This window comes from Carcharhinus amblyrhynchos, chromosome 7 (genome assembly GCF_965287045.1).
Source record: "Carcharhinus amblyrhynchos chromosome 7, sCarAmb.v2.hapA, whole genome shotgun sequence".
Classification (NCBI taxonomy): domain Eukaryota; kingdom Metazoa; phylum Chordata; class Chondrichthyes; order Carcharhiniformes; family Carcharhinidae; genus Carcharhinus; species Carcharhinus amblyrhynchos.
The window spans coordinates 79,163,234-79,451,591 of record NC_137330.1 but is presented as its reverse complement, the minus strand read 5'-3'; the positions used below and the strand labels follow the sequence as shown (position 1 = coordinate 79,451,591).

Below are 288,358 nucleotides of genomic sequence, written 5' to 3'. Positions count from 1 at the left end.
CCGGCAGGACCAGAGAATCACATCAGCATGAATGGCTGGAGAATTCCAGCCTTTGACTGCCGAACTGCACCAAAAATGCATGGATCTCAGGCTTTTCGTGATGCCAAGCGACATCAGCCCATTGTCTGCCAAAACACAGGCACCAAAACATAATTTAAGCTGGCTGAAGACAAAATGATGCAAGGAGCCAGTGACCTCGAACAGGGCAAAAATTATGCATTTCCATTCAGGAATGGGAAAGTGACTTTCTCTTTACAATTGTCAAAGGCAAGACCTTTTCTCATTTGTCAACAGAGTTTGGTATTGATTAAAAGAGGTCATTTGGAATGGCATCACAAGACAATGCATGCAAACTTTCAAGAAAATTTTCCTTTAAAAAGCTCTGTTTATATAACGAAAGTTGGGAGTTAAAGGGAATGTTGCAAGCTCAACATTCATTCTTTTCAAAACATGTGGCTGAAGAAAAAGAGCATTTTTTCACATTAGTCATCTGCTGGCAAAACATAAGAAACTGTTCACCGATGGCAGAGTTATCAAGGAGACGATAATGGTTGCTTCTGACACCTTTGTACAAAGGCTTTAAAAAGAAAGATGAAAATATGACAGCTATCAAGAGCATGCCGCTTGGTGCTTTAACAGTAGCCAGAAGGATAGAATTGCTATCTGAGGATGTGTCTCAGCAAATACACTAAGACTTAACAGGCTGTGAATGTTTCTCACTGCAGTTTGATGAGTTAGTAGACATGATGAATATGCCCCAACCAATTGTTTTTGTTTGCATGGTGTTCAAAGTTGCAACAGCAAAGGAAGACTTCCTTATTCTTTTGCCACCCAAAGAGAGGACAAGATGTGAGGATGTTTACAATGAACATAAATGATGAATGAGAAAAACATTCCGACCAAGAAACTGGCTTCAATCACAACTGATGGTGCATTGTCAATGCTCAGTATCAATGCAGGCTTTGTTGTACTTTGCAGAAGTGATCTGAAATTCCCCTCCTTTATCAATTACCACTGTGTAATCCACCAAAAAGCACTAGCGAGCAAGATTATTGACTTTGCTCCAGTAATGACAGTTGTTGTCAAAGTCATCAACTCAATTTGTGCCAGAACTCTGCAATGTCACTTGTTCAAACCATTACTCCATGATGTTTTGCTATCTAAGGTGAGCTAATCCTTCATGCAGATAAGAGGTGGTTAAGTCGAGGAAAAGTCCTCTAGAGATTTTTAGATTTGCTCCCTGGAATTGTCACATTCCTTAAATGAAGAAGTGAGGTGTATAGTGAGCTGTCAGATAAAGCGTGGTTGCTAGACTTGACATAACTTTGATATAAATGCAAAATTGAATGAGCTGAATTGTGAACTCCAGGGAAAGAACAGAGACTTGTCACACATGATCAGTGCAGTGAATGTGTTCAAGTTAAAGCTGGGCCTATGGTCCTCCCAGTTAAAGAACAAAATTACTGAGCATTTCCCAAATCTTGAGAAAATCCAATGGGTCACACAGAAAGGGTTCCAGCCAAACCAATTCTGTGACCACCTGAACAAATTGAAAAAGGAACTCAACAGACGATTTCAGGAGTTACACAAGATGGAATAAATCATTATGTTTGTCTCAAACCCTTTTCTTCAAGTTGATATTGGAGAACTGACAGCAAAATTTCACCAGGTATTCAAACAAAGCAGTGGACTTCACATGGAAATAACCACCATGCAAAATGACATAGAGCTGAAAGCTTGGTCAAGGGACAAAGACTTTTGGGGACTTGTAAACAGAGAGAAGCACCCTCTTCTGACATCCTGTGTATTCAAGGTGAAGGCCCACTTTGGTTCCACAAACCTCGGTGAGCTGGCTTTTTCTCAGATGAAAATCGTGCAGTCCAGGTATCGCACTTGTCTCCTAGATGCCCATCTGATGGACTGTTTGAGAGTGGCCATCTCAAACTAAGACCCAGAGACTCAGATTTCACAGCACTCACAGATAGTGTGCAAGCACAGATGTCATACTAAGAATAGGTGAATATTATAAGTAAGTACATTTTGGAGGAGTTTTAGTAAAGTCGAAGTTTTAAGAGTAGATCTCATTCTGCATTTTGATGCTAAAAGTGATCGTGTGCTTAAAAAGATTGGAGACCACTGCTTGATTCAATGGTCATATGATTTGTTACTTCTGCGAATATCAATCCACAAAATATGACTTTAAATGGAGGCACAGCCAGCCTCCCATCTATGCACTTTACAGGATTTTGGCATACTTCACTCTCGGAGGCTATAAATTAAGTGGAGGTGCCAGTGTTAGACTGGGGTAAACACAGTAAGAAGTCTCGCAACACCAGGTTAGAGATCAACAGGTTCATTTGGCAGCACAAGCTTTCGGAGCACTGCTCCTTCATCAGGCGAGTGAGGACTTGTGTTCACAAATAGGGCATATATAGACACAAACTCAATTTACAAGGTAATGGTTGGAATGTGAGTCCTTATAGATAATCAAGTCTTAAAGGTACAGACAATGTGAGTGGAGAGAGGGTTAAGCACAGGTTAAGGAGATGTGTATTGTCTCCAGCCAGGACAGTTAGTGAGATTTGCAAGCCTAGGCAAGTCATGTGTTAGTGTGACATGAACCCAGGATCCCGGTTGAGGTTGTCCTCATGTGTGCGGAACTTGGCTATCAGTTTCTGCTCAGCGATTCTGCATTGTCGTGTGTTGTGAAGGCCGCTTTGGATAACACTTACCCAAAGATTAGAGGCTGAATGCCCATGCTGAAGTGTTCCCTAACTGGTCATGGGACAGAGATGACAATTACAAGGGGATACAAGTTCAAGATAAGGGGGGGAAGGTTCAGTGGAGATGTGCGGGGGAAGATTTTTTTTACACAGATGGTGGTGGAGGCCTGGAATGGACTGTCAGGTAAGGTGGTTAAGGCAGACATGTTGGCAACATTTAAGACTTATCTAGATAGACACCTAAAAACAGACGGGGAACAGAGGAATATAAGCCGTTGGTCTAGATAGGATAACATGATTGGTGCAGGCTTGGAGAGCAAAAGGGGCTGTTCCCGTGTTTTATCGTTCTTTGTACAGCATGGCATTGATGCATCTAGTAGAATCATGTGGATTTGCACAGCTAAAAGATGATCAGATTAAAGATAGATTCGTCCTGGCAGTGTGAGACCGCACTGTGAGAGCAAGTCTATTGAAAGGTGTGATACTGACACTAAAGAAAGCAATAGATGTGTGTCAAAATTATGAAACATTATAGAGCATATGAATGGCAGAGCAGGCCGGGAAATACATTATGCTGAGTGACAGTACAAGCCGAAAGAGTGGAGCAATTGCAGACAAAGCGCAGGATGCAACCACTGCGGAGGACAGTATGCACAGTAAAAAAAGGACTGCCCAGCATGGGGACAGCAGTGTTTTAGTTGAAGTTTAGTTGTTAGTGTGACAATTAGGCTTGCATTCACACTGCAATGACGTTATTGTGAAAATCCCCTAGTCACCACAATCTGGCGCTTCTTCAGGTACACTGAGGGAGAATTTAGCACGGCCAATGCACCTAGCCAGCACATCTTTCAAACTGTGGGAGGAAACCGGAGCACCCAGAGGAAACTCACGCAGATACAGGGAGAATGTGCAGACTCCACAAGGCACTGATCCAAGCCGGGAATCAGATATGGATCCCTGGTGCTGTGAGGCAGTAGTGCTAACCACTGTGCCACCAAGACACCCAACAAAAAAGGAAAATCATTTCACATACAGGTCATGGGCCAGAAAGAAAAACAAAACGAGCCTATACTGATGGTGACTGGAGAGATTTCAGCAGATGTGTCTGATGAAAAACTATACATAATACAACAGTTTGGTTCAATGAAGTCTTTAGGCAACAAATGATTTGTGACAGTTACCATGACAGTTGCAGTATAAAGTGAACAAGAAATGGTCCAATAGACACTAGCGTACCATGTAGTGTAATGACCTTCACAGATCCGTGTGAAATGGCTCAACATGGGAGATATGAAAACGAAGCCCTCAAAAGATTGAGGCTACGTGATGGCAAAGGACTCAGACCGATAAGACAAATTAGTGTGATAGCCCAATGCAATGACAAGAAGGAAGATCTTGAGTCCCAGATCATAGATGAGATGCAATTATCATATGGTCAGGACTTTCCAGCCTCACTTGCCCCAAAACCAGAAAATCCCACCGCAGGTCCAGTCCCATTGCCCACTATGATTCCCATAATGGGCAGAACGGGAAAACGTCCCTCATCTCAGTTGGAGCAAGTCTAAAGTTTGGGCTGGTATCCTTGAAAATTCCAACAAAGAAAGGGCGGGAAAAGATCCCAGAGACAGGGAGCTAATATTTAAGTGAACCACAAGATGGTTGCTGACACTATTGGTGCAGTAAAACGCATGAGCCAAAGGTAAATGTTCTACAGGAAAACTTTCACACCAGAGTTGAACTGGAAGATTTGAAGAACAAGATTCCAAGGTTTTACCTTTGAAAACATACAACAAACTGAAGTCTTCAATGAAACAAGTTGTCCAAGATCTCACCAAACAAATTTCAGGGACACCACAAAGGAGGAAAGAATGACCCACAATTCCACAGTTGGCAAGTCCAATTGAGAGCTAAAATTATTCAACACATATATAACAGCAGGTGTATATGCTCAACTAGTAACAGTAAGAAGTCTCACAACACTAGGTTAAAGTCCAACAGATTTATTTGATAGCACAAGCTTTTGGAGTGCTGCTCCTTCTTCACGTGAGTGGAGAGTTGGGTTTACAAACAGAGTATATAGAGACACAGACTCAATTGGAATGCGAGTCTTAACAGGTAATCAAGTCTTTACAGGTGCAGCCAATGTAAGTGGAGAGAAGGTTAAGCACAGGTTAAAGAGATGTGAATTGTCTCAAGCCAGGACAGTTAGTGAGATTTTGCAAGCCCAGGCAAATCATGGGGGCTACAGGTAGTGTGACATGAACCCAAGATCCCGGTTGAGAGTGTTCTCATGTCTGTGGAACTTGGCTATCAGTTTCTGCTCAGCGATTTTGCATTATCATATGTCTTGAAGGCAATCTTGGAAGACGCTAACCTGAAGATCAGAGGCTGAATATCCTTGACTGCTGAAGTGTTCCCCAACAGGAACAGTCCTGCCTAGTGATTGTCGAGTGGTATCCATTCATTTGTTGTCATAGTGTCTGCATAATCTTACTGATGTACCATGCCTCAGGACATCCTTTCCTGCAGCATATCAGGTAGACAATGTTGGCCAAGTCGCATGAGTAATTGCAATTGAGTCTTTGTCTCTATATGCCCTATTTGTGAACCCAACTCTCCACTCACCTGATGAAGGAGCAGTGCTCCGAAAGCTCGTACTATCAAATAAAGCTGTTGGATTTTAACCTGGTGTTGTGCAACTTCTTACTGTGCCCACCCCAATCCAACACTGGCATCTCCACATCTCAACTAGTAAAGCTGTTCCTTCAGCGCAGTTGGGAGGTCAGGGGGTAGGGATCTCACCACCTGAGATCCCTCAGGCATAAGATAGGAATTGTAAAACTGTGTAATAGAACAATTATTTGTTGAAATCTTGCACCTTTGATTGTTCTCATTGGCTTGTACAAGAACCTGTTCTCCACAACTAACTGCATTTTTGACTTTTGGCCACTTACTTACTTTGAGTTACAAAGAAATCTTTGCTGTCTGTAAGGTGTTGTAATGGTAAGAAGTCTCACAAGACCAGGTTAAAGGCCAACAGATTTATTTCAAATCACGAGTTTTCGGAGTGCTGCTCCTTCATCAGGTGAGTCTTTTTTTACTGGAGAGGTGCATTCACAAACATGGTACATATAGACACAATTGCAAGATTATGGTTGGAAAGAGAGTATTTAAGTAATCAAGTTTTTACAGGTACAGAAAATGCGAGTGGAGAGAGGGATAATCACAGGTTAAAGAAGTGTGAATTGTCTCAAGCCAGGACAGTTAGTAGGATTTTGCAAGCCCAGGCCAAATGGTGGGGGTTACATGTAGTGTGACATGAACCCAAGATCAAGCTGAGGCTGTCCTCATGTATACGGAACTTGACTATCAGTTTCTGCTTAGCGATTCTGCGTTTTGTTGTGTTTTGAAGGCTGCCTTAACCAAAGATCGGAGGTTGAATGTCCTTGACTGCTGAAGAAACACTGGAAAGGAACAATCCTGCCTGGTGATTGTCACGTGGTGTCTGATCATCCGTTGTCTTAGTGTCTGCTTGGTCTCACCAATGTAAGGTGTTGACCTTGGCTCAGTGGGAAAACTCTTGGAAGACTGTGGGTTTGACTCCTGTTACAGGAACTTGAGCAAATAATCCAGGTTTATACACCAATGCAGTGCTTTCACCTTTCAGGTGTAATGTTAAGCTGAGGTGGACTCAAAAATGCCTATGCTGCCATTTGAAGAGGAAATCTAGTGTGTCCTGGCCAACATTTATCCCTTAAACTTGACCACTAAAGGTGATCAGGTGATACACATCATTGCTATTTGTAGAAGTTTGTTTTCACAAATTGGTTGCTGCATTCCTTTACAACAGTGACCACAATTCAGAAACACTAGACTAGCTGTGAAGCACTTCAGGCCACCTTGAGGTCATGAAAGACGCTACATAAATGCAAATGGTTGTCAGAAATAACAGAAAATCAGAGGGTGAATTATGAATGAAGGCTTGTATCACAGGCGATCGTCAGAATTCTACCTGTCTGCCACAGAATCGGAGTGAGCGAGGGGCGGACAACGGAAATGTCCGTTGACCTCAGGCGGGATTTTCTGGTCTCACTCAAGCAATGCCATAAAATCTCGCCCAATGTGTTGATATGATTTGCACGTGTGACTAGCCAGGGACTTCATAAACAGTGTCCTCACTTTCTGACTGTGCAATATTGTTATTAAGCAGGAATGACAGCATATAACATTTCTTTAAAAAAAACAGCTGCTTTTTCAAGCCTCCTGCTCAGGGTGCATCAAAAGGTCTGCACATTCCGGAGGGTGCAAGGAGTTTTACATATAAAAACCTTCAAAAAAACTAGCAAAATCTTCAAAAAGCAGTGAAACCTTGTCCTTTAAATAAGACCATTTTGTTTGAGCTGGCATGACAAGCCTGGGCAAACTGGGGGAAAAGAAAAGTTAAGTGTAGCTTCCGGTCTTCATGTCACTGGTGTAACTCATATTTCAGGATTTTCTCGGTTTGTGCTTTCCCAGACAGCACAGTTGCAGCTATCAAAAGAAAAATCTATTCTCATTTCCTGCTTGACAGGGAAACTCATTGTGCTTATTTGACAAATGCTTAGATGAATTCTGAAACCTACCTTCGCAACACAAAAAATATCATGAAGGAGGAAGTGATAAGATATAAAGCATTTATTTACACGAGCTTTTCTGGCTGTTTGTGCTAGGAAATATATTTGCTCGGAAGAGAAACAAAGAAACTCTCCTCTGACAATATCCTCAAAATTGTGCTGCTTACAAAAAGGTTTTCAAATTATTTTTAAGCATCACCTAATAACGTGTTTCAAACCTTCCCTCATCCTCTATTTGTACAGGATTTTAACATCTGATTCCCAGTGTACTTTACAGGGGCCTGCCTGATCTGTGGATCTTGTCCTCAGCCCTGCAGCTAAAGCTATATGGTCTCTACCACCACAGCAGGGTATTGAGTCTCAACAAAGCACAAGAAGAATTATAGTTCACAGGATGTAGGGAGTCTGTGTAGCACAGAAGGCTAATCAATCTTCCAGTGCACTCAGACATATCACTCAGTGTTATTTCTGCCATTTCATGGGGTGACAGAAAGAGAAGTGTGTGGGAAGCAATTATACTTATATTTTAGAATATGCAGGCAAAATTCTAAATAAATTCAAAGTTTTGTTCAATTAAGTGGTTAGATAACAATAGAATTATGTATCAGCAAATTCATAAATGCTAAAACATATACACTCCAGTGCTGCTATAGTTTGAATGCATTAACACTGCAAGCAGTGTTCAAGTTGTTCTAAAGTCAAATCTGTTAATAGCAATTATCCAGCCTCTGTACCAAAAACAATAAATAGGCAACACAGTAAAGGTTATCATTTAGCATCAACAGACAGTTTAAACCTGTGGCTTTACACAGAACGGCAATATTAATTTGGCAGGAAAATCCCAAGGAATAGTTTGGAGAGAACTACACGCATTCCACTTTGGAAAAGCCTATGATTACAGAATGCTCAAAGTCAATCATTCATGGCAAAGATGCAGCTTCAATACTTGTCTTGAGTGACTTGGTGTGAGACGTGTGCGTCATATAATCCTCTAATCTTCCTGACTTGATTTGTACAGAAAAGAAATGGTCAGCGCCATTCTGATAATTATGGCTAATATCCCTTTCCTGCTACGGTTCAGTATCTCATTCACTACACATTATTTGATTTATATACAGATGTAAGTGCATGCAGTGGTGCCCCTTCACTTGATTTTACACTTGAAATTTAGAAAGATTTTAGTGAAATAAAATTGTCACTGGTGCTTTGTTTTGCTATACTGACAATTGGCTTTGGATCTTTCCTGACCACATGCAAGGTTTCTTTCCCTTCTGTAATTTGGGGTGCAGATGCCACAATGAATGAGAGATGTGGTGCACATCATGAAAACATCAGTGAGTTCAATGAATTAGTTGTGATTCTGCATTGCGGTGATGTTACTAAAGAGAGACTAAAGTCTCCCCAAACACTACAAGATTAGCAATAGAGTATGAATTGTTCTTATATGCACGCTACTGGCTAAAGTGTGCCATCGGCAAAACAGATTAAAGCAGATGCCCTTTTAAGCCCCATATTATGCATAGCCTGCACAGGTGAGAATGAACTGGAAAGAAAGCAGGATTTAATAGTCTTTAAAAACAAAATTTTAATGCATTTAAAGCAATATTTTATGAAGTAGAAAGACCACCCTGGTTTCACTTCGCCAGAAACCTTCGTACTTATTTGCAGTTGGGATTCTCCGGTACCACTGAAAGTGAATGCAGTTGTGGCTGGAACACCAAATTCTCCATCCTCACTTGCAGCAGAGTGGCCACAGGTGAATCCTGCTTATAATTTCTAGAAGTTTTTTTAATTCATGCAGGACATGGTGGCTTCCCAGCATTTATTGCCCATTCCTTGTTGCCGGATGGCAATTGAGAGTCAACAACGTTACAGTGGCTCTGGAGTCACATGTAGGCCAGACCAGGTGAGGACAGCAGATTTCCATCCCCACAGGACATTAGTGAACTAGACGGGTTTTTCCGACAAACGGCAATGTTTTCATGGTCATCAGTAGATTCTTAATTCTGAATTTTTTTTATTGAATTCAAATTCCATCATCTGCCATGGCAGTATTCAAACATTAGCATAGCTCTGGATTAATAATCTAGCGATAATACCAGTAGGTATTACATTGCAACTTTACATTGTAATGTAAAAAATTATTAGTGGTATGAATACAAGACCTTGTACCTGGATGAAGAACAAGTATAAACAGAAAAACTGCTACAGTGTTTTCACCTCCCAAGTATGTTAGACCAAAAAGATTTTTTGTAAATGTTAGAGGATGGGATTCTCCGGCGGTGCTCACCCCGAAACCGAAAAATCCCACCCGCAGTTAGTGGATCTTTGCGTGGTTCCCTGGTTCCCAAGCACCGCCCCCATCACCCCCCCCCCCCCCCCCCCCCACCATGATTTCCGTGGTGAGTAGGACAGGGGAACTCCCCCTGGAATGTCATCATCAACATTCTTTCTATCGAATCAAATCTATACAGCTGAATGTTTTCTGTCCGTCGCATGCTTGTTGGGCAGAAAAGATCCAGGAATGGTTCAATGGCCCACTTACTAAAAACATTACTGGGCTCAATTGTATGGCCCTGTCACAGAAGGGGTGGGGTTGGAAAATATGGTGAGCCATCCAAAAGTCCACTGGCTTCAGCGAGAGTGAAAAATCCTGCCGGTGGAAGATTTCACTCAAGTTAAACAAGTAATTGCATATTGATGGCTTCCAATGATTATGAATCACAAACTGCCTGAAAAATAATTTATCTACAAAAATGTATTTTCACTAAAATCCAGTGAATAAATAACTAGAAGCAAAACTAAATTATTAAAAAAGAATCAAATTCCATTTGTTGCTTGGTCCCTAATCATGACATTATCTTGAAAATAACATTTGTCACATAATAAAGACAAGGGTCTGAATGTCTTGTCTATTCAGTGTATGCACTTGGCGAGCCAGATGCGGATGTGAAACACACTCCTGGCCGTGATCAGCCTCAGAGCATGATTTCACTCTGTCTGGCCAATTAACATTCACCTGAAGAAGGAGCCTGAGAGTCCGACAGCTTGTGCTGCCAAATAAACCTGTTGGACTTTATCCTAATGTTGTGAGACTTCTTACTGTGCCTACCCCAGTCCAATGCCAGCATCTCCACATCATGGTCAATTAACAGCCAGCATGTGCTGTGGAAGGCTGACTGCTGTTGTGTGAGGGGGTAAGAAGGTGATTGCCAAGAGAAGTGATGGTGCGGGAGGGTATTTCCAGTGTCCTCCCTGAAGGATGACAGCTGCTTCAGGCAGCCTCAGTATTGTTCCAATGACAATCGCACACAACAAAATGCTGCAAATTCTCTCTTTAATGCAAAATCAAGCAACTGGCAATATAATTCATAACACTTCAACACCCCCCCCACAAATATTTTATTTTATTTCATCCTAGATGTTTTATCTCGCCATGGACAGGGAATTGTAAAAAAAAATGAATGCCAACTGACCAATTGGCCCAGGCACCAAGCGGAAAAGCATCCAAATTACATAAAATTATGGAGAACTGCATGTTCAACATGTTTAATTGCCCTTTCAATTGTCAGTGGGCTCAGACGCTGACCGAAATATCACACAAGGGCGCCGTGACACGGGGTCAAGCATCTGACGTCTTCTCATGCAATTTCATGCTAGTTCAGGCCAGGCATGCCACTGCTCAAGTTCCATAAGTCTCTGGCCATAAAAAAATTAAACAATTCTGGGAAAGAATTTCACCAATGATAGCTGAATATCTACCCACAGTATCTTACAAATGCTTACAACAAATTGATCTTGCATAAGCCTCCTTCCTCTGAGCATTTTGTTCCATTCCTGGGGTATATTATGTATGATCATTTTGGTGTGCACAACCTCTCTGTTCCTTTGTTGTGAAATCTATGTGTTAGTGCAGTGTCATGTGTCTTGGCCAAATGCAATATCTTTATTCCCATACTGGTGTTTTTACAACTTCCCATTCATTCTATATCCAGATGTTATTGCTTCATTTTCTTGGCTCTTTCTTCCCCTTTTAGCTGTTTTTACACTGCATTTCTCCCCCAGTACTATTGTATAATCCCATATTATATCTAAAGGATGACTTCATATTCCACACTCCCTCTTAAAGTATTCAAAATCCAAAATTAATCTTCTCAAATGCTGTCAGACCTCAATTTCCCCCAAGTCCCTCAAAGCCCTCATTAACATCCCCAGAAAACTACCAGGCCCCAGAAACTTGCCTGATCACTATGAGATCACCCAATTTAACCCCAGTCCAATCCCATGTTAACCAGTATCTGAGTTCACTTGGATTCCATCAATCACAGGCCCCATCTTACCTCTCAATGAACAACAACCCAGTTTTTCTCTTGGTAAACACTTCCAGCCCTGGCAATGTTGGCTGCCATTTTGCAATGCTAATAAATTCAAGGTTTAAAAACTGAGGACTTAAACGAACTCATGAGAGAGAGACAGAGCCAGACATATTAGCATGTAAGAGGGAAGAGATAGAGCAAAGGAGAGATTAATAAGAGTGATAATGAGTGCAAAATAGGTAGAGTTCCAGGATGAGGATAAGTTCACTCAGGTATGTCAGCAGAACTCCACACACAAATCCTATGGTGATACCAGCTTTCCAAGGCCAAGGCTGGATCCCATCAATCAGAAGAAGCTCAGCATTGTGCATCATCGAAACTTAGTATTGCTACAGATTGCAGCATTTCAAGAAGCAGAATGTTTTTTGATTTGATTTGATTTATTATTGTCAAATGTATTAACATACAGTGAAAAGTATTGTTTCTTCCATGCTGTACAGAAAAAGCATACCGTACATAGGGAAGGAAAGAGGAAAATGCAGAATATAGTGTTACAGTCATAACTAGGGTGTAGAGAAAGGTATCAACTTAATGCAAGGTAAATCCATTCAAAAGCCTGAAGGCAACAGGGAAGAAGTTGCCCTTGAGTCGGTTGGTGCGCGATCTCAGACTTTCGGAAGAATGTGGAGGAGAGGATTTCCATGATGCTTGGGGTCCTTGATTATGATGGCTATTTTTCCAAAACAATGGGAAGTGTAGACAGTGTCGATGGATAGGAAGTTGATTTGAATAATGAGGGATTGAATGTCTTAAACGGCACTTGACAGAATTAAATATGCCAGTTTTTAACAGAGGTGCGTGGCTTTCAACTGCAGGTAAGGGGCCCAAAGACAGGGAAAGTACCCATCACTTAGTTCTCTTCTTGACAATTGACAATATTGGCTGCTGTGACTGTTTCTTGCTGACCTCTGAGACAGCAATAGCTACGATGAGAGGCTGGGGAATAACACAGTTTCCCGGAATACATTCCTCCATGATCATTTAAATATATTGGTTTACTCAAGGAGAAAGCAACTGAGTTCCTTTCTATGCTGCGAGAAAAAGCTCATGGGGTGTTAGTTGGATGGAGATCCTGTGTTAAGCCTTCCCATTCCACTTTCCTTCATTTTCTGGCTTCTGGTATTGCAGCTGAGAAAAATCCAGCTCTCTGTGTAGACTATACAATTTGCCGTGTGTCTGTGTAACACACACATTATAAAGTTTCCATCATGATAAAATAGCAAGGGAAATCGGATAGCAATTACAAAGGAAAGCTACCAAAGTTATCTTGTTCTGTCTGAATATATTTGTTTAAACTATGAGACTGGTAAGATTGTCCCCCCCTGTGCCGCAGCGACTCAGGCGCTATGTGCACCAGTGCATAGATGAGCTGACCCTGCCAATAATGTAAGGTCAACTCATTTGAATAACTTCCTAGCTGGGAGGAGTAACTGAGGTGAATTAAAACACAGCAACGATGGAGAACTGAGTTATACATTTGCCTTCCACCTCTGGGAGCTGGGTTCAAATCCAGTTGATAGGATGAAAGTCTCCAGTGTGTCTGCTGATAGTAAGGCTCCTACGTGAAACAACTTTGGGCAGTCTCAATCCACTTTCTAATCGGCATGGTGCCTACAGCAGAAAACTGTTCCTAATTGGCCCACTCTCTCAGTGAGGCCACAGGGTGGGTTGGTGTGGGAAATGGAAAATTAAACGCCACACTGGCACATTGGGGAATGTTGCTGCGGTGGAGTCTAGGGGACTTTACTGCACCTAACTTGTCTGTAACCGATCCATGAATGCATAAAACTGATACTCCATGCTTTAACATTTTTCACTTTAATGAAGACAAAGAAATTTAAAGGAATAGTGAAAAAAAATTAAAATGGCAAAAATTAAAAGCACCCTGGCTGAAAGACTGTGCACAATATTAATATGTACAAGACGGGAAGAGATCATTACTGTCCATCCAGCTTAGTCTCTGCCGCTGTATACTCAGCCAAAAACATTGTTCTCTTTTCAAGCAGATGCCATTACCTTGATGGCTTCAGTAGCACAATCAGAGAATACGTAAAACAGGGCTACAAATTTGCTACAAATTGCTAATGAGCAATCTTTCCCCAATACCTCTCTGCTGGTTTCAGTCTTGTGCTGTTTTCAAGACTTGGGAACCACGTATTGAAGAGCTCAGTAGTTCCTCTCCCACCCCTATTCTACCATTCCCCTCTGTGATCTTACAAGCAGTCATTACTCAAGCAGAGATTGTTGTAGAAATTGTTCAATTTTCAAAGGGGAATGATGGCAAAAATGTGCTCTTTAAAGCACTTGGCATGCAGAAGAATGTCAGTTGTAAAAAGGAAACAAAATAGTCTTGAACAGATGAGTGCACTGTGGCAATATGGAGAACTAGAGATCACATCACATAGATGGAAATGGGAGAAAGACAAGAAAATGACAGGAAAGTGTAGTCAGAATTCAGTGCGAGAAAGAAAAGATAACAAGAAGGAAGAGAGTGAAATTAGCCAGAATAAGCTGGCAAAATACATCGCATGCTGTGTCACTCAGGTGATCCCTGTACCATGTACTCATTGCAGCTCTCTGCAAATTCAACAGCCATCAAACTACATAAGGTCACTGGACCAAAGTGAAATGAATTGGAAAAAGATTCTTCAACTCAGACTTTTACAAAAAGTAAAATATTTATATTGCAGACTTTTATTACAGATGACAGTTCTGTTTTTAACAATGAGAGCTGCTCAGGGCTCTTGGTCTCATTAGGTAATATAGCTGGTACTGAGAGGGGAGTGCTCATTTACACACTGGTCGCACCAGGCTGCAGACTGCTATTTGGTAAAAACCTGCAGTTTTATTTCAAACTGAAAGCCGTGTATTGCAGATCAGTATTACTTTTTTAAAAAATTACATTTACATTCCAATGGTTCAGTTAATAAGTGGACCATCCAAATGTGGAACTGAGCTACACAGGTCAGCAAGGTTTCAGGTTAAAGCCTGGTCATTGTTGAGTTTGCTGAACTCTACTGGGGTGCTGCAACAAGGACAGAAAATGCTGCAAATACTCAGCACATCAGACAATTGTGAAAACTGAAACAAAATACATTTCAGAATTCAGCCAAAATCTATCACCCTGAAATTTTAACTTTGCTTCTTGGCAGTATTGTACAGAGGTGCTGCAGTTGTACTCAATGGTCCCTCAGGGAGGGAAATCCCACCAAGGATTCCCCTCCCAATCATAATCCCCCAACCGTACTTGATATAAGATGCCCATGTGTGGCTGTTATGTACAGATTCACTGTGATACCATTTGATGTGAAATAGCCTGCAAACAATTATTGCCAAGACTTACATATGAGGGACTAGAGAACAATCAGGCTATGAACTGCATTTCAGCATTGGTTAGTGCCTTCAGAGGAGGAGGAGGAGGAAAAACTTTTACCTGTTGGGCAAAAAACTGATTAGCAAATATAGACTGCAGAAAAATAATTAATCCTGGAAGGCACTACTCTTCAGGATATACAAGTTGCTACAAATATATGCCTGCCATCGCAGAAGATGAAATTGCTGAAAAGTGCACTCTGGACTCACACTGAAGCAGTTGTCATGGTAAGTACTCGAGTACTAAACGTTTCCAGTTAACAGTATGTTATTGTCAAGTAACACATAAATCTAAGCAAACAAAGCAACAGACCGCATGCACGAGTTTCTTATCGTGCATCATTTGAATGTATATCTATGGAGGTTGCCATGGTGACCATGACATCATGCACTTTTCTGCTACATTGCTTAATAAAACATAATCCAAAGAAACTACTGATTCTAGCTAACATAGAAAGTAATGTATTAGTGTAACAGAACAGTCAGGTGACACTGTTGTTGTCACAAAGAAGTCTGTGTGGTCCAGGAATTGCCACTGGCCGTTTGATGATGTCATTAGAAATGTGGCCAGTCAAGTATTTCAGGCACTAGGTGAGTCAATGGCTCTAAGGGCTGAGGGATATGTTAAATGATCAGATTAAGTGGGTTACCATTGTACATGACAAGTCGAAGATTTGTTACTCCTGTGTCCTGCTAATCAACATATGTTTTTATTACGTAAAGTTAATAATTAAACACTTCCCTCAAAAGATTACAAAGAAGCATAGAAGATAGGAGCAGGAGGAAGCCATTTGGCTCTTCGAGCCTGCTCTGCCTTTCACCAGGATCATGGCTGATCATCCAACTCAATAGCCTAATCCTGCTTTCACCGAAGTGCTATATCTAGCCTCTTGAATACATTCAATGTTTTGGCATCAACTACTTCATGTGGTAATGAATTCCACAGGCTCACCATTCTTTGCGTGAAGAAATGTCTCATCTCCATCCTAAATGGTCTACCCTGAATCCTCAAACTGTGACCCCTGGTTCATAGAATCATAGAACCCTACAATGCAGAAAGAGGCCCATCGAGACTGCACCGAACACAATCCCACCCAGGCCCTATCCCCATATCCCTACATATTATACCCACTAATCCCTCTAACCTATGCATCCCTAGACATTAAGGGGCAATTTCTTAGCATGGCCAATCAACCTAACCCGCACATCGTTGGACTGTGGGAGAAAACCGGAGTACCTGGAGGAAACCCATGCAGACACGAGGAGAATGTGCAAACTCCACACATACAGTGACCTGAGCCAGGAATCAAACCCAGGACCTTGGAGCTGTGAAGCAGCAGTGCTAACCACTGTGCTACCGTGCCGCGTGGTTCTGGACATCCCTACTATCAGGAACATCCTTTCTGCACCTACCCTGTCTAGTCTTGTTAAAATTTGTAAGTCTCTATCAGATTCCCCCTCATTCATCTGAACCCTAACAAAAACAATCCTAATCTAGTCAATCTCTCCTTACATATCAGTTCTGCCATCTCCAGAATCAGCCTGGTAAACCTTCACTCCATTCCCTCGAATTATGCTGAATTATATCAACAGCAGGGCAGCACGGTGGCACAGTGGTTAGCACTGCTGCCTCACAGCACCAGGGACCCAGGTTTGATTCCCAGCTTGGGTTACTGTCGGTATCAGGAGTTTGCATGTGCTCCCCGTGTCTGTGTGGGTTTCCTCCGGGTGCTCCGGTTTCTTCCCACAGTCTGAAAGACATGCTGGTTAGCTGCATTGACCTGAACAGGTGCCAGAGTATGACAACTTGAGGAATTTTACAGTAACTTTGTTGCAGTGTTAATGTTAGCCTTACTTGTGATTAATAAATAAACTTTAACTTTCACTTTACCATATAAAATGAAGATAAGCATCTAAATTCTTCCACCTACATTCAATGGACACTTCATTGGTGTCCAAGCCTCAGTGGTTATCGCAAATTTTTTCAGTATTTTGTTCCAGCTCTGATGGAAATACTTCATTTTCTTTTCTTAATTCATTTGTGGGACATGGGTGTCGTTGGCTGGTCAGCATTTATTGTCCATTCCGAGTTGCCTGAGGGCAGTTGAGAGTCAACCACGTTGCTGTGGCTCTGGACTCACATGTAGGCCAGGCCAGGTAAGGATGACAGATTTCCATCCCTAAAGCACATTAGTGAACTGGATGGGTTTTTCCAACAATCAACAATGTTTTCATGGTTGTCAGTAGATTCTTATTTCCAGATATATTTTATTGAATTCAAATTACACCATCTGCCATGGTGGGATTGGAACTCTGGTCCCCAGAACATTACCTGAGTTTCTGGATTGATAGTCTAGCACTGATATCACTAGCATTGCCCCCAACCCCACCTCCCCCAGACACCACCGCCCCCCCCCATTATTTCCAAATAAGGCCAAACTCTCATATAGGTACAAGATGTTTTCAAATTACAGTGAGGGCACATTGCTAGATTGCTAACTGAATAGGTCCAACATCATAGGATCAGTCACATTAGAAATTGGAAACACATGACTGGATTTTATCTAGTCAGGTTGACTTGACAACCCTTTAAATATGGTGATTCCTGGATTCCCAATCCCATTCCTGGGCTGTCCAAATTTCAGTGGTGCTTTTAACAGGTGGAGGTTGCTTCCCACACCCAGAACTCCCCACCTAACCAACTCCATTGCAGAGGTAAATATGTCCTCCTCCATAACTTTCATGAAGTCAGGCCAGGTTTTTAAAGAGTCATGGTTCACCAGCTCCTTACAGGAGTCATGAACCCTAGTGTAAAAGGAAAAATTTAAAAGATCCCCCTCATGTCCCCTATGCCAAGTTATTACTCCCCACCCCCTATGTCCCCCTCATGTCTCCTGTGCCAGGCTCTGTCCTTCCCTTCACCCCCTCATGCCCTTCATGTAGGCCAAGTTCTATCCTTCCATGTTCATTAACTTACGAGAAGCAATGAACACCATTGTGTATAGCCGAACATGAAAAGAAAGGTTTTAAAAAATGTAATCCATTGATAGGTTCCTCTGTCTTTGTAATAAAATGTCTTGCGTGCAAGTTAATAAAAGTGTCAATGCTCCAGGCCTTTTGAAGTTTCAAAAGCCAGAAATCATTGAAACCAATTAACTTCTGTCAACAAACATTGTGAAATTGACCACAAAGATCAGAAAGCCTGAACTGTCAATCAAACAATATTCCCTCTGAAGTGCATGTGCACATGGTATTGTAAAAACTGCCAGGGCTCTGAGCCAAGCCTCCCTTTGTATGGGTCTGAGGGGGTATGTAGGAAGAAATTGATTGAACAGGGAGTCTGAGGGGCATAGGAAGATGGCAGGAAGAGCAGAACTTGGCATAGGGCAGATGAGGGGCCTGAGGGACTGGGTAGAAAGGCAAAGCTTGGCATAGAGAGTAGGAGGTGACATAACAGATGGTGGGGGGACATAAGGTGACATGGATAGGGCATGAGAGTGTTTGAAGGGTGAAGAAAGTGTGAGTGGTAAAGGCTGGAAGGCCTTTCTGTTTTTCTTTCTCTGGGACAAAGATCCACAGCATCAAGGCAAGTCCGTACTCAGCAGTCATTCTGGCTGCCTTCACACCTCTTCTTGAGTTGGTTGACCTGAATACATCATGGATCCAGGTCCCAGCAATGAAGACCTCACCTTTGTGGATACTTTATCCCAAGGCAGGAGGCCATAATACCATAAGACGTAAGAGCAGAATTAGGCCAGTCAGCCCATCGAGTCTGCTCCACCATTCAATCATGACTGATATTTTTCTCATCCCCATTCTTCTGCCTTTTTCCCATGACCCCTAATCCTCTTATTGATCAAGAACTTATCTATCTCTGTCCTAAGGGAACTCAGTGACCTGACCTCCACAGCCTTCTGCGGCAAAACGTTCCATAATTCACCATTCCCTGACTGAAGAAATTCCTCCTCATCTATGTTTTAGAGGCCAAACTGGAATGTTCCCAACTCCCCTTCCCTTCTCCTTCAAGGAGGAATCTTACCAAAAAATTTATTTCCTTTATTCATTCGTGAGACATAGGCATTGCTAGCTGGCCACATTTATTGCCCATCCCTAGATGGAGGACATTTGAGAGTTAGCCACATTGCTGTGGCTCTGGAGTCACATGCAGGTCAAACCAGGTAGGGACTGCAGACTTCCTTCTCTAAACCAGATGGGCTTTTTCTAACAACTGACAATGGTTTCATCAGTAGATTCCTAATTCCAGATATTTTTTATTGAAATCAAATTCCACCTTCTGCTGTGGTGGAATTTGAACCCGATTCCCCAGAACATTAGCTGAGTTTCTGGATTAATAGTCTCGCAATAATGCCTCTAGGCCATCACCTCCCCCTGGCAGAGTGATGTTTCTGGTTTCTGATCTTACAACACTCTGCCTGTTTCACACTGTCATGCAGGGGGGAGGGGCCTCAACACGTCGGCAAAACCCAGCTGCACTGAGATCAGGGCGCCATCATTAAACAATGCCCAGAGTCAGCACTTCTTTCTCCCCCCATTTCCGCTAATCATCGGCCCTTCCCCCCAACTTTCTTTGATCATAGGCCCCTTCAGCCCACTCATCAACCCCTTCCCCTGATTATCGGCCACTTCCTACCCCTCTCCCACCACAATCTGAGCCAGCATCCACCTCCTCCTCCCACGCCCCACGAACACTCTTTGCTGACATCCCCAGCTCCTTCATTTGTTTCCAGCACGCAAATAATATGAATGAACTCCCCCTCTTTCCCCATGAGGCCCTTACGACATGAGGCCCACCCCTTGGCTCAGATTGGTACTGCCAGGTTGACTTGTGCATAGTGCCAACCTGACAGTGCCATCCTGTGCCAAGGGACAGCGCCACGTAACATTGCCAGACTGCTGCCTGGCCGTGTCCCTGTTCCCCAGGAGCTAGATTCACCTGTACACCACAGAACAGGATAACATCTCAGTGAACCTGTTGTAAATGGTACTGAAATGACTCATGCCCAGGCCTGCTGAATGCCCAGGTATTCAGGTGGGCAGGTCCCAGAAAGTGTGCTCACAAATGATATGCTAATGTATTAAAATGGGCTTTCCGCGGTCCCGTAGTATGTTTCACGCCACTCGGCTGACAAGGGGGCCAATAAGATCGGAATCTGGAACTTGATAGTGTGAATCGCACCTTCCAGATTTTGAGCATGCATCAGCATTCCCACAAACAGAGAGTGTGGCCTCAAAATCACCCCCAACATTTACATCCTTGAGCTTAGGCTGTTTTTTTACTAAATTCCTGATGATCATTTGTTGTGCGGCTCCCAGATGGTTTATGATAGAGGATCTTCCCTTTTCCATTCCTGCATGTGGCTGTGCAGCATGATCTGAAATGTAACTCTTGCTGTTTAATTGTATTCATCTTCAGCAATTATCTTTCACATCTGAAAAAGAAGAGGTTCTACTTTCACAGGTTTTGTCGTGCTGCATTCAGCACAGTCCAGGAACTGAGCTATAATCTAAGCTGCTACTTCAGTGCATTATTAATGAAATGCTTCATTGTCAAATGGGCCACCTTTTCAATGAGACTGAGGCTCTGTCCATTCACTAAGGTGATAATAAAAGATCCTGTGGCATTATCTGGACAAGAGCAATAAGTTCTCCTGATGCCCTGGACAACATTGTTTCATTGAGGAACATAAACAAAATCAGATGTATTCGAGGGAAAATTAATTAAATGAGGGAGGAAGGAAAATATTAAACGGTTAAAGGGTCAGATAAGGAGGGTGGAAAGATTTTCATTTGGAGAATAAAAAGTGGTATAGATATGTGTTAAATGTTCAGTTTCTGTAAGCAATATGTTGTAGATTAGTTGATCATTCAAAGCGCAGAAAGAGGCCTTTCAGCCCATCAAATCTTACCCAGACCCACTCCCTCCCCCATTCCCGTAACCCTGCACATTTACCATAGCCAATCCACCTAACCTACACATATTTGGACAATAACAGGCAATTTGGCATGGTCAATCAACCAAACCTGCACATCTTGGGACTGTGGAAGGAAACCAGAGCACCCAGAGGAAACCCACACAGGCACAAGGAGGACGTGCAAACTCTGCACTACCAATCAAGGCTGGAATGGAACCCTGGTCCCTGATGCTGTGAGGCATAATGCTAATCACTTTTTTTTTGATGTGGGGTCTTGCTGTGCATTAATTGACCGCTACATAACAGTGATTGCATTTCAAAAGTAGATACGGATTAAAGTTTTTAAAGTTTATTTGTTTGTGTCTCAAGTAGGCTTACATCAACACTGCAATGAAATTACTTGAAAGTCCCTTGTTGCCATACTTCGGCCCTGTTTGGGTATGCTGAGGGAGAATTTAGCATGGCTAATGCACCTAACCAGCACATCTTTGGACTGTTACGGAGGATTGGGAGGCTGAAGGAGATTACAAAGATAGCAGCAAGGCTATGGAGGGATTTGAAAGTAAGGATGAGAGTTATGTAATCAATGTGCTGCTTAAACAGCAATCAATGTAGGGTAGCAAGAGTGAACAGGACATGGGTCAGGTTAGGACGCAGGCTGCAGCGTTGTTAATGACCTCAAGTTACAGAGGGTAGAAAGTGGAAAGACATACAAAGCTGCTTCTTTAGAGTGGTTATGAGAGAGTGACCTCAATAATGACTCTAAGTCTGTTATTCTGTTGTTCCAAGCAGATACGTTCACTGATCAGCTGCGCTATTCGATCACCCTTTCTAACTTCAAAAGGTTCATTGCCACAGTTGAACAAAATCACGTCAACATTGAGATAGGAGGGCATTGAGATAGTTAAGATAGGTAATGGAGGCATGGATGAGATTTTGAGGAGCAAATATGCTGAGGCAGCAGCAGAGTTGGATAATATTACAGAGATGGAATCAGGTGATCTTTATGATGGTGCGGACATGTGGTCAGAAGCTTATTTGGGGGTCAACTACAGAATTGCAAACTTTCTGGTTCAGTCTTGGATAGTTGCCAGGGAGAGTGTTGGTAGTTAAGGAACTGAGTGTGGAGTCGGGATTAAACGAAATATATAACAAGGGGAAATTTCTGCTCATCCAGTCAGACAAGTAGTCTGATAACTCAGACACAGCGGAGGGGTCAAGAGGGACGGTGGTGAAGTACAGCTCGGTGTTGTCAATCTTACAAGTACACTGATGATTCATTTCCAAATGTCACCAAGCAGCAGCACTTAGATGAGAAACAGGAGGAAGTCAAGGATAGATGGTCCACATTCATTGTCCATATTTTTATCGCAGTCACTTAGTCATTAAGTCCACAAAGAAGCTGGCACATCTGAAGCATTGCTTAAATACTACTGAGTTAAAAAGGAAAGTCGGTCATCTGTCCCCAGTGCAATAGGAGCCTTTTTAATCAATTTAAATAGGACAGAAAAACAGCAGCCTTCTCTGAACTTAACTGGTATTGCTGATCACCACCAATCTTTGACAAAGGAGACAAAGTTTTGCATTAGAATCATCGAAGATTATGATTTTCAAAACAATTAAAATACCAAACAAAACACAATCTTACAGATTTTCTGACTGTTTTGGGGCTAAGTAAATAAACCCTAATTCCCCCCTCCCTTTTCAGATCTGGATGCCAATCAGATGAGGAACTGTTGTAACAAAATTGACTTGAACTGCCTGCAAATTGGTAGCTTTGTTACCAACAGGATGGGTTTATTGTACTGGTTGACTTGAAAAGGAACAAGCTTAGAAGCCATTGAATGCTGCAGTTTCCAGGCGTTAAGATGCAGATGTTGTTGTCATTTTTGCTGCTGCTCTTGTTGTGCCTGACAGACAGCACTTGAAGATTAAAAAAGGATATTCTACATGGCTGCTTTACCATGTGATTTCTCAGTTCCCCATTCCAAATATGGCGTTGGGGCTTAGCTGATTAGCTACAATCTGAGTTGTTTGTTGACATTCACCCTATGGGTTTGAGCCAATTACCATCTTTATTTCTGAAAATATCATATTCAGATCAGGAAATCTCTTCCAGATGGTCTCAGGAAATGGGCAATGATGCCTTCTTAGCTTAGACTGTGTCCTTTTGTCCTTTCACGAAAACTTGTTTGAATCCAGAGATCAAGTCAGGTGACTCTTGGCAACCATCTTTTGAAGCATTTTAATGTCCACATTTTAAAGAAAAGTTGGTTCCAGAAGATTCCACACTGATTAGGTTCATGTTTTGAGGATGACATGCCTTTACTGCGCATGACATGGGAATATGTTATGAATCAATATTCATCATAAGCTCACTCACTACCTACTGTCACCTGGATTACACTTCCTTACTTCCCAGTTTCCAGTAAGGATTCTTCTTCACCTGGGTCTCATCTTTCATATGATGCAACCTTCCATTCTAGTGCTTCAAATATATCTTCCATTTTCCTAAAATTGAGGATCCCTCATCCACCAACAATGGTTGACAGCGCCCTCCACCATGTTTGTTTTGTTTCACACACATCTGGTTTCACCCTTACCCTCTCTCCAAGAACCATGATAGGCTTCTCCTTGTTCTTATCTTCCTCCTCATCAGCATTTGTATTCAATGGATTATCCTTCACCCTTTACCCCCACCTGCAGCATAATGGGCAACGCCAAGTACATCTTCCTCTCCTCTTTCAGCATTCCAAGACACCATTCCCACTGCAATACTTTGTTCCATACCTCTATCACTACCAACACTCCCTCCCTTTCCTACAACACCTTCCCTTTCAAATAGAGATGCAAAACTTGGCCTTCTACTTCCCATCTTCTCATCATTCAAGACCCCAAGCACTCCTTCCAGGTGAAACAGTGACTTATTTGTACTTCTTTCAATTTAATATATTGCATTTGCTGCTCATGATGTTGTCTCCTCTACATTCGGAAGACCAAAGGCAGGCAGGGTGACTGCCTTGCATAACACATTCCTTCAGTCCGCAAGCATGACCTCCAGTTTGCAGGTGCTTGTCTTTAATTCTCCACTTTGCTTCCGCTCTGACCTTTCTGCCCTTGGTCTGCTATTGTCTTCCAATGAGACTCGGTGCAAGTTCAAGGAACAGCATTTCACCGTTCTACTGGGCACTTTACCTTATGGGTTCAACATTGAGTTCAATAATTTTCGATCGTAACATCTCCCCTATTTTACTTTGTTTTTCTTTGAGCTGGCTTGTTTTCTTTCTCTCCTTTTTTTGTTATTTCCATGACTTTGCTTTCAGAGTGCAGCTATTCCAGATACAGGCATTCACAGCTTATTATTTCAACGTCCCTTTTGTTTCTTGGCTTGTCCCGTCTCTCCCTTTGGATTTGCACCATGAAATAGTTGGTCAAAAACTATCACAGATTTTCCCTCTAAGCTTTTCTTCCCACACTTCCTCCTTTCATGTACTCAAAACCCACTATATTTCTAATTTTTCCAACTTCGAATGAAAGGGCGCAAACTTGAAAACTTTACTCTGATTTTTCTGTCCACAGATGCTGCCAGGTCTGCTGAATGTTTTCAGTATTTTCTGTTTTTATTTAAGATTTACAGCATCTGCAATATTTAGAATCACTACAGTGCAGAAGGAGGCCATTCAGCCCATTGTGTCTGTACTGACTCTCTGACAGAGCATCTTATCCAGGCCATATCCCCATAATCACACACATTTACCTTGCTAATCCCCCTAAACTGTACACCTTTGGACTATAGGAGGAAACCTGGGCACCCAAAGGAAACCCATGCAGACATGGGGAGAACATGCAAACTCCACACAGTCACCCAAGGCTGGAATTAAAGCCGGGTCCCTGGTGCTGTGAGGCAGTAGCACTAACCACTATGGCACCAGCTGCTATCAGAAGTATTTACTTTTAATGTCATGTGATGTCCCACAATCAAACACAGGCACGATACTATCCAGCCAAGTGTTTTGTGATATAGCTTACGATCTTTTTATTCCTCCAAATGCTGGAATGGCCAGAGTTCCTGTCACATCAAACCCTCCAGCAACTCTTGCATCATTTTCATCTACGCCAACACTCACTGTCCAAGGCCACACTTGCAGGATGGCCACTTTCCAATGTTTTAAAGAACCGTGAGCACCGAATGAAGCGTTGTGATGTGATGTACATATACTTTTAAGGATGATATCTTAAACTGCTATTAATCATTACCCCTTCGACACAGGGTATGGTGTATTCGTCCAATAACTTGGACAGATGAAAGAAGTCAAACATGTATATTCAGCCTCCTAGCTACTATTAGTTTTCGGCACACAAACCTCAAATAAAGAATCCAGATTATTGTTTTACCAATCCTCGATATATGATTGTTACTTTTTTGGGTGAATGGAAGACTGTAACATTAAGACCCCAAGTAAGAATCAGCAACCTGAGGAGAGAGTGGGAGAAAACTGTAGTAAACAAGTTTCGCGGTGGTGGAGGTGGCCCACCATTGGCCGGCAGCGGGATCTTCTAGACCCGCCATCGCCAGCAGGGTTTCCTGTTGTTTCCCCCCTGCCAGAGGACATGCAGCAGGGTTCACCGTCAGCAGGACCAGAAGATCCTATTGACATGAACAGCCAGAAAATTCTAGCCCTGCGTTCCAGCACTGCATGCAAAATTGCTAACCTGGGACCAAATCAAGTTCAGTTACATATAGATTGATTTTTTTTTTAGTGGAACCATTTTCCTTCAGTTTCCAAGGATTCTTCGACCAGACTGTTTCCAGTTGAGCATGTTAAATTATTCTCAGCTTGAAATGACCTCTCCCAGCACCACATCTCAATGCTGTCGATGATAAAATCATTGGTATGAAAGAATTCTGAAGAGGCAAAATCTCAGGGGCAGCTTTCACACTGATCCTCCATGGATCAGGTACATTTTCTTCCTTTTCTATTTTATGTTTCTGTTTTGCTATTGAGTACAATATCCACTGGTGATTCCTGTTAAAGAAAACATAATCTGCAAATGGTATTAGGTTTATTGCATTCCCTGTAAGATAACACTTCAAGCAGCTAACAAGGATTGCTCAGTTATTTTTCTGAATGAAAGACATTTATACCAGTACTGCTTATTTACACGCATTTGAGGCAGTAATAGTGAAATCCATTGTCATTAGTCGCAAACAGATGCACTTAGGAAGCAGAGCATAGCAGCTCTGCAAGGCCATATTCCAATCACTGCTACACAGTATTGATAGGAGTGACTAGTGCACACTATGGAGACAAAGTTCGATGTTCACATTGACCTATTGTGACACCACCGCCATAATAAGATAGATTTCAAACAGATCTAGAAACTCAAAACTGAGCATTCATGAAGGGCTGTGGGCCATCAGCAATAGCAGAATTGTACTCAACCACAACCTGTCACCTCACTGTAATAAGTCTTTGGAGGCAGAAATCCTTTCACCAAATCTCTTAATTTATGAACTCTGACAGTAGTACACAGAGTGCTATGTGTTAGCAGTCTGTCTCTGGAGGTGTCAGAGGAACTGAATACTCCCAGTTAAGTACGAGGCAGACACCCTGATTGACCTATCAATTGGATCCCTACTCAGGGAGTTCAGACTCCAACAGACCCAACCTCAATGGCCTGATTGAAGTCATTACACTCATGGCCCAGCACATCCTTCACTTTACCATTATTATCAGGCCAGGGGATCAACCCTGGTTCAATGAAGACTGCTGAAGAGCATTTCAGAAGCAGGTATACCTAAAAATGAACTGTCACCTAGTGAAGCTACAACAGAGGACTACTTGTGTGCCAAACAGGTGGAAGCAACATATGATCAACAAATCTAAGTGATCCCACAACCAACAGATCAGATATAAGATAAAAGCAAATGTCTGTGGATGCTGGAATCAGATCTAAGCCTTTGCAGTGCTGCCATATCTAGTTGTGAATAGTGGGGGACAATTAAACAACTAACAGGAGGTGGAGGCATCACATATATCCCCAAACTCCACAATGGGGGAGCCCAGCACATCAGTGCAAAAGACAAGACTGAAATCAATGCAAATATTTTCCGCCGGAAATGTCAAGTGAATGATATACCTTGGCCTTCTCCTGAGGTCCCCAGCATCACGGAAGCCAGTTTTAACCAATTCAATTCACTTGATTCTAAGAAATTACTGAAGGCATCAGATGGTGCAAAGGTTGTGGGCCCTGACAATGTTCTGGCAGTGGAACTGAGAGATTGTGCTCCGGAATAAGCTGTCCCCCGAACCAAGATGCTCCAGTTCAGCTTCATCACTAGAATCTATTCGACAATATGAAAAGTTGCCTAGGTATGTCCTCCCCACAAAACCAGGACACAAACTATTCAGTTAATTACTGCCCCATTAGTCTACTCTCAATCATTAGCAAAGTAATGGGAGATGGCATTGCCAGTCCTATCAAGCAGTACTTGCTCAGCAATAACCTACTACTGGTACTCAGTTTGGGCAACTCCGCTCTGGATTTTCTTACAGCCTTGGTGCAAACACGAATTTGAGGGCTGGACTCAAGGACAGAGTAACAGCCTTTGACATCAAGGTGTCATTTGGCCAGGTAGGGCATTAAGGAGCCCTAGCAAAACTGAAGCCAGGGGAAAACTCTCCACTGGTTGGAATCATACCTAGCACAAAGGAGGATAGTTGCTGGAGGGCAATCATCTCAATTACTGCAGGAGTTGTTGTGAATAGTATCTTAGGCTCAATCACTTTCAGCTGTTTGGAAGTTTTACTGCAGCTGTACAAGGCCTTGATGAGACCACATCTGGATTATTGTGTACAGCGTTGGCCTGCTCATTTGAAGAAAAGATATTATTGCTATTGAAGGTTCATTGTGGAATGAAGGGCTTATCTTCTGAAGAAAGGTTGAACAGATTGAGCCTATATCCAGTTTAGAGAAGGAAAGATGATCTTATTGAAACACATAAGATCTTGAGGTGACTGAATAGGGTAGCTACTGAGAGGAAACTAGAACTCAGGGTCATGGTTTAAGAATAAGAAGCCTAGCTGTTAAGACTGAGAAAAGGAGAATTTCTTTCTCTCAGAGGGTCATCACTATAGAAGTTTCTTCTCCAGGAAGTAGTGGAGGCTAGATCTTTAAACTTATTCAAGGCAGTGTTAAGATATATTTTTGTTAGGCAATGGAGTCAAGGTTATGGGGTCAGACAGGAACTTAACACCAGATGCTTGAAGCCTGATCCATTGCTGCAACATTGCTGATTACTTCACTGCGTCGCAACCCATTGTCGGAGAAGCTGAGATTTTGACTTCTGCCTGATTAAGCCCCCTCTGCTTCACATTTACCACACCTATAGGCCCCATTAAATTCTGCCCAAAGTTTCATTTGGATGCAATTAACAATCCAGACACAAACTGTGCTTGAAATTGTGTTGGTTTTCCGAAGCCAAGTCATATTACTTGGCATGGTGGCACAGTGGTACAGTGGTTAGCACTGCTGCCTCATACACCAGGATCCCAGGTTCAATTCCGGCCTAAAGTCACTGTCAATGTGGAACAAAGAACAAGAGCAAATAAAATTACAGCACAGGAACAGGCCCTTCAGCCCTCCAAGGCTGCACTGACCATGCTGCACGACTTAACTAAAACCCCCTACCCATCCGGGGACCAAATCCCTCTATTCCCATCCTATTCATATACTTGTCAAGACGCCCCTTAAAAATCACGATCACATCAGCTTCCACTACCTCCCCTGGCAACGAGTTCCCAGCACCCCATACTTTCTGTGTAAAAGATCTGCTTCGTACATCTCCTTTAAACCTTGCCCCTCGCACCTTTAACCTATGCCCCTTAGTAATGGACTCTTCAAACCTGGGAAAAAACTTCTGACTATCCACTCTGTCCATGCCTTTCATAATCTTGTAGACTTCTATCAGGTCTCCCCTCAACCTCAGTCACTCCAGTGAGAACAAACCAAGTTTCTCCAACCTCTCCTCATAGCTAATGCCCTCCATACCAGGCAACATCCTGGTAAATCTTTCCTGTACCCTCGCCAAAGCCTCCACATCCTTCTAGTAGTGTGGCAACCAGAATTGAACACTGTATTCCAAGTGCAGCCTAACTAAGCTTCTATAAAGCTGCAACATGACTTGCCAATTTTTAAACTCAATACCTCAGCTGATGAAGACAAGCATGCCATATGCCTTCTTGACTACCTTCTCTACCTGCATTGCCACACATTTGCCAAAAAATAATTTCACACATTCTCCCCATGTCTGCATGGGTTTCCTCCAGGTGCTCCGGTTTCCTCCCACAGTCCAAGGATGTGTGGGTTAGGTTGATCAGCCATGCTAAATTGACCCTAGTATCAGGGGGATTAGTAGGGTAAATGTGTGGGTTTACGAGAATGTGGCCTGGGCGGCATTGTGGTCGGTGCAGACTCGATGGGCCAAATGGCCTCCTTCTGCACTATAGGGATTCTATCTATTCTATGAAATTGTATTGGTTTTCCAAAGCCAAGTCATACTATTGTCCTTGGGCTGGCATGGAGAAGCTGGGCCAAATGGACTCCTTCTGTGCTGTAGCTTTCCTACGTTTCTATGGTTCTACAAAATTCTGTGCAAAATTTACGGGCATAATCACAAATATAAAGCTTCTATGAACCAGCACAATTGATCAGAATGATAGAACATTATTACTTCAATATGTCCTTGTGGTAAAAAAATTTGATACATTTAGGATTTATAACTAATGCAATTTAATAAACCTAAGTGTAGGTTTAACACAAAAAATAGCCAATAATAATGTCTGTCTAGTCAGAATTGGTAGGTAACCTAATTTTTAATCAATAAAGATCTCTTTAAAATAAACTGCACAGTGACGTTTACTAATTTAGTTAGTGTACATAAGTAGGAGTCTAAGTAAAATTAAAGCTTTTTAAATATTGGGGGAGAGGAGCAGTTAAATGCACCCAACAGAGCCTGTGTGCCAAAAGGTTTAACAACTGAAGTTGAAGGGCTTCCTTGAACGACTGGAACCAATGGACACTTATCAAGGTGACCAGTTTCCTCTGTGGGTGTGGCCAGTTTTATGGACAGACTCAGTTTCTAGCCACATATTTTCACCAAGCCGAAGGCTGCAAAAACTCGGTTTACATTGGGCTTGACCTGCATTTATAATCCCTCTATCTTTTACATTTGTTCAGCCGATTTTAGGTGAATTGGCGCTAAGCCAAGGAGTTTATATTTTTGCCAAAAATGGTGACAGTCACTTATCAATCATGCCATTACTGGATTGTCACCTGTTGTTTTCAAATATATCTTTCATAATAATTTCATCTGCCTCTTCTAACTGGAGAAATAAAACAGCAAATCATTAATAAAACAGTGACTTAGTAACACTGGGATCTCTTAAATATTTTGGAAGTGACTATTTCTTAGCTGTTGTGGAGCTACGTAAAAATTTGTAAAATAGTGGGCTGCCAACAGCACCTTTAAGGATACTGGGATAATGCTGAAGAACATATCATTCTCCATATAATACAATCATCCTCACCCCAGAGTTAAAAAAAAGCTGCTGCTCTTGTGAAATCGGATGTTTGCTTCTCACCTAATAAATAAAAGGCAATGTATACCACTTCCAGTTATGTCATAGGTTGACATGTGATTGTATTTGATCATTAGAATTACCTCTGCGTTTGATTGAGAAAGATTCCGAACAAATGGGTAATTGAAGTGCTTGGTTTTGTTGCTAATACAAAGCACTTTAAAAAGACACTGTCACCTCATAAGGAGTTACATAAAGGGTTAGCTACTTTACAAAGATTGCTCCTGACGGACTATTCAATAGCCTGAAATGCGAAGCAACTGTGTCATCATATTCCCAGTTGAGCCTAGTGTAAGAATTTTGTTCCATTTGACAGTAAAACTTGAAATAGAATTTAAAAATATACTCAAAATTTCTTGTTGAAATCGTTCCGAATCTCTTGTTGTGTACAACAGCTGCAGTGACTATCTTTTATGCAGAGGGTTTTCAGAACAGGATGTACCTGACATAAAGATGATGTTTGTATTTGTATAGCACCTTTAGCAACTTCAACATGTCTCAAAGCATTTTAGAGTCATGACACAGTGGTTAGCACTCCTGTCTCACAGCACCAGGAGTCCGGGTTCAATTCCCTGCTTGGGTCACTGTCTGTGTGGAGTCTACACATTCTCCTCACGTCTGTATGGGTTTCTTTCAGGTGCTGCAGTTTCCTCCCACAATCTGGAAAACATGCTGATTTGGTGCATTGGCCATGCTAAATTCTCCCTCAGTGTACCCAAACAGGCACTAGAGTGTGGCGACCAGGGAATTTTCACAGTAACTTCACTGCAATGTTAATGTAACTCTTGTGACACTAATAAATAAGCTATAAAAAAAACCTTTTGAAGCATGGCAACGTGAGGTATTGAGGCAGCCAAAATGTGCAGAGCAAGATCCCATAAACATCAATACAGTGATGACCAGACAATCTGTTTTAAGAGTAGACTGATGGGGAGATAATTGGCTGATTTTGGAATACTCCTGCTTGGATATCAACGATGAGTCTTGGGAGAAGATTGACCAGGATCACTGCATCTGATTTAGCCAAATTAAAAAAATGCACTCTCCTTTAAAAACAAGTGCATATCAAGAACAGAGAGAAAATTCAAGGAGACAAAATCCCGAGCTATCAACTAGTCCAAAACTCATCATCTGCAGTAGCAAGTACTATTTGCAGCAAAGTCTCCTGGGCACAGAACCTTAGCAGTCACCTAGGTACTAACTGGAACCCTACCAAAAAACCCCAAATGATGAATATAGTCATCTCCGCCTTGAAGGACGGACAAGAAAGTTGCAAACAGATGCAAAAATTTGATTCCTTTTTAGTTATTTTGCAATGGCATCAGTGAACTACATTGTGAATACTCACCTCCTTTCTTCGTTGACATATTTTTGTTAATTGTCAAAGTTCTGTTATATTTAAACATTCAGCAAATGCATTTTTAAATAGTCAATAGGTGACAAAGGAGGCTCAGCCAAGCAGGTTGAAATATTTAAGCGATGCTAAGGTTTTACAACACACAGTAATTAAATTATAATGTAATGAAATGTATCCATATTATTAAAAAACAGAAGATGCAGGAACAAATTCTGGTTTGCTGCAGTAATCATGATGTGGACGTGCCGGCGTTGGACTGGGGTAAACACAGTAAAAAGTAAAAGTAAAAACACAGTAAAAACCTGGTGTTGTCAGACTTTTTGCTGCAGTAAGTCAGCAAGCGATTGAACTTGTACTCCGACTGCCCGTCTGATTACGACAGCAAAACGGGTGACCTGTCCTGTTGGTCAGTCCTTACAGGGGCGTGATCGATGAACTAAAATGTCAAACAGGCGTTCCCAGCCAGCTCACCATGGCGTGCAGTAGGACATTGGTCGGCTACTCAAACAGAGCAAGCACAAAGTTACCCGCAGCAGGGGAGGGGTATATTTTTCTTCCTCCATTTAAGTCAAAGAAAAGAAGTCTCACTGGTTTTTGGAGGGGCTTTCAGGAAGACTGTGGGCTCAACTGGGCAAGGGGTACACGAAAAATGCAAAAGGATAATCCAGCCTGCGTGAGATGTATTTAAGTTACATCATTGATCATTCCGAGCGGTAGAAAGCTGCTCAAAAACCACACTGGGCCAGGTTTGGACAGACTCCAAGATTGTCTTTATTTAGCACCTCCCACCCCCCAACCACCTCCCGCCAAGTGTTTATTTACCTCCCACATCATTTTCTAGCATAAAAGAGGAGTAGGATAGGAGTAGGTCATTCAGCCTCTCATCAAGGTCTGGCAGAGAATTTCCCAAAACTTCACTATTTAATTATTGATGAAAGAATCATCTGAATCATTGTGTCGGAGCTGTTCCAGCATCAATGTTATTTTCTGTGAAGCTTTTTTTTCCAAATTCCAATAATTTTCTCCACAAGATTGTGTGGGAGGAAAGATTTTTTCTAAATTTCCTCAGTAAACTGAGGCATTAAAGTGGGACTGTGCACTATGGATCATGAAAAATGGCAGGGAATTGATTTGATACTGTTTCAAGACACAAGAAAAGTAGCTCTGAAACAAACACTGGGGAGCATCTGAGACTCAGAGTGCGCATGCTGCACATGCTATGCACAGGGATTTCCAATAACCTTGTGATATATGTCCTCTAAGTGAGAACCTAACTTTCTGATCTCATCCTCATCCATCACAAGGACGTCTGTTCCCCCCCCACCCAGACCCCCTCCCCCCTCCTAACCGTTACAAATAAACTGCAAAATGGAGAGAGATGTCTATTTCAACCTAAAGGTTTCAAATGCAATCCTGAAGTTGGTTCTCGAGTCAGGACTTAATTTTGTTTTGAACCAGCCCTTGATTTTCAGCGCTAAGGTTCTTGTGAGGGCTTGAACACCACATGTAAGTCGTAAATGCTGCATGTATAGTTTCTAATGTTTACGTGGATATGGGTGCAAGTGACTGCGTGTGGACTTTACAAAGAATACTACTGTGATAATTTATGATATCAGATTGCCTGTGATATTCTCAACTGTTCCCTCAGTGAAAATCTGCAGTAACTGCAAGGATGGGACAAAACTCCAGAAGGTACACACATGTTTTTTAATAGACAGGCATGGTGCTTATTAATTCATCAGTTCAGGTAAAGTAAAAGGGAGTATTTGGATAAGCACTTGAAATATCATAACATTCAGGTATATGGGAGAACTGGTGGAAAATGGGATTAGCACAACTTCGGTGTCAGTAATTGTCAGTGCAGACTTGATGGGCCGAACTGCCTTTTCTGTGCTGTATGATTCTGTTGGCAGGGTTTTCTGGCCACGCTCCCCTCAAAATCAGAAAATCCTGCCCAAGGCGAATGGACATTTGCATGATACCCCCCCCCACCCCACCCCCCACCACCTGTTACAATTCCCGTAGCAGGCGGAACGGGAAAATTTCCCCTCATGACTCTGTGAACTATGATTCAGAGAGGCAATCAGCACTAAGAATCATAGCATCATAGAATCCCTACAGTGCAAAAGGAGATTATTCGGCCCATCAAGTCTGCACTGACCACAATGCCACACAGGCCCTATTCCTGTAACCCCAAATATTTACCCTGTTAATCCCCTGACACTAGGGTCAATTTAGCATGGTCAATCCACCTAACCCACACATCTTTGGACTGTGAGAGGAAACCGGAGTACTTAGAGAAAATCTACGCAGACACGGGGAGCACGTGCAAACTCCACACAGACAGCAACCCAAGGCCGCAATTGAACCCAGAGCCCTGGCGCTGTGGGGCAGCAGTGCTAGCTACTGTGCCACCATGCCATCCCAAGGTGAATCTTTCACCTCTGTCCTGGGGCCGGCACAGTAGCACAGTGCTACTGCCTCACAGCACCAGAGACCTGGTTTGATTCCCAGCTTAGTCTCTGTCTGTGCAGAGTCTGCATGTTCTCCCCGTGTCAGCATGGGTTTCCTTTGGGTGCTCCAGTTTCTTTCCACAGTCCAAAGATGTGCACGTTAGGTGAACTGGCCATGCCAAATTCTCCCTCAGCATACCTGAACAGACGCTGGAGTGTGGCGGCCAGGGGATTTTCACAGTAACTTCACTGCAGTGTGAGTGTAAGCCTACTTGTGGCTAGTAAATAAAAAACTTTAAAATTCTCCCTCACTCATGCCCCAGAGACATTGGTTGGAAATGCTCCCACCACAAAGTGATATTATCTACAGCCGAACAGGATACTGAACATAAGGCCCCTACTCACACCAGCACCACAGAGAGGCTGCTGCTCCAAACACAGCCAGGATTCTTATTGGGATTTAAGTTCCTTTCGACTTCCTTTCACATTCATATCAAGGGTCAACATGACTCAAAAGATAGCCTTCAATTTTCCTGATCAGCTGCCCTCCACCAGTTCAATTATATTTATGCGGCTGCTTTCAGAAGGGTTAAAACAGATTTAAGGATATGAACAGAATAATTCTTCATTGTTTCAAACAGGTGGCTTTTATTCTCTGGAATTTTACCGGCACACCTGCCCGAGGCCTGTATGATTGCGCCTGCAGTCAACAGAGAATGCTGCTCTATGAGGCTCGCCCGCCCCGATTTTGGGGTCACCTTGGGATGGCACAGTGGTAAGCACTGCTGCCTCACAGTGCCAGGGACCTGGTTTCAATTCCGACCTCGGGTCACTGTCTGTGTGGAGTTTGCACATTCTCTCTGTGTCTGCATGGGTTTCCTCCGGGTACTCCAGTTTCCTCCCACCGACTAAAGATGTGTGCATTAGATTGACTGGCCATGCTGAATCAGGGCCTTTGTATCTCTCCCCTATTCTAATGATCATTCGGATGTAACACCAGCTCTTCTGTCCAGTTGGACGATCAGAAATGTCCTATCTGTGAACTTCCTCTCACTCATTCCTTACAATAGGATTCACTGCAAGGAAACCTCATGTAGGGATTTAAAAAACACGAGAGAAGACAATAAGTTTATTATCACTTCTCCATGTTGCTGCAGGAACTGATCCAGGTAACAAATGGGTTATTTTGATGTGATCCTTGCTGAAAGCTAACTACGTGCTCCTTACATGAGATACTCGTGTTCTCAGGCTCTGCCAAGAATGAAAATTATTCCAACACTAATCAGCAACAAATCATTCTCTGTCTTTAAATCAGCTGTATACACTGTTGTCCTACTTTGGGCTTGTTGAAAACTATAACATTTTGCCACAGTCACAAGGAGCATTTTTAGATCACAGGACTAGGCCGTTTAGACCCTCAGCCTTGTTCCGCCATTCAATTTGATCACAACTAAACTGTACCTTTTGCTTCTGCAATTCTTACCTAACAAAAACTATGAAGCTATTATGAATAAGTACCCAGTTGTCAACATTTATAAGCGCTCTTGGTGTTTGTGCTTCCTGACTAAACATTGTCTTCACCAATACAACTCTTCAAGTGTTCCAAATTGCACTTTTGAAAAGTGAAATCATAGTATCCTACAATTCCTGTGATTGCTTTCATTAATCCTTTAATTGGAGTGAACTAATCCATTCACCTACTCTGATCCATTTAAGGTATAGTAGATCATTTATTTCCTCCAATTCATCACTTTACATGTTTTTTACAAATTCATTCATGAGATTTGGCCATTGCTGCCAAGGTCATTTATTGCCCATACCTAATTGCGCTTAAGGAGGGCTGCCTTCTTGAACTGCTGCAGTCCATATGGTGCAGGTACATCCACAGTGCTGTTCGGGAGGGAATTCCAGGATTTTGACCCTGCAAACAGTAAAGAAATGGTGATATAGTTCCAAGTCAGGATGGTGAGTGAATTGAAGAGTAAATTCCAAGTAGTGGTGTTCCCATGTATCTATTGCTCTTGTCCTTCTAGGGGATAGTGGTTGTGGGTTTGGAAGGTGCATTCTCACCAAGGAGCCTTGGTAAGATTTGCAGTGCATGCTGTAAATGGTACACACGGCTCCCACTGAGCAATGGTAGTGGTGGGAGTGAGTGTCTGTAGATAGGATGCTAATCAAGTGGGCTACTTTGCCCGGGATGGAGTAAAGCTTTGTGAGTGTTGTTGTAGCTGCATTCATTCAAACAAATGGAGAGAATTCCATTACACTTCTGACTTGTATCTTGTAGATGGTGGGCAGCCTTTGGGGAGTCAGGAGGTGAGTTACCACAGTATTTCTCAGCCTCTGACCTGCTCTTGTAACCACAATATTTATATAGCTAATCAAGTTCAATTTCTGGTCAAGAGAACCAATGCTGTAATGAGGTCAGGAACTGAGTGAACCCAAACTGAGCATCTGTGAGCAGGTTATTGCTGAGTAACAGCCACTTTTTAGCACTGTTGATTACTCCTTCTATCTTCTTCTTGAAGAAGAATTGGCCAGATTGGATTTGTCCTGTTTCTTGTGTACAGACCATAACTGTGCAATTTTCCACATTGTGAAATGGTGCCGGTGTTTCAGCTGCATGGAACAGTTTGGCTAGGGATGCGGAAAGTTCTGGAGCACAATTTTTCAGGACTATTGCTGGAATATTGTCAAGGCCCATAGCCTTTGCAACATCCAGTGCCTTTAGGCATTTCTTGATCTCACATGGAGTGAATTGAAGTGGCTCAAAACTGGCATTTATGATGATGGTGAACTCCGGAGGAAGCCGAGATGAATCACCTACTCAGCACTTGTCGCTGAAGATTGTTGTGAATGCTTCAGCCTTATCTTTTGCTCTGATGTATTAGGCTCCCCCATCATTGAGGATGGAGATATTTGTGCAGCTCCTCTTCCAGTGAGTTGTTTAAGTGTCTATCACCATTCATACAGGACGCGGCAAGACTGCAGAGCTTAAATTCGATCTATCGGTTGCTAAATTGCTTTACTCTGTCTATTACTTGCTGCTTCCGTTGTTTGATGCACAAGTAGTCCTGTGGATCAAGTTAAATCGCCTCATTTTTCAGTATGCCTAGTGCTGCTCCTGAGACACCTTCTTGCACTGTTTATTGAAGCAGCATTGATTTCCTAGCTTGATGGCAATGGTTGAGTGGGGGATATGTTGAGCTATGAGGTTACAGATTGTGGTTCAGCCCAATTCTGCCGCTGCTGATGGTTCACAGAGCCTCATGGATCCCCAGTCTTGAGTTGCCAGATTTGTTTGAAATCTATCCCATTGGCACAGCGGTAGTGCCACACAAGCTCAGGGGTACCTGTGAATTCATACCTGCATAACAGATACAGTAAGACCCATTTTAAGTTGTTTCACTTTAACATTGGAGAGGTATCGGAACCCCTATTTGAGTTTACAAGAGTTTCATTTTAAAATTGTTTTGTTCCAGGTCTGATCTAGAGTCAAGTGACCCGATCAGTGCCATTTTGGGGTGGCTCTTGCCATTGCCTGGACCCACCCTCTCATTTCCAAGCCTCCACCTCGGAGTCCCTTGCATTCCCTGACCCTCTCACTCACTGAATTTCCCACTTGCCAACCCTGCTGGTCACTACCAACTCTTTTTCTTGTTGCCTCTCGAGCTTGTGGCCTGCCTCCTGCAAGTCAAAACTGCTCTTTCTGCCTCTCACCCCTCACCTCCAGAGCCATCACTTACAGCAAAGGTTCAGGATAGGGAAGTGGGCAGACTGCAGGAGGTTCAGTGAAAGGAAGGGTCCTCAGCAATTGGGCAGGTTGCAGGGAGCAGGCAAGGCCATGAGCGACGAGTGGGTCCAAAGCGAAGATTAGGGTCAGGATTTGATTTGATTTGTATTATTATCATCACATGTATTGGTAAACAGTGAAAGGTATTTCTTGTTGCATGCTATAAAGACAAAGTATACTGTAAAGAAGGAGAGGGTGCAGAATGTAATGTTACAGTCATAGTTAGGGTGTAGAGAAAGATCAACTTCATATGAGGCAGTTTTCTGCTCATGTAGCTCACACTGAGAGCTATAAGGTGCAACAGCTGCCAGCTGAGACAGGGAGAAGCAAGTTACTGAACATGCAGAGCAATTTCTATACATTTTTTATAGCAAACTCTTTGACATGCTATGGGCTCGAATGTGAACTTGGCTTCTTACTTGTGCTCCCCCACATGCCCAACCCCTCTCATAGAATCATAGAATCCTACAATGCAGAAGGAGGTCATTTGGCCCATCGAGTCCGCACCGACCACAATCCCACCCAGGTCCTATCCCCATAACCCCATGCATTTACCATAGCTACCTCTTTAACATTAAGGAGCAATTAGCTTGGCCAATCCACCTAACCCACACATCTTTAGACTGTGGGAGGAAACCTGAGCACCCGGAGGAAACCCATGCAGATGTGGAGAATGTGCAAACTCCACACAGACAGTGACCCAGGCTGAGATTCGAATCCAGGACCCTGGCACTGTGAGTCAGCAGTGCTAACCACTGTGTCATCTCTCCCCGACCTCAGAACAGCTCAGAGGAACAGAGGGAACTTGGGGTGCTTGTCCACAGATTTCTGAAGACGGCAGGACAGATTAACAGGGTCCTTAAGAAGGCATTCTGGCCACTTGCACTTATCAAGAGCAGAGAGGTCATGTTAGAGCTGTATAAAACAGTGGTTACGTCACAGCTGGGGCACTGTATGCAGTTCTGGCTACCTCACTACAGGAAAGATGTGATTGCATTTGATTTGATTTGATTTAATTTATTATTATGATGTATTAGTCTACAGTGAAAAGTATTGTTTCCTGTGCACTACACAGACAAATCATACCATTCATAGAGAAGAAAATGGGAGGGTGCAGAATGTAGTGTTACAGTCATAACTAGGATGTAGAAAAAGATCGACTTAATACGAGGTAGGTCCATTCGAATGTCTGATGGCAGCAGGAAAGAAGTTGTTCTTGAGTCGGTTGGTACATGATCTCAGACTTTTGTATCTTTTTCCCAACAGGAGTTAAATGTGTGGCGAGCTGGAGGTTTGGTGAATAGGATCATCGGGAACTAGGAGGCTAAGTGGGAACAACTGTGAGCCGGAGGATCGTACAGCAGGATTAGCAGCAAGTAGGCAGTAATTAGAAAGAGCATACTTCTTTTATATTTTTAAATGTATCTTTTTAAAATGTTATTTCATTTGCTGATATAAAATTTAACATTGTAAAGTATTTCAACTACAGGGTATAATCTTTTAATTTTGGTTTTGGTGAAGAAGGTTCTAAAAAACCTAACCACAGATTTTACATTAGTTGCAATAAGAAATTCTGATTCAAGTTTACAGTCAGTTCACTTAAAGTTGCACTCTTCAGGAAGGCAATTATAACTTTAATCTTTTTCTGATCAACAGTCAGTGATTAGTAGGGGTTCTGCAGGGGTTCCCCAACTGTTCATAGATTTGGAAGAGGGAACTGAATGGTGCTAGGTGGTATTTTACCATTTATTGTTTAAATGCTGGGTGGACTTGAAACTGGAAGAGTTTCAGATCCATCTTTTGGGCATGTTTTTAGGTACCCCCTTACACACTTTGGCTGCAAAATTCAGAGTGAGCCTGTTGCTCGCTGCAGAGGCCTGTGGGCAGGGCTTAACATGCACAAAACCGTGCAGAGAGAGGTAATGCGCATGTGTAGGCCTCTGATGCTACACATGAGCATTAGCAGTAGCAGGGATCTGACAGACAAAGAAAGAGCTGTAAGGCTGCTGCTAGTGCAGGCAGCCTGAATCAGATCCCTCCTCCCCCCACTGCAAAATTGCGGGGGCCTGCAGCCCGAGATATAGCCCCAACCGGCCCCCTGCCACCCAGACTGATCATGGGCCACCCTCCCCCACCAATTGCGGACCAGCTACCTTCCTCCCACTGATCGTGGTGCCACTACCCTCCACATTAACTCCCTCCATTGGCCCCTCTCCATTAGCCCCACCCCCAGTAGGCATTGCCATGGTGCCAGAGTAGCAGTGCCACCCTGGCATTGCCCAAATGGCACCGCCCTGTGCTCGTGGTCTCCCTGGGAGGCCTCAATGGTCTCTGGTTCCACTCGGGAAGCCAAGTTGACTGCTCCCCGTTCATGGGGAGCATGTCTATTCCCCACTAGTGCAAACCTTTCCCAACAAGGTCATAAAGGCAGGTGAGCCCAGACGATTGAGTGCCAGGCTCGCTAATGACATTTAAATGCTATTTCAATAAATTTGAATACATTAACTTGTCTCTCACCCATTTCCGGCGAGACGCTGATTGTGCCTAAAATCCTGCATTCATGAAACGGCGCAGATCACAAAAGCTGGAGCCAATTGTGCAAATTGCTTTATGCCCCACTTTACGACCACGTCACGCCTAAAAACAGGCACAACAGGCTGAGCGTGTGAGCATCTGCATGGCAGATGCAGTACAATGTAGATAAATGTGAGGTTATCCATTTTGGTAGCAAAAATAGGAAGACGGATTATTACTTGAATGGGTGTAAATTGAGAGAAGTGGATACTCAACAAGACCTTGAAGTCCTCATGCAACAGTTGCTGAAAGTAAGCAGGTGGATAAAAGCAGGCAGTAAAGAAGGCAAATGGTATGTTGGCCTTCATAGCGAGAGGATTTGAGTATAGGTATAGGGACATTTTGCTGCAATTATTTTGGGCATTGGTAAGGCCATACTTGGAATATTGTGTGCAATTTTGGTGTCCTTATCTGAGGAAGGATGTCCTTGCTATAGAGGGAGTATAGTGAAGATTAATCAAGCTGATTCCTAGGATGGCAGGTCTGTCATATGAGGAGACATTAAATCGATTGGGATTATATTCACTGGAGATTAGAAGAGTGAGAGGGGATCTCATAGAAACTTACAAAATTCTAACAGGGTTAGAAAGGGTAGATTCAGAAAGAATGTTCCCAGCGGTGGGGGAGTCCAGAACTACTGGTCATAGTTGAGCATAAAGGATAAACCTTTTAGAACTGAGGTGAGGAGAAGGTTGTGAATGTGTGGAATTTACTACTACAGAATATAGTTGAGGCCAAAACATTGTCTGATTCAAGAAAAAATTAGGTATAGCTCTTGGGGCTAAAGGGATCAAAGGATATGGGGGAAAGGGGGGATCAGGATATTGAATTCCATGATCAGCCATTATCAAAATGAATGGCAGAGCAGGCTCAAAAGACCAAATGGCCTAGTCCTGCTTCTATGTTTCTATGTTTAATGAGGAGTTACTGTATAACTATATTACCTGCTCCAAGCTGTAACCTATGGTGTTCTGTACCCAGCCAACAGAAGGTTGACCTGGACAATTCTGGCATGACTCCTCCTACTTTGATTTTCCTTCCCTTAGTGGGAGAAGACCCAGATCACCTTGCAGAGTTCTGCTCAAACCAGGAATTCAGTGCCGATCAATTACACATCTCTGTTTATTTGTTCCTGGGATATGAGCATCACTGGCAAGATTAGCATTCATTGCCCAGCCCTAATTGCACTTGAGGAAGTAATGATGAAGCTACCTTCTTGAACTGCTGCTGTCTGTATGGTGTAGGTACATCTACAGTGCTGTAAGGAAGGAATTTCCACGATTTTAACCCAGCGACAGTGAAGGAACGGTGATGTAATTCTAAGTCAGGGCGTTGTGTAACTTGGAAGAGAACTTGCAAGTGGGTGTTCCCTTGCACCTGCTGCCTTTCTTCTTTTAGATGTTCTTTTCGGGGGTCGCCCATTTAAGGCATTGAAAAGGAGGAAATTTTTTCCCTCAGAGATTGTGAATCTGTGTAATATTTTTACCATAGAACATTGCATATGCTGGGTCATTAAATATGTTCAAGGCTGAGATGGACAGATTTTTAAGAATCAAGGGAAATGGGGATAAGGCAGGAAAATGGAGCTGAGGATTACTGTATCAGACCAGTCATGACCTCACTAAATGGTGGAGCAGACTTGATGGGCTGAATGGTCTGCTTCTGCTCCTGTATCTTTTGGCCTTATGGTAGAGATCACATGTTTGGAAGGTGCCTTCACATTGATGCACTAATAATAGCATCAACTACATATAACTTTATAAGAAGTCGGGTTGATGCAGACTCAATGGCCAAACGCACTTTCGGGAATCTATGATTCTGTGATACTTCTAAAAAGGGGTGGCACGATGGCACAGTAGTTAGCACTGCTGCCTCACAGCGCCAGGGACCCTGGTTCAATTCTGACCTCGGGTCACTGTCTATGTGGAGCTTGCACATTCTCCCCATTTCCTCTTGGTGATCCAGTTTCCTCCCACAGTCCAAAGATGTGCAGATTGGCTATGCTAAATTGACCCTAGTGTCATTGAATTAGCAGTATAAATATGTAGGGTTACAGGAATAGGGCTTGGGTGGGATTATAGTAGGCGCAGACTTAATGGGCCAATCGGCCTCCTTCGGCAGTGTAGGGATTTATGTTTTCATTTCTACACTTTCAGGGTGCCCAAAAACACATTACTGCCAATATATGTGTTTAAGTGACTTTTGTCTTGAAGGCAAAAGCAATGGCCACCTTTCCACAGCAAGGACCCACAAACAACAATGGGATAATGATCACCTTTCCTGGTGCTAGTCAAGGGATGAATGTTCCTTTGGGCATTGGAGAACGTGCCTTATCTTATTTGTGTGATAACACAGGATCTTTTACGTAAACCCAAAGAGCAACAGGGGCCTTGGTTTAATGTCCCATCCAAACGGTAATGTTTGTGACCATGGAATAGAAATCAAAAGGTCAGACATGAAAACCTGGCTTGTGCAAAAATATTTGTTACGGCAGCAGGTTTCTGCAGCAGCCAAGGTGGCAAAATTAGAATTGACTTGTTGGAGCTGTCTGTTCCAGAGACAGGACCTTTCTAAAATTTCTCACAGTGAATTATTAATACCCATTATCATAAGCACCAAATTTCTTCAAATTGCTGATTGTTTCATGTTTAAAGTTTATTTATTTATTAGTGCTACAAGTAGGCTTACATTAACACTACAATGAAATTACTGTGAAAATCTCCCAGTTACCACATTCCAGCACCTGTTCGGGTACATTGAGGGAGGATTTAGCATGGCCAATGTACATAATCAGCATGTCTTTCAGACTATGGGAGGAAACTGGAGCACCCAGAAGCAAACCACACAGACACAGGGAGAACATGCAGACTCCACTCAGACAGTGACCCCAAACCGGAACCCGAGTCCCAGGCAATGTGAGGCAGCAGTGCTAACCATTGTGCCACCATGCCACCCCAGAGCCAAACGACCACACAAATATTTTGCTTTAATAAGAAAGCAGTGTGTTAAGTAATGTAATATGAAGAATCATTTATATTTGATTCTAAAAAAATATATAAGCAGTTAATGACTGTTTGAAGTCAGCCGGCAGATCACCAGAGGGAATTGTGTGATGTCTGCTTTCTGTAGATCTACTCTGGGGTAATACAGGAAAACTAGATAATGCAAACCAACAGATAGCAGTTAAGAGTGCTCACTTCACACCCCTGTGGTCTTGAGATTCCCATACCGTCTAGCACTTAAATCCTCCAATCACATATGGATGTGTTTGGCTCATTTCCCAGCTGGAGAACAAGGCAGGGTGCCTTATGGTAGAGTGAAACAGTTTACCTCAGGGCAGAGGGAGGAAGAAAATTATGTGTAGATTAAGGATTAGTGCCAATTTGTGCCCAAAATTTATGCTTCTATTAAATTTGAAAAATTCAATACAGCTGAGCCATGGGTACATTTGCAGGGAACAAGCTCAAATAACTTGTGTGCTATTGTTGGTGACATTGAGAGTTACCATAAGGCTGCAGTAATTTAAGTGCAGTAAGAAGTCTCATAACACCAGGTTAAAGTCCAACAGGTTTATTTGGTAGCAAAAGCCACTAGCTTTTGCAGCGCTGCCTCTTCGTCAGGTAAGTGGAAGTTCTATTCACAAACAGGGCATATAAAGACACAAGCTCAATTTCCAAAATAATGGTTGGAATGCGAGTCTTTACAGGTAATCAAGTCTTTAAGGTACAGACAATGTGAGTGGAGACAGGTTTAAGCACAGGTTAAAGAGATTTACCCCAGTCCAACGCTGGCATCTCCACATCGTAATTTAAGTGGACAGGCGTGTGAAGTGAGCACTCTTAACTGCTATCTATTGGTTTGCATTATCTAATTTTCCTGCACTACCCCTAAGTAGATCTACAGAAAGCAGACCAGGCTTTCTTCGTGTTCCTCACTGGCGATGTCTTTGGTGCTATACTATTGCTGTAGCATCCAGTTTCTTTCACAGCAACCAGAAGTTAAAAATCATGCAAAGCACTTTGCGATGCCCTTACGGTGGTTGTGAAAGGTGCTATGTAAATGCAAGCTTTGCTTTCTTCCAGATACAAGAGGCAGGCCTTTTGTAGGATTTTTAATGGTAATTAGAATCAGAGTCAGAGGGCTGGATTTTCTGGCCGCCCTCGCCCCAAGACCGGAAAATTCCACCCGAGGTCAATGGAACTTCATATGGCCCTGACCCACCTACTACGACACCCGTGGTGGACGGGATGGGAAAACTCCATCCATAGTGCGGGATTTTACAGCCTCGCTTATCCTTAACCCGTAAAATCCCGCCCAAAGTCTATGGACCTTTCCATTATTCGGCCCTTGCCTGCTCTGAATACTGTGGCGGGCGGGACAGGAAAATTCTGGCCATCAAGTCACACAGATGCAGGAGGTGTAGAAGGTGAAGTCACGCAAGATCAGCGGTGAGCTGGCAAGGTGGATACAGAACTGGCTTGGCCATAGAAAAAGTCTGACAACACCAGGTTTTAGTCCAACCTATTTATTTGATAATATACTCACAAGCTTTCGAGGGACACCCTCTTCGTCAGGTGAATGGAGAGTTCTGGCCTCAGACAGAGCATATCTGAGGCCAGAACTCTCCATTCACCTGACGAAGAGGGTGTCCCTCGAAAACTTGTGAGTATATTATCAAATAAATAGGTTGGACTAAAACCTGGTGTTGTCAGACTTTTTACTGTGTTTACGCCAGTCCAACGCCGGCATACCCACATCTTGGCCATAGAAGACAGAGAGTAGCAGTGGAAGAGTGCGTTTCTGAATGGAGGTCTATAACAAGTGGCATTCCTCAGGGATCAGTGCTGGGACCTTTGCTGTTTGTAATATATATAAATGATTTGGAGGAAAATGTAACTGATTTGATTACCAAGTTTGCGGATGACACAAAGATGGGTGGATTTACAGATAGCGATGAGGGCCATCAGAGGATACAGCAGGATAGAGATCGGTTGGAGACTTAGGCAGAGTTTAATCTGGACAAATGTGAGGTAAAGTATTTTGGAAGATCTAAGACAGGTAGGTAAAATGCAGAACCTTTAAGAATATTGATAGGCAGAGGGATCTGGGTGTACAGGTACACAGGTCATTGAAAGTGGCAATGCAGGTGAAGAATTTAGTCAAGAAGGCATACGGCATGCTTGCCTTCATCGGCCGGGTATTCACTTTAAAAATTGGCAAGTCGTGTTGCAGTTCTATGGAACCTTAGTTAGGCCGCTCTTGGAATATAGTGTTCAATTCTGGTCGCTACACTACCAGAAGGATGTGGAGGTTTTGGCTAGGATACAGAAAAAAATTACCAGGATGTTGAGGGTAGCTGTGAGGAGAGGTTGGAGTAACTTGGTTTGTTCTCACTGGAACGACAGCGGCTGAGGGGCGACCTGAAAGACGTCTACAGGATTATGAGAGGCATGGACAGAAACTGTTTCCAGTGTGGGAGGGTCAATTATATAGGTTTAAAGTGCGACGAGCAGGGTTTAAAGGAGATGTACGAGGCAAGTTTTTTACACAGAGGGCGGTGGGTGCCTGGAACTCACTGCCGGGGGAGATAGTGGAAGCGGATACGGTAGTGACTTTTAAGGGGCGTCTTGACAAATACATGAATAGGATGGGAAGAGGGATAGAGTCCCCGGAAGGGTAGGGGGTTTTAGTTCAGTCGGGCAACATGGTTGGTGCAGGTTTGGAGGGCCGAAGGGCCTGTTCCTGTGCGGTAATTTTTTTTTCTTTGTTCAGTGCAGATGAGGTCCTTTAGACCATCAAAAGTAATGATCCTAAAACAAAATGAAAATAAGTGCCTCCTTCTCAGCTGCGAATCAAATTTGGGGATAGCTCAGATGGTACAAAAGAGTCACAGTCTTGCTCAATTGCCATTTCTCTTGTTCTTTTTACACCAGATTATAATGGTCTTTATGATTTATCTTTAATGATACACCTTTAAAACTGTAGTACCTGAGAATTCAAAAATGCTGAAAGGCACCTTAAACATGTGAAGTGAAAATTGCCGTGATTTGTTTAAGCAAGCTTTTAATGATGCAGGTAAGCACAGATTAGAGGCCACGGTTAGGTTCGTGTTAGAGGAGGAGGTGCGGGTTTGAGCCCCAGCCTGACACTGCCACCTAGGGGTCAAGTTGAAGCACAGCTCACAGTGCTGGGGATCTTAAAAGCCGAGCAGACAAATCTCTTTGGCAGCCAGAATACCTTCATCCAAGGCCAGTGCACAACTATGCAACATTCCTGTGCATCCCCTCCCTCCCACTTCTGTTGGCAGCTTAGCTGATTTCTCTTTATTTTAATCTTTGTACTGTAACACGAAGACAAAAGGAAGAATGGTAAAGCACACCAGCCAGAAACAAAAAAGATTCAAACCTGGCTGGCTGTGCTGTATAAACAAATAAAGGGTGCTCTCAGAATGGGAGGGCTGCAGTCTGGGCGGATGGAGCTTATCAGCACTGGAGGCCAAGAGTAAATAGGTTCCTTCATGACATCCAGAACAAACATACATATCACACACAAAAGAATTCCAGGATCTAACAGACTAAAGCTGGCTACGGTATGATGAATGACCAAGTGCCTTGCTTACTGATTACTGTGCATTTCATACCTTACACTGCTGTGTAATTTAATATCGCCGAGAAATTTATTAAAGATTTAGGCACGGTGATGACTGGTTCATGGTAATTTCCTTGAGATGTAGTTTAATCTGTCATAAAATGGTCAAAGCACATTCTGCAGAGTGTCAGAGAGCCCACAAGGAGAATCAGGAATGCCATCCTTTGCATCCTTGGATCCTGCCAGCTACCAATATACCGAAACAAGTGTTGACCTGTTTCGGAAATGCACAGTTATAGCAGACCCTGTACTGCAGATGTTTATCCACCACCTCCCCCCGCCAACATCCCCCCCCCGCCCCCATTCTATAAGTTGATTTGGTATGGTGCCAATTATTTGGGTCACTTGCTCTGCGGCGGACTGAAACACAGGGACATCTCATACCGATTCAGACTCCCGAGATCTGTTGCAATTTTACAGACAGTTCATTAAGATACACAGGAACTGCTCGGATCGCAAATTATTCATGAGCTTCCAGTTCGGGAGCCCTTCTTTTTACACTTGTCAGACAGCTTTTGTTTTTTTTCCCCTCCGTGACAAAACGCTCTAATTAATAAACTTCCTGGGTTGCCAACATCGGAGTGTGTGTAATTTGTCCGCCCCGATGGCTCGGGGGCGGGGGGGGGGGGGCGGTAGGTGTAAGGTAGTTGGGGGGGGGGGGCGTTGGGGAAGGGAGCTCGCAACAACAAAATAAAAAAAATGAAATCGAGCCACTTGCGATGCCTTTTGAAGTTGCACTGGTGAGAGCTGGCAGGGTTTCAGCCTCAGTATCTATCGTAATTTGTTAACAGCGGTCCCGGGCTCTGAGAGTGTCAGGGATCAACGGTGAGCGTGGACATCCACATTCCCATTGACTGAAAACGATACAAGCCCGTTTCCACAATACTAAACACCTTCGCCAAAGGCTTTCCAACTTGACAGCCCTTTCAAGGAAACATTCACTTGTTGGCACAGCTTAATTTCACAATAACCACGCTGGAATTTTCTGCTAATAGGCAGATAGCTGGCTCTTACTTGGTAAAATGGCATAAGAACTGCATCAACATTACAAGACTATTATTTGTGGATATTCTGTGTGCGCAGGGAAGGGGAAAATAGTATCGGGCGCAATGAGGCATCTTCCTTTGAAAACAAGAAAAAAAAACTGTTATCCTAAGATTATTGAAAGTATAGGCTTTTTCATCTGAAGTTGCCACTTAAAGGCCATGTGTCAATGCAATGCTGGAGCAATGTGCACCATATATAAGTCAATATCCATAATGTGCATTGAATTTCTTGATACACTGCAGCACTCGTCTACCTATTTGCTTTGCTCCCGATTTTCCTTACAAAGTATTCCATTGTAATTCATAGCAATAAGCCTCAGATTCATCTGAACATCCCTTTAATTTTATATTTTCGAGAAGCAGTGTCATTCTCATTGTGATTTATTTTAGGAGATAGCCGGTACAAACAGTTCTTAAGTTGAAAACACACATAATAGCATTTATTGGTGGGAATCAGCGAAATAGAACGACTGAACATATTTCCTTTAATATCTTGTGAAAATCCGGTTCCTCAAGCGCGGCAAAACAGGGTAACTGCGAGGTTTCTTTTAAGAGTGGAAAAATAAGTCTGCACCGTGGTATTTATAACTAATGGATCTGGAAAGGGCCCTCTTTATGCCAACCTTATTGTTACTGACTTTTTGAAGTTAATAATCAAGCTTTATAAAGATGACAAAGCTGCTCAGTATGTAAAGGACTTGTCTGGCAAAGCTCTGGAGGTGGGACCCAAAGTACCTTAAACTACTACCTGTCTAGCACCACAATAGAGGGAAACCCTTAATCCAAATGATGGCTTTCTAAAAGAACAACCATTTTCAAACCAATCGCATGCTTTAAAATGTGCACTATCATTTTTATACATACATTAATTCATCCTTTTGACAAGTATAAAATTTGTCATTGACATTTAACGTCACCCCCTAGGCAACGGGTAAAATGAACTAGATTGTAATTTAATCTGTTAAAAAAAAACCAGTACGATGAACAATTTTCCATCATTAAACCAGAAAGCTAACATTCAGATTTTTTAAAAAAACTCTTTTTCCATCAGCGGCCCACATCCACCCCCCAGTCCTCCCCACCCCCACATCACTCCATCTCCCTCTCCCTCTCCACACCAGATTAAAGAGGCTGAAGATAAACTGGCAACTCTCTTTCCCTCCCAAATCTTCTCCACAGTGAGTTTCTTTAATGGTTCTGAGTAAATGACTATCCAGAGGATAATTAAGCCCTGCGCTGTCGCATCGTGTCAGGTCACAGCTGGATTTAGTCAGCATTAACCTTTGGGGAGAATTCGAATATCAGTATCATTTAAAATTAAAGACGCGTAAGCAGCCATTTCTAAAGATGTTAGAAAAGTAATTGTCTGTAAATTGTTTGACCTTGGGATTTAATTGCATGCACAACACACGTTCTGGCAAGAACTCTGAACTGGCCTCATTGTCTTCTGCAATATTGTGCACAGTTTTGTCTTCCTGGCATCACTCTTCTGGACACATCCAGTTAAATTATTCTGTAAAATATTTAACATCCGTTTTAACTAAAGAAGAGCTGTTTTTCCTCTGCTATCTTATTGGGTAACAGTAACCTTCTTTTTACTGCATCCCATTTAAGTAATTGTCTTGCAGAATATTACTTGAAATTAAACCAAGAAAGTAAGACCAGAGGACATCGATCTAAATTAGTGAAAATTGCATTTCAGACGAATATTAGAAAGAACACCTTCACCCAAAGCGAGATTGATCAAGGTTTGAAATAATCTGCTGAGTGGGTGATTGAGGCAAAGACATTAGCAGCACTGATGATGCAGTTGGAACTTGTCACAGGAACATAAGGGTCCGATAGAGTGATAGATTTCAGTGAACAGAATGGCATCTTATAAGACTTGAGTTACAAAAAATGTTGCAGTGAGAGCTGAAAGAACAATGCCATCAGCCTGGGCTGAACAATAGGCAGAACATTTTAGTTATTAGTGTCACAAGTAAAGCCTACATTAACACTGCAATGAAGTTACTGTGAAAATCCCCTAGTTGCCACACTCCGGTGCCTGTTCGGTACACTGAGGGAGAATTTCGCATGGCCAAAGCACCTAACCAGCACTTCTTTCTGACTGTGGGCAGAAACTGCAACAACACATGCAGACACGGAGTGAACTATGGGCTCAGCACAGACAGTGACCCAAGCCAGCAATTGAACCCAGGTCCCTGGTGCTATGAGTCAGCTGTGTTAACCACTGTGCCACCATTTTTCATCAGAGTTAAAACAGTTTGAAAGAGAATTACATCAGGTAGCACTTGAACAAGCCAAAGTAAAGCTGGCCCTTTTTGTCTTATAAAGAAAAATCAGGCTTTTAGTTGCAAGTACAAATTTTTTGCAGTAATGTATAAAGAATGTATTTGATTGAACAGTTAAACCTGGAGACCCAGCATTTTACATGATGAAATGGCATTATTAAAAGAAAAATTTCAGCACTGCACTGTACATGCACATCCATTGTATGATTTATGATGATTGGATAATTAATTAGATAATCAGAGAAGAAAAGGTTTGGAAGAGATTTGATAGAGGTGTTCAAAATCAGGAGTCTGGATAGAGTAGATAGGGAGAAACCATTCCCATTGGCAGAAGGGTTGAGAGCCAGAGGGCACCAATTTAGGGTGAATTTCAGAGGAAGTGACAGCAGCATGAGGAAAAGTTAAGCAGCAGGGATTGAGAGTATACTGACTACAGAGGTAGTGGTGGGGGACAGATTCAATTGTGGCTTTCAAAAGAGGATTGGATAATTGTCTGAAGGTAAAATATTTGCAGGGGCCACGTGGAAAAGACACGTAAGTGGGACAAGATGAGTTACTCCTCCAGGGAGCCAATCCAGATGGGCTGAATGGTCTTCCTCTGTGCTGCAGTTGTTCTATGAGCAGGATTTTTCAGATGGCAGGATTTCCTGGCTGACCGCACCAGAGTCAATGGGGAACACATTCCTGCTGATCACTGCAGCCCTGCAGCCATTGGCTGGAATGCAGGACTCTCTGCTCCTCCCTCATGTGTAAGTCACACCTCAGAGAGCTATTGGGCAATTTGATTGGCTGGCAGCTCTGCAATGCCAGCTATGCCGGCAGCTAGCAATTCCTGAATTCTAATTCCCATAGTCCAGGATCTGGTAAGTAGGGCATTATGGCAGGAGGAGTGGGATCTTGATGGACGAGCTGTAGGGGAAGGGGAACCTGCAGGAAGTAAACCTTTGTGGGGGCAATGGTGTGGAAAGGGGGCCCTTGAAAGACCACTCCCCTCCACCCCCTCACAAACCTCCCTCCCACTCAAGGCTCATGCGAGGTGAATTGCTGGACATCCCCCATGCCCCTGAACACCTCCCACCAGCCTCAGGCATTGAGGCCAGACAGGAAGCCAATAATTAAGGGCCTCAAATGGGCCAAGTGCTGAGAGAACAATGCCATCAGCCTGGGGCTGAACAATGGGTAGAACATTTTATTTATTTATTATTGTCACAAGTAGGCTGACACTGCAATGGAGTTACTGTGAAAGTCCCCTAGTTGCCACACTCCAGTGCCTGTTTGGGTACACTGGGGGAGAATTTATTAAATTGGGTGCACTGCCCTAGGCCTCACCATCTTCCTTCCAGCCCCATAAAATTACAGGCAGGCGAAGGGTGGGCTGGAAGGCACTGGGAAGGCCAACCTGGGGAGTTTTGTTAGGCCCCTCAATCTGCAAGTCTCTCAAGCAGAAGAATGTAAAATTCTTCCCTTTCCATGTGCGCCCTAGCCACCATGCTGACACTATAGAAGCCTATAAGTGCAACGTCTCCATACATGAAGTGCACCTTTCATTAAACACTGCACAGATAGTTCTAATCCCAAGAAACTGCTGCCAATTCATACTGCAGAGTCAGTCTCTACATGTGTCCTGGGGAGGTTTGCTCGTTTGCTGTTTTGCACTATATATGCTCAAATCTGTAGATTGTTGAAGTTTTGTTACTTTTTGATAGTAAAAGTGAGAGAAGCCTTTCGTACTTTATGCCTAAATTCATGTGTTTGTTGTATCTGCACATGTCAACATCTTATTGCTGTTTCAATATGAGGATCTGCAATTGATCCATCATCATCAAATCCTATACATCATGTAAATTAAAATCTGCAAGATGTGACTTATACACCAATTGTACAACACTGCTTCCTAATATTCCAAGAATGTGTACAAACATCAAAACATCCTGTAGCGACGGAACATTTTCAGTAAATATAAATGAATGAAAAGATCCCACATGTTCGATATTCTGGTTGCATTTCAATAACAAGTGTTGTTTTCTGCTCTCTATTAATTTGACAAGCTCCTGAAGCTTGTTAAATATCAAGCCATAACTTGCCACTAGGGACACTGCTCCGTAATATGTTCAACTGTTAAATGAAGATCTGTGATTATTTGGTTTAGGATAAGTGCAGTCATCAGCAAAGCTGGCACTCCTGTCCCTGTTAGTACGTCTCACGCTGATAAAGATTCTCTAACTTTCCATTGCACCAGCTTTACTCATCACTCAATAAGAGAGAGACAAACCAAAGCCTCAAGCCTGGCTTTCAATTAACAATGTAGAGCTGCCACATTAAATATTCCATATCTGGGCTTGGGGCGGCACGGTGGCACAGTGATTAGCACTACTGCCTCACAGCGCTTGGAACCTGGGTTTGATTCCCGGTTTAGGTCACTGTCTGTGTGGAGTTTGCACCTTCTCTGCATGGGTTTCTCCAAGTGCTCCAGTTTCCTCCCACAGTTTGAAAGACGAGCTGATCAGGTGCATTGACCCGAACAGGAACCGGAGTGTGGCCACTAGGGGATTTCACAGGGACTTCATTGCAGTATTTAATGTAAGCCTTACTTGTGACTAATAAATAAACTTTAACTTTTAGGTTAATTCGTCTTCAGGAAATAAGAGTCATGTTAGGACCAGTTTAAAAATCTTGTGCCCCCTTTATCTTCCGTGTTTAGACTGGCAACAGCCAAAGTTTCCATTGCAGTTCCACAATATCTGTGAGGTTGTGTATGAGCTTCTTGTTTTCTGTATTGTCAAAGGGTCAGCTTCACTGAAACCAAATTTGAAGAATAGCCTCCAGCAGCATAAATCTCCAGGCATACTGCCATAACACACCAGAAAGATAAAATTCTACCATGCACTAAGAAAGAGCCATGATCATGACTTTAATGAACCACATAATGGCCATAATGAGGGATAATCAGAGTAAAATAATAATTTTGCTATAAATAAGTGTTTAGAGAAATTTAAAGGGTTCATTTTTTTTAAAAGGACAATGCCTAAATACACATCTAGGCACGTACACACTTGTGTCCTTTGACTGCAAGAAGAGAATGGCCAGGATTCGTTCCGATATCAGCCAAAGTGGGAAAGTGATTATTAAAACCCTCACTGGCAATAATGGCTTTCTCTGCTGTACATTGCAGAACATTGAAAATAAAGCCTGAAGTCATGGGTCCCGTGTCAAATGGCTGCTGGGGTGGCCTCTGACTTGCCTGCCCTGTTAGCAACTCAGTTATTCGTTGATCTGGGTGCCATTTTTAATGGCAACCCCAGCGCACAGTGAAAAGTTAATCCCAGCACACCCCTGACATTCCCCTGGTGCGAAGCATGCATCATGCTGCCGCTACCCTGGCACTACCCACCATGTCCCTCTCCCCCTGAATACTACACTCACTTCCCAGTACTGCTCACCAGGCACACAATGACAGAGACCAGATGTACGTCACACCATTCTGACGTCACACTGCCGTGGATGGGTTTTAAGACTTGTGGGGGACAGAAATTATTCTGGGATATGGGCCTGATAATGATATGGTAATTTATTATAATGAGGCTCCAAATATGAACACTGGGGAATACGGCCCTCACTGATTGGAAGGGTTAGGGTCAACCACACCATGCTTTCATTGTCAGGAAATGTGACTTTGGGCTTCTCGTGATATTTTCCTCTCCCATCACTGAACCCGGCTGATGCAAATGATAGAATATCCCAGCCAATCTTTGATGAGAAATAGGCCCACCCCAAAATATTTCAATGTTTATTTGTTAGTGTCACAAGTAGGCTTACATTGACACTGCAATGAACTTACTGTGAAAATCCCCTAGTTGCCACACTCCAGCACCTGTTCGGGTACACTGAGGGAGAATTTGGGATGGCCAATGCACCTAACCAGCATATATTTCGGTTTGTAGGGGGAAACTGGAGCACCAGAAGGAACCCGTGCAGACACAGAGAGAATGTGCAGCCAGGAATCAAACCAGGGTCCCTGGCACTGTGAGGCAGCAGTGCTAACCACTGTACTACTGTGCCCCCTACATACTGTTTAGAAAACAATGCAATGTAAAATTTGATAAAATGAGTTTATACATGATAATCTGACATTTTGACATGAGACACTCAACTGAAATTTTTACAATCTAGAACCTCATTATAATACTGTTTGCTTGGAATCAAAAAAAAACTGTTCTTAATGTAGGAATTAACAGTGATCAAGACCAAGTTTGGATCACAAAGGGGCTGAACATAATTACTATTGCAATATAAGCCCCACATATAGTCTCAAAAAGTGCTATATATACCAAGAAGAGACATAAGATTTTCAGATTTGTTTAATTCATTTCAACATCTTCCACAAGGTCAAGTTTTGACTGTTGGGGCTCAGTGAAGATGATTCTCTCTCTAACTGCGACAGAGTCATCTCACTAACTCTGTAGTCTCACTGAGGGAATTAGGATAAATGCTACCTTAATAATTAATGACGATCCTATATAAAATATCTTACCATAACAATAATTGAAATTTAAAACCTAGATTGTCTACATGAAATAATGTATTTTTTCTCTCTTTTCCTAGAACCCTATTTAACTTGCAATTGACTGTTACCATTAACATTGAATGACAGACTTAACTCCTAAACTTCTATATATTTTAGAATTTATATTGTCTCACACGGTCTTCTGTATCACTAACTTGAGAACCTGACTCCACACTCTCTTTGGAGGGAGAGTACGTTACTGAGGAGGAATTGGATTGAGATTCAAGATATTATGAATAGTAGCAGAAAATGATGGAAAGACTCAGCAGATCTGACAGCATCTATGGAGTGAGAGATGGAGTTAATAGGCAGAATTCTCCCACCTGGGACTAAATCCCATTGTTGTGACTGTGGTACGTTTCCTACTGCAGAGGCCAGCAGGAAACCCTGCCCTGTCTTCCAGCCCTGAAACTCATTAATTATGCAACTGGGTGTTTTGCACCATATTCTGTGGTGGGGCAGGATTGATGGTGTGAGTCCCACTATTATGGTAGATAGGTGGTTAGGTAGATTGGCCACGATAAATTGCACCTCAGTGTCAGGGGAACTAGCATGGGGCTATGAGGGTAGGGCCTGGGTGGGATTGTGGTTGATGCAGACTCAAAGGGCGGAATGCCCTCTTTATGCACTGTAAGATTCTATGGTCATATCTGGGCGGCCTAATGAAAAGGCACTCAAAATCATTGACTCAATCATTGACCAATGAAAATGAATCTCCTGAGAAAGGATAACTCTGAGGCTGGGAGATGGATCCTTCTGTAGATGTTCCCCCAACTCAGTGCTGTGGTGCTCTGATTTCCAGGATTGCTGGTGGCCTCAATCCTGAATTCTGGAGGCAACACAGGCATTGTTCAGGTAAGTCCTAGCTTCTGCACACCATGTTGTTTCAGTCGTGTTATGGACTGGCGTGTTTTCCCGCTAGCATAATGGAGAATCAGGATTGGAGGGACAATTCCAATGAGGCCTTCACCTGCATCCTATTAGAGGGATGAAAATTCGTTTTGCACCACCTCTGGACGGTTTCCCAATCTGCCACAACGGGCACGTGTAGAAGATTCTGCAGGAAAATCACTTCAGTGTTCAACCAATTTTTGGACTCCCACCAAACTCTCCACAGTCCCACTCACCCACCATTGAACCCTCTGGTGGGCTGATGTGAGTATTCATCCCATTGATTTGAGTCTATACAACTACTTTTCAGAGTTAAATAGAGAAAGAAATGTGATGGATTTTATACTGTTTAAGGGGAGGTGGAACAGGTGGGACAGAGTAGAAAGTCCTGGATAAGTGGAAACTAGGAGAGATTGGACAAAGAGGTCATGGATACAAGACATAGGGAATATTAACGGTCATGTAAAAGATCAAAGAAGGTGCTGATAGTGGCATAAGATATAGGAGAATGTATCAATGGCAGAACAACAGTCAGGGCTCTGTGAAATCAAAACCTAAGAACAAGTGCTGTGGGGTGATAAAAGGGGGTGAAGAAGGAGGAGAGAGTTCATGATTTGAAGTTGTTAAAGTCCATATTAAGTCCAGAAGGCTGTAAAGTACTTAATTGGAAGATGAGGTGCTGGTCCTTCAGTTTGCATTGGGAATATTGCAGCCAGCCAAGGATGTAAATGTGGGTAAGCGAGCAAGGTGCTGAGTTCAAACAGCAAGTGACAGAAAGATTGGGAATATACTTCTGAACTGAATAAAGGTGTTCTGCAAAGCGACCACCCAGTCTGTGTTTAGTCTCCTGAATGTAGAGGAGTCCACATTGGGAGCAGCAAATATATTAGACCAGAATGAAGGAGGTGTAAGTGAAATGCTGCTTCATTTGAAAGGTGTTGGGGCCTTGGTCAATGAGGAGGGAGGAGCTAAAGGGGCAGGTGTTGCACCTTCTGTGATTGCACAGAAGATGCTGTGCGAAGGAGACGAGGAGTTGGGGTGATGGAAGACTAGGAAATCACACAGGGAATGGTGCCTGCAGAATGCTGACAGGGTGGGTGAGGAAAAGATGTGTTTGGTGTTGGCATTGTGCTGGACGTGGCAGAAAGAACAGAGGATGATCCTTTTTAATACAGAGGCTGGTGGGGAGCAAAGCGAGGTCAAGGGGGGAATCCTACCCTGGTTCTGGGAGGGAGGGAAAAGGGTGAGAGGCGAGGTATGATAATCTGCATTATACCTGTAAAAAAGCTATTGGAGTCCAGTAATACTTAAGGTTGGCTCCTTCCCTTTGGGGAGAGACAGATCAGAACTTATACCCATTTAGCAACTTTAAATCTGTCTTTGTCAACCTAAAGTTGAGACACAGAAAGAAGTCTCACAATACCCAGTTAAAGTCCAACAGGTTTATTTGGTAGCATGAGCTTTTGGAGCACTGCTCCTTCATCAGGTGAGTCACAGTTGAGAGAAATCAACTGAGAGATACTCGTGATCTGGGAGTGTTGTTTTATTATCAAATTAAAAGGGAGAACTCATCAAAAGCATATTTCGGAAAGAAAGACATCTATTCATACAGCTACTGCCACAATCTCATGACATTCCAAAGTGCTTTACCACCAACTCAGTCCTTTTGAAAAGTAACTGGTTCCAAAGAAATGTTACAGACCTGAAACAGAAACTTTCTCCACAGAAGAGTGTTTCCAGTATTTTATCCTGTGAACAATCATATGATAATGATCAGATAATCTGTTTTTAGTGATTTTGGTTGAGGGATAGATGTTGACCTGCACACCAGAGAACCCTTTCCTCTTCAAGTTAAAGTCAGGACATTCTTTCTTTATGATGGGGTGGACAGGGCTTCAGTCTGAAAGACTACACAGTCAACACTTCCAAAATATAAACCGTAAACACAAACAATGATTAATAGTTTTTTTACTACTTGTATGTGATTTGAAATGCCAGGTTTACAAGAACTTAAAAAAAAAACATTTTGTTAAAGACAAAATATATGCTTCCAAATGGTTTCCACACAAGTATTGAAGAAGTACTTCAAAAGAAAAAATATGTCCTTTCCCTTTCAAAAAAAAGTGAAAGTTTATTTATTAGTAGGCTTACATTCACACTGCAATGAAATTATTGTGAAAATCCCCCAGTAGCCACACTCCGGTGCCTGTTTGGGTATACTGAGGGAGAATTTAGCATAGCTATTGCACTTAACCAGCACATCTTTCAGACTGTGGGAGGAAACCGGAGAAAACCCACGCAGACACAAGGAGAAAGTGCAAACTCCACATAGATAGTAACCGAAGTCAGGAATCGAACCTGGGTCCCTGGCGCTGTGAGGCAACAGGGTAACCATTGTGCACTAGAAAGAACAGTCTCTTATCCTCAGGAGTCTTAAGGACAACGGTACCCTTTTATCCATTTTTTTTTAAGAAATACACAACAACCTGCCAATTCTCCCAGGAGAATCACACACGTTCATGGGTGGTTGGCTACCCTGCAGCCCAGGAGGCAAGTTCCAGAATATACCTTTCCGTTCCCTTATATGATTCAGATTTTGCATGTGTGCAGAGAACTACAATTAACACTGCGCTGTCTGCAAAATGAAATTGGACCCAATAGCACATGTAAGTCGTGCATTATTTCACACTTGTGAAGCAAAAGGCAAACTGTGCTGCACAATGGAATTGTGCCCAGACATTTCAATCGAGTACATGTTTCACAGCTTGTTCGAGAATTCTTTTTCATGAAAAGGAGTTAACCTCTTTTTAATTACTTCCAAGCGCATCGCACGCACATACAAAAAAAAGTGGCCTACGCTGCATTTTTGGCAATATTACAACATCCTTCTGGACTGATGAGAGGTGGGAGTTGGCTTCTGTGTGCTGTTAGGAAGGAACCCCAGTGGGGTAAATCTTCACCTTGCAGGATGGGAGTAAAACTGCGGTTACATATCAACTAGCCTTCCATCGAGATTGCCTTCATTTCCATCAATGAAATGAAGATGGGACACTTTCAGTATCGGGTGGCTGATATAGCCTTCCTCCAACACAGCAAGTTCAAAATCCAAACCACTGTTTCTTAGTTGTAGTTTAAACATAAATGATGCAAGGCCACACTAAAGCAATGTTAAGCACTCAAAGTTAATGGCAAATTTGAATTGTCTGTTGCACCATCACTCACATTATAATTAAAAAGACTGATCATCTTGTTTTTTTTATAAGTACCCCAACAATTGGGAAGTTGCTCAATAGTGTTTCACACATACTGTAGTCACCATGTACAGGCTTTAGCATCTGCGCTCCAATCTAATGACCAGTGAAAATGCTGTTCACCGCTCCAGACTTACCTCACTGATGTTGGATTAAAACAGTATAAGAGGATTCACTGGAAATTTATGATCCCAGTTTAATCATTATGATTCTCATCTCTTCCCTCTACTCTCCTCTGAGATTTCTGCTTCCCCAATCTCCGCATATTCCTACTGTCTCTGCAATTGCGATCCTTATTTTATAATACATGCTGGTTCTGGAATTTCCCAGTTGTCAACTGAAAATTATTTCCTGATAAGCTTGCGGTCAGTACTTCAAAGTTATTAATCCTTCATCACATATCGACAATACAGTCCAGTAGCTTAGTCCGTGTGGCTGGCATTGTCAGTTTGACAATGGATCAGAAACAATAAAATTAAATCTCTGCATTACAAAGTAACATATTTAAGAGCAATTTCGAGCCAACCGGTTAAGAAAATCTCTTATGGATTATGTTATTACTTGACGTGACCCCTCGCAAACCACAGATAAACGCATAGGTACATAAACTCACATTATTATTTTGCAGTCAGTCCTCAAGCAGCTTTCTTTTTAACATTGTCCTCTGAAGGTGATATTAAAGGTTAAGTTAGACCTGTCAAGTGAATACTGATCCTGCACTCTCAACAGAGAATCGCACTCGAAGGAAGCAGAGGTCAGAGAGAAAAACAGAAGAAATGCTCAGCATGTCAGGTAGCATCTATAGTGAGGGGAAGGCAGGGTTAACTCTCAGGCCAATGACCCTTCGCCAGAGTCTCAGTTCGGCACAGCCTGTTGTCAGCACAGGTCAGAGGACTGTCCTCTGTGCTGACCTGTACCTCCTTTGAATGTGGCTCCCTGTTGCGAGTGTGAGATCAGTGAATTTACTGTCATTTGACAAAAGATTTTCACATTTTTAAAGAAGGTTTTCTCCATCCCCTTCCTTGTTGTAATTACATCATTCAGTGTAACTTAAGTCCATTGTTTTGTTACATGTGGTATGGTTTGAACACTGAGATTTCATCCCAGCAAAATGAGTGCTCTTTCCAATGTTTTGTTTCTTTATTAAAACTTGTGAGTAACATAAATATATGTCTCTATGGTTTTACTTCTATGGGAGGAGAGCGATTTGTTTTCTAAAGCAAAAGGGGCGAGGGAATAATGATGCGGAATTACCCCAAATCAAGATTAGCCTCTTTCCTGTTGTCATCAGACTTTTGAATGGACCTACCTCGCGTTAAGTTGATCTTTCTCTACACCCTAGTTGTGACCGTAATACTACATTCTGCACTCTGTCCTCTCCTTCTCTTCGTATGTTTTGTCTGTATAGCACGCAAGAAACAATACTTCTCACTGTGTACTATTACATGTAATAATAATAAATCAAATCAATTCACTGCATGGGTGGGAATCCTCCTCTGCGGCATGTTTTCTGGCAGCAGGGATAGCCTGCCATTGGCCAGTGCTGGGGGTGAGGGGACACGGTAGGGTGGGGGGGTAGAATCGTCCGGTCCCGTCACTGTCAATGAGATTTTGCATTGTTCACATCCTTTGCTGCCAAGGAACCCACTGCAGGGGGTCACTTCGGCTGGACTAGCCCATCCCACAAATGGGAGCACCAGAAAATCCCGCCAGTTGCTTCCTATGCAGGCAGAAAACACATATTGTGTGCTCTGCTAATTTGAATGATTGTAACACGCAGTCAGCACTAACCACACTGATGAAAGGCTGTATACTCAAGCAGAGGTTGCAGGCGTTAAAGCTCGACTTCCCCATTTAAAGCCAGCCTGCATCTTTTGGAAAAGGAGCTGCATTGTAGTTGGAAGGAAGTTGTTCTGCAACTGATTCTGACCTGGGAAAGATAGAAAAATGGCACAACATGGCAGAGATTGGGCTCCAAGATTTTGTAGCAATGCACTGCAGGCCTTGGTGCAGAAGGTGGAGAAGAGAAGAGATAACCTGGAGGCTCTCCAGAAAAACTCTCAGAATTGCCAATGGAACCAGCTAGACATGGCGGACAATGACAAGGTCAAGTCCCAAGGACCTGGATGCAGTAGCACAAAATGTTCAATGACCCTGCACTAGTTAGCATGTGTTTGTCTATTCAAATGCCACATCCACCAGCTGCACCAGTAGCCTCACACACTGCTCAACTTACCAGGTCCCCATCACACAACTATCAATAATTTCTGTTAATCAGGACTCACACTTAACATTCATAACTTTACGCTCACACACAGCTCTACTGCAAATCTCACCATACTTTATGGTATATTCAGCCATTGGAGACACATCAGCCAAATTGATCATGCCAGACCTATAAATAGACATCCTCCTCTCTTGCAAAACCAGTGGCATACATCTGGGATAGCAGAAGCTAACTAGTAGGGAAAATACTACTGGTATTCCCCTAGGAGGGGAGGTTGCTCATTATCATTGGTGTAATCATGACTCAGGCCTTGAACAGTAGAGTGTCTGAAGCCATCGGAGATGTTGGTTTGCTTGTACCTAATCCTCCTTCTCAAATCTCACTGCCGCATCCCCATCCCACAATCTCTTCCTGACCCTTCTGCCTTACTCCTTTCAGAGACATAAGAACTCCATCCTGGCCAGGCAGTGTTGGAAGAGCAATTGGTGGAAGAGCAACAAGACTGATGAGGAAGAAACACCACCATTCGCTCTTGTATTTGCATCCGCCCAGCTCAGCTAATGATACTGTGCGTAATTTAGAAGATAACATAAGATAGGATCTGCAAAAGGTGAGATGCTGGGTAACATGTGGCCTACAACTAGAACAGGGGATGAAAGTAGCACAGAAGCATGAGATCCAACATGGATTCTGCTGCAGAAGATTCAGATGAGCACCTTGATGGGACAGCTACAGAAGAATGCTATACCTGCACAATGAAGTGTCTGACATGTCTGCCTGTAATAATAAGAAGCTTAGAGGAGCCCAGTTTCATTTTCGCACAGTTCTTTGCAAAGATCCAGAGGTCCATCCTTCCCAGCTTGGAAGTATTGTCTAATTCCAATAGCGGACCAGACAAAGGTAATCAGTGTGACAAAGGATAACCTGGAACCTGGAAGGCCCTGATGGGGAGTGGTGGAGTGAAGGGAAATGGTGATGAAGGAAAAATCGAAGGAAAATGGGATACAAAAAAGGATTAGAAAATTAATCAATGGAAGAAATGAAAAAAAATTTATAGAAATTATAAAATGAGGGTGGGGTGGGGCTGGTACTGTACTCTGAGATCAGGGTGTCCCTTTGTAAATGGTACCTGATCTCTATGAAGCTGGGCTTGTTGGCTTGTTTCTAATTGGGAATGTTTTTTGCAACCAAAGACTGAATCCCGCCCATTTCGTGCACCATTTTTTCATGCCGGTGGCAGCACTTTGATTTTTTTGGGGAAAATCACAGCCAAAATATATTCAGCCCTGTCAGAATAGTGACTCAATGAACTCCCTCACACAACAATAGAGTGCAAACCAGAAGATGTTACAAATAGCGCTTGCTCTAGATTCTCAGGGTCCAGATGCATTTATGGCCTCGGTCAGCTTCACAGCCACTGCCAGTGCTGTCCTCACCCTGCTCTGAGACTGCAGTAGTGGCTGCAGCAGCTGGCAGATTTGCGAGAGGATGTCATTCCCTGAAGCAAAGACAGCTGGGTGGCACAGTGATTAGCACTGCTGCCTCACAGCGCCAGGCACCCAAGTTTGATTTCAGGCTTGGGTCACTGTCTGTGCAGTCTGCTTGTCCTGCCTGTGTCTGCGTGGATTTCCTCCAGGTACTCTGGTTTCCTCCCACAGTCTGAAAGATGTGCTAGTTAAGTGCATTGGCCATGCTAAATTCTCTTTCAGTATACCGGAGTGGGGATTTTCACAGTAACTTCAATTGCATTGTTAATGTCAGCCGACTTGTGACACTAATAAATAAACTTTACTTTAGCTAACATTGTTCCTCACTGAGATTCATGTCGGAAAATTGCTCACTGAACATCTGAGCAGGTATGTCCACTTGCTGAGAACCCTTCTCCCCTTGTCCTTCTCTCTCTTTCAGCAGCTTGCCCTGACCTACATTACCTCTGCACATTTACTCCCTCATGCTGTGATCCAGTGGGCATGCAAACTATCACACCCACATTTGAAAACAGCTAATTAATGCGGAAACTTTAAAGTTAGGACAAAGTCTTTTAGTACATGCCAAACCACTTTCAATACATTTTAGCAGCTTTAAACAACTCCACCAACCAATGGAGTTGTCTAAATAAGAACCAGCAGAATTCAAAAGAAAACTAACCTATAATTAGTTTGTGTTCCCTTTAAATATCATTGGTGGGGGACAGACATCCTTCCTACTGCTGAACATTCGCTAAAAGAGTAAGTTAGCTGGAGCACTGACTTCCAAAATGGCAGTGCTGGCGTCAAACTCATGTAACACGCTGATTGACAATGCAGTCTGTCCACTTAGCATACTTCAGACATATAATCCTTGCACCAATATGGAGTCCAACACAGCTAGCACTGGAGATGTGCACAGGCATTGCAGGTGTAGAAGGATAAAACACCAAAATACCAGGTGCTCAGAAGGTGACTTCTTCAGCCAAGTGCTTTGTGGTCAACAAAGAGTTTTATCACATCAGTCTGGGTTTAATTCAAGTCCTAGGCTCAGAGTTGGCATGACATTGTGCATAGTCACTGCCCAGCCATTAGTGATTCAGTTTTGCTCATCCTGACATACTCTTGGTGACAAACAAATTGCAATCTTTGTCATGTATAGTGCCAAATATAATGGATTACTTCTAGTGGGGAAAGTCGTTAATAAAATATTAGATAAAAGCAAAATACTATGTAAGCTGGAATCTGAAACAAAAACAGAAAATGCTGGAGAAACTCAGAAAGTCTGACAGCATCTGTGGAGAAAGAATGGAGCCAATGTTTCGAGTCAGCCCTGATGAAGGGTGATCTGTCTCGAAACGTTGACATTGTTCTCCTGCCACAGATACCGTCAGACCTGTTGAGTTTCTCCAGCACTTTCTGCTTTTGTTGTTAAATAAAATCTCAGCTTAGTTTTGTGGCGGTGCACATGTTAAATCAATGCAAGTATCTCAGCTGTTTACGGCACTTTGAAAACAGCCGTATGACTTATTGCTGAACTATCGTTTCATTTGCAATTCTCTGTAATTTGTAATTGGCAATTAGTGATTCTTTAAAACTTAAACCATTTGTTCAGCAGTTCAAAATATTCCACTGCCTTTTTGGACAGATGCATTAGCGATTACAATGAACGCACAGCTCTGGCATTTCTTATTCCTGAGTTTTTTGGATTTGGAAACAAACCACCATTGTGAACTCCCAACAGTGGCTCAGCAACACGCGGTATTGTTCCGTGGTATAGCAATTATATTTTGAAAGATTACTGCATGAAATTTGAGTAAACTTCCCAGCCCAGTATTAAGAAACTCATCAAAAAAATGCTTAATATTCTGTCTTAGCGAGAGTTAAGCCTGAAGTCAGTCTTGGATGTGATCAGTTTCTGAACAGAAAAGGGCTCGTCACAACATATACTTCTCTTCCTGAGGAGATGTGAAATATTCTTAAAAGCTGCCTATGGAATTTGAACAGTTTTGTGCTCACGAATGAAAATAGGAAGCAGCACCTTAATATGTCTGGCTTTGGGGCAACCTCGAATCCTTATTTTGAAAACAGAGAAAAATAAAATAAAACGCATGGACAGAGAGAAGGGCAGAGGCGATTAAACCGGCACAAAACGCACTGGCCTTTCCAATGAAGTCTATTCCATACCACTTGGCCAAAGCCTGAGCTGCCTTACTGTCTCCCTCAATTTCCAGAGCATAAAAGATGTAGGACCCAGTGCTGCCCTGCTCTCTGGTGGATACACACAGACATCGCTGCAGACAAACCATCAGCAGGACAAACCCTTATCTGCATTTCTCTGCAACAATAAAACAAATGCATGTAATACGAGGGATTCCACGAGTGAGAATAAGCAAGCCGAAATTTAGTATTTTTCAGTTACTTTTGCTAACTTTATCAATTGCACATCACAAATTATAGACTTGCCTGTGTATATATAAAAAAGGCAGATTGATAATTGCCGTTGACTTTCCTTTGTCCTGTTAGCCGGAGGATTAGCTCATATGTAGCTTTCTACACAAGTCCAGAGCTTAGGTCTAAAAGCCTGACAACACCAAATTATTCTAGAATGTTTGAGACCACAAATTTTTTTTGGGGTTCTGACTTATTAGGAGACTGAACGTTGTGGAGTTATGTGTGTGCTCTGCCCACTCTGCTCCTTATTGTTGACCGACCTTTTTTGATTGAGTTGGCTTATTAATTTTGAATGCAAAAATAGAATTAGGCAAAACTAAAATGATGTTCGGATCAGATCAAGCTGGCTGACATCATTGTCAATCATTCTGAGGGCTGATTTTACACGGTAGCAGCAGCTGTGACATCATCTCCGTCATTTTATAGAAGACCCTAAACATGACGCGATGCAACTGGAACAAGAGTGACACAGTGGCTAGCACTGCTGCCTCACAGCACCAGAGTCCCAGATTTGATTCCAGCCTTGGGTGACTGTGTGGAGTTTGTACGTTCTCCTTGTGTCTGTGGGCTTCCATTGGGTTCTGCCACAGTCCAAAGATGCAAGGGTTAGGTGGATTGGCCATGCTAAATTGTCCATTAATTTCAGGGGAATTAACAGGGTAAATATGCGGGGTTACAGGGATAGGGCCTGGAGGGGATTGTTGTTGGTGCAGGCTCAATGGGCCAAATGGCCTCCTTCTGCACTGTAGGGATTCAATGATTCCATGATAATGCCTGCTAAGCACTCTGTGGCATTGTGTTGCTTTGTAAGAACTCATCAATTGTACGATTATAAGGTTTTGTTTTAAAACTAGGTGGTTGGACAGTTGAAGTGACAGAAGAGGGAAAAAAAATGATGCTGCTATGAAAGATATAAATTACAGCAGAATTCCTGAAGAAAGAAGCTAACTGGTGGGGAGTGTGGAATGAATAAGGAATGAAAATGAATAGAAGTGTTTCAAGCTGTAAAATACTCTGGACATTCATAAATTGGTTGAGCTTTACTCTTGTGGTTTATGAGGTCATCTGAACCCCTCAAGCATGTTACAGTTTTTTAAGAGTCTTGTAATATACTTCAAACCATCTGTTATGCCTAATGTAGGAAACTATCACAGATTAATCACAGAACGTTAGTGACCTTCACAAAGGCTGTTTTACCCCACAGATTTATGGTCCAAAATACCTTTGGATAGGAGTAAGCTAACGTTAGCTGTTCCTTTCAAAACACATTGCTTAAATTGATAATGGTTTTAAGTAAAATAATTCACCTATTAGAATTTCCAAAGAGCATAATATAGTTTTTAGAGTTTGTGAACTGATGTTACAGTCAAAACTCATGAATACTGCAAATCATTTAGGGTAGCATCCTATAGTACTAATCGTTTTAATTAATTACTGCTTGTTTTATGCAAATATTATACATTATAATGATAACACTAGACTTCCTGTTGCTTGTTTCAAGGACATTAACAAATTAGTTGCGCGTCTGGGAAGACAATTGCAGATTCTAATATTTTAGCTTGTATTTCAAACAGAACTTTTCTGACTGCAAGTAAAAACAAGGTGAGGAGAGGATGGAGACAGAAAGAGAAAGTGAGTGCACACATCCAAAAAGTTAGTTCTTTATCAGTCCTATACTATGCTCTTCTTCCTTCTGACTATTTCCAGCTCCATGACATTGCCCACTTGTGCCCATTCCTCAGAGTCATTATGGCATTGGGTAGTACAATGGCACAGTGGTTAGTACTGACACCTCATTTCACTGGGACCAGGGTTTGATTCCAGCCATGGTGACTGTCTGTGTGGAATTTGCACATTCCCCCCCATATCTGCATGGATTTCCACTCGGTGCTCTGGTTTCCTCCCACGGTCCAAAGATGTGCAGATTAGGTGGACTGCCATGCTAAATAAATGCCCCAAGGTATGTAGGTAAGGGGGAGTAGTGGGTACATATGTGGGATTACAAGGCTAGGGCGGAGATGGGGTGCAGCCCAGGTAAAATATTCTGTCAAACAGTCGGTGCAGGCTCAATGTACCGAATGGCCTCCTTCTGCACTGTAGGGATTCTATGATTATGTCCTAGGCCCAACTATCTTCAGCTGCTTCATCAATGCATCATAATGTCAGAAATGGGGATATTTGCTGATGGCAAATAACATTCCCACTGCACAAGTGCCAGGCAATGATCATCTCCAACAAGAGGGAATCTAACCATCACCCATTGGATCTCAAAGGCATTGCTGAATCCCCCAGTATCAGCATGCGATGGTTACCATTGACCTGAAATTGAACTGGACCAGTCATATAAACACTGTGGCACAGCAGTGCAGAGGGCAGGAATCCTGTGGCAAATAACTTACCTCCTGACTCCCAAAGCCTGTCCACCATCTACAAGGCACAACTCAGGAGTGTGGTGGAATACTCTCCCCTTGCCTAAATGAGTGCAGCTCCAACAACACTCAAGAAGCTTGACACCATCTAGGACAAAGCAACCCGCTTGAATCACACTCCATTCACAAACATTCAATCCCTTCACCGCTGACACACAGTGACAGCAGTGTATACCATCTATAAGATGCACCACTGAAACTCAGCAATACTCCTTAGACAGCATCTTCCAAACCATAACTGCTACCATCTAAAAGGACAAGGGCAGCGGATCACCAGTTGGAGCTTCACCAAGCCACACACCATCCTGACTTGGAAATATATCCCCGTTCTTACACTGTCGCTGGGTCAAAGTCCTGGAATTCCCTTCCTAATAGCACTGTGGGTGTAATTATACATCAGGGATTGCAGCAGTTTAAGAAAACAGCTCACTACCAGCTTCTCAGAAGTAATTGGGGATTGGCAATAAATACTGACCTAACCAGCATCCTATAAATACATTTTTAAAAAGGTTCAGCTGATCAAGTTCAGCTGCTAAAACCCTCATTCACATTTTTGTTACTAGAGACTGAACTGTTCCAATACTCTCCTGGCTGGCTTCCCGCCTTGTACACTTTGTAAACCTGAGCTCATCTAAAATCTGATATCTGCCTCCTGATTTGCACCCATTTCCACACACCCATCAACTGCGTGTCCATTGCTTTCCCTTGATTTTAAAATTCTCATCCATTTTTTCTCAAATTCCCTCATAGCCTCACCCCTCCCAATTCTGTAATCTCATCCAGCTCCACAACAATCTACACTCCTTAAATTCTGCACTATTCCACACCCCCAATATTCATTGTCGTACCATTGGAGGCCATGTCTACAGCTGCCTCTACCCTCTGGAATTTCCTCATTAAATTTCTGCACCACTCATCCTTGCTCCACTCACTTAAGCTGTTCCTTAAAGCTCCCTTTTTGCTTAATCTTTAAAAGATCCCATGTGTCTCAATATCAAATGTTGTTTGATAATGCTCAGTGCTTTGGGACATTTTACTAAGGTATACATAAAGGTTGATCTCTTTTTAAAATCTAGGAAGTTTGCATTGAGCGTTTAATTTAACTGCAAAAGTGAGTTGAAGTTTGTTTTATTTTCAGACTTAGTCAGTGTTAAATAAGCTCAATGTTACAGGGCAGCTATAGTTAGTTAATTAGGTAACTAATTTGAAATGGAACCAGAGCCAGCAGTGGCTGACTCAACTCACTGGAATCTGAGCGATTAATCTCACAGGGTATCTCACCATTCTCCCATTTGGAACTAAGTTGCAGGGACCCGGGTTCAATTCCCGGCTTTGATCACTGTCTGCGTAGAGTTTGCATGTTCACCCTGTGTCTGCGTGGGTTTCTTCCGGGTGCTCTGATTTCCTCCCACAGTCTGAAAGACATGCTGGTTAGGTGCATTGACCTGAACAGGCACCGGACTGAAGTGACTAGGGGAATTTCATAGCATCTTCATTGCAGTGTTAATGCAAGCCTTACTTGTGACTAATAAATAAACTTTTGTTTCAAGTCCTGTGGCAGAGACAGAGAGTGTAAAAGGGAGTTTCACTCCTTTTCCTTGACCTACAACCCCAACAAATCAGCATTTCCCCAGGTGCAGAGGGCAAGAAAATCATCTCCACATGTCTTTAGTGTAAAAGTGTCAGTTTCAGTTACTGAATATAATGCATGAGTGCTCCATGACCCAGTGCACAGGGGAAGTCAAAAGAAACAGGCCTCAGTTTGACTTAATATTGGTAAATGACCCATGCAATAGCGAATGGTGGCTGTGGCATCCTTGCAGACAGCAACCGCAACATGAATAAGTCTGATATAATCTGGGACTTAGACTGCCAAAGGCTACAAGACACACAAATATAAATTTCGCAAAGCCAATTTCAAGTGCTTTAAGGAAGAACAGATTGACCTTAGTTAAGACGAAATGGAATTAACTTCAAAAGTATATGGCATAACTTTTAAGATAATTATACCCAGAATCAACTAGCTTAAACAAGGAATTTGATATGAAAAAAAAAGAAAAATGCATTCTTCAAGATATGAGGAGAGATAGAAGTTTGAAGAATGCAGGAATCTTTGGATTTACGTTCAAATGGCATTAGGAGAAACAGAGAGAAATCTGAAATTAAATACAAATGTTATAGACAATAGCAAAAATAATTCCAGTGGTACAACATGAAGAATATTAGAGAAGAGGTGAGAATATTAAAGGCTGTGAACATGAGATGGGTGAGATCCTAAATTAATATTTCTCATCAGTATTTACTGTTGAGAAAAGCATGGATGTTAGGGAACTTGGGAATTAGTGATGTCTTGAGGAGCATACATACTACAGAGAAAGGAGGTGCTGGAAGTCTTAAAGCGCATCAAGGTAGATAAATCTGCGGGACCTGATGAAGTGTACCCCAGGACGTTGTGGGAGGCTAGCGAGGAAATTGTGGGTCCCCTAGCCGAGATATTTAAATCATCAATAGTCACGGGTGAGGTGCCTGAAGATTGGAGAGTGGCAAATGTTGTGCCTTTGTTTTAAAAGGACTAGAGGGAAAAGCCTGGGAACTACAGGCCAGTTAGCCTCTCATCTGTGGTGGGTAAATTGTTGGAAGGTATTTTGAGAGACAGGATCTACAGGTATTTAGAGATGCAAGAACTGATTAGGGACAGTCAGCATGGCTTTGTGACTGGAAAATCATGTCTCACAAATTTGATTGTGTTTTTTAAAGGGGTAACCAAGAAGGTAGATGAGGGCAGTGAAGATGATGTTGTCTACATGGACTTCAGCAAGGCCTTTGACAAGGTACCGCATGTTAGGTTGTTGCATAAAGTAAAATCTCACAGGATCCACGGTGAGGTGTCTAAATGGATACAAAATTGGCTTCTTGACAGAAGCAGAGGGTGGTTGTAGAGAGTAGTTTTTCAAACTGGAGGCCTGTGACCAGCGGTGTGCCTCAGGGATGAGTGCTGGGTCCACTGTTATTTGTCATTTACATTAATGATTTGGATGAGAATATAGGGGGCATGGTTAGTAAGTTTGCAGATGACACCAAGGTTGGTGGCATAGTGGATAGTGAAGAATATTATCTCCAATTGCAACAGAATCTTGATCAATTGGACAAGCAGGTTGACAAATGGCAGTTAGAGTTTAATTTAGACAAATGCTAGGTAATGCATTTTCGTAGATTGAACCAGGACAGGACTTACTCAGTTAACGGTTTGGCACTGGGGAGAGTTACAGAACAAAAAAATCTAGGGGTACATGTTCATAGCTCCTTAAAAGTGGAGTCACAGGTGAACAGAGTGGTGAAGAAGGCATTCGGCATGCTTGGTTTCATCAGTCAGGACATTGAATACAGGAGCTGGGACGTCTTGTTGAAGTTGTACAAGACATTGGTAAGGCCACACTTGCACAGTGTGCAATTCTGATCACCCTATTATAGAAAGGATATTATTAAACTAGAAAGAGTGTAGAAAAGATTTACTTGGATGCTACTAGTACTTGATGGATTGAGTTATAAGGAGAGGCTGAATAGACTGGGACTTCTTTCTCTGGAGCGTAGGAGGCTGAGGGGTGACTTTATAGAGGTCTATAAAATAATGAGGGGCGTAGACAAGTAGATAGTCAATATCTTTTCCCAAAGGTAGGGGAGTCTAAAACTAGAGGGCATAAGTTTAAGATGAGAGGGGAGAGATACAGGAGTGTCCAGAGGGGCAATTTTTTCGCACACAGGGTAATGAGTGTCTGGAACAAGCTACCAGATGTAGTAGTAGAGGCAGGTACAATTTTATCTTTTAAAAAGCATTTAGATAGTTACATGGGTATGATGGGTATAGAGGGATATGGGCCAAATGCGGGCAATTGGGATTAGTTTGGGATTTAAAAAAAAAGGGTGGCATGGACAAGTTGGGCTGAAGGGCCTGTTTCTATGCTGTAAACCTCTATGACTCTATGACTCTAAGTGTAAACCAGAGAATGCACAGAAACATTCCAGATTCTTGGTGGTAATTTCCTTGAAGTATAACGAGATGAAACTTCTCGATAAACTTAAAGAAATTTAAACAAACAAATTCTCATGGATGGTGATGATTATTCTAATGACACTAATATAGATAGGTATCTCCAATTTTTTGGTGCCGACACAATTTTACAGACAAAATCAATGCTTTGCTTGGGAGATCGGGGCAGGGGAGGGAGGGGAGGGACTTTAGCAGACATCCGGGAGATCAGTGATCAGGGGTGCGGGGGATCAGAATGACAGCACTGAAGGGTCATGGAGCTGGCCAGTGATCGAGCAGGCCAGCGATCGAGAGGCCAGCAGTGCAGGGCCACTACGCATGCACCGGTCTCTGCTCTGACAGATCGGCACTTAGCAATCTCTTCAGTGAGAATAGGCCCTGCTCCCTGACTTTCAATATGGATTTCCCTGAGGCACTCCATGATAAAAAGTCTGACAACACCTACTGTGTTTACGCCAGTCCAACGCCGGCATTCCAACATCAGCATTCCATGATGCACAGAGTGCAGGAGATTCATACTGAAAATCCCGCTGAAAAATTCAGTGGGAGTTACTTCCGTTTATACGAAAATTTGGCACTCAGAATTTTTTTGGGAAAATCCTGGCCCTGAAATTTTGCTGCCGCCTAGCTATGACTGTAACACAGTATTCTGCACCCTCTCCTTTCCTTTTTCCCTAAGTACTCTATGAATGGTATATCTTTGCTTGTATAGCGCACAAGAAACAATACTTCTCACTGTATCCCAATGCATGTGGCAATAATAAATTAAAACAAAATCAAAAATAATCTTGCTGAGAACTGAACTGATCTGAATACAATACTTCAGATGACACTTGAACGAGTCTATTTAGTTGAAGCGTAAATTCCTCCCCTTTGTCTTTCAGACCCTTTGAGATAGACTGTCAGTACAATCTGACAGCTTCTTGATCATTTTATACATATTCATTGACTTTGAGTGATTCATACGTAAGGACACCCATACCCCTTCATTGCCCTCAATTGCTGGTTTCAAATCATTTAAAAATATTCAAGTTTGTCATACCTGGATCCAAACACTTCCGCACATTGAACCCCTTTGCCATAGTTTTGTCCACTCTCTTATATTGAAACTTCCTGATCTCATCTGTGCTATTTTGTGTTGTCTCCAAACCTAATAGTGGCTCCAAAGGCAACTTTCATGACTTGCAACTAAGATCAGTACCTATTCCTACCCGCCTAAGACCTTTTTTTAACAATTATCTCCACTTAAGTCTGATTCGAACATGGTCAGCTAGCAAATTTAATCAGGGTCCTAAATGTATCATTTTGAACTTAAAAGTTTATTTATTACTCACATGTAAGGCATATATGAAAATTGCAATGAAGTTATTGTAAAATTCCCCTAGTCACCACACTCAGGCACCTGTTCAGGGTCAATGCACCTAACCAGCACATCTTTCAGACTGTGGGAGGAAACCGCAACATCCAGAGAAAACGCACGCAGACACGGGGAGAATGTGCAAATTCCACACAGACAGTGACCCAAGCCAGGAATTGGGCCCAAGTCCCTGGCGCTGTGAGGCAGCAGTGCTAACCACTGTGTCACCGTGCTGCCCATTTTGTCATCATATGTTTTTGAATTTATTTTATTTTACATAAAGGGTTATTATGTCCCTGCTTATTATGATTGTCTAATTGATCTGGTTCAATCAAATTTCATCTATGCAATGGGTCTTTTAAAAACTTATGCAAGCAATTGATCTTTACTGCCTCAGATTTAACTGATCATGTTGCCCAGGTGTTATCTCATTTGGAGATCTTTACCACATCAGGGTCACAACTGAAAATGAAGTCAATGGCCCAATACCTTCACTTTTCTCATTATGTAAAAAAAATTATACCGACAAGTCCTTTTCTGATCTGATTTGATTTGTTATTGTCACATGTATTTATATACAGTAAAAAGTATTGTTTCTTGTGCGCTATATAGACGAAGTATACAGTTCATACAGAACAGAAGGGAAAGGTGCAGAATGCAGTGTTACAGTCATAGCTAGGATGCAGAAAAATATCAACTTAATATGAAGTAGGTCCATTCAAAAGTCTGATGGCAGCAGGGAAGAAGCTGTTCTTGCATCGGTTGGTATGTGACCTCAGACTTTTGTATCATTTTCCCAATGCTTAGAAGGCGAAAGAGAATATGTCTGGAGTGCTTCAATTTCCAAAACTCGATGCTAAGTGAGTCACTATTAGACAACAACAAAATCTTGCGGACACCATTGAAGAATGCCAAGAGAGTCATACAGGTAGCAGTCCATGTGCTGCCTGTTCTGGTGAATTGAGATATCTCTGCATATACACAAGTGAATTTCTCCCTCAGTCCAATAAGACTCCTAGGTGTCTTTCAATTTCATCCTGAACATTATGCACAGAATGCTAACCTTGAGGGTGGGGGCAGGGGTGTGGGTGAGGTGGGTGGAATGTGGGAAACATTAACATTTCTCTGGTTTAATGAATTAATGCCATAAGCTTAATCCATCACTATCCTGTGATCTTGCTCATCGTTTCCAGGTAGCTGGGCCTGGTTGGTGCTCCCTATGTAACAACGACATGACAGTACACCCTGTCTGCATCCAAACAGTCATGCTCTTGGCGGGACTTCCCTGCCAACCACGGTATGAGTCAAGCATTGAATTCATGATGAACTATGTACAAAAAAAAGTGTAGCTTGCACTTCAAATAAATGCAGTAACCAAGCTACAGATTCTGCCATAACACCAGTGTCACATGGGGTTTAGCATTACACTGCACAAGCAATATGTGAATCATGGACTATGGAGGAAACTTCACAAATTTGAGATCTTAATGGGCACCTTCACACACCAAGAACATTTTCAAGAATATGTAGACGTTAATCACCTAAAAGGATTTTCTATCCATTAAAATTGATGTGCCGAAAATCCTGGGGGCTTTGCTGATCTTCCCAGTTAAATTCCTAACATTCATCCATGTCATGCGCTGGAAGCAGAAATTCATAAATTCAACTCTATGGTATGCTTTTCACTGAATTACCCATTTTGTCAGCAATTATGAGCTTAACTACTCTCACACAGATATTCAGCACAGTCACACCCTGTAGCCACTTCCTCTAAATAGCAGTTTGACAGCCTGTGATAAGTGACAGGAACTCTGCACCACACAGCATTCCTGATAGTATTCCTCCATCACCCTCCAATAACAGGAGTTTCAGCTCGTACCGACTGTAATTTCCAGGTTTTCTTTGTTTCTGCAGAACCTATCTTAATCCACTCTAAACTTGTTCCGAAACAAATTCCAATCCTCAAATGATTTCAGTTGTATTTGCTGAGTGGCTGTAGGGGATCGGTGATCAGTGTGAACGCATGGGTCAAAAATTGCAATCATTCTGGACAAGTGCTCAGCGCTTCCATGCCTTATCTTGTCAAATAGGAAACTAATCTTTCTGTTTCTAAACACGTCGCTGATAACAGCCAATGGACCAAGTTATAATTAAAATCTTAAACAGCACCACAGGAGAGGGGTGGTGGATCAAATTTTGCATGCTACAGATGATGGAAGTGAGTGCACAGGATTACAATTGGCCAGACAGATTAATCTACTTGATGCAGTGTATGCGCTGAATGTTGCCTGGGGTGCCGTGAAACCTACAACGATAAGAAAATGTTTTGAGGAAAGCTAGCTTTGCACCTATAGCTGATGAAGAAAAAACCTACTGGAAAATGTGGAGCTGCCAGTGGCCGTGACTGTTAAGCAGCTTTACCAGCTGGTTAATACTAACAGCACCACAGAAAACAGTGGGAGCTGTAGAAGAGTGAATGCTTCGTTGATGCACATTTTGCCATAACTTTTAGTTTGGACAGGCTGGGGGCCATTTATCCTTTCAGGTGAAACCGTAAAATGGGCAATATCAGGTCAGTCACTTGTTGTATTTAAAAAAAAAGTTATTAGTATTGATTATTATTGTAGACTTCCTTCAATCTTTTACTGGCCTTACAATGTAGTAGTTGTTTTAGAATGTTCAAACTGTATTAAAACATTGCCTATGAAATTTATTGGCAGGATTTTTAAAAAGAAATTTATAAAATTATTTGGAAATGTTTCTCTGCTTTTTTTCATGTTATTTTGTTAAACGGTGGGTGGAATTTTATGACCTTACTCGGGCGAGGCTCATAAAATCACGCCTGAGGCCAACGGAAAATTCTATTCAGCAAGTCTCACCTGCTCCAATTCTGGAGCAGGTGAGGCAGTAAAATTCCAGCCGGTATGTCATATTGTGTGAGCTCCAATGAGTTCAGTTGTACCACATCTGAACAAACTCGCTAAGTCCTGAAGGGGGACAGAGCTGCCAGAGAGGTGAGAGAAACAACATGGTGGGATAATATACTTGGCCTCGACTTCCTCAGTTTATTTGTCATAGGTGCACCTGTCCATCACAGTGTTGGCAGGAGTAAAGCACACAGTCCTCGTGGAGGCAAAGTCTTGACTTCACACTAAACACATTCTTTAATGTATCATGTGACACCACCACTCTCCCAAATGAGACACATTAAGAGCCAATCAATCACTGCGTATCCATGAGTGCCATTGGTTATCTGCAACAGCAGAATTGTATTCTAGCGCAATCTGTAACCCATCCCTCACATCTCCACCACCATCAAGCCAGGTGATCAACCCAAGCACGGTGAGAAGATGACTATCATCCCGGTACCAAAGAAAAACCAAGCAGTATACCTTAATGATTATCATCTGTTGGCCCCGACATCCATCATTGTGAGGCGCTTTGAAAGGTTAATCATGGCACGAATCAATTCCAGCCTCCCGGATTGCCTGGATCCATTATAGTTTGTCTACCGCCGCAACAGATCCACGGCATACGCCATCTCCCTGGCCTCCTAGATATTCTTACTGTGTTTACCCCAGTCCAAAGCTGGCATCGCTACATCATGACCTCCTAGATAACAAAGACACCTATGTCAAACTCCTATTTACTGACTACAGCTCAGCCTTCAACACCATTATTCCTACAAAACTCATCTCCAAACTCCGTGCCCTGGGCCTTGCATCCTTCCCCTGCGACTGGTTCCTGAACATCCAAACCTACAGACCACAATCAGTAAGGACAGGCAACAACAACTTCCCCATGATCATCCTCAACACCATTGCCCCCCAGGACTGTGTTCTCAGCCTCTTACATCTCTTTATACATTACAGCCTCTTTATACACCATGACTGTGTGGCCAAATTCCCCTCCAACTCAATTTTCAAGTTTGCTGATGACACCACCACAGTGGGTCGCATCTCAAACAATGACAGGACAAAGTACAGAAATGAGACAGAGAATCTGGTGAACTGGTGTGACAGCAATAATCTCTCCCTCAATGTCAACAAATGAAGGAGATTGTCATCAACTTCGGGAAGTGTAGAGGAGAACATGCCCCAATCTTCATAAATGGAGACGAAGTAGAAATGGTCAACAGCTTCACGCATCCAGATCACCAACAACCTGTCCTGGTCTCCCCATACCGACACTATAGTTAAGAAAGCCCATCATGACTACTTCCTCAGAACTAAGGAAATTCGGTAAGTCAGCTACGATGCTCACCAACTTTATCAGATGCACCATAAAAAGCATTCTTTCTGGCCGTATCACAATTTGGTATGGCTCCTGCTCTGCCCAAGACTGCAAGAAACTACAAAAGGTCGTGAATGTAGCCCAATCTATCACGCAAACCAGCCTCCCATCCATTGACTCTGTCTACACTTCTCGCTGCTTCGGCAAAGCAGCTAGCATAATTAAGGACCCACGCATCCTGGACATTCTCTTTTCCACCTTCTTTCGTCGGGAAGTCTGAGATCACGTATCAACTGACTCAAGAGCAACTTCTTCCCTGCTGTCATCAGACTTTTGAATGGACCTACCACGCATTACGTTGATATTTCTCTACACCTTAGCTACGACTGTAACACTACATTCTGCACTCTCTCCTTTCCTTCTCTATGAATGGTATACCTTGTCTCTACAGCATGCAAGAAACAATACTTTTCACTGTATACTAATACATGTGACAATAATAAATCAAATCAAATCAAAACCAAATTGAATATTAAAGACCATGTCAGGGGTAGCACCATGCATATCTGAAAAGTATTTGTCAAATTTGTGTATCCATAACTCAGGATTACATATACACTAAATACCCGAAGGAGCAGGTTGCATGCAGAACCAAAAAAGCCCCATAGCAAACAGACCATTATTTAATGATTTTTCTTTTAGATAGAGCTGTCCTTTATCATGTCATTAATACTTACTCTGGACCAATGCTTTATCTCACCTTAATACTACATCTATTACCATTCCCTTTGTGTTTATCTCCATGACATCTTTGTTATTTAAACTCACTCATCTTCTAAACTAACCTTGGTCTTCCCTTTTGTTCTTTCTCACCCCTCCCCTTTTTCAACAGCATAAACATTTCATAAAAATAGAAAATTCTGGAATAATTCAGCAGATTTGACTGGAGGTCTAACTCTGAAGAAGTCATACAGAATTGACACTTTAACTCTGCTTCTCTCTCCACCGATGCTGCCAGACCTACTGAGTTCATCCAGCATTTTCTGCTTTTGTTTCTGATTCTCAGCATACACAGTATTTTGCATTTGTAAAACATTTCTCCCTCTTTTTAGTTCTGAGAAATATTCATACTGGACACAAAACATTAACTCTGAGCGATTCCTCATGGACCTCGTGGGTTTTTTCAAAATTCATTTGTGGGACATGGGCGTCACTGGCTGGCCAGCATTTATTGCCCATCCCTCGTTGCCTGAGGGTAGTTGAGAATCAACCACATTGCTGTGGCTTTGGCATCAGATGTTGGCCAGACCAGGTAAGAATGGCAGATTTCCTTCCCTAAGGGACATTAGTGAACCAGATGGGTTTTTCTAACAATGGACAATGGTCCATTGTTTCATGGTCATGGCCAATTTCCTGGTCATCAGTAGATACTTAACTCACAGTTTTTTTTATTAAATTCAAATTCTACCATCTGCAGTGGCGGGATTCAAACCCAGGTCCCCAGACAATTAGTTGAATTTCTGCATTAATAGTCTAGCAATAATATTACTTGGCCATTGCCTTCCCTTATCACACCCTGTTTCTTTCACCACAGATACTGCTAGATCTTCTGTTTTTATTTAATCAAAGGTATAGTCAGACTAGAAGGATTTATTTGTGATGATTCAGTTCCAGTAACAAACACATCAGTGCAATCATACAGTTTGGGAAATGGTAAAAGTTTGGTTTGCAAGTCGTCAGTTATTCTGCAGGGAAATGGCTGTGATCCTTGATTTACTGGCAGAGCTCAACACAGCAGTGGTGAATGAGCTGAGTGGGCACATTGAATGGGAAAAAGTTAATTAAAGGAAAATGGGGTGACTTGAGTTGTTGCTTTTGAGCGGATGGTGGCAAGTGCTTTCATGGATCCTTGTTAGATTGTAAAGAGAGGCTCAGAGGAACAACTGAAAGGCACAGAATAGAATTATTGAAGAAGGATTCAATCCTGGAATGTAGGAGAGGAGGAGGAAGAAGAATGAATCACAATTGGTGCAGGTAGGGTTCAAGGGAAAAGTGTCTGAGAAGGCATAAATGCAAGGTCACAATTAAACTACAAAACCGGAGGAGAGAAGAAACCAAGAAAAACTGAAACTGAACTATGTCTTAGTTATCCTGGGGAGTATGGAGAAAGAGGACCTGCAAGGAACATGTTGGAGAGGGAGAGGTTATAAATACTGAGCGAGGCTCAGGGCTGTCACGACTGCTGGTGGATCTGCATGGATTTCCTCCGGGTGCTCTGGTTTCCTCCCACAGCCTGAAAGACATGCTGTGACTAGGGGAATTTCACAGTAACTTCATTGCAGTGTTAATGTAAGCCTTACTTGTGACAAATAAATAAATAAAAATCATATTGTCACATCACAGGAGAGCCATAAGCTGGTAGTTTCTGGGTGCCAATATGATCAAGGGCTGCTGGGTCACTGCTCTTAGAGAGAATGCGTAAATAGCTGGAAAATAGAAAAACATACATTTGAAAATATCTTATGCTGCAAAGTGGCAGATTGGTTACAGTGCCAGGGACCTGGGTTCAATTGCAGCCTTGGGTGGAATTTGTACATTCTCCCTGTGTCTGCATGGGTTTCCTCCAACAGTCCAAAGGTATGCAGGTTAGGTGGATTGGCCATGCTAAATTGCCTCCGAATATCCTAAGGTATGTACGTTAGGGGGATTAGCCATGGTAGATACATGGGGTTATGAGGGCACGAGAAATGGTAACAATCAATGAATCAGGATTAATCAGTAAACTTACGGTAAAGGAGCATCTAGGTAAGACCATAAGATTCAGGAGCAGAATTAGGCCATTTGGCCCATCAGGTCAGCTCCACCATTCACTCATGGCTGATATTTTTCTCATACCCATTCTCCTGCCTTTTCCCCATAGCCCCTGATCCCCTTATTAATCAAGAACCTATTTATCTCTGTCTTAAAGACACTCAATGACCTGCCCACTACAGTCTTCTGCAGCAAAGGGTTCCACAGATTCACTACTCTCTGGCTGAAGATATTCCTCCTCATCTCAGTTTTAAAGGATCATTCCTTTAGTTTGAGGTTGTGCCTTCTGGTTTTAGTTTTTCCTACTAGTGGAAACACCCTTTCCATGTTGACTCTATCCAGGCTTTACGGTATCCTGTAAGTTTCAATAAGATCTCCCCTCATCCTTCTAAACTCCAACAAGTACAGACCCAGAGTCCTCAACTGTTCTTCATACGACAAGCTCTTCATTCCAGGGACCATTCTTATGATAGCAATCGTAGCATTATAGAATTTCACATTCAGTTTGAAAAAGAGAAATGTAGGTCTATGAATAATGTTTTAAACCTAAATCAAAATAAGTGTGTGTTATATACTTAAGTAATTGCATGATTGGTTTAAGGGCTAGTCACATGATTAGATGGTGATGTCACTGGGGTGTTTCACAGGCTCCTGTTTTAGTTTTAGTTTCTATTCTGTACAGTCAACATTTCCTACAATAAATCTGCTGTTGTTATTTTGAAACTACATGTGCAAATCACATCTTTCTCTTTTTTGTTTAAAACCCACAACCCCTAATGTAATTAAGACATTACAAAAAGAAAATTGGCGATACGTCAGGTTTTGTTTTATCAAGAACATCAGGGAAAAAACTTAAGTAGGAAGAAATTCATGGGTCCTTGCACTGCGAATAGTAAAAGGCTACAGAAAATCAACAACAGGATTAAAGGTTGAAGTTCCAGTGAAGTAAAAAAAAAGCAAAAAAAATTCAGGTTCTTATCAGAAAACAAATTGGGTAGACTCCTCTAACCCGCAAGATGCATGCACATGTTGCAATGTGTAGCAGCCGAGCAAGAGCCTCCGTATTCACTACGCAATAGAAAAAGGATGGGAGCTCTCTGTATGGTTTGAAAAAGCGGGGTTACCTGATCAGAAAAGGGTGAGACTGCAGCGAGCATCCGGCATATTTAAAAAGGAGTGCTTTGCTGTATGGCTGGGGCCATTTTAAAAAAATACATCAAATCAACGGTGTTCATCATAGAATTCCTACGGTACAGAAGGAGGCCATTTGGCCCATAAAGTCTGCACTGACCACAATCCCAGGTTGTATACCCTTAATACCCTTGCTTTGTTGAGGTGGTGGCGCGGGCTTGTTGGACCGAAGGGCCTGTTTCCTGTGCTGGGTTGTTCTTTGTTCTTTGTTCTTTGTTGTTCTTAATCCCACATATTTACCTTACTAATCCCCATGACACTAAGGGGTAATTTGCCATGGCTAACCAACCTAGCCTGCACATCTTTGAACTGTGAGAGGAAATCCACGCAGAAACGGGGAGAACTTGCAATCTCCACACAGAAGTGACCCAAGGCTGGAATTGAACCCAGGTCTTGACACTGTGAGGCAGCAGTGCGAACCTCTGTACCATCTGCCACCCCAGAGCCTTCACGGTAAAAAGGGGAGCACTGGAAGACAATAAAAAAAAGTAAAATACTAAACAGCTTATTGCCTGCAAGAGAAGTAACAGGTCAGTTAGGAACCATGGGACCTTTCAATGAAGAAAATAAATCATGGAGATCCTATGCCAAGTGTTTCAGTACTTTGTGCAAGCGAACAAAGTTGCAGACAAACTGCTTGTAGCAACCTTTCTCAGTACAATAGAAGTAAAACCTTCAACTTGTTCTGGAGCTTGGCTCATCCAGTAAAGCAAAGAACCAAAACATACGATGATTTAACAAAGATTCATGAACAGCATCACCCTCCAAAGCCACTGATCATGTGGAACAGCTCAGGTTCCACTGACAGAATCAGGTGGAAGGTGAAACATTGCTCTGTTTGTGATAACCTTAAAATAAGGCTGAAAACAAAATTGTGAGTTTGGTGAGTCATTAGAAGATACTCTTCAAGATTGCCTACTTTGTTATCTGCAAAATGAGGCTATCCAAAGAAGATTGTTTACTGAATATGTTTTGACTTTAAAGACAGAAGTAAAAATCGCAGTGTAGACGGAACTGGCTGCTAAATGGGCTTCACAAATTAGTGAAGAAATGAAGATCCATAAGTTGGGAACTGCCCATAAAAAATCAAAGCAGCAACACGCATGTCATAGATGTGCCAAAATGGGCCAGTGAGGGAATGCTAGAGCAAGGATAGTCAATGCAAGAACTGTGGCAAAATGGGTCACATTACAAAAGCAAAATGGTGAGCTGTTTTCTTGAATTGCTATTGGACTAGACCAGCTTTCCCTAAGAAGAATAGTCCAAAGGAGATATGCCCTCATATGGAGACCAGTCGTGATGACCATGCTGGAGACTCAAAGTTGAGTATAGGCCCCAGATACTGAGAGATACTGCAGGGCAGTGCGAATATGGTCAATACCTGCCAGGATGCAGTTACAAAGTCCATGGCATAAGTCAGGTATCACATCCATCACAATAGAAAATCATAACTGTTCATGGTTTACCACTCCAAAATGATAAAAAATTGAGAGTAGTATCTCCATTATTTTCCAGTAAGTGCTATTGGTGGGTAATGTCATGTCCCACAAATAAGACCTGGAAAACGTAGAAATACACTGTCAATCATAAACAGTTCTGAAGCATATAGCCTAAGATGAAACTAAACTAAGCATAACACTGTCAGAATTGCTGATCTTCAGATGAGGTGTTAACTTGAGGCCATGTCTGCTTTTGGACATGAAAACCCCAGTGGCATTCCTTGAAGTAAGCTCTAGCTAGCCAACATTTCTCAAAAACACCAAAATCAAATACGTTTGCTGGTTACTTGTTCACCGTTGTTAATAAACATCTGCCTGCTCTTCAGTACATTAATATTCATTGAGTTTGAAGTACAGAATTTTATTTAAATTATAAGCTAATTTTATCGTATTGAGATTTTGCAGAGAAATCGAATAAGGTATTAAATAAATGCACGCTGTTCTTTCCATCTCACTCAGGCAGGTTGTAAATGATAACTGTTGTGAAAGAATGGAAATGGGTACAGATGGAAAGTCAATATATTTCTGCCTTCATAATTGAATAAACATCTTAACTATGCAATACTCAACCAGGATATATTTGACGTTGGGAGCATATGGGTAGAAACAAATTTTGACACTTTTCAAATAAAAATGATGAAGATAGTTTTTATTTGTTTGCAGGATGTGGGTGTCATGACTAGGTCAACATTTATTGCCCATCATGATTGCCCTGGAAAAGGTGATGGTGTGTGGTTTTCCTGAACTGCTGCAGTCCATGTGGTAAAGGTACTCTCACCATGCTGTTAGGGAGAGAGTTTGAGCAATTTCACCCAGAAAACATAAAGCACTGGTGATAAAATTCCAACTGAAGATGGTGTGTGGATTGAGAGAAACTTGTAGATGACAGTGTTCCTATGTGCCTGCTGACCTTGTTCTTCTAGGTGGTAGAGGATATGGGTACAGGAGGTACTGCTGAAGAAGCCTTGGTGCGTTGCTGCTGCATATCTTGTAGATGGTACACACTGCAGCTATAGTTTGCCAGTGGTAGAGGGAATGAATTTCAAGGTGGTGAATGGCATGGTAATCAAACAAGCTGATTTGTCCTGGATGGCATCAAAATTTGAGCCCCATTGCAGCTACATTCATCCAGGCAAAGATTAAAAAAACGGTTAAAGAGATTTAGGGGACAAGTAGGGAAGAGGATTTGAGACCAGGAAGCGATCAACCATGATCTGATTGGATGGCGCAACAGGCTTGAAGGCTGACTTGCCTACTTCTATTCTGAATTCCTATGTTCCTATGAGTACTCCATCATACTCTTGCCTTGTAAATTGTGAGAAGTCTTTTAAAAAGTTAGGAGCTGAGACTCACTGCACACAATTCGCTTCTTCTGAGCTGCTCTTGTAGCCATAATATTTATATGGATGATCTATTTAATTTCTGATCAATGGCAATCCCTGGAATGCTGTTGGTTGAGGCATTTAGCAATGGCAATGCAGTTGAATGTCAAAATGAGGTGATTAGGTTCTCTCTTATCAGACAATCATTGACTGGAACTTGTGACATAAATGTAACTTGTCATTTACCAGCCCAAGCTTAAATGTTGTCCAGGTTTTGCTGTTTGTTAGCATGGACTAATTCATTAACAGTGGATAAATATATAAAATATTCAATTTTTTCTCCTCATTTCCTGAGAGGCAGTTCATCATGGATCTTGCAAGCTCACATAAATGTCCAATGGACAAAACAGTGACGCAGTGGCTACCACCAGGGACCTGGGTTCGATTCCTGGCTTGGGTCACGATCTGCACGTTCTCCCTGTATCAATGTGGATTTCCTCCAGGTGCTCCAGTTTTCTCCCACAGTATGAAAGATGTGCAGGTTAGGTGCATTGGCCATGCTAAATTTTCCTTCAGTGTATCTGACTAGGCGCCAGATTGCGGCAATCAGAGGTTTTAACAGTAACTTTATTGCAGTGTTAATGTAGGCCGATGTGTGACAAAAATAAAGAAAGTTTATAAACTTAATAATCCCTATATGTGAGCCTCATTTGATTATCTGCAGCAAATTATGTAAGTATGACAACTAATTTGGTACCAGCACATATACATTTTCCCACATGCTCCACATGGTTTAGGTGTGCTAACCCCGACTGATTTCTTCCCTTACCTAATCCGTGGCACTGGGTAACTAAATAATCCACAATCCTTTGGCAAAAGATCAAATAAAGTGTTTCCTGGGGTTGTGGCTACAAAATCACATTTATCCATTCACCCATCTTCATTTAAACTAAAATTTAATGTTTCTTAAATTGCAAATTCTTCTGCACATTAGTGAATGAAACATAATGGGCGGCATGGTGGCACAGTGGTTAGTACTGCTGCCTCACAGCGCCAGGGACCTGTGTTCGATTCCTGGCTTGGGTCACTGTCTGTGTGGAGTTTGCACGGTCTCCCCGTGTCAGCGTGGTGCTCCAGTTTCCTCCCACAGTCCAAAGATGTGTGGGTTAGGTAGATTGGCCATGCCAAATTGACCCTAGTTTCAGGGAGATTTGCAGGGTAACCATGTGGGGTTATGGAGATAGGGTGGGATTGTTGTCAGTGCAGGCTCGATGAGCTGAATGCCCTCCTTTTGTACTGTAGGGTTTCTATGATAAGTGTGGATGAATGGAATGAATCATTTTTGCAATTTTTTTTTACCCAATATAAAACATATCTGTGTTATGTTTTTTACAGGTTAGAAGTAAATTCATATTCCCTTGACAATGTATTCTGCCTGTAGTCTATAATGCGCAGTGAAATAGTTTATATTTTACATCTAGCCATTATTATGTTCTGTCCAGATGAGATTAGTGATTTAATACAGACTGCTGTTGAATTATGTGTAGTTTGTGTGGACTCACTCTGATAAGAAATTGGGCTGAGGCCATGTATGTCTGATTGGATTTGTTTTTACAAAGTGCTGTGGCTTTATTGGAGCATTTAGTGCTATGCTATTGCTGCCAGCTCCTGGTGAGCAAGTTTAGTGGTGGCTTATTGTCCTGTTATCCACATACCACAAGACTGGGTTCTTTTTAAAATTAATTTTTGAATGTGAGTGTTGCTAACAAGACCAGCATTTGTTGCCCATCCCTAATTGCCCTTGAGAAGGTAACAATGAGCTATCTTCTTGAACCTTTGGAGTCCACACAGTGTAAGTATGTCTACAGCACTGTTAGGAAGGAAGTTCCAGATTTTTGCCCTGTGATAGTGAATGAACAGTAATATAGTCCCAAATTAGGAAGTTGCACAACTTGGAGGGGAACATGCATCAGCTGCCCTTGTCCTTGTAGGATATTCCATGATACCCTTCAAACTCAGAATCTCAATAATTCATCAATAACTTAGAAGAGAATAGAACCATAGAATCACTACAGTGCAGAAGGAGGCCATTCGGCCCATTGAGTCTGCACCAACTCTCCACAAAATATCTTACCCAGGCCCACCCACCACCCTATTAACCTCACTAATCCCTTTAACCTACACATCTTGGGACACTAACGGGCAACTTAACATGACCAATCCACCTAATCAGCAGAGGAAACCAGAGCACCCGGAGGAAACCCACGGTGCCATGGGGAGAACATACAAATTCCACACAGTCACCTAGGGCTGGAATCAAACTTGAGTACCTGACATTGAGAGGCAGCAGTACTAATCATTGTGCCACCATGCCACCCATCATAGCTTAGAGGAAAAAACTGCACAATGCTGTTATCTTTCTGGCCCTGAGTAGTACTTTAAGTTTTTCATATTGAATTGTTTTAACAATTTACTCCACTTTACTAATTGTTTTTAAAAACTGTTTTAGGCAAAGCATTGATTGATTCGGATAGAAAATCATTCATGGAATTCTAGATATTAATCTATAGGATAATAAGCTGGATGGAACTCTATCTTTCTCTATATGATTAATCCTCAGGATGGTGGCATTTATTACCAATCTACCTTTGAAGATGGTAACAGGTCTTCTTCGTGAAGCACTGAAATCCATATGGTGAGGTATAAACTGGAGCATATACACATTCCACTGAAAACTGTTTGATTAGACACATTCTGACTGATTAATTGCATGCACTAAGCTTATCCAGGCACCTATGAAAGCATTCAGTGACACATCCAAGGAATTTGATAGAAACCAGAAGATAAATAGAATTGGTCTATTTCACACACCTCTGAGCAGTGGTGCTGCATAATTAATATAATTTAAACTGAGAAGGTAACAATAAAATTATGAGGTGAGGAATAATATTGGGTAACAATGAGAAATAGGCAACTCAAGAAGTTTGGCAGCACCTTTCAAACCCGTGACCTCTAGCACCTAGAAGGACAAGGGCAAGAGCCGCATAAGAACACTATTATGGGGGCAAGTTGCCCTCCAAGCAAAACACCATCCTGACTTGGCACTACATAGCTGTTCCTTCGCTGTTGCTGTGTTAAAATCCTGGGATTCTCTTCCTCACAGCATCATGAATGTTCCTACAACATATGGACTATTGATGTTCAAGAAGGGGATTCACCATCATCTTCTCAAGGGCAATTGGAGATGGGCAATAAACGCTGGCCTAGCCAGCAATGCCCACATCCCATGACAAATAAGAACATAAGAACATAAGAAATAGGAGCAGGAATAGGCCATCTGGCCCTTCGAGCCTGCCCCGCCATTCAATAAGATCATGGCTGATCTGTCGTGGCTCAGTTCCACATTTCCGCCCTCTCCCCATAACCCTTAATCCCCTCTCTTATCAAAAACCCATCAACCCGCGTCTTAAAAATATTTAGCGAGGCAGCCTCCACCACTTCAACGGGCAGAGAATTCCAGAGATTCACCACCCTTTGAGTGAAGAAATTCTTCCTCAACTCCGTTCTAAACCGCCCCCCCTTTACCTTGAGGCTGTGCCCCCTAGTCCTACTGTCCTTTCTGAGCGGGAAGAGTCTCTCCACCTCTATCCTATCCATCCCATTCATCATCTTATATGTCTCTGAGATCTCCCCTCATTCTTCTAAACTCTAACGAGTACAAGCCTAGTTTATTCAGCCTCTCCTCATAGCTCAACCCCCTCAACTCCGGCATCAGCCTAGTAAACCTCCTCTGCACTCCCTCCAAGGCCAAAATATCCTTGCGTAAGTACGGCGCCCAAAACTGCACACAGTACTCCAGCTGCGGCCTCACCAATGCCCTATACAGCCGCAGCAAGACCTCCCTACTTTTATATTCAATCCCCCTCGCTATGAAGGCCAGCATCCCATTCGCCTTCCTGACCACCTGCTGCACCTGCAAGCTGGGTTTTTGCGACTCATGCACAAGGACCCCGAGGTCCCTCTGCACCGTCGCCTGCTGCAGTTTTTCTCCACGTAAGTAATAATCCTTCCTACCATTATTCCTACCAAAGTGGACCACCTCACACTTGCCAACATTAAATTCCATTTGCCAGTTCCTAGCCCATTCGCCCAGCCTATCTAGATCTTTCTGCAGACTCTCCACACCCTCCGCGCAATTTGCTGTTCCACCAATATTGGTGTCATCAGCAAATTTCGACACCATACACTCGGTTCCCTCCTCCAGATCATCTATATAAATGGTAAATAGCTGAGGCCCCAGAACCGACCCCTGGGGCACTCCACTAGTCACCAACCGCCAATCCGAATAGCACCCATTGACCCCCACTCTCTGCCTCCTATTTGACAACCAGTCCTCTATCCACGCTAACACCCTACCCCCAACTCCATGTCCCCTGACCTTCTGCAATAACCTCTTGTGAGGTACCTTGTCAAACGCCTTCTGAAAATCAAGAAAGACCACATCCACCGGCTCTCCTCTATCCACCGCCCTAGACACATCCTCATAGAACTCCAGTAAATTTGTCAGACACGACTTCCCCTTAACGAAACCGTGCTGCGTCTGCTCTATCAAGCAATTCCCCTCAAGATGCCTCGCTATTTCCTCCTTGATGACGGATTCTAACATTTTACCTACAACAGACGTTAAACTAACCGGCCTATAATTCCCCGCCTTTTGCCTGGCACCCTTCTTAAACAACGGCGTAATATTAGCCGCTTTCCAATCTTCCGGCACTTCCCCGGAATCCAGCGACGTCTGGAAAATAACCACCAAGGCATCCACTATCACCTCCGCCATTTCTTTCAGAACCCTCGGATGCATTCCATCCGGATGAGATCAGTTTTAAGCAGTTATCAATAACAATCATTAATTAATGTTTCAATCATTTGAGTGTACACAAAATAAGTGGGCTGTATTTTCTTAATTAGGTTGATATATAATTAATCAATCAGTGTTGTGTCTACCTCACTGCAAATTTAGAAACCAAATGCACATAAGAACTGACTCGATAGTCCAGGAGCAGAAAATCAAGTTCATATGTCTAATTAATAATTCAGGCACAGCAGAGCTATCATTTCCAATAAGTTCATTCATTCTCAGTCAGCCATTGGGCAGTCAGAACACCTTTCTGCAGTCAAGGAAATCAAAAACAAACTGAATTCAGATTTGCAGCAAAGGGATCGCATTGTAAGATTCTGTCTACAACACAGTAATTCTTCCTCATTTTCTTCGGAAAAATTCCTATCCTGTGGGAGAGACTGAGTTGTATTAGCGTGGAGCCCTATTATTGTCAGTTCCTATGTCTGGTAATATTTTGACTAGGAAATTGAAATGGACAGTCAAAGAACTCTGTGAAATGACCTAAGGTGGTAGTCATCACTATACAGTAACTTGGGAAGTTATTTGACACTGACTCTCACAGAAGTGTTTTCTTCAGAGGAAGTGTTTGGCAAGTCCATTCATGTCATTCACAAATATGGAACGCAACGATGAAAACTGCATCAAATGAGCACTTGCATGTGATAGCAATAGTGGCAAAATTAAGACATTAAGTTATGACAGGGTTCTTCTGTATCAACTCTCTCAAGAAACACAAAAACAGATCTTCATTTCAGGAAGACTTTGCATCTTCAAATCCACATTAATGCCGCTTCAGATTTGTGCAGAGAAATCAAACCGCATAGAGAGATCCTTTTGATATTTTCACTGTTGCAACTTGCTATCAGCTGCCATAAATAGCACTTAAACTTACCCAGAGACTTTCTATGGCTTTTACACTGTGATTTACGGAGAGTTGAAACAGCATGGTGCTTTTTGCCAGGGATCTGAGTCCTGTGTCAACAGGGCCAACAGTGAATGCATCTCCCAAACCAAACAGATTAAAAAATCCTGATAGGGTGAATGTATCAAAAAAATTGGATCAGTTGTACCTGTTATTTGGGTGCTGTAGGTACTAGGAGATGCCTGTGACACTAACACACGTTTTTAAGGAGAGTTGCACCAGTCGCCATATCACTCAGGACACATTCATGTGCAGCGAAAGACCTTCAAACTGGGCTTGTACTCGTTAGAGTTTAGAAGAATGAGGGGAGATCTCATTGAGACGTATAAGATGATGAATGGGATGGATAGGATAGAGGTGGAGAGACTCTTCCCGCTCAAAAAAGACAGTAGGACTAGGGGGCACAGCCTCAAGATAAAAGGGGGGCGGTTTAGAACGGAGTTGAGGAGGAACTTCTTCACTCAAAGGGTGGTGAATCTCTGGAATTCTCTGCCCGTTGAAGTGGTGGAGGCTGCCTCGCTAAATATTTTTAAGACGCAGGTTGATGGGTTTTTGATAAGAGAGGGGATTAAGGGTTATGGGGAGAGGGCGGGAAAGTGGAACTGAGCAGCGACAGATCAGCCATGATCTTATTGAATGGCGGGGCAGGCTCGAAGGGCTAGATGGCCTACTCCTGCTCCTATTTCTTATGTTCTTATGTTCTTATGATGAGCAGGCAGGTCATGACATCAAGCAGCGCCCAGCTTTGATTTAAAGGCAGTAATGCCATCCTGGAACTGAATAGTCCAGTTATTACCCTCTGAACTTCACACAGCTGATCACATATGCAGCAGCAAGAAGGAGCCAGATTCCCCTCACAGCACTCTTTAAAGGAATGATCAACTACGGGTTAGTTCCTGGTTGATTTCTTCTGGTGGCCACTTCAATTCTACAAATCTATGGTGCTTTCTATTGTTATTTAAAGTTGCCAAAGTCCACAAGGAGTAATGTGACAAGAGTTGAAGGAGCTGTGTCCTGAATGATATGGCAGCTGGTGCAACTCTCCTCAAAAACATGTGTTAGTGTCACAGGCATCTCCTGGTACCTATAGCGCCCAAATAACAGGTGCAACTGATCCAATTTAAGGCTTCTGCAATGACCAATTGTTCTTCGATCTGGGAATATAGCATGAAATGGAGAGTAGACAGAAGTCACACAGAGCAAGATGGACTGCTGGGAGGAGGAGAAGAGGGAAATGGACTCTCAGCATGACATTGTATTCTCCCAGGAAGCAATTGTCCTGCCTGAATCTTAATGAGGAATAAACTGTAAAATCAGTGCTTCAGTAAGTATATTCTCACAGGCAGAATTCATTGAATTGTTATAGCACTGAAGAAGGCTATTTGGCCCTTATGTCTGCACTGGCTCCCCAAATAAGCAATGCACCTAGCAACATTGTACACCACAAAAACAGCATTGCCTTCATCAACCCTCTCTCTGTTAATGAATTGATTAGAAATAGTCAGCATGGTTTTGTAGCGGGTAGGTCGTGCCTTACTAACCTTATTGAGTTTTTTGAGAAGGTGACCAAAGAGGTGGATGGGGGTAAGGCAGTTGACGTGGTATACATGGATTTTAGTAAGGCGTTCGATAAGGTTCACCATGGTAGGCTTCTGCAGAAAATGCAGATGTATGGGATTGTGGGTAATCTAGGAAGTTGGATCAGGAATTGGCTATCAGATAGGAGACAGAGGGTGGTGGTGGATGGTAAATATTCATCATGGAGTGCAGTTACGAGTGGTGTGCCTCAGGGATCTGTTTTGGGGCCACTGTTGTTTGTAATTTTTATTAATGATCTGGATGAGGGTATAGTTGGGTGGATTAGTAAATTTGCTGATGACACCAAAGTTGGAGGTGTGGTAGATTGTGAGGAAGGGTGTCATAGTCTGCAGGGAGACTTAGATAGGTTGCAGAGCTGGGCCGAGAGGTGGCGGATGGAATTTAATGCGGAGAAGTGTGAGGTAATTCACTTTGGTAGGAGCAACAGATGTGTCGAGTATAGGGCTAACGGGAGGACTTTGAATAGTGTGGATGAACAGAGGGATCTAGGTGTGTGTGTACATAGATCCCTGAAAGTTGGGAATCAAGTAGATAAGGTTGTCAAGAAGGCGTACGGTGTCTTGGCGTTTATTGGTAGGGGGATTGAATTTAGGAGTCGCAGTGTAATGTTGCAACTGTACACTACTCTAGTGCGGCCGCACTTGGAGTACTGTGTGCAGTTCTGGTCCCCGCATTACAAGAAGGATGTGGAGGCGTTGGAGAGGGTGCAGAGGAGGTTTACTAGGATGTTGCCTGGTATGGTGGGGAGGTCCTATGAGGAGAGACTGAGGGATCTAGGGTTGTTTTCGTTGGAAAGAAGGCGGCTAAGAGGGGATCTTATTGAAACATATAAGATGATTAGAGGTTTAGATAGGGTGGATAGTGATAGCCTTTTTCCTCGGATGGAGAAAGCTAGCACGAGGGGGCATGGCTTTAAATTAAGGGGGGGTAGCTACAGGACGGATGTCAGGGGTAGGTTCTTTACCCAGCGGGTGGTGAGGGATTGGAATGCCCTGCCTGCTGCAGTTGTAAATGCGTCTAGTTTGGGGGCGTTTAAGAGATCTCTGGATAGGTTTATGGACGAAAAGGGATTGGTATAGGCTAGTGGGTCATTGTTTTTGTAACTGGTCGGCGCAACATCGTGGGCCGAAGGGCCTGTTCTGCGCTGTAATGTTCTATGTTCTATGTTCTATGTTCTATGTTCCTTCATCACAATAAACTCAAACAAGTGAAACATAATTTTCTCTTAACTAATCAATGCTGGTTTTCTTACATTTGCCCATGTGACTATTAACTTTGTCCCAAATTATTATTTCTAGAGATTTCCCCACCACTGAAGTTAAACTGACTGGTCAGTAGTTGTGGAGCTTATCCTTACACCTTTTTTAGAACAACAGAGTAATATTTGCAATTCTCTAAATCTCTGGCATTGCCCAAGTGTAAGGAAGAGTAGAAAATTATGGCCAGCATCTCCTCAATTTCCTCTCACTTCCTTCGGTATCCTTGAATGCATTTTATCCGGTCCTGATGATTTATCAACTTGAAGTACAGACAGCCCATCTAATATCTCCTTCTTATCAATTTTAAATTAGTTTACTGTATTAATTACCTCCTCTTCCACTGTGGAGTGGGTAGTATCTTCTTCCTTGGTGAAGATAGATGCAAAATGTTAATTTAATATCTCAGCTATTCCCCTGTCTTCTTGCATAAATCCTCTTTTTGGTCCCTAATCGGCCCTTTTCCGTCTATTATCACCTTTTTACTATTTGCTGCAAGTCAACTCTACCCTATACTGCAACCAAAAAGGATTTTGCTCAATGTCCAGCTACTGTGTTATCACACGTAAAGAATGTAGGTCAATGCCTGATATCTTAGTCATGATGTGGAGATGCCAGCGTTGGACTGGGGTAAGCACAGTAAGAAATCTCACAACACCAGGTTAAAGTCCAACGGATTTATTTGGGTAGCACAAGCTTACGGAGCACTGCCCCTTCATCAAGTGAGTGGGAGTTGGGTTCACAAACAGGGCATATATAGACACAAACACAATTTACAAGATAATGGTTGGAATGAAAGCCTTAAAGGTACAGACAATGTGAGTGGAGAGGGGATTAAGCACAGGTTAGAGATGTGTATTGTCTCCAGCCAGGACAGTTTGTGAGATTTTACAAGCCCAGGCAAATTGTGGGGATTACAGATAGTGTGACATGAAACCAAGATCCCAGTTGAGGCCGTCTTCATGTGCAGAAGTTGGCTATCAGTTTCTGCTCAGTGATTCTGCATTGTCATGAAGACTGTCTTGGAGAACGCTTACCCGAAGATCAGAGGCTGAATGTCCATGACTACTGAAGTGTTCCCCAACAAGAAGAGAAGAGCCTGGTGATTGTCGAGCGGTGTTCATTCATCCATTGCCATAATGTCTGCATGGTCTCCCCAATGTACCATGCCTTGGGACATCCTTTCCTGCACGACTTACCTAGGCTTGCAAAATCTCACTAATTGGTGCCTGATCGGCAGTGCCAAGGTACCCTGGGCATGGGCACTTTGCCCCTTGGGCTGTGACGGGGGCACAAGCTGACACTGCCAGGGTGTCCATGCCCAGGGGCACCACTCCTTTGCTGCCCAATCCCCTGAAGGGTCCCGATTCTCCTCTCTTCATTCTGGTGGGGTCTCCCGCTAGTTCCCCAAACGTGGGGAGCTAGTGTAAACCCCGCCGGAATGAAGTACTCCTGGTGGGGTGGGAGACTCTATCGGGACCCAAAAGTTCCCGATAAATCACATTTAAAACATTTTTAAAATACATTTTTAAAAGATTCAAACTCCCCACTGGTTGTCAGCGTGGTCTGACTGATGACTGTCCACTGGCTCTGGGAGATGCACATGCATTCCCGATGTGTGCGCAAGTTCCAGTACAAGGCTGGCAACGCACATCTCTCCCACTGCAACCCGCCAGAAAAGTTGCGGGTCACGATAGAAGAATTGTAGCCCGCATTTCTCAGCAGACAGCCCAAGTCCAAGTGAGACTATGACCTCTTGAAACTAGCCTGCATAACTTAATCGACTGCACATCTTAAATGCAAACTGCATTCTTGCTGCAGAACAAATTCTTGGAATCATGAAATAGTTACAGCATAGAAGGAGGCTACTCAGCCTTTGATGTCCATGTGGCTTTCTGCAAGAGTATGTCAGGTGGTTCCACTTTCTGCCTTTTCCTTTTAGGCCTGCCAATATTTTTTCATCATGGTAATTGTGTGATTTCAAGAAGAAGTTACATATGGCTCTTGGGGCTAAAGGGAGCAAGGGGTCTGGGTGCAAGGCAGGATCAGGATGTTGAATTTGATGATTAGCTATGATTAAATGAATGGCAGAGCAGGCTTGAAGGGCCAAATGACCTACTCGGCTTTTATTTGCAATATCTCTATAATCCAATTCCCATTTGAAAGCCACCAATCTCCACTAGCAGGGTTGAAATCAGTTAAAGAAGAGAAGGCCTGAAACCACCTCCAGAAAAAAACACAGGCGAGAGAGAGAGTTTGTACCAAGGTCCTTAGATACAGAACCAGAGGCTGTTGTGAGGGAACAACGGAGTTGAGGGGGTTGAACTATGAGGAGAGGCTGAATAAACTAGGCTTGTACTCATTAGAGTTTAGAAGAATGAGGGGAGATCTCATTGAGACATATAAGATGATGAATGGGATGGATAGGATAGAGGTGGAGAGGCTCTTCCCGCTCAGAAAGGACAGTAGGACTAGAGGGCACAGCCTCAAGATAAAGGGGGGTGCGGTTTAGAACGGAGTTGAGGAGGAACTTCTTCACTCAAAGGGTGGTGAATCTCTGGAATTCTCTGCCCGTTGAAGTGGTGGAGGCTGCCTCGCTAAATATTTTTAAGACGCGGGTTGATAGGTTTTTGATAGGCAAGGGGATTAAGGGTTATGGGGAGAGGGTGGGAAAGTGGAACTGAGCCACGACAGATCAGCCATGATCTTATTGAATGGCGGGGCAGGCTCGAAGGGCTAGATGGCCTACTCCTGCTCCTATTTCTTATGTTCTTATGTTCTTGTATTCTTATGAAGTAGATAGGAGGGGAGAGGTCCTTTTTCTCAAAATGCCAGGAGGACCTCCAGAGCAAACCCGAGGAGGTATTGGGAGCAGGTGACCTCTGTGCTAGCAATTGAGTACCTGGATGCAGCGCCAAAAGAAATTTAATCACCTCGCACAAGGGGACAATGTCAGTGAATGCATCGTCATATATCCAATCTGATCAATCACAGTGCTATCCTTACACTGCTCCATTTACAACACCTGCCTCACTTACTGAGCAGCAATATTCATCAAACATGACTCATACCTCACATTCACCTACTCAATTCACCTTTAGCTGCAAGCTGCACACTCACATTTCACAGCTTCCACATTCTGTAATTCAACCATGGCAGCCATGTCACCAAACCATTTTGTGTGGCACTCATTGACACAATTCCCTCTGTCTTATACAACAAGGTAGCCTGCAACAGGCAGCTGGCAGCAGGAGAAATGCAAGCCAGTAGAACCATCTTGGATGATGGTATCATCTCAATGTACCTTCTCAAATCCATTTCAACCTCACCTGTAATCTGTTAGGATTTACAAGCTCTGGATAGTGTAATTATGCACACCTATGCTTTGCACCCCTTCCCTCACTCAAACTTGTCCTTCTGAATTTATGTTTTCAGATACCCAAGATCATCTGCCTGGCCAGGTAGTGGTGTAAAATGAAGAAGTGGCTGAGGAGGAAGAAACAGTTTCACTCACAGCCAACAGGTCAGATACTAGTGAGTTTAGAGTGCCTGATATCAAGGCAACATTTGACTGAGTGTAGCATCAAGGAGGCTTCTCGAGCAATGGGAACAGGGGGAAATCTCTCCTTTGGTAGGAGCATTTCTGGGACAAAGGAAGATGGTTGTGGTTGTCGGAGGTCAATCATCTCAGTCCCAGGACATCACTGCAGGAATTCCTCAGGGTAGTGTCCGAGGCCCAACCATCTTCAGCTGCTCCATCAATGACTATCCCTCCATCAAAAGGTCAGAAGTAGGGATGGTCACTGATGATTGCACAATGTTCAGCACCATTCAAGACTCCTCAGGTACTGAAGAAGTCCATGTCCATATGCAGCAAGACCTGGACAACCTTCATGCTTATTGATAAATAACAAGTAACATTCACTCCACACACGTGTCAGGCAGTGACCATCTCCAACAAGACAGAATCTAACCATCTGGCCTTGACATTCGATAGCATTACCATTGCTGAATCCCCCACTGTCAACATCCTTGGGGTTACCATTGATGAGAAACTGAACTGAACGATCCACCTATCCATTTGGGCAGCATGATGGCACAGTAATTAGCATTACTGCCTCACAGCACTCAAGGACCTGGGTTTGATTCCCAGTTTGTTTTCACTGTCTGTTTGCACATTCTCCCCGTGTCTGCATGGGTTTTGTCTGGGGGTTCCAGTTTCTTCTCACAGTCCAAAGATGTGCGGGTTAGGTGGATTGGCCATGCTAAATTGCCCCTTAGCGTCAGGGGGACTAGCTAGGGTAAATGCTTGGGTTATGGGAGTAGGGTCTGAATAAGATTGTGATCAGTGCAAACTTGATGGGCCGAATGGCCTCCTTCAGGACTACTGAATTCTATGATTTAAGTACTGTGGTTACAAGAGCCGATCAGAGGCTGGGAATTCAGTGATGAATAACTCACTTCCTTACTCCCCAAAACTTTCTATCATCCACAAGGCACAAGTCAAGAGTGTAATGGAACATTCTCCACTTGCCTGGATGAGCACAGCTCCAATAACACTTAAGAATCTTAACACTATGCAGAACAAAGCAGCCCAATTGACTGAAACCCCATCCATAACCTTCAATATTTACTCCCTCCAGATTCTGGAATGCACTGCATGGGAGTGTGGCACAGACAGATTCAATCCTGGCTTTCAAAAAAGAATTGGATCATTTTCCGAAGAGAAAAAAGGCTGTAGGGTTACAGAGAAAAGACAGGAGAACGAGACTACATACGTTCCTCTTGCAGAGAACTAGCACCACCAAGACAGGCTGAATGGCCTCCTTACCTATGAAACGAGAGCAGGAGAAGATGATTGAGCCTACTGCACATTCAGTACGACTGTGGCTGACCCACTTTCCTGCCTACTCTCCATATCCCATGATTCCCTGAGACACCAAATGTCTGTCCATCCCAGCCTTAAATATATTCAATGATGGATCATCCCCCCCGTAACCCTCTGAAATTCCAAAGATGTACAACCCTTTGAGTGACGGAATCTTTCCTTATATTAGTTCTAAAGGATCTGTCCCTTAACCGAGTTCTGGATTCCCCAGCCAGTGAGAATCGGTGCTGTCACCATTCTCTGATTTTATGATTCCGCTGGAAACTCTTTTAAAGTTGCCTGAAGTCCGGATGAAGGATCTTTTTTCTCTATGGCTGCTGCCTGGTCTGCGGGGCCTTTACTGTTTTTATTTCAGATTTTTAGTATCCGCGGTGTTTTGCTTTGAATCTGAATTTCAGTTCTGTTCACTTTCTATTCAGTCTTCAAGATAATGGAACAGAATTACCCTGACAGGCTCTAAAAAAGATACTATGTGTATTAAATGAGGTGATCTCACTGATGTTTACAGAAACTGTCATTCAGCGTCTCTGTAAGTACAGCATTGACTTTAAATAATGATTTATACACAGCAGTACAATTCAGTCAACAACTGTCCAGAGCAGTGAAAAAGGTTATATAAATCTCTGAAAAATGCAGTTCCATTCCCTTCCTTTGTAAGTATTACAATTCCAGTACAAATGTTCAGTTGACCGTGCTGACAGTTAGTTGCAAGTTCCTCATATTCATTGCCACTGAGGCAGGATCATGATTGTTGTCAGAGTCTTCTTGGGAACCACCTTTTCAGAAGTGCTTCTTCATGAGGGAATGAGAGCTACAGCAGGAGTCAACACATAGGCAGGATTTTATGGACTTGCTCGAGTGAGACCGCAAATTCCTACCCGAGGTCAATGGACATTTCAGTTTTCCGCCCCTCACCAGCTCTGATTCCAGCAGGCAGGGTGATAGAATACCAGTGATAATCTTCTGTTGTCACAACATCTGCTCCAGAGTGACCATTGCGGTAACAAAGGAACAGTGTCAACCTAGCCCCCAGACAGGAATTGGGCAAGGGGAAAAATTAAAATCTTGGAAGACTGAAGCAGTCCATGTTCAAATGCAACAAGATCTGGACAATATCCATGCTTGGGCTGACAAGTGGCAAATAACATTCACACCACACAAATGCGAGGCAATGACCATCACCAAAAAGAGGCACTCAAACCACTGCGCCTTGATATTCAATGGTGTTACCATCACTGAATCCCCCACTGTCAACATCCTTGGCATTACCATTGACCAGAAACTCAACTGGGCTCACCACATAAACACCGTGGCTATGAGAGCAAGTCAGAGGCGAGAACTACTGTGAGAAGTAACTCAGTACCTGACTCCCCAAAGCCTGTCCACCATCCACAAGACAAAAGTCAGAAGTGTGATGGAATACTCCCCACTTGCCTGAATGGATGCAGCTCCAACAACACTCAAGAAGCTTGACACCATCCAGGACAGAGCAACCTGCTTGATTGGCAGCACATCCCCAAACATCCACTCCCTCCACCACCGATACTCAGTAGCAGCAGTCTGTACTATCTACAAGATGCACTGCAGCAAATCACCAAAGGTCCTTTGACAGCACCTTCCAAACCCACGATCACTTCCATCTAGAAGGACAAGGGCAGCAGATACATTAGAACACCACCACCTGCAAGATCCCCTCCAAGCCATTCACTGTCCTGACTTGGAAAGAAATCACCATTCCTTTGCAGGGTCAAAATCCTGGAATTCCCTCCTTAATGGCATTGTGAGTCAATCACAGCAGATGGACTGCAGTGATTCAAGAAAGCAGTTTGCCACCATCTTCTCAAGGGCAATGAGGGATGGGCAATAAATGCTGGCTTGCCAGCAACGTCCATGTCCCATGAATGAATAAAAAAAATGGAAGAATATTTTCAGCATTTCTCAGATGGTTTTGCTTTTATATAGCCCATTACAATAGCAGAATGTCCCAATTAAGGCACTTCACAGAGTGTCATCGATCAAAGTATGACACCAAGCTATTTAAGAAGGTATGAGTTAAAGAACTGTCCAGCTGTCAAAGAACTGTCTGGGAAATTCTAGCTGTCAAAGAACCTCTAGCAGTCAAATAAGTATAAAAAAACTACCCAGCTGTCAAAGAGCAATCCAGTTGTCAAAGTTGTCAAGGAGCTGTCTAAGGGTATTAGGTGAGTTGAAATGGAAGAGATAAAGACAAAGAATGTTGTTGGGTGGTATTGATTGGCACCAAGTTTGGATAGGGCAATATAGGACGATGGAAGTGTGGGGGTCATAAGGAGTTTGAGAGGCCATGAGGGTTGAGAATGAAGCAAGTCATGTTGTGGAGATATCAGGAGCATTGGGATGTAGGTGGGGGTACAAGTTAACTTCGGGTGGCATGGATTGTGCATAGGGACAATACAGGGGGTGAGAGTGGAGGGATGTTTTTTAGGTTTTTTATACATTGCAAAACAGTGCCAGACCATTGAGGCAGATCTTTTACTCAGCCTGCCTCAGCATCTAGCAGCTTCTGCACTCACTCTGGGTGTGGCAGGCCAACTTCCAATCCAGCCCCCACTCCCCACCCCACCCCACTCCAGAATGAAAATCAAACCTGTTGGCAGCCATTTTAAAAGTTGAGTTCGCACCACCAGAAGTTTTCCTACCTATGTGCATCTCACCCAATCTGGGGGCAAAAATCTGGGCCTTCATCCCTGGTCATAGTCAACCCTCTTACAATAAAGTCCTTGAAGGTGTCAGCTATGGTTCAGCTGTTACCATTCTCTCTTCCAAGTCACAAGAGTCTGGGTTCATCCCTCGTGAGGGCTTGAGCACAAATATGAAAGCTGACACTCCACTGAGATATGGAGGGAGTGCTGCCAGAGATGCCACCGTTGGGAGGAGATTTTAAACTGAGATCCTGTCTGCCCATTCAGGCTGATATAAAATACCCCATGGCAATATTTTAAAGAAGAGCAGGGTGAGCTGTCCCTGGTGCCCAAGTCAATATTTAGCCCTCAAAACAACATCATAAGAATATATTATCTGATCATGATCAGATTGTTGTTTGTGGGAGCTTACAGTACACAAATTTCCTGCATTGCGATAGTGACTGCATTTCAAAAGTACATCACTGGCTGTGAAGTATTTTGAGATAATAGTGATATGATTTTGTCATTTGTGGTCATACTTTTTTTAAACTTCCACCATTTCTCCACAAACTTATAAACTGCACAGTAGCACAGTGGTTAGCACTGCTGTTTCACAGCTTCAGGGTCCCAGGTTCAATTCCCAGCTTGGGTCACTGTGTGTGTGGAGTTTGCACATTCTCCTCGTGTCTGTGTGGGTTTCTTCCAGGTGCTCCAGTTTCCTCCCACAGTCTAAAGTTGTGCGGGTTAGGTTGATTGGCCATGCTAAAATTGCCCCTTAGAATCCTGAGATGCATAGGTTAGAGGATTTAGCAAGTAAATATGTAGAGATATGAGGTAGGGCCTGGGTGGGATTGTGGTCAGTGCAGACTCTATGGGCCGAGTGGCCTCTTTCTGCACTGTAGGGTTTCTATAAGTTCTGTGAAAAACATGCCTGGTAGCATCTATGGAGAGAGAATCTCATAGAACGTCTACAGTACAGAAGGAGGCCATTTGACCCATTGAGTTTGCACTGACTGAAGAGCACCGAAGAGAGCTACAGCACTTTGAGACATTTGGTGCTCGTAAAAGCACCTTAACAATGCCTGCCTCTCTTTTGTATTTCATTCTGAAGTCCCAGTCAGTGTATGTGCTGCCAAAAGGCTATCCTGGGAACTTCAGTGTATAGCTGGAACATAAACTCTCGCAATTCCGGAGCCTCACTGATTGCAAATAATTTCCATCAGGCAAACCAGATAATACTAACCGTGACCTGTTAAGAAAAATACTTGGGTTGGAGTGGATGCGTAAAAGGAAAGAGTATCAAAATAATGTAACATTATCTTTAAAAAAAACTGCCTGTAAAACTGGAGCCCCAAAACATTTTTTTAAATTGTCAGTTGGGGATTTAAAATAAATGATGAATTCGTGGCCTATGGGAAAATAAATATGATGAATAATTTCCACCCCATCTAACCTAATCTGTGGCCTAAAGTCAATTTTATCCATGAAGGCTATAGGCTACCAACATGTCTTTGCATCCAGACATGTTTCTTGCCGATGCCTTAATTTTCAAAGCAGCTGCTTGCTTGGATTAGAAAAAAAATACAGGAGAACAGTAAATTACATTTCCTGTGAAACCTGACCCGTGGTTAGTTCTCCTTGAAGTTCTGATTTCCATTAATAAAGATGACACTTTTATTCAGGAGAAATTGCACAGACTGTATGCAGTAAATAAGACATTCATTTAAAAAAATTTGTTCTTGGCATATGGGCACCGTTGGCATAGCTATCATTTACTGTCCATCCTTTGAGAACCACCGCGGCCCATGTGGTGTCGGTACATCCACAGCATTTTTAGGAAGGAAGCTCCAGGAATTTGATCCATTGACAGTGAAGGAATGGAGCTTACAGGGTGGAATTTTCCCAAGAAAAAAAGCAAAGGGGGGGAGGGATTCGCTGGGCCCGCTATATCTGCTCGTGAATCACGATGGCCCAGAGAATTGGGACTCGGCGGAAAAGCAGGTTTTGTGCCAGATGCCAAACCCACTGCAACCTTCCCAGGCTGCGCTGCCAGTCCTGATTTAGTTCCCAGCCACAGTGGGTGTGAACCAGATGCATTTTCAAAACCACATATTTCAATATAATTAGTGGGCTTAATTAGTGGCCCGTGATATTCACCACCGCCCCCCGCCCCCCCCCCAACCCCCTCCCCAGTGGGATCTGCACTGGGCAGGCTTTTGTAAAGGTCCACGTTTGTGTGTCAGAGCCTGAAGGTTGAGGAAACACTCAGCAATGAGAGGCATCCTCCGCCACCACACCATGCAGCCATCAGGTTTATCTGACCTGACACCCACTCTTGCCCCCTCCCCCCTCAGACACCTCACATAGCTTCCCTTCCCTCCCAAATCCCCCACTCAGACAACATTTCCCCTCAGACTCCCATGGCAGTGCCAACAGACCCCCTCCGGCATCCTGGCACTGACACCCTGGGCTGGCATCTTGGTGCCAATGGGGGCTAGAGGAGGTAGGTCCAGCAGCCATTTACCCTCTCTGCTGCTGCCAAGCTGCAAAGGCAGGATCCCTCAAGTGTTGGCTGGGCTCAGGCTGGGGGCAAGGGAGATGAGATGCCAATGAATGTGACCGATTTGATCTGATTTGATCACGCCTCTCCCCCAGGATGAGAGTCTCATGACTGCACTGCCCCTCCTAGCTCTGGCAGACCTGAAGATCACCCCTGACAGCTGTGCAAATTCTGAACTGGCCAAGTCACTTCAATCTCCATGCCCTCCAGTCACCTGGTAGGATTTTAAATCACTGCAGAGCTCCATTCTGCAGTGGATGTTTTCCCTTCTCCCTGTCAGAGGCTGTAGGTGTGAGCAGACCCCTTTGAAGCCCTCTGTCAGAGAGGAGATGATAATTTCATCTGGGGTGAGGTTGGAGATGAGGCGGTGGATATGGGGGAGTTGGAGTGGTGGTTCCAGTTTGTCCAGCTGTGCACTCAGGCCCAAGGTATGCACAAAGCTCTTAAAAAGGTGGCACTGTCTTGGAACAGTATATCAGGAAAATCCCACCTGATAGACGTTGCTAACACCAGTGGGAAACCCTCCAGGTTTCCTGCTGGTATGTGAACTTAGTCTCACTTCAGGAAAATTACACTCTAAATGTTATAACAGTGAGAATATCAGAGCGATCTGCCTCAGTCTCTCAGGCACACTCCCCAATCGTCCCACACTCAGTCAGTTTTTGGGACAGTGATGAGTTACACAGAGGCACTGAGGGTGGGGTTAGACATGCTGATGAGCCTGGCTGCAGAGTGGGTACTGCCAGCTGGCTACTGCCCAAAGGACACTAATTGGCCATGCCCCTAACCACCCAAGGGCTTCAGTGGCTTCCAAGCCCACCGGCATAGCAATTACGCCTGGTCTCCGCAAGTGGGGACCAGTACTGATTCCCGTCATTCCCGTACCGCATCCAAAGTTCGGAAGTTCCTGGGAAATGAGTGTCAAATGGGCTGTGCATATTTAAATGTTACTGATTAGCCTCACGCCCTTTCTAGGTGTGATCCGGTTCATGCCATTAGGAAGAGACTGGGTTGATTGCAATCTGTTTGGCACCGGGCGCGGAAACAAATATTCAGGCTTGCACGCTATTTTCCGGGATTGACAGGATCTGCATGAAATGTGGTAAGATTGGAAAATCACCTCCACAGGCTGATGCATGACTCGGATGGAAATTTGCAGGCAGTGCTGTCCCCAGCCTTATCCAATTTATCATTATTTCTATTCATTATTCGGAATGAAATCTTTGTGATTTTATGTTGCTTAGTAAAAAAAGTAATATTTTTTCCATGTGAAATTGAGAGATAGTCCCTGAAAATCTCGAGCTGCTTCCATTGATAAACTTTACTGTTATTAGTAGAAATGCTTGGTATAAACTTTGATCGCAGTAAGAAGTCTGACAACACCAGGTTTAAGTCCAACCGATTTATTTGATAGTAAACTCACAAGCTTTCAAGGTTCCCCTCTTCGTCAAGTTTGATCTAGCAGTAAAAACAAGCCCAAAACATTAAGAAGCTGGAAATTGCAGCGATAATGAAAAATACTCATTGCACTTTAATCCTGGCTTTTTCTTGTACCGCACGATTTTAAAAAATGTTTTCCATGGTTTAAAAATTGTTCATTCTACTTTATGTCAATTAAATCTAAACCAGTTATTAACCTTGTCAACCATCAGCTTGAGATCTGTTGACTGCTGAGACATGAATTTTCATGTTGTGATTTTATGATATGGTTATGCTCACTATACTCAACTCATGGCCAATAATTGTAGATTCATTTTTATTCCAATATTTCCCAGCCTCCGTTTCTTCATTATCATACCCTATTTCAGCCTAGACTGTAAACATGGCTTTGTAACTACCGCAGGTCAGGATGGCTACTTAATATGTTCAATTGCTCCATGACAGTAGCCACTTAATAAAACAGTGAGAAAAAAAACTGTTCAGTGAAAATGCTTTCCAGTGTTCCTGATCATAACTGGGAAGGAGGTGGAAGTATTAAATTAAAAGGCAGAGTTGAGCTTGAATGCTACTTGTGGCTTTTTTTTTATTTGTTAGTGTCACAAGTTGACTTACATTAATACTGTAATGAAGTTACTGTGAAAATCCCCTAAAAATGCCAAGCTCCGGCACCTGTTTGGGTACACTGAGGGAGAATTTATCACAACCAATACACCTAACCTGCACATTTTTCGGACTGTGGGAGGAAACGGGAGCACCCGAAGGAAACCCACACAGACACAAGGAGAACATGCAGACTGCACACAGACAGTGATCCAAGCCAGGAATTGAACCTGGGTCCTTGGCACTGTGAGGCAGCAGTGCTAACCACTGTGTCACCATACTGCCCAAATTGTGGGTCTCGTTGCAACAACCGGCTCAGTACTATAACTAAGTCAACTGGTGGAGGTCGGTTTCTCTTGCCATTAACAAATAGATATTGGTGGGGTATTTTTTACTATTATTTATGCACAGCATGTGAGTATCACTGGCAAGGCCAGTATTTATTAACCAAGTAGAAATACTGTTGTAAAGGTGACAGTCAGCTGCCTTCTTGACAACGAAGTGCTTTCTAGACCATTTCAGAGCATCAAAGTCTCTCCTAACAAAGGATGTTGAGGGCTGACTTAATAGAGGTCTTTCAAATTATGAAAAGCTTTGCTACAGCAGATAAACAGAGAATGTGACCTTATGTGAGAAAGAAACCGGGGTGGCACAGTGACACTGTGGTTAGCACTGCTGTCTCACAGCTCCAAGGACCCAAGTTCAATTCGGCCTTGGGTAACTAACTGTGTGGTGTTTGCAAGTTCTCCCTGTGTCTGCACGGGTTTCCTCCAGGTACTTCAGTTTCCTCCCACACTCCAAAGATGTGCAGGGTAGGTGGATTGACCATGCTAAATTGTCCCCTACTGTCCAAAATGTAAAGGTTAGGTGGATTTGCCATGGTAAATGCATAAGGCTACGGGTATCGGGCAGTGGGCCTGGGTAAGATGCTCTTTCAGATAGTCAGTGCAGACTCAATGATCCAAAGGCTATTAATTTGAGAGTCCCCAAGAAATCAGAAGAAAAACCTCTTTACCGAAAGAGTGGTGAGAATGTGGAACTTGCTACCACATGGAGTGGTTGAAGCAGATGGTAGATATATTTAAAGGGAAACTATACAAGTAATTGGGAGAGAATGTTCTTATGTTCTTAGAAGAGAACAGGCAGTTACAATCATAGAATCAAATGAGGAAAGATGGGAGGAGGACCTAGTGAAATCTATTGTCACCCCTCAGCATTCTTTACTGGGAGAGATTCTGATGCTGTGAAATGGTCTAGAAAGCACCCGGTTGTCAAGAAGGCAGCTGACTGTCACTTTTACAAGGCTAATTAGAGATGGACAATAAATGCTGGCCATGCCAGTGACACCCACATGCATAATATTCACTTGTGCCACATATCCTATGTAATGTAATTACACTGAGCCTGGAGTCACGTATAAGCAAGACTGGGTAAGGACAGCAAGTCCCTTCCTTAAAGGACAGCAATGTACCAAATGGGTTTTACAACATAATCACTATTACTGATTTTTGCACTTTATTCCAGATTGATTTAATTGAATTTAATTTTCTAGTTGCCTCAGTAAGATTTGACCTATCTCTGAATCATTGGGCCAGGTCTCTGGCACACTAATACAGCTATGTAACCACTGCTCTAATATTTCTGATCATCTCCAGTGTTCTTTGTTTTGTTGGATAAAATCCTACAAAGGGCAGCATCAAAACAATCCCCGTACATTTAAATAGAATGATGCCATTGTTAGGATCAGAAGCAGAAAACTGGGACATTGTAAACTGCATCATAATGTTCTGATTTGAGTTAAACATGGCTGCCTAATGAAGCTCTTAAAAAGTTCCCCAAGAAAGACCACCACTGGTGAATTATCCAGTGAAGGATACCGCGGATAGTGTGAAATGGTCATGAATCCATCACTCTAAATCTTCCAATTGCTGTTCACCAGCTCCTGATTGCTGAGAAGGCACTTTTCCACCAAGAGCTTCCACCTGTACATTCTCCTCACAATTGCTGCATTTCTCAGTAGTTTGGATTAGATGCAAAGGGTGGAATCTTCGGCTGCTCCTAAGATTGGGAAGCCAAAATTCTGTTTCCCAATGGCGGGATGATACCATGCTATTACATTCTGGACAAATGGAACGCTGGTCAAGCTTCCTGCTGGCAAGCATCGGGAAAGCCCTTTTTCATGCACTTGTATGTCATACATGCTAACTTGAAAGAGAATTTCACCAGAATTAAGTTCCCCTTCCCAATGAAGCCATCAGCAAGCAAGCAAGCAATGTACGCCTTCAGATTTACGATGACACATAAGTGGGGTGAAGCAGGCAAGATCATTGGCATGCTAAAGCTGGTATGAGACAGGGTGGCTTACCAAGGGAGAAAGGGAGTCTGGGGCAGGGGGGAAGTAGAGCATCTGGAGTGGGGAGTATGGGGCGGGGAGAGAAGCAGGAAGTCTGGGACGGGGATTCTGGGACATCCTTCTTTCTCACTTCCACTTTTCTACTTCTCCATTCCGGCTCTACTTCTTTCCAACCTCCCCACCCCTCCACTCCCTCCTCAGTGCAACTGCCACATCCCTCAGACAGTCCTTTAACAATCTGTACCTCTGTTCCACCATTCATGCATTCTGATCACATAATGAACACTCTTAGCACCTTCTTAGCCTTCTGTATCTGCATTTACATTCCCTTTGTTCCATTCCACAACCCCTCCCCACCCACTCCCCCCCACTCCCCATAGCATATATCTCTGCTGATTCCCTTTGCTCTTAACTCTGACAAAGGGTCATCCAGGCTCAAAACGTCAGCTCTATTCTCTCGCCACAGATGCTGTCAGACCTGCTGAAATTTTCCAGCATTTTCTGTTTTTGTTGTCTTCGTAATTTTGCCCTGAGCTTTGAATCTGGTTAAATCACCACCTGTCAACTCTTCCTCTCAAAGGGGACAGCAGCAGCCTGTGGTCATCTGGGACTGTGGTGACTTTACCATATACATTCCTGCATCATATAATTTCTTTATCTTTATTTTTCTATTACTACATCCAGGTGCAGCCCCAACATCCACAGCTGAGATGGAGACAGCAGACTGACTGTAAAGGTCCTTTGCCCGAGATGACTTAAGCAAACATCTTCTGCTGGTCAACAGCCTAGAGAGCTCTGACCTCCTGAGGGTCTACACAGTGCTCTCTCCTCAGTCTGACTTGCTGGAAAGATGCAATCACTGGCAGAGTGGGGATGGAGAGGTAGGGCACCTTTGGAGTATCCTAGTATGAAGCGCCCCCAGATGCCATGATGGTAACTCTTCTCTCCCTCTGTGTGCAAGGGAATCTCTTTGACTCCTTAAGAAAAGAGAGCTCCTGGAAGGAGTCAAGTTGCCTCATCCCCTCCTTGTCCAGCCATTGCTGCACTGTGTATTTTGCAAGCTGCATGTGCCCCATATGATGGAGTGCAGAACCGAATGCATATCCGACACCCACTGAGCACTCCGCCAGACCCGGCCCTCCATGGCGGTTACCACCCTCTACATGGAAGAAGCCATGCACTCACATGCCGGAACTATGAAAGTACTCACTACATGTATGGACTCCATCAGCTTTTGTTCAAGTCTATGCATTGTCTCTGATATCTCTGCCTGACGCTACAACCTGTCTCTGTATCTCCATCATGTCACTTATGACTAAATCCAGAGGCTTGTCATCTGCAAAGGGCTCAGCATAGGCCTGGTATCCAGCAACCCTCCGAGTGTCAGAAACCTTTGCTGTCACATCCTCCATCAGCTATAGGCAACAATGCATTCACTAGACTGTGACCCCGAGCCTACCCTAGAAGAAGGTAGCACGAAGATAACACTAGGTAGCACAAGCTTTTGGAGTGCCGCTCCTTCATCAGGTGCTACCAAATAAATCTGTTGGGCTTTAACTTGGTGTTATGAGACTTCTTACTGTGCCCACCCCAGTCCAACACCGACATTTCCACTACATGACTACCCTAGAAGAGTACCCATCGAGGCAAATGTCTTTGCAATGGTGCAGATTGCAGGGAAATGCTATGATGATGTTTACTCTCTGGATTCTGAGACAGCCACAGAACTAGTGCTCAAGGTGGAGATCTAGCTGCAAATCAAGAAAGGCTGTCTCCTATTTTTTGTTCTTTGACTGGCTGCTGTGGTGGAAGACAAAAAAGATTAGCTAGTGGTTCTGCTCAGCAATGCTTCTCTCAACATTACTCCTGTATGTCCATTTGTGAACCCCAGAGTGGACACATCCTCACTCACGGCTCTGACACTATTGTCTAACAGCACTATGCCACTCCTCCCCAGCAAGTTCCACAGCCTCTTCTGCAAATAGAATGAGGATTCTGTGACACCTCATCCAGTCATACTGCATTCCCAGTGAATATGAGCATTTGTCTCTTACATGTATACAGACAGACTGATTCAGTATCATCCCAATGGGTGCATAGATACTTGATGAGCGTGCATCCCATGATAGCTTCTGAGTCCTCTCCAGTAAGTCTTTGACATCCTCCTTCTTCTGCTACTGATACAACATTCACAGCATACAGTGGGGCCCACACATTCAATGCACCATTCAGCTACTTTTGAGGCCTGCACTCCAAGCTCCTGTGTGACATCCCTCTGCACTTGCATACACTTTCACTACTTGATGACCCTATGATTGTCACTCCCCAGTAGGTAAACAGTGCCATTTATCCTAGTGGAGCGCAACAACTCGTTCGTCCTCTTCCCACACTGCACTGAGGTTCGGAGTGGGCCCCAGTGACACAAACCCACTGCAATCAGTGTCCAGGCTACCTTGATCAAACGAGAGGCTTCCTGCTGCTATTCCTGGGAAACTGGAGCTCCTGCCTTTTCCAAATGGCGTAGAAGAGAACCTGCAGTGAGGAATCACTAAACCATGGAACCTTTGCTTTTACAAGGGATTCCCATAAATGTGAACCAGAAGACAGCATTGCGGTCATGTGGGGTCCCCCCCTCTTTGAATCTCATGCTAACTTCCATTCAAAAATTAGCAAACATATCAGCTTATCTTTATGCAAAATGTCCCCATTTGTGTTGCACTCATCTGTGCGACAAATGGGAATGAAAGCAGCCTCTTCGAGGATTACATTCTTATTAATAATGCAAAATGCACATGTCCTATGTTAAGAAGCATGAAGGATATAACACTTCTGCTATTAGGGATAACATACTAATGAATCACAATAATTAAATTACATTTACATATGTAAATTAAACTGATTAGAAAACAAACTTTCCCCATGCAACTCAAAAGTTGTAATTCCTATTTTCGAGATACAGAAAAATGTAATTACTTTGAATACCAACAAAACAAGATATTAGGTCTACTAATTAGGCCTAATTTACATATGATAATTAATCTAATTAGAAAATTAGTGTTTGTTTACATTTTACAAACCACCAGTTCTGAATTTAGAAAAATTTGCACTCTATGATGATGATGGTATTTGAGGTAACATAATCATCAATTATGCTGATTTACATATAGAAATACCTTCCTTCCTGAAACACGACATTATATTTCAGAATCGTTGGTGACTTTTGAAAGAAAATTTGCCAGTATTTTGGTGAAGGAGAGCTGTCAATTGGGTCGGGGACAGTTTTGCTGGCCAATTCGTGGCCAGTGGATAGGGTCAAAGGTGAGAAATTGTGTGCCACCTTCTGACTCAGCTTGGCAGCTGTTGCTGTGGTTGACATTTGACTAGTGACATTCATGCCTAAAAACATAGATTTTTCACATTTGGGAGGATAAGGGGAGACCTGGATTCGGATAGGGTAGGAACTTGAGGATTTTTTTTACTTTTCCTGTGAGGGGGCAGGAGCTCCCTGCTCCACTCAGGTCCTACACTGCCTCCTCTAAGTTGATGCTTTCCATTCAGAATGCATTCACACTTCAGCAGGTCTTCATTGGACAGTTTCTGAAGGCTATCGGCCCCAGCGAAAATGTGGAAAGGTTCAAAGACCAGCTCCTAATGAGTTCCTCAATTGGCCTGATCATTACTGCTAGCAAATTGCTAACACATCACCTTCCTTCTTCATGAAAATCATCTGGACTAAGAAAACAGGAAGTGGCTAGCAGCCATGCAGTCAGCGCATGTTTTCTGGTGCCTGCCTCTGTTCTCACCTGATGCCAACAGTGAAAATCCAAACCTAATTCATCATTTCCAAACTTTTTTTAAGTAAAGTTTTCTGTCCACTTTATAATTTGAAGAATTTATGCTAAAAATAATCTGAATAACTTTAGAATCATAGAATCTCTTTAGTGCAGAAGGAGGCCACTTGGCCCATCGAGCCTGCACTAACAACAATCCCACCCAGGTGCTTTCCCTGTAACCGCACCTTGCTAATTCCTCCGACACTAAGGGACAACTTAGAATGACTAATGAACCTAACCTGCACATCTTTGGACTGTGGGGCAAGCTGGAGCACCTGGAGGAAAGCCAGCACACACGGGAAGAATGTGCAGACTCCATACACGGTGACCTAAGGCCAGCATTGAACCCAGGTCCCTGCTGCTGTGTGACAGCACTGCTATAACCACTGTGCCACTGAACTGTCCATCTGAACTCAACAACATGACTAACACAGTAAGTAATAAAAATAAAATTATTTGAATAAAGGAGCTTTGAATTAATATTAATAGATTACAATAAAAAGACTTACATTCAGGGCAGAGGCATAGCGTTAGATGTTCCAAAGGGGTCAGTGCTAATTGTTTGGGTGTATTGGCATAAGAATTTCTTAACATGCTTTGCCAGACGACCTATTTCCAAACTAATCTGATACCCGATCACGTAAAAATTTAGAGCTGCCGAGACTGTTGCTGCAAGACTCAAAAGTTCTAGTAAAATGGGAACAGCATAGCTATAGACACAGAGTAGCAAAGCTTGCGTAGATAGTCAGCACATGGGAGTTTGTTACAAAATTAAACAGGTGCCTTGAAAAACTGTAGGGCTGTGCCAAGATGTCAATTTCCCCTAAATCTAATCTTATTACCATGCAAATTTCCCTACGAAAAATTAGATATGAGCAAAATTATTCTTTTCCCAGTGGCAGACCCAGGAGGTAGCTGGTGGGGGATGGGTGGGCAGCTCCCATCTGACAGCTGTGGTCATTCTTCATATTTTTAACTTTGCTGTCCACCACAGGTTAAGGGAGAAGCCAGCATTTAGAACTTTGCCCGTCACCTTCTTGGCATATGTAGGTTTTAGAGCAGTGGGCATGGTGGTTTGAACTCCACTGGAAGTGGAAGGGCACAGTGCAGGAAACCAGGAGACCAGAAGAGAGGGACAAGGGGCAGAAAGGAGAAGGAGACACTATCCTGAGTACAGGATCTACAATTTGAAGCAAAGATACCTGGAGGAGGCTGAAAGAGACTGCAATTCTCCAGGCAGATGTAAACAGATGTAGAAGAATATAGTGGAGCTCTTATTTTCAAACATTTTATCTTCAAAGTTGTTCATTTAAGTGGAATTGAATGCATTGTCAATAAGGTCATGGATTCACCCATACTTTAGAAACTCAAGTGCACAATTTAGGGTGATGCAACCTCTCCTGTATTGACCGAGTGTTATTCTGACAAAGGCCTGCTCCTCCTAGCTGTCGAGCAGATTTCCAAACATCCCACAGCATGGAATCCCATTCCGTCCCAAGAGGCCCCACATCTAAGGAAGGAAAGGGTCCAGAGAATGATCCCGGGAATAAAAAGCTTGACATAGTTGAGGAGTCTGGGCCTGTACTCAATGGAGTTTAGAAGGATCGGGGGGGATCTAATTGAAACTTACAGAATAATGAAAGGCCTGGAAAGATTGGACATGGGGAAGATGTTTCCATTAGTCGGAGAGATTGGAATCCGAGGGCACAGCCTCAGAGTAAAGGGACGACCCTTTAGAATTGCGATCAATCAGCCATGATCGAATGGCGGAGCAGACTCGATGGGCCAAATGGCCTAATTCTGCTCCTATATGTTATGGTCTTATGGTCCTTGTCAGTACTGATCTCTGCAGCATCTCACAAGTGGCTGCACACTGGAGCTTTAGCAGGTAGCATATCCTCTTCACCAATGCTGGACAACACACCAGATTCATATGTGAGGGGCCATGGCAGGCTCAGGGTTTATGGGTCCGGAACCAGGTGCATACATGTGTTGCATTGCAATACCCTCATGCAAGATGGCCACCTGCTTCATTCTCCAGACAGGTGCAGACCTTGAGAACAGTGAGATCAGCGCAATGGGGTAGGGTTAGGAGGCGAAAGAAGAGGAGAATTGGGAGGCAGTGGGAGATGATTCTGAACAGAGACATGACAAAGTGGTCTTTTCCTGCCACCCACTAGGGACAGGAACTCCTACATCTCCCCCATGGGAGCTTAGCTTCCAACTCCCCTGTGGTATCTGGCTTCCCTGTGGTGCAGTAACAATCTCTCCCTCAGCTTCAGTAGGACTGCATTGGGTGTATTAATCCTACATCCATTCTTGTCCCTGCCAGCTTAAATTAGACAAGAAACCCATATCCATACGCAACTCACCAAGTCTCCTTCCAAACGCCCAACACCTACCACCTAACAAAAACAATGCTGCTTTCTGTTTCCCAACTCCATTCAAAAATCTGGCAATTTATGATGTTTATCGTCTCCTCCCCGTTTTGTTGTGTACCTCTGGACGAAATACCCTAAGACTCTGGTATTTACTGGGATGGGATTCTGGAGTGGGAGAAGTGAGTTTTTAAATTGAATACCCATCAAGAAAACAACATGATTTCCAGATCTGACTGCCAGTTGAGGAGTGAAGACTCATGGAAGGTCCACTACCAAGGTAAGGTAAGTCAATAATTGTGAGGAGCTGTGATCAAAGGTGGAAATGCTTAAATCTGGTGATAGGTAAGAGTGGAGGTTGGAGGCCATGAGCTGTAACGGGGCTTCTGATGGCGCCTCCTCCCTTCCCCCCACCCATCTTTGTTCAATTTTGGATTTGAAATTGAACCTGTAACTGAGGCAAGGACAGGCTTCCCCTCTGAAGTCCCGCCCACCCCATCATAAAATCGCAACCAGGTCAGGGCAGGCAGGGCCCCGGAAGAAACCCTGTCCATGCAATTTCACACTCCCCTCCTGTCTCAGAATCTGCCAGAGTGGGGGAAGTGGGGAGATGGGGGGGTTAGGATAAAATTCTGATCCATGTTTTTAATAGCTTAATCAACTTGTCCTGTCAACTTCAAAGATTTATGTGAACATCAAAGTCACTGTGTTCTGGAACCCCCTTCTGAATTGTACCATATACTTTATATTTCTCCCCCTCATTTTTCCTTCCAAACTGCATCATTTCACTGCATTAACTTTCATCTGCCAAGTTCACTAGGTTGATTACTGGGATGAAGGGGTTGTTTATGAGGAAAGAGAAGATTGGGCCTTTACTCAGTGGAATTTGGAAAAATGAGAGACGATCTTATTGAAACATATAAGATCCTGGTGGGGCTTGATACGGTAGCCATTTTTTTCTAGGGTTTGATAGCTTACGTGTAATCTTCATGGATACGTAAATAATTTCAAATTAATGCTAGTCAACTATTTGAAGGACACTTTTTCAGGAAATTGTACCGGAGGGCCATTTTCTGACTTCTCACTCCATGTGGACTGCGAAGTCCAGCTGTTACTTAAAATAAAAAAAAGTTTGATAATGAGTTTGAGCATGCTTTGCTTTATTAGCATAAATTTGGTACTATCCTTCCAAGAGGTAATCAATTAGAGCAATTTGCTACAATTTTTGTCACAGCAGCAAGGCTGTGAGATCTTCACCTACACATGCCAAGGCATCTCTATTCTGCCACAATAACAGTTATATGGGGGATGGCAGCATAGTGGGAATGTCACTGAATAAGTAATCCAGAGGATTGGACTCTTGCTGTGGAGGTATGGGTCCAAATGCTACCATGGTAGCTCGCGGAATTTAAAAATCTGGAATCTAAAGATGGTCTTAGTAATGGTGACCATGAAATTATCATTGATTGTCAAAAAAGTCCTTTAGGGAAGGAAATCTGCCAACTTTACCTGGTTTACATGTGATTCTAGACCCACATCAATGTGGTTGACTCCTAACTGCTTTAGCAAGCCACTCAATTGAAGGGCAATTAGTGATGGAAAATAATTGCTGGCTTTGCCAGGGATGTCCTCATTCTATGAAAGAATGCATAAAAAAGGTCCAAATTCAGAACCTGATGTGCCACTATCTCACCTGCTATTATTGCTGCCCCTTCCCATTCTCTGGTTTACCTCTGCTCCTTTCCTAGCCTTGGCACCAGTGTTATGCTTTCTGCTCTCTAACTTTACACGCCATGCTGTGTTTTCCTGAAGTTTGCAGACCAGCAAAATTGCTGTCCTACCCACCCAAGTCAAAAAGAATGATCTTGCTCTTGTTTTAGAAAGAGAAAATTTAAGTCAATACATTAGCGAATAAAATTGCAATACCTACATTTTATGCTAATAAAATTATTAATTGTAAATGAATATTGTCTGCTCAGAGTTCAATGGAAGGAACGTACCTATTTTCCTGTCACCTACCTACACTGATGAAAATGGGATAAATACACCCCCGGTGTCAATACACATAGAAATGTTGAATAGAAATAGGAAATTGTGGAATTGTACAATGTTAATTCTTACTTTTAAAAATACTTCTAAAAATTGCTTAAGTTGGCAGTAATGGGACAAATTGTAGGTAATGGAATGTGTCGGCCAAATCAATATCAGATTCACAGAACCGGTACAGCACAGAAGGAAGCCTTCAAGCCAGTCATGTCTGTCCTGAACCTCTGTGGGGGCCATTCTCCCAACTTCTTCCTGTAGCCCTACACATTTTCTTTTTCAGATATTAATCCAAATTCCTCTTGAATGCCTCAATTGAATCCTCCTTCATCACAGCAATAGTGCATTCCAGATCCAAATCTCTCACTGCGTGAAGAAATATTTCCTCATATCGCCACTTCTCAAATCTATGTCCTCAGGTTCCCCATCCTTCCACCATTGGAAATATTTTTTCCCTATCCACTCTGTCCAGACCCCTCATGGTTTTGAGTACCTCTATCAAGCCTCCTCTCTGAGGAAAACAGTCCCAACTTCTCCAATCTATCTTCGTAATTGACGTTCTTTACCCCTGAACCAATGTTGTGAATCTTTTCTGCTCTCTCTCCAACGCCTTCCCATCCTTCCTAAGTGTGGTTCACAATACTCCAGTTGAGACTGAACCAGGGTTATACAGGTTTATATAACTTCTTTGCTTTTGAATTCTGTGCCCTATGAATAAAGCCTAGGATGGTATATGCTTTATTAACTGTTTGTTCAGCCCATCCTACCACCTTCAATAATTTTTTTTATCCATTCACGGGACTTGGGACTTGGCTGGTCAGCATTTGTTGCCTTTCCCAAGTGCAGCTGAGAGTCAATCACTATGCTATGGCTCTGGAGTCATATGTCGGCCAGACCAGATAAGGACGGCAGATTTCCTTCCCTGAAGGGTACTAGCGAAACAGATGGGTTTTTCCGACAATCGACAATGGTGTCCTGGTCATCAGTAGATTCTTAATTCCAGATATTTTTTATTGAATTCAAATTCCACCATTTGCCATAGCAGGATTCGAACCTGGGTTCCCAAAACATTTGTTGAGTTTCCAGATTAATACCTAGCAATAATACCGCTAGGCTATCACCTCCCCTGCACATATACAGCCAGGTCCCTCTGCTTCTGCATTCCCTTTAGAGCTGTACTATTTATTTTACATTGTATCTTCTCTGCATTAAATTTCATCTGCCATTTGCCCATTCAACATCTCTGCATCCTTTTGAGATTCTACACTAACTTCATCACAGTTCACCACATTTCCAAGTTTTCTATCATCAATAAATTTTGAAATTTTGCCCTGTACACTAAGATCTCGGTGAACTATACAAATATAGATATGGAAGAGCGGGCGTCCTAACACTGATCCCTGGATAACTCTGCCCCAGACCAAAAAACATCCACTACCCACTCACTACTCTGTGTTTCCTGTCACTCAGCCAATTTCATATCCATGATGATACTGTCTTTTTAGTTCACAAGCTCAAACTTTGCTCACAGATTTGTTGTAGAGCATTTATTAAATGCCTTTTGGAAGTTCATGGAAACCACATCAACAGCATTATCCTCATCAACCCTCTCTGTTACATCATCAAAAAAATACAAGCAAATTAGATGAACATGATTTGCTCTTAACAAACCTGCGCTGGCTTTCCTTAATTAACCTGCATTTTGCCCCAAGTGACTATTCATTTTGTCTCAAATTATCATTTTTTGAAGCTGCCCCTTCACCGATATTCAACTGACTGGCCTGCAGTTGCTGAGCTTATCTTTACACCATTTTTCGAACACGGGTATAACATTTGCAATTCTCCAACACTCTGTACTCTAAGAATGACTGGAAAATTATGGCCATCAGTGCCTCCGCAATTTCCATTGTCACTTCCCTAAGTTTCTTAGAAGGCATTTTATCCAGTTTTGGTGCCTTATCAACTTTAGTACAGACAGCCTATCCAACACCCCACCCTTATTAATTTTAACTCCTTTAAGTGCCTGAACTACCTCCTCTTTCACCATGACCTGCACAACGTCAGGTCCTTGGTAAAGACAGATATAAAATATTTATTTAATACTTCAGTTCTACCCCCTGGCTCCATGCATTAATCCATTATTTGATACCCAATCATCCACACTTCTCATTTGGCACTGTTTTACTATTTATCTGTCCATACAAGACATTTGGGTTCTCTTTTATGTTAGCAGTTAATCTCTTTTCATACTCTGTCTTTGCTTCTTTTACTTTCTTTTTCAATCCCCCTCTCAACCTGCTAAATTGAGCCTGGTTCTGAGTTGTATTATCCACCAGGCATCTGACATCAGCAAACCTTTCATTCTTCATCTTAACTTCTACCTCTTTTGTCATCTAGAGCGCTGTGGATTTGTTTGCCTTACCCTTCCCCTTCATGGGAATATGGCCATTCATGAACCAACTCTTTTTTAAAGGCAACTCATTGTTCAGCTAGAGTTTTACCGATCAACATTTGATTCCAACTTATGTGGATCAGAACCATTCTTACCCCATTCAAGTTTTCTTTTCCCCCGATTAATTATTCTTACTCTGCATTATTCTTTGTCCCTTTCTACAGCTAACCTAAATATTGTGATACAGTGATCAGTGTCCCTTAAATGTTCCCCTACTGAGACTCACAAGGCCCAACTCATTCTCTAGGACCAGGCTTAGCAGAACCTCTTGTTGGACTGAAAAATATTGCTGTAGAAAGTTTTACTGAACACACTCTAGGAACTTTTGCCCTTTATACTACTATTATCCTGGTCTGTAGTCAGGTAATTAAAGTTCTGCATTTTAACTATAATCTTTGCACCTCTCTGTAATTTCCTTGCAAATTTGTTCCTCTACATCTTTCCTGCCAGATGGTCACCTAATAACCGCACCAAGGGATGTCAATTGCAAATTTTTTGTTCCTTAGCTCTAGCCAAATGAGTTCTGTCATGACTCTTTTGGGACATCTTCTTTCCAAGACATTGTTTATCAAAACATCTTTTATCAAAACTGCCACCTCTCCCCTTTCCAATCTTTCTTGAACACCTTGTATGCTACCAGTCCTGCTCTTCTTTGAGGCAGGTCTCCTTTATGGCCATCACATCATACGTCTCCAAAGTTATCTGTACCTGCTGTATTTGTTTCAAAAATTTTAATTTTGCACATACTCTAGTACCAAAATATAAGAGCAGTTGTCCTCTCCTGTAACTATTTTCTATTGTAGGAACAACTTCCTCTGAGTATTTTATCCAATTGGCCTACAAATCTCTTAGGGATCCTGGGGTAATTGAACATGCCCAGGATAATACTTAGGCTTAAAATCTCTGTTGTAACAGCGTGTCATAGCATCATAACTGAAATAGTGTGAAATTTAAGACTTTTATGAAACATCTGGTAGTGACCTGATAGAGTTGTCCCCAGTGAGCTTTCTTTCTAAATTCTGAACATCTGCCTGCATTAGATGGATTACCATGCCTTTCCAGTCTTGTACTGGTGTCTGTTTCATGGATTCAAAACCATTGTATAATGATCTGAAGAAGTGAAGCTGATGCAAAATATGAGGTAACATGAACGTAACCAAAACTCTGAAGTACAACAATGCATAATTTGAACAGAGACCTATTTCAATTTTATTGGTCTCCTTTGCCAAATCATTACAAGTCTATTGTGAACATGTTTGCTGTACACTGCTTTTACATTTCATAAATCGTTCTTATAAATGGGTATTTTTGGCTGCTCTTGGATGAGCCAAGGTGATAGGGCAAAGTCCCCCAAGGATGTCGCAAGAGTTGAATGTGGTTACGTTCAAAAAACATTGATGTCTCTGCCTTTCTCTTCTATCTCACTTTCACAGGCACACTGTTAAACTTTATTTTCTCTTGCCTCTTTCATTCTGTTTGGCTTTTTAGCTCTTTGTTCAATTCCATCGCCTTACCCACTAACCAATTCCTCTCACATCTTCTCCATCACTGCTTAAGACTTTAGGAGAGAATACTGTAATCATACCTGGCAATGGAGCACGGCTACCTGATTGTTTTGTAACCTGAGCCCATTGATAGTACTTTGCAAAAATGCTCCCATTAGCAGGTGAGAATCCTAGCACAGTTACACTGCCAATTCAGAGGGTGATTATTTCAGATGCAATGTCCAGGAGATACCAATAAAGCCAAGGTTAAGCCAAGAAGCGTGCTATGTGAGACCCTCCAGCTACCTCTCACCCTTACTATGGAAGTTTCTTCTCTCCATCCAAACCATGTACCAGGTTCAAATACCAGGTTAAAAAAACACAATGTACTAGGGTCTGTTAGAATACACAGGACTGATGTAGCCAATCCTTCCACTTCTCACTTCAATCTGAATCACAGAATACTATAGTACAGAAGAAGCCTTTCGGCCCATCAAGTTTGCACCAATGCATGAAAGGCTCTGACCTGCCCAGCTAATCCAGCACTTGGTCCATAGCCTTGAATGTTATGGCGTGCCAAGTACTCATCCAGGTACTTTTTAAGGGATGTGAGGCACCCCACCTCCACCATCCTTCCAGGAAGTGTATTCCAGACCATTACCATTCTCTGAGTAAAAAAGTTTTTCCTCAAATCCCCCTAAACCTCCCACCCCTCGACTTTTAAATTGTGTCTGCTCAATGGGAAATGGTATTTTCTTAAATCTCAATGATGCCTACTTCGCTGATCATTCTGTCCTTTTTGTTTTCTCATGAGGTCCTACTTTCATCTCATTTTTCTCTTCTCCAATTTCTCTCTTTCACCTTTTGCTGCAACTTCCAACTAAGAGGAGACACGATAAGCATGAATGTTTCTTTTGACACCTTGGCTTCACTTCTGATCTCATGGTTAAAAAAACTTACTTACACCAAAAGTAAACTAATTTACTTTCTTTACTATTTTCCAAACCTCCTGGCTCACTGGAACCTTCCACCTTCACAGAATTCAGGAAATTGAATTTGATGATCAACCGTGATCAAAATGAATGGTGAGCCAGGCTCGAAGGGCCGATTGGCCTACTCCTACTTCGAGTTTCTATGTTTCTGTGTGTAAGACATACTCTCTTGCAGATGAATTCCCTCACAGTTTTCTCCAGCATATCAATCATCATAGAAGAATCATCATAGAAGCCCTAGAAGTGCAGAAGAGGCTATTTGTTCCAGCATGACAGAATATCATACTCAGCCCCTCTCTGCCCAAGTCCTGTAAGACATTTACCATAGTTAGCCTTATCATATTGGATAATTTAGCACACCAATTCACACATCTTTGGACTGTGGGAGGAAACCGTAGCATCTGGAGGAAACCCATGCAGACACAGGGAGAACATGCAAACTCCACACAGACAGTGACCCAAACCAGAATTGAACATGGGTTCCTGTCACTGTGAGGCAGCAGAGCCACCCACTACGCCACCCTACTGCCCCATATAGAAATGCAGCAATAATATGTCGGTAGGTAGATTAGCAAAAGTCTTTTCTGCCATTAAATCATTTGATTTGATTTAATTTATTAATATCACATGTATTGATATACAAGGAAAAGTACTGTTTCTAGCACAGCATTCAGACAAAGGATGTCAGGCATGCTGCACACTATTCATAGAGTACATAGAGGAGAAGGAAAGCAGAGGGTACAGAATGTAATGTTCAGTTACAGCTAGGATTTAGAGAAAGATCAGCTTAATATGAGGCAATCTTCTGCTTTAAAGCTTGGAATAACTCACACAGAGAGCTAAAGGTGCAGCAGCTACCAGCTGAGACACGCAGAAGCAAGTTTCTGAGCGTGCAATTTCTGGACATTTTCTACAGCAAACCTTTAGACATGCTACAGGCTTGGATGTGAACTTGGCTTCTTATTCCTTGATTCTGCTCCCCCACATGCCTACCCCCCGCCAATTCCCCTCTTTAACTGCAGTGAAGGCTTCTCAGCAGCGGGTATGGCACTCCCCTCTGTGCCATTAGCATGGCATAGAAAGAGCAGCTAATGACAACATTTTAGGAAGATAGAGGTTGCTCGATATTAACCCCCTTGTATAGAAGATGTAGATAGCACAGATCATGAGAAGACATTATTGAGGAGTTGCATATAAAAAGGCGCTTTATGAAAGAAGCTGTATGGAAGCTCTGTAATCCACTGAATGAAGACCTCCCGCACTGCTCTCATCAAAGGTAACCACTCCATTAAATTTTAATGGCAGCGGCTCATTTCAGGCAGCTAGATGCTAGCTCTACAATGTCAGCCAAACTGCAATAATATTGCTCATACCACTGACATACTTTGCAGAAGACTTGATGAATTTATAGCCTTTGGCAATATGGGAAGGAAGTGGTGAAATGGGTTATCTGTTCCTAACTATCATCTCTATGTCTCCAAGGTGCAACCCAAGGGCCCAAATCACATGTTAGAACATAAGAACATAAGAAATAGGAGCAGGAGTAGGCCATCTAGCCCTTCGAGCCTGCCCCGCCATTCAATAAGATCATGGCTGATCTGTTGTGGCTCAGTTCCACTTTCCCGCCCTCTCCCCATAACCCTTAATCCCCTCTCTTATCAAGAACCCATCAACCCGCTTCTTAAAAATATTTAGCGAGGCAGCCTCCACCACTTCAACGGGCAGAGAATTCCAGAGATTCACCACCCTTTGAGTGAAGAAGTTCCTCCTCAACTCCGTTCTAAACCGCCTCCCCTTTATCTTGAGGCTGTGCCCCCTAGTCCTACTGTCTTTTTTGAGCGGGAAGAGTCTCTCCACCTCTATCCTATCCATCCCATTCATGATCTTATACGTCTCAATGAGATCTCCCCTCATTCTTCTAAACTCTAACGAGTACAAGCCTAGTTTATTCAGCCTCTCCTCATAGCTCAATCCCCTCAACTCCGGTATCAGCCTAGTAAACCTCCTCTGCACTCCCTCCAGGGCCAAAATATCCTTGCGCAGGTGCGGCGCCCAAAACTGCACACAGTACTCCAGCTGCGGCCATATTTGGTTCTACTGAAGGCTGATTTGACTGCAGCAGTTCTCTCCCTACAAGGGAACAACCTCCGGAAATTAGCCTTGGGCCTTTCACTTTTGCAGGGTTGCTGACTTTCCCAAGGGCCAGAGTGAAATCAATGGCATCCACATCGCTTTGTGTGGTCTTCCAGATCACCCCAACAACTACCTGAATGAGATGGGCCTATTCCTGAGCTGTACTGCTCTTTGTCCTTCAATGATGTTGTTGACAGCTCTCAGAGAAAGAAAGCTGACTTCTTTGTCTAACTTTTAGGAATGCAAGAACATCGGGATGGAGTAGACCAATTGAATCTGTTCCACCATTCAATGAGATCATAACTGGCCTACTCCTATTTTCTGCTCCAATTGTTAAATTGAAGATCATAGTGAAGATCCTCTCAGGATTGATCCATACTGATTTATAATTAGGTCAGTTTTTTCCTCAGTTCATATTAAATAAGACAAGTGCTTCTAATGATAACCTACCCATTGTCCTCAGAATGTTCCTCTATCCAATACCATCTTTTGGGCATTCAATCATTTTCAGTTCACATTCTTTCTTCTGGGGAATTTGCTTATATTTGTGAGAACCGTGGTCATTATTACCCTTCTAATGCTGCCTACTGCTTTTCCATCTGTACTTTCTGAAATTGTGAGGCAAGCCTTCAAGCAGGCTCATCCAATTTACAGACATAAAATGTACACTTCAATCAGGAAATAGGACAATGATCTACTGCACAGATGTTGTGCATTTCTGAGCATGGCAGCCTCATTTACATCTTAAAACAAGGAGGATATCCTGCATTCAATTTTCTGGCATTAATGTGTGAAGGTTATTTAGTCCTAATAAAAGACATGCTTAATTCTTAATTCTTTCATGGACAAAATATCAGGAATGTTATTCATACATTTCTCTGTGAAACCACCAGTCCTTTCAACATTATCTCAAAAATGCAAAGGTATTAGTTGCGCAGAAATCCAGACAAATGGGACATCAATGGAACAGGAGTCTTGAGAGATCAAACTAGAATTGAGATAATAAACTAGATTAAGAAAAACTGAGACTTGCCGATGCTACATACAGAAACATCTGCAGCTGAAAATGGACAGACTCCCTCACACCTGTAAAGAGTTTAACTTGACCATCAGCATCAGGAAGACAAATGTCCAGGATGTTGCCATGCCACCTTCTAACAGCACTGACAAAATGATGCTGGGAGTTGTTGAGAGATTGACCATCAAACTGAAAGAACATTACATTATCAGAGTGTCATCCTCACCTATGCAGATAGATTTAAAAGGTCTCCTGGTAATAAATAAGAAGGATCACCTACTCTGGCCAATGTTCCTCCTGGAATCAACACTACCATGAGAAGATTAACTGTTCATGTTGCTCGTTGTTGTCTATGAGATCTTGCTGTGGTCAAAATCGCTGTTATGTTAGTTCTCATAACACTAGCTCATAACATCACTGCTTTATGTGTTCTCATAGTACTTGTCCCCACACTTTCAAGAGGGGGAAGGGAGCAAGTGGGGGAGGGAGGGAACAAGTGGGGGAGGGAGGGAGGGAGCTAGTGAGTGGGGGAGGGAGCGAGTGAGTGGGGGAGGGAGTGACGGGAGGGGGAGGGAGAGAGGGAAGGGGAGGAGGAGGGAGGGTGAGGAGGGGGGAGGGAGCATGAGGAGGGGGGAGGGAGCTTGAGGAGGGGAGAGGGTGAGGAGGCAGGGAGGATTGAATCAGAACGACTACCAAGTGTGGGGAGAGAGAGAGAAAGAGCAACTACCAAACATGGAGAGACAGCAACTGCCAAGTTAGAAAGGCAGAAAGTGACTGTTGTAGCGAGGAGTGAGAATGGATGGAGGTGGGGTGAGTGAATGTATTTTAAGAGCATGTGTGACGGAGAAAGCATATGAGATCATGTTGTGAGTGAAAGTACAGGTTGTGACTGAGAGAATGTGAGTGCACGTGTGTGAGTAAGTGTGAGTGTGTGTGAGTAAGTGTGAGTGTGTGTAAGAGAGTGTGTGTGTGTGTGTAAGAGAGTGTGTGAGTGTGTGTAAGCGAGAGTGAATGTGTGTGTGAGAGAGAATGAGTGCGAGTGGGTGTTAAATTTGCTCAGCAGTCCTTGAGTGAAAAAAAATGAGATGTGGCTCCTTGTGTGAATTGGTTGGACAAGCCTGGACTCCAACCACAATTCCAGATAACTGCATATTCACATTACGGTACCTTCCACATTCTAAAAACTATTGAAAAAGGGACAACCAACAATAGCCTTGAAAGGGGATGAATGGGGGCTATCTCCTATCCCATTAGCAAAGTCTCTAGTCAATCACATGGGTACTCAACTGTGTGGAGACAAACCAATCTATATAACCACTTGAACAATGGGACCTGACTGTGTGAGGATTCTCAGCCATGATCTAATCAAGTCACAATTGGAATACACCAGCTATGACCTTATTTGGGTCACTGGGTGTTTGGAGAGAGAAGGTCATGTGACAAACAACTCTTTGTGTGTTTTCACCACTTGCTTACTCTGCAGAACTATACAAGCAACTGGCACAAGTTAAGGAACAAGAAACTGAGTGGGTTCCTTTCCTCTCTCTCTCTCTGTCTCTACATCCAGCTTTCAATTTTTTGAACCTTATCTGCTGATTTTGACAATCATAGAATCCCTATAGTGCAGAAGGAGATCATTTGACCCATCGAGCCTGCACGAATAACAATCCCACTTAGCCCCTTTCCTGTAACCCTACTAATCTCCCTAACCTACACATCTTGGGACACTAAGGGGCAATTTAGCATGGCTAATCCGCCTAACCTGCACAACTTTGGACTGTGGGAGGAAACCGGAGCACCTGGCAGAAACTCACGCAGACAGTGACCCAAGGCCAGAATTGAACCTGGGTCCCTGGCACTGTGAGGCAGCAATGCTAACCACCATACCACCTATGCAGGTGCCACAGACAGATCTTAAAAAACTCAACCCAGAATTGTTGTCTCCAGAAGATCGGACAAATTGCCAGTCTACAACTTTAAACCACCTCGACGTTGAAAATAAGAGGACCACCTAGTGAAAGGAACAGGATCACCCAAATCAGTCTGAAGCCATCCAACTCACCAACCTTCAGGAGTCTTTCTTTACTAGAGTCTCAGTTACTTAATCTATCCTCCCTATTCTGTGATCTATTTGTTGTGTATATGTGAGCTTTAAGATATCTATGTGTGCATGTTATAATCAGGGCATTTTTAAAAATTATTTTACTTAAACAACACCTGTCCTCTTTTCTTTGTAAAATCTCAGCTGGCATGTTATGGTAACAGCACATAAACTGTTAGGCAACCACTGGAAAGGCAAATAAATCGTATTTAAAAAAAAAATGTTGTGGTCAAAAAAGGAGAGTGAAGAAAGAGACATTTAATTCCCCCTGATGGTAACACGATTATACTATACACTGCACTTACACATCCAAGCATTTGGAGACGCTATATCAATAAACACGTACGTTAATTTATATTGTGTTTATATATAAGTAATTGCTTCTCCTGAATAAACAAGTCAACTATGGAGGCGATTCTCCGACCTCAATGCGCCTGGTGTGATCAGGCTGATTCCGGAAAATAGTGTGGGCTAAAAATTGGTTTTGTCCCCGGCGCTGAACAGTTTGCCATTGTCCTGGTTCCTTTTCACTGGCGTGAACCAGATCATTTCCATAGTGAGGGCACAAGGCTGATTCGCACGAGGTTGATTGACTATCAATCTCATTAACAAATTCAAACTGCAATCGTCACTGGCATGAATCACTACTGGTCCTCACCGACAAAGACCTGGTGCAATGGCTACACCAGTGAGGGGATGTAGGCCAAGGAAGCCCTTGGCTGGCTAAGGACATAGTTAGGCAGGGGCATCAGGCAGTGTCCACCTGGCCATGCCCACCTGACACCCCAGCAGTGGTCACCAGGCACCTCAGCAATGCTAGTTGAGCACCTTGGCAGTGTCAGTTGGGCACCACAAATGTGCCAGGGCAGTGCCAAGGGGGGGGGCTATGACAGCAGGCTATGCAGGTGGACTATGACAGGGAGGCAATACAGAGATGGATTATGTTGGGTCCTGATGCAGGGGGCATGTCGGGGGTCATAATGGGGGAGTTATTGGGAGGGCCCCAATGCCTTATTTTGGTGACCTGTGTTGGGGACGGAGTTGGGGGACCAGATAGCCATTGGGGGGGGGAAGTGGTGGGGTGGGGGGGGGAACAGGGGGAGGGGGGTCTACCATTGCACAGTGAGATCGGGCACCCTTGTGATATGGCTCCTAAGCGCTCTGCAGCCGGGCTCACAAATGTGTTTAAGCTCTCCTGCACCACCCTCCATCCCCCCGCACCCTCCTGCCCCCTCACGTACTGGTGCACATCTCACCACTCTCAGAAAAAGTGGGTTATTACCTCAAATCCCCTCTAAATCGCCTGCCGCTTACCCTTAAATCTATGCGTCCTGGTCATTAATCCCTTTTATTTATTAATTAGTGTCACTGATTGGCTTACATTAACACTGCAATGAAGTTACAGTGAAAATCCCCTATCCGCCACAATCTGGCGTCTGTTCAGGTACACTGAGGGAGAATTTAGCATTGGGTCAATACACCTAACCAGCACGACATTTGGACTGTGGGAGGAAACCGGAGCAGCCAGAAGGAACCCATGCAGACATGGGGAGAAGGTCCAGACTTCACACAGCCAGTTACCCAAGCCGGGAATCAATCCTGGGTCTCTGCTGTTGTAAGGCAACAATGCTAGCCATTGAGCTGCCCATACCAACCACAAAAGCACCCTACCGGCACACTGTCAGGCAAATTTTGTAACTCCCCACCAGGGAATTGAACCCTGGTCTCCCATGGGACAGGTCAGGATACTAACCATTATACTAATGAGGAATTGCAACTAACGAGGAACCTCTCAAGTAAAGGGAAAAGTTTCTTCCTATCTACCCTACGTCCCTCATAATTTTATCCAACCTGATTATGTTCTTCACTCAGCCTTCTCTGCTCTAAGGAAAATAACTTCAGCCTATCCAGCCTTTCTTCATAGCTAAAATACAAAACCCAGGCAGCACCCTGGTGAATCTCCTTTGCACCCTCTCTAATGCAATCACACCCTCCCTAGTGTGGTAACCAGAACTGTACTCAGTGCTATAGATGTAGCCTGCATTTTATATGTCTCCATCATAATCTTCCTGCTTTTATATCCCATGCCCAGCTAAAAAAGGCAAGTATCATATATGTCTTCTTAACCACCTTATCCACCTATCCTGCTGCCTTCAGGGATCTTTGGACATGCACCCCAAGGTTCCTCTAGTCCTTTGTACTTCCTGGCATCCTACCATTCATTGTATATTCTCTTGCCTTGTTAGTCCTTCCAAAATGCATCACCTCACACTTTTCAGGGTTAAATTCCATTTGCCACTGTTCTGCCCATCTGACCAGTCCTCCTATATCATCCTTATTCTAAGGCTTTCCCCCTTCCTATTGGTCACATTACCAATTTTCATGTCATCTGCGAACTTACTGATCATACTCTCCACATATTAATGTCCACGTCATTGAGGTAAACTACAAACAGTAAGCAACCCAGCACTGATCCCTGTGGTACACCTCTAGACTCGAGTTTCCAGTCCAAAAACAATCTTCAACCATGACCCTCTGCCTCCTGCCACAAAGACAATTTTGGATCCAATTTGCCAAATTGCTCTGGATCTCCTGGGCTGTTAGCTCCTTGATCACTCTCTCATGCGGGACCTTGTCAAAATCCTTACTGAAGTCCATGTAGACAACATTAGCTACAACTGTCCTCATCTATGCATCTAGTCACCTCTTCAAAAAAATTCAATCAAATTTCTTAAACGTGTTCCCCCCCCGACAATGCCTTGCTGGCTATCCTTGATTAATCCTTACCTCTCCAAGTGGAGATACATTCCATCTCTCAGGACTTTTTCCAATAATTTCCCTAATTAGATAGGTCCAATTTTCAAGTCTTCTTCTCCATCAAACTGCTTGGACACAATAATTAGGTTTCTACAACTGGGTTTGATGATAATGAGGTACAACATTATTTGTTCCTTGGTTTTATCCATTCAGAGATTGGTCCATGCATGCCCTCCACACCAAACCTTGGGTGCACTGGAATTTCCAAACCATCTAGTTTTCTTTAATTGAACCTCCTGTTGACTTAAGGGTTTTATTTGCCTGTCGAAGTAGCTGTCTTTTGAAATGATCGCAGTGGTTAGCACTGCTACCTCACAGCCCCAGGAACCCAGGTTCGATTCTGACTTGGGTCACTGTGTGGAGTCTACGCATTTCCCCTGTGTCTACATGGGTTTCCTCTGGTTTCCTCCCACAGTTTGAAAGATGTGCTGGTTAGGTGGATTGGCCATACTAAATTCTCCCTCAGTGTACCCAAACAGGCGCAGAGTGTGGCAACTAAGGGATTTTCACAGTAATTTCATCACAGTGTTAATATAAGCCTATTGTGACACTAACAAATAAACTTTTTTTCAAAATAGTTGCAGTTGAGCAGATTCTGTCCAGTGAATGATTAACATTTGCCAAATGAAGCTGCAACAAATAAAGAGGCAACAGTGACCATCGCAATCTGGGTTCTCCAGGAAATCAGTGCCATGAATGGTACGCAGCTCATTGGCACTAAGTTTGTACTTTTGACTCTATGGAAGCAGAAGCGAAAGAATTTTCACCTTGTGGCAATTTTCCAAGTAAAACGATCTTCAGCTCAATGAACTGTACTGAATCAGAATTAAATTAGAATGAATATTTAAAAAGCTCATGAATCTTGCATGGCTTTTCTCACAGCGAGTCAGAGGAAGTGATACGCTGTAAAAAGCCAATCACTGTAGATGCTGGAAATCTGAAACAAAAAGCAAACAATATTATCAAGACAGAGCAGATTGGCAGCAGCTGTAGAAGATTAATATTTCAGGTGCAGACCTTTTTCTTTAAATTAGCAAACTCTACGTCTTGATTTTTTTTTGTTTTGAAGGATGATATTCATTGGTTTGCTGTGTGTTTTTTACATTTTCTTACATTGTTTTTTCAGGTGTAAAAGGCTGTGTGCCTTCACAGCTTCACCGCAGCAGCAAGTAGGAATCAAATACATTCTTGTGCTTTCTTTTTCAGTTTAGAGGTTGCAGTCCTACCTCTGAATGAAGTAAAAATAACAGCCATTGCCACTGTGTTACACATTGATTTCCGGGGACGTTGTAATGTCACCAACTCAAGCACTTCCAAATACCAGAGATAACAATCATTCATTGACCAAGCCAACTGGTATCTTGTGCACTTGGGTAGGAGTGGCTTTCACAATATTATTGGCGCCCACTTCAATACTTGATGATGGCTTGACTGATCCTACATCAGCTGATGAATGTCCTTCTCTAACAGGGGAGGAGGCAGAAAAGAAAAGAGACCTTGGTCACATCCTAAATCCTAAGTCCTACATTGCTTCAGATCTCCTGCACTTTGATCTGCTTAGATACCAATATATTGTCTATTTCTCCTGAAGGAACATTTCTCAAGGAACGGTCGGGTCTTTCTCAGCCACTTCCTTTCCTACTTCTGACTTTATGGCCGCAATCTTACGAAAGAAATTCTAAGGCCGGAATGTTACAGCTGTTCATGTTTTCCCATCCCGCTGCAGCAAATGGAGATTTGGCTGGGCATCAAATTCTCAGACCTCGTTGCAGCGGGAGTGTGGCATGAATGGCTGCTGGATCATACCCTAAGTGCCAAACAAGCAAGAAAATAGGAGCGTTTCAGACTCATTTTTTGAATGATTTAAAAATGCAATCGTATGACACTCTGTCACTTTTTTGGACAGAAGTGCAATTCTCACCAGTAGAGGTGGAGGTGAAACCAGCTTCAGACTGCTCGGGGCACCAGTGACCTCTTACTCAATCTTACTGACTGACTCGCCAGTGTTGGTAAGATCACGATCAATGCAAGCTGCTATATCTATGCAGGTATTTCAGTGAGACACTCATTTTCAGTTCTGTGGTTGCCTGTGCCAAACAATTTTTCTTTGGCCCTCGTGACCTCTGTCATAAGAAATCTTAAAGATAAAGTGATATTTTCTGCTGCTGGAAGGCTCAGTAGCACTGCTGCTGGACCTGCTGCCTGATTCTGCCACTTTCTGTCTGCATTGCATTCTGTGAGCCCCAGCCTGAAGGTTGCCCGTGTGGCTAATTTTATTACATTTAAGTGTAACTTTGACCTCATTTAAATGTCACATGCAATTGATGAGTGCAATAAGATCCCCGAAACAACACACAATAAATAATTTTATGAACTGAAAGCCACATAGAAACAAACCAGAAAGATGCACAGTGGTGCTGCATTGTGCACTACCTTATGAATCACTGCAAATACAAATCATTAATTTTATCTTATTTTCAAACCTTTAGTGGGCACTTCAGTGCTGTATGCAGTCAGAAATATTGCCAAAACAACCTGAAGCTGTAATTTAAAAAATAATTTCGACGAAGTATGGTGAAAGAAAATTACCTTCACTGCCAGACTCATTATACCTTTATCCCAAAGGACGTTATTGTAAATCCGAAACAAATGAGCTCAGGAAAAGAAATAGATAGTAATCTGCATTGAGGTTAGATATTTTTCAAGATACTAAAAGATGCAGAACATTAACAGCAAACTTGAATAAGCCAGGATTCTGCAGTAACATTGTGATGTAGCAAAGGTAATGGACTTGGCTGAGAAACAGTTATGTGAAGCAACAGGTATGGGAGTCGATGGAGAAATGCTCAGAATTTGGTTCTTCACAGCTTCCAGCAAAACACTGGAAATGAATTTTGAGTAACTATTGCTAATGTGATTGGCATTGATAAAAGTCTTGTCGTGTTTGTGATATAAATTGAACTTCCATATTCAGATTCAGGCTTTCAAATAAACATTTTACTCAAAACAAATACCCATTCCAGAAGTTTCCAGGTAAACTGTTTGAAGCAATGAACTGAAACATTACATGTATCCAATAGAAGACGAAGAGGACAATTTTCGCCCTACACTCTCCATCTGCGGGAATGACCATGTGGCTCAAAATCCGGGGAGCGCGATTCACAACAGCAATCTTCCTGGCAACTCACTGGAGTGGCCTGAAACACTCCGCGGGACCACAGAAAGCTCATTTTAATATATTAGCATGTCATTAGCGAGCATTCTCTCTGGATATTGAGCCCACACAGAACTTTCAGCTGGAACCAATGTGATTTCACATCAGCACCATTTACAACAAGCTACAGAAACATGAACCTGGCACCTTCACCTCCAAGAGGTGAGCGCTCAGGCAGCCAGCACCCTCCTTGAAGTGCACTGCTCAGGAGGCAACAGACAGGACTCGGGAGACACAGATAGATTCAACACGGGGTCAGGGGTGGGGGACACAGAATGACCATTTTGGGGAAAAAGGACAGGTCACTTGCTGGTATTCTCTGCCCTTCGTGTTGGGGTGCTTTTTTGCTCTGAAGGAGTTGTGAAGGCTGGTAAGCAGGCAGTGTTTCCTGTGTCCTCCTTTCTTGATTCCTGTCCATATTGCAGCTGAGGGAGTGCCTTTCCTTATGGGGAGCTGGCAAGAGGGTGGGAGGTACATAGCACTGCCACTGCCACACGCCACAGGTTGAGGCGCTGGGGAGTGCACTAATACCCCCAAGTTTGGTGGCACAAATAGAGAGGGTGAAGCAAGAAAAATTTATTGACAAACACATTTGGAACAAAATGGTGGCCTGACTGAACAGTGCCTATATTTGCCTGTACCCACTAAATGCCTGTGTTTCGTAATCTTCCTCTCCCCCGCCAGCCCCCTGCACTGTGTTCAGGTGTGTCCCCAAGATCAAAAGCAGAGATTGAAACGGTATGCTGACTTCCACGGCTTTTTGCCTGAGATGACTTTGGCCTGAGATGACATCAGGCTGCACTCCCCTGCAGTCGTCGTGGAACAAATGTTGCGGCATCCTGAGGAGCTGTTTGTTTGCAGTTCCCCAATGTCTGCAGCAATTAAATTGTTACAGGCCAGGTGAGTCGGAGGAATGTGTTGGTGAAACTCATAGAAACAGAAATTAATACTAATGAGCGATAAAATTTCAGCCCAAAATCACAGCAGTGCCGTCGGCACAAAACACTCTCTTTTCCACGCTGGAGCCACACTCTGCCATTTTTTAGTAAGATTTCGCCCCAAGAGCACAAAGTTTCAATGGGGTACTGATGATTGTTTCAGGAGTTTAGCTTGCTCTAGAAATTCCCAACCAATGTGAAGTACCTGAAATGATTCGAAATCTTTCTGCTTAGATCTTGCTCTAAAAGTCAACCTGTGAAGTAGCAATTTCAAACTGGAAATCCTGCTGGTATATCAGATTAATAAACCAAGAAATGCACAAGGACTAATGGAAGATATTCTATTTGTTTTATTTGAAACACTGTACAGTAAATTAGACTAGGCAGCCGACCAGGCCTTCTTGTTTCCATCATTTGATTCGCTGGCGTGATTTGCATTTTGCAACTATAACATTGTTCAGGGAATTTTCTGGCAGGCAGTATTCATGGGGCAAACAGGAATACTCTGTTCTGAGCTGGGCTTGCATTCTTACTGTGATAAGTTCAGTACAATTGCTAACTTTTGGTCTGCATTATTTTTGATTTATGAGATACTGTGGAAATAAAGAACTTGTGTTTACATTGCAGTCCCAAAGTATTACATAGCCAATGAATTATCTTTTGAAATGTAGCTACCCATCATTGTGATGTATACAGGACAGCAGCCAATTTGTACATAGCAGGGCCCCCAAGCAACAAATGAAATTAGTGACTAGTTAATTTGTTTTTGATGGTGTTTATTGGCAGAATATCAGAATACCATGTTTATAGAATCCCTACAGTGCAGAGGAGGCCATTCAGCTCATCAAGTCTGCACCAATTCTCTGACAGTGTATCTCACCCAGGCCCTCTCATCTGCCCTATGCCCATAACCCCATTTATTTCCCAGGGCTAATTCATCTAACCTACACATGTTGGGACACTAATTAATTGTATTTGGGATTTAATGGGATTGGGAGTTACAGATAGTTCTATGGCCTGGTGGGTATGGATATGATCAGCACAACTTGTGGGCCGAAGGGCCTGTTTGTGCTGTAGTGTTCTATGTTCCATGTTCTAATTAAGAAGGATGGAGAGAGAAAACGGAGAACACCAGACCTATTAGCCTTGTATCAGTAGTAGGGAAAATGCTGGAATATATTGTAAAGGATGTGATAAATGGGCACTTGGATAACAACAATCTGATAGCTTGGATGTATGAATGGGAAATTGTGGAATCAGAGAACACTATTGTGCAAAAGCAGGTCATTCAGCCCATTGAGGCTGTACCAACACTCTGTTGGAGCACCCTTCCAGACTCTATTCTGTAATCCGATGTATTTAAGCCACTAATCCCACTAACCTACACATCTTTGGACACTAAGGAGAAAATTAGCATGGCCAATCAACTTACCTGCACACCCTTGGTGATGATCAGCTTCACGTTTGATAAGCCTGTTTGAGTTTTATGATGATGTTACTAACAGAATTAATAAAGGCGAGTTGGTGAATGTAAAATGTTTGGATTTTCAGAAGGTTTGGTATAGTCCCCCAACAGAAGGTTGATGAGCAAAATTAGAGCCAGCACAATAGGAGAAAATAAACTGACATGGATCAGGGATTGGCTAACAGGCAGGAATAAACATTGACAGGCTGTTATGCATGAGATACAAACATCAGTACTCTGGCCCCAGTTATTCATAATCCATATCTATGATTTGGAAGTGGGGACCTAATGTAACATTTCAAAGTTTGCCAATGACACGAAGCTGGATGGGAATGTGTGTTGTGAGGAAGATGCAAAACAGCTTAGAGAGGATTTGGACAGACTAAGTGGGCACAAAGTTCCAGCTCTTCACGCCGGTGGGATCTTTTAGTCCTGCTGACAGCGCACCCCCATTGCGTGTTTCCCAGCTGTGTGGGGTGGAATCAATAGTAAATCCCATTGACACTGGCAGGATGAGAAGATCTCGCCATCGGCCACCGGTGTGCCATCTTCAACTGCCAAGAAAAACAGCGTGGGGAGACCAGAGAATCCCAGTGAATGAGAAGACAATGGCAGATGGAACATAATGTGGAAAAATGTGAGGTTGTCCACTTTGGCAGCAGGAAGAGATACGCAGAATATTTCTTCTATGGTAAGAGATTAGAAAATGTAGATGTACATAGGGACCTGGGTGTCCTCATCAATAAGTCAGTGCTGGTGAAGCAGACAATTCGGAAGGCTAATGTTAGCCTTTATTACAAGAGGATTTGAGTACAAGGTTGGAATTCTCTCATGTCATACACCCCATTCCTGCTGCCAGTGAGAACGGAGAATTTGGCATTCAGCCAAATCTCCATTCACAGCAGCGGGACTGGAGTATCCCAGCCATAGGTGAGGTCTGTGAATTCCGGCCCCGGGCTAGTCTAATTCTCCACTCCCACTGGCAGCAGGAGTGGGGTATACAACATTGGAAAATTCCAGCCTTGTATTCAAATCCCGCTTCAAATATACAAAACCTTGATTCGACTGGAAATGGAGATCTGAGTGCAGGTTTGGTTCCGTTATCTTGCCGGTTTTATTGCCATAGAGGGTGTACAATAAAGGTTCACCAGACTTGTTCCCAGGATGGTAGAACTGTCCTAAGAAGCGAACTTGCTAAAACTGGAACTTCAAACATTTCAAAGAATGAGAGGTGATCACATTAACACTTAACTGCATAAACAGGGTAGGTGCAGGTAAGACGTTCCTCCAGGTTGGGGAGTTCTGAATCAGGGGACACTATTTCAAAATAACGGGGGGCAGCACTTAGGACTGAGGTGAGGAGAAGTGTTTTTATTTAAGAGGGTTATGGATCTTTGGAATTCTGTACCTCAAAGGGTTTGGAAGCTCAGTCATTGAGTATTTTGAAAGTAAGGATTGACAGAAATACCAGTGACATGAAGGGATATGGGAATACTGTGGGAAAAAGGCATTGAATTGGATGATCAGCCATTATTGTATGAAATGGTGGAGTAGGCTCAATGGGCTGAATGGCCTATTCCTATGTTCAGATCTTTCTAACTCTGAGAATTCTACCAACAACACCAAGTTGATATGATTCTTAATGTAAGATTTCATTATCTAACTGATGATGTAAACACATTAGTTATATTTAAATTTATTCCGTAACTTAGTAACGGCTTTTCAAGATATTTTAACAGACAACAGTTTTAAATTATGGCTGAAACTCATCTGTGGGTTGTATACTAATTAAAATATGGACATTTAACGGATGTGTTTATTCTAATGGGATTCTTATAATTCTGGCAGCAGCTGGCAATGTTGGAGGAACATACAGTAACCTGGGCTTTATTAACAGGGTCATGGAGTACAAGATTAAGGAGGTTATGCTGTATTTGTACAAGACACTAGTTAGGTCTCAGCTAGAGTATTGTGCACAGTTCTGCGTGCTGCACTATAGGAAGGATGTGGACACACTGGAGAAGTACAGAAGAGGTCTAGAAGAATGGTTTGAAGAATGAGAAACTTCAGTTATGAGGACAGATTGGAGAGATCAGTGCTCTTCCCCTTGGAAAGAAGAAAACTAAAAAGAGACTTGACGGAGATGTTTAAAATCATAAGGGAGCTGAACAGTATAGACAGGAAAAAAGAGGAAACTGTTCCCGCTTGTAAAAGGATTGCAAAAGAGAGAGTACAGATTTTATTGATTTGCAAAAGAAGCAAATGTGATGTGAGAAAAAAACTTTTCCACACAGCAAGTGGTTCAAGTCTGGAATGCACTGCCTGGAAGTGTGGTGGAGGCAAGTTCAATGGAGACTTTAAAAAGGGCATTAGATGATTATTTGAATAGAAACAATGCACAGGGTATGAAAAAAAGGCAGGAGAAAGGCATTATGTCATGATGCTTATTTGGAGAGCCTGTGCAGACACGATGAGTGGAATCTTATGAGATTGTTTTCTAAGTGTCCAGCTAGTGTGGAAACAGAGGAGTTCCGGATCTGTTTTCACTCCCAGTCTTATGGGGCTTAGACATTGAAAATATGGGCTAGTTTGTTTCAAGCCACAAGAGGCAATGGATGGGGCTTAAATCGCCAGACAGCCTGCAGCTTAGGTCGGAGCCACAAATTGCACATGCGCAGGAAAAGCTAAAAATCAGCAGTTCACCTGACAGAAAGCCCTCCTCTAACCAGCCCAGATACAGCCTCCCCTTCTCCTGCACATGCATCAGAGACCCTCCCCAGCAACATTACTGACCCTCTTACTCCCCCACACCAGCTGCTCCTTGCACATGGTCCCTTCATCACCCTCTGGGCCTGATTGCTGAATGACATTACCCTCTCTCTCCCTGACCCCAATCATCACATTTCGCCCTCCCAGCAACACATACGCCCTAATTTGTCCCCCTCCAAGCCCCCCCCCAACAACACACACTTCTCACATCCCCCCAACAGCTCCCCAAAATGGCAACAGAGGCCCCCCTCATTCCCCCCCCTCCACACACACACACACCCAGAACCCATGTAGTAGTCGCCATAGACAGCATTTCTTGGCAAGTCCGGAGGCTGCATAACTGCCACTTCAGAGAGTTTCCATTCCCCACCACCAACTGCTTGATGCTGCTAGCACTAGGACTCAGAGTCAGCGCTAAGACCTGAGGTCAACAATCAGACCCAGATCCATGCAGAGAGGCCAAAGTCGGACCTCGTGAGCAACCACAACACCTCACCCCCCACGTACTCACAGGACTCCCCCTGACCCAAAATGCAACATGGCCGCCACAAAACAACACCCCATTCCACGCCCCACCCCCGAAACACAGTGCTGTTTGAAAACAGAGACCTACCTCCTCGCTTGCCTTCACTGCTCCAGCACCTGAAGCCAACTTTTATACATGAGGTGTTTTACTTGCCAGTTGCAGCTGCAGCAAACGCGGTTGTTAAGGCAAGTGAGTTGGGACAATTGTGAGTAAAGCTTGCTAATTACATTGCGATGAATGTAAAAATAAATGCAACTTTCGCTGGTTTTTGGCAGGGTCCCAATCGAGCCAATTTTTTTTCTGCAGAAAACAGTGTCACTGACAAGCTGAGGGCCGGAGCTGTGAGTTGAGAGAGAAAGCAGCCAGAATAAAGTTTTGAACTTTGATTGGCAGGAGCCTAGGGCAGCTCGAAGTCCCTGAAAGCAGGTAAAGAGACAAGGAGGGAATTAGAAACCTAGCCAAACCAACTGGCAGCACCCAAAGTCCCAAAAGACTTATCAGAGGGAGAGTGAGAGAACAAGAGAAGTGCAGGGTGGTGATTCTGTGGGGGAGGTTCAAGGTGGGGGGGTGAATGCTCTGGGGTGGTGAGGTCTTGTGTCCTTGGGGTATCTTCATATTTTTTTCACATCTTTGAAAATGGTGCCCCACTCTCCTCTGCTCCCTGCACTTTTTAAAAAGGTGCTTGAAAATTTGGCGGGTAAAGCCAGCAAGGGAACTGATAAGCTGCCTTCTGCTTTCAGAAAAAAAATCGTTCAATTGCAGCCATAAATCCCTGCTGGTCAGAATCAGTGCACTGTGGAACAATACAAAACTTGACACAAATGAACTAGGTGCGTAAATTAAGAGTGTATTTCCAATGCTAATTTGAAAGTAGTTCATTTCCAGTTCTTGCCCTTGTTCGTGGATCTAGCTACATATGTAAAGAGGACCACTACTCTTCGAAATAATTCAATGTGTATGAAGCTCTTTGAGATGCTCTGGTATAGTCTATTTGATTCTATGGATTCTTCCCCGTTCTCACACAAGTCCCATCGTAATTGTTTTATTCTTAGGTGTAACTGGGCGTCAAAATTATCCACATGTATCACGCTAGGTAAAAATACACATGCACAGTGTCTTTAATTAACAACTCAAGCAGGTTTCTTTTTCCATAATGTAATTACCTAGATGGTTATCCTTTACTAAGCCTAAGAGCTATTGAATACATTAATATAATGATCTACATTACGGCATGCTATTGTACATCTGATTAGAATTCTGTTATATGGTTGCAACAGCGTACAACATTTGAGCACATTATAGAATTTACCAGGAACATTTAACAGAATTGTTAATTGCCTCACATATTGTAATGCCATTACAAATTACAATGTGTAACAGGTTGTTCCATGCATAGCAATTAGTTGCTCCACGCACAGCAATTATAGTGAATTAATTTAAACCCACTTGCGTTTATGTAGCACCTCGAATGTAAGAAATCATCTCCAGGCACGTTGCAGAGTTGTGACCACAGAAAAATGGAAACCAAGCCAAAGAAACAGATGTTCAGAAGAGTAATTAAAAGGTTGGCCAAAGAGATCAATTTTGAAGAATATCATGAAAGAGTTAAAAGAGGATTGCAGAAGGTCGAGGGACATGGAGTTGGGGGTAGGGTGTTAGCGTGGATAGAGGATTGGTTGTCAAATAGGAGGCAGAGAGTGGGGGTCAACGGGTGCTATTCGGATTGGCGGATGGTGACTAGTGGAGTGCCCCAGGGGTCGGTGCTGGGGCCTCAGCTTTTTACCATTTATATAGATGATCTGGAGGAGGGAACCGAGTGTAGGGTGTCGAAATTTGCTGATGACACCAAGATTGGGGGAAAGGCAAATTGTGCGGAGGGTGTGGAGAGTCTGCAGAAGGATCTAGATAGGCTGGGCGAATGGGCCAGGAAATGGCAAATGGAATTTAATGTTGGCAAGTGTGAGGTGGTCCACTTTGGTAGGAAGAATGGTAGGAAGGACTATTACTTACGGGGCGAAAAACTGCAACAGGCGATGGTGCAGAGGGACCTAGGGGTCCTTGTGCATGAGTCGCAAAAACCCAGCTTGCAGGTGCAGCAGGTGGTCAGGAAGGCGAATGGGATGCTGGCCTTCATAGCGAGGGGGATTGAATATAAAAGTAGGGAGGTCTTGCTGCAGCTGTATAGGGCATGGGTGAGGCCGCAGCTGGAGTACTGTGTGCAGTTTTGGGCGCCGCACCTGCGCAAAGATATTTTGGCCTTGGAGGGAGTGCAGAGGAGGTTTACTAGGCTGATACCGGAGTTGAGGGGGTTGAGCTATCAGGAGAGGCTGAATAAACTAGGCTTGTACTCGTTAGAGTTTAGAAGAATGAGGGGAGATCTCATTGAGACGTATAAGATGATGAATGGGATGGATAGGATAGAGGTGGAGAGACTCTTCCCGCTCAAAAAAGACAGTAGGACTAGGGGGCACAGCCTCAAGATAAAGGGGGGGGCGGTTTAGAATGGAGTTGAGGATGAGCTTCTTCACTCAAAGGGTGGTGAATCTCTGGAATTCTCTGCCCGTTGAAGTGGTGGAGGCTGCCTCGCTAAATATTTTTAAGACGCGGGTTGATGGGTTTTTGATAAGCGAGGGGATTAAGGGTTATGGGGAGAGGGCGGGAAAGTGGAACTGAGCCACGACAGATCTGCCATGATCTTATTGAATGGTGGGGCAGGCTCGAAGGGCTAGATGGCCTACTCCTGCTCCTATTTCTTATGTTCTTACAAAGTACAATGGGTCAACATGTTAGCCTTACAGTTAGGGAACATTAATTGGAATCTAGGCCAAACTTATGAGATGCAGTTCTTTACGCCTACACTGCTAGCTATGATGGTCTTGTGTGAAGTTAGATTAGATGATTTCAATCACAGCTTCTAAAATGTATGAATGCCTAGCATAACCTACCCCATCCAATTAGAGGGTTTCCAATGTGGAAAATTGAATATTTCACACAAAAGCAACAGAATTTGTTCTTCAGAGGGTGGATTTTCTGCTCATTGTTGGAGTTGGGTAGGAAGAGCTTAACTATATTATGCTTGCAAGTTCTGAGATAAGGGGATAGATTTATCAAATTAGCACACCCCATAACTCATCTTCAAGTGATGGGAGTACATGACAGGAATTCCAGTGTGAAAGTTAGCATTTCTTGCATGTTTCCATCTCTTAGCTTTAATGAATGAAAATGAAAATAGATCTCTGTGCCAAAGTTCCCAATCAGCACTCCTATTGGACAAATGGCAGGAGGACAGACTTTTAAAATCTATCCTCAAGAGAAATGCTCAAAAAAACACATTGTTTGTTAGCATCTAAAACAAAATAATAACTTACGGCATATATCTAAAGAAATATACTTGGGTGTGGAACTGAAGCAAATTACAAAGATAAGGAGACCCAAAGCTAAATAAAGATAAAGTTTATTTATTAGGCACAAGTAAGGCTAACATTAACACTGCAATGAAGTTACTGTGAAATTCCCCTAGTTGCCACATTCCGGCGTCTGTTCAGGTTAATGCACCTAACCAGTACATCTTTTAGAATGTGGGAGGAAACTGGAGCACCTGGAGGAAACCCATGTAAATTTGGGGAGAACATGCAAACTTCACATAGTGACCCAAGCTAGGAATATGAATCCAGGTCCCTGGCGCTGTGAAGCAGCAGTGTTGACCATTGTACTAAAAGCTCTGAATCGATTGAAAAATGACAATGAGAATTATGAATTTGTGGAATTGAAGTATTGGGAATCGAAGTAAGTCAATGAGAGCAAGAGTTTGAGTGGTCAGAGATTTAAGTGAGCTGATGTTTGAGTTGATTGGCTAGAGGTGATAAAGGCAAAGATGACAGATCCAGTAGAAGGTGGGAGAAGTAAAGACAGAGGTAGCCAATGTTAGAGAAATAATAATAATGTGGTGCCAGAAACTCAGCTCCTTTTTGTAATTGTTTACAACTTGGAAATTCCATGGTGTAAATTGATGTGTGACTGTCCAATCTTTTAATGCCATCTTTCCTGTCATAACTCTGTATGGGTCCTAACCATGCCTGTCTTTTTGTAAGATATGCACCGCACCTCTTGTTCTGATATACTGACGATCATATCAGTGCCATGTCCTCATCTTGATTTATTCCTTTGTCACTTCAGGTTGGACCACGCCTGGCAGACCCAGCGCAGATCACTTTGGGTTTTCGCACTGTTACGAAACTTAGGGAAGGATTCTCTGACCTTGCCCGCAGCCAAGATTCTGTGGTCCCACTGCAGTGAATGGAGATTTGGCCAAGCACCAAATTCTCCACTCTCTCTGGCAGTGGTAGCGGAGCACGAATGGCCAGCGAATTCTGGCTTTACTTTCTTTTTTGAGAAAATCGTGGCCATTAACTCAGTTTCATTCTCCACAAATATTGGCCAATCTGCTGGGTATTTCTTGTATTTTCTATTTTTATTTCAGATTTCTAGGATCCACAGTATTCTGCTTCTCAGCTTTAAAACTGAATTGTGTTTCAATTTCTTCCCCCTTCACTCATAAAGGTGCATATTTATATGTGGATAAAGTTTGTGAATGCCAACTAGTCTCCAATACCTTCCCTAAATTTATACATTTAAATTGGGTCATATGTTCTCATCAGTCACAGAGGACAATATACAATTTGGAACTATGGGTTTCCAAGGCCCTGTCGAGTTAACAATTACTTTTAAAGAATGGAAAATCTGTTTACTAAGTGTAGCCACAATGGAGTATTCGTTAAATGGAACCTTTTATGCCAAAATAGGGAAGGCCGTAGTGTAGTGATATTGTCACTGGACTAGTAATCCTGAGACCCAAGGTAATTCTCTGGGGATGTGAGTTTGAATCCACCACAGCAGATAGTGCCATTTGAATTCAATAGAAATCTGGAATTAAAAATCTAACAATGACCATTAAATCATTGTTGATTGTCGTTAAAACCTAACTGGTTTTCATATCATTTGGGGAAGAAAATCTGCCATCCTTACCTGGGCTGGCCTATAGTGACTCCAAACCCTCAGCAATGTGGTTGCCCTCTGACGTGGCCTAGCAAACCTACAGTCACAGCGGCTTCTCGGTGCTGAAGCAGGCTGTTTAAAATGCCCACCTCAAAGAACAAAGAACAAAAACAGCCCGGGAAACAGGCCCTCTGGCCCAACGAGCCCGCGCCGCCATCCCAACACCACCAGTCCCCCTCTCCACCCATGACCCTTGTCTAATGTTTTATGGCCATCCACATTGAGGGAAACTAATTTAGGGACAATTTATTACTGCCAATCAGCCTAACAGCACATCTTTGGGGTGTGGGAGGAAACCGGAGCACCCGGAGAAAACCCACGCAAGCACGGGGAGAATGCGCAAACTCCCACAGACACTGGCCCAAATCCATGTGTCTGCACAGCAATCAGTGATAGTCACTGAGCTGTCATCAATGCTGGGTGAGGGAAGGGGAACCAACTGTGTTGCTCTATCAAAGATCTGGTACGGAGATGAATAGCCTTCTTCTGTGCTGTACTATTCAAAGAAGTGGGGATGGTCAAACATGATGGGCTTTCAAGCAATCTAGAAAGAAAAGAGGGAGGTGGAATGTGGTCACAGTTTAAGGAGGGAATTTCAGAGTTTGAGTTCAAGTGTTGGAAGGCGGGCCACCTATGAATGGAATGAAGTGAGAGTGAGATGCACAAGAGGCCAGAATCATAGGAATGGGAAGCTCTTGGGGGTGTTGTAGAGCTGAAGGAGGTTAGTCAGGAAAAGAAGGAATTTAAGCACAAGAATAAACACGTAAAATTTGAAGAATTGGGAAATTGGAGACAATGTAAGCTGGTATGGCAAAGCGTGAATAGAATTTGGCGCAGAATAGGATAATGGCGGCAGATTTGGGCAAGCTGAAGCATAGGGAGGGTGGATAATGGGAGGATGGACAGGAGATCATTCAAAAAGTCGAGCATAGAGGTGTCATAGATGAGATTTGGTCAGCAAGTGATCTGAGGCAAGATGGGAACAGGTGATTCTTCCGACCAGAAGACCATAACAAATAGGAAGAGGTTACTATTCGGCCTCTCGAGCCTGCTCGGTCATTCATTAAGATTTCTGTTCCTAGTTCCTGCTTCAAATGTATGTGACAATGCTAATCAAAAACAAGATTAGGCAAATCCTGTTCTCCTTCATAGTGCACTGTCACTGTTAAGTCTGAACATGCGCTGCTCACTTTGACAAGGTAATAGAAAATAATTGGCATCAGTGGAGTGGTAGTCTTAATTCGGGAGTCACCATAAACCTCCCTGCAGGTTCTCCTCCAGCCCATCTGGGAAAGGAAGAATGTCCTCTTTCTCAGGAAAGGCGACATAAGGCTGGCCTGCTAAACAAAGGTGGCCTGGATGGAGGCAGCAACACAGGTCAGCCACTGTGGAACCCAAGAAGAATGAGGTTACAGTTCTGCAAGAATGGCCTGCTGTATACCACCAGGGTAAATGGCACTGCCCACTCAATACAAAGTCACATTCATAGGAGTATGAAGCATTATAAGTCTGCACAAAGGAACTTGGGAGGTAAGACATTAGGTGCATCATATGGGCTGACTATGTGTGAGTTAATTAATGTTCTAAACGTTGCACAACATTGTTTGTGGTTCTCACATCCGTGCTGGGACTTAAAACAAAAACAGAAAATACTGGCAAAAGCTCAGCAGATTAGGCACCATCTGTAGACAGAAGCAAAGTTAACATTTTAGGTCTGTGGCCTAAAAATGCATTTACCCTTATCCTGGATTTTCCCACTCTTTCACCTGAGCCTGCACCCATCCTGGCTGTCACGTTGATCCTTTTCCATTTCACCGGCACCTATGGTGTCAGACGCCCACCACTATTCATTTTTCCCATGCCCATCCTGGCTGTCACATTGACCCCTATTCATTTCACCTGCACCCACGGCTTCAGGTGCCCACCACCATTCATTTTTCCCATGTAAATATGCAACTCCCATCATTCCTTGATTGCCTTTCCCCTACCACTGTAATTGTTCTATCAGTTTTCTAGTTGCCTGTGGTTGATCCTCACGATCCTTCTATCAACCCATCCAGCCCACCCTCTTGGTCCATGCCTTTCCAACATCCCTATTTGTCCCACATTTAGCTGCACCACTGAGGTTCACGTTGCATCCTTCCTGCCTGCCCAAGAAAGAGTTCCTGCAGTGAGCTGGTCTCTCTGCCTTCCTTAGGAAAACTTCTTGCTCCAGACAGGCTGCCTCCCTTCCACAGCAACTTACTCATGCAGCAACAGCCTGGCACCATCTATTCTGAATCCACTATTTCCACTGCTGTGTGTAATCGCTAAATATTACAGCAACTACAGCTTTTTATCTTCCCTCTTTGTCTTTTCTAATCTGTTTTACCTTGAAATGTTTAATTCCGGGCTTGATTTTTCTGCAACCATATCTCAGTAATCTCTACCATGTCTCAGTAAGCCTACGATGTTTCAGTGACTTCTAACATGTCTCAGTGATCCCTGCTATATCTCATTAACACTATCATCTCTCAGTAACCCCTAACATGTCACAGTAACCATACAGTGGCTGGAATTTTCCTAACCCACCCAACACATGAATAATAGCAGGTGGGACACATTTGAGTTGGTGAGAAAATTAGCAAACCAATTCAAAGCCAGGGATATCATGAATGGAGACCATAGAGAGGGATACTTTATATCTCAGATCTAAGAGGAGATGACACTAGATTCTATATGTATAAAAGGTTTTATTTACAATCCTTTAGAAGGTTTACTCCATGCTTCAGCTCTCGATTCCAACTCCCTCTCCAGTTTTGTTTACTTTTGCCTTAGTCCACACTCAGGCTTAACCAATATTGAGCATCAATAGTAAACTGACTCAAGCACAGAGGAATTGAAGAACATAGTTGGGAATTTCAACTCCCCCCATGGTGGGCAGGAGAGTCAAGGGTAAGATTTTTTTTAACAATGTTTATTAGTGTCACAAATAGGCCCACATCAACACTGCAATGAAGCTACTGTGAAAATTCCCTAGTCGTCACACTCCAGCATCTGTTTGGGTACACTGAGGGAGAATTTAGCATGGCGAATGCAACTAACCAACATGTCTTTTGGACTGTGGGAAGAAACCAGAACACTCGGAAGAAAACCACGCAGACACGGGGAGAACATACAGACTCCACACAGACAGTGACCCAAGCTGGGAATTGAACCATGGCGCTGTGAGGCAGCAGTGCTAACCACTGTGCCACCATGCTCTGTGGTTCTAATGTGGCTCTAAGCCACTGCCTAATGCCACTTTAATGATGGTTGGTGATTATATGGCAGCCTATATCCCACTCTCAAGAGATGGGGGTCTCATTATAAAAGTTAAATCTGACTTCCACAGTGCACTTTAGAGCCTAACTTGAGCTGGATGTCCTGAACCTGTTTTCCCAAAGTTTAGGGGACCCAGCAATTAAACGGAGAGGTAAGTAGCCAAGTCAAGCAATTCACTTTCTTTTATAGCACTAATTGTGAGCCAGAAATGGTCCCCCCCTCCCACCCTTAGCTCTTCAAGCAAATCTTCACCTGTAAGCATCCCTCCAAATCAATGATCCTGAATTTTCTGTCCCTGGACTTCTCTCCCTTCTCAGTGTAATCCTCCCTTCTAATTATTGGTTCAATCTCCCACTTCTGCCCTGCGATCTTTCCTAATGATCTGCAATTATATTTTCTGCCCAGCACGAACTAATGTGTCAAACTGACCGACCATTGGATGGATAAGGAGTAAGAAATGATAACGAATGCCTACTACTGAATTAGACAGGATTCCCTCCCTCCAGTTCCCTAACTGTGATTTGCTTCCTTGGCCCTGGTAAATATCGGGGCCTGGTAAATTGTGCTGGTAGAATTTGATGTTAGAGAGACGTTAGATAAAATAATTGGATCTAAGCTGACTCTGACCAAGAGTTTTACATCTAACTTATCATAATCAATAATGCATTAAGCACAGCAAAGTGTACAGATATTTTCCTTCATACCATCTAGGATTATTGGGTAATTTGATGTAATTGCCATGTTATTAGGACTGATTTCCTCTCCTTTGCACCCAAGGGATATTTATTTTCTGGGTGCAAAGCAGAGGGAAAATGAAAGGAAAGCTGTAATGCAGGTTCTCTTCCTTTTTTACATTGCCAAAGGATTTCATAGGTGTCCATGTATAGACAGTAACGCAAATGAAATAGGAGTGGGACATGACTCATCCTTGTACCATACTTACCTCTACCGATGCTATGCAGAAACTCATTTTGAGGGGTGATCACTCTTTCTTAGATTATTAAATAGGATAATCTGAGAGGGCCAGAGAAACAAAAATTGGGAAGGAGAAGGAAGCAAGCAGCTTTTCCTTCGTGGTGCCAGACAGCATTCTTAGGACTGGAGGAATTCTGGCTGCTGTAGTTCAACAGTAGTTAGAAAGCTCCATAGCTAGGAACCATCACCACTCCTGTTTCTGGGGTGGGGTGGCCTACAGCAGGAGCCTACCAGATCTGGATGAATTAAACATAATCCAAAAATTGAGGTCGATTCAGGTCATGTCAAGTAGTATGTACTTTGAGTAAACTACATCTGAAGAATTCCCAGGTTTACTCTGGAGCAATAGTGGGCAAATACAAAAATTAACTTTATTATTTTTATACTTTTCATTTTTGACATTTGTCAAAGGATGTGAAGGATGTTAAAAATGACAACAGAATTTCATTAATAAAATGCCAATTGTCACATTAGATCAAATTTCACAGACTGATATTATTTCAAATGATGATTTTTTTCGACATTTTACATCTTGATCTTGTCTTTCATTTAGGACATGCCATACGCAGAAGAAAACTCCATATTGTGTTGTGTCAAATTCCAACTGTTCTTTTCTAGCTTAGCATTAATATATACTGTTTTTAAATAGTCATTTGATAAGACTGAATATTGCTGAAAAAGAGACATGTTGTCAAAGCTTTTCATTGTGCACTCATCAGGACAGAATACCAACAGTAAAGAGAACAACAATTTATGCTGCATGAGAACAGAGTCTTTTATAAAAATTCGTTCATAGAATATGTGTATCACTGACTGGGTAAGCATCATTTGCCAATCGCTAATTGCCCTGAGTAACTTCTTAAGCCATTTAAAACAACCACATTGCTGGGGGCATGCAGTCACATGTAGGATGACAGATTTCCTTCCTTAAAGTACATTAATGAACCATTTGGTTTTTATGACAATTGTGATATGAATTGTGAATTTGACACAACACAAAGTGGAGTTTTCTTCTGCATATGGTATGTCTTAAATGAAAGACAAGATCAGGATGTAAAATGTCAAAAAAAATCATCCTTTGAAATAATATCAGTCCGTGAAATTTCATCTAATGTGACAATCAGCATTTTATTACTGAAATTCTGTTGTCATTTTGAACATCCTTTACATCCTTTGACAAATGTCAAAAATGAAAAGTGTAAAAATAATAAAGTTAATTTCATGGTCATTATAAAACTTCAAATTCCAGATATTTATTGAATTTAAATGTCACCATCTGCTGTGGTAGGATTCAAATCCAAGTCCCCACAGCAATACCCTGGATCTCTGGACTGCTACTCCAGTGTCAATACCAATGTGGCACTGACAAACTGATTGGCAATTGGACTCTAATTGGTAGACGCATTGCCATGGAGAATACACCAAAGAACAAAGAAAATTACAGCAAAGGAACAAGCCTTTCGGCCCTCCAAGCCTGCAACGACCATGCTGCCCAACTGAACTAGAACCCTGTACCCTTCCAGGGACCGTATCCCTCTATTCTTATCCTATTCATGTATTTGTCAAGACGCTCCTTGAATGTCACGATCATACCTGCTTCCACTACCTCCCCCGGCAGCGAGTTCCAGGCACCCGCCACCCACTGTGTAAAAAAACTTGCTTCATACAGCTCCTCTAAACCTTGCCCCTCACACCATAAACCTATGACCCCTAATACTGACTCTTCCACCTGGGAAAAAACTTCTGACTATCCACCCTGTCCATGCCCCTCATAATCTTGTAGAGTTCTATCAGGTCACCCCTCAACCTCTGTTGTTCTAGTGAGAACAAACCAAGTTTCTCCAATCTCTCCTCATAGCTAATGCCCTCCCACACCATGCAACATCCTGGTAAGTCTTTTCTATATCCTCTCCAAAGCCTCCACATCCTTCTGGTAGTGTGGCAACCAGAATTGAACACTGTATTCTGTGTGTAGCCGAACTAAGGTTCTATAAAGCTGCAACACGACTTACCAATTTTTAAACTCAAAGCCCTGGCTAATGAAGCAAGCATGCCGTATGCCTTCTTGACTGTCTTCTCCACCTGCATTGCCTTTCAGTGACCTATATACCTATACACCCAGATCCCTTTGCCTATCAATACTCTTAAGGGTTCTACCATTTACTGTACATTTTCTATCTATTTTAGACTTTCCAAAATGCATTACCTCACATTCGTCCAGGTCAAACTCCATCTGCTATCTCTCTGCCCAAGTCTCCAACTGATCTATGTCCTGCTGTATACTCTGATGGTCCTCATCATTATCCACAAATCCACCAACCTTTGTGTCACCCACAAACTTTACTAATCAAATCAGTTACACTTTCCTTCAAATCATTTATATATATTACAAACATCAAATGTCCCAGCAATGATCTCTGAGGAACGCCACTTGTCACAGCTGTTCATTCAGAAATGCATCCTTCCACTGCGACCCTCTGTCTTCTTTGACTGAGCCAGTTTTGTATCCACCTTGCTAGCTCACCTCTGATCCCATGCAACTTCACCTTCTGCACCAGTCTGCCATGAGGGTCTTTGTTAAAGACCTTACTGAAGTCCACGTAGACAACATCCACTGCCCTGCCCTCATCAATCATCCTGGTCACTTCCTCAAAAAATACGATCAAGTTAATGAGACACAACCTGCCCTTCACAAATCCATGTTGGTTCTTGCTAATATGTCCACTTGTTTCCAAGTGGGAGTAAGTCCTGTCTCAAAGAATCCTCTCCAATAATCTCCCTACCACTGATGTCAGGCTCACCGGCCTGTAATTACCTGGATTATTCTTGCTAGCCTTCTTCAACAAAGGAACAACATTGGCTATTCTCCAATCCTCTGGGACCTCCCCGTGGCCAGTGAGGATACAAAGATTTCTCTCAAGGCCCCAGCAATTTCCTCCATTGCTTTTTTCAGTATTTGGGGTATATCCCATCAGGCCCTGAGGACTTGTCTACCTTAATGTTTCTCAAGACCCCTAAAGCTCCTCCTTTTTGATGTCAGCATAACTCAAACTATCTACACAGCCTTTTCCAGATTCATCATCCACCAAGCCCTTATCTTTGGTGAATACTGATGCAAAATACTCATTTAATACCTCGTCCATTTCCTCTGGCTCCACACATAGATTCCATCCTCTGTCCTTGAGTGGGCCAACCCTCTCCCAGCGAACAGTTAACTGCCAAACTTCTGTTTAAATTCAAGCCAGGTACGTCAACCCAGAGTGGTCAAAGCATTGCCATGGGGAATGAACCAGGAAGTGGATGTCCCCAAAGCTTTTGTTTAGTTGAAAAAGAGACAATGTGTGAACAACCTTCTTTGTCTGCCAAGGATAGGACCCTGCGTGTGAATATATGTAGATCCTAGCGCACGTAATAACATTTTGAACATTGTAAAACTTTCAAAATCTTGACAACTTTACCACTGTGTTTTTATTATTTTCAGGCAGTGTTATTTATATGAAATTGGTATCTCTACCTCTGAAGTTGATGGTCTCTGAATCACAGGCTTTGACAATAACTTAAGTTGTGCCTTTTTGTCTGTATTTTAGACTCACTCCCTTAGGCAGATAAATGCATGGGGATATTTCAAATAAATCTTATTTGCAAACTTCTGTCAATTCAAGGAAATGTTATTAGCATACTTCTGTTCTCAGTTCACAAAATGCAAGAACAGGGAGCACACTGTCAAGGAGTTTAAACTTTAATCCACTGTACTATTTTGTTTGTACTCAGTACACTTCATTTGGTACAATAGTAAGAGCATTAGAATTATTGTGTTAAAGATTGATATTCTTTTCTCAAGTATTTTTACATAAATTCTTTCTAGAAATTGTAAAAGGTCTAGAACCATGCATTTTACTTCATCTCCTTTGATATTTTCAATTAAAACTAATGAAAGATCTACAAGAACGTTAAAGAAAATAACCAATTCAAATGCGTAGAACAGAGCTTTGCGGCTTTTTTAAGTTTATTTATTAGTGTCACAAATAGGCTTACATTAACAGTGCAATAAAGTTACTGTGAAAATTCCCTAGTTGCCACACTTCGGGAGTATGGCAACTAGGAGATTTTCACAGTAACACTGTGGGAGAATTTAGCATGGCCAATGCACCTAACCAGCATGTCTTTCGGACTGTGGGAGGAAACCCATGCAGACACAGAACGAATGTGCAGACTCCGCACAGACAGTGACCCAAGTCGGGAATTGAACCCGGATCCTTGGCACTGTGAGGTGGCAATGCTAATCACTGTGCCACTGTGCACTTTGATTCCGGGATGAGGAAGTTCCTCAGCAAATTTGTTGGCAATCAGAGAAGCTTTGGGCCAAATTTTGCTAGATCTCACTTGGTTGTATCTCTGCAGCCTGGTGAACGCCATCATTATTATTATATGAATAAGATGACGGGTCAGTGGAAGTTGAGCATTCACCTTATTTTGTCCACCTGGGCCTGTCAGAATCAGTGGCTGAAAAAAAACTTGAAGATAAAGCAGACATTTGTGGTGTGGTCTGCACTGTGGACAGCAGAACTCTTAAAAGGTAAAAAGTATTTCCAAGCGCAGCACGTAATGCAGTTGTTGTCATGCTGTTGATTAAATTCTGTAAATGATACTCTATCGTTTACAGGAATGGTAAATACCAAGTCTGATTTCCTTGTCACGCAAAATTGATCGTGAACAGCAGGAAAACAAATTTACTTGGAATCACATTAGCTGTGGACAATCTAGTTGGAACCTTAGGATGATGCATATTCACAAGATACACAAAATTTATTTGGTAAAGCAGCATTAAACTGCATAGCAAGACATCCAAAGTCCCTGTGATTTCAGTTGAAATAACCACAACCTGATAATGCTTTTGGATACAGCACAAGCTGGCTGCAAGTCTCAATGGACTATCCAGGAAGATGCAATTTCATTAGTTACACCATATACTGTTTGAAATATGTGTTCCAGCAGTTTAGCATCCAAGTATTGCCTTATGGAAAACTAATTACTGAATCACTAAGAGCTCCATAATGTCCTGCATTAAGTATCACACATCATACATAATGCATGTAAAGCAGCCTCTGCACTCTGATTACAGAACACTGTCATTAAGTGAGCAAATTAAAGATGTGAATAATTCACCGAGTGAGCTTATTTGTCAGTGCTGTGTTGTAAAATTAGAAATTCTAATGGGTGCTGCAATTTTTCTCTCTCTGTTGGCACAAAGAGCAATTTTGGGATGCATTGTAAAAATTAAAGATAATTGTCTTATTTCTTTGCATATCCACTCAGTTTCTATATCTTTTGTATGTGCCTTTTTTATTTCAATCAACTTAATGTTGATTTTTAAAATCATTTTTACTTTTGTGAACAATGGTTACCAAAATAATTCTGCTTTGCATAATATAATGAATCACTTTATGATAATAATATGACACTGCAAAGTAAACAATAGATTCAGATAAGCTTGTATAAAATAAAAATTGTGAAGTGGCACGTTGATAATATATTAGAGTATTCAGCCAGTAATGTTTTCCTTAAAACAACACAAACATTTAGTTACTTAGTGAAGAAATTATACGTTTATTTTCTCTTAGATGTTGTTAGCAAAATGCATCACCTAACGACCCTTTCTCCCTAAAGTATTTCATAAATGTAAAGAAAAAAAAATCAGTCATTGCAAATCTAAATAAGGCCTTAAATATATATTAGGTCATACAGTACCTCTTACCTCAGTTCCACATAAGGTTGAGATTTATTTCTGCGGATCTTCTGTAAAGCCCAGAGACAGGGGCAGAGTCCACTTGACCGCACATAACAGCATATTCACCAAATGCTCTCAGTTGTCAGATAAAATATTATCAATACTAACAAAAATATATTCCCCCTCTGGAGAACTCTCTTCCCCTCTCTCATTCCCTCAGTCTCAAATCTCTGTGCCATTTCCTTCGGCGACAAGAACCAAGAAAATACGGAATGTTGTTTGCTCATTGCAAATCTGAAAAAGTCCCGGCTGATTTCCTCAAACCGCCGGCTGGCAGGACATCCAGGGAGAGAGAGAGAAATAACATTGTGGATATTAAAGGAGAAGCATTCTTTTTTTCGGTAGAATGAGAGAGGCTGCATCAGATTTCTCTTTCTCTCTGTGCCTCAGTTTTTTTTAATAAGGAGGGGAATGCAGACACAATAAGAGAGAGGGAGAGAGGGCTGTCAGTGCCGATAAATCTGCATATGGAAATATGGGTTATCCTGGGTGCAATTTTATTTAACTGTGATGTACTGTTTTTTAATTAGACAAGAACACACACACACAGACAGAGAGAACCCCAGCACGGAGCAAGTGACTGGCAGCTTCTCATGCGGAGCCAGGCAAACTGAAAAACACTTTATTTAAATCATTTTGCTCCCCAGTTTCAGAGAGAGAAAAAAATACGAATTGTGGAAATTCTTCTGGGTTAAAAGCCAACGCTCATAATTCAGCAGCACTGCAGTGCATCATTGTCACAAGAGGAGAGGAGAGTGATTGAAATGTGAACCGAAAAAGTTTAGCAGCCCGATTTCAGAAAATGTGTAAATGCACAATTTCAGAGATTCGGATTACATCTGGCTTCGACATGTTATATATTATTTCCGAGAAGACACGTTTTCAGTTTTTAACGAGAAAATGCAATTACAAATTGTGGATGGCATCACCCTATTTAATCTTTCTTTTAAAGTCATAAAAGATATACACTTTTGTTTCTCATGTATTGATCAGCTAGTTACAGATCCAGCAAGACCAATGATTCTGTTCTGGGTGATTAATGCAGAATAATTTGTTCTGCAAAGCTGAGCGTCTTTGGAGCCTGTTAGTAGTACGCCTCCTTCGATGGGCTACTTAAAAAAATATTATGCACCATTTCTGAACGAGATAATTAGATCGCATTTCATGCATTAATGTGAAAAGTGACTGAAGTGAGTTTGCTTCTGAGCCTTTGGGTTTCTCAGTTTAGGGATCGTGCTGCAAAAGGGCAAGTGCTAAAGTCAGAATACTTTAACCAATAATTATCTTTCATGTACCCACATTAAACCCTTTAAACACATAAACTTTACTATCAGTTCATCTCCGAGTCCACCTGAGCTTTTGTCTTGTTTTTAATGGGAATTATAACTTTTCGCTTTATACACGGTGTGGAATTTTAGAGACGCTCCCTGAACTGGGGGAGCCGGAGCAAGAACCTCCGATGATTCATAAATTCTGGACCAATCACAGGGCCGCTGACCAGTGGCACGGACCAATCGCTAGCGGAGAGTGTGCGCATGCGTCACCCCAACGCGGGAAGCAGGAAAAGAAACAAGCAGAGAACGTAAAGGAGGAAGAGCAGACACAGAGGTACAGCTCATAGACACGGGGGCTGGGGCTCAGACACCAGCACCTATCATATAAACAGGAGCTGGTCACTTAGACGGGATGGTCACTTAAAACAGGGGCTGGTTACTTAGATCGGAACTGGTCACTTAGACAGTGGCTGCTTACTTAGATAGGAACTGGTGACCTAGACAGGGGCTGACCACTTAGGCTGGCTACTTCGATAGGAACTGGTCACTTGGACAGGAGCTGATTACTTAGGGCCTAAATGCTTAGACGGGGCTGATCACTTAGAATGATACAATCCCTACCTACAGTGCAGAAGGAGGCCATATGATCCATCAAGTTTGGACCAACTCAACAAAGCACATAGATAAGTGCTGTCACCTAAATACAGACTGGTCGTTTAGATCCCAGCTGGTCACTTAGACAGGGGCTGGTCATTTAGATGGGCTGGTCATTTAGACCCAGGCTGATCATTTACACAGGGCCTGTCAGATAAACAAAGGCTGAGAGAGGCACTGAGCAGACAGATGGGCTGACCATGTAGACAAAAGATGAGATACTGATGCAGCTCATATCAAGAAAGACCTTTTATATAGATTGAGGCACTGATATAGAGATACTGATAATATGTACAGATGCTAGTCAGAGTTAGCACAGTTGATCATACATAAAGATAGAGGTACAGATCATAAGCACAGGTCGTATATGTAGGGATGATGTGGAGATGCTGGTCTTGGACTGGAGTAAACACAGTAAGAAGTTTCGTAACACCAAGTTAAAGTCCAAAAGGTTTATTTGCTAGCAAAAGCCACTAGCTTTCGGAGCGCTGCTCCTTCGTCAGGTAAGTGGGAGTTCTGTTCACAAACAGGGCATATATAGACACAAACTCAATTTACAAAGTAATGGTTGGAATGCGAGTCTTTACAAGTAATCAAGCCTTAAAGATACAGACAATGTGAGCGGAAAGAGGGTTAAGCACAGGTTAAAGAGATGGGTATTGTCTCCAGACAGGACTGTTAGTGAGATTTTGCAAGCCCAGGAAAGTCGTGGGATTACAGATAGTGTGACATGAACCCAGGATCCCAGTTGAGGCCATCATCGTGTGTGGAACTTAGCTATCAGTTTCTGCTCAGCGACTCTGCACTGTTGTGTGTCGTGAAGGCCGCCTTAGAGAACGCTTACCCCAAGATCAGAGGCCGAATGCCCGTGATTGCTGAAGTGTTCCCCAACAGGAAGGGAACACTCTTGCCTGGTGATTGTCGAGCAGTGTTCATTCATCTGTTGTCATAGTGTCTACGTGGTCTCCCTTATGTACCAGGCCTCAGGGCATCCTTTCCTGCAGTGTACCAAATAGATAACTGTTGTCGACCTGATACGCTGCAAGAAAGGATGCCCCAGGGCCTGGTACATTGGGGAGACCATGCAGAAGCTACAACGGATGAACGAACATTGCTCGACAATCACCAGGCAAGACTGTTCTTTTCCTTTTGGGGAACATTTCAGCGGTCACAGGCATTCGGCCTCTGATCTTCGGGTAAGCACTCTCCAAGGCGGCCTTCATGACACACAACAGCACAGAGTCGCTGAGCAGAGACTGATAGCCAAGTTCCGCACACATGAGGATGGCCTCAACCGGGATCTTGGGTTCATGTCACACTATATGTAATCCCCATGACTTGTTTGGGCTTACAAGATCTCACTAACAGTCCTGTCTGGAGACAATACACATCTCTTTAACCTGTGCTTAACGCTCTCTCCACTCGCATTGTCTGTACCTTTAAGACTTGATTACCTGTAAGGACTCACATTGCAACTATTATTTTGTAAATTGAGTTTGTGTCTTTATATACCCTGTTTTTGAACTGAAATCTCACTTACCTGATGAAGGAGCAGCACTTTCCTTTGCAGCAGCAAGGCATGGACAACTTATGCAAGCTGAGAAAAGTGGCTAAGTAGCTTCCACCTCTGTTGCTTCCGAAAAAGCATAGGCATCTCCCAGCAAGACACACACACACCCCTACCAGGGCAGGCAGGACGGGAAACATCAGGAGAAGAATGTCTGCAAGCACGACTGGGTTTGGAATTGATAATGGGAATTCCTCCTGCTGACCAGAGTACCCAGAGACAAACAGTCTGGAAGGGTGTGCAAGTGGAAGGCAAAAGACGTGACCAGATGGTGGAAAAGGGAGAAACATAAGTTGATATTGGACTAATGCTCAGATGTAGAAGAGATTACCACTTACGAATTGCCCTCTACAGCCATAACCAATGATGTTCAATCCAGAATAATACAGTCCAACGCTCAAATGCCTAAATTATGTTATTTCCTCGCAATGTATTTCAAGAATAAGTATGTATGTGTGACATCAGTGATCTTTCTATGGCTTTGTAGCAAAATGTTGGCAGTGTGCTAACTGGCAGGTAAAACAGTTAATAATGGAATTCATCTACAATGTGTTTTCTAGGAAAATGGATGATAACTTTGGGGGATCTCTAACTCCTCCTGTCTCTCCATATGTGATCGAAATGATGGACACAGATATGGAGTGCTGCAGACCTCCTTGTTTCTCCTGCATCTTGGGCCAACGGGATGGGGGTAAATCCTTCTCTGCTGATGGCTATCTGACAAGTGGATCCCTTAACCGGTGGGTAAAATGTGAACTGTATTGTGTTACATTTCTGTTGGGTAGAGATTCAAAACTCAGATTTAACTCTCCGTAGTCTGGAATACAGTTTGAGTAATGCATCTCAGGAAATATATTTTATCTTGGAGTAGGTATGGTGCAGGTTCACTAGAATTATGACAGGGATTAAAAGTTTAAATTATGAAAACAGGATGGAAAACCTAGGTTGTGTCCTGCTGAGTTTGGAAGGTCGAGGAGTAATAAAATTGACATATTTAAAATCAGGAGAGCACTTGATTGGATAGATACCAAGAAACTGTTCTTTGGTAGAGCAAGAATGAATAATTGTAAAATTAGAACTAAGCCATTTAGGAGTGAAATTAGAAAGCAGTTTATCACATGACATGTTTCAATTTTTTGGCATCAATTTAGTTTTACTGGCAAAGTTTATATGGTGCCCAAAAAGAACTTGATAAATTATCTGTTTTGTTCTGAGAGTAAGTATTATTCATAAGTTCATAAGGTAAAGGAGCAGAATTAAGCTATTTGGCCCATCGGGCCTGCTCCGCCATTTGATTACGTCTGATATGCTTCACATCCCTATTTTCCTGCCTTCTCCCCTTAACCCTTCAACTCATTACCAATTAAAAATCTGTCTAACTCCTCCTTAAGTACTCACAGTCCCAGCAACCACTGCCCTTTGGGGTAGCAAATTCCACAGATACACAACCCTTTGGGAGAACTAGTTTCTCTTCAACTCTGTTTTAAATTTGCCACTCCTTATCCTAAGACTATGACCCCTCATCCTAGAATGCCCCACCAGCAGAAGCATCCACTCCACATCTACTTTATCTGTACCTTTCATTTCATCATCTTATATACCATAATTTGATCTCCCCCTCATTCTTCTAAATCTAGAGAGTATAGGCCTAAACTGTTCAAACTCTCTTCAATTAATTTTTGGTATTTTCCATATGCTTCGAATTTGGCATCAATATGTACAAAGACATTTCAGTGCTTAATTTTCTTGTGCAATAATGTATTTGAATTACAGGTGGGATTAATTTCCTCAATCAAAATAGCAAACACTTTTTAAAAAATTATGTAAAGCTGCTTGGTTTTTCAGTCAGAGTTCATTAGGGTTAATTATCATTGTGACTCCCTGGGTGGTAACATGTTGTAGTCTACTGTAGAACTCACCCATTTTGAAATCAGTGCAGTAAAAAACTGGGTTGTTCTCCAATAGATAGGTGATCCTCTCCAATAGATTACCACCCAGGGTACTCAAGGTAATGATTAACCTTGCAGTCCTGTTTAAGGCTCGTTAAGATTTGTCATACTGGGCACAAACCTACATTTTACTGATCAGAGTTTTATTTTGAATTTAAAACTGCTGTTACCTAGACGTGTGTTTGTCGACTGTTAGCTGCATTCTCTGAACTTTAGGGGTGAGGCTTTGAAATTTCAAAATAATTTAATGCCCAACTTAGATTCCTGTGATTTGTTTGGAAGTTATGATTACATTGATACTATTTGCTCATTGTGTATTTTAAGATTGCTCCTAAGATTGGATCCTTCTCCCACCGGTTACGAAGCTGACACAGTGGACATTTTTGGTTTTCAGTGGGTGACTGAAATGGCACTTGTCGAATCTCCCAAACTTCTGTTTGGCTTACTGAGGTATGAGTACTTCAATTACAATTGTGATTTAATAATTTTTGTAAGATTGATTTGCTAGTTTCTGTGTTGTATTCCTGTTATCCTAAACATGAACTATTTTTCCAGTAAATAGTTTTGAATGCAATATTGCCATTGGACGCATTGTGCACTCTGTTGATTAATGCCCATGAAAAATGTGGTGTTGCTCATGGCTCACCTGACTCAGATGTAATGCCATGAGTAGGGATGTTTGAACGCTTGTAGGGTATTGATACTTTGAGGGCATTCCTCAAGTATTTCTACTATCCTTCTAGGAATCTTCTGCCATGACTGAGTTCCAAATAGAACAGTTGATTCAAGAACCTGGTGCTAGGCTTACAAGCGAACCTAGGCTGCTAAGCACAACAGACTAAGGAGAATAATTAAATTTGGAGGGGGGAAAATGCATGAATTAGAACAGCGCAGAGATCTCAGAAGCCTGTCAGGCTGGAGATGATAATAGCGATAGGATGGAGTTGGGCCATGGAAGGATCTGAAAAAAAAAGAATTTTAAACTGAGACATTGTTGGACTGGGTACCAACTTAGGCCAGCAAGGACAAGGATTGACCTGAAAGATGTTTATAACTTCAGATGGACCATTCCTTCATAAATATTACACAAAATGGTGACAGGAAGTAAGGTTTTGTGAACAGGAAATTCATACTATTTGCAAGATTATAAATGTGACATTTCATATATCTATTACAAGTTTAAGGCCTTACCTTTGGTATTTTATTAAGCTCTGTGGCACCAATTGCTTCTGTAAGCAGATTCAGCACACTGTATGTGATAGAGTTACACATTAGCACAATCTACGGCAGTGATCTCCAAATAGTCAATCACAGTCAATAGGTTGATCCTGGAGTCTCAAAGTCAATTGTCTTTAGCTGCCAAACTGCTGCCAGGAATGCGCGGGAATTGGGTTTCTTGCGATGATGAGTGAATCAACTCATTGACTGATGAACCATGCCCAAAATGCATGAAACTCATTTTTCTCATGATGCCAAGTGAATCAACTCATAGACTGTTGAATCATAGGCACAAAAATGTGGACTAAGCTGGATGAAGACAAAATGATGAACGAGGAACCAGGGACCTTTGCGAGGGCAAAAACCCACCATTTCCACTAGCAATGGGAAAGTGTATTTCTTTTTATGAATGTCAAAGGCATGACTGTTTGTCTCATTTGCCAACAAGAGAGTGTAGCCTTGAATAAAAGAGGTAATTTGGAATGGCATCCAGACAATGCATGCAAAATTTCACGAAAGTTTACCTTTAAACAGCGCCATTTGGATAAAGAAAGTTGGGAAGTTAAAGGGAATGTTGTAAGTTCAGCAGTCACTCTTTTCAAGGCCAGTAAAGAAGCATCTTTTCACGTTAGCCATATGCTGGCAAAACAGTTTATCACGGAGGCTTTGATGTTGCGGCAGACAACATCTTGTACAAAAGTTTTAAAAACAAAGGTAAAATTAACACAGCTACCAAGAGCATGCTGCTTGGTACTTTAACAGTAACCACAAGAGTAGAATTGTTGTGCAAGATGTGTCTCAGCAAATACACCAAGACCTATCAGGCCGTGAATATTTCTCAACGCTGTTTGATGAGCCAGTGGATATGATGGATATGGCCCAGTTGATTGTTTTTGTTCATGTGGCGTTAAAGATGCAACAACGAAGGGGGACTTCCTCACTTTTTTGCTACTCAAAGAGAGGACAGGGAGCCAAGGTACCTACAATTTAAATGGTATATGACTAAGGAAAGCATTCTGATCAAGAAACTGGTTTCAATCACAACTGATGGTGCATCGCCAATGCTGGGTATCAATGCAGGCTTTGTTGCACTTTGCATAAGTGAATTCCCCCAACCCAAGGACAGCTTCTTCCCTGCTGCCATCAGACTTTTGAATGGTCCTGTCATATATTAAGCAGATCTTTCTCTTCACTTTATTGGTAACTGCAACACTACATTCTGCACCCTCCCCTTTCCTTCTACTCTGTGCACTGTCTGAGGATTCAGAGTAGACCATTTAAGATGGAGACGAGGAGATACTTCTTCATCCAAAAAGTGGTGAGCCTGTGGAATTCATTACCACAGGAAGTAGTTGATGCCAAGACGTTGAATGTATTGAAGAGGTGGCTGGATATAGCACTTGAGGTGAACGTGATCAAAAGTTATGGGGAAAAAGCAGGATTAGGCTATTGAGTTAGTTGGTTAGCTGTGATCGTAATGAATGGCAGAGCAGGCTTGAAGGGCCAAGTAGCCTCCTCCTGCTCCTATCTTCAATGTTTCTCAGTTTAGTCTGAATGGAATGTTTTGTCTGTGTTGCGCACAAGAAACAATACTTTTCACTGTATCCCAATGCACGTGACAGTAATAAATCAGAGCTGATCAATTATCACCACCAACAAGCAGTAGCGAGTAGCGTCATTGTAATTACAAGATCGTCATCTCAATTTGCGCCAGCGCTCTGCAACAACATTTGTTCAAACTGTTACTCCATGAGCTTGATGCCATCTATGGTGAGCTAATCCTTCATGCAGACAGGAGGTGGTTAAGTCGAGGAAATGTCACCTGTGGGGGCGGCAGTGGTTAGCATTGCTGCTTCACAGCACCAGGGACCCAGGCTCGATTCCCAGTCACTCCCTGTGTGGAGTTCTCCCTGTGCCTGCGTGGGTTTCCTTCAGGTGCTCAGGTTTCCTCCCACATTCTGAAAGACATGCTGGTTAGGTGCTGGACTGTGGTGACTAGGGGAATTTCTCAGTAGCTTCATTGCAGTGTTAATGTAAGCTTTACTTGTGACTAATAAATAAACTTTAAACGGGCTTAAATTAGAAAAGATGTAAAGTGAGCTGTCAGATAAAGCGTGGTTGCTACACTTGGCGTAACTTTGTCGTAAATGCAAAATTGAGTGAGCTGAACCTTAAGCTCCAGAGGAGGGACAGAAACTTGTCACACATGATTAGAGCAGTGAATATGTTCAGGTTGGAAATGGCACTTATGTCTGCCTTTTTCCTCAGTCGAGGTCCCCCCCCACTCTGTGGTTGACAGGCATTTATTTGGGTTTGACCCACTTTCTGTACCTCTGTCCTCACCGTTTGCCCTCCTGCTAGAGCCCTGATAAGGGTCCCCCTTGTCCTTACATTTCACCCCATCATCCTATGGCAACTCCAGCATGATGCCACCATGAAACTCATTTTCCAACCCCCCCGACTTCTCCGTCAACACCGCATGGACTGCTCCCTCCATGACATGCTGGTCCACTCCTCCATCACTGCCAATTCCTCATCTCCTCCCACGCCACCTTCCTGTGTAATCGCAGAAGGTGCAACACCTGCCCCTTTACTTCCATCTCAGCATTCAAGGCCCCAAATACTCCTTTCAGGTTAAGCAGCATTTCACTTGCACCTCCTTCAATTTGGTCTAATTTGTTGCTCCCATTGCAGTCTCCTCTAACCTGGGGAGGCTAAAAGTAGACTGTGTGACCACTTTGCAGAACTTTTTTGCTCAGTCCGCAAGCATGATTTCAACCTTCCTATTGCTTGCCATTTGAACCCAGCATTTTCCTCTCGTGTCCACATGCCCATTCTTGGCCTGTCACAATGTTCTAGTGATGCTCAATGCAAACTGGAGGAGCAGCACCTCATCATCTGATTAGACATGTTACAACCTTCGGCACTCAACATTGAGTTCAACAACTTTAGACTGTGGTCTTTTTTCTCCACTTTGACTCTTTTTTTAAATCCAAAAATGTTTTTTATTCCAATGTAAACTCCATCTTCCTCTACTGGGTCATCTGTCATTCGTTCTTAAGTTTTGCTTTTGCTGAGCACTGACTTCTGCTTCCCCATTAACACATGCATGCCACTTTTAGCACCTGCCATAGTCCTTCACACTGCCATTAACATTGCCACTGTCTTGTGCCCTACATACCTTTGTTGTAATCTCTCCTAGCTCCTGCCTATCACTGACCTTTTACTTCTATGCTATGAGTAATCCATCGCAGTTTTCTCTTGTGTCAGCTCTGAAGAAGAGTCATACAACTCAAAACTTTAACACTGTTCCTCGCTCCGCAGATGCTGTCAGACGTGCTGAGGTTTTCCAGCATTCGTAAAAGCGGATAGCCCTGTGCGGTAGCCAAATTTTCACCTGAAATGTGAAATCTTAGAGTCTAGTTGCCCATGTCCAAACACAAGTGTGGGTTTATATGTCAAGTATAAGCGTGCGTGCTAAGTGTTAAAGAAAGGATAATTTTCCTGGATCCTTGTGATTTTCGAAACAAGGTACAGTTTAGGTGGGTGGAGATGGGTCGACAACAACTTGTATTTGGCATTTCCCACTAACAATTGGGCTTTGTTCTAAATCAGAATCACAGGAAAAATTGGGCATGAAACATACTGTATTTGTAAAATTTGTATTGAGTATTTTAATTTCTTTTTGTTAAATTGAGCACATGAAGATGATTATAATCCTGGTCTGTGTATTAGTTTATTGTCCTTGCCTGAAATTTCATTTGCGTAAATAATTCAGCAAGCCAAACCTTTTGTAATCCAGTTGTGCGTATTAGTATTTGTACCTGGCCTTCAACTAAACTGATCACAAATGATTTTTGAAACACGAACACAAAGGAGACTTAATTTAAAGCAATCTACATTTGTTCTTTTTCAGGCAACAGATCAGCCGTTTAGAAAGCTTGGCACAGACTGGTTCATGTGATTTTGGCAAGTATACAACTGATTGAATGTTTCTTTTCTCTTCCTGACTGATTGATGAAACATGTTTGTCACTGGTGTCCAGTTAAGCGATCACTCCTTTGTATTTAGTAGCCGACCTTACTAGTTTGAGCCAAGTATGAAAATATCAATACTTGTATGAATATACAAGTGTGAGGGCAGGATTGATTTATTACCAGCGAATCGCAGTGGAAAGACTGAGTCAGGTTTCTAATAGATTCACGTTTCACTAATTTACTCCTGGAACGTTAACATTGTCTGTTTTATTACTGATCATTGATTTGCTCATTGCACAGCATTCTTCCTCTGGCACGCAGCTTCATTTTGTTTTAATGGTTGCCACTTCTTTGTTTTCAGTGGAAGCTGCGTGTAATTTATCTGTGTGGATGTGTTGTGATTGTTGCTTATTACTTGACAAATCTGCAGTGCCACAATTGTTAATCTTTCATTGGGGACGTCACTCTGAATCTTTGATACTTAACACATTAGGGAAGGCGGAAAAGAGGACAAGACTGGTTGGCCACTATCTCTTTGATTTCCAACTCAGTTCAAATTATCTTCTAGTGTTTGGAAGAAAATATAATTTCTCTGCTGGCCATAAGTGTTCAAAATGAAATGAATTTGTCTTAACAGCTCCAAATGGGAAGCAGTGGCAAAAATAAATAGGGGAAACAGTTCGCTTTGAGGGTATTTTTCCAGACATTACTATTTCCCTTTAAGTTCTGTCTGGAAATCTGGAAGTACAGACTATTATTTTCTCTTAAAAGCCAGATGCTGTTTAGGGCTGTAGTTGCTCTTTTACTAGAGGAGCAATTGTTTTTGTTTAGCTTTGTTATATTAGATAACTGCAAGCAGCAGAACATATCCCTGTTTGGCAAATGGTGATTATTGAATTGACTGGTGAGATAGTTGAGTTGAGTTGGCTAGCTGTTCTACTTCTAGCTAACCTAGTTAGCTATGCAAACTATATCAAACTACAAGGTAACTTTGGCTGCACTTAACTGCACAGGAAATTATGGCACAGGAAAATGTGACTGACACACTGGAGCAATGCAGAATGAACATCATGAAGATGATGGGTGCAATTTTTCTCTCCCGCCCACCCACAGGAATCACAGCGGGCAGGACATGGACCATGCAAAGGCTTGTTGGCCTTGAGTGGGATCTTCTGGCCTTGGGGCAAGCATGGCTGGAAAATCCTATCCAATGTCAGCCCAAAGACGTTGGGCTGAATCTGGCAGGGAACCTATTTCTGGGGTCTTGTCTGCATACAGTCAATGAGGTGTGGATGTCATTTCCTGTCCTCATGTAGTTGAGCAGCTGGGGAGAGGGGGCAGTCTCAGGAAAATTTGCTGTCTCACATCTGAGTCAGACTGCAGATAGATCCAGGCTCTGCATAAGCAGTAGTGATTAAAATGTTCACATCAAGTTTGGAACAGAGCTCTTTATTAAAATATATATAGTAGGATCCTGACGAGTATAGTCAAGGAACCTACTATATCTGGTTCAAGAGGATGCCATGAAAACCTGGGAATTGCCTGTTTCTAAGTGGGTAGCCGGTGGGGATTTGCAGATGGATCAGGTGGACAGGGTGGTGCCTGGTCCTCCTACATTCATTTATGTTTTGTCCGAAAAAATGAATGAGATGGGAATCAATTTGTTTTCTGGTCTTTTAATGATAAATGTGCCACAGTGATATTTAAACAGGCAAGCTTACAGGAAGGCATCTTTAAATGCAATTCAATGTATTCGATTTTGTTTTCCAAGCCCTGGGAATAAATACTGGACTATATTTTTCTGTACCAGGACTTCCACCAGCATCTGCTCCTAGTTAAATTTAACCTCGCCTTGCCCTTTTTCTGCTTGGAAAATTGTTAAAAGTGCAAGATTATAGTGTCACAAAAAGAGAAATCCATGGCAGGGAGACCCAGGCCAGGCAGGTAGCCTGGTGGTGTCAGGGATGGGAGGGTGGGATCACTTTTGGGAGCTCTTTGTGCCCACTCAAAGTACTCCTCAATCTCTCCCAAGGTCATCTGACCCTGTGACAGTTCTTTATGAGCCCCCTCATCCTCAGATGTGCTCCAGAGCTGCTGAATTGCCTAGCTAGTCGCAGTCTGCTGGACTTTGCCAAAGATGAAAGGATAGTTTTAGTGGATGGGCTGAAGCTAATTCAGAGTACATTGCACTCAGTGTGAATTGCAGGATTGGGTGATGGAGCTGAGATCCGTACTAGGTTGTTGTGTGTTGCCATGGGAGTGATCCTGACCCTCACCGGCAAGCTCTGCAGCAGCCTCCTTAACTCAGTGAGGCCGATGATCTCTGCCATCCCTTCTCCGATCTGGGATCGCTCATGTTTGTTGTGCATGAGTTTGGCCGGTATGGAGACTAAAGAATGTCCCTTGTGTGTGGTGTGCCCTATCCGGAGGGACAGAGATTGGAGTTGGAGCAACAAGACAATGGGATGGTGATGAAGTGAGTTTCTTGTCGAGAGAGTAAGTGTTGACATATGACCCCTGCTAATGGATGTGTGAGATCCATGAAAAGAGTAGCTGTTTGCATAAATGATGCCATGCTGAGAGTTTGATATTGGAGGGAAGACTTCCTGTACTGGATGGCACTTTGAGAGCCGCAGTGACATCCAGGCAGTGGCCTCCCAGGCTCGAGAGGTGAAGTTTTTGTGTTTCTTTAAGCTATCCCTGGAGTAGAGGACATGTCAACAGGTCCACACTCCCTGAATAAGGGCCTCCAGGTCCTTTGCACTGAAAGCTGGTTCTGCTTTCTTGTTGAGCCTGCTGGTCTTTTCCCTCTGGATTCCTGACACGTTGGGGGGTCTGCTGAAGACAGGTGGGCTATAGAGAGTGATACGTGTGTGCTAGACAGGTATTTAAATATGGTGCTGGGACGTACAAACCTGTCAGCCGAGGGTGAGCGGACCAAACAGCTGTCACCAGGAGAGTTGGAGGGAAACTCTCCATAATTAATGAGGTTCCGAGTGCTGAATCTGGCACGGGATCCTACCGTTCTGGTCAGTGGGATAGGAGCTGCCAGAGCTGCCTCTAACCACACTTATTCTCAAAATGGGAGAATTCCACCCTTGAGTTTAACTGTGTATCTGCCCCGCAACTGAATTTGCTGCTTCATTTACACGTAAACAATGGCATATGTTGTTCGCCTAACCACTGATTTGACGGGGAATTCTCAGTCAATACATCAATCAACTCTGTTCTCATTGGAATAGTAAGAAGTCTCACAACACCAGGTTAAAGTTCAACAGGTCTACTTGGTAGCGCAAGCTTCCAGCTCATCAGGATATTGTGGATTGTAGGCAACTTGATGTGACACTCATTTACTTTTTCTTTTAAAAAAATGCAGGACATGCTAACAGCATATATGTTGAAGCAGATGAAATCAGACAGGAGTGTGTTAACTTCCTCCAGTACGTCAAAGTATTTATTTTCAGGTAATCTCGCCAATCCATTTGCATCATTGATTAAGAATATTTTAAAGGTTATAATAAAGATTGGGTAAACTGATTTGGAGAATATTTACTTGTGAAAGGATTAGAGCTTGAATGATTTCACTTACCAATTTTAAATAGTCTTTGTCGAATCCTTAGAATTCACCACAGCAGCTAGTCATTGAATCTGTCCTGAAGCTAGATTTCTCTGTCAAAGCTAATCCCAATTTCCTGTACCCCTTTTGTATCTCTTAACTATTTTGATTGACTTGGTTTCCATAACTTGATAAAGCATTCCATATCCTAATGACACCTATTGTGGAAAAAAATGTGTTTCCAAACCTCCCGTTTAATGCTTTTGAGTGTTGATCCAAAATTAAACCTCCTTGTTAGTGATCCAGAGGTCAAAGTAAGAACATTATTATTTCATCATTTTTCCTCTTAATTAATTTTGAAAACTTCATTTAAATCTCTGCTCAATCACATCAGTTCAATATAGTTCGTTTTTTTTTAGTCTGTCATCATACTATGTTCTCTCCACGTTGGTGTGATCCTAGTGCCTGGTTCCATGCCTACAATATTTTTGATGGAGTGAAAGAAAGAAACATTTGTATCGCATCTTACCTGACCACCGGACATTACATGGCGGTTTACAGCCAATGAAGCACTTGGAATTGTAGTCACTGTTGGAGTGTTGCAAACATGGCAGCCATTTTGCACTCAACAAGCTTCCACTCACAGATAATAAGACAGTAACCTGTTCTTGTGATGTTGGTTGGTGGACAAATATTGTCCAGATCAACTGGGTGAACTCCCCTGCTTTTTTTCAAAGTAGTGCCATGGGATCTTTTATATTCATCTTGAGATCACACAGGGCAAACTGGTAATCTCACTCCGAGAACCCACATAATTATTGGTATCAGAAAGTGAAAACGGTTTAGAAAGGGTGTTTTCCTGAGGGTGGGGCTGCGACGCATTTTTATTATACTTAACCAGGAGGATTTGTTGCGAGGGGCAGGGACCAGGAAGCACTGACGATTTACATGTCCTTTGCTCATGTGGAAATAATACTCTTATTTATACGGCAAAAATAAATACAGAAGAAATAATTTCTTTAAATATATTTTTTCATTACTGCACAGATATCTAGAGTCTTCCAGAGGATTAAGTGAAGAACCTGTTCATCCGTATGAGGAACTGGAAGCCCAGCTGCCTTCTGTATTAGTCGGGGAGCTGCACGCACTTACTCTCTTCATTGGCCAGCTCCGAGAACTTTCCAGCAATGTCCTGGCTAACCTCTCGATACAGAACCAGGGAAAGGTTTGTGTCACGTTTTATAAATAAGACTCTGTTTCGATCCAAGCGTCTTGTTAGTAGGTTTGTACAGTAATGACAACAGGAATGAATTGAAAGCATAACACTCTGTGGCATCTCCAAGTATACACACGTCTAAATAATGCAGAGCCCTTAATTCTAGAGATTTTCTGTTGATTACTTACATCTTGGCCCTGCTCTGTGGCAGTCATTTCCAACCAGTGTGCTGCGAAGACCCCCCCCTCCCCACCAGTGTGTCATGTAAAGAAGGTTCAAAATGATTAAAAATTCATGTCATTAAACTAGAGCTAACCTTCTTCTTCAGCTCTGTGGTTGCAATCTCTAAGACCCACTGGACCTCAGACCTCCCACACATGGGAAAGAGCTGTACATGCGCAGTTTAGATTTTTTATGTTGGTCAGGTCCACGCGCATTGACCAACGGGACTTGGAACTGAAAACAAAGGCCCCATGCGCCCGCACAGAAAGTGAAAACTCAAATAGGGCGCAGAACCCCAGGAGAAGACAGAGAGAGGGGTAAAAAATGGTGTATGCTGTTCTGAAAATCATAATGTTAAAATTAACTTGTATCTGTAGTTATATTCAGCTCGTGCCAAGATATGAGATTAACGTTATGCTGAGACTTCTGTACTATACATTAGCTTTCTCCTCTTTCTGTTTTAATGATGTTACTGCTTTTTTCTCATACTTTTTTTTGCCTGGGGCAATAGTACTGAAAAATATTAACACAAAAGCAAAATACTGCAGATGCTGGAACTCTGACATTTGAAAAACTGCTGGAAAATCTCAGATAATCAGGCAGCACGTGTGAAGCAAAACAATCAACATTCATGCCTTGACTGTTTCAAAAATTTTGAATGAACTGGAAAAATTATTCGTGAACTGTGGCTTTTAAGGAAATCAAGGTTACTTCATATAGAGTTTACGTTTATACTATGTAGTTTATATTTTCCCAAGTCAGTGGCTAGGATTAGCGATGGCCAGAACAGAAGCTACCAGTGCTCAGTCTTATTATTGTGGAAATCAGAATTCTGGCATCCACTCATGCATAGTAAAACACGGGAACCCACTTTTCCCGATTCCCTCCAGATTTTCCACCAGTGTCGCCACTCTGTTGGACAGCGAACACAAGCTGGAAATTGCCCTAAAAAGTGCTTTGCAAGAGGGCAGTTCAGGGAAAATAGGAGATGTGCCTCACGATATTTTTTCTAAATCTAGGGGTGTCCTTTGACATACAAAAGGTTGGGAACCAATGCTATGTTTGATTTATTATTGTCACATGTATTGGTATATAGTGAAATATATTGTTTCTTGCACGCTATACAGACAAAGCATACTGTTCATAGAGAAGGAAAGGAAAGAGTGCAGATGTAATATTACACCCATAGCTAGGGTGCAGAGAAAGCTCAACTTACTACAAGGTAGGTCCATCAAAAGTCTGATGGCAGTGGGGAAGAGGCTGTTCTTGAGTTGGTTGGTACGTGACCTCAGACTGTGGTATGACATCTGTGTTCTTGCAAGACCTTGAGTTCAACATCATGGACAGCACAGGAGAATATATATGTATAAGGTGAAAATTGCCAAGATGTGTCCTGCTCACTCAAATACGGTCTGCCATCTACTCTCCTTTTAGTCTACTCCCGATCGTGAGCAAAGTGATGGGATGTTATTAGCCCCAGGACGTCATTGCATGAGTTTTCATTCTTCCGTGGGATGCTGATTTGCCAATAAGTGTTGCCCACCCTTAATTACCCTTGAAAAGGTGGTGGTGAGATATCTTCTTTAACCACTGCAATCCAAGTGGTGTAGATACATCACTGCACCCATAGTACTGATGGGGAGGGGCTTTCAGGTTTTTGGCCTAGTGACAGTGAAGGAATGGCGATGTAGTTCCAACTGACTGGAATCGTAATTCGATCAGTTTTATAAATAGTGTGACAATTAAGGCAGGTCCGATGCTGGGAATTCTGAGGCCAGCACTTACCTTTTGACTCCCCAAACCATCTACAAGGCACAAGTGAGGTGTGTGATGGAATACTGCTCACTTATCTGGAGGAGCACAAGTTCAGTAACACTCAAGAAGCTTGTCATCATCCAAGACTAAGTAAACCCACTTGATTGGCATCCATGCACCACCTTTAAATTACTCCCTCCACCACTGAAGCAAAGTAGCAGCAGTGTGTACTGTCTACAAGAATCACTGCAACGGCTTACCAATGTTCCTTCGACAGCATCTTTCAAATGTGATAAATCTATCACCTAGAAGAACAAGGATAGCATTTACATGGGAGCACCGTCACCTGCAAGTTCTGCTCTTGATCATACACTATCTATACTTGGGAGTACCTCACCTTTTCCCTCATTGTCACTGCATCAGTACCCTGCAACTTCCTAACTGTACAGTGGGTATTGAAAGAAGCCTGGCTTCCCACCACCTTCACCAGGGCAATTAGGAATGGGCAATAAAATGCTGACCTTGTCAATGACACTCGCATCCCATAATGGAATGTAATAATGTATGCCAGTTGAAAGTCCTAAGTTACATTTCTGAAGAAATATTCATGTTAAACTTCCAGTACTTGGAAATTTATCTGTCGCTATTCTCCTGCAATGCTAATAAATGAAGTTGTAATTGGATTTACGTTGTCAATCCAATCAATGATTTGTAAAATCCCTTATCACTCCAGCAGCCACTCACATGGCTTCAGAGCTCTAATTACGGTCAGCGCGATGTTAGTGTAAGCCTTTGTTCAATTCTACCGGCGGTGATGGCATTGCAAATGTTAACATCTGTGCATTCGATGTCCAGTATGCCTCTTGCTTTCCCCCACCCCGTCTGCCATTGTGCTTCTATTTTTCAGCTCCTCATTAAACCTGCTTGCTGCAATCTCTGCTCACTTTTTTTGGTTATGATTTCCATAGAGACTGAGAACTTTTAAGAAGATATTTGAATTTTCAGTGGCTAACTGGAAAGATTACATGACAAGATTTCACATTTTAAGACTTTTCCTGTAATAAACAAACTAAAAGCAACATTGTCTAAAAACTATTCAGTGGACAACTTATACTCTAAATGATAGAAAAGTTCTTCCATTTAACTATTAGTACAACAGGAACTTCCCCTCCGTGGTTATACTTTACTCTGTCCCTTCAGTGTACACTTATTCTCCAGGAACCAGTCCAAAGCTATTTTTCAGCTCCTGATAGCTTGCTTCCTTTTTCACTTTTCAGGTGGATGACTTCTAATCCCTTAACTGATTTTCACAATAAAAGATAGTTTGAAGATTCTTCTCTTTAGCCAAGCTAGGCGAATCATCCAATCTCATTTAAATCCTCTCAGACTCAGTTTCTTTAATCTAAGCATGAGCTCCCACCTGTTTTTTACATGGTGATTGATGGGGTCAATATTTTCTCTGTTTAAGGCACAGGATTTACTGCCCTGATTTTTCTAATCTCAGTCTCTCCCCGATTCTTGTGGACTGATTTATTTATGAAGTTCAAGGATATCGGCTTGCTATGTTTGAATACTTCCCCTTTTAAAATCCATCTCCAACGCGTTGCAAGTCATGTGGATCTTGTATCCAGGCAGTAGGCAAATTAGCTATCCTCTAAATTTCCTCAACTCCATTCTATTTTAGGATTAAGTAGGCAGTATAACGATTTGTAATACCTGACATTCCTAACACCTCCCAATGAGTTGGAGATTAACAGTGTATCCATCATCAGTACAGATACTCTGGTTATTGTTAACTCACACTTCTTTCCCATTAAGACAACCTGGGTCCTCCTTTACCTGTAATAGTCACCCAAACTTGTTATTGGGCAGAATTTAGAACAGATCACAAGACCCTTTCATTCCTCCATTTTACCGTAAATTAAACAGACAGATTCAAAACATAACTACCTTAAATACTCCATATTTGTAACGCTTTGGACATATCCAGCTCTAAAAGGGACTGCCTACTCTCACTGATCAAATGGTCGTTCATCTCGTTGCTGTTTTTTGAGATCCTTCTGTGCAAATAATAAGCTACTGAACTCTAAACTAACGAATGGCAAGCGAAACGTTTGCAGATTATTTTCAGTCAGATGGTACTGTATATTGTATGTCTCGCTAACCAGCATGGCTGTCTTTTGTTTTAGGTTTTCCCACCATCCTGGCATTTGCTGCATTTACATCTGGACATTCACTGGTCAGTGCTAGAAATTCTGCACATCCTTGGGGAAAAAATGTTAGGTAAGCATAATTGAGATGCTGTTGCGATTTTGTGTAACAAACAAAAAATAGGATACGGACATGGGTTGACTTAATCTTGTGCAGACGTTTGACTTAACTTTGTTTGCTTCAAATGTCCCATGTTAAAGTTTTCAGTATCATGTTGCACTCGTTGGCAGGTATTTTAAATGTGAAATGAGCCACAGTTTTGAAAGTATCTAAATTATAGGCCATTCATTACTAACATCTTAGTTGCCTTAGGAAAAGTGCTCCACCTTGCTATTGACAGGCTGCATGGATTTCTGCTAATTTTAGCAGCAGATAGATTACAAGACAGAGAACGGAACAAATATATCTTCCTCGTTTTTGAGGAATAATCTCCCCAAGCCTCGCTTGGAGTTAAGTTGGTGTACCTTCAGGAACATTTTAAAAAAACACAAAAGGCAGGACTTTCATTGTTATACCACTGCAGATGCTAACCGATACAAGGCAGTGTGTAATTAAAAAAAACCAATCACACCAGCAGTAGACCTAAATTCATAACAACAGCAATGGAAACAACCTCTGGCACCTTTAATGAAGTAAAACAGCCCAAGGTGCTTCACGAGAACATCGTCAAACAAAATGTGATACTGAGCTACATAAGGAGATTATAGGCCAGATGACCGAATACTGAGTCAAAGGGATAGGTTTTTAACAGCATCTTAAAGAATGACAGAAAACCAGAGAGGTTTCCTGATGAAATCCAAGAACTCGGGGCCTTGGCAGTCGCAGGCATGGCAACAGTGGTGAAGCAAGTTAATGAGGGATGCTCAAGATGCCAGAGTTGGAGGAGCGCAGTTGGGGGAGGTGATCGTAATCTGGAAATCCAAGGTAATGGTCTTAAGACCTGGGTTTGAATCCCCCCCCATAGCAGATGGTGAATTTTGAATTCCATAAAATCTGGAATTTAAAAAAAAGGTCTAATTTATGTCATGTGTAACTCAGCATTGTGGTTGACTCTTAATGCCCTCTGAAATGGCCTAGCAAGCCAACCAGTTCAAGAATGGGTGTAGGAGGGGGAATTGGGGCATGCTTACCAAGCATTAGTGGAATAGTCAAAGAACATGGATGAGACGGATTTTGGACTACAGATAAAGTGTTGTGTCCAATGAATTTGTCTGGGTTTTTTTGAAGGAACCACTGGGTTATTGGTAATTATCGCCTGAATTGGTCATCTGCCCTACTTTGACTTGCAGAAAACTTTTGCTAAGAGGTAGCACGCTGAGTGCAGGCTTGGAGGGCTGAAGGGCCTGATTCTATGCTGTAATTTTCAAAAGGTATTTCATAAGAGATCCATGAGAGAACTTCTTGAAGTTAATCCACTATTACAGTGGTTTGGTGACTGGCTGAATGTCCATAAAGTTACAAGAAAAATTCACTACAAAGAAAAGCATACCATTTGCATCTGCTTGGAAACTGCTTGCCAGTGGTGCCTCCCAAGGAATAGTTTCAGACCTTTGCTATTTTGAACAATGATTTATGTGCAAGTGTTGGGGGAATGGTGCAAGCAATAGCACATGTTAAGACTGTGAGGGTGCGCAAATAGAAAAACAAAATACTGTGGGTGCTGGAAATTTGAAATAATAACAGGCAATGTTGGAAAAACTCAGCAGGTTTCCTTGCATATGTGAAGAGAATAATGGGTTCATAAGAACTAGGTAACAGGCATGAAAAGTTGACTTATTTCTCAATTCATAGATACTGCCAGATTTGCTAAATGTTTCCAGAATATTAAGTCTCTATTACAAACAGATTTTGAATTGGAAGAATGGGTCAGTATTTGACAAGTATGTTTAATCTAGAAAGGTGTACTGTAGCGGGAGGTGAAATTCTTATATCTGGCAGGGAATTGAGATCCATGATGAAAGAGAAAGATCTGGGTATCACATTCCATCAGTCTCTAACAGTTCATGATGACTGCCAAAAAGCTGGAGTTGAAGCAATAAAGTTTTGGGTTGTATTGACAAGAAATTGCAATATTAAGCAAAGCATGCTATTTCGTCCTTGTGCAAGATCTTGTTTGGGCATTAGTTAGAATACCGTGGCCTGCACTGGTATCCTCAAATGATGAAGTATTTTGAACCTTTGAAAAGAGCCCCAAGATTAATACTGAATGTAAAACATCTTTGTTGCACAGATATGGCGAAAGGTTGGGCCTATGTTAGAAAGGGAGATTTAATCACGATCTTTGAAATAATGAAGGGATAGATTCTGCTTATGTGGCCCATGTAGTTCAACTGTGTATCTTAAGGAGGATCAGGAACACACCTACAATGGCAGAACTATGCTGGATGTTTGGTGATTTGTCCGATGGTGGAAGACACCAGTGGGATGCCAGATCTCCAGGAGAGTCAGGGGACACAGGTGAATGCAGTGGCCATACTAAGGAGAAGGTTCTGGGGAAACTGAAAAGGTCTGAAGATAGACGAATCACTTGGACTGGATGGACTACACCCCAGGGTTCTAAAAGAGATAGCTGAGGAAATTGTGGAAGCATTGGTGGTGATCTTTCAGGAATCACTGGAGGCAAGGAGGGTACCAGAAGACTGGAAAGTAGCTGATGTAACACTGCTGTTTAAGGAGGGAGGGAGGGAGGTAGCAGATGCAAAATTACAGACCAGTTAGCCTGAATTTGTTTATGGGTAAGATTTTAGAGTCCATTATGAAAGATGAGATCGCAGAGTACTTGGGAGTGCATGATAAAGTAGGACTGAGTCAGCATGGCTTTGTCAAGAGGAGGTCATGTCTGACAAATCTGGTAGAGTTTTTTGAGGCGGTAACATGGAAATTAGATAAAGGAGAGCCAGTGGATGTGATTTATTTAGATTTCCAGAAGACCTTTGACAAGGTGCCGCACAGGACACTGTTAAATAAGTTAAGTGCCCATCATATTAAGTGTAAAATCCTGGTGCGGATAGAGGATTAACTGACTGGCAGAAGGCAGAGATAAAGGAGTTTTTTTCAGGATAGCTGCCAATAACTAGTGTTGTGCCTTAGGGGTGCTGGGACCATAACTTTTCACGATATACATTAACGATTTGGTGGAAGGAACTGAAAGTACTGTTGCTAAGTTTGTAGATGATACAAAAATATGTAGAGAGACAGGTAGTATTGAGGAAGCAGGGGGCTACAGAAGGACTTGGATAGGTTAAGAGAGTGGGCAAAGAAGTGGCAGATAGAATACAATGTGGAAATGTGTGAGATTATGTGCTTTGGAAGGAGGAATGGAAGCATAGACTATGTTCTAAACGGGAAAATGCTTAGGAAATCAGAAACACAAAGAGACTTGGGAGTCATTTTTCAAGATGGCAGTTAGGAAGGCAAATTCATGTGGAGAGGGCTAGAATACAAGAGCAGGGATGTACTTCTGAGGCTGTATAAGGCTCTGGTCAGACCCCATTTTGTATATTGTGAGCAGTTTTGGGCCCATATCTAAGAAAGGATGTGTTGGCTTTGGGAAGGGTCCAGAGGAGATTCACAAGAATGATCCCTGGAATGAAGAGCTTGTCGTATGAAAAACAGTTGAGGACTCTGGGTCGGTACTCATTGGTGTTTAGAAGGAGGAGGGGAGATCTTATTGAACCTTACAGGATACTGCGAGGCTTGGATGGAGTGGATGTGGAGAGGATGCTTCCACTAGTAGGAAAAACTAGAACTAGAGGGCACAACCTCAGGCTAAAGGGACGATCCTTTAGAACAGAGGTGAGGAGGAATTTCTTCAGCCAGAGAGTGGTGAATCTGTGGAACTTTCTTAGCCACAGGAGGCTGTGGTGTCCAGGTCATTGAGTGTCTTTAAGGCAGAGGTAGATGGGTTCTTGTTTAATAAGGGGATCAGGGGTTATGGGGAAAAGGCAGGAGAATGGGGATGAGAAAAATATCAGCCATGATTGAATGGTGGCGAAGACTCGATGGGCCAAGTGGCCTAATTTTGCTCCTATGTCTTATGGTCCCTATTGAGTGATGAACTTGCTGAATAGATTGCCATCTTTTCTGGTGAACAATGATTCACTGGATTCCTTCATTAAAGAGCTGGGGCCAAGATTACCTTGTGTTTATCATGTAAATCAGGGTGATCTCCTGCGCTAGCTTTGATTGCCTGATGGGATCGGATTGAAGAATTTTCCAGATTTTGTTTCCTCGGAGATAGACCGTGATGATTGATGGCTGCTTAAGTGACTGGAAACCAGTGGCATGCCACAGGGATCTGTGTTGGGCCCCCTGTTGTTCATCATTTATATAAATGACACTGATGAAACACAGAAACCCTATAGTGCAAGAAGAGACCATTTAGCCCATCGACCACAATTCCACCCAGACCCTTCCCCCATCTCCCTACATATTTACCCGCTAATCTCTCTAACCTATGCATCTCAGGACACTAAGGGGCAATTTATTTTTTAGCATGGCCAATCAACCTAACCCACACATTTTTGGACTGTGGGAGGAAACCGGAGCACCCGGAGGAAATGCACACGGACACGAGGAGAATGTGCAAACTCCGCACAGACAGTGACCCAAGCCAGGAATTGAAGCCGGGTCCCTGGAGCTGTGAAGCAGCAGTGCTAAGCACTGTGCCACTGTACTGTCCATGACTATGTGGGGAGTATGATTAGTAAGTTTGCGGATGACACAAAAATTGGATGGGTGGTTAACAATGAGGCGGAGTGTCTGGGGCTACAAGATGATAGGGACAGAATGGTCAGATGAACAGATAAGTGGCAGATGGAATTTAACCCTGAAAAGTGTGAGGTGATATACTTTGGAAGGGGTAATTTGACTGGAAAGTGTTCAATGAATGATAGAACACTAGGAAGTCTGCGGAACAAAGGGACTTTGATGTGTTTGTCTTCAGATCTCTGAAAGCGGAAGAGCATGTTAGTAAGGAGGTGAAAAAGGGATACGGGACACTTCCCTTTGTCAATCAAGGCATAGATTACAAAAGCAGGAAAGTCATGTTGGAGTTGTATAGAACTACGGCGAGGCCACAGCTAGAGTACTGTGTGCAGTTCTGTTCGCCACATTATCGGAAGGATGTGATTGCACTGGAGGGGTGCAGAGGAGATTGGCCTGGATGCTGCCTGGGATGGAACATTTAAGTTGTGAAGAGAGTTTGCATAGGCTTGGGTTGTTTTTGTTGGAGCAAAGAAGACTTGATTGAGGTGTACAAGATGATGAGAGATGTGGACAGAGTGGATAAAGAGCATAGAATCCCTACAGTACAGAAGAAGGCCATTTGCTCATCGAGTCTGTACTGACCACAATCCCACCAAGCCCTACTCTTGCAACTCCACGCCTTTACCCTGCTATTCCCCCTGGTGAATTAGGGTGAATTTAGCGTGGCCAGTCAACCTACCCAGCACATCTTTGGAGTATGGGAGGAAACCCATGCAGACACGGGCAGAACGTGCAAATTCCACACAGACAGTGACCTGAGGCCGGAATTGAACCTGGAATCTTGATACTGTGAGGCAGCAGTGCAAACCACTGTCCCACCATGCTGCCCGAGCAGCTGTTCCCCTTAGTTGAAGGGTCAGTCACAAGGGGACATGGTTCAAGGTGAGGGGCAGGAAATTTAAGAGGGATGTGAGGAAAAGATTTTTTGCCCATAGGGTGGTGACAGTCTGGAATCAGCTGCCTGGGAGGGTGGTGGAGATAGGTTGCCTCACATTTTTTAAAAAGTATCTGGATGAGCACTTAGCCTTGAATGTTATGATATGCCATGGGCCAAATGCTGGCAGACGGGATTAACTGGGAGTTCAGGTTTTTCTAATGTTTTGGTGTGGACTAGATGGGCTGAAGGGCCTCTTCTGCACTGTATGATTCTATAATTAATTGGCCTTGGCTTTTTTGCCTTTCCCAGGAGATTGCATGACAACAGGAGGCTGAAGAGTGTCTGTATTGTGATATGGTGCATGAGAAAGGCTAGACGGACCAGTGGAACCTTCCCTACCTGACATTTTTACATGCTCGTATGCCTGAAATTACACTGTAACTGCAGACATTTTACAATAGTTTCACTCTATTTTTATCCCAGATTGTACCTTTTATCCAGGGAAACTGATCTGACTAGGTTTAAAATTTTAATGATATTTAAATAGTAAAAAATCAATTATCTTGACGCTGAAAAGTGCTGATTAGGTGCACTGGCCATGCTAAATTCTCCCTCTGTGAACCTGAGCAGGTGCCAGAGTGTGGCGAGATGGGGATTTTCACAATAACTTCATTGTAGTTAGTGTAAACCTACTTGTCACGCTAGTGAACAAACTCAAAATAAAATGAAAAGCCTGTTGTGGTAACTTGAATATTGGATCCCACTCAAAGAACCCATTGCAACCACAATTTTAGTTGCACAATGAATATTGCTTATTCATAATATAAAAACAATGGAAATGATTGCGCAGCTCTCCATTACAGGGTGAATTGAAAATAAACATTGGGAAGTCTGTTGTCCACTATTTGTTTTGATTTATTATTGTCACATATATTAGTATAAAATGAAAAGTATTGTTTCTTGCACGCTGTACAGACAAAGCATACTGTTCATAGAGAAGGAAAGGTGAGAGTGCAGGATGCAGTGTTACAGTCATAGCAAGGGTGTAGAGAAAGATCAACTTAATGCATGGTAGGTCCATTCAAAGGTCTGTTGGCAGCAGGGAAGAAACTGTTCTTGAGTTGGTTGGTACGTGACCTCTTTTTCCCGAAGGAAGAAGGTGGAAGAGAGTATGCCCGGGCTGCGTGTGATCCTTAATAATGCTGGCTGTCTTTACGAGGCAGTGGGAAGTGTCAACGGAGTCAATAGATGGGAGGCTCATTTGCATGATGAATTGGGCTACATTCACAACTCTTTGTAGTTTCTTGTGGTCTTGGGCAGAGCAGGAGCCATACCAAGCTGTGGTACGACCAGAAAGAATGGTTCCTATGGTGCATCTGTAAAGGTTGGTGACAGTCGTAGCCGACATGGCAAATTTCCTTCGTCTTCTAAGAAAGCAGAGGCATTGGTGGGCTTTCTTAACTGTAGTGTCGACATGGGGGACCAGGGCAGGTTGTTGGTGATCTGGACACACTAAAAACTTAAAGCTCTTGACAGGCATCGAGAATGAGTTCCAAATAACTTGGGCCCCATATCTCATAAAAACTAAAATGTAAGAGGTGCAGACCAATAGGGATAAATAAGTGGAGTATTACAATTTCCTTAAATTTTAGAGTAGAAATAATTCTTAAAAGTTTCCTTCGTAGAATCCTGACATGACATCTGTAAAATGTCTTCAGAATCTTCCAATGAGTCAGATGATTAGTAAGGTATCCCACCGGTGCACTATTTGGCTGAGTAGTTTGTGGTTATGGATCTTTCTAATGAAATCCCTGAGCCATGTAATAGCTTTACATGTTACTGTGGTAAATGTAATTGAAGGCAGTGCAATAAAGACAACTAATTTGATGTTTACATTAAGCCACAAGATGATGTTGAAGAGCCTGCGATTATTTACCCTGGAGAATTGGAGGCGCAGGAGAAATGTTCTCTAAGCCTTCAAAATATTGAAAGAAACAGATAAAGTGAAACCCAATGATATGTCCACGATTACTGTAAACTGAGCTGACACTAGCTAAAGCTTAGAAGACAGAAAGCGCCAGGACAGTTTTGGTTGAAATGGAATAGACTGCCTGGGAATGCTGCATATAATGTTGATAAACAGCGGGGAGGAGATCGAGAAATATTTAAGGGAATTGATGATATGAGGGAATTATTTTTGGGGACCAGTTAGATAGACTGCAGAGGTGACTTTTGTGTTGGTGATTCATTTATTTATTACAGTTGCTAGTGTTTAGAAATAGATCACGGAGTGACAACAGGGGTAGGAGAAAGAGTTGTCAACACTTCCACTCACTCCAATTTTAAAAAAATCAATCTGAAGTTAATTTTACGTGACATAGTTTGACAGCATATTAACTTTTCCCAGTGCATATTTAATTAATATATGTTCCCTGGTGGTTCTGTGAAGATATATAAATGTACATGCTATTAGCATATGGCAAGTGGCAAATTTTACTGCTGTTTATGTTACTGCCTGTTATGTCCTGCTGAACCTTGTGTCTCCTGTTGTTTTAGGTCAAGTAACTTATGCGCATCAGTTTATGAATTTGACTGGAAAAAACCTGACAAACGTCAGTCTATTTGAAGACCATTGCAACAACCTTCTACGTGATCTGATTATTTTAGCAGTTAACAAGTATACCAAGGTAGACAGTGATTTTCTTGGCCTTAAATATATAATGTACCCTTTCCCTTCATCTTTTGTTTTACAGGAGTACGGTTGGATAGAATGACAGCACTGCGAAACAAATGCCAAAGTAGAAAACTAAAATAGCTTTTTTTTTAATGACTAAACATTTAATGGTAGTTCATTTATACCCAGATAAAAGTTTACACCCCTACTTTTCGATAAATTTAGAGAACACTGCCCTGAATGTGAGTCATATCCTGACCCAGATTTTCAATGACTGACTTAGCTCCTCACAAAGCAATTCTGTCACTGGTTGTAGACCCTGAATTAGCCTCCAACTTGTATACGCTTGGTAGCTGTTACCATGTTCTGCTTTAGCGCTGCATTAATGAGGTAGCTCTGCAGATCCTGAGCTCTGTGGGGAGAAAGCATTTGACTCATGGTACCACAAGTGTGTTGATACGAGGAGAAGGGATTTAAAATTAGCGGACTTATTAAAGTCAGAAAAGAATATTCCCATTAATTATCATGGTTCCGCAAAAGTGGAACAGCAATAGCTCAGACTATGCCAGTTGAGAAAAGAGAAAATAAAGAGGGATGTTTTTGTGGACAGGGCAGAATTCTGATGGATAGACGCTCTGTAACGTTGGTGCTGGTCTTTTATAATTCCTTTTGAGGGATCAAAATTTAGGAGTGTGAATTGGCTGCATTGAGAAAGAAACAGTTAGGTAGAAAATCAGGATTTTGGAAGGGGAAGGATTTTAGCTTTGGCGTGGCGCCCAGGCTTGCAGAGTTTGTGCTATTTTTATTTAGCCGAAGTGATGTCCTGGGAATATTGTCTCTTTATGGGGCCACCACCCATTAACTTGCACAAAATCTTTGGAGGATATCTCCTCCTTCACAGCACCGGGGATCTCGGTTTGATTCCCGACTTGGGTGACTGTGCGGAGTTTAAATGTTTTCCCCGTGTAAGTGTGGCTTTCCTCCGGGTACTCCGGTTCCCTCCCACGGTCCAAAGATGTGCGGGTTAGGTTGTTTGGCTATGCTAAGTTAACCCTAGTAATCCCCCTAGTCAGGGGGATTAGAAGGATAAATATACGGGGTCGTGGGAATAGGACCTGGGTGGTACTGTGGTCGGTGCAGACTCAATGGACCAAATAGCCTCCTTCTGCACTGTAGGGATTCTATGATTTATGATCTGGGTGGTGGTGGAAGGAGCATTCCCGTGCTAGCCTTGGAATTCTACCTACATTTCTCCTGACTGATCTAGTGTGACCTGAACCTGTTGCGAGCAGTGTGCTTCCTGTTTTAGGTCTTAATGCTACTTAGCCAAATTTGGGCTGCAGGTACACCCCCCCCCCCCCCCCCGCACCTTGGAGTGACAAGGTGTTCCACTTCCTCAAAGGGGGCAAGTGCCTGTGTTGCATCACTCATGGTGCAAATGCCCATCCCGAGTAGCTAAATAATCTCAGCCCCAAGGTCAAGGATTGAATCAGCAAAATGATTGTTTGATGACTTCTGTGTCACACTTACATGCCCACAAAACTGTCTGCAGAATTTCTGGACGAAGTTCTTTTTGGCTCTGACTAAGTCCTTAATCATTATTCATCATTGTCATGATGGGTAATTTCACCTTTCCGTTAAGTGGGAAGAGTTCTTGAAAATAATTTGACAAGTGTTAATTTTAGAATGGCCTATTGGCCTTTACACTTGTAATGTTGAAAGAAAAACAAATCTGGGAACTGCTGCATAGCAATGAATGTATAATTTGTGCTGTTAGTGGGTGCTTTTTGCTTCTTTGTTCTAAGCCATAAAAAAGAAAACTCTTTTCCCTGTATGGTGGCACAGTGGTTAGCACTGCTGCCTCACAGCGCTGGGACCCGGGTTTGATTCCCGTCTCGGATGACTGTTTATTTGGAGTTTGCACATTCTCCCCATGTCTGTGTGGGTATTCTCCGGATGTTGCAGTTTCCTCCCACACTCCAAAGATGTGCCCGAAAGATAGATTGGCCATGCTAAATTGCCCCTTAGTCAGGGGGATTAGCAGGGTAAATGTATGGGGTTATGAGGATAGGGTCTGGGTGGAATTGTTGTCGATACAGGCTTGATGGGCCAAATGGCAGCCTCTTGCACTGTAGGGATGCTATGAACGCACAAGGGCTATTTCCATTGCATATGTGACCAGTGTGGAATGCAAATAAAGGTTTCCACTGAGAGAACATTGAACATAAGAACATAAGAAATAGGAGCAGGAGTAGGCCAACAAGCCCCTCGAGCCTGCCCCGCCACTCAATAAGATCATGGCAGATCTGTCGTGGCTCAGTTCCACATTCCCGCCCTCTCCCCATAACCCTTAATCCCCTCTCTTATCAAAAACCCATCAACCCGCGTCTTAAAAATATTTAGCGAGGTAGCCTCCACCACTTCAACGGGCAGAGAATTCCAGAGATTCACCACCCTTTGAGTGAAGAAGTTCTTCCTCAACTCCGTTCTAAACCGCCCCCCCTTTATCTTGAGGCTGTGCCCCCTAGTCCTCCTGTCCTTTCTGAGCAGGAAGAGTCTCTCCACCTCTATCCTATCCATCCCATTCATCATCTTATACGTCTCAATGAGATCTCCCCTCATTCTTCTAAACTCTAACAAGTACAAGCCTAATTTATTCAGCCTCTCCTCATAGCCCAACCCCCTCAACTCCGGCATCAGCCTAGTAAACCTCCTCTGCACTCCCTCCAAGGCCAAAATATCCTTGCGTAAGTACGGCGCCCAAAACTGCACACAGTACTCCAGCTGCAGCCTCACCAATGCCCTATACAGCCGCAGCAAGACCTCCCTGCTTTTATATTCAATCCCCCTCACGATGAAGGCCAGCATCCCATTCGCCTTCCTGACCACCTGCTGCACCTGCAAGCTGGGTTTTTGCGACTCATGCACAAGGACCCTGAGGTCCCTCTGCACCGTCGCCTGCTGCAGTTTTTCTCCACGTAAGTAATAATCCTTCCTACCATTATTCCTACCAAAGTGGACCACCTCGCACTTGCCAACATTAAATTCCATTTGCCATTTCCTGGCCCATTCACCCAGCCTATCTAGATCCTTCTGTAGACTCTCCCCACCCTCCGCACAATTTGCCTTTCCACCAATTTTGGTGTCATCAGCAAATTTCGACACCCTACACTCGGTTCCCTTCTCCAGATCATCTATATAGATGGTAAATAGCTGAGGCCCCAGCACCGACCCCTGGGGCACTCCACTAGTCACCAACCGCCAATCCGAATAGCACCCATTAATCCCCACTCTCTGCCTCCTATTTGACAACCAGTCCTCTATCCACGCTAACTCCCTACCCCCAACTCCATGCCCCCTGACCTTCTGCAATAACCTCTTGTGAGGTACCTTGTCAAACGCCTTCTGAAAATCAAGAAAGACCGCATCCACCGGCTCTCCTCTATCCACCGCCCTAGACACATCCGCTGAAGCAAAGTTACAAAAATATACCAATCTATTGGAAAGGAGGGGCAAAAATATATTCTGATTTCCACCTTAATAAAATCTTCAAAATAGCAGAGCTCTATATATCTTAGTCCAATAGTTTATTTTTGTATTAGCACCCAAAACTATAAATGCAAAGACAAAAGTATTTTGATGTTTGACGTATTATTAGCAAATCAATTTTTGGGATGTGGATATCCTTGGCAATTCTGATGTTTATTGCCAATTTCTAAATGCTATTGAGATGGATTTTCTTCATGAACCACTGCGGTCCATTTGGTAAAGGTATTCCTGCAGTATTATTAGATAAGCAGTTCCAGGATTTTTATTCATTTTTCACAAATCTGAAATACACTTCACCAGTTTGGTCATTATGATATTATACATATTAAGAATGGAAGAAGGTCTGTGTCAATCTGTTATTGGATACCTAAGGAAACATTGCTGTTGCATATTCCAAAACCACCCTGGTACGAAGGTACTTGGGTAAAATGTATGTTGGGATTAACTTGGGATAGCGTATAATGAAAATTCCTGGATTAATCCGATTGTTTCGTCTGTTTTAAATCCTGGGTAAACAAAGTGATATGTGATTTTCAAGTGCATGTGCACAGCATCTGTTATGCCAGCTTTTTGTTCCCCCAGTAAATTAATATATAATCAATACATAGGACCATTTCACAGTATATGGATTCGGGTCTCAACCTGGCTAGCTGCTCCCATGAGGCAGGTAACCAATTAGATTCATTAGCGACCTGTTAAAGGCACAGTAAGAATCTCATAATGCCAAATTAAAGTCCAACAGATTTAGTTGAAATCATGAGCTTTCGGAGCACTGCCCCTTCATCAGGTGAGTGGACTCTGCATATATATTTACATCAGAATTTTTGTATTTGTTTTTGGAATGTGGGTGATGACGCCTGGTCCATAAATATTGTCCATTCATACCATCCTGAACGGCTAACTGACTTGCTATAACTTACGGATTGGCGTTGTGAGACTTCTTACCTTGCCCACCCAAGTCCAATGTCAGCATCTCCACATCATCGTTAAGGGCAGTCAAAAGGGCCTTATTCTGATCTTCTCCTAATCCTCCAGTTTCGCTTAGTGTGTGTCTTATAACAGGAAAATTATTTTTGTTTAATGTATTCTCAATCAGCACACTTTTTTCAGGAACACATTGGGTGTGTTGAATGAGAAATTATGCACTAAACATTAAGGGTACGATAGATTAATCATTATGCTGTTGGACCATTAATCTGTTCTAAATGTGACTTTAGTTTCCAATGAATGTTTGATCTGTAAGTTATAGCAAGTCAGTTAGCTGTTCAGGATGGTATGAATGGACAATATTTATGGACCAGGCATCATCACCCACATTACAAAAATACAAAAATTCTGATGTAAATATATACGCAGCAGTAATTGAGTACGGAAAACACTGCAGCCACAAGAATATTTCACTGAGAGTCTGCTGTAAAAATGGGGGAGTTCCTAGCAATCTTTTTTGCTGCATTTGATGCTGAATTAGTATAACTGATGAAAAATCGAGTGTGTTAAACTACTCTGATTTTCAGATTTAAATTTTACATTTTCCTCTGCTTTATGCTACACTGTAACTCATTTTACAATTGAGCTTTCTTTAAACCTGCTTCAGGATTGTTAAACACCTTTCCCTCAATTCATGTTTTTATTATATCTTATTCAACCTGTACTCTTAATGGGCAGAACTTTCGGGCCCCACTGAGATTGGAAATGGAGGCACAGAGGGCCTGAGAGCACCAGCATCAGTATGTGTGCCGACTTGCCAACACTGTCCCCAGGGCTGGCTGTTTCAGGATTGGCCAAGGTTGCTGCTCACATGAGATGGTTGGCCAGTTAAGCTCATTATGAGCCTTCGAGGGCATTCAAAAGGAGGTTTATTAGGACTTCCTATTGATCCTCCACTTTACCAACTTGATGGCAGAGGGTGGGGTTGGTGGGGGGATACTCAGCAGTATGCTGTGAGCCAGCTGTTCTGGCAGGCCTAAAGGACCCCCTGCCTGGATACTAGTGCAGCCGAAGACTGCTCTATGGAGAGATTCCTCCCAGTTCCACCATGTCCCTCTCTTCCCTTAGCATGGCTGATTTTTCTACTCTTTATTTGAATTTTTAAAAAGGGTGGTGAGAGAGCACTTCTACGCTGACGCACTCACTCACTCACTGCCTTTCATTGCAATATTTTGCCACCCATCAAACTGGAAGGCCTCTGATTGATCCTATAGCTTTGAGAGATCACCCGCTGCCCTTAATCGGACAGGGGAGCTTGTCTTCCTGCTCAACAAAGGGGGAACCCCAGTCAAAATCCCAAAGAGTGATCATTCCCAACACCACCACTCCCCAACCCCCCACTACTCCCTCCCTGGGTGTGGATTTGGGAGCCAGAAACATACCCAACTTATGTTTCTCACCCCTCAAAACAACAATTCAATCCAATTGTGATAGAAATGATTTAAGTGCAAACTGAATATGAGAGTAAGAGGGAGCTGTATTACCAACATGGTTTTGTATTATAGTTGATTCTGTTTGCCTCGGGTTGTATTTTGTCCAATGAAGAACAACAGTTTTTTCTTACTATCCTGGCTTTTAGGTTCGTCCATCTGAGGTACTCACCACTTGCCATTACCAGTGCAGCTGTGTCAAGGAACTATGGGTGCTGCTTATCCATCTCCTGGATCATAGGAACAAAGCTTCTCAAACTGAGGTAATATTTACTGGAAAATTTTATTTTATTTTGAATGATTTCTGTATGTACAAATTTTGATTTCTCTATGACCATAAAATAAATTCTCCAATGACTGAAATGGATATATTTTGTAAATGCTGTAGGTCAGCAACTTGGCTTTCTTTGTTTATTTTTGATATAATTGGTAAAATTTAATTTAAAAACAAACTATTCTGATTCACAGTTTCTCTGTGAATTCCAAATTACTTCTTGGATTCATCTCATATAGGAGCATAAGAATTAGGAGCAAAGGTAGACAATTTAACCCTTCGAGCCTACTCTGTCATTCATCAGATCATGGTTGATCCCTCCCTGGTCTCAAATCCACCTCCCCACCTGTTCCCTACATCCCTTTATCCCCTGTTTTATTAGAAATATATCTATCTCCTTCTTGAAACCATTCAGCAATTCAGATACCACCGTGCTATGGGGCAGCGGGTTCCACAAATTCACCACCCTATGCGAGAAGTAGTTCCTCCTCATTTCAGTTTTAAATCTACCGCCTCTCGACCTATACCTGTGACCTCTTATTCCAGATTGCCCCACAAGAGGAAACATTTGGTCTACATTTACTTTATCAATCTCTTTTAAAATGTGATATACCTCAATCAGATCCCCTGTCATCCTTCTAAACTCCGAGTACAAGCCCAAACTGTTTAGTTTCTCCTCAGACTTCAACCCCTTCATCCCAAGAATCAATCTGGTGAACCTCCTCTGAACTGCCACCAATGCCATCACATCCTTCCTCAAATAAAGAGACCAAAACTGGACACAATACTCCAGATGTGTCTCATCAATGCCCTATACAATTGCAAAAACACTTCTCTACTTTTATACTCCAGTCCCTTTGCAATAAATGCCAACAGTCCATTTGCCTTTTTTATAACATGCCTAACCTGCACATCGACTTTCTGCGACTCATGAACATAGATACCCAGCTCCCTCTGCCTGAATGCATTTTGAATCTGCTTTCCATTTAGGTAATAATTTACTTTTCTGCTAAAATGGATAACCTCACACTTATCCACATTAAACTCCATCTGCCAAATTTTGATCCATTCTCCTAACCTATCTATATCCATCTCTAAAATTTTTATTTCCTCTTCTCTGCCAGCTTTCGCACCGATTTAACATCACCCACAAATGTTGCAATGTTTCATTATGTCCCTGCTTGCAGATCATTTATATAGATTGTAAACACTTGAGGTCCGAGGATTGACCCCTGCGGCACCCCACTCGTTACATTTCGCCAGCCAGAGAAGGACCCATTTATCCCAACCCTCTGCTTTCTGTCAGTCAACCAATCCTCAATCCAATCTAGTACTCTGTCCCCATCCCCTGTGATCTCATCTTCTGGATCAGTCTTTTGTGTGGCACCTTGTCAAACGCCTTTTGGAAGTCCAGATTTACCACATCCACAAGTTCCCCTTGCTGGTTATGTCCTTAAAGAACTCAAGCAAGTTTGTCAAGCATGACTTACCCTTCATAAAACCATGCTGACACTGACCTTTCTCTTTGCAAATGCTCATTCATATCCTCCTTAATAATAGATTCCGGCAACTTCCCCACCACAGAGGTCAAGCAACCGGCCTATAGTTTCCTACTTTCTGCCCCTCTCCCTTTTTGAATAGGAATGTCACATCAGCGTGTTTCCAATATACCCAGAATCCAAGGAATTTTGAGATATCACAACTGAGGCATCTAATATTTCTGCTGCCACCTCCTTTCATGCCATCAGGTCTTGGAGACTTATCTGCCTTTAATCCAATTCGTTTATTCAATACATTTATTAAGGAAGTTACATGCATTAATAATTGTACATAGCAAGTACTTCCTGTAACACTTTTCTCATTGCGCTTTATTAATATGCCTAAGTTGTAAAGCTTATAATTAATTCTTTCATGGGCCAACATTTTTACTTATCCTCTTTGTCCCTTGAGGGATAAAGGGCAATTTCTGTAAGTTGATGTTATTTTTACAGAGTGTGGGAGTTGACTGCATGCTCAACCTCCAATCTGGAGGACCAGTTTGTTGCTCTTTCTCAGACCTTTCACCTGAGACCTGTCTGGCTTGGTTAGACATACCAGGAGCAGAAGCCCCTGCCGGCAGAGCTCTCAGGATCCCTGTGGCACACAAGCCCACTGCAAGGGAAGGCCAGCATTTATTGCCGATCCCTAATTACCATAGAACTGAGTGGCTTTCAAGGCCGTTTCACACGGCAGTTAAGAGTCAACCATATTGCTGTGATCTGCAGTCATGTGGGCCAGGTAAGGACATTAGAGAACCAGATGGGTCCTTACAACAGTCGACAATGGTTTCATGGTCGTCATTAGACTTTTAATTTCTGTTTTTCATTGAATTCAAATTTTACCATATGCCGGGGTGGGATTTGAACCTGGGACTCTGGAGCATTACCATGGGTCTCTGGATTACTAGCACAGTGACAATTCCACTGCGCTATCACCTCCCCCATCCAACTCATTATTAACATGCGCTAATATAATCTTAACGTTAAACTGTTGCATGAATTAACTCAAAAAATCTGTTTTTGGAGAAGTTGGAGATCGAGTGAGGCATGGAGAGAGAGAGAGAGGCACACACAGACCTTGATTGAAAGGGTAGTATAAGGATTAAAGCATATTACCATATTAGTACTTGTAATGCAGGACTTCATTTATTGGTTATTTTGAAAGTGTTTAGTCAAGTGGGTTAATGAGGAAACAAAGTATTGAATATAGAATTATGCAGGGATACTAATTCCTTTCACTCAGTTCAAATTATGTAGCAGTATCATGACAGTTCACATCATGGTTTGACACATGGCTTTTCTGAACACCATGACACCTGCCATAGACAAACACAAGTACGTTAGACAGATTAATCTCATTCCCTGTAAGGATTTTAACCCCTATGCATGATATCACAAGATAATTGCCAATGAGGCAGGCCATTCAGAATTGGTGCGTTTATTCATCTTGAAAGACCCTACTGTTCCCATTGCAATTTCTAACTGTTTGTTAAATGGCTCCAAGGTTCTTGTCCCACTACTTTGTTTGGAAGTCCATTCCACATATTGATCACTCTGATATATAGAAAAACTTCTTGGTATCAGTCCTAAATTTATCGTTTTGCTAGGTTTAATCTGTGATCCCTTTTCCTTTCAGCTGAATATAATTTGGAGCAGTGTTATGAATTAACCTTTTCCTACCATGAACCACCATGTATACTTGTGTAAGATTTTGTCCGTTTTTCTCAATGCACACTTCCTTTCCAAACTGAAAATCCCAAATGTCTCCACTCTTTGACCTTTTGCACTCGAAGTCAGCCTTTTTGTTCTTTCTTTCTCAGTCTTGAAGATTTAAATGATTTTTGATGACCAAACCCGGACACAGTGTTTGAGGTGCTGCAGGATTAGAGGGACAGCAGTAAGGCAATGATTTTCTCTGAGTAGTTCTGTAGTGTACTCTGCAGTGTTGACTACATTGGTTAGACATATTGAGCACTTTGTTTATTAAGCTTCTCAGATCGCTCTCTACATTGTAAACTGTTTCAGCACTGTTTGTGGAATACGTGTCACCCATTATTCATTCTTGTGTGCAATATTTCACACTGGTCAACACTAAAGTTCATCTTCCATTTTTCTTCCCACGTTTATTTTGTTTTGCGAATTTTGAGGTGCCTCATTCAACTTGACCATACTTATTAATCTACTACCGTCTGATAATTTCACTGCATTGAAATTCTTAGTGCAAATTGTATAGGTTAGAAAAAGCATTGATCTTAGTATTCTCCCTCCTACTTTGATAGTGTTCCCCCACTCTGATAGTGCTCTCCCCTCCCCCACTCTGATAGTGCTCTTTCCTATCCCCTCCACTCTGATAGCACTCTCCCCCTCCCCCACTCTGATAGCACTCTCTCCCCGACTCTGATTGCACTCTTCCCTCCCCCACTCTGACATTGCTCTCCCCCCGATGCTCACCCACTCTGACAGCGCTTTCCCCCCTCCCCCACTCTGACGGCGCTCTCCCACCTCCCCCACTCTGACGGCGCTCTCCCCCCTCCTTCACCCTGATGCATGGTGCACTGATGATGAAGGGAGTGCTGCTTAAGTGGGATGCTTCATTTTGGATTGTGCCAAATTTCTTGAGTGTTGGAGCTATGTTAATCCAGGCAAATGAAGACTGTTCTCTAACGTTCCTGAGTTGTAACTGATGGCAAGACTTAGGAAAGCAATAAATGAGTTATAAATTGCAGAATACCTGGCACCTGATCTGCCCAAAGTTGGGCCACACTATTTTAGTGGTTAGCTCATTGAAGTTTCTGATCAGTGCTCATTCCCAGAATGGTGGAGAATTTGATGATGGTAATGCCATTGAATGTTATGGGGAGCTGCTTGGATGCTCTCATGTTGGATCTGGTTACTGCCTGGTACTTGTGTGGAACAGATGTTACTTGCAACTTATCAGCCCAAGCGTTATGTAATGTAGGTTTTGCTGTATCCTTCATGGACGGCCGTCCCTCTCCATGATCCTCCAGTTTTCTGCCTCCCTGCTGCTTCTCTCTCTGACACTCCTGCTTGACACCTTGCTCCCTGACCTCCCTGCTCACTGCCTCTCTCCCCGATCCTCCTGTTTGCTCCCTCTCTCTTGGACTGCCATGCTGCCTTTGCATCTGACCGCCCTGCTTGCCACCTATCTCCCCAACTCCATTGCTTGCTGCCTCTCTAATGATCCTAACATTTGCTGCCTCCCTCCGACTCTCCAGTGTGCCAGCTCCCTGCCATTTGGTGCTTCCCACTGTTCCTGACCCTCTTACTCATAGAGCCGTATCATGCTCTTACCGACTTGTTCTCTCTTTTATCCATCTCCCTAGCTCTTTTCCAAAGTGCGGATTTGGAAGAGGGAAGCAGCAAACACGTGGATTGGTAGGGAGGTGATGAGTTGGAGACACAGTGAGTCAATACAGAGGCATCATGCTGGAAACAGGAAGTGGTGAGCGGGAAGTAAGGTGAAATATTTGTTGAGTTTGGAGTTAGTAGATTAACAGTTAGGATGCTATTAAGAGTTAGCAAGATGATTTTTGGGACAGGTAATACCATTGATCCATAAGAACATAAGACATAGAAGCAGAATTGGGCCATTGGGCCCATTGAGTCTGCTCTGCCATTCAATCATGGCTGATATTTTTCTCATCCCCATTCTCCTGCCTTTTCCCCATAACCCCTGATCCGCTTATTAATCAAGAACATATCTGTCTCTGTCTTAAAGACACTCAATGATCTGGCCTCCGTCCTTCTGTGGCAAAGAGTTCTACAGATCCAGTTATTCTGCTGCAGCTGATTTTGTAGGATTCTTAATGAAAGTTTGATACCAAACACATTCGACACATTATAAACAGAAAGGCATTTGTATGAAGTTTGTGAAACCTATGGTTCTTAACCAGATCTCCAAATAATAATGCCAAAGTTCTCACAATGGTATTTCACCACTTTAAACTGTGCGACTTCCAAATGTCAAAGGACATCTTCCCAGTTCACCTTTGTGAGAGACAGTTTATATTTAAAAGTGGTGTTATTTCACAATTCATAGATATTTAACTGAAACCATAATAAGCAAAAACAGAAAATGCTGGAAAATCTCAGCAGGTCTGACAGCATCTGTGGAGAATGAATATAGCCAATGTTTCGAATCTGGTTGACCCTTCATCAGAGCTCTAGCGAAAGGTCATCCAGTCACGAAACATTGGCTACATTCTGTCCTTGCAGATGCTGTCAAACCTGCTGAGATTTTCCAGCATTTTTTGTTTTTATTCCAGATTCCAGCATCCACAGTATTTTGCTTTTTTGAAACTGTAATAAATGCCACTAGTTCCCAAAAGCTGTGTTTGTGCAGTCACTCACTTTCCTGGGATTCCATTCTCTCTTCACCACCACGCTCTTGCCCCCGGTTCTCAGATCTAGTTTCCCCTTCATAATTCACTTAGTTTACAGGGACACTGTGGACTGGAGTTTGGTGGAGTCAGGAAGAGTCTACAGACCTTTAAAAAATGGCAGTCCGTTGACCTTGGACGATATATTATGGTTTTGGGATAAGCAAGGTAGAAAATTCTGCCCAGTGAGTTCAAATGCATTCATAGTAAATTTGAAACTGAGTTTAGTAAATCTTGTAGTTTGCGGATTTGCCCATTCTTGCTTCATCTTCCATACCCGAGGTTACACTTTCCCAAAAATATATATTTTTTTGTTTCCATTGTCAGTGCACTTTGCACATTGCCTTGATATTAGTGCAGATCGCAAAACTCATTCTGTGTCTAAATGAAAAAAAGTGATAAGCAATGTTGCTTGATAGCACTGTCATTTATACCTTCTGTAGGTGACTGAGAATAGATTGGTGGGGTTGTCATCGGCTGGATTGGATTTTGTCCTGCTTTTTGTTGACAGGAAGGCTTCCACTTTGTTTGCCCAGTTTTGTAGATGTCCTGAAGCAACTTGTCTAGAGTCAGGGTTTGGAGAATTGCAGTTGCGATGTTTCTGGGGCCCATAGATGTTGTGGAATACTGTGTGCTTAGCTGTTTCTTGTAATCAAGTGGAATGAATAGAATAGGCTGAAGCCTGGCATCTTTTATCCACTAGGCTTCATCCTTGGTGTTGTAGTCTTTAATATCGAACTACTCAATTCCCTTCCTACTCAGCAAAACCTTGTATCCAGTTCTTGTGAAGTGACAGTTTCAATTCCTCGCTTGCTTGCACGCTTGCTGCACGAGTGCTCTCTTAGGTATGTGAACCTGTCTTTGTTACTAACAATAAGTGAGCCGAACTACCTTAAACAGTATTCCTTCCATTGTAACTCCTTTGCTGAAATGCAGTTGAGATATCTGGATTGTTTCAGAGGCGTATAGCTTAGTGGTAGAACATTTGACTGCAGATCAAGAAGTCTTTTTCCTGATCCAAAAGCCCCCTTCCTTGTTTATGGGTGGCACAGTGGTTAGCATTGCGGCCTCACAGCGTCAGAGACCCAAGTTCAATTCCCGGCTTGGGTTGCTGTCTGTGTGGAGCCTGCACGTTCTCCCTGTGTCTGTGTGGGTTTCCTCCAGGTGCTCTGGTTTCCTTCTACATCCCAAAGATGTGCGGGTTAGGTGGATTATCCATGCTAAATTGCCCCTTAGTATCAGTGGACTAGCTAGGGTAAATGCATGTGGTTACTGGGCTGGGGCCTGGGTGGATTGTGGTCGGTGCAGACTTGATGGGCCGAATGGCCTCCTTCTTCAGTATAGGATTCTATGATTCCATGAGGAAAAGTTACCTGAACCACATAAAATTAGCCAGGAATGTGTTCCAGAGGCAAAATAAATCTCAGGATTAAGTTGGTTGTGATAAACTTCATTACTCCTTTAATTTAGGCAACTGTGTTGCTCTTTACACCACAGACTCGATCTGTAAGGAAGACTCTTCGGTTATTTTATAAGTTGATACATTTGTCCAGTGAGTCATCAGCTAACTAATATCGTATTAATTTCATACAGGAGGTGAATTTCATTATTTTTATTCGATTGATGAGTAGCCTGGTTTTGCATTCTGCAATTACTATGTTGGAAGTCAGTTGACGATGAATAATTCTCTTTGTATATTACAGAATTTCTGGAGCTGCTGCAACAGTCTGCTCAGAAATCTGCTGCAAGAGGCTGCTGGTATGGAAGGAGTCCGTCTTTGTGATGCCACTCATTGTAAGGATCCCCAGGGTTTTGTTTGGTGGCTGGTTACTCACCTTGCAATGCTTTATGTGTTCGATCGGAATGGAATTACACAGGAGAAGGTATAGATTCTTGATATGCAAATTTGGTGTACTTATTTTTAGATTTGATTAAGTCTTTTCCTTGAACTGTTGTAACTACCTCTGCTAAAGTGGTCAGCTAAGTGAAGGTCAACACAGAATATTCTTATTCTGGCTGCTTTGGATATAAAATAATGAGGCTCTGTTTTGGAGGGAAGCTACAGTGTTCTTGATCTTGGCAAATCTCATTTACTGCAAAGAGTTGTTGTGGAGAGTTGAATATTGAAAGTAGATTCGTTATGGAACAAGGAGAGGAAGGGGCAAGAGCAGAATTGCAGGAAACAGGGCAGAAGGCAAGGGCCAACTATTGGACATCTCCTCCTGTCTTCCCTGAACCTTGACCCCACAACTAGAGATCAAATTATCATTTTCCAGACTGTCATTGACCTACTTTCCCCTGGGGATCTACCTACCACCGCTTCCAAACTCAACCTCCTAATCTTGTCCAACTCGCTTCTGGCAGCTTTCCAGAATCCAGAATGACAGAACTGCCCTGATAGGACCATTCATCTTATTTCTTCCTGAATGAAGTATTTTAGTTTTCTCTTGTTCGGTCTCTTCCCAACTGCATTTAGCCATGCTCCTGATGCCGTTTGTCCACTTCGACCCTTTCCTGCTTCCTGACCCTAATTGTATGCATCAAATTTACTTCCAATTTTCACTCCTCCTTCATCTTCACATGTCATACCTCAGACTTTTGTTTTCCTCTTCTTAACTCCAGTGTCTCCATTTCTGGGGATAGGTTGCCAATCAATGATTACTATAACCTTCTGACTCCCATAGCTACCTTGATTGCAATTCCTCCCACCCTGCTTCCAGTAAGGACTCTATTCTATTCTTACAATTCCTCAGTCTTTATTGCATCTGACAAAACATCATTCCTCACCAAGCCTTTTAATGTGTCTCTGCTTTCTCCTCAACCCCTCCACAATGATTAGCCAATCCGTTGCCCGTCGTTAACCCATTTCATGCACTCCTACTGTCACCTCCCCTTGTCTTCACCTTCTACTTCACCAGGCTCAACATTCAAGAAAGCATCCTTCACTGCTCCCCCGCAGCAATGCCAAACACATCTTCCCCACCCTTTCGTAATGCAGAGGCAGGGGGCGATTTCCTCTGCAACCCCCTGTCCATCACCTTAACCTGGCCACTTTCCCACAGTACCTACCATGCTAGCGCACCTCTCCTGTCACCTCCTCATTATTCAGGACCCCAAACACTCCTTCCAGGAGAACCAGTGATTTACTTTATTCTTTCAGTTTATTCTGTATTTGTTGCTGACAACGTGCTCTGCCCCACACTGGGTAGATTAATGGCAGACAATGTGATCATTCTAAGGAACATAAAAGTGTGATCCTGAGTGTGTGATCTCAAGTGTGACCCTGAGTTTCAGGCCATTTTAATTCACTGGCCCGTTTCCATTTTGACTTTGCTGATCTTGACCCTATACCATTGCAGCTCAATGGAAGCTCAAGAAACAGCACCATATCTTTTAATTTGGGACCTGCCAGCCTTTCAGACGCAATGTTGAGTTGAAAACCTTGGACCACAATCACTGCTTTTTTTTGGTGCAGGTCATGATTCTGCTGTTGCTATTTACTGTCCCTTGAGACACCCTGTTGCACTGCCATCCCCTTTTGCATTTCACCATCATCTCTTTGCCATTTAATTGCCAGTACTGCCTTCCCACCCTATCACATGCCTTCCCTTTCCTTCCTTCCCAAAATCTTTCTCTGCATCTGTGCATGCTTCAATCCAGGTACATCTCCACCTTTTTTCCAGTTTTGATGTTTTTCTCTTCACAGATGTTGCCTGACTTCTGAGTATTTCCAGCATTTACTGTTTCTTTAAAAAAAATGCTAAAACAGAATCAGGTTATGTTATATGCATATTATGTTTCAGTTATGTAAAACATTGTGTTATCGGACAACAAATTTTCTGAAATTGGGTACACAATATGGAAGCAGACTAAAGCTGCACTCAGAACCTCCCCACTAAAGATCACAAGGGAACAGACCCAGACAAGCAGGCAAAAGACATGTTTTAAAAATGCAATCGAGGGCTAGCACACAAAGGGAAGCGGACAGGATGGCACCTACAGAAACTAAATTAAAAGCACACCCCCATCTAATCAAATCAGCACCTCTAATCTAATCAAGTAAACCTCTATGGAGACACTTAAAGATTGACATAACTAAGGAAGCCTCCCTGGCCTCACAGACTTCCTAAAATCAGCCAAACACCCATTGTTCAAACCCCAGAGATTCTAGACCATTGATAAACCCATCAGACAGAAACGATTAACACACACTTAAAAACATCATTACGATACTTGAAAACATCGAAACAGAATGGTCAGAATCACAAAACATTAACATCTGAATCATACAATGTATCAAAGTTCGAGTATAACTGTAGCCCATTGCGGCGGGCCTTTAGAGTGCTTTCGGGACAGGTCTGTTTGTATGTTCTGACTGCATCTCCGTCGACGTTAAAATAAAGCTGTACCGCTGTTGAACCTGACTCTGAGTCCATAGTGGTTGTGTCCGCCCACTCGCACTAACACATTGGTTAGGCCACATTCGGAATACTGTGTCCAATTCTGGTCACCACATGACCAGAAGGTCATGGAGGCTTTGGAGGGAGTACAGAAAAGGTTTACCAGAGTGTTGCCTGGTATGGAGGGTATTAGCTATGAGGAGAGATTGAATAAACTGGGACTGTTATCCCTGGAAGTATGGAGGCTGAGGAGTGACCTGATAGAAGTTTATGAAATTATGAGGGGCATAGATAAGGTGAACAGTTGGAAGCTTTCTCCCAGGGCAGAAATGACAACTACAAGTGGCACAAATTCAAGATAAGGGGGGAAAGGTTCAGTAGAGATGTACTGGGGAAACTTTTTACAGAGATGGTGGTGGGGGCCTGGGATGCACTGCCAGGTGAGGTGGTTGAGGCAGACATGTTTGTGACATTTAAGACATACCTGGATAGACACATGAACAGACATGGAATAGGGGGATATAAGCGGTTGGTTTAGATAGGACAGCATAATCGGCGCAAGCTTGGTGGGCCGAAAGGCCTGTTCCTGTGCTGCACTGTTCTATATTGTTACTATATCGGTGGTTATGGAGGCTGTTAGGAGAAAGTACAATATTTTTCATTGATGAAAGACAACTGTAAACTCTAATTAATTCTTTCAAGGAATGTGAGCATTGCTGCCTAGGCCAGTAAATGTCTCTGATCCTTAAATGCCCTTGAGAAAGTGGTAGTGAGCTGCTTTCTTGAACTGCCACGGTCCTTGTGTTATAAACACAGCTGTTTGAGAGGCATTTTCAGGAATTTAACCCTGCTCCAGTGAAGAAATGGCGATATAGTTGCAAATCAGGATGATGTTTGTCTTGGAGGGAACTTGGAAGTGGTGGTGTTCTAATGTATCTACTGCCTTTGTCCTTCCAGCTGTTTTTCAGCGTGAGATACTATTGGTGATTTAGAATAAGACTAATTTTATGTTGTATCTGTATTTTTGTTCCTCATTTGTTTTTCTGGGAGGAATATTGCATCTCAAGCAGTGAAACCCTGTGACTGTCACCATGGTCCCCTTCACTTTTCCTACAGTCCACTTGTAAAGCAAATTAGTAGTTTTGTGAAGTCTTTGTTTACTGATGGGAGTATTTTCGGTTTATAGGCAGAACAGATTATTAGTTTTCCGTTGCCTGTTCAGCGGCATTCAAGCACTTCCTCAAATGCAAATTTACTTCTACCCAGGCCCTCATACAATTGCATGTAATATTCATGCCTGTGGTATAAATTTTTGTATCTGACAGACCTTTACAGGAGATCCTTGTGTTTTGATTGAAACTTGTTGTGTAGTGGCACATGTTACTCTGAGATTCTGTCACAATATTGAAAATGTCGGTAACATCACATTTATGCAATACAGCAGATTCAGATCAAATTTTGCTAATGTGTGCAAATGCCTTGTGGTGCATAAGAAGTATTTTATCCATTTGTTCCTGTCAAATGAACATAACAAAGAGAACATATGATGGTATTGTATTCCCAAGAGAGTAAGGTGTATTCCATGGTTGAAAGTAGATTTGTTCAAATGATGAATTTCCCAATCTCCAGTATAGTACCTGAGTTGAAGACGGACATTTCCTCAAGAGGGAATCCCACCCTGCCCCCTTCCACACCAAATAAAATGAACAGTTGAGGAAATCCTGGATATCTGGAAGGGTTTGGTTGGAATGTATCAGTGTTGAGTTGGCAAGCGCATAAACTGAAGTCTGCAAAAAATTGAGACAATTAATCTAAAAAAAACAAGTATAAGACCATAACATTTAGAAGCAGAGTTAGGCCATTCGGCCATCAAGTCTGTTCCACCATTCAATCATGGCTGATAAGTTTCTTATTCTCCTGCTTTTTCCCCGTAACCTTTGATCCCCTTACCAATATAGACCCTATCTATCTCTGTCTTAAGTATACTCAATGACCTGGCCTCCACAGCCTTCTTGGTAATGAACTCTATAGATTCAGCACCCTTTGGCTGAAGAAATTCCTCCTCATCTCGGTTCTAAAGAAACATCTCTTTATCCTGAGGCTGTGTCCTCGGATTCTGTTCTCCTATTAATGGAAACATCTTCTCCACGTCCATTCTATCCAGGCCTTTCAGCATTCTGTAAGTTTCAATGCAATCCCACCTCATCTTTCTAAACTTCATTGAGTACAGATCATTAGTCTGTAATTAGCCCAGCTTTGTAAAAATAACCTTTACTGCACCAATATAAATTTGTTCATTTTCCACATCAAGCTTTATAATCTGGCAAATGCGTACCATATTAGGATTGAGATTCACCAAGGAATGTTGGATCCTCACAACTAGTGAGGAGAGAAGAGATATTTGCATCATGGGTTCAGAGTTGAAAAGAAGTTGTCCTCTGCCCATTGTACTGCCTGGTTAGTATTCTAATAAAGGCCTCAATTTCACATTTCCAGAATCTGCTAATGCATTTTAATGTATTTGTGCAACACAGAAACAGATCGAAAGCAATTGGAGTTTTACAGAAGAACTTTTAAAACTGTCCTCAAATAATCAGGTATGTAAGTACAGTTACATGGACTATTTATTTTGTAAAGTCTAAACATCTTTCAAACAGCTCTAGAGAACAATCATACTGTGTTCAAAATGTTAACTTTGTTTCTCTCTCCATAGAGAGTGCCAGACCTGCTGAGTTTTTGCAGCACTTCTGGTTTTTATTTCAGATCTACAACAGCATTCTGCTCATATTGCTGTCAGTGATATTGGTTATGAGTAAATGTTAGCCAAGACACAGACAAAGCTCCCTGCCTTTTTTCAATATATATTTAGGGTTCATTCAGCCATTTTCTTCTAAATGTTTTTGACAATTCTCGTTAGTGAGCCCTTATAACTTGTGTGAAAGGAGTGCAGCGAGGGTGTACCAGGCTGATTCCTGGGATGGCAGGTCTATCATATGAGGAGAGACTAAGACAGTTAGGATTATATTCACTGGAGTTTAGAAATCTTATAGAAATTCATAAAATTCTAACGGGATTAGACAGGATAGATTTAGAAAGAATGTTCCCAGTGGTGGGGGAATCCAGAACTAGGGGTCACAGTTTGATGATAAGGGGCAAACTTTTTAGAACTGAGATGAGGAGAAATTTCTTCACCCAGAGGATGGTGAATGTGTGGAATTCACTGCCACAGAAAGTAGTTGAATCCAAAATGTCTGATTTCAAGAAGAAATTAGATATAGCTTTTGGGGCTAAAGGGATCAAGGGATATGGGGCAAAGAGGAAATCATGATATTGAATTTGATGATCAGCCATGATCAAAATGAATGGAGGCTTGAAGGGCCGAATGGCCGACTTCTGCTTCTAATTTCTATGTGGCCTAGGGAATTTTCATTGCTGCCAATATCTAGGTGAAATATGGTTGAATGTTAAGGATAATGAAAAGCAATAAATTTATACATTATTTCATGTTGCATTAGGTCTTCCTGGTATTTGACAAGTTATAAAATACAACTAACATTATTGGGCTTTAAATAACAAATGAAAATTAAAAGCATAAATAAATAAGTGAACAGAAGAAACATGGGATAGATTTTTAACCCTTTAAACACCTTCTTCAAGTGTAGCCCTTCGAATCTTTGGTATGTCCAGCTTCCCAATTTATTCAGGCCCTCCTGTGCTTTTCGAGTCCAATGCATACATGAGGAATTCCTTCCAGAATTTCATCAATGCCACTTCTGCAAAATTTGAAATGAAGTTTATCATATCTGATTGAGGTTAATATCTATATTTTCTAAAATTCAGTAACATAAGATCTCAACATCATCCTTCCTTCTGTCAATGTTTTCAGTGAAGAATGAATACTTACCAAGTACCATTCAGGGAATCTGTAAATAAAAATAAGCTCTGAAAAAATGCTACAGAGCTATCCTCCATCTCAAAACATCTTGAGTAGTCCTGGTGAAATATTATTTGTGACCATTGTAATGAAGCACAAAATCTCATGTACTTCCAATAAAAATAATGTCTGTGATTATTGTTTGATCCTATCTCTTGACTCTAATATTTTAGACTGGCGTCTTGGAAGAACATTTACGGATGCATGTTCAATGTTGCCTAACATTGTGTGACCTCTGGGATATTAATCCGAATGCTGTTTCTATACTCTGGGAATATTACAGCAAACATCTGGTGAGTACAAAATTTGCACAACTGTTAGTAGTTCTGAAACCTTACTGGTGAAAAGATAAAATAATTGCAACAAATCAAGTAGTTGGAATGATAAAATTGCACTCATTTCAATTTCTTTGTATTATTCTAATTGATCTCCTGTGGAATTTCACGCAGTGTCAAGACTAAGTGTAATTTTCAATTAGGATTGATCAGGGTGCTGGGACTGAATTCAATTGCCATTTTAAAGTCATGCATTCTCTGCATAGTTTTAGATAGCATTTCAATTTTACATTATTACAATAGATCTCCCATGGTGTGTCTCATAATGAGTTAGAAGATATACTGAGCAGGCCCAACGCCTGCTAGTATCATTCCTTTAAAAAATACAGTGAAAGTGAGTGTAACCCTTGGCAATCAGCTCAAATTGCCACATTGTAGGTGCTTGCCATGTTACAAACTGGCCTTGTTGGACTATCAGCATGTGCTCTCTGGAGCTTATTGAGACTGTGTGGATCCATGGATTGTTTCGTTATCTAAAGAATTTCATTGGAGCTGAATATTCTGCAAATATCAGTGACCATCCCCGTTTTGACCCAATGAAAGAGTGAAGGACATTTGGTGATGCAACTGCAGATGGTTGTGTTTCGGACACTACCCTGAGGAACTCCTGTAATCATGTCTTAAGTCTGAGATAACTTGCCTCCAAGAACATCAGCAATCTTCCCCTCTATTTGGTTGTAACTTCTTTATTCATTCATGGGGCATGGGCATCACTGATTGGCCAGCATTTATTGCCCATCGCTAGTTCCCTTGTTCAGAGGGCAGTTGAGAGTCAACTGCATTGCTGCAGTTCTGGGGTCACATGTAGGCCAGACCAGGTAAGGATGACCAATTTCCTTCCCTAAAGAACATTAGTGAACGAGATAGATCTTTTTGACAATCGACAATGATTTCATGGTCATCAGTAGATTCTTAATTCCAAATATTTTTATTGAATTCGAGGGTAGAGATAGGCCACTCTGCCTGTGATCAGTGGGGGAGAAGGGGAGATCCGCTGCCACTCTGTCTGTGATCAGTGGGGGCAAAGGGGGAGGGGCTCGCGATCAGTCAGGCTCACAGGGGTGTGGGAGGATAAGAGGGTCAGTAAGGTTGTTGGGTGGGACAATGCCTGTGGGCTCTAAAAGTCGGATCTGAAACATTCTCGGTTTCAAGTTCGCCCAGCACTTGGAATAAATATAGTAAAATAGGGCCCAATATGTTAACCAGCTGAGGTCAGGATTTTGGCCTAGTCAAGGGGAGATGAGCTCCTAATGATTGTATATCTGCATTCTTTAAATAACTTGGGGACATTGGAGAATGTATTTATCCACTTGACTGATCCCCATACCCTCGGTTCCATTCAAACAAAGAGAGACGGTACTAGATGAGAACAATAGGAAGCAAATTTAATTTATTTATTAGTGTCAACAAAGATTGACAAAGAAGTTGACAAAGAAGGGTAGGAGAAACTATGAAGCTGGGCTAGCGCTTAATATAAAAAAGGATAGCAAGAGTTTTTATAAATATATAAAAAGGAAGAGGCTGGCTAGGGTGAACGTTGGACCCTTAGAGGATGAGTGGGGGGACTTAGTGGTAGGGGATGGGGAAATGGCTGAGGTCTTGAATAACTTTTTTGCTTCGGTCTTCACGGAGGAGGACGTGAATAATTTGCTGGGTGTTAGCAATGGAAAGGTGGTAGGACTGGAGGGTCTCAATGACGTTATTGTTACTAGAGAGGCGGTGCTCGACAGACTGGAGGGACTGATTGTGGACAAGTCCCCAGGACCGGATGGAATGCATCCGAGGGTTCTGAAAGAAATGGCGGAGGTGATAGTGGATGCCTTGGTGGTTATTTTCCAAACGTCGCTGGATTCCGGGGAAGTGCCGGAAGATTGGAAAGCGGCTAATGTTACGCCGTTGTTTAAGAAGGGTGCCAGGCAAAAGGCGGGGAATTATAGGCCGGTTAGTTTAACGTCTGTTGTAGGTAAAATGTTAGAATCCGTCATCAAGGAGGAAATAGCGAGGCATCTTGAGGGGAATTGCTTGATAGAGCAGACGCAGCACGGTTTCGTTAAGGGGAAGTCGTGTCTGACAAATTTATTGGAGTTCTATGAGGATGTGTCTAGGGCGGTGGATAGAGGAGAGCCGGTGGATGTGGTCTTTCTTGATTTTCAGAAGGCGTTTGACAAGGTACCTCACAAGAGGTTATTGCAGAAGGTAAGGGGGCATGGAGTTGGGGGTAGGGTGTTAGCGTGGATAGAGGACTGGTTGTCAAATAGGAGGCAGAGAGTGGGGGTTAATGGGTGCTATTCGGATTGGCGGTTGGTGATTAGTGGAGTGCCCCAGGGGTCGGTGCTGGAGCCTCAGCTATTTACCATTTATATAGATGATCTGGAGGAGGGAACTGAGAGCATGGTGTCGAAATTTGCTGATGACACCAAGATTGGTGGAACGGCAAATTGCACGGAGGGTGTGGAGAGTCTGCAGAAGGATCTAGATAGGCTGGGCGAATGGGCCAGGAAATGGCAAATGGAATTTAATGTTGGCAAGTGCGAGGTGGTCCACTTTGGTAGGAATAATGGTAGGAAGGACTATTACTTACGTGGTGAAAAACTGCAGCAGGCGACGGTGCAGAGGGACCTCGGGGTCCTTGTGCATGAGTCGCAAAAACCCAGCTTGCAGGTGCAGCAGGTGGTCAGGAAGGCGAATGGGATGCTGGCCTTCATAGCGAGGGGGATTGAATATAAAAGTAGGGAGGTCTTGCTGCGGCTGTATAGGGCATTGGTGAAGCCGCAGCTGGAGTACTATGTGCAGTTTTGGTCGCCGTACTTACGCAAGGATATTTTGGCCTTGGAAGGAGTGCAGAGGAGGTTTACTAGGCTGATGCCGGAGTTGAGGGGGTTGAGCTATGAGGAGAGGCTGAATAAACTAGGCTTGTACTCGTTAGAGTTTAGAAGAATGCGGGGAGATCTCATTGAGACGTATAAGATGATGAATGGGATGGAGAGGATAGAGGTGGAGAGACTCTTCCCGTTCAGAAAGGACAGTAGGACTAGGGGGCACGGCCTCAAGATAAAGGGGGGGTGGTTTAGAACGGAGTTGAGGAGGAACTTCTTCACTCAAAGGGTGGTGAATCTCTGGAATTCCCTGCCCGTTGAGGTGGTGGAGGCTGCCTCGCTAAATATTTTTAAGACGCGGGTTGATGGGTTTTTGATAAGCGAGGGGATTAAGGGTTATGGGGAGAGGGCGGGAATGTGGAACTGAGCCACGACAGATCAGCCATGATCTTATTGAATGGCGGGGCAGGCTCGAAGGGCTGGAAGGCCTACTCCTGCTCCTATTTCTTATGTTCTTATGTCACAAGTAGGCTTACATTAACATTGCAATGAAGTTATTGTGAAAATCCCTTAGTCGCCTAAACACCATCATCTGTTCAGGTGCACTGAGGGAGAATTTAGCATGGCCAATGCATCTAATCAGCACATCTTTTGGACTGTGGGAGGAAATCGGAGCACTCGGGGGAAACCCACGCAGACACAGGGAAAATGTGCAGATTCCACTCAGACAGTGACCCGCTGGGAATCGAACCCAGGCCCCTGGCACTGAGATGCAGTAATACTAACCACTGTGCCACCATGCTGCCAGTAGAAAGAGAGACTGTGAAGCTTAAATTGCATGAAACAAAGTTGCAACAGGTTAGAATGTCTCTGTAGGTGAAATAGAAAATATTTTTTGAGGAGTGCATTTATTTACATACACCAAGACTCCTATACTTGGATTGTCTGGTCTTTATTTGCTCTTGCTGAGCTAGTATTTTACCACTGTGACAGGTTGATTTCCACTGACACCGTTGTTACAGTTTTTCAATTAGAATCAGCCATATAAACCAACATCTAGTCTCTGAAGGCATCACCAATACTGCAGATCAATGTTGACCAATCCTCAATGGCTTTCTCATTCTTTCAATGTATTTTCAGTGGGAATAATGCAACCACTGCAATGAGAGAATTGTAGATTTTACTTATGAGATATTTCTGCTTTATCAACTTGATTAACGATCTGGCAAATTTTGCATGGTTTCATGTAACCGATGACACTTTGGAGGCGTGGTCTCAGTTTTTTAATTTGGTTAAGTTATTCTTTGTTTCAATGTGTATTTTTTTTAAATGCAGGATAAGTTTGAATATACAGCTTTGAAATGGTTTGTCTGTTGTGTGTTAAGAGATCAGGTTGTTGATTTAATAAGTTTTTTAATTTGTGGGTTGCATTTGGATGTCCTGAGTATGGCTGACTGAAATTCACTCTCTTGTCTGTTGTCACAGAATAGCGCCTTCAATATTCCCTGGCTTGGTTTGAAAGGGCTGGCCAGTGTGAGCAAATCTCCTTTGTCTATGCTTGAGATTACAAAGACCTGTTGCTGTGGTGAACAAAGCCCTAATTTGTACCAGTCTCAGAACAGCTTTCAGTTCTTCCTCCGAATTCTGGCCCTGCAGATTACGAAAGGAAAGGACACAAATGGGATGCACCCGTGGAAACAGCTGAAAGGAAGGTAGTAAAATACGCTGTATTTTTCCCAACACACTCCAACCCACAAACCGTGTTCTGTTAACACTGTCACAAAGACTGCCCCACTCTTTTTGGTTATTGGCAGAGGGGTCTTAAGACAGGTGTTAACCTGTTAACGTATCAAAGAGGCCAAACACCTAAAAACAAAGGCCCGACTCTACTTTGGAAATGTTTAAGACATTGAGCGCTGAAACTGGACCTCATTGCATCCAGTTTGCATTCTGCACCTCATTTCTGTTAAGCAATTAAGACTTCTGTTAAGAGATTAGTTTGAGGCTGTTCAACTTCATTTCCATGAAACCTTTAAATCGAGTAAAGAGTGAAAAACTGGCACAAATGTCAATACGCTGCATTAGTTTATTTTGGTAAATCCGCGTGAAACACTTAGCAAATACAAACTTTAAAGTTAATTTATCGGATAAAATTAGGTGAATTTCTTTTTCTTTATTCTTTTATGGGATGTGGGTGATGTTGGCTGGGCCAGCATTTATTGCCCATCCCTAATTGTCCCTGACCCGAGTGGCTTGCTAAGCCATTTTAAAGAACAGTTAAGATGCAGCCACATTACTGTGGGTTTGGAGTCACACGTAAGCGAGACAGGATAAAGATGGCAGATTTCCTCCCCTGAAGGGCAGTAGTGAACCAGGTGGGTTTTTATAACAATCAATCTTAATTGTCATGGTCACCATCACTGAGACTAATTTTCAAATCCAGATATATTAATTGAATTTAAATTCCACCAACTGCCATGTTGGCTTTAAACTCATGTACCCAGAGCATTAGACCGAGCCCCTGGATAAGCACTCAAGTGATATTACCAATATGCCACCATCTCTCTGATAAAGCGAATTAATATTAATTTCTAAACAGCTAATTTAGTATTGAGTCCCACTATGCCTGAGAGTTCACTTCTTTTTGATACTTGGAGTAGGATAGCTTGATCTTGGGTTCAGACATAGCTCGGCACAACATCGAGGGCTGAAGGGCCTGTACTGTGCTGTACTGTTCTATGTCCTATATTATTTATCAAACAAAATCCCATGCCTTATAATTCTCAAGATACTGCAATGAAAAGTGAGAAACCCAGATACTCGAGCATTGAAGTGAAAGTCATGCTTTTCTGAATGAAAATAGTTACATTTGTTAAAACTTATCATTAATTTGTTTTCCCATGGAATAACATCAGATCTTTGACAGAACAGTTTTTCGGCAAACCTTTCTTAACTCTTAAATTTGTAAATTTGTGATTTTGTTAAGTCATGTGGTGGAACCTGGAGTAATAGCACCTCCGTAAGGTCATCCCACCTCTTCCACCGTACTGAAAACATTCCAGATGTGCTTCTTAGAATATTTTGCCTGTTTCCATTTCTGCTAAATGAAACTAAGCAACCTCATTAATTTTCTAGGATTTATTCCAAGTTCCATCAGCGAAAAATGCAGGAACTTACCGAATTGGGACTTCAGAACTTCTTCAGCCTTTTTCTAGTCCTTGCAGCAGTGGCCGAGATAGAGGACGTTGTCAGCCGGGTATCAGATCTCCTGGACTTTTTAAAACCTAGCCATCTCTCTATAGCCCAGCAGTCATTGATTTGGAAAGGCTACTTTGCTTTTCTTCTGATGTACGAAGAGAAGAATGTTGATATTAGTGTTCTTGCTACAAAACTGTCAACGAACTTCCAGAATGTAACTAAAGAGTTCTACCTGAAAACTACAGACCACGCCCGAAAATTGACCCTCTGGCCGTTGCTGTCAACATATATTGAAGCTGTTCAGGAGGTATTCGAAACAAGCCCCTATCTGCACCTTTCAGAAGAAAAACTGTTGAATGAAGGGTTTAGTTTGCTCTATCGTGCCTGTAGGGAATCTGAATTGAACACAGCACTGTCATTTTTGCAGGTTGTGTTGGCTCGTTTAAGGTGAGTGGACATTCATTTTAATTTATATCTTATGACGAGGGTTTTCCTCAACTTTGCTCTGCATTTTTCTTTTAGGTTTTCAATGATATTTCTAAAGATACAAATGAATGAAGTTATCACTGAAGTATTGTTGCTGAGCATCGCATAAACAAACTTGGTGGGCTTTTTTAAACCTTCAGCCTGGAGATTTTACTGGGTTGTTGGATAATTTAATACTGCATGGTGAATAGGCAATGGTTAAAGCTTGCATTCAGTTCTGAGTCAGGAGATAATTTGCCTCCAAAGAACAGATCGATATAACTTTTGAGAATCTTTGTGGGAACAGTTTTTAACCTAGATAGTTGATGTATGCTTGATAGATTTTATCTCAGTGAGAAGCCAGAACTATGTTGCACTGATGTCAAACTTGTATTGTGAATGCATAGGGCAACCCTGAGGGGTGGGCAAGTAATCTAACAGAGTCTGTGTGTTGTCTGCGTCTGATCATTTATCAATTCATATTGTACATTGTGCAGTGGCTATCATTCTGATTACCATTTTGGGATAATCCCCAAATTGACAGGAAGGAGATGGAGTGCCATTCCACATTTTGCTGTTAGCCCACTCCTTTGTTGTCTCTTTAGAACACAGTCATATCCGAAGTGTTTGAAGTTTAATTAAGTTTTTACATTTTGACAGAACTGACATCAGCTGTGACTGAGGTTTTCCTTTGTCAATGAATGTCCTGATGTTGAGTTATTTTACATGGTACCAGCAACCCTCCAGTTTCAGCCAGTGGACCTTCATTCGTGGTGGTCTAGGAAGTGAGAGCTCATGTGCTACTTCTTATCAGAATACAGTCAAGCGCAAACATCCTTTTCAATAGAAGTCATTGGTTCGCGATTAAGTGTGGAAACACAGATATATTATTTTCCCCATCTGTATTTGGGGTGATTCCAGGGCTTATTCTTTGACTGGCAGGATGAGATCAACACATAACATGTGAGAATCTTCCAATGTGTTCTGTTTGCCAGCTCACTACTTAGTGGACTTAATCAGTGAGTCAATGTGTAAATCAGGACAGCTGTAACAGGTTTAAGTCTCTGGATAATGCAAGTTTGGCAGCACAGGGATAGATACTTGATTGAAACATGTAAGATCCTGAGAAGTCTTGACAGGGCGGATGTGGAGAGGATGTTTCCTCTTGTGGGAGAATTTAGAACTAGGCATCACTGCTAAAAAACAAGGGGTCACCCATTTAAAACAGAGATGTGGCAAAATTATTTGACTGAGGGTCATGAGTCTTTGGGACTCTCTTCCTGAAAAGGCAGTCGAAGCAGAGTCTTTGAGTATTTTAAGAAGTGGGTCGATTTTTGGTGAGCAAAAGGGTGATAAGTTATTGGGGGTTGGCCAGAGTGCAAATTTGAGGTTACAGTCAGATCAGCCTTGATCTGATTAAACAGTGGAACAGGCTTGAGAAACTGAATGGCCTTCTGCTCCTTGTTCATTTGTTCAGATGTTCACAGGACACTCTTGTCTGCTGCTTGGCAATAATGGCATGGAACTAAAACATGAATGGTGAGAAATCATCAGTTAACCAGAGTTGTAGGGAATATGAATTTATTGAGTAGAACAGTAACAAATCATATTTACATAGAGTCTTTAACATAGTAAAAAGACACTTCTTGGGGACATTTTCAGACAAAATTTGACACAGCCATACAAGTAGATATTGGGACAAGTGACCAATAGCTTGGCCACAGAGGTAGTTATTAATGAGGTTATTAAAGAAGGGAATAAATGGGGAGAGGTTGAGAGAGGGAGTTCTAGAGCTTAAGACTTGAACACTGAAAGAATGCTGCCTATGGTGGAACAGCAAATACTGAGGATGTGCAAGGGGCCAAAAATAAAAGAATATAGCGATCTTAATGGGTTGTAAGGCTGAAGACCAGAAGTCATAGATGCAAAAGTAGGCCATTTGGCCATCAAGTCTGCTCTACCATTCAGTGAGATTGACTGATCTGGTATGATAATGTTGAACTCCACTTTCCCATTACCCTTGATTCTCTTACGGATTAAAAATCTGTTTATCTCAGCCTTGAGCATACTTAATGACCCAGCCTCTTCAGCGCTCTGCGGTAAAGAGTTCCAGCGATTCACTGGCCTCTGAGAGAAGATATTCTGCTTCATCACTGCCTTAAATGGGTGACCCCTTACTCTGAGATTATGGCCTCTAGTCCTGACTCTCCCACAAAGGGAAACAACCTCGCAGCATCTACCCTGTCAAGCCCCCTGAAAAACCTATATGTCTCAATAAGATCGCCTCTCATTCTTCTAAACTACAGTGAGTACAGGCCCAACCTACTCACTCTCTCCTGATAAGAAAATTCCTTTATACAGGGGATTAACCTAGTGAACCTTCTCTGTACTGCCTCTGATACCGGTATATCCCCCCTTAGTTAAGAAAACTAAAACTCTTCACAATGTTTCAGATATGGTCCAACTGATGCCTTATATATTTTTGGCAAGACTTGCCTATTTTTATGCTCCATTCACTTTGAAACAAAAACCAACGTCCCATTTTTCTTCCCTGCTGAATCTGCATGCTTGATTTTTGTGATTTATGCACAAGGATCCCCAAATCCTTCTGTGCTGCAGCTTTCTGCAGTCTTTCTCTATTTAAATAATATTCAGCTTCTTAACTCTTCCTACCAAAGTGCAGAACTTCACATTTTCCTACATTATATTCCATCTGCCAAATTTTTGTCCAGTCACTTAACCTGCCTATAACCTTCTTAGACTCTTCGATGGCGATCTTACCAGCTCATCATGCCAGTCGATCGGTGTGGCAAGCAGGTAAGATTGGGTGAAAGACGAGAAACCAGACTCATGCCCAGTTTCTCATCTCTCACAATGTTACCAGCCCAATTGTGTCAGTGAAATCAGCACAATCTGCATTAGATGTTCATTAGCTTATTTTAATAAAATTAGTGATTCCTGCATGCAGTTGTGCTGACAGGTAGCGTTTGTATCCTCTAAGTGCCAGGTAATAATCACTTTGAACAAGAAAAGATCCAAACACCTCAACCCGACTTTCAGCAATATCAATGTTCTTGAGTCCCTTCCACCTGCATCTTTGCAGTCTCCTGTGACTTAACCAATCATAGTAACAATGCAGGTGCATGCGCAGGACAAGGGTTTTTGATAATTTTTTCTTTACTTCTTCATGGGATCTGGGTGTTGCTGGCTGGACCAGCATTTGTTGTCCATCCCTAATTACCCCTTGAAATGAGTGGCTCATCAGGCCATTTCAGAGGGCAGGTGAGAGTCAACCACGTTGTTGTAGACCAGACCAGGTAAGGACAGCAGGTTTTCTTCTGTAAAGGACATTAGTGAGCCCGATGGGTTTTTACGAGAATCAACAGTGGTTCCATGGGGTGGCACGGTGGCACTGTGGTTAATACTGCTGCCTCACAGTGCCAGGGAGCTGGATTCAGTTCCCTGCTTGGGTCACTTTTGTGTGGAGTCTGCACATTCTTCCTGTGTCTGTGTGGTTTTCTTCCAGGTGCTCCAGTTTCTTCTGACTGTCCAGAGATGTGCAGGTTAGGTGACTTGGCCATGCTAAATTCTCCCTCAGTGTACTAGAACAGGCACAGGAGTGTGGTGACCAGGAGGATTTTTACAGTACCTTAATTGCAGTGTGAATGTAAGCCCACTTGTGACTAATAAATAAACTTTACTTACTTTGCTTTCCATGGTCATCATTAATCCCAAATTTGTTTTATTGAATTCAAGTTTCACCATCTGCCATGGTGGGCTTTGAACCCAGGTCCCTAGAGCAATACCCTGAGTCTTTGGATTATAAGTCCAATGACAATGCCATTCCTCCTCCTCCTCCACCACCACCGCCACCACTGTTTGAAAGAATGACTCACTGCTTGACCTTTCAAAGTCTCACCAAGAGTGGAGCCACATTGGAGCCAGTTTGCATGGAGCAGAGTCCGACACATAGCAGTGAGATAAAATATTTTCTGGTGGGGGTTGACGAATATTGGCCAGCATTCTGGTAGCTTTCTCCTACTTTTCGAACAGTGCAATGGATCTTTAATGTCTACTTGAGCTAGCAGAGGAGGACTTTGTAATAACTTCTTATCCAGAATATGACGTGTTTCTTAAAGAGCTTAATGTTCTCTCAATCTGGAGAGGGGCTTGATCCCATGACCTACCAACTTGGATGAAAGTACTACCTTTTTTTAAAGCGTAACAATCCCAGTTTAATTGCAATGTCTGAATGTATGACAGCATCTTTTCTTTGAGAATATACTTACCAATGATGGCATAATGAGGAGTGGGGCTGCAGTGAGATGTGAAGCCATTAGCAAAGTATTTGTTGTATAAAAAGATACCCTGTAATAATAGATTGGCACATTGAATTAAATTGAAATAGTCAGCCAAAGATTGAATGCAATTCATGCAGCTTGTCTACAACATACCTTCATATTTGAGGCTGAAGTATTTTGGATTTTATTGTGATAGTGTGATTGATAAAATTAAACCTGTAAGATTCAATAGTTGATGTCAGGCTTTTACTGAAGGATGTATTATAACCAAGAGGCTTATTGTCAGTGTTGGATATGTTATAATTAACATTCATTTTGTGAGGGAAGCTTTGTTAAAATGAGGAGCTGAAAGGAGATAGAATGGTCAAACTATGTGTAAATAAGCATGAAATGAAGAAAAATGACCAAACAAAGGAGAGATTCTTATATTTTCAAAGCTATAATCCTCATGTTGTGTACTACTGAATGCTATGATGTGTGTTGTTTATTATTCAAAATTGCTTTCTGAATTATTTTACACAGTTGAAGTTTGTCCTTTTTTTTGGGTTATAGAATTGGTCAGATTTGCTGTAAAACCAAAAACTGATATTATTTGAAATTTCAGGTGCCTTGCCAACAAGCTCTGTTTAAAATGAGGAATCATGAAAGGGGAAAGACTATATTGCAGGACCCATCACAAATTAAATGGAAAAGATGAGCGAATGTTAAACAAAGTCAAAAATGTTTGGACGGACTTAACTTCTACTCATGACATGTCCAGTAATATTTATGTGTTTAATAGTTATGACAGTCATAAAAGATTTTTGCCTTCTCTATTTTTGTGACAGAAAACTTGCCCGTGGTACAAAATCTTTCAAACTGTTGAGAGTTTCCACTTTTCCATTGTACGTAATTGTTTGAAGACTGTTAAATCACTCAGCAACTTGTAATAGAGGAGATGCAGCTTGTGCCACAGTCATAGCATGTCTTAAACATTGACAGCAAAAAGGCCATTCCAAAAGTATCAGTTACTCAGTGGGAACTTAGCCTGGTTTGAAAATATATTATTCTGTTATACGTGATGAGGAATTAAAATAATAAGTAAAACTTGCTGCTCAATCAGTTGGCGTCATCTTCCAGAAGAGATGCTTTGCATTACCACAATGCTCTGCTAAATTAAATTCCTGTTGTCTAATTATAGCTTTCTCTGATACTCCAGAGGCATTTTGGAGCTCCGACAGTTCTTTGCGCAAATAGCTTTTTAAAGTGTCTGAATTTATGCCCATCGTGATTGTGATTGTTTAATGTGTTGAATACTGTTGTAGTCAAATTTTTGTCCTGTCGATGAACCAGGAAAATGTTTATCTGCCCAGTCCATGAAGTATTTCTTAACGGCTCAGATATGCTTTGTTGAATTATTTGTCGCTGATGAAAGTATATGATATCGTGCTTAAGCTGGTGTTTAGATATAATGTAGATAACGTAGAGGTTTTTTTGGGATAAATAAATTTCTTCTGAAAATTTCCTGAAGAAATTGTGACATTTTAAAATTAAAAAAAATGGAATTTGAAGTGATTATGAAGTGGAGAGATCCTTTAGTTGAACTCCATTCTTGATCCCAGGAGACCACTTATATGTAAACCTGTGTGCTAAGCGAAATGTATGTGAATAAAACTGTTGTGTAATTATTTTTGCAGAGCTGAAATTCATGCTATGAAGGCAAACAAAAAAAAGGGGGACTGGATCAGTTTCTGTCTGAAACTGCTTACAAAATTACTCTACCTGTCAGCTGCTGATGGAGGCAGTTGTATACCTTTGTAGAAAGTACATATGTGGAGTTCAGGAAAGGGCCATAGGTGTGTGTTACAGTCTAAGGTATCACAAACTGAAAAGCAGAAGGACTGAGGGTTGAAAGCAAAGCAAAGTTGAGGTTGTAATTCGACTTGTTGTCTACATTGTTACTTTATATTTTATCTTTTTGTAAATCCTTCTCTTCCTCAATTGACAAACAAAATAAAAGCAAAACCTACTGCAAGAGTTGACCCTACATGCTCCCCTACGAAGAACAATACAGCACAGGAACAGGTCCTTCGGCCCACCAAGTCTGTACTAACATGGATGCCTCTCTAATCTAATATTTTCTTGCCTCTACGTGGCCCATTTCCCTCTATTCCCTACCTATTTATGCATCTATCCGGATGCCTCTTGAACACTGTTATAGAATCTGCTTCCACCACCTGCTCTGGCAGCGGGTTCCAGGCAATAACAACCCTCTGTGTGAAGAACCTGCCCCTTAATCTCTTTTAAACTTTCCCCCTCTCACTTTCAATCTATGCCCCCGAATAATTGACCCTTCAGCCGTAGGAAAAAGACTCTGACTATCCACTCTATCCAAACCTGTCATAATCTTGTAAACCTTTATCAGGTACCCCCTTATCCTCCAAAGCTGCAATGAAAACAATCCAAGTTTGTTCAACTTTCTTCATAGTCCATATCCTCCAAACCAGGCGACATCCTGATAAATCTCTTCCGCACCCTTTCCAATGCATCAACATCCTTCCAATAGTGTGGTGATCAAAATTGTACACAATACTCCAAATGTGGCCTAACCAAAGTCTTGTACAACTGCAACATGATTTTCCAATTCCTATACTCAATGCTGCCACTGATGAAGGCCAGCATGCCATATGCTTTCTTGACCACCTTGTCCACCTGAGTTGCCACCTTCAGGAACTGTGGACCTGCATGCTTAGATCTGTCTGTATGCTAATATTTCTAAGGGCTCTACCATTTACTGTATACTTTCCTTCTGCAATAGACCTTACAAATTGCATCACCTCACATTTGTCCAGATTAAATTCCATCTGCCATCTTTTGGCCTAGGTCTCCAGCTGATTTATTTCCTGCTGTATTCTCTGACAATCTTCCTCAAATCCGCTACTGCCCCAATTTTTGTATCATCTGCAAATTTACTAATCAGACCACCTACACTTTCCTCCAAATCATTTATATATATATATGACAAACAGCAGAGGCCCCAGCACTGATCCTTGTGGAACACCGCTTGTCACAGACCTCCAGTTAGAAAAATATCCTTCCACTATGACACTCTACTTCCTATGCACAAGCCAGTTTCATATCCACCTTACCAGCTCACCTCAGATCCCATATGACTTCACCCCCTGTATCATCCTGCCATGAGGAACCTTATTGAAGGCTTTACTAAAGTTCATGTCTACAACATTTACTGCCCCATCCTGGTCAATTTTTCTTGTCACTTCCTTAAAGGACTCAATCAGGTTTGTGAGACATGACCTCCCCTTCACAAAACCATGATGTCTATCGCTAATAAGCCTATTCTCTTCCAGATGTGAGTACATCCTGTCCCTAGGAATCTTCTCCAATAATTTCCCCACTCTGATCTAAGGCTCACAGGTCTGTAATTTCCTAGATTGTCTCTTCTGCCCTTCTTAAACAAAGAAACAATGTTAATTACTCTCCAATCCTCTGATACCTCACCCATGGCTAAAGAGGACGAAATGATTTTGGCCAACGCCTAGCAATTTCTTCCCTCGCCTCTCTCAGTCTTCTGGGATAGACCCTATCTGGCCCTCGGGACTTGTCCACCTTAATGTTTTTCAAAACTTCCAATACCTCCTCCCTTTTTATCTCAACATGTCCCAGAATAACATCATTCTCCTTTCTACACTCACCATCCACCACATCCTTCTCCTTTGTAAATACTGGTGCAAAGTACTCATTAAGGACCTCACCCACCTCATCTGGCTCCACACACAAATTCCTTCCACTGTCTTTGAGTGTACCCACCCTTTCTTTAGCTACCCTGTTTGTTCCTCTTTATGTACACATAAAAAGCCTTGAGATTGTCCTTAATCCTGTCTGCCAAGGACATTTTATGGCCCCTTTTTGCCCTTCTAAGTCCCTGTTTATGCTGTTTCAAGCTATCTTTGTATTACTCAAGAGCCTTATCCATTTTCAATTTTCTGAAATTTATGTATGCCTCCTTGTCCTTTTTCACTAAGCTCACAATCTCTCCTGTCATCCAGGATTCCTGAATCTTGCCATCTTTATCCTTCATTTTTACAGGGATGTACCTGTCCTGAATTGTTAACAACTGACTTTTAAAAGACTCCCACATATAGGATGCGGATTTACCCTCAAACAGCTGCCACCACCCCCCGCCCCCCCATCCCCCCATCCTACATTCCCTAGTTCTTGCCTAATATTGTCGTAGTTGGCCTTCCCCCAGTTTAGTACTTTCACAGTGGGACCACTTCTGTCCTTTTCTACAAGCATCCTGAAACTTAGAAAATTGTGAACACTGTTCCAAAAATGGTCCCCCACTGAGACATCAATCACCTGTCTGGGCTCATTTCCCTGAACCAGGTCTAAGAATGCCCCATCCCGAGTTGGACTATCTACATGTTGCCTCAAGAAGCACTCTTGGACACACTGAACAAACCCTGCCCCATCCAAGCTCCTGGCACTAAAGGAATTCCAGTCCATCTTGGGGAAGTTAAAATCGCCCATCACAACAACCCTGTTGTTTTTACATCTTCTCATAATCTGCTGACATATCAGTTCCTCCACTTCACGCTTGCTGTTGATTGCACTGCACCTGTTCCTGAGTTCTACTGCACTGCCTAATCCTACCAAGTTGTCCTCCTGTGACAGTCTCCCTAATCAGCAAAGCAACACCCCCACTTCTTTTGTCACCCTCTCTATTTTGCCTGAAGCATCTAAATCCTGGAATGCTAAGCTGCCAGTCCTGCTCTTCTTTCATTCAAGTTTCCACAATTGCCACAACATCATAGTTCCATGTAATAATCCAAGCTTTAAGTTCATTCACCTTACCCTATCATGCGCCTTGTGTTAAAGCAAACGCACCTCTGACCATTTGTCCTATCATGTTTTGTATACTCTCCCTGTGTTTTATTTCTCTCAGCCTTACTGGACGCATTCACTGAGTTCTCCACTGCCTCTGTACTCTGTACTGTGGCCCTTTTTTGATTTTTGTCTATGGTTTATCTGCCTTCCACTTTTCCCCTTACTGCCTTTTGTTTCTGTCCCCACTTTACTTCCCTCTGACTACCTGCCTTTGTTCCCATTCCCCTGCCACATTAATTTAAACATTCCAGCTGGGACAGTTCTGCTCAGGTGTAAACCATCCGATTTGTACTAGTCCCACCACCCTCTGATGTCCCAGGAATTTGAATCCCTCCTTGCACCATTCCTCAAGCCACATGTTGACCTTAGCTATCCTGACATTCCTATTCTGATTAGGACATGAAACTGGTCGGACTTTTGAGGTCCTACTTTTTAGTTTAACTCCTGACTCCCTAAATTCAGCTGTAGGACCTCATCCTGTTTTGTACCTATGTGGTTGGTGCCTACATGCACCATGACAGCTGGCTGTTCACCCTCCCCCTCCAGAATGCCCTGCAGCCACTCTGAGACATCCGTGACCCTTGCCCCAGGGAGACAACATACCATCCTGGAGTTTTGTTTGCATCCACAGCCTGTTGATTCCCCATGCAATTGAATCCCCTATCACTATAACCCTGGCACACTCTTTCGTGCCCTTCTGTGCAGCAGAGCCAGCCATGGTGCCACGAAACCTTCTCCTCCAACGGTATCCAAAATGGTATATCTGTTTTGGAAGAAGGTGACCCCAGGGGACCCTGCACTGCCTTCCTCCTCTTCCTCTGTCTGGTGGTCACCCATTCCCTATCTCCCTCAGTAATTTGTACCTGCAGTGTGACCAACTCATGGAACGTGCTATCCATGACGTGGACAGCATCGTAGATGCTCCAGAGTGAATCCATCCGCAGGTCCAGATCCGTCAGGTGATCTCACAGGGGCTGCAGTTGGACACACTTCTTGCACGTGAAGGAGCCAGGGACACCAGAAGGGTCCCTGAATTCCCACGTTGCACAAGAGGAGCATGACACAGGTCTGGGATCTCTTGCCATGACTTAACCCTTTAGTTAACTTACAACAACAACAACAACAACTACAATGCCAAGATAAAAAAGGAAAGGATAACACTTACCTTTCACTTACATGCTGACTGTGACGTCACCTCTCACTTGCCCTTGAGTCTCCCTCGCAGGTTTGCCTCTTCACTGCCGAAGATGAGCACCTCTTTCTCCTCAACACCGAATTCCCATTTAGCTCCAAATTCCTGATACCCTCACTCTGGCTGAAGCTCACGTTGGGCTGCAGCTGTCTCCCATTGGCGTGTACAAGCTACAATAGTGCATGGAGGGGCAGAATGCCACTTTCATGCTCTTCCTAGGGGGCAAACACTTCCTGTTTGAGACCCTTGATGTTTATCATCAGCTATGGAGATATGTTACCGATTGACTTGCGTGGTCTATTACTTTGTAATCCTTATCTATGATTTGCCAGTTACCGTGATCACACAAGGAATAAAGCAGTCGTTGGAGTAATGATGAGTTGTGTGTGCTCGATGATTCATAACCTGCTTCTTGGTATGTTTTGAGTTAGCTGACCTTAGCCAGGACAGCAATTGGGGAGGTCCAGTTAATTTGCTGTATTGTGATGACTGCGTAGTGCAGATGGCTGTGGAACTCAGCAGGAGGTGATGTTTTTAGAAAATGAAATGAGAAGGTTAGGGATTACCTGAAGTCATGGCATTAGATGATGGAACCATATTTTTAAAACACTTTGCCACACTCAGTGTGATCAAACACCCTAGCCGAGGGAGCCGTCCAAACACATAGGTTTGGCCTAAAGAAAATATCTGGAGGAACCTTTGAAGCCAAAGTCTCTCAATTCCTCCTTAGCTATTGTATCACTCATAGAAACCAGGAACAGGATTAGGCCATTCAGACCTTTGAGCCTGCTCGGCCATTCATTATCGTGACTGATCATCATCAGGTGGTTAATGCAGTTTTGTTCCTTTTTGACTTTGGAGCAGATTGGTACTATGTTGCACAAGGCATCTTGCCAAATCATTCCAGATGATCCCTTCTCTGTCTTCTGGGATCTAATTGGCAGAGTCAGCCATATCTAACGTTTTTGTAATCCCAATCGAGGGATACACAGTGATGGTTGTGTCCCTTTCATTTGCATTTTTTAAAAACATTTTCCCACTTTTATGTGTGGGATGGTACAGCCTCTCAGCTGGTTTGGAGAAAGCAGTGGGGAAATGAGGTTACTGGGCAGTGTGCTGCAGAGCTGCTTTCCTCCTCTGTCTGCCCCTAAAGCCTAGCCCACTATCCCTGCTCCTTCACCTGTTGATATTCTGGGTTACATATTGGGAGCGTTTCTCCCATCACGATCCCCCGCAAATGTGCTGGAGGGTAGGGTTGGGAGATGTGCGTGCTGGCCATTTCGTGGAATTCGCGCTGGCCATTTCGTGGAATTCATGCATGTGTTTCTGACGCATGCGCGTCTCCCAGAGCCGGAGAAAAGGTGCATTCGGGACCACACTGGAAACCAGTGGGAAGGGGCATAAGTGATTTAAATCTTTTTAAAATATATTTTAAATCTATTTTAAATGTGATTGTAGGGCCCAGCACAGAACTTACCGGATGCGATAACTTCTCCCACCCCACCAGGATTATTTTACTCTGGTAGGGTTTAAGCAGCTCTCCATTTTTGGGAAACTAGCGGGGGACATCACCGGAGTGAAGGGGGGGAACAATCAGGCCCCCCCCCCCCCCCCCCCCCGGGGGGTCGGGTGGCAGGGGTTTAGTGCCCCTGGGCATGGGCCCTCTGGCAGTGCCAGCCTGTACCACCAGCGCTGCCCAAGGGGCAAAGTGTCTGTGCTCAGGGGGCACCTTGGCACTGCCTGTCGGAACCCATTGTAGGGGGGTACCTAGGGGCAATTGGAGGGGGTCCCGCTGCCACTCTGTGTGGCGATTGGTCTGGGCTGGATGGAGGCCAGAAATGGGAGGGATGGTTGGTGGTTTGCTGGGGTGCGGGGGTGCCTGCCTCCCGGGGAGGGGTGTGGTTGGGTTGGGTGATGAAGGAGCAGCGCTCTGAAAGCTGGTGCTACCAAATAAACCTGTTGGATTTTAATCCAGTGTTGTGAGACTGCTTACTGAGCTCAAAATAGAATGTATACATTGATCTGGTCATTCCTTGCTCCTCTAACTTTCAGGTTTTAAAACTCAATAGCTAATCATCTCTTCCTGATCGATGCAGTCTTTTATCTTCACCTTTTCAACCTTAGTGTGTCCGAGAGTCTGGCATTTTCACACAGAAGGGAAACTGAAATAAAGCCTTTGAAGCAATGGCCTTGGCAAATAGATTTGACTTGACTTGATTTATTATTGTCACATGTATTGGTATACAGAGAAAAGTATTGTTTCTTGCATGCTATGCAGTGAAAGCATACTGTTCATAAAGGAGAGGAAAGGGTGCAGAATGTAGTGTTACAATCATAACGGCAGGCTCGAAGGGCTAGATGGCCTACTCCTGCTCCTATTTCTTATGTTCTTATAACTAGGATGCAAAGAAAGATCAACTTAATACAAGAAAGTCCATTCAAAAGTCTGATGGCAGCAGAGAAGAAGCTGTTCTTGAGTAGATTAACCTCAAACTTTATCTTTTTCCTGACCGAAGGAGGTGGAAGAGTGAATGTCTGGAGTGCATGGGATCCTTGATTATGCTGGCTGCTTTGCTGAGACAGTGGGAAGTGTAAATAGAATCAATGGATGGGAGATTGGTTTGCATGATGGACTGGGCTTTGATAATGACCCTTTGTAGTTTCTTGCAGTTTTGGACAGAGCAGGAGCCATACCAAGCTGTGATACAACCAGAAAGAATGCTTTCTATGGTGCATCTGTAAAAGTTGGTGAGAGTCATAGCAGAAGTGCATGGAGGGACTAGGATAGGTTGTTGGTGATTTAGACACCTAGAAACTTGAAGCTTTCGACCATTTCCACTTCGTATTTGTTGATGTAGACGGGGCATGTCTTATATTATGCTTCCTGAAGTTGATGACTATCTCTTTCATTTTTGAGGGAGAGAATATTCTCATTGCACCAGTTCACCAGATTCTCTATTTCCTTCCAGAACTCTGTCTCATCACGGTTTGACATCCAACCCAGCACAGTGGTGTCATCAGTGAACTTGAAAGTCGAGTTGGAGGGGAATTTGGCCACACGGTCATAGGTGTATAAGTCGTATAGTAATGGGCTGAGGACACAGTATTGTGGGGCACTTGTGTTGAGGTTGATCGTGGAGGAGTTGTTGTTGCCTATCCTTACTGATAGCGTCTATGGGTTAGGAAGTCTAGGATCCAGTTGCAGAAGGAGGAACCGAACCCAGGCCACAGAGTTTGGAGATGAGTTTTGTATGAATAATGGTGTCAGGAGGCTGAGCTGCAGTCAATAAATAGGAATCTGACATAGGTGTCTATTAGAGAAAGGTGCCAATTCTTTGTGTTATCATCCCTTGCCTTTGTGACTGCAAGCTGAAAAAAGAAAACTATGTTTTGTTTGAAACTCCCAAATGTTATGAAGAAATGGTTTTAAGATCAAAAACCATCGTATATTACTTAAGATGTCAATATTGTGAAAATTTCAAAGTTCTGGGCCAATTTATTGGCTGCATTTGCTTTTAAAAAAAGTCCAAATTTGTAAAAATGAGGAAAGGAAAACGAAAAGTGATTAAAGAAACAGGTTTGAGTAGGGGTAAGTACTAGTTTGTAACTATAGCAAAAAAAAAACATTTTCCTTCATCAATCTCAAAAGTGTAATTAAAAGCTCCTGTTATTTTTTCACTTTCTCACAGAGTAAAACAAACATGCTTTTGTAATGCCTTGGAAAAAACCCGCAGAGTTGCTTAGTGTCTTAACACCAATACTATAAACAGAATAGACTCTACGTAGGGAAATAATTACACTTATGCTAACTTATGGTAATGTTATGTAATGCCCTTAATTGACCATTTCTGTTGGATCTCCAATGATACATTTTTGAATATCTTACACAGGTAAGATTCATCCAGATACAATATAATCGAAAATGCACTGACTGGACAAAACCTAAATTTGAAAGATCAAACGTACAGTGATGTTGCGAGCCTTGTTACTGTTCAAGTGAATGGATATAGTGGGCACTGCCAGTGCAGTAACAATGTCGTGTTTAGTTGGCGGAGAGAGAACTTTCTGCCAAATTTTAAAGAAAGCTGTTAGCAAAAAGTAAGTCAAGGTTCATCTCAGTGTGTGCACACAGGGAAATTTGTGTTCAAATTATTCTCTCTGTTACGCAGTCGAATATGTATTGTATTGTCATCCAAACTGCAGTAGTGGAATACTGGATTGCTACACTATATTTTGAACTTAGTCAGTTCTTGCTTTTTATTTCCTAACATAAAACATGGCACTGAACTCCTCCTTTATTCTTGAAATAGTTCCAAGTGTATGAGGAGCATGCTTCCTAATGTCAGTTGCTACTGCAAAGTGTAAAGTTATTTCTAATGGTCATTTGTTATGAAGAAATATATTTAGTGAAGAGAATCATTAAAAATAATTGCCAAGCTCTGTGGTTTTAAAAACTTACTAATAGTTCTTTCTGGCAAATTCCTTTAGTGGTGTTTGATATACTATGAGAATGAAAGCTCCCACATTGATGTATTGAACCTCTGAGTGGACAAGAAACTTTGAGACTTAAATCTGCCTATTGCTTTGTCCTCAACGAATCGAAGCTAAATAAAATGTACTCACTGTGGTTTTGAGTTTACAAGCAATCGTCACCTGAAGTGGAGCACTACCCCTGCCCTGGATTCAATTACTGTAGTAAGGTGACTTCACAGTGCCACTGCTCAGTGTAGCACCCAATGAGAATTCTGATTCCAGTTGCATTACTGTAATTAACTTAACCCTGTCAGAGCCGGCTACAAAATATCCTCACGTTTCAGTTGAATTTATCTGAAATTATTAGGAAAATTAGAGCAATTTCATCCTTCACGCCATTTACTCTCTGAGGACATGATTCCCCCAATGGAGCAGGCTGCATCGGGAGTTTCACAGCTCTGCAAATTAATGGTTCATATCGTGAAAATTCAGCTTCTTTAGCTCTCTGTTTCTCTCTCTCGATATATCCCTGCCCCCCCTCTCCCAGTATGAAAAGTAATAAATTGTGTGAGTGTGATTTCTTGCCAATGGGTAAGAAGTAGATGATTTAGATCACATTTTACTGCCTGATGAGCAGTGTCCTCGCGGTCAGACTTAAGCCTGTGTCCCCACATTTCTCATTACTCTTGAGCTAAATAGGGGCTGATTGTATCTAAATTGCTTAGCGCGGGGGCCACAGCCAAGCGCAGTGAGCAGAGGAGTGACCTGCTATTCAGTCTGGGAATAACCTCAGTACGCTGCTACAGCATTAGCGCACTTGAAGTTTTTTTTTAAAAATGGGGGGGCTGTTAACGCTCTTGGCAAAAATATAAATGTTGAAAAAAAATCTCTCGATGCTTTGATATATAAAGTGGCATGTGAGAACGAGGTGGATAATGACACTTAACAGCTTTGGATGGATTAGAGTCCGATTGTCATCTTTACTGCATTGAATTTAAACAATTAAAATAGTGGTTTGAAGTTTTCAGCAGTTCTGAGTAGACTATGCCGCCTCCTGCTGGCAGGTTGCATTCTGGCTTCGTCTTTTACATGGAGAAAGAAATTTGCCAAGATCTTTCTTTACTGGCTTGTTGCACCTTCATGTGGGCTTTTTGCCAGACTATGATTATGGAGCAATGTAGCGTTTTATGCCGGTTTTCTGTCTTCCTTTCTTTTACCCAGAAATATAACACGCGGCTCACCAAAACTTCAGGATTTGCATTTCAAATGGAATATAGCTTCAAAAAAGATGCTCTGTGTGCGTGTGTGTGTGTTTAATAGGCATACTATTAGTTTTAAATACAGAGAGTATACCAGTGTGTAAATAGTCTTCAGTAGAGAACTCTTCACTTAAAAGGCCATCATAAGTACAGAACATGGTGTGTTCGTTTTAAAAGTCTGAGACAGCAGCATAATTTGTTATTGTTAAAAGTATTTCAGAGAGATGTTGCCAGTCATCTGACAGCATGTGCTGAAGAGTTCATTCACAATGGCCACACTGCAGGTGCTCCTCTTCAATAGCTCAGCTCGTAGAGTCGAGGATTGTAGATGATTCAAACGGACATCCTTAGGTCGCTGGTTCAATTCCAGCTCAAAGGAAGCCCAGTATTCATTTATGGGCAGCACAGTTGCATAGTGGTTAGCACTGCTGCTTCACCATGCCAGACACATGGGTTCAACTCCTGGCTTGAGTCACTGTCCGTGCGGGATTTGCATGTTCTCCTGTGTCTGTGTGGGCTTCCTCTAGGTGCTCCGGTTTCCTCCCACAATCCGAAAGAGGTGGTGGTTAGGTGCATTGGCTATGCTAAATTCTCCTCAAGTGGACCCGAACAAGCGCTGGATTGTGGCAATTAGGGGATTTTCACAGTAACTTCATTGCAGTGTTAAGGTAAGCCTGCTTGAGACTAATAAATAAGCTTTAAAACTTTAAAAACTTGGATGATTCCATCAAGCCTATGAATTGAGTCAGGCTTTAGTGATGTTGCAAATTAAAAACAGTTGTCATATGCAACTGGTTAAAAATCTAATTTGCAATCTAAGATTAACGTCTCATTTAAATTGTAGCTGGTTATTTTTGTTTTAAAGTTGATGTATTAGTATCATAAGTAGACTTCATTAATACTGCAGTGAAGTTAAAGTGAAAATCCCCTAGTCGCCACACTCCAGCGCCTGTTTGTGTACACTGAGGGAGAATTTGCTTGTGTTCAGAAAGCCATCCTTTAAGCCGTTCTTCTATATGGGCTGCCATTTACTTCATTCTCCGTTGTGCAGGGTCCTAAATCAGCTGGCAATCATTGTTTGCAAACTTTTGGAATGCGGCCAGTTGTATTTTACTGTATTTGCAGAGAAGGTATTAATCTAACATTGCAGAATTTACACTTTTTGCAACTTATATCAGAGAAAATGGGTTTTAGTTACTTGCATTTTGGAAACACGGTACAAACAACTTGTAATCCTCAGAACCATCAGTACCAATTTCAGCACTTGGAGGAGCAGGAGGCAAAGATTTATGTCATCAATCTTCAATAAAACATTCCTGTACCATCAAGTTGGAGAATGTGAGGAAGAAAGGTTGTGATTTTTCACCATATTGTGACATGTTTTTATAGAATTGGTTTTAAAAACAATATTGAATGTACTTGTTGTTGAATATAAAACTAACATAAACCTCGCAGAAATGACTTGATTTGTGTTCCATCCTGGCTTCCCCCCCTCTCTAATCCAAAAAGAAACCAGTCATTGCCTCATGAGGCAGGTAGAATTAGGGACCTTGTGGTGAAGGATCCTCTTGGGGACAGTGATCATTGTATGGTGGAGTTTCTGTTGCAGATGGAGGAGGAGAAAGTGGGTTCCCGGACACGCATCCTTTGTTTGAACAGAGGGGAGTACGGTAGGATGAGAGAAGAATTGGCGAATGTGGACTGGGGGAGCGTGTTGGAAGGTAGGTCTGCTGAGGAGCAGTGGAGGATCTTTAAGGCGATCTTTCTTGGTGCTCAGCAGAAATTTATTCCGATGGTCAAAAAGGAGGAGAGGTAATAAGCCGTGGATAACGAAGGAGGTGAAGGAAAGTGTTAAATTAAAAGCGGAGGCGTTTAGAGTAGCTAAGAGTAGTGGGCGAGAAGAGGATTGGGAGTGGTTTAAATGTCAACAAAGATTGACAAAGAAGTTGATAAAGAAGGGTAGAAGAAGCTATGAAGCTGGGCTAGCGCTTAATATAAAAAAGGATAGCAAGAGTTTTTATAAATATATAAAAAGGAAGAGGCTGGCTAGGGTGAACGTTGGTCCCTTGGAGGATGAGAAGGGGGACTTCGTGGTAGGGGATGGGGATATGGCTGAGGTCTTGAATAACTTTTTTGTTTCGGTCTTCACGGAGGAGGACGTGAATAATTTGCCGGATGTTAGAGATGGAAAGGTGGTAGGACTGGAGGGTCTCGATGACATTACTGTTACTGGAGAGGTGGTGCTCGACAGACTGGAGGGGCTGATTGTGGACAAGTCCCCAGGACCGGATGGAATGCATCCGAGGGTCCTGAAAGAAATGGCGGAGGTGATAGTGGATGCCTTGGTGGTTATTTTCCAGACGTCGCTGGATTCCGGGGAAGTGCCGGAAGATTGGAAAACGGCTAATGTTACGCCGTTGTTTAAGAAGGGTGCCAGGCAAAAGGCGGGGAATTATAGGCCTGTTAGTTTAACGTCTGTTGTAGGTAAAATGTTAGAACTGGTCATCAAGGAGGAAATAGCGAGGCATCTTGAGGGGAACTGCTTGATAGAGCAGACGCAGCACGGTTTCGTTAAAGGGAAGTCGTGTCTGACAAATTTACTGGAGTTCTATGAGGATGTGTCTAGGGCAGTGGATAGAGGAGAGCCGGTGGATGTGGTCTTTCTTGATTTTCAGAAGGCGTTTGACAAGGTACCTCACAAGAGGTTATTGTAGAAGGTCAGGGGGCATGGAGTTGGGGGTAGGGTGTTAGTGTGGATAGAGGACTGGTTGTCAAATAGGAGGCAGAGAGTGGGGGTTAATGGGTGCTATTTGGATTGGCGGATGGTGACTAGTGGAGTGCCCCAGGGGTCGGTGCTGGGGCCTCAGCTATTTACCATTTATATAGATGATCTGGAGGAGGGAACTGAGTGTATGGTGTCGAAATTTGCTGATGACACCAAAATTGGTGGAAAGGCAAATTGTGTGGAGGGTGGGGAGAGTCTACAGAAGGATCTAGATAGGCTGGGCGAATGGGCCAGGAAATGGCAAATGGAATTTAATGTTGGCAAGTGCGAGGTGGTCCACTTTGGTAGGAATAATGGTAGGAAGGATTATTTCTTCCGTGGAGAAAAACTGCAGCAGGCGACGGTGCAGAGGGACCTTGGGGTCCTTGTGCATGAGTCGCAAAAACCCAGCTTGCAGGTGCAGCAGGTGGTCAGGAAGGCGAATGGGATGCTGGCCTTCATCGCGAGGGGGATTGAATATAAAAGTAGGGAGGTCTTGCTGCAGCTGTATAGGGCATTGGTGAGGCCGCAGCTGGAGTACTGTGTGCAGCTTTGGACGCCGTACTTACGCAAGGATATTTTGGCCTTGGAGGGAGTGCAGAGGAGGTTTACTAGGCTGATGCCGGAGTTGAGGGGGTTGAGCTATGATGAGAGGCTGAATAAATTAGGCTTATACTCGTTAGAGTTTAGAAGAATGAGGGGAGATCTCATTGAGACGTATAAGATGATGAATGGGATGGATAGGATAGAGGTGGAGAGACTCTTCCCGCTCAGAAAGGATAGTAGGACTAGGGGGCACAGCCTCAAGATAAAGGGGGGGGCGGTTTAGAACAGAGTTGAGGAAGAACTTCTTCGCTCAAAGGGTGGTGAATCTCTGGAATTCTCTGCCCGTTGAAGTGGTGGAGGCTACCTCGCTAAATATTTTTAAGACGTGGGTTGATGGGTTTTTGATAAGCGAGGGGATTAAGGGTTATGGGGAGAGGGCGGGAATGTGTAACTGAGCCACGACAGATCAGCCATGATCTTATTGAATGGCGGGGCAGGCTCGAAGGGCTAGTTGGCCTACTCCTGCTCCTATTTCTTATGTTCTTATGATACAAAGGGAGATAGTGGTATTAACAAAGAACAACACAGCACGGGAAACAGGCCCTTCGGGCCAACGAGCCCACGCCGCCATTTTAATATTGTGAGTTCCCTCTTCCACCCATGACCTTTGTCTACGCCTATGGCACTCCACATTGGAAACCAGATTGAGGGCAGACTAATTTAGGGACAATTTGATTACACCAATCAGCCTAAGAGCACATCTTTGGGGTGTGGGAAGAAACCGGAGCACCCGGAGAAAACCCACGCAAGCACGGGGAGAATGCACAAACTCCCACAGATACTGGCCCAAATCCATGTATCTGCACAGCAAACAGTGGTAGTCACTGAGCTGTCGTGTTACCCATCAGCTGGTCCAGTTTAAGCGTACACTTAACGACGTGAAGCACTAGGCTACTCTCGAAACATCCAAGAGCAGCCCTCGCACAACCCAGTGCGTGTATGCCCCTTGTTGGACAACAAGGCGGACCAAAGCACCTGTGGATTAAAAGAGAAAAACATCAATAACATGCACATCTTATGCAAACATTCAAGGGAATCCCCAGAAGCTCAGAAGGTATTGTGGCTGGACTAGTAGTTCAGAGACCTGGGGTAATGCTCTTGGGACCCAAGTTCAAATCCCACTTTGGCACATGGTGAAATTTGGATTCAGTAAAAAATCTGGAATTAAAAATCTAATGATGACCATGGAATGATTGATGTAAAAACCCATCTGGTTCACAAATATCCTTTAGGGAAGGAAATCTGCCATCCTTACCCAGTTGGGCCTACATGTGACTCCAGACCCACATGTGGTTGACTCTTAACCACCCTCTGAAATGGCCTAGCAAGCCACTCAGTTCAAGGGCAATTAGGGATGGGCAACAAATGCTAACCCAGCCAGTGATGTCCACATCTCGTTATAGAATACAGGGGGGGAGAAAAGGCATTTTCTTGGGAGCATACTCTGTAGATTTTCACTTGTATTATGTGCGCTAACAGATTGACCACCCATTTTACACATTACCAGACTTTCACCTTGCGGTAAAAGTGAAAATTCACTGTGTTGAGTCACCCCATTCAGTATCATTAAATTGAACTTCATTCCCTATTTGAATGTTCTCTAAGACAGAAAACGAAGGCTTATGACTTTAATGGAATATTGTCAGTAGAACAGCATACTTGATCGGTATTTTGAGCACTAAGGCGGTTAATAAAAACTGAGTTCAGATTTCTAAACTTTTAAGTACCAATTAGGAGGAAGGCTCCATCACTGATCCCGCTCCATTAAATGGAACAACCCTTCCATATGTTAACCTACCCATATCTCATTGTGCAAGTTTTAAGCATATAGCAATTCTTAACACTTTCAGAATTAATTTGTTCACTCTTTCTTTCACAAATTTGGAATCTGAGAAATAGTTTTCAGCCTGCGAAACATGCGAAGCCTTTGTCCTCTGTGGGAGTCCTCTTTTTGTGGTAACTGGATGGTTCTTAGGCCACTTGTGTTTCAACTGTTGCAACAACAGATTAACAGAGAATGGGATATCGATTTAATTGACTATGCACAACAGCCCCTTATGTTATATCACTTTCTCAACCCTGCCTACAGCTTTGTGTTATCTGCAGTGTTCCAGTGAAAGAACTCTCTGTTCCATTCTGTCTCTTTTTTTTCCTCTCCTTACTCTTGCCTTCCCAATTATGAATCATTCTAGCTTATCTGCAGTTGGGGTTAATTAATGCTGAGACCATCCAGGAGCCCAAATAAAGGCTTGATGGGTGCAGTTGCAATTACTACTTAGGTTTCTTTGGAGATTGCAGCCTGTGATTGCTTTGAATTGGACAGATGCAGGACAATAGCCAAAGGTTGAATGCTATGTAAATGAAATATGGAGAGGAATGGCTGGAGAGAAAGACAGATTCTCTGTAATAAGAGGTAGAATTAAGTGACCTTTTCAGAGTAGAGCTTTGGCTTTTAACTGTAATTCTAGGACAGGACTAACAATTTAATCAGCAGGAGCTTCTGGCAAATTACCAAGTACTCAGTGTATACATAGCAGTAAAATGATGTAAAGCTAGGTGCTAGTCTTGATAGCTATGTGTTATCACACTCAAAAGAGAGAGTTGAGGCCCTGTCAACTATTTAGAAATTGAGTTTTTTTTTCATTGTCCTCCAGAGAAGTAACTAAAATGTTTCCCTGTTCCAGTGATTATAATTGAACTGCTTACCATTTCCAATGCATTGCGCAGAGTCCCATAAAAGGTATTTCAACTAACAATTAACATTCAAAGAAAATGTTTATTCCAAAATGTCCAAACGATGTCCACTTGAGATGATAGGCAGCAAAAACGAACTGCTTTGGTGAAAGAATGGTGGTCTGGTTCGACTCTCGCCTTGTCTCCGAATGAATTCCGTTGTGACCTTGTTGAACAGCTTTGCTACTTTTGCACTTTTGTCTGAATCACAGCTCTTTTTCTGCATCAACTAATCTTGCATTTTCTGTGGGGACGGTGAAAGGAATATGAAAAAGTATGCAAATTGTGTGGTGCGTAACAAAAGTGACTACGTATCGAAAATACTTGATTGGTTGTGAAGCACATTAGAACATCCTGAGGACATGAGAAGTGCTATATACATGCTAATGCTTTCTTCACTTTTTAATACACAGTGCTTTGATGCAGGGGAATACCAAGTACGGATCCAACCCAAACTGATGACATGAAAGATTCCTGCCTGTTAGTTGTAGGGGCCCTTCGTAGATCAGAAATTCTCACACTTATTTCTCGTGGTCTTGACTTACAGCAAAAGACTGTCCAGAATTCAGTACGATTGGAACAAAAGTGGTGACATCACCTAGAAAGGCAAAAGGATGTTTGGAGAATTAGAAAATTGTATGTGGATGTAGTAGGAGGTGAGCTTCTGAAGTTTAGCTTGACGGCACATTGTAGGGGAAGACTACAGGATTTAATTTGCATCTGAAAGGGCTTGATGTTGACAATGGGTGACCGAAATGGAACTGTGGAGGCGAGAAGCAATAAAGTTCTCCTTGTTGTTAATGATAGCCTTCCTGTCGATATTAATGATCACAGAATTGTAATGGGGGAAAAAATCCAATTATAAATCCCTTACCTCTTCCTGTTTTCCCCATAACCAAAAGAATGGTAAAACCTTAAATGCAAACCTTAAACGAAGGGGAGATTTTTGTCAACAAAATATTGAAAATTATTATCAAACATTGTTAGAACACAAGGCTACAATTTCAAGTATCAAATCAACAAATATTTGAAAGAAAACAAACCAAGTGAAATTTGACAAGATCTTCAGTAAGATCACAAACATTGGCCTGTGTTATCAGCGGAGAGTCCCGTCACCAGTTGGTGAATTGGCTGGAGACCTGTGTTGCTTCAGTGAGGCAGGCTGCACTGAATGAAGTGTTTGTCAGACTTTCTCTGGGAATTAGGATCCCAGTTTCGGATATAATGCCTGCTCAGATCTGCTGGCGAATCAGAGGCCGCCAGATGTCCAGCTCTGGCACAGCCACTGGGAACAGTCTGCAGCCTGAGGTCTTCATCAGAGGTCATTGTGGGATTGCCTTGGGGAGAGGTTAGTGGGCAGGTTGGGGTCATGGCAATGGGTTCACTCGCGGGAATGGGGAAGGATGTGGTCCTCCATGGACACTCTTTAACCCACCCCCACCCTTTGCGATACTGGCTCTCTCAATCAGGCAATTAAGAGGCTGCTGGTAGCTGGCAGGGTTTGCTGAGTAGCCCTCTGGAGGCATGGAAACCCATGCGTGTTCCAAAGAAACCCTGAGTCACCAATAAATTCTGTTGAGTTCTAGGTTAATGGCCTTTAATTGGCTCAATAATGAGCCTCGTTAACCAGCAGGCAACTTCTCTGTATCAGCCCATTCCTACTGCAGGCTTGATGGGGTGAATTTTCCCAACAGCAGGAATGGATGCACAGTCTCACCTGTGATTATGCCAGCCCACGCACCCACCCACCTCCTTGTCTGCTCCATTACATGTGGTCTACTATGTGGGCTGAGAAGGGTTCATGTTGTTTTGAGGATCGCCGACAGATTAAGAAACAGGAGTGTGAATGTAATATTGTATCCATTTGGATTCTTGAAACAAACCTTGGCATTGAAAACAGAAACAGTAATTTTAACTCTGTGTGAAAGCGAAAAATGGGTGGCCTGATTTGCATCTCTCCCGATCTGTGCCTTCACTGAATATGGAAAGAGGGCAGATGATTCCCGCTCACCTTTTTTTGTATTTCCACACAAAGCCAAAATCGCCCCTTTTCAAACAATTGCTTGAATAAATTGTACCGCTGTGTTGTTCCAAAGTATCTCCTGAGATGTTTGCTGGCTTTAATAGTGCCAAGTTTACAGAAGAAACAGAGCTTGCTCATTGGCAGTTGTGCGAAGAAAACTCTGGCTGGTGAAAACCTTCAGTTGAGTATCTACAGAATTGTATTTCTTCTGGCAATACCACTTATCAGACAATGCAGCTAAATGTATATTTTACTTTGTCCTTCTGTGCTGTACAAAATAATAAGTAGCAGCAAATTGACCTTCATTTGATCTGCTATCTCATCAGTGGCACTGACAATCGTTCGGATAATTGTTTCTTGGAAAATCATTTAATGAGGCAACAATGCTGTATTGGCATGATAGTTGACTAATGAATTACTAGCAAGTAGCAGAGGTTTGTATTGTACCCTTTTATAATGAGTTCCTGTTTACCTGGAGGACTCAATTTACAAATGCAATATTTTGAAAGCAACCTCTATGGATTATTATTCTCAACAATACACAAGGCAAAGCTTGCTAGAAAGGAAGTATTAAATGTTATTTATGCTTCCTGTCAACCCAGCACCACACTGCCATAGTTCCCCCCATCCCCCAACCCCCTCGCACCAAACAAGCAGTAGATGATTGATGACGATTAGGATATGAGTTTGGTCAGGTTCACATTCCTTTAATTCTCCTTAATTTTCCTCATGTAGTTTTTTTGTTTTGGGAAATTCTGACACCCTTAATTTCAGAGGATTTTCAGATTGACTTCATTGCAGTGTTAATGTAAGACAACGTGTGAAAGTAATATATAAACTTTAAACTAAGTTTTGAAAACTAAATATGGGATCGAAGAGCAAAGGAAGTGATTCTAACTTTGGATGAGTCATAGGAAGTGTGCTTGTGCTGTCCGCTGAAGTCCTTGCCAAGACGTTTGAGCCAGTTTTGGTGCCGTGACTCATCTGCTTCATGTTGGTGGAAGGTATGAGACTTGCATTTACATCGTGCTTCTCACAGCCATCATATGTCTCAAGGTGCTTTCCAGCCAATGAAGCAAATTTTGAAGTGTAGCCACTGTCTGTAATGTAACTTCAAGATCCTTCCTCCGATTGATCTTGTTACCAAGAAGCCTCGATCAGATGCCTGCTGGCTGCCTCCGACTGCCTGAAGTTCTGCTTCCATCTACTAGCTACCAAGGTGCCAGTGGCCACTCATTTTGGGCAAACTATCAATGGCGGGTGGATTGCTGTCAGTGACAGAATAAATTTTTAATCAAGCTGTGATTTTGTGCTTTTTCATTTTGATGATCTGGACTTTGCTTCTGTTATGTGTCTTATTCACATAAAAGAACAAAGTTGTGTCTTTTATGATCTGAGGTCATCGCAAAGCACTATACAGACGTCTAACTACTCTTCAAACATATTCATCTTCTAATCTTGTTATGTAGGCAAATGAGGCAGGCAGTTTGGGCACTGCATGCCCCCCCAAGGGGCAATTATATGAATGGATATCGTGGAGTTGGTAAAGGGATGACTGTTGGTCAGCACTTCAGGAGAATTCCCCTGCTCCCCGCAAACATACAACGAGATCCAACTGAGCAGGCAGACCGGTCACATGAAAGACGGTGTGGCATTCCCTTGCACTGAAATTTCAGCCTTGGTTGCACGTGCCTGATGTGGGACTTGAACCCATACACTTTGAGTCAGGTTAGAATGTTGCCACTGACCAAGCTAACACTTTGCCACGGTAAAGCTTGTCTTTCCAACGAGCTCTTCAACACAAGCTCACCTTTCGCAAAGTGGCCGAATTATTTGGGTGCGCGCGTGTTTCTGAGTTGTACGCTGAGAGATTTACATTTCTGCAGCTATCTTTGATATTCCAGAGTCTGTGCAGTTGTAAATGTTTGTTACCATTGCACCTTAAGCAGTTGTGACTTTATCAATTAACACCAAATTGAAGCAGATGTGCTGTGTTGCTTTCAGTACAAGAGCGATTTTATTTGGAATACAGATAGCCTTGGGTTAGATCGAGTATGAGATTCTTCTCAAATGCAAAAATCTGTTTTAAATTATTTGGAAAAATTGGTTTAATTTCTTCCTTAGTACTGTATGCTCAAGCAGCTCATTACTAAAGGTACCTGTTCTTTGCAAATTTGTAGGGTTGGAGGGTACTCATTTGCACATAAATAGCCATTAACTGGTGTATTCCCAAAGCAGGCTTGTTCTTAGTGGCAGTGGTGACCTAAATTACTCTCTAATTTTTCCAAAATTATTTCCGATTTTTGCTTCTAAACTTGAATATTTTTGGTTAATACGTTTCAGCTTCACGATTAAATATGATTTGAATGTAGAATATTTAAATATGGTAATGTTGTCATTGAATCAGCTAATTTTTGAAAATATTAGAAGAATTAAGGGATTGAGATTCATCAGCTGCATTAAGTAATTAGAATAGAATAATGTCCCTGTATAACTGCTTTTCAATATAAAAGGACATATCACATAACCCCAAGGAGGCAGGAAACAATACAGTATTTTATGAACTTAATATCATCATGAGTGTGTGTCAGGTTCATGGACCTCATTTCATTAACCTGACTGACCCAGATGATCTTGCTGTTGTACCCTCGTCCTCATTTATGCCTTTCCCAAGTATGAATCGCACTGTTCAATTTTAATTCTGTCATCTTCCTTTCACCTCCCCTAACCCCTTGTGACCCACTATTACCACTACTTGGAGAGAATTTCATCCACCCGAGTCATTTTCTTTTCAACAATAGGATTTTTCAAATGATGTTCGAGATGGCTATCCGTGCTTAATTATCAGTATTAACCAGTGACATTTTTTGATAGATTTGTACTCATTTCTAACACTGGCTTTACATTATTTGGATCGATCCTTTTTAAAATATAATGTGCCTTTGAAATTTCGAGTAGTGCCTCAGCCACGTTGCAGCGTCTTAAATAAGATATATGAATTTGTACAGTGTTCGGCATGTAAGCATTGTGAAAGTGTGGATTTCAAAGGATTTTTTAATCAAAGCATCTTTCACTCTAACGTGTTTAAAATTTATGTTTCCACGAAAATCTAATGGTCAGTTAGGTTTGGGGTAAAGTCTGTCAAGCAGTTGGAGGGGTGGAGGTCAAGGAATGTTTCATAAAAAACTCCAAAGTTAGATTATAGAATTAACAACCGGTCCTTGATATAAAACAACTGACGATACCGTACAACAGTTTACCAGAATCTAATTGTAATATATTTATTATTTTCCATGTTGCATAGAGCTTCAAGAAACTACTTAAATCTTGTTGTAAACGATATTCTGTTGATATGCCAATGGCCTCTTTCAGTACATTGAGTTTGTGCAAAAGTGATTTCTTGATTTATGCCAACTTTGTTTTGCTAACACTTCCAGCCTGTCTGCCAGAAAAGTGATTACAGTATTTAGTGAGGGGATTTATTGTTAGAGTTCCTGGGCCAGGCTTCGTTTAATTGCACATTGGGCATTAAAGGCACCCCAGCTAAAGGGGAGGTTCGGGGCGGGGTGAGTGGTGACACGGGTCCAAATGAAATATCCAGTGCACGCCCAAATTGGGCTCTGAAACAGGAAGAGTCTATCCTTATGGGTGGCGAGGTGAGGGGCAGATGCTACTTGTTACATATGGAGCAATGTACTGGTTGGTATCTGTGAGTCGTTCAGATGGTTCACTGAATTTTGGCAATATCACGTTCGAGGGTACAGTCTGTTTTCTCACCCTTGTTGCATGCATCAAAAAATCATTTTGCTATTTTACAGAAATTTCATTGAAGATACATATGTAAGTAACACTTTTATTGATGGGAAGTGCAAAATCTGTTGCTTGTGCTTCAAACAGGATCTACAGTGGGTGTGAACTCACTTATTCATAAAGTGCTCGAAAGGCTGCTGTGTCTGTGATTATTAACAGAAATGAGTACTGTAGAAGATTATTCAGACAGCGATGAAGCAGAAGACTATCTCCTTAAGGGGAAGATTTAGAAAAGATGGTTATGCTGGCTTTACCAATACGTACTGACACTTGTGTTTTTTAAAGAAGAGGTTTTATTTGCCTGGTTCCTCAGTATTTCTGAGTTGTGTTTAATAAAAGTCTCATGCAACATGACCATAGCAACTGGATAAACGTGAAAGCTGTACTCTGCAGTAATACCTAGATTAATGAATTCAGGAATAATCAATAGTTCCAGCTCAATATAGATTATGTGCAACCTTGCTCAGAGGAGTCTAATGTTAGAAAATTACTGAAGTGTCCAACAGGCAGAAGTACTGTAAAACAGCAGCCTCCACAGTGGTTTTCTTTGATCCTAAGGAATGAAAGGACAGGAGGATCAGCTCAGGCCTAAATGAGATTACGGATGGTTCAGGAGCTTATCTGGTCTAATGCTAACTAGTGTGGCTTTGCTCATCCAAGGGTTTTTGCAGCAGACACTCTTTATCATGTATCATCATTCTGCTTCACAGTGGCAGACACTAATCCCTCCTTCAGCCTCATCCAGTTAACAGCTTCTGGGTGAACTGGGCTGAGTGCAAATGGTGCTCTCCTCCTGGGTGTAGGATGTACCTGACATCGATTCACACCCAAGTGTGTTTGATGTGGGAAGACAAGATAATAGGAAACTTTAACCCTTTCCTGTTCAAATAACCCAAGAGCAAGCTGGCACAGACTGATCATTCTACATGGCCTGAGGTGTGAAGGTTCCAGCCAACTACACGCAAATATAGACAATTTTAATCCCTCGGTTGTAGGGGATCTTCATCGCTAGAACTTTGCAGTCGGCCAACGATGGAAATGGTGGGCATGAGAGCAAAATGGGGGAATTGAAACGGCTGGTGAAGAAAAGTCAGGATCATGCTTGGGGACTGAGCAGAGCGGGTCAGCCAAGTGGTCACCCAGTCTGTGTTTAGTTTCCCCAGTGTAGAGGAGGCCGCATTGAGAGCAGCAAATATCATAGACCAAATTGGAGGAGGCGCAAGTGAAACCCAGTGAAGTGAGAGGAACACCATATTGTCTTCCAATTAGGCACGTTACAGCCTTTGAGACTTCAGTTTTAACAACTTCAGACCATGAACTCTCTGCTCCATTTTGAGCTTTTTTCCCCCAACCATTCCCGCCACAGTACCAGCTTGTAACTTGTTCTTATGTTTTGCTTTCAAGGAGTACTGACTGTCTTCATTAATCAAGGGATTGAGTTTAGGAGTCGGGAGGTAATGCTGAAACTTTATAAGACCCTTCTCAGACCCCACTTGGAGTAGTGTGCGCAGTTCTGGTCGCCTCACTACAGGAAGGATGTGGAAGCTGTTGAGAGGGTGCAGAGGAGATTTACAAGGATGTTGCCTGGATTGGGAGGCGTGCCTTATGAAGATAGGTTGAGGGAGCTAGGTCTCTTCTCCCTAGAGAGACGAAGGTTGAGAGGCGACCTGAAAGAGGTTTATAAAATGTTGAGAGGAATAGATAGGGTGGATTCTCGGAGGCTATTTCCCAGGGCTGAAATGGTCGCTACGAGAGGACACAGGTTGGTCTTTAACACTATCATTAACATCCTTCTTATCCTGTGACCTCTTTGTCAAATCTTTCCCGAGCTCCCACCTGTCCCTCACTGTGTGTTTCACTCCACCTCCTCTACGATATAAAATCGGTCACACTTCTATGTCGCTTCAGCTGTAAGGAAGAGGTGTGTAGATTTGAAACGTTGATGGAAATTTATGTTTCTCGGGCAGGCGGGCACCTGACCCAAAATTGTGTTAAATCACGCGAGAAGGCTTCAGGCACATGTATCAGCATCATCGCACCCTGGTGCAAGGTTTCAGTCAGTGGGCATGCACGCAAGTCGGAAGTGCACCATCCAACAATCAATAAGCCAATTTAAATTAATTAAACAACAGTTGACTGGCATTTCACATTGCCTGTCTGCTTTTACAGTTGGCGGGTGGGTGGGTCGATTGGCAATGAGGCCTTTATATTTGAGCTGCTACCTCGATTCAGGATAGGACAAAAGTCAGACTTCAAATCAAATTAACAAATGTATCTGGGGATTGAGATCTGTGTAGGATTGCGCTGTTTAGACGGTTGCGGCAAGGATGTTCTGCTGATATTTATATGTTACAGGGCAGTGGAGACAGCTCAGCACTGTCCCCCCTTGGGGAGAATGTTGGAAGGGCCCACCTACAGGCTCCCTTTCCTCAGCACCTGTCCTCCCCAGCAGAGGTCAACTTTTCACCCAGCATTTTATGCTGGATAACTGTTGATTGTCCAACCAGCTTAATAGCCCGTTAACAACACAGTCTCGGGCGAAAGCAGGTTTCACAGATGCTCTCGCCTGCCTATGCCAATCTGGAACATGCCCTGAGTGTCAAGTTCAGGCATCTCTTTCACTCTCCACAGCTGCTACCAGACCTGCTGAGTTTTCCCGACATTTTTATTTTTAATTCCAGATTCCAACGTCCCAAAATTTTTTTGGCTGCTGATGAACTGTTTTATTTATCAGTAGTTAATAATTAGGGTAGAAATGCAGGATCCTCTGGTAAAGTATAATTCTTTTTGTTTGATAGAGTAACAAAACTAGTCAAGTAAAACATCTTCATTGGTGGGTCTGCATGAATTGGCCATAATATTGTAATAGTTTCATTGGATTTATTTATCCTGTCTAGCGTCAGAATTGGCATGTATTGTTAACCAGTGTTCTGTGTTGTTCCAAGCTGAGGGCTTGGTTCCCTTTGTGGAAGTGACAAAGACCAAAGGACATAAGCTCAGAGTAAGGGTCACTCAATTAAGACAGAGAAGAGGAGGAATTTCTTCTCTGAGAGTGAAAAGTCACAATTCATGGGCCAGTTGTGAAATGGAGCAACACTAGTGAGTGACACACTGACAACTTGAGCTGGTTATCTGTGTACCAGATGGGTGTTATCACAGTGGCTGCCTGTGTGTCAGATGGGCGTCATCACCGTGGTTTTCTCTGCTGGATGAATGTCATCACTGTGGTTATCTGTGTTGGATAGTGTCATTGCCTTGGCTATCTGCATGCCAGCTTTATAAGTGTGATTAATGAGTGGCCATGACCTGGGAGTCTATTGAAGCATAAAGAGTGCAAGAACATGACAACAGTGTGAGGCACCAGGTGGCTTGATGTGTCAGGACTTGGCATATTTATTTTATGCGATCAGTAAGCTGCTAGAACTAAAGGTGTTGTGATTAAAGGATGTGGATAGAGCGCAGACATGAAACTGCCCTTCTGATCACAATTGCTGCAGAGTGCAGACACTGATAGGTTATTAGTACAAGTGCCAATGCTGTGAGGCAGTCAAATGTGAAATGGAGGCAGCCAGATTTCATAGTCGAGGCTTTATCATAGTCTAAAAATCTATTGGCCATCTCATACTGGTGGAAAAATTCACTCCCCTCATGACATATGTCCGAGACGAATTCATTGTACTAGCAAACCTGTCTCCTTATCTGCTTTATCTCCCAGTAATGTAATTGGAGGTGGGCCTTTATATTGGGGTTGCAATGCAATTTGCCTACTTCCGTGTCTGGGCAAGAATCTGACTTCATAGGGCCTACTGTGTGGACAGGACTGTCTCCCTCATGAACCTGCCTCCCCAGCATGAATATAGGATGGGAGGGCAACCCCACAATGGAGATGGGATCACAGGGTCAGGAAAATTCCCAACTCCCAATTGCTTCAAACTCCAGCCCAACAAATCTCTTCCTGCATTATAGATCACACCCCTCCCCACCCTTACTCGATCTCTTCTCTATTATCCCTCCCCAGCTTCACAACAGCCATCATGTTCCATGGAGTTATTGATCATCCCTGTCTGTATTCATCCGCAAATATTCAATTCCTTCCTGAACTGGCCTATTAAATGTCATCTGTGTTGCACAGTGGGGGAGGTGTGGGGGCACTCACAGTGCTGAAATATACATCAAATATCATCAATTCGAGTATGTTTAATTTGGGTCTGATGAGGCTACCCATTACTATCAAGTGACCAAATATTTTGGAAGTGAAAAACAATTAATTATAATGTGGCATAAATTAATATTATTAACGTGCAAGTTTCTCCTAAATTTCTGGGGAAATGTTTAAGAAATTAAAAGCTAATTGACTATTATTCCTCCTGTTTGATTTCTCTAAAGATTTCAGTGTTGTTGGAGTTATCACTCGGTGTTTTTCAATTAGAGCAGAAAGCGATTATTCCTGTTGTGATTCTAGTCGAACACAAATCATTGAAGGGTGACAGGAACAAGTTACGAAGACTGCTGAGAAAGTGTGTGGGATCCGTGTGGCTTTATAACATAGAGGTACCAAGTATAAAAGCAAAAAGATTAGAGAAACAGTTGATAAACCATTATAGCTAAGCCTCAGTTTCAGTCCAGCCTGAGCACTGCATTGTTTCGAAAGGTTGTGATAGCCTTGGAGAGGATGCAAAGGAGACTGATATGAAGGAGGGATGCTTTGCTCCTCTGCATGTGAAATGTTGCAGAGCCATGACCCATACCAGTAGGTGGGTGACCATGGAGGGGAGAGGGCCCTGCTGCACCTACCTTGGCTGTGAGCGTGGACTTCTTGCATGGAATCCTCTATTAGTGGCACAGAGCCTTCTGTTTTAAAGCCCTTCCCTCCCCAGCCTACTTCAGTGGCACGGTGGCACAGTGTTTAGCACTGTTGCCTCACAGCGCCAGAGACCCAGGTTCAATTCTGGCTTCGGGTGACTGTCTGTGTGAAGTTTGCGCATTGTCCCCATGTCTGCATGTGTTTCCTCCGGGTGCTCCAGTTTCGTCCCACACTCCAAAGATGTGCAAGATAGGTTGATTGGCTATGCTAAATTGCCCCTTAGTTAGGGAGATTGGCAGGGTAAATATATAGGGTTACGAGGATAGAGCCTGGGTGGAATTGTTGTTGGTGCAGACTTGATGGGCTGAATGGCCTCCTTCTGCACTGTGGGGGACCGCTGCAGGGTGAGGGATGGGGCACTCCAGTAGGCTGGTAGACCCCTTTTTGACAGGGGGTGGGGATACTACTCCATTCCTGACAAACCACAAAAGGCTACTTAGGTTTGTAAAGCAGCCGCACACCTCTGTGATATGTGCAACTGATCCATTTCCAAGGCTTCTTTAAGCCTGCTATTTTTGTCAGAAAAGTCCAGCCTGATGATTCTGTTTTGGAACTGGGCTGAAATTAAGATGCAACAGAGAAGGTAAAGAACTACATTAAAGTAGTTAACAAGTTTTGGAACAGTGATATTTTTTGAATTGTGTGGAGGAAAAAAAGAATCAGAAGCATATTTAGTCCTTGCACCTTGTTCTGCGAGGCATAAAATGTTTCCCAGTGAAAATGACCCCAAAGTACAGATTAGCTGGTGTTTATGTACAACTGCTGACAGGAATAGTTAAATAAACCCGACTCTTTACATCAGCACTGTTCCCAACAAGAACTTGTGTCCATTGCACTGGCTGCCTGATTGGAACAAAAACCACTGTGTTGATTTCTTCACATAGGACACCTCAGTTGAGTGTGACGGGAAAAGAGTCTTGTTCCATGGTACAGTGGGTGAGGTCCTCTTTGAACAAGTGCTGAGATGAGGGAATGGTTTGCCAGGATTTCTACTCGTGATCAGAAACAAGTGATAATAGAAGAATATAACACTGGACCGGTTTTTGGATCTGACTTCAGTGTAATTATCCCTAAAATTACATGGTCTGTCAACATTGGCTTATGGAGAGCTGCCATTCAAGCGAAGTAAGCAGAGAGCTGCCAATAAATATACCTCTATGGCCCTCAACATTAACAACGAGAGGAAGGGAAGTGGAAGTTAATTCAGAAAATCAAATTCAGGTAATAAAGTTGTGTATCTCTTGATTGGTGTTGGAACAAAAATAATTTAGGAAAATTATGAACACAAGTTAGCACAACGTTTATAATGCTGTGGCAAGTCTAGTTAATGAAAGTTGTTCCTCCCCCCACCTCCCCCCCCCCCCCCCCCCAAAAGAAACAAATAACATCAGGTGTCTGAAGTGTAAGCTATTGTTTATAATTGATCAGAAGTGTGCCTTTTTCAATAAGAAGGCCGCAGACAATCGATTGGTAATTATAAAAGCTTGTTTGTCAATTTGTCTGTTTGTGTTGGATGGCAGCTTTCTCTCTTTAACAACATTGAAAGTGTGGCTGCCAAAATATACCCACTTAGGGGGCTCACACTGTGGAGTAGGCAAACTGCCCACTATTTCATTGAAATCACTGGATTGAATTCAGTCCCGATAGTAATGTGCAGTGGCAGTTGAAGTTTCTGAGCGGGGGGAAACCACTCTTTCTGAATGCGTCTAGCCTCAGAGGTTCCCAGCAGTTTTGAAGGTTGCCCTGATGGGTAGCAAATCACATTATGCTGTATTCATATATCTCAGCTGTGACTCTACAACATTGTTTATGGAATTTAATAACTCAAATGCAATAACACTGTGTGAGCGTTAATGCAGAGTCCCAATTGACTTGACCAGAAGATAAATGGAGAGGAGAAATAGTGGCACATTTCTACAGGTTGTTTTTAATAAGCATGTTATTTAGTTTATCAGCCTGCTGCTATAATATGTTCCAACCTACTCTTCCAGACAGATTTGTTAATGTCTCCTTTTCCACAGCAACATTGATTCCCTGCAGACATATCGGTATTAAAACTCTGGAAACTTGCAACTTCAGAATTAGATTAAGTAGCAGAAACACTACTCTTGAAATAGGAGAAAATTGAGTGTGTTATTGAATTCATGCCACTTTGTCTCAAAATGAGATATAGTATTATATAGTGGCACCGTTTCCTTATAACAGGCGGCCAAACGTAGCTCATGGTTGTTTTTGAATTTGATTGGTGAACAATCACACACGAGAGGGCGTTGGAGTTGGTCCTGTTCCAATTGTTATTTTGTTAAGATAATCTAATGGTGAGGTTTTGTTGCTTTTGTATATTTGGCTTTTAGCTTCAGTAGAGAGGAATGTCAATGTCACTCACCTTCAGTGATGTGCTAATCAGTGAAAAGCGTTGAATCTTATTTCAAAAGTTGAATATCATTAAGTTTTGACTTTTCGAAACGTATATTTGTAACGTAACTCAGAGAAATTACGTTTTTTTTCCCCCTCCCCAGAATGTTTTTATACATATGAACACGGAAGCTGTTTGCTTTTATTATTGCTATGCAGGCTAATGCGAGTCAAGCATGTTGAGGAAATGATGTAGTTTAATTGATATTGAAGTACACCTTTGTATGTTTTAATTCTCTTTAGTACAGCAGCAACATTTCTATAGACACTTTACAAACATGATGTTTCCAGGTGTTCCTTATTGGTGTTTTGGGAAAGATTATTTTCCTCACAATGAGATGCAGTAAAGTGCACAAATGGAATAAATGAAGGTTTTGTAAAGCAAATGATGCCATTGCATTTCAGATGTGCCCAGAGAACATCTCTCCCAGCACTCTTGCGGAAGTGATGATGCCACTTTCCAAGTTTTAATTTATTTTTATTGAAACTGTGTTAAGATGTTAGCTGTTCTGTGGGCTTGGCAGGTCTGGGAGATCAGGATTCCTTTCCCTACATAGATTTTCCATTTTTGCCAAAGTTCGGGAAAACACGGCAGCAAGGTGGCACAATAGTTAGTACTGCTGCCTTGCAGCACCAGAGACCTGGGTTCGATTCCAGCCTTGGGTGACTGCCTGTGTAGAGTTTGCACGTTCTCCCCATGTCTGAGTGGGTTTCTTCCGGGTGTTCTGGTTTCCTCCCACAGTCCAAAGATGTGCAGGTTAGGTGGATTGGCCGTGCTAAATTGTCCCTTTGTGCCCCAAGATGTGTAGGTTAGGGAGATTAGCAGGGGAAAAATACGTGGGTTACGGGGATGGAGCTTGGATAAAAAGGTGGGTTGAAGCAGACTCGATGGGCTGAATGGCCTCCTTCTGCACTGCAGGGATTCTATGATTCAGTGGTCTGGCTGCATTCTGTATGAATTCGCAGCTGCATCAATTCCCTGTCAATGCAGTGGTGAAACAACAGTTCACGAGGGTCGCGGAGTTAACAAAGTCTGGTTCTCAATTGAATAAATGCCACATTGAGAAGCTCTTTCTCTGCACTCTTACCTGGCTTGGGTGGGATTTTCTGACCGTTGCCGCTGGTGGGATCGTCCAGTCCCGCTGACAGCGGACTCCCCAGGTTTCTGGGTGACAACTGTTGTGAACAATGGGGCTTCCCATTGTGACAGGACTGGAAGATTCCACCGCTGGCTAATGGCAGTCCATTTCTGTCCCTGCCAAACATGCCACGTGGCGGAGGGGGAGAGCAGAAAATCCCGCCTAGTATCACCCTCTGTACTGAGAACTGTTTCCTTGGTTTGCTTCTATTATCTGGTTCCATTGAATGGACCTGTGCATAGCAAGGTGCAATGATCAATTTCAACTCTAAGTGCGACACAGCCGGAATATCATACAGGACACAGATATTGAAACAACCCCTCTGCGGCATTTCTTCATTTTTGACTATTTCCATCTAATGTACTGGGCTTGTTAAACATTGTCTTCTGGCATAACTTTCAGGAGGCATCACAACAGTTAGTGATTATGGAAATGCCACGGCACTGCCAGTTGTACGCAGGCCAAGAATTGGGCTATTACTTCTGCCCTTTGCCAGTAAAACATCCATGCATTATAATTGGGACAGTTTTCTCTGAAATATGTATTAGCTGTCACAGTGGATCATGTACTGCTGTTTACCATGAAAGCAATGTATGAGAACACAATGCAATCAAAGAACAATCTCAAAGAAAACAAAATATCAGCAGGTGGGTGAAACAAATGTATGAGTGGTCCTGGAGTACAGATTAGTATGAAACAAACCTCAGAGCTGCATAAAATAGAAGTCATACTATGTATTTAAATATATCCTTAAATGTGGACGGTTTTATTTAATCCAAGCATTTAGAAAACAGCATACTGCTTATTCAATGCAATGTTGTGTTTAAAAAAATTATCTGGCAGTTCATATTGGGAGATAGTGGTGTAATGGCTTTGTCACCGGACTAGTAATTTAGAGACCAAAGGTAATGCTGTGGGGACCCGGGTTTGAAATGGTGAATGGTGAAATTTGAATTCAGTAAAATTCTGAAATCAAATGTCTAATGATGATCATTAAACCGTTGTCGATTGTTGTAAAAACCCATCACCAATGTTTGAAATCTGCCATCCCTGCCTAGTCTGGCCTACATGTGACTCCAGATCCACTCTTAAAATGTCCTCTGAAGTAGCCTAACAAGGACAATTAAAGATGGGCAATAAATGTTGCTTCAGCCAGTTATGCCCACATCCTCTGAATGAATAAAGCAAACCAACTCCAAATCCACACAGCGAACCCAATATTACCATCAAGTTGCACCTGTTTTCGGACATGAAAACTTGGTGAAATTGGGCATGAGGCGAGTAGCGCGATCCGTGCCCACTTGTGCGCCTGTTCCTCCTTTACCAGTGGCTGAAAATGGACGCCATGGGGACTGCACCCAAAATGGGCGTGATGTCAATTTAAATGTATTTGCATGTATTTAAATTGACTTAATGGGCTGCACGCCCAAACTTACCAGCACTTCTCCCTTTTACCATCGCATTCGCCCATCCAGATTCGGCACAAAATGGACATGGTCCACAAAGGTCCGATTTGCAGGGGGGTACGGGAGGCAGGTCAGATGGCTCTCTGGTGGGGAGAGGTGCAGGGGCAGGGGGGTTCCGCTGCCACTCATCAGTTGGGAGGGCAAAGGGGCAGGGGGCTGCGATCGGTCTGGGTGGCAGGGTGGAGGGATAAGGGGGTCAGTTATGTGATGGAGTGGGACAGTGTCTTTGAGGGCCGGGGGAGGTATTATCTGGCCCGGGAGCGATGTGGCAGAGAAGCATTTTTCTCATTTTTTTTCACTGCACATGCGCAGTTGAAGGCTCCGATCAGAGCTGCTGCAGAGTTTCAGGCACGTTAAGCACCACCCACAGACTTCTGCAGCGCGATTCAGAATCCCTGATATTTTGGCAGGCAGAGTGTGGATGGGGGCATCTGAGAACGGGTCTAAAAGTCGGATCCAAAACACACCCAGTTTCAAGTCCGCCCAGCACTTAGAATCAAAATGGTAAAATAGGGCCCTAGACTATAGGGCTTAGAAATTTAACTCCTTGATTGCATTGCAGTCTTATTATTACCCATGGTATATTAGCAAAAACAAAACCTTAAAGGTTAAAGAATTATGCAAATGGTTATTATTTGGTGTCCCTTTCTCAATAAGGAATAGGGATCTTGATTGGTGCATGAGCTGAATGTGCTCTATGGTGTAACTGGGGGTTAGGGAGAGAAATGGGAGTGCAGTGGTAATGTCGCCAGGCTAGGCTAATGCTCTGGTTCAAATCCTACCATGGCAATTGATAGAATTTAAGTTCAATAAATAAATCCAAAATTGAAAAGCTAGTCTGAGTAATGGTAGCCATGACACCTATCATCAATTGTTGTAAAAATCAATCTGATGTCCTTTAGGGACTTCTGCCACTCTCACCTGGTTCTGCCTTGACATGACTCCAGACCTAATGTGGTCAATTCTTAACTGTCTTGTGAAATGGACAAGCTGAGCACTCAGTTCAAGGGCAATTGGGGTTGGGGAACAAATGCTGGCCTTGCCAGTGATACCCACATCTCATGAAAGAATAAAAGCAATATATTCCACACTGCAACTGAAGGTATTTATAATACATACAATAGGGCCGTATTGAGATGCAAGACTCCACAACGAAAGAGAGTCACAATGTCTACTCCATGAGCAAATATATTTCAATTTTTAGTGTTATGTTGTACTTTTTGGAAGTATGACAACTGTCTCTAATTTCAAGATCATCTGTATAAGGTTATAAGGTAAAATCTGTCTTAATTTCTTGTTTAGAGAGCGAGTGAGCGAGCAAGCATTTAAGCAACTCTCCCGGCAATAATTCATTCAGAATTGAGCATGTAACAGGAAACTCTCAGTCACTTAAACATAGTCCCAAAGGGGCTTTGTAAATAGGTTTGCTGTGAGGTACAACTTCTAATGTGGTTACATCTTAGTATATATTTTAAAGGGGGTTCATTAATATATTCGGAATACATGACGGCTTAAAATAAAATCTTAATATGGAGACGCCCTGTGAAATCTGCTTGCCAAGTATTCAGCTGACTGAAATTTATACAACTGGTGCCACTGGAAGCTGTTTTATTTCAATTTGTATTAATTTAACAGCATATTTCAAACAGTATTCAAAGTAACTACTCGAACGTCATCACTTATCCCTTTGAGTTCAATTTTACAATCTCTGCTATTCTCGTTTGTCCACCACTGAAAGTTTGACGATTACTTTTGAGTGTCGTCCTCTAGACTAGTCTCGACTTCCTTTTGTCACTGCTTCTTGCCTTCACAGCAGGGGCTGCTGCTTCTCCTCAGTTCCTGATTGCAGCTGATAACGCGATTCGAGGAAGGAAATGGAACAATGAACCTTAAAGGAACAGAAAATTTGCAAGCAAAGCCCTGGTCCGTGAAAAACCAGGGGAAAGCTGACAAGTAGAAATGAGGTAGAATGTTGGGGAAAATAAAATGTGCATTTTTTAAAAAAAACATGGACTCCCCATCAATTATTGAAGGTGTAATTGCAATGCAAACTTAGCACTCCTATGCAGGTTTCAATATCTTTTTTCTCCCCATTCATGTCTCTTCAGGAGTATGCACAAGCGCTCAGTCCAACTCCTCCAGCAGCCTGGTGTGCCTTCACACAGCCTACCTGTCCCATTAGTTGCCAAAGAGCGCCACCTCGCGATCGCCAGCGCTCTCTGGAGGAACTTTTTCCCTTTTGTGAAAAGCCAAAGACTGTCGCAGACTCCCTCTTCACAGATAGCCGACATCGCTGCAGGTCAGTGAGATTCCGCCTTTCAGTTCTCGGCTGCCGCACAAAACAGCACCGGTGGATTCCTGTCCCTGCCCAGGACTCTGCAGCACCAAAGGCATCAGCTTTCTGGGGAAAATCCACCCAGTTTGGGCCTCAGCTGGGTTCATTGCACAGTACACATTGTACCTGCAAACACAACTTCTGTAACGCGGGGACAAGAACTTTGCTGTTGCTTTAAATAATTGATTAAACTGACTTGGAATAGTGTCAGTTGTGAACCTTCTGCTCTGGGCGTGATACTTAAATTGACATGCACGCAAATGTTTGTTAGTCTGCAAAAAAACAACAAATCCTCTTTAACATAAGATCCAATTATTTTATGTTTTAAATATAATTCATATCCGAATGATTATAAAAGCGCTATGTTTTTGAATGTTGTGTACAGTTCGGGTCACCCTATTATACAAAGGATATTATTAAACTAGGAAGAGTGCAGAAAAGATTTACTAGGATGCGACTGGGACTTTGACTGGGTTTGAGTTATAAGGAGAGACTGGACAGTCAGGGACTTTTTCCATGGAGCGTAGGAGGCTGAGGGGTGATCTTATAGAGGTTTATAAAATAATGACCGGGCACAGATCAGTTAGATAGTCAATATCTTTTCCCAAAGGTAGGGGAGTCTAAAACTAGAGGGCATAGGTTTAAGGTGAGAGAGGAGAGATACAAAAGGATCCAGGGGGCAATTTTTTTCACACAGAGTGGTGAGTGTCTGGAATGAGCTGCAAGAGGCAATAGTAGAGGCGGGTAAAATTTTGTCTTTGAAAAAGCATTTAGACAGTTACATGAATAAGATGGGTATAGAGGGATGTGGGCCAAATGTGGGCTGTTGGGGTTAGCTGAGTGGTAAAAACAGGGCAGCGCAGACAAGTTGGGCCAAGGGCCTGTTTCTGTGTTGTGAACCTCTATGACTCTACAGATGGCAATTATCGCTCAAGTTAAACTCAATCTGAAGGACTGATAAGTTATTGATTATTTTCAGCATGCGCAAAGTTTCCTTGACAAAATGTTAATCTAGTTAGTCAGGGAATCTGGTTGGCAGCCAGTAAGCAGAGCAAGTAGCACCTTCGCCACCCCCCTCCCACCAGGGCATAACATTTCACAGTTTAACATACCCCATTGGATGGGTGTCACTGGCTGTCCAGCATTTATTGTCCATCCCTAGTTGCCCTTGGAGAGCAGTTGACAGTCAACCACATTGCTGTGGCTCTGGAGTCACATGTAGGCCAGACCAGGTAAGGATAGCAGATTTCCTTCCCTAAAGGACATTAATGAACCATATGCATTCTCCAACAATGGTCATAGTCATCGGTAGATTCCCAGATTTTTTTTTCTTGAATTCAATTCCATCATCTGCTGGGGTGGGATTCTAACCTGGGCCCCCAGAACATTAGCTGAGTTTTTGGACTTTATCTCAAGTGTGCGATATCACAGTGCTGAAACTAGGATCTGCGCAAGGAGGCTGTAGAGACTTTTGAGGGGCAATAATGTGGAAGTGCACAACCAGTCTTGAATGGTGGGAGGGATTGGAGGGTTGTGTGGGTGGTGATATAGGGGCAACATGGGTCAGTAGGGTCAGGCCTGGTGTAGTCTGGGAGGCTGGCACAGGATGCGGTTATCATATGTGCAGTACAGAGTGGGCTGGGCTGGCTGTTTTGCCTTGGAGAGGATTGCCCATGCTAAATTGCCCCTTAGTATCTCCTCAAGTGTTGGTTAAGGATATTAGCCATGGCACCTGTGTGGGATTACTGGGATAAGAAGGAGGAGAGGGCCTGGATAAAATGCTGTGTCAGAGAGTCAGTGCAGACTCGATGGACCGAATGGTCTCTTCTGCAGTGTCATGATTCCGTGAATTTAAAGGGCTGGAACTGTGACACAAGCGTTCGCCAGTATAGGGTCTAAAAGCTGAAACCTAACCATAGTGTGTAAGCAATGTCTCTTAAGTGGATAGATATTAATGAGATTTTTAATAAAACAAAATGCATTATGTATTCCAGGTTTTACGCTTTTGGCAATGGATATGCCTAGCGCAGCAACATCAGACCTCCAGCCACAGCCTCTCATAACCATGGTGCAGTTATTTGGCTGGGATGACATGGTGCACCCTCAGCTAGTCTGTAGATACCTCAGCCATCTAATTGAAAACAGGTATGATATTGTGATTTTTGTTTCCCGTGGTTCGGACTCCAGGAATGGTTCTGGGCTTGTCAAAATTGCAACCTCCAGCTGCAAGGCAACTCCTTATTTTCACAATCAGAGTCCAAGACAGGATCCAGAGCCTGAAACTTCAGATAGCACTGTTTAAATACATAAAGTGGCCAAGGATTTGCTGCAAGATGTTCCGGAAGCTTTAACCACAACGATATTTTGGTTTTAAAAGCAAATTACTGCGGAAGTTGGAATCTGAAACCAAAAGAGGAAATGCTGGAAAATCCCAGCAGGTCTAACAGCATCTGTAAGGAGAGAAAAGAGCTGATGTTTCAATTTCAGATGACCCTTTGCCTTGAAACGTCAGCTCTTTTCTCTCCTGACAGATGCTGCCAAACCTGCTGAAATTTTCCTATATTTTGATTTTGGTGTTCAAGTTCCATTTCGGTATCCTTCATTACAGGGATAATCCTATGAACAACTACAATACTATTATATGTTCAGTCTTTAACGTCATAAAAGTTCCTAGGTGCATCACAGAAGCTCTGTGAAGCAAAATTTGACACAGAACGTCACAAGGTGATTTTGTGGCCAATGGCTAATTACTTGTTATGTGGATAAATTTTAAGGAGTGCCTTAAAGGACAGAGAGGTGGAGGGTTTTTGAATGGAAATTCCAGAGCTTAGGTCCTAGACATATTAAGGCACAGCTATCATTGATGTTTTAGGTGAGGTGATGGCCGAGTGGAATTATCACTAGACTATTAATCCAGAAACTCAGCTAATGTTCTGAGGACCCGGGTTCGAAGTCCACCAAGGCAGATGGTGGAATTGAATTCAATAAAAAAAAACCCTGGAATTAAGAATCTACTGATAACCATGAAACAGTTGTCAATTGTCAGAAAAACCCATCCAGTTCACTAATGCCGTTTAGGGAAGGAAATCTGCTGTCCTTACCTGGTCTGGCCTACATGTGACTCCAGAGCCACAGCAATGTGGTTGGCTCTCAACAGCCCTTGGGCAATTAGGGATGGGCAATAAATGTTGGCCAGCCTGTGACACCCAGTCCCATTGAATGAATAAAGAAAAAATTAACACTGGGGATGCTGGAAATTGGGGGGAGGGGAGGGGAGGTACACAGCCACTCTGTCTGATATCAGTGGGGAGAGGGAGGAGGGGAAGAGGCCACAATTGGTCTGGGTGGCAGGTGGGTGGGGGGATAAGGGGGTCAGTAAGTTTGAGGGGCTGGGACAATGTCTGTGGGGGCCAGGGGGTGGCACTCTTCGGCCCGGGAGTGGTTTGACAGGGGACTGCATTTTTTTTTTGTCTGCGTATGCACAGTTGGAGGTACGATCGAAGCTGCAGGATTTCAGGTGTGTTAAGCCCTGCCCACAGGCCTCAGCACGATTCAGAATTACTGATATTTTTGCAGGCAGGGTGCATATGGGGCCGCCTAAGAACGGGTCTAAAAGTTGTATCTGAAACACTCCCAGTTTCAAGTCTGCCCAGCACTTAGAATCGAAATGGTAAAATGGGGCCTTTAATCTCAGTTTGAATTCTGTGAGGTAACAGAAGATGGAAGATTGTCTAGTTTGAAGCTAAATAAAGAATTTACAGGGATCCTAACAGAGTTTCTTGGCTTCAGGCTTTTGCTAAAGAACTAGGATTTTGGATTATTTTTCTTTTGCAAAAAAAAATTACTGTTGTCTAAAGAGATCGTAACAAAATTGGTGGCTTGTGGCGGGATTTACTATCTACTGACTAATAGGAGGTGTGCTGAGATACTGGCTAAGGTTTAAGCGAACAAAATATTCCAGTGATCATTTGATGTGTATCCTGAGAAGAAATTATGCCATTGCCAATTGCTAAAACTGTTTTGGAAAGGAAAGCTTTATCTCTGGGTGATTTGCAACAATTAACAAAGATTAAATAAATAGAATTAGCAGAAAGGTTGTAGTTACAGGTAAAAGAAACAGAAATAAATAACTTTGCAGTTGTAAAAAAGCACCTACAGAAGATTTGTGTGTCTTTTACAAGAATGCTTGAAGGAAGTAAGAGGTTAACCTGAGTACATTATGTACATAGTTATAAACCATATTGTTCCGTTCATTGTGATTGTTTTGTTTAAGTCATTTTTATACAATAAAATTTGTGGCTTCCTTGTGGCATGATTAAAACAAAGGACTGAATTTTCACAGAGTTAGAGAGGCTTGCATCTTTGTGAAAACACTGCTGAAGGCCAGAATCTGGAAGTTCTGCCCTCGAACCCAGAACCTAGGGATGGGGAAGGGGTAACGAGAGCAGGATGAACTCTGGATGCTCATGGTTCTTGGAGGCAGCTGTGCATGTTAAAATGCTATAGAAAATATATAGTGAAGAGTATATAGTGAGGAGATAAGGGTTGTATCCACATGAGTTATGAAACCATCTGAATGGAATATGACGGGATGAAGAAAGAAACAAAAGATTAGTCCAGCAAAGAAAAATAGATTAAACATAGAACAAGATGGGTCCTCATTGTACTATTCATTTCCCCTAGAGGTCCATCACTTCTCTGTCTTCCACCCTCCCCTCCATATACCACATATATGCATATAGACATATGTAATATATATACATGATATATATGTATGTGTGTGTATGTATGTGTACATATATATAGCACACACACAACCTTTGCTATCCCAAGAGTTCAGTTCACTTTTAACAAGTCCTTCAGTTTACAAGATTTTAAATGCCTTCAGCCAACACGAAAAATTTCCAGTGAGTTCTGAGTTGTTTCGAGATGTTTTCCTTTCTGCATCCTGTTTGCTCTCAAACATGAAATATAAACTACTTGAAACCTAAATCAGAGCCCTGTAATTAACTTATATTGACCTTTTGGTTATCTGTTGTTCATCTCATAAGTCATCTGGTCACATGATCATTTTCTTGAACTAGTACCAGAAATAATACTCCAGAGAACTCAAGTTCTTAAAAGAACTATCATCCCAACACAAAGTATGGGCTTTTCCCCTCAAAAGCACATGTGGCAAATTTACTATATCAATATATCACAATATTGACAAAGTATCAAACACCACACTAAAACTGAAAGATAGAAGCATCAAATGTAACAATTGTAAAGTTGCTTATAATGATACAATACAGACGGTGGCCAATTAGTTCAATGTGCCTTTGATAGAGCTTCTCAAGTCACCTCACTCTGCTGCTCTTTCCCTGTAGCACTGCAAATAACCCATTCTCTTTTGAAAGTTACTATTCAATCTGCGTCCACCACCCGTTCAGGCAGTGCATTTCAGATCAGTGTTCGAAAAATGTCTCCTCACTCCCCCTCTGTCTAATTCTTTTGCCAATCTGTGTCCTCTGGTTACTCACTTTCATTCCAGTGGATACAGCTTCTCACTTCTGCTGCAAAACTTTTCAGAAAATTCAATACTCCTATTAAATCTCACAAGCTCCTCCACTCCAAGGAGAACAATCCCAGTTTCTCCACATAACTGAAGTCCCTCATCCTTATTGTATAGTTCCAGTAAAATTCCTGTGCACCCTCATTCTTACATCCTTGACATCCTTATTAAATTCTCTTGAAATCCAGATGCTTGTTTCCTCTTGTTTCAGTGGTGTTGCCTCTTTGTAAGTTCTCCAGCCTCACATTCCTCTCAGGACCCTGCTGCCTCCTGGCATTTGATGTCTTTCTACCCTACCCATTTTCTATTTCTCCATCAATGGATAAACATTCAGCAGGCTCAGGCCCATTCCCAGGACCGCTCTCTCTCCAGCACACTCCATTCCTCTACTTTGTCCTTCATTCTTAAGGGTCACTTGTTCTAATTTACCCATGAAGGTTTGGCATCTGCTCTTTTTTTTCTGTCTGGAAACACCTTGGGGCCTGTTTTATATTAAAAGTACCGTGTGAGTGCAGGTTGTTATAAGAATGTGCAAGTAATCAATAAAACATTATTTTTGTAAGAATTGAAACTCATTGTAAAGTCCAGTTTGACAAGTGTATAGAATCCAAAGTCAGAGTGTCCTTTTCTCTTCAGCAAATCTCCATGGTGATCGCAACATCCTAATCACCTGAAACAACCAAAATTGCACAACTACCTCACACTTTGTGATGTATCAAATAATTCTGTTTGAACCCAGACCATTCAACATCTGGTCTTGCAGGACTGATGCCTTTATTTTGCTTTTGTGGTTCATGGCATTGATTACAGTTGTCAGTTGTGTTGCTCTTGGAAGTATGCAGGATCTCAGCCTTGGAGTTGCTATCAAAATGCACCCATTGCCTTTCTTTTAAAATGTGCAAAACTAAATCTTTAAACAAAATTCTCCTTGTTTGGTTGTCTTGAAACATACATTTTTTTGAACATCTTAACTTTTAAAAACAAAAGATTGTTCTGAAATTGTACCTCAGCATTTGAAAAATTAACATGGGATTTTGTTTCTAATCACAGAATTATTTTAGCACAGAAGGAGGCCATTCAGCCCATCATGTCCACGTTGACTCACTGAATGACCATTTCACAACTTCCATTCTCCTGTCTTCTTCCCCATAATCCTGCAGATTGTTTGTTTTCAAATAATCATCTCATTCTCTCTTGAATGCTTCGTTTGAACCTGCCTCCACCGCACTCTCAAACAGTTCATGCCAGTCCCTAACCATACACTGTGTGAAAATGCTTTTTCTCGCATCGCTTTAGCTTCTTTTACAAGTTACCTTAAATATGTGACCTCTGGTTCTTGATCCTTCTACAAATGGAACAGTTTTCCCTATATACCCTGTCCAGGCCCCTCGTGATTTTGAATATTTTCTCCTCTCTCGCTTCTTTTCGGCAACCTCGCCAATCGATCTTCGTAACTGAAGTTTCTCATCTCTGGAATCATTCTCGTAAATCTTTTCTGCACTTTTTCCAATGCCTTCAAGTTGTTTCTAAAATGCGGTGCCCAGAACTCCAGCCGAGGTCTAACTAGAGTCTTCTATCAGCTGAATATAACCTCTTTGCTTTTTGTACTCTATGCTCCTATTAATAAAGCCTCGGAGACTATATGCTTTAACTGCTCTCTCAATCTGCATTTGAGAGACTGTCAGCTTTAATGACTTATGTACGTATATATCCATGTCCCTCTGCTCCTCCACTGCCTTTAGAGTAGCGCCCTTTGTTTCATAGTGCCTCTCCATCTTCTTCCTACCAAAATGTGTCACCTCATCTGTCACCAGTCTGCCCATTCCACCATCTTGTCTATGTTCTTCACTGCCCTCACCATTTACAATGCTACAAGTTTTGCTAATCTGTTGATGAGACCTGTAAACCGTCAAGTGATGATTTCAAACTGCATTTTATGGTCCGGATAGGTCGTCAAACCTATTCCCCAGAATGCAGATATACAGCACAGTTTTTAGATTTTATAACTGAGCTTCATTTCTGTCCAGTGCAATTTCTGAAACGTTATGAAGGGACCAACACATTGTAGATGTCCAACTGTTCCTTGATTTTCTTCCTCCTCAGTTCTGTAGTGGATGCTCTGACGAGTCAAGGATGCAGCTCATACCAAACTCCATCAGTCCATTCTTGGTTTCGCTGTGTTTTGCAACAGCATATGAATCAGCCTGTTGGCGTTACAGAGAAACTGGACTCCACCCATACAACTGGTAAGAAATAAACATGGAATCATTTGAGTTGCTTAAAGATAGGGTGATGTTAACAGGAAAAATTGTTACCTTAACCAAGGAGCGAATTTACTTAAAGTTTATTTATTAGTCACAAGTAAGGCTTACATTAACATTGCAATGAAGTTACTGTGAAATTTCCCTAGTGGCCGCATTCTGGCCCCTGTTTGGGTCAATGCACCTAACCAGCCCGTCTTTCAGACTGTGGAAGGAAACCGGAGCACCCAAAGGAAGCCCACGCAGACATGGGGAGAATGTGCAAACTCCACACAGACAGTGACCCAAGCCAGGAATCGAACGCCGATCCCTGGTGCTGTGAGGCAGCAGTGCTAACCACTATGCCACTACCCTGCCCAAAACATGTTTCACTATGTTGCCACTGGCTGGTTAAGTTCCAAAGTAAAATGAATGCGTTTGGAAGCTTTTACAGTTCTCGATGCTGCAGGGGGTAAAGATTCACCAAGTTAGCGACAATGTATTTGCATTCATTTTACAACACCATAAATCTTACTGAAAACCCGGAAAGTTATTATCCTTTATTAATATGGCATATACATGTTCACAAATGAGATAGACCCTGTAACCTGCGGAACATGGCAGTAACAAATCGGCCGGCTATTATTCAGCCAGCATAGCACTCTTTTCTATTGAAGTCATTCACATCTGTTTTGCTTCCACCAGTTTTCTGCTCAGCTGTGAGAGTTATCATCTGTCCCCGAGCATTATCTTTTAGTTACTTAGATCACCAAGCTCTGCTGCTCTCTTCCTTTACAGAAGCAAGGCACCCAACAGTGGTGGAACACAATGGTAGAATCCAATACCAGCTGCCAAAGCGACACCAGGAAACTGTTCAGTTGATTAAAATTGAAAACCATAAATGTCTTCCCTAATCTTCCAGCACTATTTTTAACTTTCTCTCCCAGCTCTTAACGAAAGAAGTTGCACATTATACCTGTGACTTATCTGAGGCAATTTTAATTGAAGAAATGATTATGATTTACTCATGCTGTCTTTTAAATTAAAGCCTGTGTGTGGAATTTTCTGGCTGTTCTCGCCAGCAGGATTTCCCCCCACCCCCCCCCTGCAGTGAACGGGGATTTGGCTGGGTGCTAAATTCTCCATCCTCGCTTGCAGCGGCGGCAGGCCACGAACGGCTGGAAAATTTCAGCCAGTGTTTTCAGGAGCTTGATGGACAATTTTTTTCCAACTTACATTTTACCAGGCATTGCAGGCTCGATGCGAATCGTGATCGTGTGGTCGCACTGATTCGAGCCAGAGTTCCAATACTCAAGAGAGATCAGTTTCAGATTAATGAAATTATTATTTTTTTCAATGAAGGAGGGGGTAAATTGTAAGGTTAGGACTGCCCACAAAAGTCACTGATGTTGTGGTTTTTACCAAGACAGGTAGTTCCTTTCAGTACTTTCCAAATCTCACAGTCAGACATTCATTTAGTCAGCCTTAGAATCACAGTGCCAATGCCTAGGGCAATGGATTTGTAAGTGTGTCAAGGTACCTTATTGCTGATTGAATTTTAGTAATCTATGAAAATTATGTCAATAAAAGAAATCATTGGCTTAAAATTGTTAGCTATGGAAAAGTATAAGATGATGTGTTGGGGGAGGCTAAACAAAGCAAGGAAATACTCAGTAAATGGGAGGATATTGAAAGGGGTAGATGAAGTGAAGGACCTTGGAGCAGCGGTCCATAGGTCCCTGAAAGTGGCAGGACAGGTGGATAAGGTGGTAAAGAAAGTATATGGAAGGCTGTCTTCTGTTGGGTAAGGTATTGAATAGAAAAGAAGGGATGTAACGATGACACCATACAACATACTGATTAGGCCACAGCTGGAATTTTGTGAACAGCTCTGGTCACCATATAATAGGAAGGACATAATTGCTCTGGAGAGGATGCAGAGGAGATTTACAAGGATGCTGTTAGGAAATTGCAGCAATGAGGAAAGGTTGGATAGGCGAAGGTTGTTGTCCGTAAAACAGAGGAGGCTAAGCAGTAACCTAATTGAGGTATACAGAATTATGAGGAGTCTAGATAAGGCAGACAGGAAAAACTGCTTCCCCTAGCTGAAAGGTCAGTTACCAGGCTGAAGGATCACAGGGGACATGACGAAAAACATTTTCACCCAGAGGATGGCGGGCATCCGGAAATCACTGCCTCAAATTGTTGGTTGAGAGTAAAATGCTCAACTCGTTTACAAGGTACCTGGGCCTGCATCTGAAGAGCTGTAACCCACAAGGCTATGGAACAGGTACTGGAAAGTGGAATTAAAATGAGCAGCTATTTTCTTTGCCCTGCTTTTTTTCCTTCTGGTGCAGATATGATGGGCTGAATGGCCTCTTTCTGCACCAGAGCATTTCTATGGTTTTATGGTTGACTTTGTCAGTAGCATTTAATTCCATACAAACCATTCTTTAATATTATGTCAGAATGATAATCTATTCTTTCCCATTCACCAGTAGGAAGGGAACAGTTGGCAGGGCTAACCAAGATCGTGTTTAAGCTGCCAGAAGTGGAAAGCCTACTCCTCCAAGCTCAACTTGACCAGTCAACAGTAAAGGTGGAACCCAAGACTGCTGCCTTCATATTCATTAAGGTAATGTCTGTTGAGAAACCAAGGTGGGCAGTAAAATAATTACCTCACACAGGTTGTCTCAGCACTTTATTCTTTTTAAATTTTTACTCCATTCTTAAAGTTCCAAAGCCAATGCAGAGCGGACCAGGCAGACCCCAATCCATCTCTTTGCTTGCTCCAAAAACCAATTCAGATTCAAACCGCATCCAATTCATGGTCCCCACAAGAGATACATACAAGATCCAAGCTGACAAGTGCATCTGATTTAGGGCTTGCTCTGATACTTCATCTTAGCCAAAAGGCCGAGAAGTGAAGGCCGAGACAGATAATGTTAAGCACACTGTATATAAATCATGCCCTTTTTGTGCAGCACCTTAATCATTATTGTAAATGCGAAGTGGCTCTCAATTGACTCACCTGGCTAAATGAAGTTTAAATAAATTAAATGTGGAGTTATGATCATAGAATCATAGAAACCTTACAGTGCAGGGGGAGGTCATTCGGCCCATCGAGTCTGCAACAACAACAATCCCACTTAGGCCTTCTCCCTGTTACCCCACGTATTTTTACCTCGGTAATCCCTCTACTCTACATATCTTGGGACACTAAGGGGCAATTTAACATGGCCAATGCATGTAACCCGCACATCGTTGGACTGTGGGAGGAAGTCAGAGCACCCGGAGGAAACCCACGCAAACACGGGGAAATGTGCAAGCTCCACAGAGACAGTGACCCAAGCTGGCTATCAAACTCAGATCCCTGGAGCTGTGCAGCAGCAGCGCTAACTACTGTTCCACCGCGCTATGAACTCATCATCTATACAGCTATATCCCTCAGTTATTTTGGCGTGTAAAGGTTACAGTGGTGACTTTTTGCTCTACGTCAGTAAATGTAACACGCTCTTAGAAGGGGATCTTACTTGGGAGTAGAGCCGGAGGGAAGATTTTAGAAAGGGAACCCCTAAGTATGGGGTGTTTTTACATTTTGTCAACATGTTTTCCATCTGACAGACAGCCAGCTTGACAGGACTGTCAGGCGGTAAAACAGCAAGGGAGTGGGTGAGTCTGAGAGCACGGCTGGGGGTGGAGGAGTAAGGGCAATGGTCAAATATCGCTGGGATGGATCTGACATCATGCGGGCAGATGGAGTTTACCAACCTCAATGAAGCAGGAATAAAATATGGTTAAAATGGAGGTACACAGCACCCTTAAAAGATTTCAGTGACTGATCCACCTCATGAGAGTAGGTTGGTCACCCACTCCCAACCCACCTCTCTTAAAACTTGAAGCTGTTTGAGAATTTTTTAAAAATTATCTTCTTAGCCTCGACCCTTGTGATTGAATTCCTCCTTTCGGTCTTGGGCAGAGCCCTTTAGGAAATTAATAAGTGTCTGTAAAGAAGTGAGAGTTTATGAGGACCTGTGTTGGTTACTTGCTGCAGAGTGGCTTCCGTCGAGTCCGGAAGCAGATTAATTCTTCAAATTTTGGAACATTGTGCTGGAAAAATCTTACACAGGGAAGAAAAGTGGAAGAAAATAAAAGTGTGTCATCTCATTATAGATGTTGTTAGTGAAGGTGTTTCCCTTTTTGCTTCACAGATCTGCCAAATTATTTTGCAAATGGTATTCAGTAGCGACAGAACCGTATACTTCAAACCATTTCCATAATGGGTATCACGACATCATCTCAATTCTTCTTTGAAGGAAGTGACAATTTGCAATATTAGATTGCTTTTATCTCGTGTTTCTGCGTTTTGTAAAGAGCGATTCTTTTATATGTGTAGTCAGATCACATTTGTAAAACGTATTTATTCATGTTTTTCTGCAGGCAGTTGGGAAGACTTACGCTCAGTTACAAACTCTAGGAGACAAGTCTGCCTTGGTTTCAAAGGCCCTGGATTATGTAGGTGACATACTGAAGTACACTAAGCCATATTTAGTTTCCAAAGGACCACCTGATGGTCTGCAGTTGACGTACTGGACCGTTGGTAAGTGTGTCTTCTTTCACTGTGAATTTGTGACAAAAAAATCATAATGAAATTACAATATGGAACTGGATCACTCGGCCAATTGGTGCATTTTGCTGTTTAATCCCCCGTACACGTAGTAGTCCTGGTGCTGTGGGCTACCATTCTCATATCCAATTATTTACCCTTTCCTTCAAACACTTATCCAACCTTTTCTTAAATGGTGACGTGGGGCTGTAACCTCCTCAGAATGGTAGTCTTTGATTGTTGCTCTGAATGAACTTACTCTCACTAAAATGGCAAAACCCCTGTCTTGCCCTACCATCCTCACTCAGGCTGAATGAGCAAGGAGCAGTGAAGCATGTCCCCAGGAGCATCAGTGTTGAGTAACTGGGGTGCAGAGAGTTAAGCTGCTCCTCCTATTTACACCAGTAGCTGCCGTAAAGGGATTTTTAAAGGGAGCAGGTAAGTTTCAAAGTTGCCTACCAGGAAGAGGAGGGTCCGGGTCGGGGGAGTGCAGAGTGGAACAGGGGGGCAAGATGGATCAGAGGGGAGGGGGCAAGCTGTCTGGAATAGAGGAGATTTGGAGCAGAAGGCTGGATGGCAGAGGACGTCAAGCAGATGGGAATGAGGGGTCAGGTTGGCATGGGTGAAACGGGGGGTTGAAGCAGACAGGAGTGAGGATCAGGCTGTAATGGGTGGGTGGAGTTTCAGTACAGAGGCGGGTGGTCGGATCAGAGGTGGTTCGCAGCCGAACGGGAAGTGGGGTTGGGCTGGGATTGGGATCGGCGAGGTGGTTGGAGTGGAGCAGTGGTGGAAATCAGGTTGGAGAGGGGGTGGCCAAAGCAGAGAGGGGGGTCAGAGAGGTTGTTGGCGTTCAGCTGCTGTACTGGTTCCCGTGAGGGGTTGAGGGTGATGTGTGTATGAGGCTGAGTCTGGGTTTTTTAAGTAGTTGCCCTGGAGTTGGAAACATCTTTCCCTCTAACTTTTTCAGTGTAATTCTTCGGGTAAAATTGGCAGAACCATCCAATGTTAGTGATTTAAATCGATACTGTTAGATAATTCCCAGCCCAATGCAATTTCCCACAGGAGGATAACACTCTGCACAATTGCCAGGTAAACCCTTATGTGGGAACATCTCGGAGGGATTCCCCAGCCCATCACTGAAGTCTCACAAATGCAACTGGGAAACCAGGAGACGATGGACATGGTCTCTGCTTCAATTACTAACTCTGAAAATATATTTCATAGTTTCAGCATCCACTTTGTACAAAACAACTTTTCCTGTTATCTGTCCTAATTCTTATACATTTAATCATCGCCAAAATCCTCCTGCCGTTCACACCAGCGGGATCTTACGAGTTTCCCAACGATGCAGGGTGCATTCAATGGGAAGCCCCATTTACAATGCTAGGACCATAAGATTCCACTGCCAACGAATGGTGCACCACCTCCAGCTGCCACGAAGCATGCCACAGAGAGGGAGAAAAATCCTGCCCTCATTCTATGATGTTGAAAACCCAACTTTCAATCTGTGGCAGTTACTTACTCCTCTGAAATTGTTTACAATATTGAGAAACCACCTCTGCATTAACATGAAGTGAACACCCAGAAATGACATTCAGGTGACCTTTCAAGTTATCTTGGCATAAGTAAAATGGGAAATTGAAGTGAATTTATTCCTAAAACAAAAAAATACAGTACAGGAACAGGCCCTTTGGCCCTTGAAGCCTGTGCCGATCATGATGCCCTAACTAAACTTTAAAAAAAACCTTCTGCCGTCGGCCCATATCCCTCTATTCCCTCCCTATTCATCTACCCATCCAGATGCCACTTAAATGTTGCTAATGTGCCTGCTTCCACCGCCACCTTTGGCAGTGTGTTCCAGGCACCCACCACTCTCTGTGTGAAAAAGTTGCCCCGCACAATCCTCTGAAACTTTCCTTCTCTCACCTTGAACCTGTGTCCCCTCGTAATTGACACTTCCACTCAAGGAAAAAGCCTCTGACGATCCACCCTGTCTATGCCACACATAATTTAGTGAACCTCTATCAGGTCTCTTCTCAGCCTCTGCCTTTCCAGTGAAAACAATGCTAGTTTATTCAATCTCTCCTCGTATCCAACACCATCGAGACCAGGCAACGGCCTGGTGAACCTACTTTGCACTCTCTCCGAAGCTTCCACATCCTTCTAGTTCTTTAGTGACCAGAACTGCAATATTCTAAATGCAGCCTAACCAAGGTTTTATATAGCTGCAGTATGATTTCCCAACTCTTGTAATCAGTGCCCCGGCTGGTGCAGGTAAGCATGCCGTATGCCTTTTTAATCATCTGGGCGGCACGGTGGCACAGTGGTTAGCACTGCTGCTTCACAGCTCCAGGGACCTGGGTTTGATTCCCGGCTTGGGTCACTTTTGTGTGGAGTTTGCATGTTCTCTACGTGTTTGCATGGGTTTCTCCGGGTGCTCTGGTTTCCTCCCACTGTCCAGAGATATGCAGGTTAGGTTGATTGGCCATGCTAAATTGACCGTAGATGCATAGGTTAGAGGATATGTATGGATATGGGGGTAAGGCCTGGGTGGGATTATGGTCAGTGCAGACTTGATGGGCCAAATGGCCTCTTTCTGTACTGTAGGGTTTCTATGATTTCTATGATCTTGGCCACCTGTGTTGCCACTTTTAGGGAACTGTGGACCTGCATGCCCAGATCCCTCTGTATGTTAATGTCCCTCTCTTAACCCCCTCTTCATCTGGAAGATAACTCCAACTTTGGAGTCTTTTTCAGCTAATTACCACAGGTAATTTTTCACTTGTGTTTTGTTTACAATGATTAAGTTTAATTCAAGCAGGATTCTTGTGATAAGGAATTCTAAGCTTTCAGTGCTAGAATGTTCCTTTTAAACCCGGATTTTAGTCCTGTTGAATATGAAACTTCAGTATGTAACCTTGCGGCAAAAGAATAAGTTAAACTAATGTAACATGATAGGGAAGGTAAAAAAAGGTCATGCAGCACATTTCACCATAGTGTGTGCTGTGATTTGTGATATAGTGAAGCACGTAAGTGTCACATCAGCTGTGAATCATAACTTTAAGGATGAAAAATATGGGGACAACTCATTTGTCAGATTAAAGGTTTTGTTTTAAATTAACTCCTTCCTCTATGGATAGTGTTAAAAGGAGCAGTGTGCCTTTGCTAATACCTTTGAATTAAGCCAGAATCTGACATGACAGAGGTATCTAGAACATAAGAACATAAGAAATAGGAGCAGGAGTAGGCCATCTAGCCCTTCGAGCCTGCCCCGCCATTCAACAAGATCATGGCTGATCTGAAGTGGCTCAGTTCCACTTTCCCACTTTCTCCCCATAACCCTTAACCCCTTGCCTACCAAAAACCTATCTACCCGCGTCTTAAATATATTTAGCGAGGTAGCCGCAACCACTTCAACGGGCAGAGAATTCCAGAGATTCACCACCCTTTGAGTGAAGAAGTTCCTCCTCAACTCCGTTCTAAACTGTCCCCCCCTTATCTTGAGGCTGTGCCCTCTAGTCCTGCTGTCCTTTTTGAGCGGGAAGAACCTCTCCACCTCTACCCTATCCATCCCTTTCATCATTTTATACGGCTCAATGAGATCTCCCCTCATCCTTCTAAACTCTAACAAGTACAAGCCCAGTCTATTCAGCCTCTCCTCATAGCTCAACCCTCTCAACTCCAGTATCAGCCTAGTGAACCTCCTCTGCACTCCCTCCAAGGCCAAAATATCCTTGCACAGGTGCGGCGACCAAAACTGCACACAGTACTCCAGCTGCGGCCTCACCAGTGCCCTGTACAGTTGCAGCAAGACCTCCCTACTTTTATATTCAATCCCCCTTGCTACGAAGGCCGGCATCCCATTTGCCTTCCTGACAAATGGAATTTGTATCTGCTACCTGCTGGAGAGCCAGCGAGAGCCCCACATCGCCTCCTTTCTGGGAAGTCCGCTGAATGGTATGTCAGTCAGATAATTGACTGGGCAGCCGTGGGCCTTACCCAGGCTCAGTAACCCTTGGGGGTGAGGGTTGGAAATCCCACCTTCCATGAGTTGCTGGCCAGTCAGAGACTGTCAGCTGTGCTTGCTGGAAGAGTCACCAGGGAAATGTTGGGAGCTGCCAGCAATGCACCCACCAGAGGCCCAGGGTTGCCAAGGGACTCAGACTACAGGAGAGTGATGGCAGGATGAAGGTCATGGAGGAGGCAGGTCAGTAGCAAGCGTAGGGAAGCTGGCTCCTTCCTGATGAGGTTAATGGGAGTGAAGGTCCGATGGACTTATTGGGGATCTGCAAAGGAAACCCTCCAGCCTGCCTGACATCAGCCCACGCAGCTAACTTAAACCAAGAAACCCAGCATTGTTCATTCCTGAGAGTAGCTAGATGTGGTAACTGACCAGAGGAGCATTCTTCATGAGGAGCATTCTTCATGGCAGGGTACCACAGTGGTTAGCACTGCTGCCCCACAGCTCCAGGGATCTGAGTTCGATTCCCAGCTTGGGTCATTGCCTGTGTGCAGTTTGCACGTTCTCCCTTAGTATCCAGGGAAGTATAAGTTACAGGGATTAGTGGAGTAAATATGTGGGGTTGCAGGGATAGGGTACTGGGCAGGATTGTTGTCAGTGCAGACTCGATGGGCCGAATGGCCTCCTTCTGTAACGTCACATCCTCAAATATAAATCCACCAATAAGTGCATGAGAAAAGGTTGAAGTACTTACAGGAATGGCATGCTTGACCTCCTCCCCCACCATCTCCCTTTCTCACCAGCCTCCCTCCCCAACATCCCCACCCCCACCCAGCCTTTTCCTCTTTCCTCTTTTCTGTTCTCCCTCCCCTAATAAAACGTAAGTACAATGTTAAAGTAAGTTTGAATTGTGGACCTGTTCCCGTATACAGTGCCTTCACAGCATGAATTCTGAAACTGTAATGTAATCTAAACCCTTAAAGCATAGGCTATATTGAGAAATGTCATTGGAGAAAATTTCTGTGAATTAGATAAATTGTTGCAATGAAATAAGGTTAGTTTAGCAGGAAAGTGATTACCAGTCTTTGGGAAAACAAGGTGGAATAATTATAATATTGTCACAACTGTCCTTACAGTTGGATATGAGGTGAAGAGGTTTTCCACAATGACGAATTGTGCGCCACGGGATACAGCACATTGTTGAGTGGAGAGCATTGTGCTGCTGTACACAGATCATGTCAGCTAATGTTAATGATTTTATGTAAGGTAGTGCAAGTCGCTAATGAAATGACCATCACCTTTGATAGCATTCTACTTTGATCTCGCGTTTGTTGTTACAACTGCTTTGTTATAGATTGAGACCTTTCATCTCCAAATGAGAGCAGAAATCTGAATAGTGGCTGAGCTGGGGGAGGAAGAAGTGTCAGCTGCAGCAAAAAAGGGCAGTTCTGAGATAAAAAGAACATCTCTTTATTCCTTTGTGCAAAGAAAAAATATAAATAAGCCCCACTTACCTTGCGCTGGATGTGACCCAAATAAATTCACATCTGTTTACTTCTAGCTTTTAGTATTCTACCTTATTTTCAAAGAACATAATTGGATAATTATGTGCTTTTCCAAAACTGCTGTTTTTTTAATATGTTTTTATTATAGATTTGCTTTGTAACCATGAAAATCTTTGAACTGCTCTAATTAACGCACTGTGAAATGGTTGAAAGTTGCAGGGTCATTTACAATATCAAACTTGAATGCTCATGTCACCTAGTCCACTCTAGTTTTGCCATTCAATTAGAGATTTCATTGAACGCTTGAATCAAATTACGCCCTCACAGTTGGGCACATGTTAGCAGGGAAGACCAGGTTGAATCTGACCACAATGAATATATAAGTGACTGACGAGTACCACTGAGATTAAAGCTTCAATAACAGGCTAAATAGGCTTTTTTTTGGCAGCGATTGGGCCCTGGGGATTTACTGGGGCAGCAATGCAAGGTCGCAGGGCTGGCCAGCAATCGAGAGGCCAGCAGTGCAGGGCTACTGCTCATGCGTCGGTCGATCTTGGCGCTGACAGATTGGCGCATACACAGCGGTCCGTTCTCTGCTATGCTGCCAACCTCTTCAGTGGGAATAGACCCTGCCCATTGATATTTTTAGGGTGTTTCACACTGAAGCACTCTGCAGTGCACAGAATGTGGGAGATTCATTTTGAAAATCCCACTGAAAAGAACAACGAATTTACTCCAGTTTTTTACACAACTCCGGCACTTCGAATTTTTTTGGGAAAATCCCACCCTTTATTTTCATTTCATATCATTGACCTTTTGCAACACTGACCTGAAGTGAAAACAATTGTGCAAAAATCATAGGAATCAAAATATACACTATCATTTCAAAAATGTCTGTATTGAAAGGAATTATTTAAAAAAATTCAAGTTGGGACTTATAATTGAACAAGTTCATTTAAATGGTGAACATTAATCTTGCTAAGAACTTATTGAATTCCTGTATTTCGAATCTCATTGTTCTGAAACAGCGTAGCAATGTTGAGTGTTTTCCAAAGTATTTGAACCCCACTTTATTTTCTTATTATTTGTAGGTTGCATTGTCAAACATTGGGCACTGATATTGTCCACTTCAAAAGCTCAGCAGCTCTTGTTCCGCATCATTGATTGTCTGCTGCTGCCGCATACCTTATTCCAACAGGACAAAGGACTGCCCCCAGCAATGCTGTCTGCCATCCGAGATAACTTGTCTTTGTACCTCCAGGTGAGCACTGTCACTGTCACCCTTAATGTTACCTTTGGAATATCGTGACGTTTTATCCCCCCCACACACATGCACACACACACATACGTTCTTTCACTGTTAGGGTACTGAATTGTTTTTTTTTCTTCAAATCTCAATGTCCTTTAGGTCATGTAGGAGTGAGTGACACAGATGAATCTTGTATTTATCCTATTATTAATGTTACTGTGAGGAAGTAAACATCAGGTCTCGCAGCAACCCACCCAGCTTGAGTAGAACAACACCATTCTTTAGTTCTGTCCTAGCTATGTTCCAGCTAATCATCATATTGCAATAAACTTACAAATTGTGGAGCACCATGATTTCTTTTTCTGCTCTGGTTGTTAGAATTTCTCCTGGCAGATCAGCAAGGAATCTTTTAATGCAAATAAATCAAACATTAACTTGGAGAAGAAAAAAAAATTTTTAAATATTGTAAATACCAGGTTACAATGTAAGCGGTAATTTTACGAGTTCATGTAAAGACTTTAAATTGAAGTGATTTGTCTCTTTCATTGTGCAGCGCGGTGGCAATTATCACTTTTGATCATTCTACATACTCTGTTATTCCCCGATGGCCTATTGTTACTGAATGAGATTCCTGTGGCATGAATGTCACGCTGATGGACAGTTGATTTTGGGGATTTGGGTAGTACAGAGGATTATAAAAGTGACTGCTTGCAATAATGTAGTGGCCCAGATATGGAAAATGCCACAAGGCTCTTGCAGAGAGAAAATACATGGACTGTATTCTTTGTGGGAACTAGGTAATGTTACTAAACCTAGTTTGGCTTTTGGAAGGCTTTTAAGGTCATGGAAGGAGATAGGGTGAGATGGAGGAGTTTTTATTTTGCTCATTCACGGGTAGTGGGTTTCACTTGCTAGACTAATATTCATTATCCATCCCTAATTGCCTTTGAGAAGGTTGTGGTGAGCTGCCTTCTTCAACTGCTGCAGTCCCTGTGGTGCAGATACATCCTTAGTATTGTTGAGGGGAGGGAGAGGGGGTCAATACATTTCCAAGTCAGGATTGTGCATGACTTGGAAGAGAACTACCAGGTGGTGATGTTCCCATATATCTGCTGTCCTTGTCCTTCTAGATGGTAGTGGTCATAGGTTTGGAAGGTGTTCTCTGGGGAGTCTTGGTGCGTTCTTGCAGTGCACAATAGCACTGCTGCTACTGTGCGTTGGTGTCAGAGAGAGAGTATGTTTGTGGAAGGGGTGCCAATCAAGTGGGCTGCTTTGTCCTGGATGGTGTTAAGCTTCTTGAATCTTCTTTCTGGAGCAGCACTTGTCCAGGAAAGTGCAGAATGTTTCATCCCACTCCTGACTTGTGTCTTGTAGGTGGTGGACAGACTTTGAGGAGATAGGAGGTGAGTTACTCACAGCAGGATGCCTAGACAAGCCAATACAGTCACGATAATAAAAAAAGTCTTTTGTCAGTAGTGGATTAGATGGAAATGGATGCAAAGGGTAGCAGATTGAGAGATGAGCATGTAACAGACAAATTTAAAGCATTTACAACCATCTTCAGCCAGATGTGCCAAGTGGATGATCTATCTCAGTCTCATCCTGAGGTCCCCAGCATCACTGATGCCAGCCTCAATCAATTCTATTAATTCCGCATGATAGCAAGAAATGGCTGAAGGCACTGGATGCTACGAAGGCTTTAGGCCCTGACAGCATTCTGGCATAGCATTAAATACTTGTGCTCCAGATCTGTCCACATCCCTAGCCAAGCTATTCTAGTACAGTAAACACTGGCACCCACCTTTAAGACAGAGATAGATGGGTTCTTGATCAATAAGGAGATCAAGGGTTACGAGAGAAGGCAGGAGAATGGGGATAAGAAGCATATCAGCCATGATTGAATGGGAGATAGGATGAATGGTCTAACTCTGTTCTTGTATCTTATGGTCTTATGGAAATATGGAAAATTGGCCTGGAATGTCCTGTACACAAGAAACAGGACAAATCCAGTCCGGCCAGTTACTGTTCCATCCGTCTACCCTCAATCATCAGCAGGGGTAAGTATCATTGACAGTGCTGTCAAGCAGCACTTAATCAGAAGTAACCTGCTTACTGATGCTCAGTTTGGATTCCTCGAGTCAGCTTGACTCCTAATCTCATTGCAACCTTGGTCCAAACATGGACTAAAGAGCTGAACTTGAGGTGAGGTAAGAGTGACTGTCCTTGACATCAAGATAGCATTAACCAAGTGTGGGATGAAGGAGTCCTAGCAGACTGGAATCAGTGGGAATGTGGGGAAAACTTTCCACTGGTTGAAATCATAACTAGTAGAAAGGAAGATGGTTGTGGTTGTTTGAAGTCAATCAATTCAGCTCAACAGCATTGCTGGAGGAGTTCCTCAGAGTGGTGTCCAAGGCCTAACCATCTTCAGGTGCTTTATCCATGACCTTCCATCCATCATAAGGTCAGAAGTGGGTGTATTCCATGATGATTGCATAATGTTCAGCATCATTTGCAACTTCTCAGATACTGAAGAAGTTGATGTCCATATACAGCAAGACCAGGACAATTTTTGGCTTGGACTAATAAGTGGCAAGTAACATTCAAAGCAAGCAAGCGTCAGGCAATGACCTTCTGCAGCAAGAGAGAATCTAACTGTCAGTGACATTGCCACTGCTGAACCCGCACCCCCCCCCCCCACTGTCAACATCCTGGGGATTACCATTGACCAGAAACTGAACTGGAATAGCCATGTGGTTATATACTGTGGTTACAAGAGCAGGTCAGACGTTGGGAATTCTGTGGCAAGAAACACATCTTCTGACTCTTCAAATCCTGTCCGCCATCTACAAGACACAAGTCAGGAATGTAATGGCATACTTTCCATTTGCATGGATGAGTGCAGCTCCAACAACACTTAAGAAGCTCAACACTATCCAGGACAAAGAACCTGATTGATTGGTGCCACATTCACCATCTTAAACATTCATGCTCTCCACTATTGACCACAATGCCAGCAGATGTGTATCATATACAAGATGCATTGCATCAAGCCTCTTTGATAGCATCTTCCAAATCCGAGATCTTAACGACCTAGAAATACAAGTATGAGAGCACATCACCTGCAGGTTTCCTTCCAAGGTGCACACAATCCTGGCTAGAAATGTATCAGAGTTTCTTTATTGTTGCTGGGTCAAAAACCAGGAACTCCCCCATCCCTGGTCAAAAACCAGGAACTGCACCCCCCCTCCCTCCCTCACCACCACCTCCAACCGGGTCAAAAACTAAGAACCCCACCTCCCAACAGCACTGTGGGTGTACCTGCAGCACTGGGATTGCAGTGATTCAAGAAGTCAACTGACTACCATCTTCTCGAGGGCAATTAGGAATAGGCAATAAATGCACACATCCCATAAAAGAATCATAAAAATGGTACCTCAGCAGTGAAAGGGAAAATGGGATTATAGTAGGGGGTGCAGATTGGTCTGAATAGGTTTTTAGGAAGGAGGAGTGATTGTTTTGAAATGGAGAAGGGCAGAATGTGAATGATGAACACTGGAGCCAGATAGTTCAGGGATCAGGAACTGGGTGTGGCTGCATTGAGCAAGAAGAGTCAGATCTTATTGAATAGGTAAATATGGAGAATTAGAGAGATGTGCAATAAATTCTAGATCATCGATGGTGAGGGGAGGGGGATGGTTTGTGAAATAATTAAGTATCCTTATTAATAATTTAGTTACTTTAAATTTACTATGGCACATAAAGGGTAAAAATCAGGTGAACTTTCAGAAATAATTTCCCAACTTAACCTAATAAATTATTTCCTCAGGTAAATTGTTATGATTAATCAGCTGATTGCCAGACAGTTTATGACCAAACTGGTCCATTTAGATGAAAACGTGACATGTGAATTGTCCAGATTGGAAGCTCTTTGAATGTAAGAGAGTTATTCAGATTTATAATATAGCAGGTATTGTTTTGAAAGATTTTATCAGTGTTCCTTTTACAAAACAATGACTCTGTGCTGGACTTTCAAAGATGTGGAGATGCCGGCGTTGGACTGGGGTAAATACAGTAAGAAGTCTCACAACACCAGGTTTAAGTCCAACAGGTGCATTTGTAGTTTGCTACAAATAAACTTGTTGGACTTTAACGTGGCAGTGTGAGACTTCTTACTGACTTCAAAGATGCAGGGGTCTATCTGAGTCTTCAAAGCGAGTCTTGAGAATTATTTTTTGAAGTTTATTACTGTTACAAGTAGACTTCCATTAACACTGCAAGTTACTGTGAAAATCCCCTCGTCGCCACACTCCAGTAAAAGGAAGGGAGAATTTAGCATGGCCAATGCACCTAACCAGCACGTGTTTCAGACTGTGGGCAAGGAAACCAGAGGAAACCTGGAGGAAAACCACATAGACACAGAGAGAATGTGCAGACTCTGCGTACAGGCACCTGAGGACAGAAATCAAACCAGGTTCTCTGGTGCTGTCAGGCAGCAGTGCTAACCACTGTGCCACCCATGAAGAACATTAGCTAAAGCAGATATTTCTGCAGTTGATGAGACATAGGAAAGAAAATGAAGTGCACATAAAAAAATTAAGTGTTAAATATACAGTTTAGCATAAAAGCTGTGAACAATGACAAGCTACTAACTACTGTAAAAATGCAAGTTATTTTAGAATAAGGGTCATCTGAACTCAAAATGTCAGCTGTTTTCTCTCCTTACAAATGCTGCCAGACCTGCTGAGATTTTCCAGCATTTTCCCTTTTGGTTATTTTAGAACTCCTTTGTTTGATTGCTGTTTGATATATTTATTTGACAGTTCAGCCATAAAACAAAGTTCTTTATCAAACACTTTATAAAACATTGTTCTTTATTGTCTTATTCTGCTATTTCTAAATGACAGTGTTGATCATATAGTGACCGAGGGTAGAACCAGCAGCTAAAGTATATTTAAAAGAAGGCTCTCCCCTTATTAGCCTCATAATAAAATGTTTCTGATAATCAGCGTAATTAAAACCACTTCTGTGAGGTGATCCTGCAGTGAATTCCTGAGATTGAGATGATTGGCCTCCAACAACCATAGTCATGTTCCTTTGTGCTGGGTATGACTCCAAACAGTGTAATGTTTCCTCCTCCCCATTGATTCCAGTTTTACTAGAGCTTCTTAATTGACATGCAGTTAAATGCTGCCGTGATGTCAAGGAAAGTCACTGTCACCCAACTTCTAGCATTCAGCTATTTTGTCCCTGTTTGAGGTCCAGAACTCAGTGGCTCTGCAGAGCCCAAACTGAACTTCATAAATGTTAAGGGTTTGATTTTCACAATAAACTATGTACCCATGAACTCAACTTATGGCAGACATTTCAGTGTCTCCTGAAACTTCCATTGTGTTTGCTGTTATTATTTTCAAAATCATTTGAACAGTTTGAATAAAAGCTATGTTTCGCTTATTGCAAAAATTTCTGAGACTAAGAAATCGCACCTGATGAAGGAGCAGTGCTCCAAAAGCTCGTGATTCTAAATAAACCTGTTTGACTTTAACCTGGCTTTGTGACACTTCTTACTGTGCCCACCCCAGTCCAACACTGGCATCTTCACATCATTACTTCTGAGACACATTTATGACCTGGAAATATGTTTTACTCGTTCTCTTGATGATAAGCCTTATATCTTGGCTGGGTTGTTGGTTATAATGTAGGGTTGGCTCATCGATGAACAAGTGACTGTATTTCCACCATCTTGGAGTGACTCTGGTTTGGATGAAAAGGGACATATCCTGAGGAGCTAGTAATAGGATAGGAATCATTCAGTGTCATCTGAAATTCTCTTTCCTGTTGCAGGGACTGGCAGCTATCGTTGGACAAGCTACTGTTCAGATCGCATACGTTAAGCAGCAGCTGCGGAACATTATTCAGCAGTACTTTGGCCGCTTTCTCCCATCGTCTCCTACTGGGTCAGGCATTGTAAATCACCCAATATTACTTGCACTTTGTGAGTCGATCCCAGTGGCTCAAGGTCAGACCCTGCGGAAGACGATTCTTCTGGTCATAAAGTAAGAGATTTTTGCATGCTCCAATATCAATGGATTCTCACTTTCCTGGAGTAGTTGTTATCAATGGGGCATGTCATCAATCTCCATCTATTATAGTAGCTTAGTGCTGTGTAGTACTAGCATGTTTTATAAAAATGATTTAATGAGTTACTTACCAATCCACACCAATTCCTTGTCTATACCTTTCAGACTGATTTGGAACAGTCCAATAGTAAATTAGTAACTAGTTTTTCGGTAACATTCTTCCATAGTCCTGTTCTTCAAATTGTTATTTAAGATGTCCTATGCCATCTCTCTGCCTCTAACTAAAAAGATCAGAACAGCTTTGTCACAGTCACTGTCAGTGTCATAGTTGGTCATTAATGCAAATGAGATATAGGAGTCCAGTGATTGTGGTGATTTTCCCTTTGAGGGAAACGCAGCAGATAGCATGGTTAGCACTGTTGCCTCACAGCACCAGGGACCTGGGTTTGAGTCCCAGCTTGAGTTATTGTCTGTGTGGAGTTTGCACATTCTCCCCGTATCTGCATGGGTTTCCTTCCACAGTCCGAAAGACGTGCTGGTTAGGTGCTTTGGCTATGCTAAATTCACCTTCAGTGTACCCGAACAGGCACCAGAGTGTGGCGCCTAGGGGATTTTCACAGTAACTTAATTGCAGTGTTAATGTCAGCCTACTCGTGACACTAATAAATCTACTTAAACATAAAGCAGAAGAGAATCACCTGGCTCAAGGGACCAACTGGGACTGAGAGTGGGTAATCACCCCAGGGAATGGAGTCCTCTCTTAGGTAGAAGACATTATCGGGTCTGAGGCAGCCGGCAGGTTGCTCCAGGACAGCTGAGGCATTGCCAGCCTGTGTACAGATTTTTTCTAATTAATAAATACCTCTGTGTTCCTGAACATGCATCATTACAATAACCAGTGCAATTCGTACAATATAGCGATACTGAAGAGGTGAGTTAGGAAAAATATAAAATTAATTACTGGGGTAACGTCCTCCAGTTCAAGATCACAGGGTAATCCTGATGTGAACATTATATTAAGAGGCTCCTGAAAGCACAATTAAATTTGAAACATGCATTCTTAAAATTATACAGATGATTTCCTTAAAGTTAATTTCCTTAATTTGTAGGAACTTAGCTGACATGTTTTTTCGATTATTAATCACTGGACTATAGAGTTTGTGAAGATTAAAAATGTTCGTGGAGCCTTTATTTTTAGTTCTGATTAATATTCCAAATGTTCTGTCTTTTCTGCCTTAGATCCGGTATCTTTAGGAAGCTGATTGTTTATGTTTCCTGTGTTATCTATAAAAATAAATACCCAGCCTAATGCATTGCTTAATATTTTCATAAGCAACACTCAATCTGTTTCATCAACATGTTTTTAAAAAATTGGTGGTGCAGTGAAAACTGATTAGCATGTAATAGTGTAACACAGTGATATTATATTGTGTTTAAGACAATCTGTCCTTCTATATGTTCCTCTGACCTTTTTAAGCCAATAGACTGAAGAGGAGACTAGATAGAGGTCTACAAAATCATGAGAGACAGAGACAGGGTGGATAATCAGAGGTTTTTTTCCCAGAATGGAAGTATCAATTACAAGGGGGCACAGGTTCAAGGTGAGGGGGGAAAAGTTTAAGGGTTATGTATGCAGAAAGTTTTTCACACAGACTGGTGAGTGCCTGGAACGTGCTGTTGAGGGAGATGACACATTAGCAACATTTAAGAGGCATCTGGATGGGGACATGAATAGGGAGGGAATAGAGGGATATTGACCAATAAGGGCAGAAGGCTTTTTTTTAGTTTAGTTGGGGCATTATGATTGGCACGGGCTTGGAGGGCCCAATGGCCTATTCCTGTGTTGTACTTCATTACTTGTTCAAACACCACCATTCTTGCATAGAATCATGAAATCCTACAATGCAGAAGGAGGCCATTCAGCCCATCGAGTCTGCACTGGCCACAATCCCATTCAGGCCCTATCCCTATAATCCTATTCATTTACCCTAGCTAGTCCCCTGACACTAAGGGGCAATTTAGCATGGCCAATCCACCTAACCCGCACATCTTTGGACTGTGGGAGGAAACCAGAGGAAAACACATGCGGACATGGGGAGAATGTGCAGACTCCACACAAACAGTGATCCAAGCTGGGAATTGAACTTGGGTCTCTGGCATTGTGAGGCAGCAGTGCTAACCACTGTGCCACCGTGCTCCTTGTGCATATCTTCAATATCAGGAAGCTGGTTTGCCTTCATCTGGAAATGGCTGCCCTTTTGATATTCAGTCCCTTTTACACATAATTACATGAATGATAACATTTTGTTGCAATATAAATTTGTACAGATATTTAGTGTTGATACTTATAGTGCACATGGACATGGTTTCTGCAACTTGTGAACTAATTCTCTTAAATTTATTCTCTCCAGTGAAAACTATATGCAGTTCAGAGGTCATGCTCCTCCTCCTCGCTTAGCAGCAGTCCTGTCTTTCCTCCATGAACTGTTCAGAAGAAACCAAAATAGCGATGCCACCAGTGAGGCAAAGTTACTCCTGCCTACAGTTCTGAAAGGTTTAATGTTTGTGAACGAACCACAGGGTATGTTTTCTCACGGATGTTTTTATCTTAATGTTTCCAGTCTTCATGAAGCAAAACAAAAATCCCTACAATTGCTTTTCCATAATCATTCTTTCTTCTTGTGGGAGAACGAAAATTAAGAAGTAAACACTTTGATAATGCCAGTGTTGTTGCATTCAATCAACTCACAAGTTCTCTTCAAGGAAAGGATATGCTTGAGGACAGAAAACGCAAGAGTTTAGAATTGTAGAATCCTATTGTGCAGAAGGAGGCCATTCGGCCCATCGAGTCTGCACCAGCCACAATCCTACCCAGGCCATATTCCCAAAATCCCATGCATTTACCCTAGCTAGTCCTCCTGACACTAAGGGGCAATAGAGTCTGTTCTGGGTAAAAGTGGTGATTTCAGCAGAAATTGTACCCAATTTTGTGTTCGATTAGAAAAATCCCCGTTTCTTTAATTGCTTTTCAAAAGAAATTTCCTGGAGTTAATTAAGAGTGATAACTTGGTAAAGTTCAAAATGATTTTGTCATTTAAAAAAAAGCCACATTTTAAATCACAATCTGCCACCTGTGAGTAACCCCACTGTAAATGAACGGGAAAAAAAACGCATTCAAAACTATCTTCTGGTTAGATTGGACTGCACTAGTGAGTTTGTTAGCAAATTAAAATGGAAATTCCGGAATATACATATCTTCACACTGCAATGCCTGGAACCTCCTCAAGAGCCTGCAAATAAGCAAAATTCGCAGAAACCCCCTGGTAACAGAGCCATTTTTGTGGATGGAGCCGGTTTCTTGTGTAATGTTTGCAAAGCAAACGCATAAGATCGTGAAAACTCAAGTGAATGCAATTTGTACTTAAAATTCCATCAACTTTTGTGCAAGTTTTGTCACCATCAGGGGAAGTGCACTGAAAAAAAACAGTGCAATCAAGTGGAATCCTCAGGGCTTAATGTCTCATTCGTAAGCTAGAACTGACATAAAGTTTTAACAGCAGGTTTTTATTGTTGGATTTCAGATACGTTCGACGCAAAAAAAAATCAAGGATCCACAACTAGGGAATTGACTCGAGCTGCCAACGCTCTTCTTAAAGAGAAGGCGTACTACATTTAGCTATAGGATAACCTTACCTCATGTCAATTTTTATATTTTATTTTGTCCTTTCATCTCCCAAGATAAGATGCTGTGCTGTCGCAATGGATCTAACCCGCCCAGTTGAGAAATGACTGCTTTCATTTACGTGGCAGGCAATCAGACCTGTTGGTAAATTAGTGTTTATTTTGTGTACATTCCAGCAGCCACAATGGTGCATTACTGACCTTTTCCCATTTCCCTTCCAAGTTTGTAGCTTGCTGTACAGTGACGAATTTGACAGGCTCATCTAACCCTGGGGAAGTCGCCTGATTTGGGGTGTGTTGGCCTAATTCTGTTACAGCTGGATTTTTTTTTAAACTTTAATAAACAATGTCCTCAGGAGAGGGGAAAAAATGTTCTTGAGTTATTGTGCAATGCAGCTATTTAAAAATTTGAAAATTATGCCAGTTCCTTTGTCACATGATGACATGATCAGATGCCACATGGACATCTGAACTAACAATGGACTTGACAGCCAGTGCTTAACCCCAGTCATATTCTGAAATGAAATAAAATAGAAATAATGAGGATTTTATGGCTATTGTTTATCTGGTTCAGTTTGTATTGCAGCCATTCTTTGTGGTTAAATATTTTGAAGTCCGTCAAACATTTTTGATCGATACAACACAGACTAATTAAGCTGTGCAAATCATACTAAGCACCGTGGCATTTCTTAGGCATTCAGGATCTAAAATCACGTAAGCTTCCACATCATTCCTACAGTACACCAAAGTGATGTGAAATACAGGACTAGATTATCTGCCCATTCAATTTATGCAATGTGCAGTGTTTTGTTTCCTACCTAATCTAGTTTTAGTAGACTGCACACTTGGTGCCTGCTGTTTTATAAGGTTAGATATAAAATCCTGCATGTCAAGTTGAATAATCACGCTACGTCTCTTATTCCTTTTGCCGGAAAAACACATTGTTAAGTAATGAAGCCAGAATCATATTTGTACCATTGCACAGTCCTGCCACATCTTTTTTTTAAAGAAGTAATCACCATGACAACTGTTTTAAGTGACATCAGTTGCACTCACTCGAATCATGGCTTCATGCTAACCTCCAGTTTGGGAATAACTAGCTGTCCAAAGGTTACTGTACAAAAAAAACTTTTTCTTACAGTACACTTAAGTGTTCTAAATGGAGGTAAGAGACTTGATGAGGCCATCGTAATGGTTATGACCTAATATTAATACATGTTCAGTGACAGATTTGAACAGATTGGTCTGCCTTATTGATGTTGCTTTTTTCATTTAATCTTATTCTTTATAGATCTTGTGTCCTGGTGGCTGAGTATCCATTGTGGATTACAATCAATTACGCCATAAAGTCTCAATTTCGTAAAAAAAAGGCTTCCTGCAGCTTTATGAATTTCTATGAATAATATTCTTAAACAGCTGAAAATAAAGAACTTACATTACAAAGCTCCTCATAATCTCAGGACATCCCAAAGCAATTCACTGATTATGAAGTACTTTTGAAATAGAGTCACTATAATGCAGGGAAATAGAATAATCATAGAAACCTACAGTGTAGAAAGAGACTATTTGGCCCATCGAGTCTGCACCTACAACAATTCCACCCAGATCCTATCCTCATAACTCTACATATTTACACTGCTAATCCTCCTGACATGAAGGGGCAATTTAGCATGGCCAATCAACCTAACCTGCAAATCTTTGGAGCAAATCTTTCCACAGCAAGGGCCAACAATGGTGTAAATATGGCCAGACAATATATTAGTGATGTCAGTTGAAGGATGAATATTGGTTAAACCTCTTGGAGAACTCAACCATGTTTCTTCAAGTAGTGTCCTAGGATCTTGCACATCTGCCTGAACAGACACCTGGAACCTTGGTTTAATGTCTCATTCAAAGGATGGCACTTTTGTAAAGGCAGTGATCCCTCAGTGCTGCAGTTCCTGCCTAGATTGCATGTTTAATGCCCATGAGCAAAGATTAAGTCCATGATCGACCTGACTTAGAGGCAGGAGTGCTGCAACTGATCCAAACTTGTACCATAAAAATGGATGATCATTCATGCACTCACATTTTTGTTGTGCATTTCTAATGATTGGTAGGACACTAGGGTAGGGCGGGGAGGGGGTTATGGGAGGCATCAGCGGTCACCAGAAGCATAAGTCATTAAATTGCCTCTTAAAAGCCATCCTTTTTTGAATACAATTACATAATTTTATGTATTTTTTTCAGTGAAGAAGCTGACCTTTGAGGTCACGCAATGTATAATTGAAAATTGTCAATCATCAACTCCATGCCATGTTTGCCCTCACTTGATCTCTGTACTAAGGTAGGTATTTTACCAGATCTACCCTAGATATGTTTTCTAATTTTGTCATGCTCCTTGCTTCTTTGAGCAGATGAGCTAACTTTGTTCGGAGCTGTGTCCACACTGCCAATTATTTCATTATACGGTTACACTGTCCGGGTGTGAAACAGTGGAACTCATTTGAGAAGGTGTGTTTTTTGCAGGCACACTTCACCTATCTCATTGAAGCAATCTAATGCAATTAGGTTAGGTGCAAATTATTATTTTAAAGAAAGAGGGCCCTATTTTGATTCCAAATGCTGGGCGGACTTGAAACTGGGAGTCTTTTAGATCCAACTTTTAGACCTGTTCTCAATCGCCCCCATATGCACTCTGCCTGCAAAAGTATCAGCGATTCTGAATCGTGCTGCAGAAGCCTGAAATCCTGCAGCTCTGATTGGCGCCTCCAACTGCACATGCGCAGAAAAAAAGATAGAATATGGCTCCTCTCCCACATTGCACCCAGACCAGATAATGCCTCCCCTCAGCCCCCACAGACATTGCCCCACCCCCACAACATTACTGACCCCCTTATCCCCCTACACCCCCACCACCTAAACCAATCGTGGACCCTTCCCTCCCCTCTCCATTCAACCCACCAGTCTCAGCTGGAGTGGCAGCGGACCCCCCCCCCCCTTACCCCAACAATCTCAGGCAGAGTGACAGCGGACTACGCCCGCGCCCCCCCCCCCCCGATCTCAAGCAGAGTGCCATCGGACTCTTGGCACTTACCTCCTTACTAACTGATGGAGTGTCCAAATTGGACTTATACGGAGCATGTCTATTTCGCGCTAATTCTAGATGGGCAAGGGGGGAGAGTGATTGTAAAATTGGGCATGCAGCCCATTAAGTCAATTTAAGTGCATTTAAATGGCCGTCGTGCCTGTTTCAGGTGCAGTCTCGATCACAGACATTTTTGGGCCTTGGCAAAGGGGGAACTGACGCTGAGGTGGGCGCTGATTGCGCTACTCACCTCACGCCCGACTTTACCAAGTTTTTGCACCTGAAAATGGGCGCACAGTGATGGTAAAATCAAGCCTAGAATGTAAATGTTCAGATTAACACCCATATTGCAATTTTAGCTTGATCAGGTAACGACAGTGTTTTCAGGAGTAAAAGATAGAATAAAACTATGGACAAAATAGACATGGAGCGGATGCTTCCGCTGGTGGAGTATTCCAGACAAGAGATCATAATCTTAGAATAAAGGGTAGCAAATTTAAAACAGAGTTGAGGAGAAACTACTTCTCCCAAAGGGTTGTGAATCTGCAGAATTCGCTACCCCAAAGTGCGGAGGATGCTGGGACAGTGAGTAAATTTAAGGAAGAGTTAGACATTTTTAATTGGTAATGGGTTGAAGGGTTAGGGGGAGAAGGCAAGAAAATGGGGATGAAGAGCATATCAGCTGTGATCGAATGGCAGAGCGGACTTAGTGGGCCGTATGGTCTAATTCTGCTCCTATATCTTATGAACCTATGCTGGAATTACGCAGCAGGTCAGGCAGCAGCTGTGGAGAGAGAAACAGAGTTCGTATTGATAATTTTTCATTAGAACTGAGAAAAGTTAGAGATGTGACAGGTTTTAAGTGAAAGTTGGGGGGGAGGGGTAGTTGGGTTGGACAAAAGGAAGTTCTGAGGTACGAGTGGAAGATTGAAAAGAATGAATGATATTATTCCTTCAGAGCCAAGGGGAATGTTGATGGGGCAAGAAAGAAAGAAAAAAGATTGCTGCAAAAGTAACTTAAAACCTAACATGAAAAGAAAAGGAGACCAATGGAGAGGCAGTTTACCAGCAAGTCCAAAAGACTGTAAAGTGTTTAATCAAAAAAATGAGCAGCTGCTCCTCAAGCTTATCTTGAGCTTTGCTGGAACGGTGGAGCAGGCCAAGGACAAAGCAGGATGAAGAATTAAAATGAAAGACCATCAAATGTCCAGGGTCATGCTTGCAGACCACGTGGAAGTGGTCACCCCGTCTTTGTTTGGTCACCCAATTAGGAGACCATAGTTTGAGCAGCGAACAGAGTAGACTAAATTGAAAGAAGTGCCCATAAGTCATTGCTTCACCTGGAAGTATTCTGGATTTCAATAAAAATATGCTACCTTCTGGAACCACTGAACATTTTTGGTTAGCCTTCTGATTCTGTGACGAACCAATTTTCTCTCACTAGGCCAGGCTTACTCATTGGACCTAATTGCCTGACAGACTGGTGATAGGTTCCTTTGTTCCTTTTCTTGTTGGGTTCCAGTCAGTTGGAAAGTAATCCTTCACTTCTACTCTGTCAAGTATTCACCAGTAGGCACGATAACGTGACTGTTTTGATGAACGGTCACAGACCTGTAGCGTTAACTCTTATTTCTCTCTCCACAGATGCTAATGAGATTTTCTATTGAGATTTCCAGCACCTGCAGTATCTTGCTTTTGAACAATTTGTTTAACTAGCTACAGCCTGTGGCTTTTTTAAAAAACCTGTTCAAAGTCACTTTATTTTAAGGCACAATACTTATCCGTAACACATCTCTTGTCTGTTCCATAAATAGCAAAGCAAAAAATCCTAAATTATACATTATGGTTTGACTACCCTAATCAGTTATGAAGTTAAGTAGATTTTTTTACACTTCAAATCAAATTGTTAACATATTGATGAAACTATTGAAATTTGTGCAGACAGTTCACCCAGGAGTATATTGGGATCTACGTTCACCAGGTGTACAACATGATGGAAATGATAGCAGGCCTGAATCGCGATTTGGTTATCAGCCTCATTCCTACGCTTAGTCAGACGTTGAAGGACACTGAACATAAGCGCGGGCTGGGCAGGAACAATTCACAAAGGTAAGCCTAGTCCTCAGAATTGTAATTTTTAAAAGGTGCGGTCAGCTTCAAGTAGGATTAGAGTATGAATTTAGCAAACCACATTTCAGACCCAGAGGTTACTAATGTGTTGTACTGTATGAGTAGATGTGGAAATAATGAAACGGGTGAGATTTTCCCGTTTCTCCCACTGGTGAGATCTTCCCGCTGAAGCCACCAGGGATTTAAATGGATCACTGCATTCACCACAGGGAAACCTGTCGCAGCAGGACCAGAAAGTCTGGTATTTAATTTGTCATAGTTTCAACTTTTTTTAAATTGGTCATCTTGTCAAAAATAGCAGCATCAGATTCGATACATATGCTTAATAATGATAAGGGAATGTTCCTGAACATGAATAGCTTGCTGTGGCATCTGCAGATTGGAGACTGAAAGCAAAATCCTTGAACTTTAATACGTTCAGGACTGACAGTAATAAAAACTATTTAAATCCTTGGCTTCCTCCCACGTAGCACTCTCCCCAAGTAGCATTTTTTCTTCACTAAGTGTATCTAATTTAATGTGTAGTCTTGTATATTGATAATGTCGCAATGAAACAAGGGCAATGTGAAATTTAATTCCTTTGAAAAATAACGGCATCCAACTTCTCAGAAAGTCAATAAGTAAATGCATTGTTCATATCAGCCAGGACTTGTTTTATATTTCTTTTGGTATATGTTTGACGAAAAAAATCTGCTGGATTCCCACTCAATTGGCCATTCCCACAGTGATATCTAATATTCCTTCCTGGAAATTATACTTGTGTGAGAATGGCAAAACTTTTTTCTCAAATACTGTCTTTGGAAGCACACGTTCTCTGATTCTCCACTCAATCTGAGCAAAAACAAATTATTTTCTTTTCCTAGCAAAAGCATCTTTCTGGGCAGTGTTGTATGATCCATCTTGAAGTAGTGGATTGTAGTCTGGATTCATCTGATGGTCTAGTTTATAAATGCATGTGCATTATTCAACTGATTCATACAGTCTGGTAGATTTCATCGTAAATATACTGGGATGTGAAGCTACTGAACAAAAAGCTTGCTAACCCTCACTTCTTAGCTCAGCATGAGGAATAGGCACATTACAGAGGTAAAGGTGGGGCACTATTTCCCTCCTCCCCATTCAACCAGACTTAATTGACTCCCAGAAGGAGAGGAGAATTTGGTAAAATTGGTTTACAATTCAATAACCTCAATTAAATGAGGTTATGTGCAAAGGCTTTCAGTATCAGCACGTGGTTTAAAAAAAGCACGTAACCCATTCCATGTGATGCTTGGATTCTAATGAGTATAGACATCTTCCAACTAAACATGGGGGGAGAAAAAGCTGCTGTACTAGAAATCTGAAATCAGCAAAAGGACTTTGTTGCAGATGCACAAGAATTTGCTCAGCAAATGTAAAGAAAATATGCACCTTAATGTTTTAGCTATATTCATGAGAAATTAATAAAAGTACTTCAGCCCAGCGAGAGGCATTTAAAGAAATCAAAGGTGCAAATCTATCATTGGTTGATAAATTGAAAAGAGCTTGGACAATTTAGGTGTGTTTGCTATTCCTCGACTATAAACAGGAGCCATCGCCTTTGTTCGCAGAACATAATCTGGTCATATTTAAAAGCTGCCATATACTTTTCTGTACAAAAGAAACCAAGCTATACCATGATAGTCTGATTTAGTCACATCTGTCTAAAGAATGTATCAATGGTATAAAACTGGAACAGAAAATGCTGGATAACCTCAGCAGGTCTGGCAGCATCGGTGGCACAGTGGTTCGCACTGCTACCTGACTGCATCAGGGATCTGGGTTCAACTCTGGCCTCAGGTCACTGTCTGAGTTGAGTTTGCACATTCTCCCTGTGTCTTGTGTGGCTTTCCTCTGGGTGCCTCCCACACTCCAAAGATGTGTGGATTAGGTTGATTGGCCATTCACCCTTGGTGTCAGTTGGGGTATTAGCAGGGTAAATATGTGTGGTTACAGGATAAGGCCTGGGTAGGATTGTTGTTGGTGCAAGCTTGATGAGCCGAAAGGTCTCCTTCTGCACTGTAGGGATTTTATCTTTGAAAAGAAAAACAGAGCCACTGTTTTGAGTCTATATGATCCTTCTACAGAACCCTACAGATGCTGCCAGAACTGCTGAGTTTATGCAGCATTTTCCGTTTTAATTTCAGAGTTTTGGCATGCGCAGTAATTTGATTTTATTCAAATATATCAATCGTCTCCTGGTTAAGTAATCTAATCCTGAAAGTATTCTTTCTGAATCTATTACAGAGAGTCCTACAAAAAACTGTTGGTCCTTCTTGGGGAGGAAGGACAAGCTGAAATGATTAAGTTGGAAACAGAATGTGATGAGGCTTAACAAAGGAGCGATTCGTAAAAACAAGCACCAGACTGACTGCTTATTTCACTGGGGGGAGTGCTGAAATAATGTGTAAAAAATTTCAATATATACAGGTTCTTAAATGTATAATAGTTGTTTTGTGACATAGCAACTGAGTTTTTTTATAGGTATACGTTTTTTTCCACCTGCTTTATTACAGAACTCTACTTGATGAAGTTGATTTTAATTATTACTTGACAAATCAAAAACAGACATATGTAAATATACAAATCAGTGACAAATGTTGTTAGAAGTTTATTTTGCAGTTGATTTTGAATTGTTCTCATGGATATTAGAGGTAGCATATTAATAAATTCATATGTTGGAAATGAATTTGCCTTGCCTAACTTGAGTATGGAGTCAACGCAGCAAATTAAAGGGAATAGATTTGGAATTAAATATTTGCAGCTGAAGAATTCTCTTAACTACCCTTTACATAAGTATTCCCCTCCTCAGGAGTTTCTTTAACAATATGCCCAGCAATCAGAAATTTCATTAGTAATTACTCTTGATGTCTTATTTTGTTATGCCTCCTGTTTCAGATACTTTTTAAATCTCTAAGGCCCCAGTTTTATTCTATGGTGTTCTTTACAATAAGATGTGAAGTTTAAGCTTGTGTATGTATCAACATGACAACATTGATCTTTGTTGTTACTTGAAGCCTCTGTGATAAAGCAGTGACACATGTCTGCATCAGGGAACATCGTTTACATATAATTTCTCTTATTCTGGACCTACAGAGAACATTGCAGCACCTACCCCACTGTACTTAGAGACTATTGCAATACCTGGATGGGCTCAAAACTATGAAATGATGTTCGAAATGTTACCAAGATTACTGTGGTTCTCCTTACAGGTAGAATGGTATGGATTTAAGCTTACTGCACCTGACTGAACATGAGTTTGAGATGTCAGGCCCAGTAATCATTTAAGGAGTCCAATAATGAGCAAGTAATTCAACAATTGTTTTCCATGAAACGTTGCAGTCAAAATCTGTTTCCACTTCCTTATGGTCCAGGATACTTTCTCAACTTCCCTTCAAATAATTTAATAGATTTTGTGCAGTTACTCTGCCAGTTTCGTTCAAAAATGTGCAAAGCAACTGTCAATCTTTGCAAATATTCCTGTGCGGCAAAGCTGTTTAATGACACGTTTGTGTAAATGTCAATTATGGGCCATTTGCAATGATGTCTACGTTCTGTCATCCTTTACATTTGGAAGCAACATATTACTGAGCAACAAAATACCTGTCAACCTAGCTGTCAAACAAATCCTAACAGTCAAAAATAAGTTTTGTAGGAGAATCCTTTGAAGGCTAAATAAATTGAAGAGTTATTACCATCTTTAGAATATTGTCAATGACCCAGTGAACAAAGTTATTCTTCAGATAGTTTTGTGTTTTTAAAGTTTTTCTTCAAATTGTTTATCTGGAGGATTTATCTACACACAAACAATTTGATGGAAACAGTTGTGGTGAGAATCCAGCAGATAATGCATATCATTCATGGATCAGTAAGGGAACAAACATAACTATCACTTCAGAATGCCCAGAACACCAGTTCAGGATAGAATGTAAGACAAGAGCGATCATTAGACCAGAGTTGAATAACTGGCAGAACTGATGTAAGATAACATTCAAGGAAGTGTGTCTTGTCAATCTTCTTCACAATTTAAATACTAAATCCCTAAATGAGTAATGTATACCTCCCATTAACACTAAAATGAGAAAACAGAAGGTGAAAGCCTAAATAACAAAATGTGCAAGAAGATGCAAATTTTTCTGACTCAGGCCCTTACTTTACACGAGATAAAATGCTTGCACAAAAGGAATTAAATACTCCAGGATTATGAAGATCTCAACGTCTCAAAGCTCTCTAAAGTCATTACTACCTAACAGTCCTTTGGTTTTAGTTCCATTTTCTATATAAATAACTGCTTATGTCTAACGAGTAGCAAAAAACAAATGTAGAAGTCTTGGCATTATGATGTCTGCTTAAAAGCATTAAGTGAACGTTATTATGAGTGTTGTATTTAAATGATATAGATTTGTGTTTTAACGGGGGGGGTTGCTTATTGAAGTAACAATATTGTTACTGGACCAGTAATCTAAAGACACAGGGTAATGCTCTGCCAACATAGATTTGAATCCTATCATGGCAAAGGGTGAAATTTGAATTCAATAAAAATCTGGAATTAGAAGTCTAATCAATGACCATGAAATCATTGTCAATTTTTGTAAAAATCCATTGGGTTCACCAATTCCCTTTACAGAAGGAAATCTGTCATCCTTATGTGGTGTAGCCTACATGTGAATCTAGATCCACAACAATGTGGTTGACTTTTAACAGTCCCTTCAAGGGCAATTTGGGATGGGCTATAAATGCTGACCCAGCCAGCAACACCCACATTCCATTAAATATTTTTTCTTTTAAAACTTACATGAGCCTAATATTGGTATTTTCAGCATCTTTTTATTGTTCCAAGATTTTAATCTTTGCTATAGAAAAACATACTAAAGTTCTTCATAGCGATGTCATCAGACAAAAGTCATGGATCAACCAGAGAAGGATATATTAGGAGCTATGACTAAAAGCCAGTCAGAGACGTAGAATTTTATGAAGAACTGAAAAAGGGGATGGATACAAAGACAGAAGGAATTGCAAGTAGTCCAGAAGGTTAATACTGTGGATATCAGGGAGGCTGGTTTGCACAAGAGACTCAAGTTAGAGGAACAGAATTCTGGAAGGATTGAAGGAAGTCTGGCGAAGCTTATATAAAAAAAAGAACAGCACCATGAACTCACTAAATAAAGATTGACTGTTCAGTGTATAATGAATTTATTAATTGTGTTCATTTAAAAATATATACATATTAACATTTTACACGTGGATTTGCTTTGAATTATGGCTGGTAAGAGAACAATGCTATTAATTAATTTTATTTCCATGAATGATGAGGGCAAAACTTGACACCTTTTAGTCTTGTGCACTAGCAAAATGTAACAAGCATTCAGCATTTCACATAGAATATAATCATATGCAAAACCAATTTACTGGGTCTTAAGAGCCCTTATGGGACTGTCACAAAATAGTTGTTACAATTCTAGGAGCTGGCACATGATAGTTATTTACTTTGGTCAATTTGAGGTACCCTATTGAAAATCATTTGCCCACAGCTCCTCTTGGAAACTCCTGTCTGGGGATTACTGCAAGCTGAGAACCTTGTAACTTCTTCATTTTAATCTAGTTTGTCCCGGATGGTTTGGGGAATGATAAGTTCCCAGCTCCTTTAAGGTAGCTGATATTCAGAAACATTGGGAGCCAAGCTCATTTGACCTCTGCTTCCCGCAATGTATTAAAGCTCTCTCTCC

General features: G+C 42.5%; 1 protein-coding gene across 1 annotated transcript; it reads left to right on the top strand.

Moving 5' to 3' along the window:
- Window positions 1-154,607: 154,607 nt before the first annotated feature.
- Window positions 154,608-285,280, top strand: mms22l (MMS22-like, DNA repair protein). Its single transcript, XM_080193342.1, has 25 exons — window positions 154,608-154,639; window positions 157,087-157,266; window positions 158,800-158,925; window positions 163,610-163,662; window positions 167,047-167,134; window positions 168,274-168,451; window positions 172,609-172,702; window positions 180,831-180,961; window positions 187,064-187,177; window positions 194,830-195,009; window positions 200,061-200,123; window positions 201,634-201,753; window positions 206,097-206,323; window positions 207,747-208,256; window positions 248,315-248,505; window positions 250,536-250,686; window positions 256,199-256,341; window positions 258,837-258,970; window positions 260,776-260,935; window positions 267,499-267,668; window positions 273,501-273,712; window positions 276,148-276,317; window positions 279,647-279,743; window positions 282,426-282,593; window positions 284,880-285,280. Exons 2-25 carry the CDS (start codon window positions 157,091-157,093, stop codon window positions 284,965-284,967), a joined length of 3,744 nt encoding a protein of 1,247 aa, XP_080049468.1. The 5' UTR covers window positions 154,608-154,639; window positions 157,087-157,090; the 3' UTR covers window positions 284,968-285,280.
- The last annotated feature ends 3,078 nt before the right edge of the window (window positions 285,281-288,358 follow it).

Bases quoted from the DNA above. Each gene is read 5' to 3' on its own strand.
- mms22l (XM_080193342.1), top strand. From the start codon at position 157,091: ATGGATGATAACTTTGGGGGATCTCTAACTCCTCCTGTCTCTCCATAT. The intron at 248,506-250,535 runs GTCAGTGAGATT...TATGTATTCCAG, and splicing joins GATAGCCGACATCGCTGCAG to GTTTTACGCTTTTGGCAATG. The intron at 260,936-267,498 runs GTAAGTGTGTCT...TATTATTTGTAG, and splicing joins GTTGACGTACTGGACCGTTG to GTTGCATTGTCAAACATTGG.